The sequence below is a fragment of the Ranitomeya variabilis genome, chromosome 5 (assembly GCF_051348905.1).
Source record: "Ranitomeya variabilis isolate aRanVar5 chromosome 5, aRanVar5.hap1, whole genome shotgun sequence".
NCBI lineage: Eukaryota > Metazoa > Chordata > Amphibia > Anura > Dendrobatidae > Ranitomeya > Ranitomeya variabilis.
In genome coordinates this window covers 444,368,175-444,656,532 of record NC_135236.1, presented here as the reverse complement: position 1 = coordinate 444,656,532, position 288,358 = coordinate 444,368,175, and the positions used below count along the sequence as shown (strand labels likewise).

General features: G+C 44.0%; 5 protein-coding genes and 1 pseudogene across 8 annotated transcripts; 4 read left to right on the top strand and 2 right to left on the bottom strand.

Annotated features, from left to right (window-relative positions):
* The first annotated feature begins 72,173 nt into the window (after window positions 1-72,173).
* Window positions 72,174-74,776, top strand: LOC143773725 (G-protein coupled receptor 61-like). Its single transcript, XM_077261089.1, has one exon. The coding sequence runs from the start codon at window positions 72,401-72,403 to the stop codon at window positions 73,793-73,795; it is 1,395 nt and encodes a 464-aa protein (XP_077117204.1). The 5' UTR covers window positions 72,174-72,400; the 3' UTR covers window positions 73,796-74,776.
* A 13,955-nt stretch (window positions 74,777-88,731) lies between these two features.
* On the bottom strand, window positions 88,732-224,779 carry RPAP3 (RNA polymerase II associated protein 3). Of its 2 annotated transcripts, XM_077265384.1 has the most exons (18): window positions 224,610-224,662; window positions 224,168-224,267; window positions 222,642-222,807; window positions 221,303-221,446; window positions 207,831-207,956; window positions 201,785-201,912; window positions 201,566-201,687; window positions 195,072-195,142; window positions 193,861-194,007; window positions 183,932-184,059; window positions 174,140-174,261; window positions 173,873-173,943; window positions 170,335-170,448; window positions 144,594-144,823; window positions 107,251-107,431; window positions 103,290-103,387; window positions 100,843-100,943; window positions 88,732-88,946 (listed from the first exon to the last, which is right to left on the bottom strand). In XM_077265384.1, exons 3-18 carry the CDS (start codon window positions 222,792-222,794, stop codon window positions 88,861-88,863), a joined length of 2,022 nt encoding a protein of 673 aa, XP_077121499.1. In that variant the 5' UTR covers window positions 222,795-222,807; window positions 224,168-224,267; window positions 224,610-224,662; the 3' UTR covers window positions 88,732-88,860. The 2 variants fall into 2 exon arrangements, with proteins under 2 accessions (XP_077121499.1, XP_077121498.1); XM_077265383.1 differs by lacking the exon at window positions 224,168-224,267 and having other exon boundaries at window positions 224,610-224,779.
* LOC143773439 (tight junction protein 2 pseudogene) lies at window positions 108,683-111,728 on the top strand (annotated as a pseudogene).
* Window positions 217,636-219,959, bottom strand: LOC143773724 (lamina-associated polypeptide 2, isoforms alpha/zeta-like). Its single transcript, XM_077261088.1, has 2 exons — window positions 218,928-219,959; window positions 217,636-218,855 (listed from the first exon to the last, which is right to left on the bottom strand). Exons 1-2 carry the CDS (start codon window positions 219,101-219,103, stop codon window positions 217,910-217,912), a joined length of 1,122 nt encoding a protein of 373 aa, XP_077117203.1. The 5' UTR covers window positions 219,104-219,959; the 3' UTR covers window positions 217,636-217,909.
* On the top strand, window positions 224,753-234,949 carry LOC143776224 (mitochondrial inner membrane protease ATP23 homolog). The gene is made up of 6 exons (XM_077265385.1): window positions 224,753-225,093; window positions 226,103-226,148; window positions 226,721-226,802; window positions 228,531-228,668; window positions 232,975-233,058; window positions 234,514-234,949. Exons 1-6 carry the CDS (start codon window positions 224,967-224,969, stop codon window positions 234,715-234,717), a joined length of 681 nt encoding a protein of 226 aa, XP_077121500.1. The 5' UTR covers window positions 224,753-224,966; the 3' UTR covers window positions 234,718-234,949.
* Window positions 234,950-240,018: 5,069 nt separating this feature from the next.
* Window positions 240,019-271,164, top strand: LOC143776222 (mitochondrial inner membrane protease ATP23 homolog). Of its 3 annotated transcripts, none has more exons than XM_077265381.1 (6): window positions 240,019-240,272; window positions 253,579-253,624; window positions 254,202-254,283; window positions 259,864-260,001; window positions 261,512-261,595; window positions 270,077-271,163. In XM_077265381.1, the coding sequence occupies exons 1-6, from the start codon at window positions 240,131-240,133 to the stop codon at window positions 270,278-270,280; spliced, it is 696 nt and encodes a 231-aa protein (XP_077121496.1). In that variant the 5' UTR covers window positions 240,019-240,130; the 3' UTR covers window positions 270,281-271,163. The 3 variants fall into 3 exon arrangements, with proteins under 3 accessions (XP_077121496.1, XP_077121495.1, XP_077121497.1); XM_077265380.1 differs by having other exon boundaries at window positions 240,022-240,232; window positions 270,077-271,164; XM_077265382.1 differs by having other exon boundaries at window positions 240,073-240,549; window positions 252,923-253,624.
* The last annotated feature ends 17,194 nt before the right edge of the window (window positions 271,165-288,358 follow it).

Below are 288,358 nucleotides of genomic sequence, written 5' to 3'. Positions count from 1 at the left end.
ATGCCATTTGGGTTGACAAACGCACCTGCAGTGTTTCAACATTTCATAAATGATGTGTTCTCGCATGTTTTGGGGAAATTTGTTATTGTGTACCTAGATGACATCCTCATGTATTCTTGCGACTGTGATACTCATTTAGATCATGTCAGGCAGGTGTTACAGCTTCTCAGAGAGAATAAGCTGTATGCAAAACTGGAGAAATGTGTATTTTCGTTACAGGAGTTGCCTTTCTTGGGCTATATTGTGTCTGCTTCTGGTTTTAAAATGGACGCCGCTAAGGTGCAAGCGGTGTTGCATTGGGAATGGCCTGATAACCTAAAAGCACTTCAGCGGTTCCTTGGGTTTTCTAACTACTATAGGAAGTTTATCAAGGATTTTTCTATCATTGCTAAACCGCTAACTGACATGACTAAAAAGGGTACCAATTTCTCCGTTTGGCCTGAGGCTGCTGTGTGCGCATTGGAATCTCTTAAAAACAGGTTTGTTTAGGCTCCCATTCTGGTGCAGCCAGATGTATCAAAACCTTTTGTTGTAGAAGTCGATGCGTCTGAGGTTGGTGTGGGGGCGGTGTTGTCACAAGGCTCATCCTTAAGCGGTTTGCGTCCGTGCGCCTATTTTTCCAAGAAACTGTCGCCCGCCGAACGTAACTACGATATCGGCAACAGAGAGTTGTTGGCAATCAAATTGGCCTTTGAGGAATGGCGACACTTCTTGGAGGGGTCGGTTCATCAGGTTACTGTTATTACCGACCATAAGAATTTGCTTTATTTGGAGTCTGCCAAGCGTCTATCTCCCAGGCAGGCTCGCTGGGCATTGTTTTTCACGCGGTTCAACTTTGTTGTTACTTACAGACCTGGGTCTAAAAACACTAAGGCGGATGTTCTGTCCAGGTGTTTTCCGGGGGGAGAACCTCGGGAAGATCCGGTACCCATCCTCCAAAAGGGTGTTGTGGTTTCGGCTCTCACTACCGAGGTTGAGGCTGAGATTGCCGAGGCCCAGGAGGAGGTACCATCTGAGCTTCCCATCAACAAATCATTTGTACCGCTTCATCTCCGCTTAAAGGTTTTGGCGGAGCATCATGATGCTGTCCTGGCTGGCCACCCAGGGGTTAGGGGTACCTTGGAGTTGGTGTCACGTCGGTTTTGGTGGCCCAAAATCCGACAGGACGTGGTCTCATACGTGTCAGCTTGCACCACGTGCGCTAGGGCTAAAATGCCCCGCTCCCATCCTGTTGACACACTACTTCCTCTCGAGGTACCTAGTAAGCCATGGACGGAAATCTCCATGGATTTTATCACTGATTTGCCCTCCTCAGCTGGGAACACAGTCATCTTGGTGATTGTTGATCGGTTCTCAAAAATGTCGCACTTTGTGTCTTTGCCTTCGTTGCCTAACGCTAAGACTCTGGCTCAGGAATTTGTGCAGGAGGTGGTCAGACTTCATGGGGTTCCGTCTGACATCGTTTCTGATAGGGGTACTCAGTTTGTGGCAAGATTTTGGAAAGCATTTTGCTCACGGCAGGGTATCAAGTTGTCTCATTCTTTGGCATTTCATCCTCAGTCAAATGGTCAGACCGAGCATATGAACCAAAATTTGGAACAGTACTTACGCTGCTTTGTTTTTGATAACCAGGAGGAGTGGTCGACGTTCCTTCCTTTGGCTGAGTTTGCCATCAATAACCACCACCAGGAGTCTTCTGGGGAGTCTCCGTTTTTTTGTGTTTATGGGCTACATCCTCAATTTTGTACTTTGAGTCAGGGGGGCTCTTCCGGCATCCCGGAGGAAGACCAGTTAGGAGCACAATTGTCATCAGTCTGGAGGAGAGTTAAACAGCGCCTGTTGAGCGTGGGTGCTAGGTACAAACATGTGGCTGACAGTAGGCGTGTGCCAGGTCCGGACCTGAGTGTGGATGACTGGGTGTGGTTATCCACAAAAAACATAAGACTCAAAATACCATCCCTTAAATTGGGTCCACGGTTTATTGGTCCATTTAAGGTCACCGCCGTCAATAACCCAGTAGCGTACCGATTGGAGCTTCCTACGGTGTATAAGATACACAACGTGTTCCACAGGTCTCTTTTAAAGAAGGTGGTGGGTTCCGTGGACGCGGCGCCTAAGCCACCTCCAGTCTTGGTGGATGGTAATTTGGAATTTGAAGTCTCCAAGGTGGTTGACTCTCGTGTAGTGCGCCACACTTTACAGTACTTGGTACACTGGTGTGGTTATGGGCCTGAGGAGAGGTCCTGGGTACCAGCCTCGGATGTTCATGCGGATCGGCTGGTCAGGTTTTTTCAGCGCCGCCATCCGGACAAGCCGGGTCCTATAACCCGTGAGGTCCCTGGGGTCCCTCGTAGAAGGCGGGGTACTGTCATGTCGGACGCTGGTCAGACCAGGTCGTTCGACAGACAGCGGTAATTCTGATTTTGACCACTATGCGCTCATTGGCGTCGGCTAGATTTTATCTAGCTGGTCCGGAGTTAATTTACCTGGTGCTCGGATTGGAAGCTGGGCCAGGCCCACTGCCTTTAAATTGTTCTCCTGAACATTGGGCGTCGCCGATTATAGCTTCTGTCTTGTGCATGGTTATCTCGGTCTGGAGTGGTGAGCTAGTAGTTGGAGTATCGTTGCTGGTGGTGTATTTCCCTTTGTCTTATTTGCTCCTTCCTATATTTGTATTTGTTTTGCCCTTTGCATTTATAGTGTATTCCTGAGTGACTGCGGCGTGGTGCTTATTATTCCGTTATCCCTGTCTGTGCTAACTGTGGGTATTGGAGTGTGGACTCTTCACTGGGTGGTGGGTGGTAGTTTCAGCCTAGGGTTAAAACAGGAGATAGGGTGAGGGTGGAGGCCCAGACATGCACACCATCAGTGTAAACTCTGGGAGAGGGTCAGTCAAGGTTTCCCTAGTCTGAGGGAAATTGCAGGGGCCCGGGTTATGAGCTCTTTCCTGCCTAGGTCTCCCCTGACAAAATGTTACTTCGGTCCCATATTTAGCATTTTCACAAGGGTAACAGGAGAAAATGACATATACAACTTGTTTAGCAATTTCTCCGGAGACCTCAGTACTACTGTATGGACGTACGGCAGTGCTCGGAAGAGAAGGAGAGTCTTTTGACTTTTGGAGTGCAAAATTGTTGGAAAAGATAGCGGACACCATGTTGCATTTGCAGAGCCCCTGTTGTGCCTAAACAGTGGAAATCATTTCCATAAGTGACCCCATTTTGGAAACTAGACCCCTCAAGCAATTTATCCAGAGGTGTTCTGAGCATCTCCAACTCCCAGGTGCTTCACAGAATTTAAAACATTGGACTATGAAAATGAAAAATTACATTTTTTCCACGGAAGTGTTGTTTTAGCGACAAATTTTTCATTTTCACAAGGGCAACAAAAGAAAATGGACCATAAAATTTGTTGTGCAATTTCTTCTTAGTATGCCAATACCCCTGTCACGGATCCCACCGTGCTGCCACCAATATGTCACGGATCCCACCTGATATGTCAGGGATCCCATCACTATGTCACGGTTCACAGGGAAGATACCTTTATCATCCCCACCACTCACACCAATTTGTCACGAACTGGGGTTGTTTGGTTGCCCCTGGTTCCTTCTGAAGGGGATTTATCTATATCCCACTTCCCAGTTCCGGATTGGAACGTGCAGCTCTTTGGTGCCCCCTTACCCTCAGGTCAGTCAGGGTACTGCACCTATGGTAATTAGTCGCCAGAAAGGCTGTCTGCTATGTACTGGCTATTGGGCTCGCTGCAGTGAGGGCAATATAACTACTCCCTCTCAGGCGGGAACAATAATTATCAACGCCGCCGTCGCTACAAGGCCTCCCAAATGCACAGAACAAAGTATGCTGCCACCAGCAGTATGCAAAATATGGTTACTGGCCACAAACAAAGTTTGCTGTAATATGTATCTGTATGCAACCTGTTATGATCCCAATGGCAGAGGATCTCTGATATTCCGGCAAGATAGCAAAAATATAAATACTGCTCTAGGGAGGTGGAAACTGGGCTAACCGCAAACCTGATCCTGACACAAACAACTAAAAGTAGCCGGTGAACGTGCCTACGTTGGTTCTAGACGTCTCGAGCCAGCCGGAGAACTGACTACCCCTAGAGGGAAAAAATAAGACCTCGCTTGCCTCCAGAGAAATTGAACCCCAAAGATATAGAAAGCCCCCAACAAATAATAACGGTGAGGCAAGAGGAAAACACAAACGTAGAGATGAACTAGATTCAGCAAAGTGAGGCCCAATAGTCTAGATAGCAGAAAATAGATAGTGGACTATGCGGTTAGCAGAAAACCCTACAAAACATCCACGCTGAACATTCAAGAACCCCCACACCGACTGACGGTGTGGAGGGAGAATATCAGCCCCCTAGAGCTTCCAGCGAGTCAAAAATCAAATGTAAAGCAAGCTGGACAAAAACACTGAATAATGCAAACGGTCCAAATTGTACAAAACAGACTTAGCTTTTCTTGCATGAGTGTTGTGAATCTGCTTTTGGGCTCCTTCTGGTGGTGGCTAGTGGTACTGGTGACTCGGGTGTGTTTTCTTTCTCAGTTCACCTGTTTTCATCAGTAGTGGGGAGTTCCTATTTAATCCTGCTCTTCAGTCATTGCCTTGCCGGCCATCAATGTAACCAGAGCCTTTCTGTTGCATGTTCCTGCTCCTAGACTACTGATCAGCTAAGTTGGACTCTTAGTCCTAAGTTTGTTTGCATTTTTTGTTCCAGTTTACAGTTATGTCATTCTCTGTAGCTGGAAGCTCTTGTGGGCTGAAATTACCACTCCGGTGTCATGAGTTGACACATGAGTCTTAAAGTAATTTCAGGATGGTATTTTAAAAGGGTTTTCAGCTGACCGTGCAGTTCCCTTTTGTATCTTTCTACTATCTAGTAAGCGGACCTCGCTTTGCTGAACCTACCTTCATACTGCGTATGTCTTTTCCTCTGAACTCACCGTCAATATATGTGGGGGGCTTCTGTCTCCTTTTCGGGGGAATTTCCCTAGAGGTAAGCCAGGTCTGTTTTTTCCTCTACTAGGGTTAGTTAGTTCTCCGGCTGGCGAGAGACGTCTAGGGATAAAACTTAGGCACGCCCCCCCGGCCACTATTAGTTGTGTGGTAGGTTTAGCTCACGGTCAGCTCGAGATTCCATCACCCAAGAGCTCGTCCGTTATTTATGTGTCCTGACGTTCCCCTGCCATTGGGAACCATGACAGTATGGCCGGCCCCGTGTTAAAACTGTTGGCAGAAGAAAGGAGAGAAAAAGAAGTCTGCAAATTTTTTTGTTTTTTTTTCCTTCTGTGCTTGCTCTATAGTTGAATCAGTTGCATTTCAGCTCTAATTGCAGTCTTTGTTCCCCTCTCCTTCTAACCCTTGAATGGCTCTGATCTCACCTGCTTAAAATGGATCCTCAGAGTTTGGCTACAGGTTTGAATAATCTTGCCACTAAAGTTCAAAATTTACAGGATTTTGTTATACATGCTCCTATATCTGAACCTAGAATTCCTATACCAGAGTTTTTCTCCGGAGATAGATCTCGTTTTCTGAATTTCAAATATAATTGTAAATTATTTCTTTCTCTGAGACCTCGCTCCGCTGGAGATCCCGCACAGCAGGTTAAGATTGTAATTTCCTTGCTGCGAGGTGACCCTCAAGATTGGGCATTTGCATTGGCACCAGGGGATCCTGCGTTGCTCAATGTGGATGCGTTTTTTCTGGCTTTGGGGTTGCTTTATGAGGAACCTAATTTAGAGATTCAGGCTGAAAAAGCCTTGATGGCCCTATCTCAAGGGCAAGATGAAGCTGAAATATACTGCCAAAAATTTCGTAAATGGTCTGTGCTTACTCAGTGGAATGAGTGCGCTTTGGCGGCGAATTTCAGAGAGGGTCTCTCTGATGCCATTAAGGATGTTATGGTGGGGTTCCCTGCGCCTACAGGTCTGAATGAGTCCATGACAATGGCTATTCAGATTGATCGGCGTTTGCGGGAGCGTAAACCTGTGCACCATTTGGCGGTGTCTTCTGAGAAGGCGCCAGAGAATATGCAATGTGATAGAATTCTGTCCAGAAGCGAACGGCAGAATTTTAGGTGAAAAAATGGGTTGTGCTTCTATTGTGGTGATTCAACTCATGTTATATCAGCATGCTCTAGACGCACAAAGAAGGTTGATAAGTCTGTTTCAATTGGCACTTTACAGTCTAAGTTTATTCTATCTGTGACCTTGATTTGTTCATTATCGTCAATTACCGCGGACGCCTATGTCGACTCTGGCGCCGCTTTGAGTCTTATGGATTGGTCCTTTGCCAGGCGCTGTGGGTTTAATCTAGAGCCTCTGGAAGTCCCTATACCTCTGAAGGGTATTGATTCTACGCCATTGGCTAGTAATAAACCACAATACTGGACACAAGTGACTATGCGTATGACTCCAGACCATCAGGAGGTGATTCGCTTCCTTGTGTTGTACAATCTACATGATGTTTTGGTGCTCGGATTGCCATGGTTACAATCTCATAACCCAGTCCTTGACTGGAAAGCAATGTCTGTGTTAAGCTGGGGATGTCAGGGGGCTCATGGGGACGTACCTTTGGTTTCCATTTCATCATCTTTTCCCTCTGAGATTCCGGCATTTTTGTCTGATTATCGTGATGTTTTTGAGGAGCCTAAGCTTGGTTCACTCCCTCCTCACAGAGATTGCGATTGTACCATAGATCTGATTCCAGGCAGTAAATTTCCAAAGGGTCGTTTGTTTAATTTATCCGTACCTGAACATGTTGCTATGCGAGAGTATATTAAGGAGTCCCTGGAAAAGGGACATATTCGTCCTTCTTCATCTCCCTTAGGAGCCGTTTTTTTCTTTGTATCTAAAAAAGATGGCTCTTTGAGGCCGTGTATTGATTATCGACTCTTGAATAAAATTACAGTCAAATATCAGTATCCTTTGCCACTGCTGACTGATTTGTTTGCTCGAATAAAGGGGCTAAGTGGTTCTCAAAGATTGATCTTCGTGGGGCGTATAATTTGGTGCGAATTAAGCAGGGGGATGAGTGGAAAACGGCATTTAATACGCCCGAGGGCCATTTTGAGTATTTAGTAATGCCTTTTGGTCTTTCAAATGCCCCTTCAGTCTTTCAGTCCTTTATGCATAACATTTTCCGTGAATATTTGGATAAATTTATGATTGTGTATCTGGATGATATTTTGATTTTTTCGGATGACTGGGACTCTCATGTCCAACAAGTCAGGAGGGTTTTTCAGGTTTTGCGGGCTAATTCCTTGTGTGTGAAGGGTTCTAAGTGTATTTTTGGGGTTCAAAAGATTTCTTTTTTGGGGTACATTTTTTCCCCTTCTTCCATTGAGATGGATCCTGTCAAGGTTCGGGCTATTTGTGATTGGACGCAACCTACTTCTCTTAAGAGCCTTCAGAAATTCTTGGGCTTTGCTAATTTTTATCGTCGGTTTATAACTGGTTTTTCGGATGTTGCTAAACCTTTGACTGATTTGACTAAAAAGGGTGCTGATGTTGCTGATTGGTCCCCTGCTGCTGTGGAGGCCTTTCGGGAGCTTAAGCGCCGCTTTTCTTCTGCCCCTGTGTTGCGTCAGCCTGATGTTGCTCTTCCTTTTCAGGTTGAGGTCGACGCTTCCGAGATCGGAGCTGGGGCGGTTTTGTCGCAGAAAAGTTCTGACTGCTCCGTGATGAGACCTTGTGCGTTCTTTTCTCGAAAATTTTCGCCCGCCGAGCGAAACTATGATATTGGTAATCGGGAGCTTTTGGCTATGAAGTGGGCTTTTGAGGAGTGGCGTCATTGGCTGGAGGGGGCTAGACATCAGGTGGTGGTATTGACCGATCACAAGAATCTGATTTATCTTGAGTCTGCCAAGCGCCTGAATCCTAGACAGGCGCGCTGGTCGTTGTTTTTCTCTCGGTTTAATTTTGTGGTCTCATACCTACCAGGTTCTAAAAATGTGAAGGCAGATGCCCTTTCTAGGAGTTTTGAGCCTGATTCCCCTGATGATTCTGAACCTACAGGTATCCTTAAGGATGGGGTGATATTATCTGCTGTTTCCCCAGACCTGCGATGGGCTTTGCAGGAGTTTCAGGCGGATAGACCTGATCGTTGCCCGCCTGGTAGACTGTTTGTTCCTGATGATTGGACCAGTAGAGTCATCTCGGAGGTTCATTCTTCTGCGTTGGCAGGTCATCCTGGAATCTTTGGTACTAGGGATTTGGTGGCTAGGTCCTTCTGGTGGCCTTCCCTGTCTCGAGACGTACGAGTTTTTGTGCAGTCTTGTGATGTTTGTGCTCGGGCCAAGCCTTGTTGTTCTCGGGCTAGCGGATTGTTGTTATCCTTGCCTATTCCGAAGAGGCCTTGGACTCACATCTCTATGGATTTTATTTCTGATCTCCCTGCTTCTCAGAAAATGTCTGTCATCTGGGTGGTGTGTGACCGTTTTTCAAAGATGGTTCATTTGGTACCCTTGCCGAAGTTGCCTTCCTCATCCGAATTGGTTCCTCTGTTTTTTCAAAATGTGGTTCGCTTGCATGGTATTCCGGAAAATATCGTTTCTGACAGGGGGACCCAGTTCGTGTCTAGATTTTGGCGGGCATTCTGTGCTAGGATGGGCATTGATTTGTCTTTTTCGTCTGCGTTCCATCCTCAGACTAATGGCCAGACTGAGCGAACTAATCAGACCTTGGAGACTTATTTGAGGTGTTTTGTGTCTGCGGATCAGGATGACTGGGTTGCCTTTTTGCCGTTGGCAGAGTTTGCCCTCAATAATCGGGCTAGTTCTGCCACTTTGGTTTCTCCTTTCTTTTGCAATTCGGGGTTTCTGTTGTGAATTTACTTTTTGCTCCCTCTAGTGGTTACTAGTTTTTTGACTCTGGTTTTTCTGTCATTCCTTTTATCCGCACCTGGGTCGTTAGTTAAGGGTGTTGCTATTTAAGCTCCCTGGACCTTCAGTTCAATGCCTGGCAACGTAGTTATCAGAGCTAGTCTGCTGTGCTCTTGTCTACTGATCCTGGTTCCAGTTATATCAGCTAAGTCCGCTTTTTGCTTTTTGCTATTTTGTTTTGGTTTTGTATTTTTGTCCAGCTTGTTCCAAATATATATCCTGACCTTTGCTGGAAGCTCTAGGGGGCTGGTGTTCTCCCCCCGGACCGTTAGACGGTTCGGGGGTTCTTGAATTTCCAGTGTGGATTTTGATAGGGTTTTTGTTGACCATATAAGTTACCTTTCTTTATTCTGCTATCAGTAAGCGGGCCTCTCTGTGCTAAACCTGGTTCATTTCTGTGTTTGTCATTTCCTCTTACCTCACCGTTATTATTTGTGGGGGGCTTCTATCCAGCTTTGGGGTCCCCTTCTCTGGAGGCAAGAAAGGTCTTTTGTTTTCCTCTACTAGGGGTAGCTAGATTCTCCGGCTGGAGCGTGTCATCTAGAATCAACGTAGGAATGATCCCCGGCTACTTCTAGTGTTGGCGTTAGGAGTAGATATATGGTCAACCCAGCTACCACTGCCCTATGAGCTGGATTTTTGTATTCTGCAGACTTCCACGTTCCTCTGAGACCCTCGCCATTGGGGTCATAACAGTTTGCCAGGCCAGTATTAAATTTTTAATGCATTGCAGAAGAGGGATTATAAGAAAGAAGATTCTGAGTTTTTTTTTTTTTTTTCTTCTTCCCCTTTACCTCAGAGTGGCTATGCTTGCTGCAGACATGAATGTCCAGACCTTGATTACAAGTGTGGACCAGCTGGCTACTCGTGTGCAGGGCATACAAGACTATGTTATCAGTAATCCTAGGTCAGAACCTAAAATACCGATTCCTGAACTGTTTTCCGGAGACAGGTTTAAGTTTAGGAATTTTGTGAATAATTGTAAATTGTTTTTGTCCCTGAGACCCTGTTCATCTGGAGACTCTGCTCAGCAAGTAAAAATTGTTATTTCGTTCTTACGGGGCGACCCTCAGGATTGGGCTTTTTCGCTGGCGCCAGGAGATCCGGCATTGGCTGATATTAATGCGTTTTTTCTGGCGCTCGGTTTACTTTATGAGGAACCCAATCTTGAGATTCAGGCAGAAAAGGCCTTGCTGGCTATGTCTCAGGGGCAGGACGAGGCTGAAGTGTACTGCCAAAAATTTCGGAAATGGTCCGTGCTGACACATTGGAACGAGTGTGCACTGGTCGCTAATTTTAGAAATGGCCTTTCTGAAGCCATTAAGAATGTTATGGTGGGTTTTCCCATTCCCACAGGTCTGAATGATACTATGGCACTGGCTATTCAAATTGACCGGCGGTTGCGGGAGCGCAAAACCGCAAATTCCCTCATGGTGTTGTCTGAACAGACACCTAATTCGGTGCAATGTGATAGAAAAATCGCAAATTCCCTCATGGTGTTGTCTGAACAGACACCTGATTTAATGCAATGTGATAGAATCCTGACTAGAAATGAGCGGAAAATTCATAGACGCCGGAATGGCTTGTGCTACTACTGTGGTGATTCTACACATATTATCTCAGCATGCTCTAAACGTATAGCTAAGGTTGTTAGTCCTGTCACCGTTGGTAATTTGCAACCTAAATTTATTCTGTCTGTAACTTTGATTTGCTCACTGTCGTCTTTTCCTGTCATGGCGTTTGTAGATTCAGGTGCTGCCCTGAGTCTTATGGATCTGTCATTTGCTAAGCACTGTGGTTTTACTCTTGAACCATTAGAAAATCCTATTCCTCTTAGGGGTATTGATGCTACGCCATTGGCAGCAAATAAACCGCAGTATTGGACACAGGTTACCATGTGCATGACTCCTGAACACCGCGAGGTGATACGTTTCCTGGTTTTACATAAAATGCATGATTTGGTTGTTTTAGGGCTGCCATGGTTACAGACCCATAATCCAGTCCTGGACTGGAAGGCTATGTCAGTCTCAAGTTGGGGCTGTCGTGGTATTCATGGGGATTCCCTGCCTGTGTCTATTGCTTCTTCTACGCCTTCGGAAGTTCCGGAGTATTTGTCTGATTATCAGGATGTCTTCAGTGAGTCTGAGTCCAGTGCACTGCCTCCTCATAGGGACTGTGACTGTGCTATAGATTTGATCCCAGGCAGTAAATTTCCTAAGGGAAGACTGTTTAATCTGTCGGTACCTGAACATACCGCTATGCGTTCATATATCAAGGAGTCTCTAGAGAAAGGACATATTCGTCCGTCTTCTTCCCCTCTTGGTGCGGGATTCTTTTTTGTGGCAAAAAAGGACGGATCTTTGAGACCTTGTATTGATTATCGGCTTTTAAATAAGATCACTGTCAAATTTCAGTATCCTTTACCGCTGTTGTCTGACTTGTTTGCCCGGATTAAAGGTGCCAAGTGGTTCACCAAGATAGATCTTCGTGGTGCGTACAACCTTGTGCGCATTAAGCAAGGTGATGAATAGAAAACCGCATTCAATACGCCCGAAGGTCATTTTGAGTACTTGGTGATGCCTTTTGGGCTCTCCAATGCGCCTTCAGTTTTTCAGTCCTTTATGCATGACATTTTCCGGAAGTATCTGGATAAATTTTTGATTGTTTATCTGGATGATATTTTGGTTTTTTCTGATAATTGGGATTCGCATGTGGAGCAGGTCAGGTTGGTCTTTAAAATTTTGCGTGAAAATTCTTTGTTTGTCAAGGGCTCAAAGTGTCTCTTTGGTGTACAGAAGGTTCCCTTTTTGGGGTTCATTTTTTCCCCTTCTGCTGTGGAGATGGACCCAGTCAAGGTCCGAGCTATTCTTGATTGGACTCAGCCCTCGTCAGTTAAGAGTCTACAGAAGTTCTTGGGTTTCGCTAACTTCTACCGTCGTTTTATCGCTAATTTTTCTAGCATTGTGAAACCTTTGACGGATATGACCAAGAAGGGCTCCGATGTAGCTAACTGGGCTCCTGCTGCCGTGGAGGCTTTCCAGGAGTTGAAACGCCGGTTTACTTCGGCGCCTGTTTTGTGCCAGCCCGATGTCTCACTTCCCTTTCAGGTTGAGGTGGATGCTTCAGAGATTGGAGCAGGGGCCGTTTTGTCGCAGAGAGGCCCTGGTTGCTCTGTTATGAAACCTTGTGCCTTTTTCTCTAGGAAGTTTTCGCCTGCCGAGCGAAATTATGATGTGGGCAATCGGGAGTTGTTGGCCATGAAATGGGCATTTGAGGAGTGGCGTCATTGGCTCGAGGGTGCTAAGCATCGTGTGGTGGTCTTGACTGATCACAAAAATCTGATGTATCTCGAGTCTGCTAAACGCCTTAATCCGAGACAGGCCCGCTGGTCATTGTTTTTCTCCCGCTTTGATTTTGTTGTCTCGTATTTACCAGGTTCAAAGAATGTGAAGGCCGATGCTCTTTCTAGGAGCTTTGTGCCTGATGCTCCTGGAGTCGCTGATCCTGTTGGTATTCTTAAAGATGGAGTTATCTTGTCAGCTATTTCTCCGGATCTGCGACGTGTGTTGCAGAGATTTCAGGCTGATAGGCCTGAGTCTTGTCCACCTGACAGACTGTTTGTCCCGGATAAGTGGACCAGCAGAGTCATTTCCGAGGTTCATTCCTCGGTGTTGGCAGGTCACCCGGGAATTTTTGGCACCAGAGATCTGGTGGCCAGGTCCTTTTGGTGGCCTTCCTTGTCAAGGGATGTGCGGTCATTTGTGCAGTCCTGTGGGACTTGTGCTCGAGCTAAGCCTTGCTGTTCTTGTGCCAGCGGTTTGCTCTTGCCCTTGCCTGTCCCGAAGAGACCTTGGACACATATCTCCATGGATTTCATTTCTGATCTTCCGCTATCCCAGGGCATGTCCGTTATCTGGGTGATATGTGATCGCTTCTCAAAGATGGTCCATTTGGTTCCTTTGCCTAAGCTGCCTTCCTCTTCCGATCTGGTTCCTGTGTTTTTCCAGAACGTGGTTCGTTTGCACGGCATCCCTGAGAATATTGTGTCAGACAGAGGATCCCAGTTCGTTTCCAGATTCTGGCGATCCTTTTGTAGTAGGATGGGCATTGATTTGTCGTTTTCGTCTACTTTCCATCCTCAGACTAATGGACAGACGGAGCGAACCAATCAGACTTTGGAGGCTTATTTGAGGTGTTTTGTCTCTGCTGATCAGGACGATTGGGTGACATTCTTGCCGTTGGCTGAGTTTGCCCTTAATAATCGGGCTAGTTCCGCCACCTTGGTTTCGCCTTTTTTCTGCAACTCTGGTTTCCATCCTCGCTTTTCTTCGGGTCATGTGGAGCCTTCTGACTGTCCTGGGGTGGATTCTGTGGTGGATAGGTTGCAGCGGATCTGGAATCATGTGGTGGACAACTTGAAGTTGTCACAGGAGAGGGCTCAGCGCTTTGCCAACCGCCGCCGCGGTGTGGGTCCCCGACTACGCGTTGGGGATTTGGTATGGCTTTCTTCCCGCTTTGTTCCTATGAAGGTCTCCTCTCCCAAATTTAAACCTCGTTTTATTGGGCCTTACAAGATATTGGAAATCCTTAATCCTGTATCTTTTCGTCTGGATCTTCCTGTGTCGTTTGCTATTCACAATGTATTTCATAGGTCCTTGTTGCGGCGGTACATTGTGCCTATAGTTCCTTCTGCTGAGCCTCCTGCTCCGGTGTTGGTTGAGGGCGAGTTGGAGTACGTGGTGGAGAAGATCTTGGATTCTCGCCTCTCCAGGCGGAGGCTTCAGTACCTGGTCAAGTGGAAGGGCTATGGTCAGGAGGATAATTCCTGGGTGGTCGCCTCTGAGGTTCATGCGGCCGATTTAGTTCGTGCCTTTCATGCCGCTCATCCTGATCGCCCTGGTGGTCGTGGTGAGGGTTCGGTGACCCCTCACTAAGGGGGGGGTACTGTTGTGAATTTACTTTTTGCTCCCTCTAGTGGTTACTAGTTTTTTGACTCTGGTTTTTCTGTCATTCCTTTTATCCGCACCTGGGTCGTTAGTTAAGGGTGTTGCTATTTAAGCTCCCTGGACCTTCAGTTCAATGCCTGGCAACGTAGTTATCAGAGCTAGTCTGCTGTGCTCTTGTCTACTGATCCTGGTTCCAGTTATATCAGCTAAGTCCGCTTTTTGCTTTTTGCTATTTTGTTTTGGTTTTGTATTTTTGTCCAGCTTGTTCCAAATATATATCCTGACCTTTGCTGGAAGCTCTAGGGGGCTGGTGTTCTCCCCCCGGACCGTTAGACGGTTCGGGGGTTCTTGAATTTCCAGTGTGGATTTTGATAGGGTTTTTGTTGACCATATAAGTTACCTTTCTTTATTCTGCTATCAGTAAGCGGGCCTCTCTGTGCTAAACCTGGTTCATTTCTGTGTTTGTCATTTCCTCTTACCTCACCGTTATTATTTGTGGGGGGCTTCTATCCAGCTTTGGGGTCCCCTTCTCTGGAGGCAAGAAAGGTCTTTTGTTTTCCTCTACTAGGGGTAGCTAGATTCTCCGGCTGGAGCGTGTCATCTAGAATCAACGTAGGAATGATCCCCGGCTACTTCTAGTGTTGGCGTTAGGAGTAGATATATGGTCAACCCAGCTACCACTGCCCTATGAGCTGGATTTTTGTATTCTGCAGACTTCCACGTTCCTCTGAGACCCTCGCCATTGGGGTCATAACAGTTTCACCCTCGTTTTTCTTCCGGTCAGGTGTAGTCTTCTGATTGTCCTGGAGTGGATACTATGGTGGATAGGTTGCATCGGATTTGGGGACAGGTGGTGGACAATTTGAAGTTGTCCCAGGAGAAGACTCAGCATTTTGCTAACCGCCGTCGTCGTGTTGGTCCTCGTCTTCGTGTTGGGGACTTGGTGTGGTTGTCTTCCCGTTTTGTTCCTATGAGGGTTTCTTCTCCTAAGTTTAAGCCTCGGTTCATCGGTCCTTAAAGGATTTTGGAGATTCTTAACCCTGTATCCTTTCGTTTACACCTTCCGGCATCTTTCGCTATCCATAATGTCTTCCATCGGTCGTTGTTGCGGAGGTATGAGGTGCCGGTTGTTCCTTCTACCGAGCCTCCTGCTCCTGTGCTGGTTGAGGGTGAATTGGAGTATGTTGTAGAGAAAATCTTGGACTCCCGTATTTCCAGACGGAGACTACAATATCTGGTTAAGTGGAAGGGCTATGGTCAAGAAGATAATTCTTGGGTAACTGCTTCTGATGTTCACGCCTCTGATTTGGTTCGTGCCTTTCATAGGGCTCATCCGGATCGCCCTGGTGGTTCTTGTGAGGGTTCGGTGCCCCCTCCTTGAGGGGGGGGTACTGTTGTGAATCTGCTTTTGGGCTCCTTCTGGTGGTGGCTAGTGGTACTGGTGACTCGGGTGTGTTTTCTTTCTCAGTTCACCTGTTTTCATCAGTAGTGGGGAGTTCCTATTTAATCCTGCTCTTCAGTCATTGCCTTGCCGGCCATCAATGTAACCAGAGCCTTTCTGTTGCATGTTCCTGCTCCTAGACTACTGATCAGCTAAGTTGGACTCTTAGTCCTAAGTTTGTTTGCATTTTTTGTTCCAGTTTACAGTTATGTCATTCTCTGTAGCTGGAAGCTCTTGTGGGCTGAAATTACCACTCCGGTGTCATGAGTTGACACATGAGTCTTAAAGTAATTTCAGGATGGTATTTTAAAAGGGTTTTCAGCTGACCGTGCAGTTCCCTTTTGTATCTTTCTACTATCTAGTAAGCGGACCTCGCTTTGCTGAACCTACCTTCATACTGCGTATGTCTTTTCCTCTGAACTCACCGTCAATATATGTGGGGGGCTTCTGTCTCCTTTTCGGGGGAATTTCCCTAGAGGTAAGCCGGGTCTGTTTTTTCCTCTACTAGGGTTAGTTAGTTCTCCGGCTGGCGAGAGACGTCTAGGGATAAAACTTAGGCACGCCCCCCGGCCACTATTAGTTGTGTGGTAGGTTTAGCTCACGGTCAGCTCGAGATTCCATCACCCAAGAGCTCGTCCGTTATTTATGTGTCCTGACGTTCCCCTGCCATTGGGAACCATGACACATGAGGCAGACTGAAAGGAATCCGGAGGAGACCAAATAGGTCTGGATACAACGATGCCAGGCAAGAGACTGAGTCCAGAGGACACTCAAATAGGAAACACCCGCTGCTTAACGACACAGCTGGAGCTCAGGCCTGCAACAAGACATACCTAACACAATACCGTTAGTGACCACCAGAGGGAGCCCAGAAACACAGTTCACAACAGTACCCCCCCTTGAGGAGGGGTCACCGAACCCTCACCAAGACCCCCAGGGCGATCAGGATGAGCAGCGTGAAAGGCATGAACCAAATCAGCCGCATGAACATCAGAGGCGACAACCCAGGAATTATCCTCCTGACCATAGCCTTTCCACTTAACTAAATACTGGAGTTTCCGTCTAGAGATACGAGAATCCAGAATCTTCTCCACCACGTACTCCAACTCGCCCTCAACCAAAACCGGGGCAGGAGGCTCAACAGCAGGAACCATAGGCACCACGTACCGCCGCAACAAGGACCTATGGAACACATTATGAATAGCAAAAGACGCTGGAAGGTCCAAGCAAAAAGACACCGGGTTAAGGATTTCCAAAATCTTATAAGGACCGATAAAGCGAGGCTTGAACTTAGGAGAGGAGACTTTCAAAGGAACATGCCGAGAAGACAACCAAACCAAATCCCCAACACGAAGTCGGGGACCCACACCGCGGCGGCGGTTGGCAAACCGCTGGGCCTTGTCTTGTGACAATTTCAAATTGTCCACCACATGGTTCCAAATCCGCTGCAACCTATCCACCACAGAATCAACCCCAGGACAGTCAGAAGGTTCAACCTGACCCGAGGAGAAACGAGGATGAAAACCAGAGTTGCAGAAAAAGGGTGAAACCAAGGTGGCAGAACAAGCCCGATTATTAAGGGCAAACTCGGCCAGTGGCAAAAAGGTAACCCAGTCGTCCTGATCAGCAGAAACAAAACATCTCTAATAAGTCTCTAACGTCTGATTAGTTCGCTCGGTCTGGCCATTAGTCTGAGGATGAAAAGCCGACGAAAAAGACAAATCAATACCCATCTTAGCACAAAAGGATGGCCAGAATCTGGACACAAACTGGGATCCTCTGTCAGATACAATATTCTCAGGGATGCCATGCAAACGAACCACATTCTGAAAGAACAAAGGAACCAAATCAGAGGAGGAAGGCAACTTAGGCAAGGGCACCAAATGGACCATTTTAGAAAAACGATCGCACACCACCCAGATGACAGACATCTTCCGAGACACCGGAAGTTCCGAAATGAAATCCATGGAAATGTGCGTCCAAGGCCTCTTTGGGATAGGCAAGGGCAAAAGCAACCCGCTGGCACGAGAACAGCAAGGCTTAGCCCGAGCACAAATCCCACAGGACTGCACAAAAGAACGCACATCCCGCGACAAGGAAGGCCACCAAAAGGACCTGGCCACCAAATCTCTGGTACCGAAAATCCCAGGATGTCCCGCCAACACCGAAGAATGAACCTCAGAAATAACTCTGTTGGTCCATCCATCAGGGACAAACAATCTCTCTGGTGGACAACGATCAGACCTATCAGCCTGAAATTTTTGCAGCCCTCGTTGCAAATCTGGGGAAATGGCAGACAAAATTACTCCCTCTCTGAGAATACCAGCCGGCTCAGAGACTCCCGGAGAATCAGGCACAAAACTCCTAGAAAGTGCATCAGCCTTCACGTTCTTCGCACCAGGCAGGTACGAGACCACAAAGTCAAAACGGGAGAAAAACAACGACCAACGGGCCTGTCTAGGATTCAGGCGCTTGGCAGACTCAAGGTAAATCAGATTTTTATGATCAGTCAAGACCACCACACGATGTCTAGCTCCCTCGAGCCAATGTCGCCACTCCTCAAATGCCCACTTCATGGCCAACAACTCCCGATTACCAACATCGTAGTTCCGCTCAGCAGGCGAAAATTTCCTTGAAAAGAAGGCGCATGGCTTCATCACGGAGCCATCAGAACTTTTTTGCGACAAAACAGCCCCTGCACCAATTTCAGAAGCATCAACTTCAACCTGGAAGGGAAGAGAGACATCCGGCTGGCACAAGACTGGCGCTGAAGTAAACCGACGCTTCAGCTCCCGAAAGGCCTCCACGGCCGCAGGAGACCAATTCGAAACATCAGAACCCTTCTTGGTCATATCCGTCAAAGGTTTAACCACGCTGGAGAAATTAGCGATAAAACGAAGGTAAAAATTAGCAAAGCCCAAGAACTTCTGCAGGCTCTTAACAGACGTGGGCTGAGTCCAGTCATGAATGGCACGGACCTTAACTGGGTCCATCTCCACAGTAGAAGGGGAAAAAATAAAACCCAAAAAAGAAACCTTCTGTACCCCAAAGATACATTTTGAGCCCTTCACAAATAGAGCATTCTCCCGCAAAACCTGAAACACCATCCTGACCTGGTTCACATGGGACTCCCAATCATCAGAAAAAAACAAAATATCATCCAGATAAATAATCATAAATTTATCCAGATATTTCCGGAAGATGTCATGCATGAAAGACTGAAACACAGAAGGAGCATTAGATAATCCGAAAGGCATCACCAGGTACTCAAAATGACCCTCAGGCGTATTAAATGCCGTTTTCCATTCATCTCCCTGCTTTATGCGCACAAGGTTATACGCACCACGAAGATCTATCTTGGTGAACCAACTGGATCCCTTAATCCGAGCAAACAAATCAGACAACAATGGCAAAGGATACTGAAATTTAACAGTGATCTTATTCAGAAGACGATAATCAATACAAGGTCTCAGAGACCCGTCTTTCTTGCCCATAAAAAAGAATCCTGCACCAAGAGGGGACGAGGATGGGCGAATATGTCCCTTCTCCAAAGACTCCTTTATATAACTCCGCATCGCGGCATGCTCTGGCACAGATAAATTAAAGATTCGTCCCTTAGGAAACTTACTACCAGGAATCAAATCTATAGCACAATCACAGTCCCTATGAGGAGGAAGGGCACTGGACCTGGCCTCATTAAATACATCCTGAAAGTCTGACAAAAACTCAGGGATCTCAGAAGGAGTAGAAGAAGCAATAGACACCAATGGAGAATCGCCATGAATCCCCTGACACCCCCAACTAGACACAGTCATAGCTTTCCAATCTAAAACTGGATTATGGGCCTGTAACCATGGCAGACCCAAAATGACAACATCATGCATTTTATGCAGTACCAAAAAACGAATCACCTCCTGATGTACAGGAGTCATGCACATGGTCACCTGCGTCCAATACTGAGGTTTATTCTCTGCCAATGGCATAGAATCAATTCCTCTAAGAGGAATAGGATTTTCCAAAGGCTCCAGGACAAAACCGCAGCGCTTGGCAAACGACAAATCCATCAGACTTAAAGCAGCACCAGAATCCACAAAAGCCATAACTGAGTAAGAAGATAATGAACAAATTAAAGTCACAGACAAAATAAACTTAGGCTGAAAAGTACCAATGGCGACAGGATTAACTTTTTTCTTTAAACGTTTAGAGCATGCTGAGATAACATGTGTTGAATCACCACAGTAGAAACACAACCCATTTTGACGTCTATGATTTTGTCGCTCGGCTCTGGTCAGAATTCTGTCACATTGCATAGAATCAGGTGACCGTTCAGACAGCACCGCCAAAGGATTATCAGATTTGCGCTCCCGCAAACGTCGATCAATTTGAATGGCTAGAGCCATTGAATCATTTAGACCTGTAGGGATAGGAAACCCCACCATCACATCTTTAATGGCTTCAGAAAGACCATTTCTGAAATTTGCGGCCAGTGCACACTCATTCCATTGAGTAAGCACGGACCATTTCCGAAATTTTTGGCAATATACCTCAGCTTCGTCCTGACCCTGAGAGATAACCAGCAACATTTTTTCAGCCTGATTTTCAAGATTAGGCTCCTCATAAAGCAAACCAAGTGCCAGAAAAAACGCATCAACATTCACCAATGCAGGATCTCCTGGCGCCAGAGAGAAGGCCCAATCCTGAGGGTCGCCGCGCAAGAAGGAAATAACAATCTTAACTTGCTGAGCGGAATCACCAGAGGAACGAGGTTTCAGAGACAGAAACAAATTACAATTATTCCTAAAATTCAGGAATTTAGATCTATCTCCAAAAAACGGCTCAGGAATAGGTATTTTTGGTTCAGACATAGGGCTATGGATAACAAAATCCTGAATGCTTTGCACCCTAGCAGCAAGCTGATCCACACTAGAAATCAAAGTCTGGACATTCATATCTGCAGCAGAGTTTCAGCCACTCAGAGAAAAAGGGGATGGAAGAAGCTAGGCAAACTGCAGCAAAAAAAACAAAAAAAAAAACTCAGAACTTCTTTCTAATCCCGCTTCTGCGATGCATTAAACATTTTCTTTTGGCCTGGCATTCTGTTATGATCCCAATGGCAGAGGATCTCTGATATTCCGGCAAGATAGCAAAAATATAAATACTGCTCTAGGGAGGTGGAAACTGGGCTAACCGCAAACCTGATCCTGACACAAACAACTAAAAGTAGCCGGTGAACGTGCCTACGTTGGTTCTAGACGTCTCGAGCCAGCCGGAGAACTGACTACCCCTAGAGGGAAAAAATAAGACCTCGCTTGCCTCCAGAGAAATTGAACCCCAAAGATATAGAAAGCCCCCAACAAATAATAACGGTGAGGCAAGAGGAAAACACAAACTTAGAGATGAACTAGATTCAGCAAAGTGAGGCCCAATAGTCTAGATAGCAGAAAATAGATAGTGGACTATGCGGTTAGCAGAAAACCCTACAAAACATCCATGCTGAACATTCAAGAACCCCCACACCGACTGACGGTGTGGAGGGAGAATATCAGCCCCCTAGAGCTTCCAGCGAGTCAAAAATCAAATGTAAAGCAAGCTGGACAAAAACACTGAATAATGCAAATGATCCAAATTGTACAAAACAGACTTAGCTTTTCTTGCATGAGGCAGACTGAAAGGAATCCGGAGGAGACCAAATAGGTCTGGATACAACGATGCCAGGCAAGAGACTGAGTCCAGAGGACACTCAAATAGGAAACACCCGCTGCTTAACGACACAGCTGGAGCTCAGGCCTGCAACAAGACATACCTAACACAATACCGTTAGTGACCACCAGAGGGAGCCCAGAAACACAGTTCACAACAGCAACCCAATATTTTATGACAAAGCATCACACACCAAACCTAGCATAGGGGTGTGAGTCATATACCAGTAACCTGTGGTGGCTTATTGACTATCAAGCTCCTTATTACTTCCAAAATCATATGCACAACCATTATTTAATTGATTAATTTGCCTTGACCTATAATGACTGTCAATGAAAAAAACACAGTAGTATGTCATATAGGCCTCACAAAATACAAAGGTGTTCCTGCACAAAGATAGACCACTTAAATAGTATGGATACCCATTATTTGATTGGTTTGTTTGCCTAGACCTTTAATAGCTGTCAATAAAACACACAGCAGCATGTCAAAAAGGCTTCAACAAATTCAAAAGGCCTTCCTGCAAGAAAATAAACCACAGCAAATTAAGGAACCCTCATTTGCATACCGATGAGCGTTCCAGTTATTTTGTGGTTAGTCTGCAGATTATGCCCAAATATTTTAAAAATACTGTTGTTATTTCATGTTATATGCCGATGTATACATAGCAATGTAGTTGCGTTACCACAAATGTGGTTAGATCTCACCCGAGACTGCAGAGCCCCTTTACCCTCATGGAGACTTTCGGTATGGTGAGATGAACATGAAGCCTTGACTATAATCAGCGTCTACCGACGCGTTTCATCATTATAGAATCATCAGGGGAGTATCAAAAATGTCATGTGCTGCCTTACCGGTCTCCCCAATTCTGTGCAATTTAAGGATTCAGACCCACCGCATACAAGCAAACTCCGCCCTCGGCGTGTGACGTGTCTGTGGGTCATACCAAGTACTTCCGGTACAATGGGGGCGAACGTCTGAACTAGTGGACCGCACACGTCACACTAAGGTGGAACGCAAGCTTCCACCCAGGTTACAATGCAGCGGTGCTACAGACAATTAGTTTATTAGCCACCATGCTGAAAATTGGGACATATGACACTTACGCGTGCATATAGAGATCCCAAAATATGCCGCACATTTTGAGAATGTCTAAATGTATAACAAAAAACACTCTTTATGGGCTAAGCATATCAATTATATAAGGCGGATGCAAAGTATATCAGCACCGTCTCATATCCATAGTGGCATGATTCAAAATTAACCGAACACCTTATTGTAAACACAAAGGAAAATAACCAGTGGTCCCTTATGAAGCACTTATAAGGTAAGAGAAATTGAGGAGGCAGAGTCGAGTACTTTTCAGAGGACAAGGACGAGAGATATTGGAAATAAATAGGGGTGCTTAAAATGAAAGGGGACCGAGAATTCAATTATATGAACGGGACACCAACCGGACCTGGGATAAAGATAGAAAAATTAGTGATGGGGACCTATGATGCCCTATACAAATGTTCAACTGCTCCAACTGTATCCTTCCTATCAGTGGAGGTTGGCACCCTAATAAGAAACCTGCGCAAAAGGCGCCCCCACTCAACGAAGGCTGTCCCTATCTAATTATCCCTATTAGTCCCTAAAAAGGTGCACAGGAAAGATGAGAAAAATAGCATGGGATATAATACAGATTATGCTGTGCATATGAATATGCTAATGGATGCTAATCTTTTATCCCTAAAAACTGAAAACCTGCCTAACGCGGGGGTTGGCACCCTAGATACCTGCGCTGAAGGCGCCCCCACTCAACGAAGGCTATCCCTGAACGGTTGTCCCTGTCAAGTCCTTAATCTAAAGAGAATGGCTAAGTGCCAGAATAGAGTTATATAACAACTATACGGCTGTAACTCGTTCATGCCTTGTGGTTAAACAGTTTTAAGAGTAAATATCCACCTACTCTCTTTTTGTAAAATCAATTTGTCCCAATCCCCTCCTCTTACTTGTGGAGATATTCTATCTATACCCACAAAGGTGATTTTCTTGGGGTTTGCTTGATGAAATTGGTTCATGTGGGTTGCTACAGGAGTCTCTCTTTTATTTACAATATCTTGGAGATGTTCTCCAACTCTCCTTCGGAACTCCCTTTTTGTCTTTCCCACATACTCCCCAGACCACATTCACAGGTGGCCTTGTACACAACACCTTTTGTACGACAATTAATGAAATGTCGAATGGAGTAGGTGGTACCAGTTACATTGCTCCGAAAAGTTTTTGTGGAAATGATGGAGGAACAAGATTTACAACCCCCACATTTAAAACAACCCTTCGTCTGATTCAACAGAATAGGTCTGCTCATTGATTGAAAGTGGCTGTGGACCAATCTGTCAGATAGAGATCTGCCCTTTTTGTATTTGATCTGTGGACAATTCGGGATGTATTTACTTATGTCATTGTCCATCTGAAGTATGGACCAGTGCTTTAAAAGCACATTCTTTATATCACTAGCTCCATTAGAAAATCTCGTGATAAAACGGATGACATTGTCTTCATCAGCCCTGGACATTGGGATCAACAATTGCCCTCTTTCCATCCTCAAGGATTCCTTATATGCCTTATTGAGGATGCCCTCTGGGTAACCCCTCTCCAAAAATCTATTTTTGAGGTCACTTGCTTGTTCCTGAAAGGTATCCAAACTAGAACAATTCCTGCATATTCTTAAATATTGTCCTTTAGGTATACCTCTTTTTAAGGGGGCAGGATGACTGCTCTCCCACCTAAGGAGGGAATTGCTGGCTGTTTCTTTTCTATGGGTCTTCGTTCCTATCTCCCCATCTTGCTTTCTTTCGATAGAGATATCCAAAAATGCTAACCTAGTGGGATTGGCCTCATAGGTGAAACGTTGGCCTATGTCATTGATGTTTAGGCCTTCAACAAAACTGCCAAACTCCGTGACATTTCCCTTCCAAATGACAAAAATGTCGTCAATATATCTTAGCCAAAAGGCTATCCTGTCGTCTAGGCCCATCCTCAGATCACCAAAGACCCTTGTTTCCTCCAACCAGCCCAGGAGCAAGTTAGCGTACAAGGGCGCACAAGGGCTGCCCATCGCAGTGCCCCTGAGCTGGTGGAAGTACTTACGGTCAAAAAGAAAAACATTTTTGGTTAAACAAAATTCCAAGGCTTCCAAGACAAATTTATTGTGCTTTTCAAACTGTGTCCCCCTCGTGCTCAGATAATGGTCCACAGCCGCTAGACCTTTATTGTGTGGGATGGATGAATAAAGTGCCTCCACATCAATACTACCCAATATCATGTCCGGGTCTAAAAAAATGCCATCCAGTTTACCTAAGGGGTCCATGGTGTCATGTACAAAAGAATTCAGGGAGCTAACAAATGGTTTCAAGATCTTGTCTATGTATATGCCAAGTCTTTCAGTCAGACTGTTGTTACCAGAGACAATAGGTCTTCCTTTGAGGGGGTTGGTACCCTTGTGAATCTTGGGAAGACAGTAAAAAGTGGGAATTACTGGATTTTTGGGAAAAAGAAAATCTCTCTTGTCCTTGCCCAATACACCCTCATTGTACCCTCTCTCAATGATGGATTTCAATTCATCCCCAAAAGTCCCTAGAGGGTTTTTTGTGAGGACCCTATACTCATCTTTTCTATCCAGAAGGGAAAGACATAGGGCATGGTAGTCAGAGGTGTTCAAGACAACCACATTACCCCCTTTATCCGAAGGTTTAATAGTAATGCTCTGGTCTTTCTCCAGGTTACATAAGCACATCATTTCCCTCCTGGATAGATTGTGTGTATTTCTTCGTTGTTTGTCCAATAATTTCATGATATCTTCAGTTGCCAAATTCAGGAAAATGTCTATAGCGCTCAAATCGCCCGTTGGTGGGGGCATTTTAGAGCTCTTATTTTTTAGACTCGTAAAGGGACCCAGCCCATCAAGGTTAGGGTCAGGATCCCCCAGATGGAATAACAAATGGACATCTTGGAGCAATTCGTCAGTAATGCCTAATTCAGCACATTGTTTTTTGTCTTCTCTAAGGAAGAATTTCTTCCATTTTAATCGTCTGACAAATAAATTGAGATCTTTGATTACTTCAAAGGTGTCCATGTCTGGAGTTGGCACAAAAGAGAGACCCTTACTCAATAATTTGTATTCGTCTTCGTTTAGTGGCCTGGAGGACAGATTTATGACCTGTGTGTTTATATGGGAGGATTGGAACGGCTTCGGAAGCCTCCCAAATGCACAGAACAAAGTATGCTGCCACCAGCTCCAATTTTCAAAGTATTGACAGGTCCGGAGCCAACCCATCAGTAGCGTAATTCACTTCAGAGGATGCAACAGTGTTATGATCCTTAGTGGCTGAGGATCACAGATAGGACTAGCTAAGTTACTGAACATAGAACGAGCTCTAGGGAGGTGGTAACTGGACTGACCGCAAAACCTGATCCTAACCAAACACACTAAAGGCAGCCGGTGAACGTGCCTAAATTCCTGGACGTCTCGACGCAGCCTGAGAAACTTGCTACCCCTATAGAGAAAGTAAGTCCTCACTTGCCTCAGAGAAATGACCCCAAAGATATAGTAAGCCCCCAACAAATATTAACGGTGAGGTAAGGGGAAAATACAAAACGTAGAAATGAAAACAGATTCAGCAAATGAGGCCCACTAATACTAGATAGCAGAAGACAGGCAGGGAACTGTGCGGTCAGTAAAAAACCCTATACAAAATATCCACGCTGAGAATACAAGAACCCCCACACCAACTAACGGTGTGAGGGGAGAAACTCAGCCCCCTAGAGCTACCAGCAAGCAAGGAAATCACGTATTAGCAAGCTGGACAAGGACAAGTAAATAACCAAGAAAACATATTGAACACTAATGAGCAAAAAATAACCAAACAGAAAACTTAGCTTCTCTTGAAGAGACTGATAGCGAAGGAATTCAGGAGAGATCAAGATAGCACTGAATACATCGACAGCAGGCAAACACTGAAAGTCCAGGTGAGCTAAACAGGAAACCAGCTAACAGATAACGAGACAGCTGATCCGCCTCAGACCTGCAGAAAGACACAAAGAGCCACCAGGGGGAGCCCAAAGACAGCACTCACACAGTACCACTTGTGACCACAAGAGGGAGCCCAAAAACAGAGTTCACAACACAACAGTTCATTTAGAAAATGGAGAGACAAGCTAGTAATTTTATATTTTACAACAGTTCACAACAGTACCCCCCCCCCTTGAGGAGGGGTCACCGAACCCTCATCAAAACCCCCAGGGCGATCAGGATGAGCCACATGGAAGGCATGAACCAAATCGGCCGCATGAACATCAGAGGCGACAACCCAGGAATTATCCTCCTGATCATAGCCCTTCCACTTAACCAAATACTGAAGCCTCCGTCTAGAAATACGAGAATCCAAGATCTTCTCCACCACGTACTCCAATTCGCACTCAACCAGCACCTGAATCCACAAAAGCCATAACCGAGTAGGATGACAAAGAACAAATTAAAGTAACAGACAAAATGAATTTAGGCTGTATAGTACCAACGGTGACAGATTTAGCGATTTTTTTTACGCGCTTAGAGCATGCTGAGATAACATGAGTTGAATCACCACAGTAAAAGCACAACCCATTTTGACATCTATGATTTTGCCGCTCAATTCTGGTCAGAATTCGGTCACATTGCATAGACTCAGGTCTCTGTTCAGAAAACACCGCCAGATGGTGCGCAGATTTGCGCTCCCGCAAACGCCGATCAATCTGAATGGCCAAAGCCATTGAGTCATTCAGACTTGCAGGCGTGGGGAACCCCACCATAACATTCTTAATGGCTTCAGAAAGACCTTCTCTGAAATTTGCAGCCAGGGCACACTCATTCCATTGAGTAAGCACCGACCATTTCCGAAATTTTTGACAATACACCTCAGCTTCATCCTGGCCCTGAGAGAGAGCCAGCAATGCCTTTTCTGCCTGGTTCTCAAGATTAGGTTCCTCATAAAGCAAACCAAGCGCCAGAAAAAACACATCCACATTCAACAATGCAGGATCTCCTGGCGCCAGGGAGAAAGCCCAATCTTGAGGGTCGCCTCGTAACAGGGAGATAACAATTCTAACTTGCTGAGCGGAATCACCAGGGGAACGAGGTCTCAAAGAAAGAAATAATTTACAATTATTCTTAAAATTCAGAAACCTAGATCTATCTCCAGAAAACAACTCAGGAATAGGTACTTTTGGCTCAGACATAGGACTGTGAAGAACAAAATCCTGAATGCTTTGCACCCTTGCAGCAAGATGATCCACACTAGAAGTCAGACTCTGAATATCCATGTTTGCAGCTGAACTCAAAGCCACCCAGAGATTAAGGGGATGAGAGAAGCTGGACAGACTGCAGCAAAGGGAGAGGAAAAAAAAATAAAAAAATTGTACTCAGGACTTCTCTTATCCCACTTCTGCGATGCATTAAACACTTCTTGGCCTGCTGTACTGTTATGATCCTTAGTGGCTGAGGATCACAGATAGGACTAGCTAAGTTACTGAACATAGAACGAGCTCTAGGGAGGTGGTAACTGGACTGACCGCAAAACCTGATCCTAACCAAACACACTAAAGGCAGCCGGTGAACGTGCCTAAATTCCTGGACGTCTCGACGCAGCCTGAGAAACTTGCTACCCCTATAAAGTAAGACCTCACTTGCCTCAGAGAAATGACCCCAAAGATATAGTAAGCCCCCAACAAATATTAACGGTGAGGTAAGGGGAAAATACAAAACGTAGAAATGAAAACAGATTCAGCAAATGAGGCCCACTAATACTAGATAGCAGAAGACAGGCAGGGAACTGTGCGGTCAGTAAAAAACCCTATACAAAATATCCACGCTGAGAATACAAGAACCCCCACACCAACTAACGGTGTGAGGGGAGAAACTCAGCCCCCTAGAGCTACCAGCAAGCAAGGAAATCACATATTAGCAAGCTGGACAAGGACAAGTAAATAACCAAGAAAACATATTGAACACTAATGAGCAAAAAATAACCAAACAGAAAACTTAGCTTCTCTTGAAGAGACTGATAGCGAAGGAATTCAGGAGAGATCAAGATAGCACTGAATACATCGACAGTAGGCAAACACTGAAAGTCCAGGTGAGCTAAATAGGAAACCAGCTAACAGATAACGAGACAGCTGATCTGCCTCAGACCTGCAGAAAGACACAAAGAGCCACCAGGGGGAGCCCAAAGACAGCACTCACACAGTACCACTTGTGACCACAAGAGGGAGCCCAAAAACAGAGTTCACAACACAACAGTTCATTTAGAAAATGGAGAGACAAGCTAGTAATTTTATATTTTACTGCAAAAAAAAGGTAGGCAGTGTTTACAAGGTATAAAAAAGATATCATAAAGAAGACAAAATCATGTGTACAATACAATTACAAATAAAAGAAGGATTAAAATTGAAAAAACACTTACATAGCATTCAGATAATTTCATCTCCTGCTTGCCCATGTGCTCAGGACATACATCAAGATGCATGTCACATCTGAAGTGAAGCTGGACCCCAGGCAAAAAGACTCCAGAAGACTGCTCACTTCGCTACTTGTTTCTTAGCCTAAAACCCAGGCACTCCCCCTGTGGTGACATCACTTAGGTGCTGAAACCTCCCCTTTACTTAGACTTAGGAAAGCTATTTTTTATGCCTAGCTCACTGTAGGAATCTAGTATCCGGAATACACCTGGATCAAGAGGTGCGCCACGTCGGGATGATTCTTTTAAGTGTAAACAAGGAGCAATTACCTGAACCGTTTACTGAGAAATCCGCACTTTGCCCTCTTTGCATTTAGCTGCTAGTGGTTTCAGGGAGTGATAGATATATCGATGGACATTCAGAATATACAATTCTTATATCTCTAGCCCAGATAGATGCCAGAATATCTCTCTTTAATAGAACAAAGAATCTCATAGTGGCTACACCAGATTCAACTAGTACCATGTGGGAGGGGGAATGAGTAGTTTTAGGGAGACTGCTCTGCCTGCAGCATAGAACCATAACAATTCTTCAGGGAGGGGTTTAGGATTCACACACACACACACACACACACACACACACACAAGCAGCAGGCAGAGAGAGAAGAGGGGGGTCGGAATGGCCCACAGCATGTCTGGAAAGCTATGTAACCCTCTGAAACTAAACTCACAATATGACATTTTTACATTATCGTGACAACCCCACATTTGGTAGAGAAGTATTGTCCGGGCACACGTCAGGTCTCGGAAGGTAAGCACCGCCATTTGACTTATGGAATAGAAAATATTCTGGAATAGATTGTGTACACCATATTGTATTTATAATAATAATCTTTATTTTTATATAGCGCCAACATATTCCGCAGTGCTTTACAGTTTGCAAACATTATTGTCACAGTTCCCGATGGGGCTCACGATCTAAATTCCCTATCAGTACGTCTTTGGAATGTGGGAGGAAACTGGAGTACCTGGAGGAAACCCACACAAACACGGGGAGAACATGAACTGTTCCAATATTTACGGACACAACTGTTCATCACTCTCCCATATTGGTAGTTCAGATTTACGTCACCTGTCTTATCTATGACATTATTTCTGTGCTGTGTTGTACATAAATATGTGATTCTTAAGATTTTGTGTTAGTCTATGCCTGGTGAAGAGGCCTGAGTAGTCTTGAACGTTTGCAATTTGTTACCATCTTTTCAGTTAGCCATTAAAAGTTATCAACCGCTGAGGACTCTCAATTCTAAATATTTTTCTAGGGGTATAGTGAGCATTTTAATGCCACATATCTTTCACAGAATTGTGTAACATTGGGCTGTGAAAATAAAAAGTTACATTGTTGCACTAAATTGTTTAAGCCGCAGGTATTCTATTTTCAAAAGGGATAATGGGAGAAAAAGAACCACAAAATTTGTTGCACAATGCCTGCTGAGCACAATGCCCCATATGTGATCAAAAACTACTTTTTAGGTACAGTGCAAAGCTCAGAAGGGAAGGAGTGACATATTGCAGTACATATTTTGCTGGAATGCTTTGTGATTGCTATGTCACATTGGCAGAGACCTTGAGATGTCAAGACAGCAGAACTAAAAATGACCCCATTTTACAAACTTTTAATTAAATCTTCTAGGGGCTCAGTGAGTGTATTGACACAAAATGGTAGGCTATTGAGCAATGAAGCATACAAAAGTTAAATTTTTACCACTATAACGTTGTTTACGCCACATATTTTACATTTTCACAATGGGAAATAGGTAAAAATGATCACATAAACAAATTTTCATATAATAGATTGCGAACTCCATATACAGAGACCCTAAGTGCCAAAAATCAAAATCCCCACTCAATTGACCACAATTTGGAAACTACACCTCTATCGGAATTCATCTACAGGTGTAGTGACGATTTTGATAGCAATGAATGTTACTAAGTGAAAATGCAAATATGCCGTTGTAGTACCCAGTATGCTGTAGTGATTCATACATTGTATTGCCTAGTGTCATGCTGCTGCAGTGCAGTATAGCGCAACCTCCACCAGGGGGAGCTTGAGAGGGAAGTGAGACTGCACACACAGAGCAGCAGCACAGATGCCACCAAGTGGAGAGAGAGTAGTCAGACAAGCCAAGTCGAAAAACTGTTAGAAGCAGAGGTATCAATAGTAGCAGCAGTATACGTGGTCAGGAACAAGCCAGGGGGTTCAGCAACGGTCAGAAGCATAAGACAAAGACAGAAGACTGAAGCGAGTCTGATACGAGCCAAGGTCAAAAACCAGAGAATCAAACCAACAAACAAGTAAACACTGGGAAAAGGGCAAACAGAGGGAGTCAACAGACACTGGGTAAGTCAGGGATCACAGCAGGACAGATCAAGAGCTACCAGAGTCAGGTTCACACGCCGAAGGCAGAACTATAGCTGACACCATCAGCAGGATGCATAGGAGCTAAATAGCACACCTGAACCCAGAATGAGGCAGAGCAAAGTTAACCCTTCACATGGTCTGCCCAGAAAAAGGGCAGACAGGATTAAACCCTGGAACGAATCATGACACCTAGTACATTGTAATGCCTATACATTATGCCCAGCTCATTCTTCTGGAAACCTGTACGTAAATTAAGTGGGCTCTCCTCACTACAGTAATGCCAAACATGTGGATGGTAACTGTGGATTAGGCACAGTGTGGGGCTCAGGAGGAGGGCAGCATTTGCATTTGGGAACAAAGATTTTACTGATTTCTTTTGTTGGGAGCCATATCACTTTTCCAGAGTCGCTGTGCTTCCAGTAACGTGGACACCCCCTATATTTCTGTTGACAAACCTGAGTGAGGATTTGTTTTTTGTGGGTGGAGTAGAAACATTTATTGGTGAAATTTTGGGGTACAAAACATTTTGGATCACATTTATAGTGTGCTCTACGCTGAGCACTTACATCATGGTATCTGTTGTGATTCGGTTCGTGGGCTCCCCCGGTGGTCTCTTGTGGTACTGGTGTCCTGCAAGCTTTGCCTTCTCAGTTCACCTGTTCCTATCAGGATGTGGGAGTATCCTATTTAACCTTGCTCCTCAGTCATTCTAATGCTGGCCATCAATGTATCCAGAGTGATTCTGTTGCATGTTCCTGCTCCCAGTTTTCTGCTCAGCTAAGTTGGACACTTTAGTCCTTAAGTCTATTTTTGTATGTTTTGTCCAGTTTGCACTTATGTGAATCTCTGCAGCTGGAAGCTCTTGTTGGGCTGAAATTACCACTCCAGTGGCATGAGTTGTCACATGAGTTAAGGTAATTTCAGGATGGTGTTTTGAAGGGTTTTGCAGCTGACCGCGAAGTCCTCTGTTGTATCTTTCTGCTATTTAGTTAGCGGGCCTCTCTGTGCTAAATCTGCTTTCATACTACGTGTGTCTTTTCATCTGCTCTCACCGTTATTATATGTGGGGGGCTGCTATCTCCTGTGGGGACATTCTCTGGAGGCAAGCCAGGACTGTGTTTTCTTCTACCAGGGGTAGTTAGTTCTCCGGCTGGCGCGCGGCATCTAGAGACAACGCAGGAATGCCCCCTGGCTACTTCTAGTGTGGTGTGTAGGTTTAGCATCGCGGTCAGCTCTAGTTTCCATCACCCGAGAGCTTGTCCGTTTATTCTATGCTTCTGATGTTTCCTTGCCATTGGAAACCATAACAGTATGGCCAGCCCAAATGTTTAATCTATAGGCTGAAGCAGGAGAGAAAAGGAACTGTGTGAAACCTTTTTTTTTTTTTTTTTTTCCTTCCTCTGAAGTTGCACTCCAGCTCTAATTGCAGTCTCCTGTTTTCCTCTCCTCTTAACCCCTGAATGGCTCAGACTTTATCTGTTGAAATATGGATCCCCAGAGTCTGGCTACCAATTTGAATAATCTTGCCTCTAAAGTTCAGAATATACAAGATTTTTTGTTACATGCTCCTCGGTCTGAACCTAAAATTCCTATACCGGAGTTTTTTTCTGGAGATCGATCTTGTTTTCTAAATTTTAAATACAATTGTAAATTGTTTCTTTCGCTGAGATCTCGTTCTGCTGGAGATCCTGCCCAGCAATTAAAAATTGTTATTTCTTTACTGCGGGGTGACCCCCAAAATTGGGCATTTTCATTGGCACCAGGGGATCCTGCGTTGCTCAATGTGGATGCGTTTTTTCTGGCTTTGGGGTTGCTTTATGAGGAACCAAATTTGGAGATTCAGGCTGAGAAAGCCCTAATAGCCCTCTCTCAGGGGCAAGATGAAGCCAAAATATATTGCCAAAAATTTCGAAAATGGTCTGTGCTTACTCAGTGGAATGAGTGCGCTCTGGCGGCAATTTTCAGAGAAGGTCTCTCTGATGCTGTAAAAGACGTCATGGTGGGGTTTCCTGCGCCTACTGGTCTGAATGAGTCCATGACAATGGCAATTCAGATTGATCGGCGTTTACGGGAACGCAAACCTGTGCACCAGTTGGCGGTGTCTTCTGAAGAGGCACCACAGAGTATGCAATGTGATAGCTTTCTGTCCAGAAGCGAACGACAGATTTATAGGCGCAAAAATCATTTGTGCTTCTATTGTGGAAATTCTACTCATGTTATATCAGCATGCTCTAAACGAACAAAGAAAGTTGATAAATCCTCTGCTATTGGCATTTTGCAGTCCAAGTTTATTTTGTCTGTAACTCTAATTTGTTCGTTATCTTCTATTGTTGCGGATGCGTATGTGGATTCTGGTGCCGCTTTGAGTCTTATGGATTGGTCCTTTGCCAGGCGCTGTGGGTTTGATCTAGAGCCTCTGGAAGTTCCTATACCTTTAAAGGGTATTGATTCTACACCATTGGCTAGTAATAAACCACAATACTGGACACAAGTGACTATGCGTATGACTCCAGACCATCAAGAGGTGATTCGCTTCCTTGTACTGTATAATCTACATGATGTGTTGGTGCTGGGATTGCCATGGTTGCAAACTCATAACCCAGTCCTTGACTGGATAACAATGTCTGTACTAAGCTGGGGATGTCAGGGAAATCATGGGGACACATCTTTGGTCTCCATTGCTTCATCTATTCCCTCTGAAATTCCTGAGTTTTTGTCTGATTATCGTGAGGTTTTTGAGGAATCTACTCTTAATTCTCTTCCTCCTCACAGAGATTGCGATTGCGCCATAGATTTGATCCCTGGCAGTAAATTTCCTAAGGGTCGTCTATTCAATCTGTCTGTACCTGAACATGCTGCCATGCGAGAGTATATTAGGGAGTCCTTGGAAAAGGGACATATTCGTCCTTCTTCGTCTCCTCTTGGAGCGGGGTTCTTTTTCGTAGCTAAAAGCGATGGTTCTTTGAGACCTTGTATTGATTATAGACTCTTGAATAAGATCACAGTCAAGTATCAGTATCCTTTGCCATTGCTGACAGATTTATTTGCTCGCATTGAGGGGGCGAAGTGGTTCTCTAAGATTGATCTTCGCGGTGCGTATAATTTGGTGCGAATTAAGCAGGGGGATGAGTGGAAAACCGCATTTAATACGCCCGAGGGCCATTTTGAGTATTTGGTGATGCCTTTTGGTCTGTCAAATGCCCCTTCGGTCTTTCAGTCTTTTATGCACAATATTTTCCGTGAATATCTGGATAAATTTATGATTGTGTATTTGGACGATATCTTGATTTTTTCGGATGACTGGGAATCTCATGTTCAACAAGTTAGGAGGGTTTTTCAGGTTTTGCGGACCAATTCTCTGTTTGTTAAAGGTTCAAAGTGTGTTTTTGGGGTTCAGAAGATTTCTTTTTTGGGGTACATTTTTTCCCCCTCTTCTATTGAGATGGATCCTGGGAAGGTTTGGGCTATTTGTGACTGGACGCAACCGACTTCTCTTAAGGGCCTTCAGAAATTTTTGGGCTTTGCTAACTTTTATCGTCGATTCATAACTGGTTTTTCTAGCGTTGTCAGGCCTTTGACTGATTTGACTAAAAAGGGTGCTGATGTTGCAGATTGGTCTCCTGCTGCTGTGGTGCTGTGTGCTGCTTAAGCGCCGTTTTTCTTCTGCTCCGGTGTTGTGCCAGCCTGATGTTTCTCTTCCTTTTCAGGTGGAAGTTGATGCTTCCGAGATCGGAGCGGGGGCGGTTTTGTCGCAGAAAAGTTCAGATTGTTCAGTGATGAGACCTTGTGCGTTCTTTTCTCGAAAATTTTCGCCCGCCGAGCGAAATTATGACGTCGGTAATCGGGAGCTTTTGGCGATGAAGTGGGCATTCGAGGAGTGGCGTCATTGGCTTGAGGGTGCTAAACATCAGGTGGTGGTCTTGACTGATCACAAAAATTTGATTTATCTTGAGTCGGCCAGACGTCTGAATCCTAGACAGGCGCGCTGGTCATTGTTTTTCTCCCGGCTTAATGTGGTTTCGTATCTGCCAGGTACTAAGAATGTGAAGGCGGATGCCCTTTCTAGGAGTTTTGAACCTGATTCCCCTGGTGATTCTAAACCTACGGGTATACTTAAGGATGGGGTGATATTGTCTGCTGTCTTCCCAGACCTGCGATGTGCTTTACAAGAGTTTCAGGCGGATCGGCCTGATCGTTGTCCGCCTGGTAGATTGTTTGTGCCAGATGAGTGGACCAATAGAGTCATCTCGGAGGTTCATTCTTCTGCGTTGGCAGGTCATCCGGGAATTTTTGGTACCAGAGATTTGGTGGCTAGGTCCTTCTGGTGGCCTTCCCTCTCTCGGGACGTGCGTACTTTTGTGCAGTCTTGCGATGTTTGTGCTCGAGCCAAGCCTTGTTGTTCTCGGGCTAGTGGGTTGTTGTTGCCCTTGCCTGTTCCTAAGAGACCTTGGACACACATCTCTATGGATTTTATTTCTGATCTCCCTGTTTCTCAGAAGATGTCCGTCATTTGGGTGGTGTGACCGCTTTTCTAAGATGGTTCATTTGGTGCCCTTGCCCAAGCTGCCTTCCTCATCTGAGTTGGTGCCCCTGTTTTTTCAGAATGTGGTTCGGCTGCATGGTATTCCGGAGAATATCGTTTCCGACAGGGGATCCCAGTTTGTGTCCAGATTTTGGCAGGCGTTTTGTGCCAGGATGGGCATTGATTTGTCTTTTTCGTCTGCATTTCATCCCCAGACAAATGGCCAGACGGAACGTACTAATCAGACCTTGGAGACTTATTTGAGGTGTTTCGTGTCTGCTGATCAGGATGACTGGGTCTCCTTTTTGCCGTTGGCTGAGTTTGCCCTTAATAATCGGGCCAGTTCTGCCACTTTGGTCTCCCCTTTCTTTTGCAATTCAGGGTTCCATCCTCGTTTTTCATCTGGTCAGGTGGAGTCTTCGGATTGTCCTGGAGTGGATACCATGGTGGATAGGTTGCATCGTATTTGGGGGCAGGTGGTGGACAATTTGGAGTTGTCCCAGGAGAAGACTCAACGTTTTGCTAATCGCCATCGTCGTGTTGGTCCTCGTCTTCGTGTTGGGGACTTGGTGTGGTTGTCCTCCCGTTTTGTCCCTATGAGGGTCTCTTCTCCTAAGTTTAAGCCTCGGTTCATCGGTCCTTATAAGATTTTGGAAATTCTTAACCCTGTGTCTTTTCGTTTGGACCTCCCAGCATCCTTTGCTATCCATAATGTCTTCCATCGGTCATTATTGCGGAGGTATGAGGTACCACTTGTGCCTTCTGTTGAGCCTCCTGCTCCTGTGCTGGTTGAGGGTGAATTGGAGTACGTGGTGGAGAAAATCTTGGACTCCCGTGTTTCCAGACGGAGACTTCAATATCTGGTGAAATGGAAGGGCTACGGTCAAGAGGATAATTCTTGGGTTACAGCTTCTGATGTTCATTCTTCTGATTTGGTCCGTGCCTTTCATAGGGCTCATCCAGATCGCCCTGGTGGTTCTTGTGAGGGTTCGGTGCCCCCTCCTTAAGGGGGGGGTACTGTTGTGATTCGGTTCGTGGGCTCCCCCGGTGGTCTCTTGTGGTACTGGTGTCCTGCAAGCTTTGCCTTCTCAGTTCACCTGTTCCTATCAGGATGTGGGAGTATCCTATTTAACCTTGCTCCTCAGTCATTCTAATGCTGGCCATCAATGTATCCAGAGTGATTCTGTTGCATGTTCCTGCTCCCAGTTTTCTGCTCAGCTAAGTTGGACACTTTAGTCCTTAAGTCTATTTTTGTATGTTCTGTCCAGTTTGCACTTATGTGAATCTCTGCAGCTGGAAGCTCTTGTTGGGCTGAAATTACCACTCCAGTGGCATGAGTTGTCACATGAGTTAAGGTAATTTCAGGATGGTGTTTTGAAGGGTTTTGCAGCTGACCGCGAAGTCCTCTGTTGTATCTTTCTGCTATTTAGTTAGCGGGCCTCTCTGTGCTAAATCTGCTTTCATACTACGTGTGTCTTTTCATCTGCTCTCACCGTTATTATATGTGGGGGGCTGCTATCTCCTGTGGGGACATTCTCTGGAGGCAAGCCAGGACTGTGTTTTCTTCTACCAGGGGTAGTTAGTTCTCCGGCTGGCGCGCGGCATCTAGAGACAACGCAGGAATGCCCCCTGGCTACTTCTAGTGTGGTGTGTAGGTTTAGCATCGCGGTCAGCTCTAGTTTCCATCACCCGAGAGCTTGTCCGTTTATTCTATGCTTCTGATGTTTCCTTGCCATTGGAAACCATAACAGGTATCCATCTAAATCTACAAAATACGTAATTCAGATGAAACCCCATGGGATCCATTCTCTAATGAGGTAGTAGAGTTAGGCTGCCGTCACACTAGCAGTATTTGGTCAATATTTTACATCAGTATTTGGAAGCCAAAACCAGGAGTGGGTGATAAATGCAGAAGTGGTGCATATGTTTCTATTATACTTTTCCTCTAATTGTTCCACTCCTGGTTTTGGCTTACAAATAGTGTTGAGCGATACCTTCCGATATGCATTGGTATCGGTATCGGATAGTATCAGCCGATACCGGCAAAATATCGGATCTCGCCGATACCGATACCCGATACCAATGCATTTCAATGGGACGCAAAGTATCGGAATGGTTCCCAGGGTCTGAAGGAGAGGAAACTCTCCTTCAGGCCCTGGGATCCATATTCATGTGTAAAATAAAGAATTAAAATAAAAAATATGGATATACTCACCTCTCCGGCGGCCCCTGGACTTTACCGATGTAACCGGGAGCCTCCGTTCCTAAGAATGAGTGCGTGAAGGGCCTTCGATGACGTCGCGGCTTCTGATTGGTCGCGTGAGCGCTCATGTGACCGCTCACGCGACCAATCACAAGCCGCGATGTCATCACAGGTCCTTCAGGCGCTCATTCTTAGGAACTGAGGCTCCCGGTTACGGCGGTAAGGTCCAGGGGCCGCCGGAGAGGTGAGTATATGGATATATATATACACTCACTGGCCACTTTATTAGGTACACCTGTCCAACTTCTTGTTAACACTTAATTTCTAATCAGCCAATCACATGGCGGCAACTCAGTGCATTTAGGCATGTAGACATGGTCAAGACAATCTCCTGCAGTTCAAACCGAGCATCAGTATGGGGAAGAAAGGTGATTTGAGTGCCTTTGAACGTGACATGGTTGTTGGTGCCAGAAGGGCTGGTCTGAGTATTTCAGAAACTGCTGATCTACTGGGATTTTCATGCACAACCATCTCTAGGGTTTACAGAGAATGGTCCGAAAAAGAAAAAAAATCCAGTGAGCGGCAGTTCTGTGGGCGGAAATGCCTTGTTGATGCCAGAGGTCAGAGGAGAATGGGCAGACTGGTTCGAGCTGATAGAAAGGCAACAGTGACTCAAATCGCCACCCGTTACAACCAAGGTAGGCCTAAGAGCATCTCTGAACGCACAGTGCGTCGAACTTTGAGGCAGATGGGCTACAGCAGCAGAAGACCACACCGGGTACCACTCCTTTCAGCTAAGAACAGGAAACTGAGGCTACAATTTGCACAAGCTCATCGAAATTGGACAGTAGAAGATTGGAAAAACGTTGCTTGGTCTGATGAGTCTCGATTTCTGCTGCGACATTCGGATGGTAGGGTCAGAATTTGGCGTAAACAACATGAAAGCATGGATCCATCCTGCCTTGTATCAACGGTTCAGGGATGTGCAGCCGACAAATCTGCGGCAACTGTGTGATGCCATCATGTCAATATGGACCAAAATCTCTGAGGAATGCTTCCAGCACCTTGTTGAATCTATGCCACGAAGAATTGAGGCAGTTCTGAAGGCAAAAGGGGGTCCAACCCGTTACTAGCATGGTGTACCTAATAAAGTGGCCAGTGAGTGTATATATATATATATATATGGATATATATGATTGGGCCCTGCGATGACGTCGTGAGGGCGCCAATCTGAAGGAAGAGGGAGCCTCTTTCATCTCCCAGCCTCCTAAATGCTGCAATCGCTCTAGATAGCATCATTTAAGAGGTTATACTGGTAGTAGCTGATATTTTATGCTTTGATCGGTCAGTGAGATCCCAGCATGATGTGAGAACTGACGTCTGCTCATGGTACGCTATTTTCTTCATTGGTCATAAAGGGGTTAATCCAGCAATCATGGGAATCTTCATCTTCCCTTCATGTGAGGACCTCACTCGCTGATGTGCATCACTACAACTCCTCACTATTATTTTCAAAGTCCATTTGATGAGGGCAACATGCTCCTTGCTGTGCCACTGCATCTTCTGTTGCCTGTAGAACGCCTGTTCCTAAATGTCCAGTCTTCCCTGTGACCCTCAGGTCTGACTAAACTTCCACTTCTAATATAGATAATGTTTGCGTTATGCCCCACTTGCCTGAGATAAGGAATCCTGTTTATTTCAGATCATGCTATCTGACCATGGTCTCCCTTCTTCAAACACCCTTTTCCATGCAGGTCTGCTAACATCAGGTCCTTTCCTTCTGAGTACTTTTCTCTAGCTGTGTAATGGCAGTAACTGAGTTCCTTTTGTCCACCATTGGCTGCCAGTGCCCCTCAATAATTAACCCTGTCTGCAGCTAACCAAATGTTGCAGGTTACTAACCAGTTAAAACAACCTTTAAACATGCATTATATCATCATAAAACCTTCAAAGGAGGGTGTCGAAAGCTTCTTCATTCTTTTACACAGCACCTTGTAACATAGTGATCATGTAAAACACTACGTTCCTCAGTGTAACTACATCAAATAGCTGTTGCAACTGCAATAGAACATGACTCTGACTGGCAATAAAAGATATGTTTATGTACTGTATATGCACCAAATGGCAAAAGTTAATGTGCAGTTGGCTCTCCATTTCTTGTACGAGTGCCATCTGTGGTTTTCATGGTAGTCTGTGGGGCTGCGGACATGCCCGATTTTTTCCTTGGGCCGATTGGTCTGCTGAAAAAAAAACGGAGACATGATGGAAGTGTCAGAACAAAATCAACAATGCAAGTCTATGGGCCCGTGAAAAAAAAAGGAACCGCGCTCTGATAACAGACTGAGAAAATGGAGACGGCAAAGAAACTTTTTTTTTCTTCACGTCTGAGAACTGATGCCACTCTGATCAGCGTTTGATCAGAATAATTGGACCATTTTCCCAGATGAGTAGAAAACGGTCACGTGCACCTACTGTCAGAGGTAGTATTGAGCTCACCAAGAGTAGATTTTTGCGCTCCCCAGACTTCAATACTTGATGGACTATTCTATGAGTTTGTGCAATCTGTCTCTTTTCTGGCTGTATTGATGGCTCTCATGTTAAATTATTAGCACTTATAGTTGATGTGGACGTATCTAGAAGAACAAAAATTTCACAACCTCATTTATGACAAAAGTGCCATTCTATGATTTATGCTACACATTACACATACTACTACTAGTATATGTATATGGAGATTATATCGTTTGATTTATACTTGTCTTTGCAGTGAATGTGACAGAGTCACATGTACTCAACACTTTGGATGGGTGTCCACATCCTTTTTCTCTATAGTGTACATATCACAGCTCCATTGTTTCCTGGAATATACAACTTCCTTGCTCAAAATACTATCACTGTATATTAAAAACTATTGAAAACCAAAATGACAAGTAGAAAATAAAGCTGTAACATAACTAATATATTTCTGCGTTAAATAGAGCATTCAGCTGAAAAATTGTTTTTTTTTTCCAGAAGATGGCAGCATTGTACTGAAAACAAAACAGAAATCCAGCTTTTAGCTACCTAGTACATAACACGTTCCCATTCAGACATTCATTTTTAATGAGAAAAAAGTAGCAAAAAAAAGTGATCTACATAAAATTGAAAGAATAGCCAAAGACATGGCTTCTCCAAACTAGCACCCTTAAAGGAATTTTGTCAGTACAATCAGCCCTCTTAAGCCATCTATATGGGCATGTATGTAAGAGAAAGATGAAGAAATGATAACTTGATAAATGCAATGCAATGTCTTATTCCTGAGAAATCCATACTTTTCTTAATACGTAAGTGAGCTGTTAAGATCTATGTGGAGGACATACAGGTGCTACTCACAAAATTAGAATATCATCAAACAGTTAATTTATTTCAGTTATTCAATACAAAAAGTGAAACTCATATATTAGATAGAGTCATTACAAACAGAGTGATGTATCTCAAGTGTTAATTTCTGTTAAAATTGATGATTATGGCTTACAGCCAATGAAAACCCAAAATTCATTGAGACACCCACGGAGTCCGGTTGCCACAGTGGCATGGCCTCTCTCACAGGGGGTGATGTCATGCCTGGAAGCAAGGGGGGATTCTCTTACCAGGTAATACCAGCATCCAACACCTTCATCTACGATCCCTTACCAACTATACCGGTAGCCCTGGGGCCCCACTCTACCTGTGGGGAGTAGAACCATCCAAGCTGCGTCACCATCGGCCCCAGCATTCCCCTTAAGCACCGTCGGCCATCCATTGCCGAACAGCACAGGTGGCGTCACGAACTAACTCCCTATAGACTCTATTTCCCCTTCATTTCATTACTTTTATTGGATGCCCAGGGCCACGGACCGGGTCACTGCTGCCATGACCACCCCCTTAAGAACCATCGGACCCGGCCCGAGTACCCCACGGCCCTAGCGGGCGCTCCATCATTATCTCAGTAAATTAGAATACTTTATAACACCAGCTTGAAAAAATGATTTTAAAATCCGAAATGTTGGCCTACTGAAATGTATGTTCACTAAATGCACTCAATACTTGGTCGTGGCTCCTTCTGCATCAATTACTGCATCAATGCGGCATGGCATGGAGGCGATCAGCTTGTGGTGCTGCTGAGGTGTTATGGAAGCCCTGGTTGCTTTGATAGCAGCTTTCAGGTCACCTTCATTGCTGGGTCTGGTGACTATCATCTTCCTCTTGACAATACCCCATAGATTCTCGATGGGGTTAAGGTCAGAGGAGTTTGCTCGCCAATCAAGCACAGTGATACTGTTGTTTTTAAACTAGGAATTGGTATTTTTGGCAGTGTGCACAGGTGCCAAGTTCTGCTTGGAAGCATGAAGTGCTCTAAAATTTCCTGGTAGATGGCTGCGCTGACTTTGGTCTTGATAAAACACAGTGTACCTACACCAGCAGATGACATGTCTCCCCAAAACATCATTGATTGTGGGTACTTCACTGAGATAATGACTTTTGGGTTTTCATTGGCTGTAAGCCATAATCATCAAAATTAACAGAAATAAACGCTTGAAATACATCACTATGTTAGTAATGACTCTAATATATGAGTTTCGCTTTTTGAATTGAAGAACTGAAACAAATTAACTTTTTGATAGTATTCTAATTTTGTGAGATGCACCTGTATATAGAGTCATTACCAACAGAGTGATCTATTTCAAGTGTTTATTTCTGTTGATATTGATGATCATGGCTTACAGCCAATGAAAACTCAAAAATCATTATCTCAGTAAATTAGAATAATTGACAAAAACACCTGCAAAGGCTTCCTAAGCATTTAAAAAGGTCCCTTAGTCTGTTTAAGTAGGCTCCTGTTGTGAATTAGACTTTTTTGGCTCCCTCTTGTGGTCACTAGTGATATGACTCTGGGATTGTCTTTCCTCAGTTTGGCACCCACCTGGGTCGTTAGTCCAGGGGTGTTGCTATATAAACTTCCTGGTTTCTCAGTCCAGTGCCTGGCATCGTTGTAATCAGTTCCTTTCTGTTTGCTCCTGTCTGCTGGTCTTGGATCTTGCAAAATTAAGCTAAGTCCTGCTTCCTTGTTTTTTGGTTTTTTGCTTTGCTCTTATTTTTTGTCCAGCTTGTACTAAATGTGATTCCTGATTTTGCTGGAAGCTCTAGGGGGCTGGTGTTCTCCCCCCGGGCCGTTAGACGGTTCGGGGGTTCTTGAATATCCAGCGTGGAAATTTTGATAGGGTTTTTGCTGACCATATAAGTCATCTTACTATATTCTGCTATTAGTCAGTGGGCCTCTCTTTGCTAAATATCTAGTTCATTCTTACGTTTGTCTTTTCTCCTTACCTCACCGTTATTATTTGTTGGGGGCTTGTATCCAACTTTTGGGGTCTTTTCTCTGGAGGCAAGAAAGGTCTATCTTTTCCCTTCTAGGGTTAGTTAGTTCTCCGGCTGGCGCGAGACGTCTAGAACCAAGGTAGGCACGTTCCCCGGCTGCTGCTATTTGTGGTGCTAGGATTAGATATACGGTCAGCCCAGTTACCACTGCCCTATGAGCTGGTTTTTTGTGTTTGCAGACTTGGTATGTACTTTTGAGACCCTCTGCCATTGGGGTCATAACAGTATGCCAGGCCCAGGTTGAATGTTTAATGCATTGCAGAAGTGGGATTACAAGAAAGGAAAGTCTGAGTTTTTTTTTTTTCCTTTCCTCTCTTTTTTCCTCCCCTTTACCTCTGAGTGGCTTGTGCTTGCTGCAGACATGAATGTCCAGACTTTGATTACAAGTGTGGATCAGCTTGCTGCTCGTGTGCAGGGCATACAAGATTTTGTTACCAGTAGTCCAATGTCTGAACCTAAAATACCTATTCCTGAACTGTTCTCTGGAGACCGATTTAAGTTTAGGAATTTCAGGAATAATTGTAAATTGTTTCTATCTCTGAGACCCCGTTCATCTGGAGACTCAGCTCAGCAAGTAAAAATTGTTATCTCTTTCTTACGGGGCGACCCTCAGGATTGGGCCTTCTCGCTAGCGCCAGGAGATCCGGCATTGGCAAATATTGATGCGTTTTTTCTGGCGCTCGGATTGCTTTATGAGGAACCCAATCTTGAAATTCAGGCAGAAAAAGCCTTGCTGGCTATTTCTCAGGGTCAGGATGAAGCTGAAGTGTATTGCCAAAAATTTCGGAAATGGTCCGTGCTTACTCAGTGGAATGAGTGTGCTCTGGCCGCAAATTTCAGAAATGGCCTTTCTGAAGCCATTAAGAATGTGATGGTGGGTTTCTCCATTCCTACAGGTCTGAATGATTCCATGGCGCTGGCTATTCAAATTGACCGGCGTTTGCGGGAGCGCAAAGCCGCGAATCCTCTGGTGGTGTTGTCTGAACAAACACCTGATTTAATGCAATGTGGTAGAATTCAGACTAGAAATGAACGGAAAAATCATAGACGTCAGAATGGGTTGTGTTTTTACTGTGGTGATTCTACACATGTTATATCAGCATGCTCTAAACGCCTAACTAGGGTTGTTAGTCCTGTCGCCATTGGTAATTTGCAACCTAAATTTATTTTGTCTGTGACTTTAATTTGCTCATTGTCCTCCTACCCGGTTATGGCGTTTGTGGATTCAGGTGCTGCCCTGAGTCTTATGGATCTGTCGTTTGCCAAGCGCTGTGGTTTTGTTCTTGAGCCGTTGGTAAATCCTATCCCTCATAGAGGTATTGATGCTACGCCATTGGCGGAAAATAAACCGCAGTTTGGACACAGGTAACCATGTGCATGACTCCTGAACATCGGGAGGTGATTCGTTTTCTTGTTCTGCATAAAATGCATGATTTGGTCGTTTTGGGTCTGCCATGGTTACAGACCCATAATCCAGTCTTGGATTGGAAGGCAATGTCTGTGTCAAGTTGGGGCTGTCAGGGAATTCATGGTGATTCCCCGCCGGTGTCTATTGCTTCCTCTACTCCTTCGGAAGTTCCTGAGTATTTGTCTGATTACCAGGATGTATTCAGCGAGTCCAGGTCCAGTGCTCTTCCTCCTCATAGGGACTGTGACTGCGCTATAGATTTGATTCCAGGTAGTAAATTTCCTACGGGAAGATTATTTAATCTGTCTGTACCTGAGCATACCGCAATGCGTTCGTATATCAAGGAATCTCTGGAGAAGGGGCATATCTGTCCATCCTCTTCCCCTCTTGGTGCGGGATTCTTTTTTGTGGCCAAGAAGGACGGATATTTGAGACCTTGTATTGACTATCGGCTTCTGAATAAAATCACTGTTAAATTTCAGTATCCTTTGCCTCTGTTGTCGGACTTGTTTGCCCGGATTAAAGGTGCCAAGTGGTTCACCAAGATAGATCTTCGTGGTGCGTACAACCTTGTGCGCATTAAGCAAGGAGATGAATGGAAAACTGCATTTAATACGCCCGAAGGTCATTTTGAGTACTTGGTGATGCCTTTCGGGCTCTATAATGCTCCTTCAGTGTTTCAGTCCTTTATGCATGATATTTTCCGGAAGTATCTGGATAAATTTATGATTGTTTATCTGGATGATATTCTGTTTTTTTCTGATGATTGGGACTCGCATGTAGAGCAGGTCAGGATGGTGTTTCAGGTTTTGCGTGAGAATGCTTTATTTGTTAAGGGCTCAAAGTGTCTCTTTGGAGTACAGAAGGTTCCCTTTTTGGGTTTTATTTTTTCCCCTTCTGCGGTGGAGATGGACCCAGTCAAGGTCCAAGCTATTCATGATTGGACTCAACCCACGTCAGTTAAGAGTCTTCAGAAGTTCTTGGGTTTTGCTAACTTCTACCGTCGTTTTATCGCTAATTTTTCTAGCGTTGTTAAACCTTTGACGGATATGACCAAGAAAGGTTCTGATGTTGCTAACTGGGCTCCTGCAGCCGTGGAAGCCTTTCAAGAGTTGAAGCGCCGGTTTACTTCGGCGCCTGTTTTGTGCCAGCCTGATGTCTCACTTCCCTTTCAGGGTGAAGTGGATGCTTCTGAGATTGGGGCAGGGGCCGTTTTGTCGCAGAGAGGCCCTGGTTGCTCGGTAATGAGACCATGTGCTTTTTTCTCTAGGAAGCTTTCGCCTGCTGAGCGGAATTATGATGTTGGCAATCGGGAGTTGTTAGCCATGAAGTGGGCATTTGAGGAGTGGCGTCATTGGCTCGAGGGTGCTAAGCATCGTGTGGTGGTCTTGACTGATCACAAAAATCTGATGTATCTCGAGTCTGCTAAACGCCTGAATCCTAGACAGGCCCGCTGGTCATTGTTTTTCTCCCGTTTTGACTTTGTGGTCTCGTATTTACCAGGTTCAAAGAATGTGAAGGCTGATGCTCTTTCAAAGAGCTTTGTGCCTGACTCTCCTGGAGTCGCAGAACCAGTTGGTATTCTCAAAGAGGGAGTTATCCTGTCAGCCATTTCTCCGGATTTGCGACGTGTGTTGCAGAGATTTCAGGCTGGTAGACCTGACTCTTGTCCACCTGACAGACTGTTTGTTCCTGATAAGTGGACCAGCAGAGTCATTTCCGAGGTTCATTCCTCGGTGTTGGCAGGGCATCCGGGAATTTTTGGCACCAGAGATCTGGTGGCTAGGTCCTTTTGGTGGCCTTCCTTGTCACGGGATGTGCAGTCATTTGTGCAGTCCTGTGGGACTTGTGCTCGAGCTAAGCCTTGCTGTTCTCGTGCCAGCGGGTTGCTCTTGCCCTTGCCTGTCCCGAAGAGGCCTTGGACACACATTTCCATGGATTTCATTTCAGATCTTCCGGTGTCTCAGGGCATGTCTGTCATCTGGGTGGTATGTGATCGCTTTTCCAAGATGGTCCATTTGGTATCTTTGCCTAAGCTGCCTTCCTCTTCCGATCTGGTTCCTTTGTTCTTTCAGAATGTGGTTCGTTTACACGGCATTCCTGAGAATATTGTGTCTGACAGAGGATCCCAGTTTGTTTCCAGGTTCTGGCGATCCTTTTGTGCTAGGATGGGCATTGATTTGTCGTTTTCGTCTGCCTTTCATCCTCAGACTAATGGACAAACGGAGCGAACTAATCAGACTCTGGAGGCTTATTTGAGGTGTTTTGTTTCTGCAGATCAGGATGATTGGGTGACCTTCTTGCCGTTGGCTGAGTTTGCCCTTAATAATCGGGCTAGTTCCGCTACTTTGGTTTCGCCTTTTTTTTGCAACTCTGGTTTCCATCCTCGTTTTTCCTTGGGACATGTGGAGCCTTCTGACTGTCCTGGGGTAGATTCCGTGGTGGATAGGTTGCAGCGGATCTGGAATCATGTGGTGGACAACTTGAAGTTGTCACAGGAGAAGGCTCAGCGTTTTGCCAACAGCCGCCGCGGTCTGGGTCCCCGACTTCGTGTTGGGGATTTGGTATGGCTGTCTTCTCGATTTGTTCCTATGAAGGTCTCCTCTCCTAAATTTAAGCCTCGCTTCATCGGTCCTTACAAGATATTGGAAATCCTTAATCCTGTGTCCTTTCGCTTGGATCTTCCGGTGTCGTTTGCCATTCACAACGTGTTCCATAGGTCTTTGTTGCGGCGGTACGTTGTACCTGTGGTTCCTTCTGTTGAGCCTCCTGCTCCGGTGTTGGTTGAGGGCGAGTTGGAGTACGTGGTGGAGAAGATCTTGGATTCTCGTCTCTCCAGGCGGAGGCTTCAGTATCTGGTCAAGTGGAAGGGCTATGGTCAGGAGGATAATTCCTGGGTGGTTGCCTCTGATGTGCATGCGGCCGATTTAGTTCGTGCCTTTCACGCTGCTCATCCTGATCGCCCTGGTGGTCTTGGTGAGGGTTCGGTGACCCCTCCTTAAAGGGGGGGTACTGTTGTGAATTAGACTTTTTTGTCTCCCTCTTGTGGTCACTAGTGATATGACTCTGGGATTGTCTTTCCTCAGTTTGGCACCCACCTGGGTCGTTAGTCCAGGGGTGTTGCTATATAAAGTTCCTGGTTTCTCAGTCCAGTGCCTGGCATCGTTGTAATCAGTTCCTTTCTGTTTGCTCCTGTCTGCTGGTCTTGGATCTTGCAAAATTAAGCTAAGTCCTGCTTCCTTGTTTTTTGGTTTTTTGCTTTGCTCTTATTTTTTGTCCAGCTTGTACTAAATGTGATTCCTTATTTTGCTGGAAGCTCTAGGGGGCTGGTGTTCTCCCCCCGGGCCGTTAGACGGTTCGGGGGTTCTTGAATATCCAGCGTGGAAATTTTGATAGGGTTTTTGCTGACCATATAAGTCATCTTACTATATTCTGCTATTAGTCAGTGGGCCTCTCTTTGCTAAATATCTAGTTCATTCTTACGTTTGTCTTTTCTCCTTACCTCACCGTTATTATTTGTTGGGGGCTTGTATCCAACTTTTGGGGTCTTTTCTCTGGAGGCAAGAAAGGTCTATCTTTTCCCTTCTAGGGTTAGTTAGTTCTCCGGCTGGCGCGAGACGTCTAGAACCAAGGTAGGCACGTTCCCCGGCTGCTGCTATTTGTGGTGCTAGGATTAGATATACGGTCAGCCCAGTTACCACTGCCCTATGAGCTGTTTTTTTGTGTTTGCAGACTTGGTATGTACTTTTGAGACCCTCTGCCATTGGGGTCATAACAGGCTCCACAATCATGGGGAAGACTGCTAACTTGACAGATGTCCAGAAGGCAGTAATTGACACACTCCACAAGGAGGGTAAACCACAAAAGGTTATTGCTAAAGAAGCTGGCTGTTTACACAGTGCTGTAGCATATTAATTGTCCCTATATAATCTGTGCTTTATTACTAATCCTCATCAGAGTTAGGTTTTTGCTGCATGGCTAAAGGAGGGAGAGAAGTTGGTATGAGGAGAGCTGGAGAAGTTATAGGTGACGGTTGTTTGGTTTATACGCATGACAATTCCTTATCCTTCCCTATTTTGGTTTCTTCCCCTTCCTACACACCCCAGTGGATTCCTCTGTTATATGTGAGTGAATATTTTGTGTGTGTGGAGAACAGACGGCGGGCTAACTTAGGAGATAAGGCAAGGGCGGAGGCCCCGGCTTCTTCGCCATCTGAAGTATCCCAGGGAGCAGGGCAAGCTAGGGCGCCCCCTATTGTTAGGACCAGGAAAAGAGCTCCTGGTCCTGGGACACCCGACAGCGGTGTCATGACATTAACTCTGACCGTTATCATTTACTCTTATCCACGATGGATCTAGTCTCTGTTCTGACAGGGCAATTGCAGCAGCTCGGTCTGGAGGTGGCGAATTTACGCACGGTGGATTTTCCACACCCTGATACATCTGGTGTGGGGCTCTCATCTCTCAGGCAAACCATTGTGTAGCCCAAATTGAGATTTGTTAGTATTGCTACTTCAAATAGGTGGCACTAGAGTTCTAGTTCTCTTCCTCTCTAAAGAGGCAAATTGAATTGTTTTAGCTTTAGATTGGTTTACGGGTAACATGTCACATTGGAAGAGCCTCTGAGGTGACAGGACAGCAGTACCCCCATAAGTGACCCCATTTCACAAACTACACCTCTTAATGAAATCATCTAGGAGTACAGTGATCATAGTGACACTACATATGTTTTACAAAATTTTAAACCATTGAGCGGTGAAGAAAAAAAAAAATTTACCACTAAAATGTTGGTTTTGCCCCAGATACATTTTTCCAACAAGAAATATGTAAAAATGACCACATAATTTGTTACACAACGTCTCGTGAGCTGATAAACTCGCCAGAGAAGTAGCGCTGAAGCCTGTACTAGATACCGGTGACTTGTAAAGTAAGGGACACCATGAATGGACATTAAGCACCAAGACTTCATCTAGCCATCTACCAGGTGTGTGGATATGAGGAAGCACCATTGCCAGTGATGGAAAAAATCCACAGGTTTATTTTACACAGTAATTTGGCCACACAGCGAGACGCGGGAAGAAAGGAACGTTATTTGACTCTTGGAGAACAGATTTTTGTTGACTGACAGATTGATTGACCAATCACAGCGCTCTGAATCTGAGGACTGCTGCCATGGATGCCCGCACAGCTTCCTGTGCCGCTCAGCTGTCAGCTTTAGCACTGTTTGCCACAACTATGCACCCGGACTGAGGATTTCTGAAACAAAGCATAGAGCGATGGCCAGTGCCCTTGCATGGTGTCCCCTTCTACCTTCATGCACGTACACCAGCTTACTAACCACCTCAACCCCACGGCGTTGTTCCCTAGTTTTCTCCTACTCCTTGCTGTGTGCCCATGCCCACTCCCCTGCTCTTGAAGGAGCAGCACTCACATATTGCTAAATGCCATCAGCCTGTAGATGAAAGGCATTTAGTATAATTGATGTCCACCTGCAAGATGGCTACAAGCCAATTGCTGGGAGTCATCCTGTATAAAAGACTCTCCATTAGGGAGTCGCCAAGTCATGAGTTTAGTCATTAGGTAGTGTGGTGCTAATTTGGACTGTATCAGATGGTGGCTCAGGATGTTGTGTTGTGCTGAAGAAGGTTTTCCACATTTCGGTCACGCTAACCATCCCCTCCGAGTTGTTGCCGGTGCCCCAGATGCATTGGCGACTATCTCCTTCTCTTCCTTGTGCTTCCACTGAGCCCCAGTTGTCAGGTGGTGACACCATCAGTCATGTGTCTACCAGTGTGTGCTTGTATTCTCTCATTTTCTGATCATGCTTCAGTGACGGAAATAAGGATTAGAGAAGCAGAAAAACAAATAAAAGCAAACAAAAGCACATGAGCCACAAATAAAACAATGTGGGCTGTCTCCTTATATGTCTCTCTCAGGACCCTCCTTGGATATCCTCTATCCACAAATTTTTTGTGGAGATTGCCAAATGTTCCCATAGTGGAGCAGATACGGCATATTCCCAAATTCTGCCCCTTTGGGATACCTCTCCTCAGGGGACCAGATGGTTACTTTCCCACCTCAGGAGAGAAATCATAGTCGTTTCTTTTCTGTGGGTTTTGATGACAATTTCCCAATTGCTATTTTACTCAATACAGATATCCAGGAAGGCCAATTTGGACGGATTCACCTCATATGTGAATTGAAGTCCAATATCATTGGTGTTAAGTCTCTGGACAAACCTTCCAAAGTCCTCCACACTGTCCTCCATATGACAAAAATATCATCGATGTAGCATAGCCACATCGTGATACTCCGGACAGTGCACTGTAGAGAGTCACCAAAGACAACGGTTTCCTCCTACCAGCCCAGGAGCAAGTTGGCATAAGATGGAGCACGGGGACTACCCATCGCATGGCAGGATTCCTCACAACAAGAATTCATATTAACCAATGGTTTTCTGAAGCAAAATAGGTATTTTATGACAAGACAGTTTTACAAAAAAAGTACATCCCTTCTTTTAACACAGCCTTTAAAGAGCTTACTAAGATCTATAAAGATCAGAGAGCCTCCTGGTGGGAGGTACAAAGTTTGGACAATTATATAAAATCAGACATTGTACCCAGACAACTAAGGATATCACGCTCACCAGGCTATAGTAACAAAAATCCTAACCTGTTAACCAGATGGGAAAAGAAGACTACAGAAAGCTCTACTAGACTGATGAGACTTCTGTTGGATGAAGGAAAGCAGTCCTTGACTACCCTGGATGAATCCCTAAAAAAACAGATAGAGGTGACAAAAATGTTTTCATATGAGCCAGACTTCTCAAAACTAGAGATGCAGTTACAAAATACACTGGAGAAGTTCCAGTATCATCTGAAAGAGAGGAAGCACAAATTCTTTACTAGAGATCTTCAGGAGTTCAAGGAGAATAAGGCAGACGCCATATCTATCAAAACTGATTTATCTTCCTCCGAAACAAAAGTCTCTGGCAGTGATATTAAGTCTGAAACACAAAGATAGAGAGTAAAAGGAAAAGGGGGAAACCATGGTAGAGGGAGCAATAAAGATCAGCACAAGAGGGACATTTTTGGAACTAAATTACCCGCTGAGGAATTGCTCTAACCCACAAAACCTTTTATAGGGTCCCAAGTTATCAACCTATCCTCTAGACCCCTTACTCCTGGGGAAATGCGCGTACTAAGCAAAGGTCTGCTGTTCGTTCCTACAATGGATATGGATACCTTTGAGGTGATTAAGGACCATAAGCCATTTGTTAGACACTTGAAATGGAAAAAACACTTTCCGAGAGAGGACAAAAAAAGATGTTTGGAACTAGGCATATCAGATGACCTTCTCCAGGATGTACGATTGTTATTCCATTTAAGGGACACAGATCACAATGTTAAGGGAGACGGTCCTTTTATAGAGTTAAAAAATAAAAGCTCACGGATGCCGCCTCCAATGAGCAATCTGTGTTCCAATGACGTTCTTTTGAACATCCTATCGAGGGAACTTATGAAGCTATCTGAGATGGGACACAGGGTCAGTACAATCTTTCCAAGATTGATATAGAATGTTTATGTAATTTAGAAAAAGATCAAAGTGTTACTATAAATCTGTCCGACAAGGGTGGCAATATCGTAATAATGGACACTAGAGTTGAGCGACTTTTACTTTTTTCGGATCGAGTCGGGTTTTGCGAAACCCGACTTTGTCAAAAGTCGGGTCGGGTGAAATCGGCCGATTATTGCGAAAAGTCAGGGGCCGACTGAAACACGAAACCCAATGCAAGTCAATGGGGAATCAAAGTCGGCAGTGAGTGGAGGACAGGAAAACACCTTCAGTGTCCTTTTTAATGCCAAAAACATCAATTCTTATTACTTAAGCTTGTCAATCTTAATTTACTTTATAATAATAGTTAGGCATTGAAAACTAGGGGTCATTTGGCTAAAGTTGTGGGGGAGTAGGGCTGGCTCAAGATTTTCGTGGGCCCAGGAAACGCGGAATACGTCATGGCGGTGGAGCAGGGAGAGGTAAGTATTTCAACTTTGCAAGTGCTGTGATCCTGAGCAAGCAGGGGGGGCCCACTCATTCATAGGAAGGTGCAGATGAAAGTGCAAGTTCCTTCATCAGGTGGGGGGCATACTCGTTGGCGACGTCACTGGCACAGGCCCCTCATAGTACGGCGGTGTGTTTGACGGCGGGTGGCACCTCCCACTGGCAGAGACACTTTTGTGTACTATGAGGGGCCCTGTGCCAGTGACGTCGCCAACGAGTATGCCCCCCCCCACCTGATGAAGGAACCTGCACTTTCATTTGCACCTTCCTCTTTGTCCCCGTGTAAGGTGGTATAGTATGCGGGAAGGGGAACCTGACTTTCAGCAGGGTCAGATTCTGGCTGTGTAGAGTGCAAGGGGAATGTAGTGGTCTGGGTCAATGTACCAGCAGACTCATCTAGCAGTGGCTGGGCAATGGGCAGGATGAGGAGGAAACACAGATATAGGCCCAAATAAAAAAGTAGGCTAAATGCAGTTCAAAATTGGTATCAGGACTAAACAGGCGGCATTGCTTTGTTCACTGGAGGAAAACTGTAATGAGTGGCAGACACAGTTAGTAGGCCCAAATAATAAAGTAGGCTAAATGCAGTTCAAATGTGGTAACAGGACTAAACAGGCGGCATTGCTTTGTTCAGTGGAGGAAAACTGTAATGAGTGGCAGACACAGTTAGTAGGCCCAAAAAATAAAGTAGGCTAAATGCAGTTCAAATGTGGTAACAGGACTAAACAGGCGGCATTGCTTTGTTCAGTGGAGGAAAACTGTAATGAGTGGCAGACACAGTTAGTAGGCCCAAATAATAAAGTGGGCTAAATGTCTGCCAAAAAATTGTTCATAAATAAACAGGCGACATTGCTTTGCTCAGTGTCGGAAAATTGTAATGAGTAGCAGACTAAATTAGTAGGCCCAAATAATAAAGTGGGCTAAATGTCTGCCAAAAAATTGTTCATAAATAAACAGGTGGCATAGCTAGGTACAGGGGTGGGCTCCTCTGCTGGGTAGCAGACAGTGGTAGTAGGCGCAAAGTATTAACTGGTCTAAATGGAGGCCAGGGCCCCTGTATATTTTAACTATCATCTATCATTTCAACAAATTTGTATTGGCTGTGCCATTGAAGGATTTAACAGCACAGACTACACAGTGGTGGAGCAGGGAGAGGTAAGTATTGCAAGTGGTAGAGCACTGTTCGAGCTGGGGGGGAACACTCTCTCGTGGGAGGCGGTACTGGCACAGGGCCCCTCATATTACGACGGTGTGTCTGACATTGGTTGTGCACCACCACCATCAGAGACACTTCATTGTACTATGAGGGACCCTGTGCCAGTGCCGTCGCCCAGGAGTGGGCCCACCCACCTGTCCAGGCAAACGGCACTCGCACGGGTGCTTGCGCCAGGTGGTGACCACGGCCCTGTGGGGGGAGTCAGCCAATTTAGGGAGGTATAAAAATGGCCCATGGTGGACTTTCAGCAGCTGCAAATGGAGGAATTGGAGAAGTCAGTAAGAGGAGGCCAAAAGCAAGACATTTTTCAGGCAAGCTACGTGTCAGCAGGGGAAGGTGGGGCAAAATAATTTGAAATCCATGATTGGTTCATTTTAATGAAGGTTAGATCATCAACATTTTGGGTAGCCAGACGTGTCCTTTTTTTGGTCAGTATTGAACCAACAGCACTGAAGACTCTTTCTGATAGCACACTAGCAGCAGGGCAAGAAAGCTCCTGTAATGCATATTCTGCCAATTCAGGCCAGGTGTCTATTTTAGATGCCCAGTAATGAAAGGGGAATGACCTGTGAGGGAGAACATCGATAAGGGAGGAAAAGTAGTTCGTAACCATACTGGACAAATGCTGTCTCCTGTGGAAAATCTAACCAAAATAACAACCGTTATATGGTACTGTAAAACAAGGTAGAAGGTGTATATAAACTTGTTGAGAATTTAAATCTCCCTTTTTTTGGGGAGACTGAACCAAAACTCAGGCCCTGTGCATAAAACAACACAATGTAAGTGGCAGAAAGTGGCTGGCTGATATACGACAAACTAACAGGACTGAAGTATATCCACTTTGTGAGAATTTGAATCTCACTTTTTTTGGGGGGGAGACTGAACCAAAACTCAGGCCCAGTGTATATAACAACGCAATCTAAGTGGCAGAAAGTGGCTGGCTGACACACGACAAACTAACAGGACTGAAGTATATCCACTTTGTGAGAATTTGAATCTCATTTTTTTGGGGGGGAGACTGAACCAAAACTCAGGCCCAGTGTGTATAACAACGCAATCTAAGTGGCAGAAAGTAGCTGGAAGATATATGAAAAAATACAAGGACTGTAGTACAATTTCAATCTCCCTACAATGATCTCAGGACAAGTATGGCAGCAATAAAAAGGACTGCTGCACACAAAAGTGTGGACAAATAAACAAGATAACTGCAGAAAGGAGTAACAGGATTTTTGCTTTTAAAAAAGCAGTTGGTTTGCACAGCAGCGTGCAAACAGCAATGCAGCTATCAGGGAGCCTTATAAGGCAGCCTAATAAGCTACAGAGCTGATGCACAAAAATATAGCCTCCACTGTCCCTGCAAAAAAAGGTGGTGTTGGACAGTGGAAATCGCTACAGCACAAGCAGTTTGGGGGTTAATCTTCCCTCCCTAACTATATCCCTTCTTCTGACGAAGCTGCAGCAATCTCTCCCAATGCTAAGATCGGCAGAAGATGGCGGTCGGCATGCACGCCCCTTTATACCCCCTGTGACGCCGCAGAAAGCAAGCCAATCACTGTCATGCCCTTCTCTAAGAAGGTGGGGACCGAGACCTATGTCATCACGCTGCCCACACTCTGCGTCCTCCTTCATTGGCTGAAAAATGGCGCTGAAAGCGTCATACGAAACGTGACTTTTACGCGCAGATTGACGACCTCATGGCCGATCCCACACTAGGATCGGGTCAGGTTTCATGAAAGCCGACTTTGCCGAAAGTCGGCGATTTTTGAATTTGTCCGATCCATTTCGCTCAACCCTAATGGACACTACAGATTACTGGTCTCTGTGTCAGTCTCTACTGGATGGAGACACAAATAACAAAAAACTGTCCCATAATCCACTGAGTCTATTTTTCCGCAAACTGAGCTCTTTGGTGGATGGTGGTTTTGACTGTGGGGTGATCGACGAGGGTGAGAGAGATTTTCTACTCCCACAATATCCAGTGATGGCTATATTTTACTGTTTGCCCAATGTCCACAAAGGTACCAATCTTTTGAAAGGGAGACCAATTGTCTCAGGTATCAGCAGCTGGAGGGAGAACCTTGGAGTGCATGTTGATAAGATACAAAAACCTTTTGCGGTATTATTATTATTATACATTTTTATAGCGCCATTTATTCCATGGTGCTTTACATGTGAAATACGGGGCTAATATAGACAAATACATTAAACATGAGCAAAAAACAAGGCACACGGGTACATAAGGAGGGAGGACCCTGCCCGCGAGGGCTCACAGTCTGCAGGGGATGGGTGAGGATACACTAGGAGAGGGTAGAGCTGGTTGTGCGGTGGTTCAGTAGGTTGAGGATCACTGCAGGCTGTAGGCGGTAGCACTCAATTCACATGTACGCAACACCACTGACCTATTGTATAAATTAAATGGCATTTGCTTAGACTCTGACATTATTCTGGGCAGCATAGTTGTGGAGGCACTTTATTCCTTTACCCCCCCACAAGAAAGGACTTATGGCTGTGGACCACTATCGCAGTACCAGGGGTCAGCAATTTGACAGGCATAATAAATTTATTCTAAAGGCCCTGGAATTTTGCTTAACTAAAACTTGTTTCTGTTTGATAAAAAGTACTTCCACCAGCTCAGGGGCACGATGATGGGTAGTCCCTGTGCCCCATCTTATGCCAACTTGCTCCTGGGCTGGTTGGAGGAAACCATTGTCTTTGGTGACTCTGCACAGTTCCCTGACAAGAGTATTGCCATGTGGCTACACCACATTGATGACATTACCATTTGTAATCGCATGTAAGTGCATTTTTTATCAAAATTATGTTAAATAAGTACCCTAAATTATTTTCATGCACTATTGCTGTTTATTTGCTGCATGGTATTCACTTGTGTTTGTGTCTGTTTTTTTTTCTGTTCAGTGGCCAGTGTGAACGTGTGCTTACATGTGCATGCACACTAGTTTGTATCCCAGTTCATTTCTTTAGGATATTTTCAGTCTGTTGGCACCATGTGCATATAAAGGTTAGGCCTGTCTTTTCTTTGAGCCGGACACTATATTGAAGTGGTTCCCCATGGGTGTGTGTCTACTAGCTGGGCTCAGTCCTTCTCAGCCTTTATCATAATGCATGTCACTTGACAAACAGTAAGGTTTTTAATATTAGAGTTAGGACCACCCAAATTAGGATCACCATAAAGTGGTGGGATGGCGTTTCCATTTTTTTTAAACACAATTATGTTAAAAACGTACCGTATATTATTTTCATGCACTATTGCTGTTTATTTACTGCAGGGTATTTACTTATGTTTCTGTCTTTATTTTCTTCGGTTCATTTCTTTAGACCTTTTCAAATATATACATAGACTAAATCATATATATATATATATATATATATATATATATATATATACCCTTGATGTTTGGCATACTATTGTATCTAACGTGAGTACTATCCTTACATGTAGATTGACTGAGACGCCATCTGGTCTTGATAGATTTATTCTTTGCGCTTGTTGAGCGTGATCTTTAGAGACATATCACAATCTTTTACCAGGAACAGGGTGACTTTAGTAAGGAGTGATTACTTGCCTCTATCTAGGGTGTCTATACCGATCCATCTTGTAGAATAAACTTCTCACACAAGAAATTGCTTAGGTGGATATTTAATGTAATCCACGTGTTATAGTAAAAGATATACATACAAACGTTTTGGTCAGACCGTCCTCAGTGTACCGACTGCAGTGGACACCGTGTCGCAGTCCCCTTACACCACAGCAAGACAAGGCATCTCCTCTTTTGGTCACATATATAGGCCATGTTAAACAGGCTGAAATAGCTTTTATGGATAGTGGACAACAATGGCTATCACATATACCAATATTACACTTTACAGTCAGTACATTGAGGAAGGTCTGATTGACCGAAACGTTTGTATGTATATCTTTTATTACAACACGTGGATTACATTAAATTTCCACTTAAACAATATTTTGTGTGCCAAGTTTATTGCACAAGTAAAGCACGGTTTGGGAACATACTTGAGCACCATTCGGTAGTTGTGCTTACGTTCAACATATTTATACTGATCCATCAGCCCATATGATACACTAGCTCCTAAAGAATGCACCTACTGGTAAGATAAAAGGTGTAGTAGACTTTTTTGATCACCTGTTGGATACAGATAGTCTAGTCTTTATGAGCATGAAGGTACTATACTGTATATCGCACTGTTTGTTCAGAGCACTAATTGGCGCTTTAATAAATATTTTAATAGATTTTAAAATAATAGGTAAATTTTAATATTCCCAATTTTTGCTCTATCTAATATTACTATTTATATTGGGTTACACGCGTGCATTTCCCTTGCTTCATTTATAGTTTTGGATTAGGCAACATTTATTGCCTTACAGTCCTTCTAAAGCTGATGTCCTCAACCTTTCTGACATTGAAAGCCACATTCAACTATGAAAGAGGGTCACAAGCAATATTCAACTCTGAGAATCACGAGCCTCACCCAGCTCCTGCCCCACTTATAGTAGTGACTCTCAGACTCTATCAGACTTAACTAACATAGTAACATGCGTACAATGTTACGGTTACTATGTTACTATGTAAACTTAGCTGACACTCAAGAAATTATCTTCCCTCATTCAGATCTCCTCTTCTGTGCAATGCTACACACAAAAGTCACCATCTAAACATCTACTGATGACAGCTGTTTGCTACATCTGGTGCTAAAGCACCAAGCTGGCAGACAGCCGCGAGCCACACATCACAGGCCCGTGACATGTGGCCATCGATCTACAGATGGGTGATCCCTAATTTAAGGGACAGGGGATAACTTACGGATCTCTAAGGTCCACCTGCTGGGCCTCCTTGCAATTTCAAAAAATGAAGGTCTGGAACAGGGGAACCAGTCTCTGATGAGCCCTGTCTTGTAAGGAGCCGAGGTGTGTAAAGAGGTGACAGGGACCCTCATGTGCCTTCCCTTCCCTGGTCACTGTTCACATATTACATGCGGCACCCCATGGTGTATTAATGAGAAATGTAATGGTTATACATGTTTACTGATGTTTGTGTACTGTAATGTGATGCATTTGTTATATACTGTGTGTAAGCTTAGAGACAGTATAGGACTGTAGGGGGATTAGAATAGAGAGGGGCATCATAGACATAGGATAGTATAGAATACATAGAAGTGTTAGTAAGGCAGCATGGGAGTTGGTTAATGGGGATGAGTTAGAACAGAGCAGGGCAGAGCCACAGGGATATAAGAGAAGTACTTCCTGGATAGACAGCAGAGCCCGGGCAGGCTTGCCAGGGCGAGATGTGACAAAGAGTGACACAGACAATAGACAGCCATGGGGATAAAGCTGCTATGGCAGTAAGGGGCCCCAGGCTGGAGAATAGTGAAGTCGGGCACCAGCTCAAAAGGACCATCCCCAAGGAGGATTCGGGTTCTAAGACCGGGGTGAGAGCAGCTGAGATAGCGTCCCTGGCACCTTTCCCTAATGGAACTGGACAAGGGGCTGACAGGGAGCTGGTGACGCAGAAGATACTGATGGGAAATGGATTGTCTAGAGATATGGCAGGGATTGCCAGGAAAAGGGAGACAGAGCTGATGGAGAGGATAGGTGCTGCCCAGACGACAGGGAAGGATAAGGAGATGTCTCTGTGTTTGAATTGCGCTGCCTATGAGATGAATATGCTGCTGTTTAGTAAAGTTCAATTGTTGGAAAAAGATCCCATCTCTGAAGTGAATTGCGGTGCTCATGAATGTGGAGCCGACATGATAGCAGCCGAGAGGCCTCTGATGATAACCGTGAGTGTGTTGCTGCATATGCAGCACAAAGGACTTTACATTTCATCTGTGGGGTGCCAAGGAGTGGGAACAGTACAGCTCGTTGCCACGACTACCACACTGGCTGCCTTACAGGCGCGCATGATCAACCACAGTTCCATGCATCATGTGTGGTTATGTAAGAAATAGCCAATTACGATGGGTTCCAGTTCAACCCTCAGCGATCAGTAAATCATCGCAACAATAGGAAATAAAATAATATTTTGGCATAAACCTTTAAGACAGACAAGGCAAATATTTACTACAATTTAAAGTATTAATGACTTGTTTACATTATCAGTTAGAAAATAATATATCTGCAACATTTCTAGTTCTGTTCCATTTCCATGTGTGCAATGTTATGATGATGTTGCCTGGACACCAATGGTCACTTGAATCTTGGCCTTGCACAATTAAAGAATAACAAGCTGCTGTTTGTCTGCTATAGATTTGCTGGGAATTCCACTGAAGATCTCTGAGTGGCACATAAATGATCCCCTACATCGTTGATACCTGGATTATTTATTTTAGCTTCTCATTAGTTTATCTCTTTTGGTAAATACACTCACATATTATGGAACAGACATTCTTTCCTTTTCATTATTCTTCTCAGCATTTCTTACTTTTATGACCTATAAGACTGATCTGAAGCTCAGTTATTTATAATTTATTTGAAGCTTAAACCTTTTTGCAACACTGGTTTGGGACTCTGAAACAAACGTCCTATCAGGCTGTGTTCACATGTATTCTTTTTTTAAGCAGAGAACAAAATTGGCATCCAAATAAAAAAAAGATAAAAAGCTATTCCTATAATCATATAGCAATAACTACAAAGGATAGGGGATGACTTGCGGTTCAATGGGTGTAAGAGCACTGAAGCCTTCACTGATCCCAGGAACATGATTACAAAATGCCCTATTGGAACAGAATGATCTCTCTCTCTTCTGGTATCTTTCCATCCTCATTTAAGCATCCAATCATACATCCATTACTTAAAAAACATCCCTTGACCAAAACTTTGCAACTAACTATAGACCTGTCTCTATTTTTCCCTTCATCTCTTAACTCCTGGAACGCCTAGTCCACTCCCGTCTTATCCGCTATCTCTCAGATAACTCTCTTCTCGACCCTCTACAATCTGGTTTCCGTTCTTTACACTCTACTAAAACTGCCCTCACTAAAGTCTCTAATGACCTACTAACAGCTAAATATAATGGTCACTGCTCCCTGCTAATTCTCTTGGATCTCCGCAGCATTCGACACTGTGGATCATCAGCTCCTCCTCACTATGCTCCGCTCCATTGGCCTCAAGGACACCGTTCTCTCTTGGGTCTCCTCTTATCTCTCTTCACTGTATCTTTTGCTGGCTCCTCCTCTTCTCATCTTCCCCTTACTGTTGGGGTTCCTCAAAGATTGGTTCTTGGCCCCCTCCTCTTGTCTTTGTATACCGCCCCTATTGGTCAAACAATTAGCAGATTTGATTTCCAGTACCATTTCTATGCTGATGACACCCAATAATGTTTCCTCCCTTTACTAACGTGCCTATGCCTGACATTGCTATTTCCTTGTGTAGTTCCTCCATTTCTCCCCAACACCATGCCCGCTGTCTTGGGGTCATACTTGATTCAGAGCTTTCATTCTCCCCCCACATCCGATTACTGGCTCGCTCTTGCTATCGAATATTGTTATAGAATTCGACCCTTTCTTACTTTCGACTCTGAAAAAACTCTTACTGTTTCTCTTATTCATTCTCGTCTGGGCTATTGTTACTCTGTACTAATCGGTCTCCCTCTTACCAAACTCTTTCCTCTCCAATCTGTCTTGAATGCTGCAGCCAGGATCATATTCCTCGTCAATCGTTACACCGATGCCTCTGCCTTGTGCCAGTCATTACACTGGTTACCCATCCACTCCAGAATTCAGTATAAACTTATTACCCTCACCCACAAAGCACCCCATGGCTCAGCACCAACCTACAACTCCTCCCTCGTCTCAATCTACCACCCTACCCGTGCCCTCTGTTCTGCTAATGACTTGAGGTTAACATCCTTATTAATCAGAAGCTCCCACTCCCGTCTCCAAGACTTTTCATGTTCAGCGCCAATTCTTTAGAATGTACTACCCAGGTTAATACGATTAATCGCCAATCCACACAGTTTTAAGCATACCCTAAAAACTCATTTGTTCAGACTGGCCTACCGCCTCAATGCTTTAACCTAACTATCCCTTTGTTACCCAATCAAAATTTTTACTACAACTAGGTTCCTCGCATCATGTTCTCACATGCTTTATAATAATAATAAATAATAATCTTTATTTATATAGCGCCAACATATTCCGCAGCGCTTTATAGTTTAATAGTTTCAAACACAACAGTCATAAGTAACAATGTTAACAATACAATAATTAAAGCTTTATGCATTGAATAGCCCTCTGTGTCTGTACTGTTACATACTTAGGCTGATAACCGGTTCATGCAGCTTTACATGAACACCCGATTCTTACATTATGGTTGATCTGAACAACTAAGCAATTGTTACCATCCACCTCTCGTGTCTCCCCCTTTTCCTCATAGATTGTAAGCTTGAGAGCAGGACCCTCACTCCTCTTGGTATCTATTTTGATCTATGTGTTTATTGTTATGCTGTAATATCTATAGTATATACAAGTCCCGGTGCTATAGAAATAAATTATTATTATTATTATTATTATTATTATTAATAATAATAATGACTGTACATGCGAGCCACTGCTCTATTCTCTATAAACTGGTGGAAAAAGTTGAGTGCCCTACTAAGAATAAAAGAATTATAAGAACTTGTGATGCAGATGCGTGGCCATTGCTCCACCAGATCATTTCAGAGAGCTGTTCTGGCATCATCGGTGGTTGCAATGGGCTAAGTTTCAAAAACTTTGCCCCAAAAACTTGACAGAATTTTATTTTACATGCTCTACAGCCTGGTAGAGGCTGGCTTCTCCATAGTCCCCTTTCTTCCAGCCAAGGCCGAAGATCTAGGCAGTTGGTGAAGTCAGTAGCAAGTCATAGTGAGATGGCTGCACATTAAACTGCAGCTGTGAATTCCCTTAGTGTCTGCTCTCTACTGCTATGGCTGGCATTATGGGGGCAAACTGGGAAATCCAAGTTTTCTGTTGCTGGCACACCTCAATAGTGTCTGCTGCATCAGGCAACCTCCTATAGCTTCTCCCCTTCTTTCCTCCTCACAGGCAGCCTTCTTCTGTAGCCTCTCTCCCTCTCCTTCCTTCCTCTCCACAGGCAGCCTCATTCTGTAGCTCCATCCCTTCCTTCCAACTCATGGGCAACCTTCTTCTCGAGCCTCTCACCCTCCGCTTCCTACCTTCTTTCCAATAGGCAGCCTTCTCTAGCTTTTCTAGCATCTTATCTGTTTCCTGTGGACAAGAGGCATGTGTTCTGTTGGGGCTTGTGGTACCTGAATGATATAGTGTATATAAACTCACTTTTGTCTATGATAGGATTTGTATACTTCAGTTTTGTATTCTTCATATGTTCACTTTTTGGTGTTGAGACTTCTAGTATCTTTGTGTTACAGTGTGTTTGGTACTATGAGTTGGGGACTGATGACAGTAATTATTATCAAGGCGGACACTGAAAACATCATGGAGATCCCACCACTGCCACTAATCTGTCAGGGGACGCAACTCTGCTGCCTCCAATCATCAGGACACTTGCACAGTTGACTGACGAGTGATGGACGAGGCACCAGGTGTTTCCACTACAAGTCCGGTTATTGGAGAACTCCCAGTCAGAGCATGGTATATACACCAACGATTCCAATGCATGGAATAAATATACATATTAATTCCCCAAACACTGACCCAAAAAGCCTTCTCTCCCGGAGAAAAAATATTTGTGAGTCAAAGGCTCACTTACCCCAGGGATTTTGTTTTTCTGTTCGAGATGTTAGGCGTTCAGTAAAGAAAGACTCTCAAAGAAGAAAATAAGGTTCTCACTGGGGCCTTCAAGTTATTGTCAGAGACGAGATGTTCTCTCTCAGGTAGAATTGATCGACATTGGTAAACAGGATGTTTGTTGAAGACTAAACAACAAAGACACGCACACCATGTTGTCTTTCTAGACATTCTCTCTTTATTATGCCATAAGCCCATCTTTTACAGGGGGCTCTGGTTATGCAGAGTATTTCACAGTGTTTGGCATGAATATTGGTAGAAACAATCATTTGGCAGAGAACATGACTTTTGATATGATGGAATATACTTATGGTGCCATCATGATGCCTAAAATATGCCTCAAAGATCACCGTAAATGGTTTATCAAAGAAAAAATGGTTCCAGCTTCTTGTAAAATGTAAAACTTTAATCCAACATGGTAAAATCAGAGTAACTCCTGGGACAACACCATAGCACTGTATGAGGCAAGCTTTACATTAAAACCAAGTCCCAGTCCCAGTGTGCTATCAGGTCTGCCGTACATCACACTCACTAGTAGGCTGCAAGCCTTGCCTGTCTCCAGGCCACCATTATCACAAGCCGCCGTACACAACCGAGGAGACACCAAGTTCATTTCAACCAACAGAAGTTTACTTAACAGTTCAAGTTGATCATATTGTAACATGTGGGATAGAGCACAACTCTTCTTTTCTTCACTTCCTTAGCACAACACATTTTCAGCTTTACCATTCCTTCCTCCTGGACTACTTCTATCCCTACTGGCTCCGTCAGATCCAAGAATTTCCTGTCCAGTTCAGCAGTGCACCCGGGATCTGCTACATTCCCTTCACATGGTTCCACGTCTATCTTCCCCTGTGCACCAGAGGACACGATGCGCATTGTAGCCCCTATGCCGGGCCTTGAGCACCTGACATTGCTGTAATATCCACAAGGGATTCTAGTACGGCACTTGAACTTGTCCTTGTGACTGTACTTCCCTATCTCCCAACCATCAGGACGCGAGTCCCTTTTCTAACCTTACAAACATTCTCCCACTGTGGGCTAGTCCCAAACATTAACTGTACCTTATACCTGTTCCTTGAGCTAACTACAGTTACTGTCTCATAACGGTATGTACTAAGCCTATTATTATCATATGTCCTATACCGCTGCCATGCACTATACATATTATACCTCACCTTACTACATTAACAGCACTTACACTGTCCCATATCAAAGTCTATTTACAATAGACACTAAAACCATGGTTCATAGTTAACATTTCATATGACACCATATGTATATTAAATTCATGACATTATCCGCGTTACGCATTACTGGTGTGTCTTCAGGAGCAAGAAAGTCCACCACTCTCACAGATGCTTCAGACAATGCCAGGTAGTGTAAACCTGTCATCAGATTAAATGAGGGATACTTTAGGGAATCTAAAGTTTAGCACTTTTAACATACAGTAGGTTTTTTTTTACACTTGTCTCTTTACTCCCTGTATCCAAATATATTCCTGCATAGTTTTGTTACTTCTTGTCCAAACATACAATGTTCACATTCCAGTAAGAACAAGGCATGAACAGGTGCATCTAAACTTTTTAACAGTATGATATACAAATTTTTGTGCTGGAGGTATGCTTCTAGGATTGTCACTCTGTGCGACTGCTGACTTATGAACCCCCCCAGTGCATATAGTCCATACAATTCTATAGAGCGACCCCAACCTCGCCCACTGTATGGCCGCGTCACTAGACGGGGCGTAGCCTTGCTCAATACACGTGTATTATCTGCCAATAGCTGTTTCTTTTTATATTTTATTAGTTAAAGATAATTTTGTTGTATCACTATTTTCTGAGACATGTAACTCCCAATGATGGAGCTGTATGAGAGCTCGTTTTATTTTGTGCCTAGTTGTACTGTTCATTGGTACCATTTTGCGGTTCATATGGTTTAATTATAATTGCATTTTATTGCATTTCTTAGACTGTGAAGTAGCAAGTTAGCAACCAATATATGGCAATTCTGCTTTTTCAATTTATTTTTAACGTGCTGTTAAAAAAATTGATATATATTGATGTATCTGCCTCTTGTTGATATGGCAATGTTTTTTTATTTTTTCTTAATATCATATTTTTAATTGGGAAAAAGGGGGTGATTTTAATTTTTATATTTTTAAAAACGGAAAACTTATTTTTTATTCCTAATAGGCAACTTGCATTGCATTATGTAGGAAATTTAACAATTTCCTATGACGCAATCGCAGACCCAGCTACAGACTTAGTTTCATATAAGAACAGAGATGGAGAACAGTTGTGCCCTCTGTATGCCCCTTCTACCAGACAACCCATCGACACCCCACAATGGCATCTTAGGAAGCTGGTAAATGCCCTATTCTGTATGGTAGGGGGATTGCATCAGTAAACAGCAGCAACATGTAGACAGGTAGACAGCGTCCAATCCAGGGTGTTCAGTTAAAAATTAAAGCTTATTCCACCATCAAATGAACAACGTTTCAACCTGTTATAGGTCTTTATCAAGTACAATGAAACAGGGCGGGCTTATATAGTGTGGTGTACAAACATACACCAATCACTACAAAGACCAAACCCTCTATATAAAATACAGCAATTGCATGCATATTTCAATAAAAGATACAAAGCCCAAAACAGTAATAGAAATGAACAGCATAATCTAAGATAAAAAAGGTGGAAAACAATCCCCATAAACAGCAACTCAAATATTGCTTTTGGAACAAAGATGTGATAATCAGCCAATCATAGAAAGGCATCAACATTGTCATGGTTACATCATAGGTTATGACTATGCAACTAACCCTAAATGTAGATCCAATGAAAGGACTCCTATACAAGTGTGCCAAAATTAAAATTGGAGACATACTCAAGGTGTGTCCTCAACCCTCCAATGGTACGGAGCATCAAAGATATCCCAGTAACCACAACCCTATCACTGTTCTGATCGCAGAAGTCCATCACGCATGTGTGCCCGACGTTCAATTACGTGGACAGACCAGCGAACGTCACCAATGGTGCAGTCACCTGATCGCAACCCAGGAAGTAGGTTCCTTGAAGATTTTGGATGTGCGTCCTTCTCAGTGAGTGCTGCCAGCTACCTTTCTCTGGACTCAAACAGCAGCAAGTCTTGACATTATGAGCCCACTCTATAAACCTACAGCAAACATATACCATACATGGGTGTGGGAAAGGGTTTAATAAATACTGATGAGTTATTAAGATATCATATAGAGACTGTGTGCAGAACTAATATGGTACTCGTGTAGTCAGTGCTCTCCCAGCTCTTACATTTTACCACACATTGTGTGACGATCTTTTAATAAGTATGGACCAGTGCCTGTACCTATAAATGGCCGGGCTGTAAAGACACTTGCCCGATATGTTCTTGCTTAGCTGGTAGTTGGAACTTCCCCCCACGGAATTGAAGCTGGAACCGTCCGCTATAGTCTTTTGTCCTATGGCTGGTCACTGTGGCTGAAATGTGAGTGACCTATGATTTGACACATACAAATCACTTTCAACATGAAAATAGAACACATAAGTATAAAACAAGGGTGTAAAAACTTTCAGGTTTTAGGGCTACATTGTCAGATTGCAGGTATGCAAAGGAATGCAAGCAGGAATAGATGACATACATATTGTTTCTGTACATGGCAAATTTATTTATATAAAAATGTATAAAAAAATGATTGCTGAATAAAAAACTCCTTTATCAAAACATGTGAATTTGTCTTTGAGAAACATCCCATCCGAGATACAAACTCATGTTCATATGACCTGAAGTTACCAAGCCTGAGTCATTAGGGCAGCAGCCACTAAAGCCGCTTATGTTTTGATCACTGGTAAGAATGTGTAAACTGTATCAGGTCACCAGGAACATACTCTAGACCTGGCTAACGTTAGAAGACAGACTGCTGCTGGTTAAGGATGACGGATAAATGAATGGGTAACTCCCGGGAATAAAGCTTCATGTGTGTTACACAAATGTACAGAATTAAATCAAAATGCTGGCGCTAAACCTTTTTTTAGGAATAGCACAGGTCTGCTTGTGTAGTTCAGGGCTGATTCCTCGCCTTTCTCAAAATTATCCTTACCCTATGAGGAGAGATGTTGCATGGAGCCGCAGACCAAGGAAGATTGACAGTCATCTTGTGTTTTTTCCATTTTCTAATAATTGTGCCATCAGCTGTTGCTTTCTCACCAAGCTGCTTGCCCATTGTCATGTAGCTCATCACAGCCTTGTGCTCTTTGGTCTTGGCCATGGTGGAGAGGTTGGAGTTTGATTGAATGAGTGTGTGGACAGGAGTCTTTTATACAAGTAATGAGTTCAAACAGGTGCAATTAATACAGGAAATGCAAAGTAGAAGGGCATCTTAAAGAAAAAATAACCGATGTGTGAGAGCCAGAATTCTGGCTGGTTGGTATGTGATCAAATATTTATTTCATGCAATCAAATGCAATCTAATTATTTAAAAATCATACAATGTGATTTCCTGGCTTTTATTTTTAGATTCTGTCTCTCACAGTTGAAGTGTACCTACCATCAAAATTGCAGATCTTTCCATACATTGTAGGTGGGAAAACTTGTAAAATTGGCAGTGTATCAAATAGTTATCTCCCTCCCTGTATATGGGGTGCATATGCGGGTGCTTCTCACAAAATAAGAATATCATCAAAAGGTTAATTTATTTCAGTTCTTCAATATAAAAAGTGAAAATCATATATTATATAGAGTCATTACAGAGTGATCTATCTGAAATGTTTATTTCTGTTAATGTTGATAATTATGGCTTACAGCCAATGAAAACCTAAAAGTCATTATCTCAGTAAATTAGAATAACAAAAAACACCAGCAAAGGCTTCCTAAGTGTTTAACCCCTTTCCGACATCGGGCGTAATAATATGCCAATGTCAGACACCCTCCCTTTGATGTGGCCTCCGGCGGTGAGCCCACGTCTTTACTGGAATATGTCAGCTGAGAATCACGATCCTCCCGTGGCTGTTAACCCATCAAACTCTGACAGCGGCATTTAACACGCGCTTCCGGCAAGCGCGCCAGAAATCCCGCCCATCGGCACCCGTGTCACATGACCGTGGATCGCCGATGGGTTGGCATGACAGCCAGAGATCTCCAGTAGACCTCTATGGTTGTTACTGCTGGATTGCTATGAGCGCTGCCTGGTGGTCGGCGCTCATAGCAAGTCAGCAATTCTACTAGATACAGGTGATCTGATCATCGCCTGTATGTAGCAGAGCCAATCGGGTTATGGCACCTTCTAGCCTCCCATGGAGACTAATGAAGCATGCCAAAAGTAAAAAAATGTTTTTAAAAATATAAAAAAATAAAAAATATATAAAAGTTCAAATCACCCCCCTTTCGCCCCATTCAAAAGAAAACAATAAAAAACACGTATTTGGTATTGCCGAATCGCCCGATCTATCAATATAAAAAATAATTAACCTGATCGCTAAACGCCGTAGCGAGAAAAAAAGTCAAAACTCCAGAATTATGTTTTTTTGGTCGCGGCAACCTTATGTTAAAATGAAATAACCAGCGATCGAAAGATCATATTTGCACCAAAATTGTATCATTAAAAATGCCAGCTCAGCACGCAAAAAATAAGCCCTCACCCAACCTGAGATCACGAAAAATGGAGACGCTACGGGTATCTGAAAATGGCGCAATTTGTTTTTTTTAACAAACTTTGGAATTTTTTTCACCACTTAGATAAAAAAAAACCTAGACATGTTTGGTGTCTGTGAACTCGTAATGACCTGAAGAATCATAATGGGAGGTCAGTTATAGCATTTAGTGAACCTAGCAAAAAAGCCAAACAAAAAACAAGTGTGGGATTGTGCTTTTTTGGCAATTTCACTGCACAATTTTTTCCTGTTTTCCAGTACACAATATGTTAAAATAAATGCTGTTGTTCAAAAGTATAACTCGTCTCGCAAAAAACAAGCCCCCACATGGCCATAATGACTGAAAAATAAAAATGCTATGGCTCTGGGAAGGAGAGCAAAAAATGGAAAAGCAAAAACGAAAATACTTCCAGTTATGAAGGGGTTATGAAGGTCCCTTAGTCTGTTTCAGTAGGCTCCACAATCTAGGGGAAGACTGCTGACCTGACAGATGTCCAGAAGGCAGTCATTGACACACTCCGCAAGGAGGGTAAGCCACAAAAGGTCATTGCTAGAGAAGCTGGCTGTTCACAGAGTGCTGTATCCAAGCATATTATTGGAAAGTTGAGTGGAAGGAAAAAGTGAGGTAGAAAAAGGTGCACAAGCAACCAGGATAACCGCAGCCTTGAAAGGATTGTTAAGAAAAGGCCATTCAAAACTTTGGGGAGATTCACAAGAAGTGGACTGCTGCTGGAGTCATTGCTTCAAGAGCCAGCACACACAGACGTATCCAGGACGTGGGCTACAAGCGTCACATTCCTTGTGTCAAGCCACTCATGATCGAGTCTGGACTGTTGCTCAGTGGTCCAAGGTGTTGTTTTCAGATGAAAATAAATGTTACATTTCCAGAGTCTGGAGGAAGAGTGCAGAGGCACACAGTCCAAGCTGCTTAAGGTCTAGTGTGAAGTTTCCACAATCGGTGATGGTTTGGGGAGCCATGTCATCTGCTGGTGTAGGTCCAGTGTGTTTTATCAAGACCAAAGTCAGCACAACCATCAACCTGGAATTTTTAGAGCACTTCATGCTTCCCTCTGATGACAAGATTTTTGGAGATGGAAATATCATTCTCCAGCAGGACTTGACAAATGTCCACACTGCCAAAAGTACCAATACCTGGTTTAAAAATAACATCACTGTGTTTCATTGGCCAGCAAACTCGTCTGACCTTAACCCTATAGAGAATCTATGGGGTATTGTCAAGAGGAAGACGAGAGACACCAGACCCAGCAATGCAGATGAGCTGAAGGCTGCTATCAAAGGAACCTGGGCTTCCATAACACCTCAGCTGTGCCACAGACTGATCGCCTCCATGCCACACCGCATTGATGCAGTAATTGATGCACCCCACCAAGTATTGAGAGCATTTACTGAACATACATTTCAGTAGGCCAACATTTCCGATGTTAAAATCATTTTTCAAGCTCGTGTTATGAAGTATTCTAATTTACTGAGATAATGACTTTTGTGTTTTCATTGGCTGTAAGCCATAATCATAAACATTAACGGAAATATACACTTGAAATAGATCACTCTGTAATGACTCTAATATACAAGCTTCACTTTTTGTATTGAAGAACTGAAATAAAGTAACTTTTTGATGATATTCTAATTTAGTGAGAAGCACCTGTACATATATATACGGTATATACAGAACTTCAGAATTAGTGACCCCACTTTGAATGTCACCCGAGGACACATGTTGAGTATCAGCGTCCCTACCTGGTGCTGCTTTTTTTCACTTTTAGGATAAGTTCACCCTAGGAGTTCTTTTAGAGGTATTTTTTTTTGCAACAAAACCTGATCTCTTTGCAGAAAAGAAGCTGCAGGAAAAAGAATGTTTCCTTTCCTTGTTTTTTCTTCCGCTTTTTGTGCGTTTTTGCTGCGGTTTTGTCATGCTAGGTTTGTCTCTTGTGCGTGCTGCTACAGTTCAGTGCCCCCAAAAAGTCCTATAGGATCAAGTTTTGGCACAAAAAACGCAGCAAAACCTGATACCTGCGTCTTTGTGGTGGATTTTCAGCTTTTTTTCACTACCCATTCATGTCAATAGGTGAATAATGCTGAAAGTCATGAAAGAAGTGACATGCTCTATGGTGCAAAAAACCATGCACAGTACAAAATTCTGATGACAAAAACCAATGTGTGTGTGTGAGATTTCCGAATCTCATAGACATGGCTGGTACTGTAAAACGCAGCTGAAAATTTGTATTAAAAAACGCTGAAAAAACGCCTATTGTGAACTTAGCCTTATAGCTAAGTAATAAATGTTTACGATCATCATGGCAATCACAGTGCCCGGATTACAATTATGGCTGGATCCAACAGACCTTCTAATCTGACCCCTAGGCCTTGTGCCCACCTGCCTGACATACGCAGCAATAGCGCCCCGCCGTGGATGGTCGTGGGAATGAGATCTGCGGTGTCGGTGTAATATCGGAGGATTTTCTGCATGCAGATCCGCAGTGTGGAGACGTGCCCTACAGGATCCTCATATGTCCGTAATATCGGAGTGGGTACTGTCCGCAGGACCCCGGACCTCAGACGGACAGCACTAGGACCAATGGTGTAACATAAATGGCAGCATGTGCTCTTCTCGTCCGTATTTATGATGAGACGCCCCATAGAAGTCTATGGGAGCAAAGAAAGTGGCATCCTGCACCGGCCAGCCGTATTGTGTCGCATCTTTACATAGCATACTATATTTGTTCTTGTATATTGGACTCACTGCTGATGACTACACATGGAAGGTCAGTGTTTGTCCTGGACCATGTGCCCAGAATGCCAGCTGTGCCGCGCCGGGCACCCTCGGGGGCACCTGTCACCTGACGTCACGTGTGATAATGGATGCCTCCGGCAGGCAGCTCTCCCCCCGTCCGGCAGGCAGCTCTCCCCCCGTCCGGCAGGCAGCTCTCCCCCCGTCCGGCAGGCAGCTCTCCCCCCGTCCAGCTCTCCCCCCGTCCGGCAGGCAGCTCTCCCCCCGTCCCGCAGGCAGCTCTCCCCCCGTCCAGCAGGCAGCTCTCCCCCCGTTCAGCAGGCAGCTCTCCCCCCGTCCGGCAGACAGCTCTCCCCCCGTCCAGCTCTCCCCCCGTCCGGCAGGCAGCTCTCCCCCCGTCCAGCTCTCCCCCCGTCCGGCAGGCAGCTCCCCCCGTCCACCACGCCTGTGCAGCGGATCGTTACAGGTACGGCATTGGTAGCGGGATGCGTCCTCCTCCAGGTGAGGGATGCTGCGGGGGAGTGCGGCAGACATGACCGATGCCGGCAGAGCACTGCTGCACTGGCTCGCTCCCCCGGTGACAGGGCCAGGGATGGCGGATCCGTGTGTGAATGGCAGCGGTAACTGCTCCCCCGGCTGGCCGGCCCCGCTGGGCGCTGCGGAGGGCATCCCCCGGTACCTGGGGCTGCTGCTGATGCTGCTGCTGGACGTGGTGGCCGTGGCCGGCAATGTGGCGGTGGCGGCCGTCATCCTGAAGACCCCGCGGCTCCGGAAATTCCTCTTCGTGGTGCACCTGTGCATTATAGACGCGCTGGCTGCCATCACTGTGATGCCGCTGGGCATGGTGGCCGGCTGGGTGGCTTTCGGCGAGTCCCTGTGCCAAGCCTACATCTCCCTGGAGGTGTGCCTGAGCAGCGCGTCCATCCTCACCGTGTCTGCCATCCACATCGAGCGCTACTACTACATCGTCCACCCCATGAGGTATGAGGTGAAGATGACCTTGGGCTTGGCCATCTCCGTGCTGGTGTTCATCTGGTTCCAGGCATCCCTCACCTCCACGGTGCCCTTCCTGAGCCAGCCTGTGGGCAGTGCCAGCCTGGGGAATGCCACTCGCTGCTCACTGCAGAGGAATGCGGGAGGACACAAGAAAGTGTTTGTGACCTTCTTTGTGGTGGTCTACTTTGTGCTGCCCCTTGTTATTATACTGACAGTGTACTGTAATGTCTTTAAAGTGGCCAGAATAGCTGCCATGCAGCATGGACCCATCCCCTCCTGGGCAGCAAGTCCTCGCCAGAGGTCCAACTCTATAGGAAGCCAAACCAACATTGTGCCAGGGAACCGCTCTCACCGTGGGTCGCCAGACAGGACACTGGGAGGCGCGAAAGCAGCGTTTACCCTCATGATCATAGGCGGACAGTTCATTATGTGCTGGTTCCCTTATTTTGTGTACCACGTTCACAATGCCCTAGGAAATGGTTCCTACAAAGGTCCAGGCAGCAAGTGGGAGAACATAGTGAAATGGCTGGCCTACACCTCCTTTACGGTCAACCCATTCTTTTATGGCTGTCTGAACCGGCAAATCCGAACTGAGCTCGCTCGGATCCCAAAATGTTTCCTAAAGCAGTCACTGGATGAGCAGCTAGGCCTGTCCAGCCATGAGGGGTCCGTAGAGGAGAACTTCCTCCAGTTCCTCCAAAGAACTAGCTGCGTGGTCGAGAGAAGAAACAGTTATCCTACGTCTTCTACTTCTAAGCTGCTCGTTAATCAAAGTACTTTGAGTTTTAGGATCCCGGGGCAAATTTTGGAAGAAACCCCAGAGTTGCTGGAACATGACCCAAGTGAAGGGGTTCGGAGTATGCAGATGTGTCCTAGGCAGGGGAACAATTTAGGGACAACCAAGTGAACGTTCCTCCTGATGACACATCCTGCGGTTGGGTTGTTACATGGGCCCCCATCTTGTAAGATATCTGATTGATCTTGTCTTTCTGTATGTAACCTGCGTAGATGAAATATTGTTAGATGATTAAGGAATCCTCAGTGTTTACGGTGAAGGCACAAGCACTTTTTACATGAAGTAGGGACAGATGGCGGCGTATGTCATGGACTCCGCCAGAGGAGTATCTGCGGTGGGGTTTGTTCTAGATGTAGGACTCTCATCACAGAATGACTGTTCTAACCAAGTGCAGGCGCTCCATGGCGGGGCAGTCATCTATATACACCTCCCCACCTAGCTCCACTCTTCTATGGCTCTATGAGGCCAGAGAGGTCAATCAAAGAGCTGGAGGGGAGGATGAGGGAAAACCAGCAGGTGGGAAGGTGTACATCAATGACTGGCAACGCCATGGAGCACCGAGCGGCGGCACTTGGTTTGATCAGTCATTCTGTGCTTTAATGGAGAATTCAGGAGTATGTTGTAACCCTGTCACCATATATATTGCTGGGATATAACTGACCAACCTTTGTGCCAATGTTTGTGTTGTGCCCATGGGCCGTGATGCCCCTTTACAAGCTCTCAATAGATACTAAGCACAAAACAGCAATAAAAATTGCAACACAATAAAATGCAGTGTGAGATCTTGATTGATAAAAAATAAATAAAAAAAGTAATATGGAAGTGGGATGTAAGGCGAGCCCCGCGTTCACATTAGTATAGTGAAGGGTTAATAAGTTATTTACATAAAAAAAAAAAAAGATGTCTTGTGAAGACTGTAGGAAAATGTGCAAATAATGTTAGGTGCATCTTAAGTCACTCCGAGAATATAATAATATTTTTTTATTTATATAGCGCCAACATATTCCGCAGCACTTTACCTTATAGAATATCTTTAATAATAGGAACACAGAGCACTGATCTCCGCTAACTCTTAAGAATGACATAATGCACTGTTTATATTCACCGTCTGATATTTTACATTTTCTAAATATTAAATTAGGAAAATCTTGAAAATTGTTTTGACCCAATATAGAAACATCTGATTAATAGCACTGCTACCTGGAATTAAACATCCGAATCACGTGAGCTGGGCTGGTGCTAGGGGTATTTATAGGGGCAGCAGGCTGTATGCTCCTAGCCACCAGTCTCAGATTACTCAGGTCTGTTCTGCCGCAAATTAGCAGAGAAATTGTCAATGTTCTTACAATATTTTTCTTTAAATATTCCTGTTATAATAAATAGATGCATTTTTAGATATCATGGTAAAAAAAACGTTTTAACACTTTCACATTAATCTTTGTTTCCACTACATACTGACATATGGAAGGCAATGTATTTAAAAGGAATCTCTCACTGGGTTTTGCCACCTAATCTTAGAACAGCATCATGTAGAGACAGAGACCCTGATTCCAGGGATACTGGGCTGCTTCTTGTAGTTTTAATAAAAATCACGGCAGATTATCACTAAAAGACTAGCAAACCTGTTGCCAGGTAGCCATATTCACGAGTTCTGTATAAAAACTCTACCACCACTGATTGGCAGCTTTCTGCCTATGCACAGTGAACACAGAAAGAGGTCAATCAGTGGTATGGGCAGGGTTATATTGAGCTCAGAGATCTGCAGAAGGTAAAAGAGATTTTATCAAAACTGCGGCACACAGCTCATTAAGTGACATCACTAGAATCAGCGTCTCTGCCCTTAAAGGTTATTTTTTCCACAAACAAAAGTCAATATATATTGGAATAATAATTTCTACAATTGGATGTGTTTACATAAAATGTTCCTGTGCTGAGATAATCTTATAGATGTGCCCCTGCTGTGTACTGTGTAATGGCCGTGTCTGACCGTACAGGAACATAGGGGCACATTTATAAGATTATCTCAGCACAGGAACATTTTATGTAAACACATCAAGTAAGGGAAGTTATTATTATTCCAAGATCTATTGATTAAAATTACGGTAACTTTTTTTGTGGGGAAACCTCAGTAAATCATGTGGATCTCAGATTGGATATCGAAAACCTCCTGACAAATTCCCTTTAATGGGAACCTGTCAGCAATTCATGCAGCCTAAACCACTGCTAGGGGTTCACTTGCAGCATGCTGGGATTGTTCTCTCATGCTGAATGGGTGAGTAGAGTAGCACTGGGCCGAGGGCAAGCCAATTGTGCACTCGTCCGCTTTCTTTGCTTGTGTGAGCGAGCCCGCGGGGTGAATCGTGGGCACGGTCCCTCCTTGCCGACATCTATCATTTTTTGCTAGTGGGAAAGACCTGTGAAGCCAGGCGACACCTGCTCACATAATGGTTTTCTTTGTTCTCAGCTTCCTGGTCCCATCACATCAACCAGTTTTAGCAGTTATGTAAAAATGTAGCAAATGTTGGTGTTTTTATTCTAGTACTTTTAAGCTCTTCCACCATTTTGAAAAAGGGTGGAGCTTAGCCAGCCGTATTCCAGTGTCACAGAAGAGTCAAAACAAGTCTATGGATCCCTGATAAACATGAACAACACACGGATAGCATCCACCTGTGTGTGCCGTCTGTATCGAACACACGGATGACACAGAGGGTAAAAACGGACACCCGGATGACACACTAATGACGGTGATACTATTTATTTGTGTAGGGAAAATACTGATGTCTGAATGAGGTCTAGGCCAGGTTCACATTTTTTCAGTGTTCTCTGCTGGACACAAATGCTCAATGCTTTATTCAGACATATATGGCAGCATGTCCATAGATTAAAATGGACAAGACATTGTTTTTTTTTTATTTTGGTTTGTTTAATTCTTTTGACTACGTTTTGTCAGGTTTATGTTGTAATTCAGGTTTTTTTTTTTAGACGTTTCAAAAAAGAAAAAAAAAGTAAGTTGACCACGTTTTTGTAGCCTCTCTAAAAAAAATTATGTAGACTATGTTTCAACACATCTAAAACATGTTTCCTGTGTGTGCAATTACAATCTAGCTGAAAAAGGAGTTAAAAACAAATGTATGCAGAAGTAGATGGATAGATATGTCGAAATTCACACAGATCTGGTGTCACATATTGCACACGCTCGCATACGTTTTTAAAACATATACATCCTGCACGTATGTCTGCAGATGTGATCCTAGCTGTGCTTGAAAACTTATGCAGCAGACTAAATTAAGTAAGTGGTCTGCGTGGGAACACCTTGGACATTTGTCAGAGTGGTTTTCATGAATAGGCGTTGAATGCAGGAGGCTGAGGAGGCAGATAGTTGTTATATAAAAGTCTCCATACAACCCTGTATTATCTGTACTTGCTAACATACTTTTGGTAGCAATTAGTGAGATAGATGGAACTAGTTTTGATGTTTGTGATTAAAGGTCCCTATATGTATTCGGATGCAGCAAAAGATCCTTATATGTATTCGGATGTAGGAAAAGGTCCTTGCATGTATTCGGATGTAGGAAAAGGTCCTTGCATGTATTTGGATGTAGGAAAAAGGTCCTTGCATGTATTCGGATGTAGGAAAAGGTCCTTGCATGTATTCGGATGTAGGAAAAGTGTTATGACCTGGTGGTTAAGGAGCAACACTGATATGACCTGGTGGTTAAAGAGCAACATGGGACAAGCTCTGAGGAGGAGGTATCTTTACTGCCCGCAGTTCCTAATCCTAACACCAACACTAGAAATAGCCGTGGAGTGTTCCTGTGTCTCCCTAGACACCTCGTCACAGCCTGAGAACTAACTACCCCTAAAGATGGAAACAGAAAGCTATCTTGCCTCAGAGAAATTCCCAAAAGGAAAGATAGCCCCCCACAAATATTGACTGTGAGTGGAGAGGGAAATAACACACATAAATGAAAACAGATTTTAGCAAAGGAGGCCAATACTAATCTAAATAGACAGAATAGGAAAGGATACTGTGCGGTCAGTATTAACCCCTTAACGACCGCCGATACGCCTTTTAACGGCGGCCGCTAAGGGTACTTAAACCACAGCGCAATTTCCCATTTAATTTCTCTGTCCTCCGATGTGATCGCACATCGGAGGACAGAGAAATGGGGTCCCCGGTCACCCCCGATGCCCCCCCGATACTCACCTGTCTCCCCCGGTGCTCCTCGTGGTTCCCCATGGGCGCCGCCATCTTAAAAATGGCGGGCGCACGCGCAGTGCGCCCGCCGGCCAGCACCTGGGAGATCTTTGGGGTCTCGGCTGCTGGGGGTAGCCGAGACCCCAAAGAACATGTTCGGGGTCGGTTTTTACCGACCCGTTTTGCGATCGCCGGTAATTAACTGTTTACCGGCGACCGCAAAAAAAAAAAAAAAAGTGATGTGTAATTCTCTGTCCTCTGATGTGATCGCACATCAGAGGACAGAGAAATAGGGGGATTCGGGGACCCTATCATACTTACCGGTGTCCCTGGGTCCTCCTGTGTCTTCTCCTGCCGGCCGGCTTCTTCCTAGAGAAAGAAAATGGCGGGCGCATGCGCAGTGCGCCCGCTCTCTGCTGCCATCTGCCAGCCGGCAGGAGAGAAGAGTTGGGGCTAAAATTAGGGTTAGGACTAGGGTTAGGGCTAGGGTTAGGGTTGGGGCTAAATTTAGGGTTAGGGTTGGAGCTAAATTTAGGGTTAGGGTTGGGGCTAAATTTAGGGTTAGGGCTGGGGCTAAATTTAGGGTTAGGGTTGGGGCTAAAGTTAGGACTAGGGTTGCGGCTAAAGTTAGGGTTAGGGTTGGGATTAGGGTTTGGATTAGGGTTGGCATTAGGGTTACGTTTGGGATTACGGTTAGGTTTGGGATTAGGGTTAAGGGTAGGGTTGGGATTAGGGGTGTATTGGGATTAGGGTTAGGTTTGAGGTTAGGGTTGAGATTAGGATTAGGGGTGTGTTGGATTTAGGGTTCTGATTAGGGTTATGGTTGTTTTGAGGTTAGGGTTGCCATTATCCTTAGGGTTGTGATTAGAATTATGGATCGGGTTGGCATTAGGGTTAGGCCTCTTTCACACTTCAGTCTTTTGGCGTCAGTCTGAAACGGCCATTTTCATCAAATAGCGGATCCGCCATTATTTTTGGCGGTTCCGCTATTTTCCCATAGACATGCATTAGCGACGGATTGTGGCGGATGGTCGTTCGTTCCATCCGCCATGTGACGGATCCGTCGAGATTTGGCGGACGTCATCTAGACATTGACGGCCATTGTAACGTTTTTGTCTGCGCCGAAATGGCGGTTCGCGACGGATCCGTCGCGTTCGTCATTCCATAGAATGGCCGCCTATGGGCGACGGATCCGTTATTACCGTCATTTCGGCGGATCCGTCGCCCCAATCCGCTTTTTCAATTGCGCATGCTCCAAAAAGTAGATACTTTTCCCAGACAACCCCCAAGTAACGGATCCGTCAAAAAAACGGATCCGTTAATACCGTTTTCTCAACAATTGTGACGGATCCGTCACTATGTCGGAGCTGACTGACGCCAAACAACTGAAGTGTGAAAGAAGCCTTAGGGGTGTGTTGGCGTTAGGGTTGGAGTTAGATTTTGGGGGTTTCCACTGTTTAGGTACATCGGGGGGTCTCTAAACGCCACAGCCAATTTCGCGCTCAAAAAGTCAAATGGTGCTCCCTCCCTTCCGAGCTCTGCCGTGCACCCAAACAGTGGTTTACCCCCACATATGGGGCATCAGCGTACTCGGGATAAATTGGACAACAACTTTTGGGGTCCAATTTCTCCTGTTACCCTTGTGAAAATAAAAACTTGGGGGCTAAAAAATTTTTTTTGTGGAAAAAAAATTTTTTTTATTTTCACAACTCTGCATTATAAACGTCTGTGAAGCACTTGGGCATTCAAAGTTCTCACCACACATCTAGATAAGTTCCTTGGGGGCTTTAGTTTCCAAAATGGGGTCACTTGTGGGGGGTTTCTACTGTTTAGGTACATCAGGGTCTCTGCAAACGCAACATAATGCCCGCAGACCATTCTATCAAAGTCCGCATTCCAAAATGGGGTTCCTTCCCTTCCGAGCTCTGCCATGCGCTCAAACAGTGGTCCCCACCACACATGGGGTATCAGTGTACTCAGCACAAATTGGACAACAACTTTTGGGGTCCAATTTCTCTTGTTACCCTTGTCAAAATAAAAATTTGGGGGCTCAAAAATCTTTTTTGTGGAAAAAAATTTTTATTTTTATTTTCACGACTCTGCATTATAAACTTCTGTGAAGCACTTGGGCATTCAAAGTTCTCACCACACATCTAGATAAGTTCCCTGGGGGGTCTAGTTTCCAAAATGGGGTCACTTGTGGGGGGTTTCTACTGTTTAGGCACATCAGGGGCTCTGCAAATGCAACATAACGCCCGCAGACCATTCTATCAAAGTCTGCATTCCAAAACGGCGCTCCTTCCCTTCCGAGCTCTGCCATGCGCCCAAACAGTGGTTTACCCCAACATATGGGGTATCAGCCTACTCAGCATAAATTGCACAATAAATTTTGGGGTCCAATTTCTCCTGTTACCCTTGAGAAAATAAAAAATTGCAGGCTAAAAAATCATTTTTGAGGAAAAAAAAAGGATTTTTTATTTTCACGGCTCTACTTTATAAATTTCTGTGAAGAACTTGGGGGTTTAAAGTGCTCACCGCACATCTAGATAAGTTCCTTAAGTGGTCTAGTTTCCAAAATGGGGTCACTTGTGGGGGGTTTCTACTGTTTAGGCACATCAGGGGCTCTGCAAATGCAACATAACGCCCGCAGACCATTCTATCAAAGTCTGCATTCCAAAACGGCGCTCCTTCCCTTCCGAGCTCTGCCATGCGCCCAAACAGTGGTTTACCCCAACATATGGGGTATCAGCCTACTCAGCATAAATTTCACAATAAATTTTGGGGTCCAATTTCTCCTGTTACCCTTGAGAAAATAAAAAATTGCAGGCTAAAAAATCATTTTTGAGGAAAAAAAAAGGATTTTTTATTTTCACGGCTCTACTTTATAAATTTCTGTGAAGAACTTGGGGGTTTAAAGTGCTCACCGCACATCTAGATAAGTTCCTTAAGTGGTCTAGTTTCCAAAATGGGGTCACTTGTGGGGGGTTTCTACTGTTTAGGCACATCAGGGGCTCTCCAAACGCGACATGGTGTCCGATCTCAATTCCAGCCAATTCTACATTGAAAAAGTAAAACAGCACTCCTTCTCTTCCAAGCTCTGCGGTGTGCCCAAACAGTGGTTTACCCCCACATATGGGGTATCGCCACACTCAGGAGAAATTGCTCAACAACTTTTGTGGTCTAATTTCTCCTGTTACCCTTGTCAAAATAAAAATTTGGGGGCAAAAAGATCATTTTTGAAAAAAAAAATGCGACTTTTTATTTTCACAGCTCTACGCTATAACCTTCCGTGAAGCACCTGGGGGTTAAAAGTGCTAACCACACATCTAGATAAGTTCCTTAAGGGGTCTAGTTTCCAAAATGGTGTCACTTGTGGGGGGATTCCACTGTTTAGGCACATCAGGGGCTCTCCAAATGCGACATGGCGTCCGATCTCAATTCCAGCCAATTCTACATCGAAAAAGTAAAACGGCACTCCTTCTCTTCCAAGCTCTGCAGTGCGCCCAAACAGTGGTTTACCCCCACATATGGGGTATCGATGTACTCAGGAGAAATTGCACAACAACTTTTGTGGTCTAATTTCTCCTGTTACCCTTGTGAAAATAAATATTTTGGGGCAAAACGATCATTTTTGTAGAAAAAATGCGATTTTTTATTTTCACGGCTCTACGTTATAAACTTCTGAGAAGCACCTGGGGGTTTAAAGTGCTCACCACACATCTAGTTAAGTTCCTTAAGGGGTCTAGTTTCCAAAATGGGGTCACTTGTGGGGGGCTTCTACTGTTTAGGCACATCAGGGGCTCTCCAAATGCGACATGGCGTCCAATCTCAATTCCAGCCAATTCTACATTGAAAAAGTAAAACGGCACTCCTTCTCTTCCAAGCTCTGCGGTGCGCCCAAACAGTGGTTTACCCCCACATATGGGGTATCGATGTACTCAGGAGAAATTGCACAACAATTTTTGTGGTCTAATTTCTCCTGTTACCCTTGTGAAAATAAGAATTTGTGGGCGAAAAGATCATTTTTGTGTAAACAAATGCGATTTTTTATTTTCACGGCTCTACTTTATAAACTTCTGTGAAGCACTTGGGGGCTCAAAGTGCTCACCACATATCTAGTTAAGTTCCTTATGGGGTCTAGTTTCCAAAATGGGGTCACTTGTGGGGGGTTTCCACTGTTTAGGCACATCAGGGGCTCTCTAAACATGAGAAAAAGGAAAGAAAAAAGGAACCGCTTCATATGAATGCACACCACACAAATAATTTATATATAAAAAGGTAAACTTTAATTAACACATAATTAAAAACCATTAAAATGGCATCATACCATAATCCCCACACATGCCCGCCAAGACCATACAATATAGACAATAGAGGCGCAATCGTGCACAATTGCTAAATAACCATAAATAACACAGCACACTAATCAATGTCCAGTAGGGCACAGCATCAACATGTAAGACCTGAGATGATATAAAGAATACAACCCGTACCCCCACAGAATAAACACAATTATAATCAGCTGTGAGGCATGGAATAAGTTTATGCACACTAAAGTGGCGTGTGAAAACAGCGGGGTACCTATGCGTCTGAATCCAGACCCAAATAATGACAGCAAAAAAGCTGTCCCTCCATAACAATACCTATGTGAAAAGATAACTACCACATGGAAAAAAGGGTGTATCCAGGTCCCAGGTCCAGCCAGACAGAGCACGGAGCTGTAGTCATCTTCCCCTGACGAAGCCGTCCTTGTGACGGCGACACGCGTTGGGTCTTCTCCCCACGCCCGCCCTGCCTTGGCGCTTTACACCCTCAGTGGGTCTCTTTTTTCACTACAGCTCCGTGCTCTGTCTGGCTGGACCTGGATACACCCTTTTTTCCATGTGGTAGTTATCTTTTCACATAGGTATTGTTATGGAGGGACAGCTTTTTTGCTGTCATTATTTGGGTCTGGATTCAGACGCATAGGTACCCCGCTGTTTTCACACGCCACTTTAGTGTGCATAAACTTATTCCATGCCTCACAGCTGATTATAATTGTGTTTATTCTGTGGGGGTACGGGTTGTATTCTTTATATCATCTCAGGTCTTACATGTTGATGCTGTGCCCTACTGGACATTGATTAGTGTGCTGTGTTATTTATGGTTATTTAGCAATTGTAATAATAATAATTTAATAATAATAATAACAATTGTGCACGATTGCGCCTCTATTGTCTATATTGTATGGTCTTGGCGGGCATGTGTGGGGATTATGGTATGATGCCATTTTAATGGTTTTTAATTATGTGTTAATTAAAGTTTACCTTTTTATATATAAATTATTTGTGTGGTGTGCATTCATATGAAGCGGTTCCTTTTTTCTTTCCTTTTTCTCATGGTTCTATACTGCTTCTTTTGCACCCCCTATTGTTCCATATTTTGTAGTGCGCTGGTATTTAGTTATTTACACTAGTTGGGCTCTCTAAACGTGACATGGCATCTGATCTCAATTCCAGCCAATTCTGCATTGAAAAAGTCAAACGGCGCTCCTTCTCTTCCAAGCTCTGCGGTGCGCCCAAACAGTGGTTTACCCCCACATATGGGGTATCGGCGTATTCAGGAGAAATTGCACAACAACATTTATGGTTACATTTCTGTTTTTACACTTGTGAAAATAAAAAAAAATGGTTCCGAAGCAAAATGTTTGCAAAAAAAAGTTAAATGTTCATTTTTGCCTTCCACATTGTTTCAGTTCCTGTGAAGCACGTAAAGGGTTAATAAACTTCTTGAATGTGGTTTTGAGCACCTTGAGGGGTGCAGTTTTTAGAATGGTGTCACACTTGGTTATTTTCTATCATATAGACCCCTCAAAATGACTTCAAATGTGATGTGGTCCCTTAAAAAAAAATGGTGTTGTAAAAATGAGAAATTGCTGGTCAACTTTTAACCCTTATAACTCCCTAACGAAAAAAAATTTTGGTTCCAAAATTGTGCTGATGTAAAGTAGACATGTGGGAAATGTTATTTATTAACTATTTTTTGTGACATATCTCTCTGATTTAAGGGCATAAAAATCCAAATTTTGAAAATTGCTAAATTTTTAATTTTTTTGCCATATTTCCATTTTTTTCATAAATAATCGCAAGTAATATCGAAGAAATGTTACCACTAACATGAAGTACAATATGTCACGAAAAAACAATCTCAGAATCAGCAGGATCCATCGAAGCGTTCCAGAGTTATAAGCTCATAAAGTGACAGTGGTCAGAATTGTAAAAATTGGCCTGGTCATTAAGTACCAAATTGGCTCTGTCACTAAGGGGTTAAAAACTAAAAATCCACGCAGAGTTTACAAAAATGATCCCCACACCGACTCACAGTGTGGAGGGCAAATCTGCTTCCCCAGAGCTTCCAGCTAGCCTGAATATATCATAATGACAAGCTGGACAAAAGGAAACATAACATGAGCTGAGCAATAAAGTCCAAAGCAAATGGACAACAAAGAACTAGCAAAAACTTATCTTTTGCTGAAATGGACAGGCCATCAGAGAAATCCAAGGAGAGATCTGAATCCCAAACCAGAAACATTGACAGCTGGCATGAACTGAAGACCAGAGCCAGGTTAAATAGCAAAGCCAGGAGAGACGATCAGTGAAAGCAGCTGCTACAGCTAAACTCAAGGAGCAGCAGTTCCACTCGAAACCACCAGAGGGAGCCCAAGGGCAGAACTCACAAAAGTACCATTCACAACCACAGGAGGGAGCCCAAGGACGGAATTCACAACAGAAAAGATCCTTAAATGTATGCTGATGTAGGAAAAGATCCTTACATGTATTCGGATGTAGGAAAAGGTCCTTACATGTATGCTGATGTAGGAAAAGGTCCTTACATGTATTTGGATGTAGGAAAAGGTCCTTACATGTATTCGGATGTAGGAAAAGGTCCTTACATGTATTCGGATGTAGGAAAAGGTCCTTACATGTATTTGGATTTAGGATAGATTGACAAGCCTAGTATGGGTGTCATTGTGGCGTAACTGCAGATTCTAGTATCTGAACTTAAAGCTTCACAGTTATCAATTCAGGTCCCTGGACCTGCAGCCAGATCAGGACTTGCATCTGTAATACGGCCACCCAAATGTGCCCGTATGCTTATTTGTAACTAGCCTAAGCCTAGGTTCATATCTCGTTTCCCCCGTTGGCCAATAAAGAGCCCCAGAAGCCTTTTTGCCATTTTCTGTGGTTTTGTCACAAGCTCTTCTGGTTCACAGCAGTTTCCTAAAGAGAACCTTAATCTGTCAGAATATACGGCACAGAAATTTCAGCATAGGATCCATGGATAGCTGAAACTAAGCATGCATCCCGCGAGCAGAGGAGCATGTGCTCAATAGAGGTGGCATCCACTCTGCCTTATGGCCCGTCTTGTTTATGACGCCAGAAATAATGTTCTTTCATCCACAAAGGACCTTGGTTGTAATGTATGGAACGTCATCGGAAGTAGAGGGTAGCTTCACAGTCAGGGTTATGCGCTAAGTGGTACACTTTTGACTAGGTTAGTAAATTGAAAATGTTCACTGTAGATTGGAAATGTATTTTGGATCTATGGAATCCCCTGTAAGGGCCTATTCACACATCAGTATTCTGTGGCAGTGTTTGCATGCCAAAACGTACAGAGAAAAACTATATTTAAAAGACTGACACCTCTCCTGTGTTTTGGAGACACTGCTGATTTTAGCAGAGAAATACTGGTGAAAGGCTGATAAAAAATACTGATGTGTGAATAAAGCCCAATTATGTGAGCCTTACACTGTGATATTAAATCCCACAGCTGTTCCTCTTTGTTCAGTAATGTCATTATTACAATTAAATGTACCCCCCACTACACTCCAGAGAAAACAACAAAAAAATCCCAACACTCGGTTCAGCATTGCAGGTTTATTTATTTGGTATAGGCTAAAAACCAAGGCAGAAAAGTGCTAAAATGTTGATGAAGGAGTTAGGCTCTGCTTGACTTTGAAACCCCGGCCATTTCTTTCGGGGCTGGTTCATGTGATATTATTTTCATCCAAATGCTGTCCGTGAAAAAACAGACAGCACTTGGATCAATATTATTCAATATGGCAGTGCCGATGGGCAATTTTTTTAATTGACCGAATCTACGAGTGAAAAAAAAATCGCAGCGTGCATTAGTTTCTTCCATAAATTGGATGAGACTCACCCAGTCAAGTTTATGGGTGTGTGAAAAAGATCAGATATCGTACGGAGCCAAGGAAGAGCATCCGATTCATGTCCTATATGATTAATAGTTGCTGCTGTAAAAAAATATATATATAATTACTAGTGATGAGCGAACGTGCTCGGATAAGGTGTTGGTATCTGAGCATGCTTGTGTGCCAACAGAGCAACTTTGGCGTGCTCGAATAATATGTTCAAGTGCCTGTGGCTATTCGACAGGTGCAACCCATGCAGTGATTCCCTAACAAACAGGCCATCCCTGCATGTGCTGCGGCCAGCAGCGGGGACTCAAACCTATTTTTGTAGCACGTCGAAGACCCTTGTTTAGCACACAAGCATGCTTGGACAGCAACTTATCTGAGCACGTTCGCTCATCAATGAAAATGGAAGTTATGCCTTGAATAACCCTTCAAAGAGCAAATTGGCCTTAACCCCTTAGTGACCACCAATACGTCTTTTTACTGACCAGAGATATAAGAGACTAGCATCCCCATACAGGTGACAATCCAGTAGCTGCCGGCTGTACACTATAGCTGACAACTTGCTGCATCAGCCACAATTAGTGTTGGCACCGTCCATATCTGTTTCACCCCTTAGATGCTGCTGTAAATAGTGACTACATCATAGAAATGGTTAATAGAGTGTGGGGGCTCCTTTTTCCCTATCTAGACCGTGAGATCATGATTGTGTGGTCCTGATGTTTGCCATGGCAATTAATGAGCAAATAGCGGCCTTAAGGTACCGTCACATTAAGCGACGCTGCAGCGATATAGACAACGATGCCGATCGCTGCAGCGTCGCTGTTTCGTCGTTGTGTGGTCGCTGGAGAGCTGTCACACAGACAGCTCTCCAGCGACCAACGATGCCGAAGTCCCCGGGTAACCAGGGTAAACATCGGGTTACTAAGCGTAGGGCCGCGCTTAGTAACCCGATGTTTACCCTGGTTACCAGTGTAAATGTAAAAAAAAACAACCACTACATACTTACATTCCGGTGTCTGTCGGGTCCCCCGGCGTCCGCTTCCCTGCACTGTGTAAGCGCCGGCCCTAAAGCAGAGCGGTGACGTCACCGCTGTGCTTTGCTTTCCGGCCGGCACTGACACATTCAGTGCAGGAAGCTCTGAGCAGCAGCGCGGACGCCGGGGGACGTGACAGACATCAGAAGGTGAGTATGTAGTGTTTTTTTTTTTTACAATGGTAACCAGGGTAAATATCGGGTTACTAAGCGCGGCCCTGCGCTTAGTAACCCGATATTTACCCTGGTTACCATTGTAAAACATTGCTGGCATCGTTGCTTTTGCTGTCAAACACAACGATACACGCCGATCTGACGACCAAAGTTCTGGACTTCTAGCTCCGACCAGCGATATCACAGCAGGATCCAGATCGCTGCTGCGTGTCAAACACAACGATATCGCTATCCAGGACGCTGCAACGTCACGGATCGCTATCGTTATTAAGTTGTTTAGTGTGAAGGTACCTTTAGAGTCTGCCAGCTATAGCGGCCTGTTAAGAATTTAGTGACATGCGTCATTTTGAAGCTGCACCGACCGCAACAAAATCCTAGCATGTTGCATTTGACGCAGGTCAGCGCAGCATCAAGACGCATGCGGAGGCATCCGCATACCTCCGCATGGCCTGCGTACCAAATGTTAAGCATGGGGTACGCAGGACGCATGCAGACGTAGGCGGAGCTGAAGGAAGAGGTGCGACAGTGGGCGGGGCTTCACAGAGGAAGGTGGCCGTCCGCAGCCCTGCCGAACGCTAGTGTGAAGCCTGCCTAACAAAATAAAAACATTTCACAAATTGTGCTGATTTAAAGCAGAAACGAGGGAAATGTTATTTACCAATGTTTTTCTATGGTATGATCCATCTGGATTAAACGAATAATCATTCAAAGTTTGAAAATTGCGATTTTTTTTCTTTACATTTTTGAAAATTTCTGATATTATTTATGAATAAACACAAAACAATTCAACCTAAATTTACCATTATCACAAATTATAATGTGCCACGAAAAAACGTCTCAAAATCACTGGCTTTTGGTGAAGCGTTCCAGAGTTATTACCACATAAAGTAACACTGGTCAGACTTCAAAAAATTGGCCTGGTCGCTATGGGGTTAAAAAAGGCATTATATCACCTAAAGGTTCATCTATTAAGGCTATGTGCACACGGTGCGGATTGGCCGCTGCGGATTCACAGCAGTTTTCCATCAGGTTTACAGTACCATGAAAACCTATGGAAAACCAAATCTGCTGTGCCCATGGTGCGGAAAATACCGCGTGGAAACGCTGCGTTGTATTTTCCACAACATGTCAATTTTTTGTGCGGATTCCGCAGCGTTTTATGCCTGCTTAACAGGAATCTGCAGTTGTAAAATCGCAGGTGAAATCCGCACGAAATCTGCGGTAAATCCACAGGTAAAACGCAGTGCGTTTTACCTGCGGATTTTTCAAAAACGGTGCAGAAAAATCCGCACACCAATCCGCAATGTTGGCACACAGCCTAACAGTTCCTCTTAGTGAACGAAGACATATCCTTATTCGAAAAGAAACGTTGGTCCCTCAGGCCCTGGAAAGGTTACAGCTTCCAAAAATACTAGGAGAATTATAACATCATTAAAAAACACACATACAAAGGCAACATTTATTTTGTACATAACGTCAGATTTTCCAGGTAGTTTGCATATGGTTTCCTCATAACACTGGATCGCACAAATGTCTATTTAATACATTTAGGTTTCTCCCAGTTTGTATTACACTCAGAGGCCATATTTCTTCTTTAGTGTTGCATAAGTGTCATCCATCATCTTTGCTTTTTCTATGAAGGCAAATAAGGAGCGGACATCTGTAAAGAAAATATCAGAGATAAATCAAGAGAAAACAAATGGCGAGTCCATCATTCCATGATTTTTTTTTTAAGCTTGAGGCGCTTTTAATGGCTATTTTGAATGTAGTTATCATAATTTACAGTCAACAGTAAAATGAGCAACGCTGCTGCCTCGTTAGAGTGAATGGAAAACTACTGTTTGGGGGCACTGGGGGGCTCAGAACAGCAGGAACATTATTTGACTTTTGGAATAGATAGCGGATTTGCAGAGCTTAAATATTGGAAACACCCCACAAGACACCCAATTTTGGAAACTACACCCCTCAAGGAATTTATCTAGAATTGTGGTGAGTACATTGAACCCACAGATGCTTCACAGAATGTGATAACGAACTTTGAAAAGGGAAAAAAACATTTTTCCCACAAAAATATTGCTTTAGGCCTGTTTCACACGTCAGTGGCTCCGGTACGTATGGTGACAGTTTTCTCACGTACCGGAGACACTGACTCACGTATACACATTAAAATAAATGTGTCTCTGCACATGTCAGCGTGTTTTCACCCCCCATAGGGGTGGAGCCGCATATTCATCCCTGTAATGAGCGGTACCACGTGAACGCTCACACAGGACAAGCTGCGGCGCTGAGAGGAAGCATCGCGGGAGCTGGGTGAGTATTTTAATCCAAGCGGGCGGGCGCACGGGGTGGGAGGCGGGCGGTGACCGGGAACTTTATTTTAAAAACAAAAAAAATTAAAAAAAACATTGATTTTTCATTCCTTCTCTCCAGCGAACTCTGCTGGGGAGAAGGGATGAATACCGGCTTCAGCACCACACGCAAGGGGGACAGCGCTTAACTCTAGCGCTGTCTCCTGCACGGTCCGTGTGGTCCTCAGTCGGCACACGGGCGGCACACGGCTGCCACACTGATGTGCCACGTGAGCACACGGAAACGGATAACTCCGGTACAGATTTCTCCGGTACCGGAATTATCTGGACGTGTGAGACTGGCCTTAGTCCCATATTTTTCATTTTCACAAGGGTAATAGGACCTTACAATTTGTTGTGAAATTCCTTCTGAGCACTCCGATATCCCATATGTGGTGAGAACTACTGTTTGGGCACATGGCATGGCCCAGAAGGGAAGAAGCGCCAATTGACGTTTGGAGTGCAATTTTGGTTAGAATAGATTGTGGATGTTATGTCATATTTGAAGGGACCCTAACATGCCCAAGCAGCAGAAACCCCACATTTTGGAAACTACACCTCTTGAGGAATTCATCTAGGGGTATAGTGAGCATTTTTAACCCAAACGTGATTCACACAATTGTATAACATTGGGCCGATTCAATGGAAAATTATTTATAATATTTATTTTTTTTACACTAAAATGTTGATTTAGCCCCAAGTTTTAAATTTTCGAATGGGATAATAGGAGAAATTGCATAACAAATAGTGCCATTCATTTTTTCTTGAGTACACAAATACCCCATATGTGGTCCAAAACTACTTTTGAGGCACAGTACTGCTTAGCCACACTGTGAGACTCGGAATGGAGGGACTCTTACTCTTGGAGAACAAATTATAGTAGAATAGTTTGCGGGCTCCATGAACAGAGCCCGTAAGTGCCAGAAGAGCAGACTCATCCTCATGTGACCCTGTTATGGAAATTACACCCTTCCAGGAATTTACCTACAGATGTAGTGATGATTTTTACACCATGGCTGTTTGCCAGAAAACAAGCAGCATTGAATGTTGCTGAGAAAAACTGAAAATCTGCCACTGTAGTACCCTTACATTGCAGTGTCCTGCTTGTGTTTCTGGAGACATGGAACATGTAAATTAAGCGGGCTCACAATGCTAAAGACATGCCAAACATGTGGATGGTTAATGTGGTCTAGGCACACTGTGGGGATCATAAGAGAAAAAGACATTTGGATTTGGGAGGGCAGAATTTGCGGGTTTTCTTTTGGGAGAGAAGGGGGCAAGGAACCATAGCGCTTTTTCAGCGCCTTTGTGCTACCAGTAATGTTGAAGCCCCCTATATTTCTTTTGGTCTCTGAGTGCAGTTATTCTAAGTGCAGTTTTCACAGTGTAGAACAAATACTCTACAAATGCCCCAGAAGGAACCAGAAGGTATTATGCATTAAGGTGCTTGCTTCACTTTTGTTAAGGCCGGGGTCACACATGTGAGGAATACGGACGAGTGCTATGAGAAAAACATTGCATAGCACTCGGACCAGTATTCATCCATGGGGCAACTCCCATCGAGACTCGGCGCACTCTGTGCAAGACATGACACTCGGCTCCCGCTCACAGCAGAGGAGGAGCCGAAGGTCATTAGCATATCGCATCGGATGCCATACGCTCGTCTGACCCCGGCCTAAGCATGAACATCTCACTTGATTCCCAAGATTTCAAGTCTGCGAATTAATAATTGTTCCTATGTTTGGTTCTAAATATTCAGTTTTCTTTCTCTTGATCATTTGTGGTCTGTGTCTGTCCAGTGTGGAAGTTCATCTGGTGTATATCTTGAATAGTAATGCCTGTTGTGGTCTATCGCTAATTACTTATTCAACAAGGCAAAGTGGTCCTACATCTGGCTTAACCCCTTCATGACCCAGCCTATTTTGACCTTAATGACCTGGCCATTTTTTGCAATTCTGACCAGTGTCCCTTTATGAGGTAATAACTCAGGAACGCTTCAACGGATCCTAGCGATTCTGAGACTGTTTTTTCGTGACATATTGGGCTTCATGTTAGTGGTAAATTTAGGTCGATAATTTCTGAGTTTATTTGTGAAAAAAACGGAAATTTGGCGAAAATTTAGAAAATTTCTCAATTTTCACATTTTGAATTTTTATTCTGTTAAACCAGAGAGTTATGTGACACAAAATAGTTAATAAATAACATTTCCCACATGTCTACTTTACATCAGCACAATTTTGGAAACAAATTTTTTTTTTGCTAGGAAGTTATAAGGGTTAAAATTTGACCAGTGATTTCTCATTGTTACAACAAAATTTACAAAACCATTTTTTTTAGGGACCACCTCACATTTGAAGTCAGTTTGAGGGTTCTATATGGCAGAAAATACCCAAAAGTGACACCATTCTAAAAACTGCACCCCTCAAGGTGCTCAAAACCACATTCAAGAAGTTTATTAACCCTTCAGGTGTTTCACAGCAGCAGAAGCAACATGGAAGGAAAAAATTAACATTTAACTTTTTAGTCACAAAAATTATCTTTTAGCAACAATTTTGTTATTTTCCCAAGGGTAAAAGGAGAAACTGGACCACGAACGTTGTTGTGCAATTTGTCCTGAGTACGCTGATACCTCATATGTGTGGGTAAACCACTGTTTGGGCGCACGGCAGGGCTCGGAAGGGAAGGAGCGCCATTTGACTTTTTGAATGAAAAATTGGCTCCAATCTTTAGCGGACACCATGTCGCGTTTGGAGAGCCCCCGTGTGCCTAAACATTAGAGCTCCCCCACAAGTGACCCCATTTTGGAAACTAGACCCCCCCAAGGAACTTATCTAGAAGCATAGTGAGCACTTTAAACCCCCATGTGCTTCACAAATTAATCCGTAAAAATTAAAAAGTACTTTTTTTTCGCCAAAAAATTATTTTAGCCTCAATTTTTTCATTTTCACATAGGCAACAGGATAAAATGGATCCTAAAATTTGTTGGACAATTTCTCCTGAGTACACCGATACCTCACATGTGGGGGTAAACCACTGTTTGGGCACATGGTAAGGCTCGGAAGGGAAGGAGCGCCATTTGACTTTTTGAATGAAAAATTATCTCCATTGCTAGCGGACACCATGTCAGGTTTGGAGAGCCCCTGTGTGCCTAAACATTGGAGCTCCCCCACAAGTGACCCCATTTTGGAAACTAGACCCCCCAAGGAACTTATCTAGAAGCATCGTGAGCACTTTAAACCCTCAGGTGCTTCAAAAATTGATCCGTAAAAATTAAAAAGTACTTTTTTTTCACACAAAATTTCTTTTAGCCTCAATTTTTTCATTTTCACATGGGCAACAGGATAAAATGGATCCTAAAATTTGTTGTGCAATTTCTCCTGAGTACGCCGATACCTCATATGTGGGGGTAAACCACTGTTTGGGTGCACGGCAAGGCTCGGAAGGGAAGGCGCGCCATTTGACTTTTTGAATGGAAAATTAGCTCCAATCGTTAGCAGACACCATGTCGCGTTTGGAGAGCCCCTGTGTGCCTAAACATTGGAGCTTTCCTACAAGTGACCCCATTTTGGAAACTAGACCCCCCAAGGAACTTATCTAGATGCATAGTGAGCACTTATAACCCCCAGGTGCTTCACAGAAGTTTATAACGCAGAGCCATGAAAATAAAAAAATATTTTTCTTTCCTCAAAAATGATTTTTAGCCCGGAATTTTTTATTTTCCCAAGGGTAATAGGAGAAATTGGACCCCAAATGTTGTTGTCCAGTTTGTCCTGAGTACGATGATACCCCATATGTGGGGGTAAACCACTGTTTGGGCGCACGGCAGGGCTCGGAAGGGAAGGCACGCCATTTGGCTTTTTGAATTGAAAATTAGCTTCAATCATTAGCGGACACCATGTAGGGTTTGGAGAGCCCCTGTGTGCCTAAACATTGGAGCTCCCGCACAATTGACCCCATTTTGGAAACTAGACCTCCCATGGAACTAATCTAGATGTGTGGTGAGCACTTTGAACCCCCAAGTGCTTCACAGAAGTTTATAACGCAGAGCCATGAAAATAAAAATTAATTTTTCTTTTCTCAAAAATGATTTTTTAGCCCACAATTTTTTATTTTCCCAAGGGTAACAGGAGAAATTTGACCCCAAAAGTTGTTGTCCAGTTTCTCCTGAGTACGCTGATACCCCATATGTGGGGGTAAACCACTGTTTGGGCACATGCTGGGGCTCGGAAGGGAAGTAGTGACGATTTGGAATGCAGACTTTGATGGAATGGTCTGCGGGCATCATGTTACGTTTGCAGAGCCCCTGATGTGCCTAAACAGTAGAAACACCCCACAAGTGACCCCTTTTTGGAAACTAGACCCCCCAAGGAACTTATCTAGATGTGTGGTGAGCACGTTCAACCCCCAAGTGCTTCACAGAAGTTTACAACGCAGAGCCGTGAAAATAAAAAATCATTTTTCTTTCCTCAAAAAAGATGTTTTAGCAAGCAATTTTTTATTTTCACAAGGGTAACAGGAGAAATTGGACCCCAATATTTGTTGCCAAAGTTTGTTGTGAGTACCCTGATACCCCATATGTGGGGGTAAACCACTGTTTGGGCGCACGTCAGGGCTCGGAAGGGAAGTAGTGACATTTGAAATGCAGACTTTGATGGAATGGTCTGCGGGCGTCACGTTGCATTTGCAGAGCCCCTGATGTGCCTAAACAGTAGAAACACCCCACAAGTGACCGCATTTTGGAAACTAGACCCCCCAAGGAACTTATCTAGATGTGTGGTGAGCACTTTCAAACCCCAAGTGCTTCACAGAAGTTTATAACGCAGCCGTGAAAATAAAAAATAATTGTTCTTTCCTAAAAAATTATGTTTTAGCAAGTCATTTTTTATTTTCGCAAGGGTAACAGGAGAAATTGGACCCCAATAGTTGTTGCCCAGTTTGTCCTGAGTACGCTGGTACCCCATATGTGGGGGTAAACCACTGTTTGGGCGCACGTCGGGGCTTGGAAGGGAGGGAGCACCATTTGACTTTTTGAACAAGATTGGCTGGAATGAATGGTGGCGCCATGTTGCGTTTGGAGACCCCTGATGTGCCTAAACAGTGGAAACCCCTCAATTCTAACTTCAACACTAACCCCAATACACCCCTAACCCTAATCCCAACTGTAGCCATAAACCTAATCACAACCCTAACCCCAACACACCTGTAACCCTAATCCCAACCCTAACCCTAATCCTAACCCTAATCCCAACCCTTACCCTAATCCCAACACTAACCACAACTGTAACCCCAACACACCCCTAACCCTATCCGTAACCCTAACCACAAGCCTAATCTTAACCCTATTTCCAACCCTAGCCCTAATTCCAACCCTAAATCTAATTCCAACCCTAAGGCTATGTGCCCACGTTGCGGATTCGTGTGAGATTTTTCAGCACCATTTTTGAAAAATCCGCAGGTAAAAGGCACTGCGTTTTACCTGCGGATTTACAGCGGATTTCCAGTGTTTTTTTGTGCGGATTTCACCTGCGGATTCCTATTGAGGAACAGGTGTAAAACGCTGCGAAATCCGCACAAAATTGACATGCTGTGGAAAATACAACACAGCGTTTCCGCACGGTATTTTTCGTACCATGGGCACAGCGGATTTGGTTTTCCATAGGTGTACATGGTACTGTAAACCTGATGGAAAACTGCTACGAATTCGCAGCGGCCAATCCGCTGCGGATCCGCGGCCAATCCGCTGCGGATCCGCGGCCAATCCGCTGTGGATCCGCGGCCAAATCCGCACTGTGTGCACATGCCCTAACCCTAACCCTACCCCTAGTTCTAACCCTAACCCTAGTGGAAAAAGAAAAAAAAATATTTTCTTTTTTTTATTATTGTCCCTACCTATGGGGGTGATAAAGGGGGGTGTCATTTACTATTTTTTTTATTTTGATCACTGTGATAGGTTATATCGCAGTGATCAAAATATACCTAGAACGAATCTGCCGGCCGGCAGATTCGGCGGGCGCACTGCGCATGCGCCCGCCATTTTGGAAGATGGCGGCGCCCATGGAGAAGACGGACGGACGCCCGGAGGCTCGGTAAGTATGAGGGGGGGGGGGATCTGAGCATGGGGGGTGGATAGGAGGACGGGGGGGGGGTGGCATCTGAGCACGGGGGGAGCGGGCAGGAGGACGGGGGAGCGGACAGGACGACTTAGGGGGCGGACCACATAACGGAGGACTGGGGAGGAGATCGGTGGGTGTGGGGGGGGGGACAGATTAGGTTTTCCAGCCATGGCCGATGATATTGCAGCATCGGCCATGGCTGGATTGTAATATTTCACCAGTTTTTTAGGTGAAATATTACAAATCGCTCTGATTGGCAGTTTCACTTTCAACAGCCAATCAGAGCGATCGTAGCCACGGGGGGGTGAAGCCACCCCCCCTGGGCTGAAGTACCACTCCCCCTGTCCCTGCAGATCGGGTGAAATTGGAGTTAACCCTTTCACCCGATCTGCAGGGACGCGATCATTCCATGACGCCACATAGGCGTCATGGGTCGGATTGGCACGGGTTTTCATGACGCCTACGTGGCGTCAAAGGTCGGGAAGGGGTTAAAGAGAGCATGTGTGCTGGGGCACGGGAAATTTATTCTATGTCCAAAATTTTTAAAGTGTCTCGCCAGTTAAACATGGCACGCGGATAGGGCAGAAGACAGGTAAGCCAGATATCCAAGCAACCATGCTCCATGTTAAATTGTACTACACCATCTAATTTCCAAATCTCTTTGCTTCACATATTTCCTAGCTGCTGTTTCCCTTCACGTCTACTGCCCTTTGACATATTCTACAGTCTCTATTAGTGATGAGCGACCATGCTAGGAAAAAGTGTTATCCGAGCATGCTCAGGTGCTAACCGAGTGTCTTCGGCGTGCTCAAATAATATGTTCGAGGCCCTGTATGTCTAGCGGCTGTTCGACAACCACAAAACACATGAATGGATTGCCTGATTGTTAGGCAATCCATGCATTTGTTGCTGCTGTCATAAAGCCAGGAGACATGCAGGCGCGAGGACTTTAACATATTAATCAAGCACACCGAAGACACTCGGTTAGTACCCGAGCATGCTCGGATAACTTTATCCGAGCACATTCACTCATCACTAGTCTATACATCAGCCCCGCTCTCCTCCCCTCTCCCATGTAGAACTCTGAGGCCCTGTAGACATTTCTCAATTACACAAAACCATCCACTACCACCCTACAGTGCCCAACGCTCACACAAATCAGTGAACCATCTACTCTTTAATTTCGTCGCTGGCGACATCTCTCCCAACCCTGAGCCTCCACATACACTACTATATCTAACTCATCTTGCAGCACATAGAAACCCTGCCAATTTTATGAACATTCAGTGCATGCCTTCCCCTGTCCCTTTTAATTCATCCATTTGGAACACACGGTCAGCATGCATCAAACTGCTCTACATCCAATATTTATTCCTTCCAAATTCATATAACCTTCTGGCTCTCACTGAAACCTGGATCCAGCAGTGCTCTCTCGTATGGGGTAAGCTACAATTTTCACAAACCCCATGACCTGAGATCAGACAAGGTGGAGGTGTTGGTCTGCTGCTTTCATCAAAATGTGTTTTCCAGTTTATCCCACCTGGTACCCTCACTTATGCTTCCTGCCTTCAAAGTCCACAATGTTAGACTCTACAAACCCTTCTCTGCGAGTGGGGTTTGTGAATTGTCCTCCAGGCTCCTCCCATCAGTTTTTGGATCACTTTGCCACTTGGCTGCCACACTTCCTATCCTGTGATATTTCCACTATCATCATGGTGGATTTTAACATCCCCATTGATGAGCCGCTCTCCCCATCAGCCTCTCATCTTCTTTCTCTAACTTACTCCTTTGGCCTTTCACAGCTTACTAACTCTCCTAAACATGAAGACGGGAATACTCATGACTCTGCTCGTTGCATGACTTTATCAACTACCCTCTCCCACTCACTGACCATAACCTTCTTTCCTTCTATGTCAAGAACTGTCTTAACACCCAAGACACCCCCACTTACCACACACACAGAAATCTATGTGCCATCAATATCCAGCATATGAACAATCTACAGATTTCTTTAGCTGCCATCTCTTCCCTCTCCTGTCCAGACTCAGCATTGTCACATTATAACAATACACTGCAGAGCACCCTGCATGAAGAGGCACATGCAAAACGCAGAACGACCCAGCATTGACAGCAGCCCTGGCACATGCTGAAAACACGTTTTCTTCAGCGCTGCTCAAGGTGTGCCGAGCGTCTGTGGAGAAAATCACTCAGTAGAAGACTTCATCCACTAGAAGCTCATGCTCAAAACTTAAAACTCTGCTGTCCACCTGGCTAAACAAGTCTACTTTACCATCCTCATCACATCTCTAGCCCACAATCCAAAACGACTCTTTGAAACCTTTCACTCCCTCCTGAGCTCCATCCCTATCCCTGTATGCATGGTCCCATCCCTATCCTTGTATGCATGGCTCCATCCCTATCCTTGAATGCATGGTCCCATCCCTATCTTTGAATGCATGGCTCCATCCCTATCCTTGAATGCATGGCTCCATCCCTATCCTTGAATGCATGGCTCCATCCCTATCCTTGAATGCATGGCTCCATCCCTATACTTGTATGCATGGCTCCATCCCTATCCTTGTATGCATGGCTCCATCCCTATCCTTGAATGCATGGTCCCATCCCTATCCTTGTATGCATGGCTCCATCCCTATCCTTGTATGCATGGTCCCATCCCTATCCTTGTATGCATGGCTCCGTCCTTATCCTTGTATGCATGGTCCCATCCCTAGCCCTGTATGCATGGTCCCATCCCTATCCTTGCATGCATGGCTCCTTTCCTATCCTTGTATGCATGGTTCCATCCCTATCCTTGTATGCATGGTCCCATCCCTATCCTTGTATGCATGGCTCCATCCCTATCCTTGTATGCATGGTCCCATCAATATCCTTGTATGCATGGCTCCATCCCCATCTTTGTATGCATGGCTCCATCCCCATCCTTGTATGCATGGTCCCATCCCTATCCTTGTATGCATGGTCCCATCCCTATCCTTGAATGCATGGTCCCATCCCTATCCTTGTATGCATGGTCCCATCCCTTATCCTTGTATGCATGGCTCCATCCCTAACAGTGTATGCATGGCTCCATCCCTATCCTTGAATGCATGGCTCCATCCCTATCCGTGTATGCATTGCTCCATCCCTATCCGTATATGCATGATTGGCCCCCATCAAAAAAGCATAAAAAAAATAAACCATTACTCTTACCTCCCTGCGCTTCCTCGCAGCGTCTTGTCCCGTTGCCAGCAGCTGCTTTATGCTTGAAGCAGCGAATGGCAGGGACATCATAAACTGCACACAAGCAGAGCACAGCTGCCGGAATACTCACCGCTCCCCACGCCGGAATTGCAGTGAGTATTAAGTAGCGCACACAGTGTCAGCCGCCAGGTGGTCACGTATGCTGCTACTTAAGAGAAATGAATATTCACCTCTCTCCACGCCCATGTTGATGTTCCAGTATGGGACATCAACTTTCCATGCCCTGATTGCTGATCTAATACTATGCAATGCTTTTTTCATTCCAGGGCATTAGATCAGATATTCGCACAAACGGATGAGGCGTGTCAGCCTCAGAACTTATAGGCCACCGTACCTGGGTGACCTCATGGCACTCAGTAGCACCGGTGGTGGGCATTGCCACCTTGTGTCAACTCTCATGCAGCGCCGACACCCGCTTTGATCGCCACCACACCATGCATGTATGACAGTTTGCAGGAATGCACCTCCCGCAGCGCCATATCTGTACGGCGGATGTCGTCAAGGGTCACAAAAATTAAATGTTTGAAAATATTTTCACAAATAAATGCAAACAACATCGACCTAAATTTACCACTAACAAAGTACAATGTGTCACAAAAAACACATTCTCAGAATCAGTGGTATCCGTTGAATCGTTCCAGAGATATTACCACATAAAGGGACACTGGTTAGATTTGTAAAATTTGGCCTGGTCAGGAAAGTGAAAACAGGCTAGGGGGTGAAGGGGTTAATGGAAGATGTACTATGATAAAACTTTTCAATCGAAAACCTAATTTTATTTTTCAAGCATCTGGAGCGGCAAGATCCAAGTGCAGAGAAAAATGAAAAACTCCATCTGCCTGGCTCCTTTGCCCACCACGAGGAGCTAAACAAAGCTTCCGGAATTGCTCTTAGGCAGCCTAGAGAAGTCTTTCTTAGCTTTGATCCTGAGGCACCTCAAATAAAGTAATCTGCAAGCAAACCAGAAAGCAAGTGCGCTATTTGTTTGTCTCTATTGCACAATCGCAGGAAAAATGATGCTATTCAGCTATCAATTCAAACGCAGAACTTTGTAAAAGACAAGGAAATATGGGTTTACCAAATATGCAACCCGACCGCAGCATGATGCATAGACAGAGACCCCAATTCCAGTGATGTAGTTTAAAGTCTGCAGCAGCTGTGATAGAATCACTGCGTTCTCTGCTGCAGATCTAGCAGAGCACAGAAAGTTGAGCCTTGTGTATAACCCTGCCGACAACACTGATAGCATTCTGTGTACAATATATATTAACTGAAAGCTGCTATCAGTGGTGGGGGAGGGGCAGGATGGGATGCGACACCTAGTCCTTTAGTAATAATCTCCTTCTGATAAAACTCATTTTATTGAAACGGCAAAATGCAGCCTATTAAGCGACACCTCACTGGAATCAGTGTCTCTGCCCCTACACCTTGCAGCTCTCAGATTACATATCATAGCAAAAACCTGCTTATTCCATTTAAGACCAAAATGGAGTGTAGGGGTTGGAACCCCAGGCAAATCCGCTGCATATCTTCACTTAACACCCTGTATATGAACCCATTCTAATAATTTCTAGCTACTATGAATAGTATCACACATATGTCCGTCTTAGGTGGTTACTCTTTAGACTACATCCAGAGGAATTGGGACTGAACAGGATTTCAATATTGAGGGGCTGGGTATGTTGGGAATAAGGTCACTGCAATATATTTCATTTCCTATTGGAAAGGATAGTAAAACAGGTTTATAGCAACACTTAATCAATATACATTAGAAATATTAGATATTCATACTTTCATTGTATAAAAAGCATATATTCTAACTATATAAAAGTACCTTCTTTTTCCGATTCTGACAAAAACATTACTGCCATATCAAACCTCCTAAGCTCAGAAAAGGTTTGTAAAATTTCCATCACAATATCTGCGTCTTCATTTCTAGGAGAAATAACAAAAAAAACACAATATAATAATAAGGTATTATTCCCTATTTTCAATAAACTTGCTGTAGATCTTGGTAATGATTATTTACCAAGCTGTATGTGGATATACTGGTGTGTAGAAGAACTTTCATTACAGCGGAGCTAAAGGCAAGGTCATGCTAATTATTGGCATCTAGTCAAAGTTAATGAAAAACCCAGTAGTTTGTATTGGCGAAAGCCTGAACATGGAGACCTGGTGCTGCTATGCGGATCAATAACCATGAGAACTCCTGCATTGTACTGTGCATACCATCATCTCAGACAAACCTTGTCCTACTGCTCTACCAATACACTTGGACAGGACGTAGACAGATCTCTTCACCGCTTCTCATCGGGGGTATGTTCATATGGAGGGCTAGTACAAGGAGGGGTTAATGGGGTATCAGGTTTCCGAAAGTAAACAGCTTTAGAAATAAATCATTGAATAATAATAACTGATCCTTTGCACCCTCAGATCCATAACTCGCCCCTTCCCGCAAAAGACAATTTTGATCTTTGTTTTTTCCCCCACACCATTTTCTGAGAGCCATAACTTTGTTATTTTTCTGTTGACAGGGAGGGCTTGTTTTTTGGCGGGACAAGTTGTACCTTTGACTGACACCATTTACTTTACATGTAATGTATTGAAAAACAGAAAAAAATAAATCTAAGTGCAGTGAACGAGTGAAAAGAAAAAATGCATTGTGCTGTGAGAATGCTAGGCAACATTATATTTCAGGTCAGCAAGATTACAGCGATATCAAACTTACAGCATCATTTTTTAGGGGTGAAAAAAATGTTTAAAATTAAAATAAATAAATAAACTGGATTTGTGTCTCTAGTTTCTGAGATCCATAACATTTTTCATTTTTCCATCAATGGCCAACATTTGAATACATACATTTTTTGGAATACATACAATGTTTTAATTGCATTTTTTTTTTTTTTTTAGTGCTGGTGACTGAAAAATGACAATTACAGCATTTCAATTTTCTAACTCTTTATGGTGTTTACAGTATGGGTTAATTTTCTATTTTAATGCTTTGGACTTTCATGGATGCAGTGATACCTAATATGATGATGAAAAAGGAGGGTGTGGGTAATGAACATATCAGAAATCATTTTTATTTTTTACTTTATTTCTTAGTCGCCTTTGGGGGACTTGACCTTGCGATCATTTGTTCACTTGCCTTGCTCTATGTACAACAGTACCCCAGTATTGGAGCACATAGATAAAAAGAAGTCCTCTTACAAAGCCCAGCTACAGGCCGCGCGTCACAGGTAGGCCAAGATGACAAGCATGGACCTTCATCACATCCATACTGCCATGACAGCCTATCAGCACCCAGTGATTAACAGAGTATTTAAATGGTTAATAAGCTCTGGTTACTATTGTAACAAGCAGTTAGCAGCTTTTTAAAGTATCCGGTATCTGTGGGGTTTTGTGGCAGTTATACTCTTGAGCCCGCTCCATACATAGAGACCTCACTTAGGATATACAGAAGAAATTAAAAGAAAAAAAAAAAGAAGAGAATCCTAAGGGTACATCCACATGAAATTGACAAGTTGTGGAAAAGCTTTATCAAAATGAAATCTCAATGTGGAGATTTCACCGCTTACATTGCTAATAATGAAATCCCCTGCAAAATTCATGTTACATTGGCAGGAATGTAAGTTAAGATCTGCATGTATATTGGTATGATGACATTGTAACATTGTCATCCACCGTGCTATGTCTGGAACAATAGCAGATTTTACTTACAATGTATGAACATATCTGAATGGTCCACTATGGAGAGATTCCCCAGAGAACTATCCTCTTTTGCAGTATTGTGACTAAGAAAATATGTTGATTCATATGACAAACGCCAATCTCCAAATACACTGGATACGATTCAGCCAGAAAGGAATTGGATGTATTTGGTGATCTCTTTCCTTCCTGTCACTTGTGAAACACAAGTGTTATGGAGCAGTCCTAAAAGGGAATCTGTGAACAAGATCAACCTGCCTAAACCATTCAACTGGCACAGAAGGTCAGAGAAAGATGAACGCGTTGTACCTTATTGACCATTACCTGTTGTCGGAATCCAGAGAAATCCACAATTTTTCTCTGTATTCAAGCAATGGTTAGCAAATGTAAAGTGTTTATCCTTCACTGGCCTAGATGCCCATATAAATGGTTTAGGGGGGAACTTGATCTTGCTGACAGATTCCCTTAAATCGGCAACTATCAAATGTGGCTCTAAAATGACAAATAACCATGGACATCTCTCTCGAAATGTATGAAACACTTCTGAGCATAAACCAATGACTTGCCACTTACTCAATGTATTTAAGTCGAAGAATCTTTACAATTTCATTGAAGACATCTGGATCTAAAGCTTTTTGAAACAGCTTACGGTAAAGGGAAGGCTCAATTTGCTAAAAATGAAGCAAAAAGAACAAAGTATGTTTAATAACAGGATTACACACTAAAATGTATGGTCCAACTACAAATAGTCTTAGCGTCCATCTATGTAGAAACAAAATAATCCATATTGTTTTAATTTTGTATAAACTAGTTTAAAAAAACAAAACAAAAGTTACCGTACATGAACTTAATACATCTTATTGGGAGAAAATAATATATAATGTTAGTAAATGTTCAGAAACCTCTGCAGCATTCCTCATACTACCTTCCTGGTCTTTCTACATAATTAAAAAAAACATACATCTAGTTTGATTGATTTAGTAAATAGTTAAAATGGAGGAAGGGGATGAAAGCTGCAGCATCTACAGGTCCTTCTCAAAAAATTAGCATATAGTGTTAAATTTCATTATTTACCATAATGTAATGATTACAATTAAACTTTCATATATTATAGATTCATTATCCACCAACTGAAATTTGTCAGGTCTTTTATTGTTTTAATACTGATGATTTTGGCATACAACTCCTGATAACCCAAAAAACCTGTCTCAATAAATTAGCATATTTCACCCGTCCAATCAAATAAAAGTGTTTTTTAATAACAAACAAAAAAACCATCAAATAATAATGTTCAGTTATGCACTCAATACTTGGTCGGGAATCCTTTGGCAGAAATGACTGCTTCAATGCGGCGTGGCATGGAGGCAATCAGCCTGTGACACTGCTGAGATGTTATGGAGGCCCAGGATGCTTCAATAGCGGCCTTAAGCTCATCCAGAGTGTTGGGTCTTGCGTCTCTCAACTTTCTCTTCACAATATCCCACAGATTCTCTATGGGGTTCAGGTCAGGAGAGTTGGCAGGCCAATTGAGCACAGTAATACCATGGTCAGTAAACCATTTACCAGTGGTTTTGGCACTGTGAGCAGGTGCCAGGTCGTGCTGAAAAATGAAATCTTCATCTCCATAAAGCATTTCAGCCGATGGAAGCATGAAGTGCTCCAAAATCTCCTGATAGCTAGCTGCATTGACCCTGCCCTTGATGAAACACAGTGGACCAACACCAGCAGCTGACATGGCACCCCACACCATCACTGACTGTGGGTACTTGACACTGGACTTCAGGCATTTTGGCATTTCCTTCTCCCCAGTCTTCCTCCAGACTCTGGCACCTTGATTTCCGAATGACATGCAAAATTTGCTTTCATCAGAAAAAAGTACTTGGGACCACTTAGCAACAGTCCAGTGCTGCTTCTCTGTAGCCCAGGTCAGGCGCTTCTGCCGCTGTTTATGGTTCAAAAGTGGCTTTACCTGGGGAATGCGGCACCTGTAGCCCATTTCCTGCACACGCCTGTGCACGGTGGCTCTGGATGTTTCCACACCAGACTCAGTCCACTGCTTCCTCAGGTTCCCCAAGGTCTGGAATCGGTCCTTCTCCACAATCTTCCTCAGGGTCCGGTCACCTCTTCTCGTTGTACAGCGTTTTCTGCCACATTGTTTCCTTCCAACAGACTTACCATTGAGGTGCCTTGATACAGCACTCTGGGAACAGCCTATTTGTTGAGAAATGTCTTTCTGGGTCTTACCCTCTTGCTTGAGGGTGTCAATGATGGCCTTCTTGACATCTGTCAGGTCGCTAGTCTTACCCATGATGGGGGTTTTGAGTAATGAACCAGGCAGGGAGTTTTTAAAAGCCTCAGGTATCTTTTGCATGTGTTTAGAGTTAATTAGTTGATTCAGAAGATTAGGGTAATAGGTCATTTAGAGAACCTTTTCTTGATATGCTAATTTATTGAGACAGGTTTTTTGGGTTATCAGGAGTTGTATGCCAAAATCATCAGTATTAAAACAATAAAAGACCTGACAAATTTCAGTTGGTGGATAATGAATCTATAATATATGAAAGTTTAATTGTAATCATTACATTATAGTAAATAATGAAATTTAACACTATATGCTAATTTTTTGAGAAGGCCCTGTATTACCTTGTTTATATGCATGAGACTCATGCTGTTAGGGAGGGGGTGGAGCAGAATTAGGAGGACGTCTGATTGGCTCTGAACACAAAGCACAGCACTTACATCACAGCACTTACATCACACCAGGCCTCTTTCTCACGTCCGTGTTTTAGCTCCTGTCGAAATCCGTCGATCTTTGAAAAACAGGATCCAGCAAATTTTTCTGCTGAATCCTGTTTTTTCCCATAGAATTGTATTAGCACCGGATTGTGACGGATGGCCATCCACTTCATGCGTCGTGCACTGGATCTGTCGGAAAATCGCTGTCCGTCGGGCGGAGAAAACGTTCAGAGGAACGTTTTTTCTGCACGTCGGTAAATCGCTCAGCGCGCATCCTGCGCGGCCCGTTACTGGCTCCAATGGAAGCCTACGGGCGCAGGATGCGTCACTGACTGTCAAAAGCAGGAATCCAGCGACGAGTTCCGTCTTTTCAAACTGAGCATGCGTGGAAGAATTTCCCGTCAGTGAAATTCTCTCTCGCTCGCTCTCTCTCTCTTTTTACTATTGATGCTGCCTATGCAGCATCAATAGTAACAAGATATAATGTTAAAAATAAAATAAATTAATTTAAAAAAAAAATCGCAATATTCTCACCTTCCAGCGTCCATTATTTTTAACCAGGGTTTTGTTGTGTATGCGTTTTTGTAGCGGAAAACCGCTGCGAAGACGCATACACAACAGGTGCACATAGTCTCGACGGGTCCGTCAGAAAAACGGGCCCAGTGCACCCGTTTTTTACGATCTGCACAGGATCCGTCATTTCAACATTTTTACAGATCCTGTGCAGATTATAAAAACGGAAGTGTGAAAGAAGCCTAAGGCTAGTTTCAGACTTGCGTTCCTGTGCGCTGTGGATGGCAAGGAGGAAGTACGCTGCCATCCGCAGCGCACAAGAACGCAAGTCTGAAACCAGCCTAAGACTACTCAGCAAGTATAGAGGGAAACCATCAGAGAGAGGGGAAAAGACCTAAGATGTAGAGTCGAGATGAGCTACACCAAATAAACGCAGCATACTACACTGTAAAGGACACAGACAGAAGAAGGCCCCTATGCAAGAGCAATATAGGAGCCCTCTAGTCATAATGCACAATTCCAACTGCCTTAAAGGTAGAATTAGGACCCATCCTTTACTTCTTAGGCCCCTGGGAGGCACCAATGGTTTGTCAGACCCTGATCCTACAGTCCTCAATCCAAATACTTCTAATAATTTAAATTAAATAATATACTTATATCATTAAATGAGTATCCATCATTTTAATTTTATGTCATACATCATTAATACACTTGAAAATAAGAAAAATTGTGATGCACCTTATCAGAGAAATCTGCTTCTCTCTCCACCAGGACTGATCATTAATTCTCGAAATTCTCAATTCTTGGGTACAATCTGTATTCAGTGAAGCCAGATGTTTACATAACTGAGGTAGGAGATGGCGGCTGCTACTGAGAAAATTCTTAGTAGAATCTTCACTGAATGCACATTTTATCCATAAACTGAGAATTTTGTAAAGTAATGATCAGTCCAGGAGGACAAAGAAGCAGATTTCTTTGATAACATATATTACAAAGTTTTTTTTAGTTTCATGTGTACCATTGATTATAAAAATAGAAATTATAGTGACGGTACCACTTTTAACAAGAATTGTCATTAAAATTTGTATTCCTTAATCCATTTTAAAACCTAGTGTGAGCCAGCTTGTCTAATTTCAGGTCAGAGGACAGGAAGACAGCAATCGGTAAGTATTTTAATACACTTACACACTACTACAAAAACTTTAGGAAGGATTAAGGAATACAATTTTTGATGAGACTTCTTTGAGGAATAAAAGAATAGCAAATATACTGTAGGTGTGCTTACTTTTACATATGTGTATAACATATCTGGGTGCCCTTTCAGTCTTCTTAGATCCGATTCCAACTGAAATGAGTTTGCAGGAACTCCCGGAACGACACTGTCTAGTGATGCAGATAACGCAGGCTGATCCTTTCCCGGATTTGCCGGTCTGGTGGGGGTTGCGATACTGTTTTCTGTGTTATCCCTATATTAATGAAAATATTTTATACTGAAGGAAGGAAATGGACAATATTTCTACATAGAGACTATATTAACCCTTTTTCCTCCCCTTTTTTTTGTTTTCTCCTCCCCTTCTTCCAAAAGTCATTTTTTCCCCATCGATATACAGTAACTACATGAGGGCTTTTATTTATTTTTGCAAGATGAGATTTAGATTTGTATGACATCATTCATTTTACCATATAATATACAAAAAAATGGCGGGGGGAATCAAAGTGGGGTTCAATGTCTAAACAGTTTTTCAGATTTTGGCTTTAACCCCTCAGTGACCGGGCCAAATTTTTCAAATCTAACCAATGTCACTTTATGTGGTAATAACTCTGGAACGCATCTCATTGATTTTTATTTTGTTTTTTCGTGACACATTGTACTTTATGTTAATAGGAAATTTATGTTGATATTTTTATAAATAAATGCAGATCATATCAGAAATTTGTAAAACTTTCAATGATCATCCCTTTAATCCAGACAGTCATACCACAGAAAATCAGGGCTGTGGAGTCGGAGTCGTGGAGTCTGATCCCATTTTGGTGGACTCAGAGTCAGAGTTGGAGGTTTTACTTCCCGACCCCACAGCCCTGCAGAAAATAACAGTTACCTCATGTCTGCTTTACATCAGCACCATTGTAAAAATATCCTTTTATTTTGTTAGGATGCTAGAAGGTTTAAAACTGTAGCAGCAATTTTTCATTTTTTTCAAGGAAATTTACAAAACTTATTTTTTTAGGGACCTAGTCAGTTTTGAAGTGACTTTGGCAGACCTATAGGTCATAAAATCCCCAAAAGTGAGATCATTTTAAAAACAGTGCCCCTGAACATATTCAAAACTGCTGTCAGGTAGTTTAATAACCTCTCAGATGCTTTTCAGGAATTAATACAAAGTGGAATAGCAGGAAGCAAACATGTTATTTTTATCACCTAAATGTTGCTAACTTCTCAACATGCTACTATAGCCAGCAGACTCTATGGCCGCCATTTGGCCATGAATTGCCATGGTAAACATCAGGACAACATAATCATAATTTCAGAGTGCCAATGGGGGTAAAAAGAGGGAGCCCCCACACTCTGTTAACCAATTAGGTGCCGTAGTCACTAGACAGTAGCATTTAAGTTGTTAAAAAGCCATGGTTGTTGCCAACACCAATCAAGGCTGATAAAGCAAAGTGTCAGCTATATAGCGTACAGCCAACAGCTACTGCATTTTCACCAGTCGGGGATGCTACTGTGTGATATCGGAGGTTAGTAAAAAGACATATTGATGGTCACTAAGGAGATAACCGTGAGGTAAAAATGACCTGCCAACATTAATGTTTAGTTCGGCATAATTACAGGAGTCGCTAACGTGTGTGTGTGTGTGTGTGTGTGTGTGTGTGTGTGTGTGTGTGTGTGTGTGTGTGTGTATATATATATACACACACACATACATACACACACACACACACAGAGACGCATATATACATATACACACACACTGATATGTTCAGAAATGTGTTTGGACAGCGACAAGTTATGGCATTTTCGCGGTTTTCCAAACCATAGTCCAGACCTGGAATTTCATCTTTTTTTACTGAGGGTTTGCATCAGTTCCTGTAAAGAACATGCCTACGACTGTGAATATTTGATTTTCTTTTTATTGTGAAGCAAACAACAAACAGGATGAAATAACTGAAAACTTCAGTGTGCATAACTATTCACACCCCCAAAGTCAGTACTTTGTAGAGCCTCCTTTTGTGGCAATTACAGCTGCAAGTCACTTTGGATAAGTCTCCATCAGCTTTCCACATCTTGCCACTAGGATTTTTACCCATTTCTCAATGCAAAACTGATCCAGCTCCTTCAAGTTAGATGGTTTCCTCTGGTGAACAGTAAACCTGAATGTGGTTTTGAACACCTTGATGGGTGCAGATTTTAAAATAGTGTCACTTTTGGGTATTTTTTGTCATATAAACCCCTCAAAGCCATTTGAAATGTGATGTGGTCCCTAAAAAAATGGTTTTGTAAATTTTGTTGGAAAAATGTAGAAATCGCTGGTCAACTTTTAACCCTTCTAATGAAAATAATTATGTTTTCAAAATTGTGCTGTTGTAAAGTAGACATGTTGGAAATGTGATTTATGAACTATTTTGTGACATAATTCTCTGATTTAAAGGGAACCCGTCACCTGAATTTGGCGGGACCAGTTTTGGGTCATATGGGCGGGGTTTTTGGGTGTTTGATTCACCCTTTCCTTACCCGCTGGCTGCATGCTGGCCGCAATATTGGATTGAAGTTCATTCTCTGTCCTCCGGAGTACACGCCAGCGCAAGGCAATATTGCCTTGCGCAGGCATGTACTCCGGAGGACAAAGAATGAACTTCAATCCAATATTGCGGCCAGCATGCAGCCAGCGGGTAAGGAAAGGGTGAATCAAACACCCAAAAACCCCGCCCATATGACCCAAAACTGGTCCCGCCAAATTCAGGTGGTAGGTTCCCTTTAAGGGCACAAAAATTAAGTGTTTGACAATTGCGAAATGTTTTGCAAAATTTCCAATTTTTCCATAAATTTTCAATTTTTTCATAAATAAATGCGAATCATATCGAATAAGTTTTACTACCATCGTGAAGTACAATATGTCACAGAAAAAACAATCTTCGAATCAGTGTGATACATTAAAGCGTTCAAGAGTTATTACCACAAAGTGGCAGTGGTCAGAATTTGGCTTGTTCATTAAGATAAAAATTACCGTAGCTCAACCTGAAAGTCTACACTTCAATTGCATTTCAGTTGTTTCATTTTAAATAAAACTGTGGCATGTAGAGGCCAAATCACGAAGATTCGTTCATTGCCCAAATATTGTCGGACCTAACTATTCACTAGTTATTCACTATATACACTATTGTTGGTAATAAAAAAATAAATAAAAAACATTAAAAAGTTTGTAAAAATATATTTACTGGGTAAATATTATTTTTCCCCATCAATGGATATGTGTGAGAACTTGGTTTTCACATGGCAAGCTGGCATTTTAATACCATTTCGGGATACTTATGATGATGATGTGCTCGCTTTTTATTGCATTTTTGAGGGTGGTGTGGTGACCAAAAATGTTATTTGTCTTTTTTATAGTGTTTATTGTACAGGTTAATTTAATATTTTCATAGACAAGACCTTTACAGAAGAAAATACCAAATAGGTTTATTATTTTTAATTCTCAATTTTTAAACTAAGTAAAGGGAGTGCGATCTCTTTTATTCATCATCAAGTCATGCAGGTCCTCCTTGAAGGACATCAGAAATTTCAATGGAATTATCATCATTATTAAAATGCTGGTTGTCTCGTCAGCCTGAAACTGCAATGCCAAATTATTTCTTTGGATCCTTTTGTAACGTCACGTTATATTGTTCCCAAATTGTGTCTTCCATTCCGAATCCCAGGGAAGCCTGTGACCTCCAGCTGTGGAGCGGAGAGAGAACTTCCCAGCAGGCCAGGTGGTCGCACAGCGGGAGGAGGACAAGCAGAGAGCGAACACTGGTGACCCACATTCCAGGTAAGGAGGAGGTCACAGGAGGTCCAGCTGGAGGTCACAGGCTTCTCTGGGATTCGGAATGGAAGACACAATTTGGGAACAATATAACGTGACGTTACAAAAGGATCCAAAGAAAGGATTTGGCATTGCAGTTTCAGGCGGACGAGACAACCCGCATTTTAATAATGGTGATAATTCCATTGTAATTTCTGATGTCCTTCAAGGAAGACCTGCAGATGGTCACTTGCAAGAGAATGATCGAGTTGTTATGGTTAATGGAACCCTCCTGGAAAATGTGCCACATTCTTTTGCAGTTCAGCAGCTAAGAAAATGTGGGAAAACTGCAGTTCTGGTAGTGAGAAGGCCACGAAGGAAACAAATGGGTGCCCCAAGCAAATCTGAACCTGCCCTTGATATAATGGATGACTACACAGACATGGAGAGCCGAACTGCCTACAGTGCATATAGTGATAGGAGCGGATATGGGGGATCTAGAAGCAGAGACCCTAGTCCAGATAGAGGCTTCCGAAGGGACAAAGAAAGGGGACCATATTGTGAATGAGATCAAAAAGGTTATGGAAACAGAGCAAGAAGCGTTGACCAAGATCTTAATGTGGGTTATGGACTTAAGCAAGATTACAGCCGTGGCAGAAGTATAGACCGTGGACTTGATGATGAGCAGATGTATAAAAGAGATCGTAGTCATGGCAGAAGCATAGACCGTGGTCTTGATAAGTAAAGGGAGTGGTTAAAACTTATTTTTTAAAAACATTTTAATTTTTACTTCTTTTTTAGGGGATTTGAACCTGCTACCATTGCATGGTTTGTTCTATATCCAGCAATGCTACACTACTACAGTGTATAGTAAAAATGCCGTTCTCCTGCACAAGAATCAAGTGTAATTCTGATTACCATGGCAACCCATCAGCACTCCATGATCAGTCACGCACGGGTGGGGTGGGTGGTGGCAATGGGCGCCGGGATGGTTGCATGACGCAATCACTCTACTTGAACACCGTTATCAGAGATTGACAGCATCTATTCAAGTGGTTAAACATCATTAAGTTGACGCTAGCGTACATGTACATCACGTCAGGAAAGAGTTACTGAATCCCGACAATGCACATAATCACTGAGCAATAACCGTCAATATAACATATCTAACTCCTATATTTCCCTAACTCTTGGTACGATACGATACGATACACTTTATTGATCCCGTGGGAAATTATGGTATCACAGCAGCACAACTTACATCATAAGAATCATAAAATGAATAACTTAATTGACATGACAGTTTGTTGACAGAAGGACATTATACATTAGAATAGGACATACACAGCGGGTGAACTGAAAAGTAGAAGAATGGTATTGTCATTGTGACTTGGAAAAAGCTTAATAACATAAACCTGCCCCAATTGCATTTTTTATCGATTCTGTTTTGATCATTTTGACCTTAATGAACAAATTCAGGACCTTGATACTGTCAACTGTACAGAGGGAGGCTGCTTTTGGCAAGTGGCGCCACACAAGGGACATCGGATGGGGCTATGACATTACGGCTCTGCAACGCCCACCCCTCCATACCCCAGACTGCTGTGAGGAGGAGCACATCATGGGGTGGGAGTGAGGTGTGGCATTAGTTTATTTTCTTTGCCAGCAACAGGCTGACTATATTATTTCTACACTGACAACGTGGGGCATGATTATAAGGAGGCGCATTGGTTGGCATTATTATAAGGAGGCACAATAGGGGACATTCTTATTATAAGGACGTACAGGAGAGTATTATAAGGAAGAACAGGGGGCATTATTATAAGATGGCAAAGATGGGGATGTGTAAAAGGAGGTACAGGGGGAATATTTATAATAGGGAACAGAAGGACATTGCTATTATAAGGGCTATATTGAGTGCTTTGAAAAAGTATCCATACCTCATGAACTTTTACATTTTTTTTCACGTTACACCCTCAAACTTAAATGTATTTTATCGGGATTTTATGTGATATACCAACACAAAGTCACAATTATTTTGTGAAGTGTAAAAGAAATTATACATGGTTTTGTAATTATTTTAAAACTATAAATCTGAAAAAAATTGTGAAGTGCAATTGTATTCAGCCCCCCCATCTCCCCCTGAGTTAATAACTTTGTAGGACCACCTTTCACTGCAACTCTTTTGGGATATGTCTCTAACAGCTTTGTACATCTAGAGGCTGAAAATTATGCACATTCTTCATTGCAAACTAGCTCTAGCTCAGTGAGATTGGATGGAGGTGTCTGTGAACAGTAATTCATAGTCTTGCCACAGATTTTCAATGGGATTTCGGCACCTGTGACTGCGCCATTACAACACATGAATATGCTTTGATCTAAGCCATTACATTGTAGCTCTGGTAGTACATTTAGGGTCATTGACCTGCTGGAAGGTGAACCTACACCCCAGTCTCAAGTCTTTTGCAGCCTCTAACAGGTTTTCCTCGAGGATTGTCCTGAATTTAGCTTCATCCATCTTCCCATCAACTTTGACGATCTTCTCTGTCCCTGCTGAAGAAAAACATCTGCACAGCATGAGACATGCTACCACCACGTTTAATGGTGGAGATGGTGTTTCCAGGGTAATAAGCATCGTTAGTTTTCTGCCACACATAGGGTTTTCCATTCTTCTTAGCACTCTCCCTTAAAAGTTAGATTTGTGGAGCATACAAGTAATAGTTGTCCTATGGACAGATTCTAATTTGTATTCTCCTGGCTTGGGATCTCGGTTTAGGTGGACAACCATGCCTTGGTAGCTTTGCAGTTGTGTCATATTCCTTACATTTTTGGATGATGTCTTGAATAGTACTCCGTGAGATGTTTAGAGTTTTGGCTATTTTTTATAACGTAACACAGATTTACTCTTCTCCACAACTGTATCCCTCACCTGTTCAGTGTGTTCCTTGGTTTTCATAATGCTGTTTGATCCCTAATCTCAAACTAACCTGAGATTTTCACAAAACATATGTAGTTATACGGAGAGTAAATTACACACAATTAGTACCTAAATGTATTAATAATTATGTGACTTCTGAAGGAAATTGGGCACTCGGGATTTTATGTAGGGCTATCAGACTACTGAATACAAACGCACATCAAAATTTTCAGATATATATTTTTAAATAATTAGAAAACCATATAATTTCCTTTACAATTCACAAATATTTGCTATTTTGTGTTTGTTGGTAGATCACAAAATCCCAATAAAATACATTTAAGTTTGTGGGTGTAATGTGAAAAAAAAATGTGGAAAAGTTTACGAGTATGAATACCTTCTCAAAAAACTGCAACTATAAGGAGGCCCAGGGGAACATTATTAATATGAGGAAGTACAGAGGAGAGCATTATTACTATCTGGAGGTACTGGGGAAATAGGATTACTGTGTTGGGTTATAGAGGGCACCGTTTCTGTGCGAGGCAGGAGAAGAGTGAACTATTACTGTGCAGGTTACGGAGTGGGCATTATTACTGTCTAAGGCACTATATGGTTTTTGTAGAGGAGGGGGAATGTGAGGAGAGTCCCGGAAAAGCGAGAAGCCAAAAATGTCTGTGTTACATCTTGCAAAGATGAATCATAGATGGAAAAAGCTGTCATGGCAGATTACTACAATCAGCGAAAATGTCACTGGTATCTGTAAAGTATACACATACTGTATATGATAACAGAAAAAAAGTGGAAGCAGAAGCGTCTGAATAAAATCTAATAAATCTTTATTAAGACTCAATAGTAATAAATGAAATCCATAAAAAGGAATTATTGTTGCAATGGCACTTGAAATCCTACTAAGGCTATGCCACATTTGGATGTTTTTGCACTTGACACTTTATATGCCGACTGTAGGGTGTAGAATATATTTCCTCATGTTGTGCAAACTCTGAATATAGCTGGTCTCATTTGATTGTGTTATACATATTACCGATTCTCTGCGTGCTTCCTGGAGTGGTGTAGAACTTCATGTCACTTTTTCCCTGTGAATAATTCCTTGTTATGGGATTTTATTTACCGTATTTTTCGGACTATAAGACGAACCGGACCATAAGACGCATCCTAAATTTTCAGAAGGAAAATAGGGAAAAAAATATAATGTGTCAAATGGGGGTCCGTCTTACAGTCCGAATTCAACTTACCAGGGGAGGGATCGGCACAGGAGGAGGAGTGGTCACAGGGGTTATTCGGTCGTCCAGGCTGGTGTGGTGGCCTCCGGGAAATCCCATCCCAGGCTGGTGCGGCGGCGGTGGTGCTCTATGTTGCTCCTCTGTGGGGCGGTGGCAGTGGTGGTGCTCTGTAGGGTGGCGGGGCTCCGCCGGTATTTCGTGAAAGCCCAGAGGCCCCCGCAGATTAAGATGAATCTGAGCGCCTCCGGGAAAATGACCTCCGGGTGCAGGGCATGCTTAGATTCAGATCTCGGCAATGAGATCTTGTCCCGAGTTCTCGTAAAACGAGAGCTGAATCTGAGCATGTGCCACCCTCAGCGGCCATTTTCCCGGAGGCCACTGCATCGCAGCACTCGATCTGCTGGGGGCCTCCGGGCTTTCACGAAATGCAGGCGGAGTCCCCCGCCAAACAGAGCATCACCACCGCCGCCACACCAGCCTTGGAATAGAGGCTGCATTGCCCTGCAGAGTCGAACCTGGATCGCTGGCATAGTATTTGTAAGTATATTCAGACCATAAGACGCACCCTGGGAAAAAAGTGCATCTTATGGTCCGAAAAATACGGTATTATTATTGCTTCTTATTAAAGATTTATTAGATTTTATTCAGAAGCTTTCACTTATTTTTGGAGGAGGGTCCATTATTTGACTGGTCCTTCTTTTTGGGTACACACTGCACATGGTCTGCACAGCACAAATTAAAAACTGATACAACCATTATATGGTCACTGTATGGTGGTAATATCAGTCTTATTACAGTGGTTTTGATTAAACAGTATGGTGGCATCATCACTACTGTACATGCTATGCTGTACATATTTAGTTATAGTCTAGTGATATTATTTGTCTATTATAATGCACTATTGATGATAATATTAGTTTTGGTACAGTCTGTTTTGCTAAAAGGACAGTACATGAGTAAATTATAGACAAGAATCTCAGCTTGCCGAATCCTAACAGTGTGTAACATACACGCTGTTAGGATTTGACTCCGCTTGACGGTTCCAGCAGTCATCATATGGCAGTAAGTCTGCGATATGCATTATCTACGGTACCATGCTAGCTATAGTCTCCGCCACTTCGCTCAATGACTTCTCGTAATGTGACCGCAAATATGCAAATCACATAGTGGCAACGTGACGAATTCCTAACCATGTATGTTACACATAGCTAGGATTTGGTAAGCTGCACTGCATGCCAAAAATGTACTTGCACTGCACTGCATAACCTTTCTAATGATCAGCATTATGATGGTATTATTCTGTCACTTTGTGGTGGAATTATAAAGTCATTATAGGCCTGAGTGTTTTCAGTCCCAGTCCGGCCTTGTGCTCAACCGTACATACCCTAGCGAATTTCATTTCAGCAGTTCTGCTGCAGAAATGCTGTTTTCTTAAAAGTAGCATGCAATAAAGCCTTCAGATGGTGGTAAATGACAGAACAATACCGTATCATATACATGATGGTAAGAGTGACAGCTGTAGGGCTACAGCATAAGAACTGTCCTGGTAATTAAGCTATGCTTTTCATGAGCTGCAGCTTATAATGATTGTAAAGCAATAAGAAAATATTCCATAATAATATACAATCATACTACCCGTCTTAGATAAGATCTAAGTGCAGCACTCGGGCCTGCAATTTCTGTAGTCATTGTGTCTAATAAAAGCATGGTGATTTTCATTAGAAAAGAAGGATTCCTGAATTTCAAAGAAAAATCACAGACTACTCAGCGGAATAAATGGATTTAATTAAATGGATGATCCACGTGAATGATTTTCAAGTTGTTCTGTTGAGGCAATTAAACAACACTACAACTCCAAAGCTAAAAATAGTTGTCTAAAAATATTCCCATCTAATAAAAACTGACAGAAATTAGAGCAACATTCCCTCTATGACCTATGCACAAAAATAAACCGCTATTCAGCACAATGGCTTGTAATAGTTAGACATATTTCCAAGCAATGGATATTATTAGGCTGATTAAAATGGAGAATGGGCATGTGCTTAATTATCGAAAGTTTACTAAAAATATATATGTAGCTAGTTTTCTTGAGATTCATGTCTGTGGAAAATCAGATTCTTTTTTAAAGGGTCTTTGTTATTTTTTTTGCTGCAAATAATATATAATATTTGTTTGAGATCCTCCTTTTACAAGATATACAAGTGACAAGTGCTTATCACGGAATTAAATATCATCAAAAAGTCATTACAAACAGAGCGATCTATTTCAAGTGTTTATTTTCTGTTAATGCTGCTGATTATGGTTTACAGCCAATGAAAGCCCAAAAGTCATTATCTCAGTAAATTTGAATAATTAACAAAAAACCCTGCAAAGGCTTCATAAGCTTTTACAAAAGGTCCCTTAGTCTGTTTCGGTAGGCTCCACAATCATGGGGAAGACTGCTGACATGTCCAGAAGGCAGTCATTGACACACTCCACAAGGAGGCTATGCTACAAAAGGTCATTGCTAAAGAAGCTGGCTGCTCACAGAGTGCTGTATCCAAGCATATTAACCCCTTCCCGACCTGTGACACAGCGTATGCGTCATGAAAGTCGGTGCCAATCCGACCTGTGACGCATATGCTGTGTCACAGAATGATCGCGTCCCTGCAGATCGGGTGAAAGGGTTAACTCCCATTTCACCCGACATGCAGGGACAGGGGGAGTGGTACTTCAGCCCAGGGGGGGTGGCTTCACCCCCCCGTGGCTACGATCGCTCTGATTGGCTGTTGAAAGTGAAACTGCCAATCAGAGCGATTTGTAATATTTCACCTAAAAAACTGGTGAAATATTACAATCCAGCCATGGCCGATGCTGCAATATCATCGGCCATGGCTGGAAACACTGATGTGACCCCCCCCAACCCACCGATCGCCCCCCCCAAGCCACCGATCTGTGATCCGCTCCCCTCCGTCTTGTGCTCCGCTCCCCCATCCTCCTGTCCGCTCCCCCATCCTCCTGTCCGCTCCCACCATGCTCCTATGCCACCCCCCTGTGCTCAGACGCCCCCCCCGTGCCCCGATCTCCACCCCCTTATACTTACCGAGGCTCCCGGTGTCCATCCGTCTTCTCCATGGGCGCCGTCATCTTCCAAAATGGCGGGCGCATGCGCAGTGCGCCCGCCGAATCTGCCGGCCGGCAGATTCGTTCCAAGTATAGTTTGATCACTGTGATATAACCTATCACAGTGATCAAAATAAAAAAAAATAGTAAATGACCCCCGGCCCTTTATCACCCCCATAGGTAGGGACAATAATAAAAAAAAGAAAATATATTTTTTTCTTTTTCCACTAGGGTTAGGGTTAGAACTAGGGTTAGAACTAGGGGTAGGGTTAGGGCATGTGCACACAGTTCGGATTTGGCTGCGGATCCGCAGCGGATTGGCCACGGATCCGCAGCGGATTGGCCGCTGCGAATTCGTAGCAGTTTTCCATCAGGTTTACAGTACCATGTACACCTATGGAAAACCAAATCCGCTGTGCCCATGGTGCGGAAAATTCCGTGCGGAAACTCTGCGTTGTATTTTCCGCAGCATGTCAATTCTTTGTGCGGATTCCGCAGCGTTTTACACCTGTTCCTCAATAGGAATCCGCAGGTGAAATCCGCACAAAAAAACACTGGAAATCCGCTGTAAATCCGCAGGTAAAACGCAGTGCCTTTTACCTGCAGATTTTTCAAAAATCGTGCGGAAAAATCTCACACGAATCCGCAACGTGGGCACATAGCCTTAGGGTTAGGGTTGGAATTAGAGTTAGGGTTGGAATTAGGGCTAGGGTTGGAAATAGGGTTAAGATTAGGCTTGTGGTTAGGGTTACGGATAGGGTTAGGAGTGTGTTGGGGTTACAGTTGTGGTTAGGGTTGGGATTAGGGTTAGGGTTGGGATTAGGATTACGGGTGTGTTGGGGTTAGGGTTGTGGTTAGGGGTGTGTTGGGGTTAGGGTTGTGATTAGGGTTATGGCTACAGTTGGGATTAGGGTTAGGGGTGTGTTGGGGTTAGTGTTGAAGTTAGAATTGAGGGGTTTCCACTGTTTGGGCACATCAGGGGTCTCCAAACGCAACATGGCACCACCATTGATTCCAGCCAATCTTGCGTTCAAAAAGTCAAATGGTGCTCCCTCCCTTCCAAGCCTCGACGTGCGCCCAAACAGTGGTTTACCCCCACATATGGGGTACCAGCGTACTCAGGACAAACTGGGCAACAACTGTTGGGGTCCAATTTCCCCTGTTACCCTTGCAAAAATAAAAAATTACTTGCTAAAACATAATTTTTGAGGAAAGAACAATTATTTTTTATTTTCACGGCTGCGTTATAAACTTCTGTGAAGCACTTGGGGGTTGAAAGTGCTCACCACACATCTAGATAAGTTCCTTGGGGGGTCTAGTTTCCAAAATGGGGTCACTTGTGGGGTGTTTCTACTGTTTAGGCACATCAGGGGCTCTGCAAATGCAACGTGACGCCCGCAGACCATTCCATCAAAGTCTGCATTTCAAATGTCACTACTTCCCTTCCGAGCCCTGACGTGTGCCCAAACAGTGGTTTACCCCCACATATGGGGTACCAGCATACTCACAACAAACTGGGCAACAAATATTGGGGTCCAATTTCTCCTGTTACCCTTGTGAAAATAAAAAATTGCTTGCTAAAACATCTTTTTTGAGGAAAGAAAAATGATTTTTTATTTTCACGGCTCTGAGTTGTAAACTTCTGTGAAGCACTTGGGGGTTGAACGTGCTCACCACACATCTAGATAAGTTCCTTGGGGGGTCCAGTTTCCAAAATGGGGTCACTTGTGATGGGTTTCTACTGTTTAGGCACATCAGGGGCTCTGCAAATGCAACGTGACGCCCGCAGACCATTCCATCAAAGTCTGCATTTCAAATGTCACTACTATTATTTAGTCTAGAAAAAAGACGACTGAGGGGCGATCTAATAACCATGTATAAGTATATAAGGGGACAATACAAATATCTCGCTGAGGATCTGTTTATACCAAGGAAGGTGACGGGCACAAGGGGGCATTCTTTGCGTCTGGAGGAGAGAAGGTTTTTCCACCAAAATAGAAGAGGATTCTTTACTGTTAGGGCAGTGAGAATCTGGAATTGCTTGCCTGAGGAGGTGGTGATGGCGAACTCAGTTGAGGGGTTCAAGAGAGGCCTGGATGTCTTCCTGGAGCAGAACAATATTGTATCATACAATTATTAGGTTCTGTAGAAGGACGTAGATCTGGGGATTTATTATGATGGAATATAGGCTGAACTGGATGGACAAATGTCTTTTTTCGGCCTAACTATGTAACTATGTAACTTCCCTTCCGAGCCCTGACGTGCGCCCAAACAGTGGTTTACCCCCACATATGGGGTATCAGCGTACTCACAACAAACTGGGCAACAAATATTGGGGTCCAATTTCTCCTGCTACCCTTGTGAAAATAAAAAATTGCTTGCTAAAACATCTTTTTTGAGGAAAGAAAAATGATTTTTTTATTTTCATGGCTCTGAGTTGTAAACTTCTGTGAAGCACTTGGGGGTTGAACGTGCTCACCACACATCTAGATAAGTTCCTTGGGAGGTCTAGTTTCCAAAATGGGGTCACTTTTAGGGGAGCTCCAATGTTTAGGCACACAGGGGCTCTCCAAACGCGACATGGTGTCCGCTAACGATTGGAGCTAATTTTCCATTCAAAAAGTCAAATGGCGCGCATCCCCTTCCGAGCCTTGCCGTGCACCCAAACAGTGGTTTACCCCCACATATGAGGTATCGGCGTACTCAGGAGAAATTGCCCAACAAATTTTAGGATCCATTTTATCCTGTTGCCCATGTGAAAATGAAAAAATTGAGGCTAAAATAATTTTTTTGTGAAAAAAAAGTACTTTTTCATTTTTACGGATCAATTTGTGAAGCACCTGGGGGTTTAAAGTGCTCACTATGCTTCTAGATAAGTTCCTTGGGGGGTCTAGTTTCCAAAATGGGGTCACTTGTGGAGGAGCTCCAATGTTTAGGCACACGGGGGCTCTCCAAACGCGACATGGTGTCCGCTAAAGATTGGAGCCAATTTTTAATTAAAAAAGTCAAATGGCGCTCCTTCCCTTCCGAGCCCTGCCGTGCGCCCAAACAGTGGTTTACCCCCACATATGAGGTATCAGCGTACTCAGGACAAATTGGACAACAACTTTCATGGTCCAGTTTCTCCTTTTACCCTTGGGAAAATAAAAAAATTGTTGCTAAAAGATCATTTTTGTGACTAAAAAGTTAAATGTTCATTTTTTACTTCCATGTTGCTTCTGCTGCTGTGAAACACCTGAAGGGTTAATAAACTTCTTGAATGTGGTTTTGAGCACCTTGAGGGGTGCAGTTTTTAGAATGGTGTCACTTTTGGGTATTTTCAGCCATATAGAACCCTCAAAATGACTTCAAATGTGAGGTGGTCCCTAAAAAAAATGGTTTTGTAAATTTTGTTGTAAAAATGAGAAATCACTGGTCAAATTTTAACCCTTATAACTTCCTAGCAAAAAAAAAAATTTGTTTCCAAAATTGTGCTGATGTAAAGTAGACATGTGGGAAATGTTATTTATTAACTATTTTGTGTCACATAACTCTCTGGTTTAACAGAATAAAAATTCAAAATGTGAAAATAGCGAAATTTTCAAAATTTTCGCCAAATTTCTGTTTTTTTCACAAATAAACTCAGAAATTATCAACCTAAATTTACCTCTAACATGAAGCCCAATATGTCACGAAAAAACAATCTCAGAATCGCTAGGATCCGTTGAAACGTTCCTGAGTTACCTCCTCATAAAGGGACACTGGTCAGAATTGCAAAAAACGGCCAGGTCATTAAGGCCAAAATAGGCTGGGTCATGAAGGGGTTAATGGAAGGTTGAGTGGAAGGAAAAAGTGTGGTAGAAAAAGGTGCACAAGCAACCGGGATAACCGCAGCCTTGAAAGGATTCTTAACCCCTTTACCCCCAAGGGTGGTTTGCACGTTAATGACCGGGCCAATTTTTACAATTCTGACCACTGTCCCTTTATGAGGTTATAACTCTGGAACACTTCAACGGATCCCGGTGATTCAGACCCTGTTTTCTCGTGACATATTGTACTTCATGATAGTGATAAAATTTCTTTGATATTACGTGCGTTTATTTGTGAAAAAAAAGGAAATTTGGCGAAACTTTTGGAAATTTCACAATTTTCCAACTTTGAATTTTTATGCAATAAAATCACAGAGATATGTCACACAAAATACTTAATAAGTAACATTTTCCCACATGTCTACTTTACATCAGCACAATTTTGGAACTAAAATTTTGTATTTGTTAGGGAGTTATAAGGGTTAAAAGTTGACCAGCAATTTCTCATTTTTACACCACCATTTTTTTTTTAGGGACCACATCTCATTTGAAGTCATTTTGAGGGATCTATATGATAGAAAACAACCAAGTGTGACACCATTCTAAAAACTGCACCCCTCAAGGTACTCAAAACCACATTCAAGAAGTTTATTAACCCTTCAGGTGTTTCACAGGAATTTTTGGAATGTTTAAATAAAAATGAACATTTAACTTTTTTTCACACAAAATTTATTTCAGCTCCAATTTGTTTTATTTCACCAAGGGTAACAGGAGAAAATGGACCCCAAAAGTTGTTGTACAATTTGTCCTGAGTACGTCGATACAACATATGTGGGGGTAAACCACTGTTTGGGCGCATGGTAGAGCTCGGAAGCGAAGGAGCGCCATTTGACTTTTCAATGCAAAATTGATTGGAATTGAGATGGGACGCCATGTTGCGTTTGGAGAGCCCCTGATGTGCCTAAACATTGAAACCCCCCACAACTGACACCATTTTGGAAAGTAGACCCCCTAAGGAACTTATCTAGATGTGTGGTGAGCGCTTTGACCCATTAAGTGATTCACAGAAGTTTATAATGCAGAGCCGTAAAAATAAAAAATCATATTTTTTCACAAAAATGATCTTTTCGCCCCCAATTTTTTATTTTCCGAAGGGTAAGAGAAGAAATTAGACCCCAAAAGTTGTTGTACAATTTGTCCTGAGTACGCTGATACCCCATGTGTGGGGGGGAAACACTGTTTGGGCGCATGGGAGAGCTCGGAAGGGAAAGAGCGCCGTTTGACGTTTCAATGCAAAATTGACAGGAATTGAGATGGGACACCATGTTGCATTTGGAGAGCCACTGATGTGCCTAAACATTGAAACCCCCCACAAGTGACACCATTTTGGAAAGAAGACCCCCTAAGGAACTCATCTAGATGTGTTGTGAGAGCTTTGAACCCCCAAGTGTTTCACTACAGTTCATAACGCAGAGCCGTGAAAATAAAAATTATTTTTTTTTTCCACAAAAATTTTTAGCCCCCAGTTTTGTATTTTTCCAAGGGTAACAGTTTGAAATTAGACCCCAAAAGTTGTTGTCCAATTTGTCCTGAGTACGCTGATACCCAATATATTGGGGTAAACCCCTGTTTGGGCGCACGGGAGAGCTCGGAAAGGAAGGAGCACTGTTTTACTTTTCAACGCAGAATTGGCTGGAATTGAGATCGGACGCCATGTCGCGTTTGGAGAGCCCCTGATGTGTCTAAACAGTGAAAACCCCCAATTATAACTGAAACCCTAATCCAAACACATCCCTAACCCTAATCCCAAAAGTAACCCTAACCACACCCCTAACCCTGACACACCCCTAACTCTAATCCCAACCGTAAATGTAATCCAAACCTTAACCCTAACTTTAGCCCCAACCCTAACTGTAGCCTTAACCCTAGCCCTAACCCTAGCCCTAACCTTAACCCTAGCCCTAACCCTAGCCCTAACGGGAAAATGGAAATAAATACATTTTTTTTAATTTTTTTATTTTTCGCTAACTAAGGGGGTGATGAAGGGGGGTTTGATTTACTTTTATAGCGGGTTTTTTTAGCGGATTTTTATGATTGGCAGCCGTCACACACTGAAAGACGCTTTTTATTGCAAAAAATATTTTTTGCGTTACCACATTTTGAGAGCTATAATTTTTCCATATTTTGGTCCACAGAGTTATGTGAGGTCTTGTTTTTTGCGGGACGAGTTGACGTTTTTATTTGTAACATTTTCGGGCACGTGACATTTTTTTGATCGCTTTTTATTCCGATTTTTGTGAGGCAGAATGACCAAAAACCAGCTATTCGTGAATTTCTTTTGGGGGAGGCGTTTATACCATTCCGCGTTTGGTAAAATGGATAAAGCAGTTTTATTCTATGGGGCAGTACGATTACAGCGATACCTCATTTATATCATTTTTTTATGTTTTGGTGCTTTTATACGATAAAAACTATTTTATAGAAAAAATAATTATTTTTGCATCGCTTTATTCTGAGGACTATAACTTTTTTCTTTTTTCTTTGATGATGCTGTATGGCGGCTCATTTTTTGCGGGACAAGATGACGTTTTCAGCGGTACCATGGTTATTTATATCCGTCTTTTTGATCGCGTGTTATTCCACTTTTTATTTGGCGGTATGATAATAAAGCGTTGTTTTTTGCCTCGTTTTTTTTTTTTACGATGTTCACTGAAGGGGTTAACGCGGCGATACTAAATATGAGTACTTTTGTTTGTTTTTTTTATTTAGATAATGAAATGTATTTATAGGAACAATATATATATATATTTTTTTTTGCATTTTTGGGGGGAATTTTTTTTTTTTTTACACATGTGAAATTTTTGTTTTTACACTATAACATTGCCCCAGGGGGGAACATGATGTTATAGTGTAAGATCGCCAATCTGACACTTTGCTGTGCACTGTGTCAGATCGGCGATCTGACGTGCACAGCTCCTGGAGGCTTCCCGGCACCTGCTCTGAGCAGGCGCAGTGAAGCCACCTCCCTGCAGGACCTGGATGCCGCGGCCATCTTGGATCCGGGCCTGCTGCAGGGAGGAGGTAAGAGACCCTCGGAGCAACGCGATTACATCGCGTTGCTCCGGGGGTCTCAGGGAAGCCCGCAGGGAGCCCCCTCCCTGCGCGATGCTTCCCTATACCGCCGGAACACTGCGATCATGTTTGATCACAGTGTGCCGGGGGTTAATGTGCCGGGGGCGGTCCGTGACCGCTCCTGGCACATAGTGCCGGATGTCAGCTGCGATAGTCAGCTGACACCCGGCCGCGATCCCCCCGTGAACGCGGCCGATCGCGCTGGACGTACTATCCCGTCGGTGGTCATACGGGCCCACCCCACCTCGAAGGGATAGTCCGATGTCAGAAAGGGGTTAAGAAAAGGCCATTCAAAAATTTGGGCTAGATTCACATGGAGTGGAATGCTGCTGGAGTCATTGCTTCAAGAGCCACCACACACAGACGTATCCAGGACTTGCGCTACAAGTGTCGCATTCCTTGTGTCAAGCCACTCATGACCAATAGACAACACAAGAAGCGTCTTATCTGGGTTAAGGAGAAAAAGAACTGGACTGTTACTCAGTGGTGCAAGTTGTTGTTTTCAGAATAAAGTAAATTTTGCACTTCATTTGGAAATCAAGGTCCCAGAGTCTGGAGGAAGAGTGGAGATGCACACAATCCAAGCTGCTTGAGGTCTAGTGTGAAGTTTCCACAATCAGTGATGGTTTGGGGAGCCATGTCATCTGCTGGTGTAGGTCCACTGTGTTTTATCAAGACCAAAGTCAGTGCAGTAGTCTACCAGGACATTTTAGAGCACTTCATGCTTCCCTCTGATGACAAGCTTTTTGGAGATGGAAATTTCATTCTCCAGCAGGACTTGGTGCCTGTCCACACTGCCAAAAGTACCAATACCTGGTTTAAAAACAATAGTATCTCTGTGCTTGATTGGCCAGCAAACTTGCCTCACCTTAACCCCATACAAAATCCATGGGGTATTGTCAAGAGGAAAATGAGAGACACCAGACCCAAAAATGCAGAGAAGCTGAAGGCTGCTATCAAAGCAACCTGGGCTTCTATAACACCTCAGCAGTGCCACTAGCTGATTGCCTCTATGCCACGCCGCATTGATGCAGAAATTGATGCAAAAGGAGCTCCGGCCAAGTATTGAGTGCATTTACTGAACATACATTTCAGTAGGCCAACATTTCGGATTTTAAAATCATTTTTAAAGCTGGCGTTATAAATAATTCTAATTTACTGAGATAATGACTTTCGGGTTTTCATTGGCAGTAAGCCATAATCATCAACATTAACAGAAATAAACACTTGAAATAGATCACTTCATATAATACACTGCTCAAAAAATAAAGGGAACACTAAAATACCACATCCTAGATATCACTGAATGAAATATTCCAGTTGTAAATCTTTATTTATTACATAGTGGAATGTGTTGAGGTCAGTAAAACCTAAAAATGATAAACATAAATTACAACTAATATCCCACGGAGGTCTGGAGTTGGAATGCTCAAAATCAAAGTGGAAAATGAAGTTACAGGCTGATCGAACTTCAGTGGAAATGCCTCAAGACAAGGAAATGATGCTCAGTAGAGTGTGTGGCCTCCACGTGCTTGTATGACCTCCCTACAACGATTTGACATGCTCCTGATGAGCCAGCGGATGGTCTCCTGAGGGATCTCCTCCCAGACCTGGACCAAAGCATCCGCCAACTCCTCGACAGTCTGTGGTGCAATGTGATGTTAGTGGATGATGCGAGACATGATGTCCCAGATGTGTTCAATCGGATTCAGGTCTGGGGAACGGGCGGGCCAGTCCATAGTTTCAATGCCTTCATCTTGCAGGAACTGCTGACACACTCCAGCCACATAAGGTCCGGCAATGTCCTGCTTTAGGAGGAACCCAGGGCCAACCGCACCAGCATATGGTCTCACAAGGGGCCTGAGGATCTCATCTCAGAACCTAATGGCAGTTAACCTACCTCTGGCGAGCAAAAAAAAAGGGTCTTTGTTCCAGCTCATCGGGTAAAATCTTCAAAATTTTATTCCAATAATTAAAACATGACAATAGACATGCTCCAAGACTGCACCATGTGTGCACACAGGGACAACAAGCGACGCGTTACGATCGCAACAGCGATCTTTATCAAAGTGTCCCTGTGTGCACACATGGTGCGGTCTTGAAGCATGTCTATTGTCATGTTTTAATTATTGGAATAAAATTTTGAAGATTTTACCCAAGGAGCAGGAACAAAGACCCTTTTTCTTCTGTTGCATATCGTCTCATCGGGACGGAGTTCCCGTGCACCTGGAATGTGGTGAGCTGGCTTCATTTTCCCTTTGCACCTTACCTCTGGCGAGCACATTGGAGGATTGTGCGGCCCTCCAAAGAAATGCCACCCCACACCATTACTGACCCACTGTCAAACCGGTCATGCTGAGGGATGTTGCAGGCAGCAGATCGCTCTCCACGGCGTCTCCAGACTCGGTCACGTCTGTCACATGTGCTCAGTGTGAACCTACTTTCAACTGTGAAGGGCACAGGGTGCCAGTGGTGAATTTGCCAATCCTGGTGTTCTGTGGCAAATGCCAAGCGTCCTGCACGGTGTTGGGCTGTGAGCACAACCCCATCTGTGGACGTCGGGCACTCAGACCTTCCTCATGGAGTCGGTTTCTAACCGTTTGTGCAGACGCATGCACATTTGTGGCCTGTTGGAGGTCATTTTGCAGGGCTCTGGCAATGCTCATCCTTTTCCTCCTTGCACAAAGACTGAGGTAGCGGTCCTGCTGCTGGGTTGTTGCCCTCCTACGGCCCCTTCCACATCTTCTGGTAGCGCTTCCAGCCTCTGGACACTACGCTGACCGACAACAGCAAACCCTCTTGCCACAGCTCGCATTGATGCGCCATCCTGGATGAGCTGCACTACCTGATCCACTTGTGAAGGTTGAAGAGTCCGTCTCATGCTACCACGAGTGTGAAAGCACAACCAACATTCAAAAGTGACCAAAACATCAACCAGAAAGCATTGGTACTGAGATATGGTCTGTGGTCCCCACCTGCAGAACCATTCCTTTATTGAGTGTGTCTTGATAATTGCCAATAATTTCCATCTGTTGTCTATTCCATTTGCACAAAAGCATGTGAAATTGATGGTCAAACAGTGTTGCTTCCTAAGAGGACAGTTTGATTTACTTGGAGTTATATTTTGTTGTTTAAGTGTTCCCTTTATTTTTTGAGCAGTGTATATGAGATTCACTTTTTGTATTGAAGAACTGAAATTAATTTAACTTTTTGATGATATTCTAATTTAGTGAAAAGTACTTGTATTTAGTCAGTGAATTGAAGGGGCATCACTTACATCCAGAGGCTGGTGTGTTTACTTTGAAAAGCCATTTAAAGGGAATCTGTCACCCCCTGGGATGTATATGACCTATTAATATGGGCATAGAGGTAATAGAAATGTTATATTAGTCCAACCTGTGTGCCTCATATTAATGGTCTTGTGGTCAAGAAATGTTATATTCTGTGTTTATGCTAATGATTTCTTCCATGCTCTAGGACGTGCGGTGCCTGGAAGAAATCCCTGCCTCCTCTCATAATAATAATAATCTTTATTTTTATATAGCGCTAACATATTCCGCAGCGCTTTACAGTTTTGCACACATTATCATCACTGTCCCCGATGGGGCTCACAATCTAAATTCCCGCAGTATGTCTTTGGAATGTGGGAGGAAAACGGAGTACCCGGAGGAAACCAGCGCAAACACGGAGAGAACATACAAACTCTTTGCAGACGTTATCCAAGGTGGGATTAGAACCCAGGAGTCCAGCGCTGCAAGGCTGCAGTGCTATCCACTGAGCCACCATGCTCATTACAATACTATCCTCCTAGTAGTGAACAAACCCTTTAAGACTGCCTAGTATAAGTTTACACTTATTATCGTTTGACCTATCTTACAAAATTTTGGCACACGGTGTCACATGTTAAGCCAAGCTTCTTTACCAACAAGCCACACCCCTTTTCAGTGAAATAACACATGCATATGGTGCATATCATGAAAAACAATTTTTGGCACAAATTATACCAGACTTCAGATATACAGTGCCTACAAGTAGTATTCAACCCCCTGCAGATTTAGCAGGTTTAATAAGATGCAAATAAGTTAGAGCCTTCAAACTTCAAACAAGAGCAGGATTTATTAACAGATGCATAAATCTTACAAACCAAAAAGTTTTGTTGCTCAGTTAAATTTTTATAAATTTTAAACATAAAAGTGTGGGTCAATTATTATTCAACCCCTAGGTTTAATATTTTGTGGAATAACCTTTGTTTGCAATTACAGCTAATAATCGTCTTTTATAAGACCTGATCAGGCCGGCACAGGTCTCTGGAGTTATCTTGGCCCACTCCTCCATGCAGATCTTCTCCAAGTTATCTAGGTTCTTTAGGTGTCCATTGTGGACTTTAATCTTGAGCTCCTTCCACAAGTTTTCAATTGGGTTAAGGTCAGGAGACTGACTAGGCCACTGCAACACCTTGATTTTTTACCTCTTGAACCAGGCCTTGGTTTTCTTGGCTGTGTGCTTTGGGTCGTTGTCTTGTTGGAAGATGAAATGACGACCCATCTTAAGATCCTTGATGGAGGAGCGGAGGTTCTTGGCCAAAATCTCCAGGTAGGCCGTGCTATCCATCTTCCCATGGATGCGGACCAGATGGCCAGGCCCCTTGGCTGAGAAACAGCCCCACAGCATGATGCTGCCACCACCATGCTTGACTGTAGGGATGGTATTCTTGGGGTCGTATGCAGTGCCATCCAGTCTCCAAACGTCACGTGTGTGGTTGGCACCAAAGATCTCATCAGACCAGAGAACCTTGAACCAGTCAGTCTCAGAGTCCTCCAAGTGATCATGAGCAAACTGTAGACGAGCCTTGACATGACGCTTTGAAAGTAAAGGTACCTTACGGGCTCGTCTGGAACGGAGACCATTGCGGTGGAGTACATTACTTATGGTATTGACTGAAACCAATGTCCCCACTGCCATGAGATCTTCCCGGAGCTCCTTCCTTGTTGTCCTTGGGTTAGCCTTGACTCTTCGGACAAGCCTGGCCTCGGCACGGGAGGAAACTTTCAAAGGCTGTCCAGGCCGTGGAAGGCTAACAGTAGTTCCATAAGCCTTCCACTTCCGGATGATGCTCCCAACAGTGGAGACAGGTAGGCCCAACTCCTTGGAAAGGGTTTTGTACCCCTTGCCAGCCTTGTGACCCTCCACGATCTTGTCTCTGATGGCCTTGGAATGCTCCTTTGTCTTTCCCATGTTGACCATGTTTGAGTGCTGTTCACAAGTTTGGGGAGGGTCGTAAATAGTCAGAAAAGGCTGGAAAAAGAGATAATTAATCCAAACATGTGAAGCTCATTGTTCTTTGTGCCTGAACTACTTCTTAATACTTTAGGGGAACCAAACAGAATTCTGGTGGGTTGAGGGGTTGAATAATAAATGACCCTCTGAAAAAACTTTTCCCAATTTAAAAAAAAAATAAACAAAGAAATAACATTCTTTTTTGCTGCAGTGCATTTCACACTTCCAGGCTGATCTACAGTCCAAATGTCACAATGCCAAGTTAATTCCAAATGTGTAAACCTGCTAAATCTGCAGGGGGTTGAGTACTACTTGTAGGCACTGTGTGTATATATACATATACATATATATATATATATATATATATATATATATATATATATATATATATATATACACATACATATATATATACATACATATATATACACACACCGTATTTTTCGCTTTGTAAGACGCACTTTATTTCCCCTAAATTTGGGGGGGGGGGAAATGGGGGTGCGTCTTACAAAGCGGATATACCGCTAAACTTTCACACTAGCGTCGTGCACTGCACGTCGCTATGCGTCGTTTGGTTGAAAAAACGCATCCTGCAAAAGTGCTTGCAGGATGTGTTTTTCCACCATTGATTTGCATTAGCGTCGCATTGCGACGCTTTGCCACACCTCGCAACCGTGGTGTGACGGTTGCGCCGTGTTGTGGCGGACCGTCGGCTGCAAAAAAATGTTACATGTAACGTTTTTTGCTGCCGACGGACCGCCATTTCTGACCGCGCATGCGCGGCCGGAACTCCGCCCCCACCTCCCCGCACCTCACAATGGGGCGGCGGATGCGCTGGAAAAATGCATCCGCTGCCCACCTTGTGCGGCGCATTCACCGCTAGCGTCGGTACGTCGGCCCGATGCACTGCGACGGGTCGAATACGACGCTAGTGTGAAAGTAGCCTTACCGATACAGGCTGGGATGAGGGGGTGTCCGCCGCCGCCGCTGTCCGCTACCGCTGCCGCAGTTGTCCGCTGCTGCCCCGGGTGATGCTGGAAGCTCCGGTGCTGCGGGGGGCTCTGGTGATATTTTGTGAAAGACCAGAGCCCTCCGGCAGTTCGTCCATGCTTTCCTGTATGACTGACTCCGGGAAAATGGCCGCCGGAATCTCGGGAGATGAGATTTCAGCGCCGAGATCTCATCTCTCGAGATCTTGGTCCCAAGATCTCCATCTGCGCATGCGCCGCCTCCCGGCGGCCATTTTCCCGAAGTCCACCGCACAGGAAAGCATGGACGAACTGCCGGGGGCTCTGGGCTTTCACAAAATGTCGGCAGAGCCCCCTGCAGCACCGGACACACTCCTGCAGCACCGGAGCCCCCCTGCAGCACCGGAGCCCCCCTGCAGACCCCCTCATCCGAGCCTGCAGCACAGGAGCCCCCTTCAGCACAGGAGCCCCCCTGCAGCACAGGAGGCCCCTGCAGACCCCCTCATCCCAGCCTGCAGCACAGGAGGCCCCCTGCAGCACAGAGCCCCCCTGCAGACCCCCTCATCCCAGCCTGTAACAATGCTCCACTCCTGCCTCCAGCAAAGACCCTGGGACCCTGATCCACCGCAGCCACAACCCCTGGTAAGTAGTGTTGAGCGATACCGTCCGATACTTGAAAGTATCGGTATCGGAAAGTATCGGCCGATACCGGCAAAATATCGGATCCAATCCGATACCGATACCCGATACCAATACAAGTCAATGGGACTCATGTATCGGACGGTATTCCTGATGGTTCCCAGGGTCTGAAGGAGAGGAAACTCTCCTTCAGGCCCTGGGAACCATATAAATGTGTAAAAGAAAGAATTAAAATAAAAAATATCGCTATACTCACCTCTCCGACGCAGCCGGGACTTCAGCGAGGGAACCGGCAGCGTTGTTTGTTTAAAATTCGCGCTATTACTTGGTTACGTGAATTCCCGGCTTGTGATTGGTCAGGTCGGCCATGTTGCCGGGACGCGGACCAATCACAGCAAGCCGTGACGAAATTACGTCACGGCTTGCTGTGATTGGTCCGCGTCCCGGCAATATGGCCGCCCTGACCAATCACAAGCCGTGACGTCACGGGAGGCTGGACACGCGCTCATTTTAAAATGGGCGCGTGTCCAGCCTCCCGTGACGTCACGGCTTGTGATTGGTTGCGCCGCGGTCAACCAATCACAAGCCGGGAGGCTGGACGCGCTCATTTTAAAATGGGCGCGTGTCCAGCCTCCCGTGACGTCACGGCTTGTGATTGGTTGCGCCGCGGTCAACCAATCACAAGCCGGGAGGCTGGACGCGCTCATTTTAAAATGGGAGCGTGTCCAGCCTCCCGTGACGTCACGGCTTGTGATTGGTTGTGCCGCGGTCAACCAATCACAAGCCGGGAGGCTGGACGCGCTCATTTTAAAATGGGCGCGTGTCCAGCCTCCCGTGACGTCACGGCTTGTGATTGGTCAGGGCGGCCATATTGCCGGGACGCGGACCAATCACAGCAAGCCGTGACGTAATTTCGTCACGGCTTGCTGTGATTGGTCCGCGTCCCGGCAACGTGGCCGACCTGACCAATCACAAGCCGGGAATTCACGTAACCAAGTAATAGCGCGAATTTTAAACAAACAACGCTGCCGGTTCCCTCGCTGAAGTCCCGGCTGCGTCGGAGAGGTGAGTATAGCGATATTTTTTATTTTAATTCTCTCTTTTACACATTTTAACATTAATGTTGTTGCGATACCCGATACCACAAGAGTATCGGAATCCCGGTATCGGAATTCCGATACAGCAAGTATCGGCCGATACCCGATACTTGCAGCATCGGAATGCTCAACACTACTGGTAAGCAATAAGACGCATGGATTATAAGAAGCCCCACCAATTTATTTAAAAAAGTTTTTTCCTATTTTTCTATATATATTCATAAGTTTGTGAAGAAGCTTGCAGAGGTTGCTGGCATTGTGCCTGATGGAGGCCCTTACGGCTGCTATCTGAGTCCTCCAATGAAGCCAAGCCTGGCTTAGCTTCATGGTAAGAGTCAAACACACTATATACTGCGAAGTTTAAAAAAAACAAATGGTAAAATAAAAAAAAAAAATACAATTGGTGAAATAACGTATATACTTGAGTATAAGCCAAGTTTTTAAACGCTTTTTTTGTGCTGCAAATGCCCCCTTTGGCTTATACTCAAGTCATTGTCCCAAAACATGGAGGGGGATCAGCAGCGGCAGGTCACAGTGGGCAGGAGCCGGGTGCTGTGGCTAACTCCTGTGCACGTTGTTAAAGAGAAATGAATATTTACTGCACTGGCAGTAAATATTCATTTCTTTGTAATAGTGTGCACAGTGTCAGCTGCAGCAGTCGGCTCCTGCAGCTGCTGGTCGCTCACGTATGCCCGCTACTTAAGAGACATGAATATTCACCTCTCACCACTCCCATAGGTGTGGAGTGCAGTGAATATTCATTCCCTTAAGTAGCGGGGACACATGATAGCCCAGCCGCTGCAGCTGCTGGCACCGGAACAAGATGCTGTGAGGGAGCACAGGGATGGTAAGTAGGATGGTTTTTTTTTTTAATGCTTTTCTGATGGGGGCCATGCATACCAGGATAGGGATGAGGAGCTATGCATACTAAGATAGGGATGAGGAGGCCAGGCATACCAGGATAGGGATGAGGAACCATGCATACCAGAATAAGGATGAGGAACCATGCATACCAGGATGGGGATGAAGAGCTATGCATACCAGGATAGGGATGAGGAGCCATGCATACCAGGATGGGGATGAGATGGCCATGCATACAAGGATGGGGATGAGATGGCCATGCATACAAAGATGGGGAAGAGTAACCATGCATACCAGGATAGGGATGAGGAACCATGCATACCAAGATAGGGATGAGTAACCATGCATACCGGGATAGGGATGATGACGCCATGTATACCAAGATAGGGATGAGGAGCCTATGCATACCAGGAAAAGGATGAGGGGGCCATGTATACAAGGATGGGGATAAAGGGATCATGCATACAATGATGGGAATGAGATGGCCATGGATACAAGGATGGAGATAAGGAGGCTGTGCATACAAGGATGGAGATGAGGAGACCATGTATACCCGGTTTATACTCAAGACACCAAGTTTTATACTCGGGTCGGCTTATTCTTGAGTATATACGGTAAGTTTTGAACACTTCACCAATTTTATAAGTAAATATATTTCTAAAGGTGCTATTGACATGAAATTCTCACCAGATGTTGGTAACAACGCATATAATCCAAACAAGCAAAGAAATCAAACCAAAGATGTCCATAAATTAAGCTATTTGTAATAATGAGAAATGACACAGGAAAAAAGTATTGAACACATGAAGAAAGAGAGGTGCAAAAAGCCATGGAAAGTCATGACAAGTTGAGATCTATCAGTAATTAGAAAGCAATCCTGCCAGAGTATCAGCTGGTTCACCTGATGGCCTAAAAAAGGTCTCACAGACGAAAAATCTTATGATGGGGAAAACCAATGAGCAGTCGCGGGGCGTTCACAAAGTTATTGCAAAACATACTGATGGCATTGGTAAGATAAGAATTCCTAAACTATTGAGGCTATGTGCACACGTTCAGGTTTTTTCGCGTTTTTTTCGCGATAAAAACACTATAAAAACTCATTAAAAACGCATACATTATGCATCCTATCATTTAGAATGATTTCCGCGAAAAAAAAGCATCGCGGTAAAAAAAGCAGCATGTTCATTAATTTTGCGGATTTTCCGCGTTTTTCCCACAATTCTATGCATTTGGAAAAAAACGCACAAAAAAGCGTCAAAAACGCTGTAAAATCGCGGTAAAATCGCAACGGATTTCTGGCAGAAATGTCCAGTTTTTGTCAGGAAAATTTCTGCCAGAAATCCTGACGTGTGCACATAGCCTGAAGGTTCCAGTGAACACTGTTGGGGCCATAATCTGGAAGTGGAAAGAACATTATTTTACTATAACCCAGCCACAACCAGCTGCTCCTAGCAAGAATTGGGACAGAAGAATGAAAACAATTATCAAAAGAGTTGTGCAAGAGCCAAGGAACACCAGTGGAGAGCTACAGAAAGACTTGGAATTAGCAGGTACAATTGTTTTAAAGAAAACAATAAGTTATGTACTCAGCCTCCATGGGCTGTATGTACGCTCACCACGCAAGACTCCATTGTTAAACAAAAAGCATGTTTAAAGTGTGCTCAATGACATTTAGACAAGCCTGTGAAATACTGGGAGAATACAGTCTGGTCAGGTGAGACCAAAATTGATCTCTTTGGAACGTCATGCTGTGCAGCTGATTTTCAGCATACAGAACTGGCAAACTTCATATAATTGAATGAAGGATGAATGAACAAATGTAGAGACATTCTTGAAAAAAATCTGCGGACATCTACCAGGATGATGAAAATGAAACGAGGGTGGATAGTTCAGCAAGACAATGATCCCAAACACACAACAAAGAAAACTCTCAATTGGTTTTAGAGAACGAAAAACTTGCTAGAAAGACCCAGCCAATCACCCGACCTGAATTCAATAGAGAAGGAAGGAATTAAAGCTCATAGATGAGCTCAGAGCTGAAGGAACCTTCAAGATATTAAGAGTGTCTATGTGGAAGAATGGGTCAAAATCACACCAGAACAATGCATGCGACTAGTTTCTCCATACAGGAGGTGTCTTGAAGCCATCATCACCAACAAATGGTTTTTGTATAAAGTATTACCGTATATACTCGAGTATAAGCCGAGATTTTCAGCCCAAATTTTTGGGCTGAAAGTGCCCCCTCGGCTTATACTCGAGTCACGGTCGGCGGGTGAGGGGGAGAGGGCGCTGAGGCTTAAGGCCCCGTCTCACATAGCGAGATCGCTAGCGAGATCGCTGCTGAGTCACAAGTTATGTGACGCAACAGCGACCTCCATAGCGATCTCGCTATGTGTGACACGTACCAGCGATCAGGCCCCTGCTGTGAGATCGCTGGTCGTGTCGGAATGGCCTGGACCTTTTTTTGGTCGTTGAGGCCCCGCTGACATCGCTGAATCGGTGTGTGTGACACCGATCCAGCGATGTCTTCACTGGTAACCAGGGTAAACATCGGGTTACTAAGCGCAGGGCCGCGCTTAGTAACCCGATGTTTACCCTGGTTACCAGCGTAAATGTAAAAAAAAAAAAACAGTACATACTCACCATCTGATGTCCGTCAGGTCCCTTGCCGTCTGCTTCCTGCTCTCACTGACTCCCGGCCGTACAGTCAGTGAGAAGTGAGAGCACAGCAGTGACGTCACCGCTGCGCTCTGCTCTCACTGTACGGCGGCACTCAGTCAGAGCAGGAAGCAGACGGCAAGGGACCTGGACACCGAAAGGCGAGTATGTAGTGTTTATTTTTTTTGGTAACCAGGGTAAACATCGAGTTACTAAGCGCGGCCCTGCGCTTAGTAACCCGATGTTTACCCTGGTTACCCGGGTGCTGCAGGGGGACTTCGGCATCGTTGAAGACAGTTTCAACGATGCCGAAGTCGTTCCCCTGATCGTTGGTCGCTGGAGAGAGCTGTCTGTGTGACAGCTCCCCAGCGACCACACAACGACTTACCAACGATCACGGCCAGGTCATATCGCTGGTCGTGATCGTTGGTAAATCGCTTAGTGAGACGGGGCCTATACTTACCTGCTTCCGGGGCTCCTGGCGCTGTCCCTGCAGTCCCACAGTCTCCGGGTGCCGCAGCTCTTCCCCTGTTCAGCGGTCACATGGGACCGCTCATTAGAGAAATTAATAGGCTGCTCCACCTCCCATAGGGGCGGAGCCGCATATTTCATTTCTCTAATCAGCGGTGCCGGTGACCGCTGATAGAGGAAGAGGCTGCGGCACCGAAGACCAGCTGTTCGGGGGAAGGAGCGGGACGCCGGGAGCAGGTAAGTATGTCATATTTACCTTCCCTCGTTCCACACGCCGGGCGCCGCACTGTCTTTGCGTCCTCTTGTTCTGACTGTTCAGGTCAGAGGGCGCGATGACGCATGTAGTGTGCGCGCCGCCCTCTGCCTGATCAGTCAGTGCGGAGAGACGCCGAGACAGGACGCTGAGGAGCTGCAAGCAATAGAGGTGAGTATGTGTTTTTTTTTTTATTGCAGCAGCAGCAATGGCACAGATTTATGTGGAGCGTCTATGGGGCAATGGTGCAGAGCATTATATATAAGGCACAGCTTTATGTGGAGCATCTATGGGGCAACGGTGCAGAGCACTATATATAAGGCACAGCTTTATGTGGAGCATCTATGGGGCAACGGTGCAGAGCACTATATATAAGGCACAGCTTTATGTGGAGCATCTATGGGGCAACGGTGCAGAGCACTATATATAAGGCACAGCTTTATGTGGAGCATCTATGGGGCAACGGTGCAGAGCACTATATATAAGGCACAGCTTTATGTGGAGCATCTATGGGGCCATAATCAAAGGTCAAAGGTGCAGAGCATTATATATGGCACAGCTATCTATGGGGCCATAATCAAAGGTGCAGAGCATTATATATGGCACAGCTATCTATGGGGCCATAATCAAAGGTGCAGAGCATTGTATATGGCACAGCTATCTATGGGGCCATAATCAAAGGTGCAGAGCATTATATATGGCACAGCTATCTATGGGGCCATAATCAAAGGTGCAGAGCATTATATATGGCACAGCTATCTATGGGGCCATAATCAAAGGTGCAGAGGTAATATATAGCACAGCTATCTATGGGGCCATAATCAAAGGTGCAGAGCATTGTATATGGCACAGCTATCTATGGGGCCATAATCAAAGGTGCAGAGCATTGTATATGGCACAGCTTTATATGGAGCATCTATGGGGCCATAATGAACTGTGCAGAGCATTATATGTGGCACAGCTTTATGTGGAGCATCTATGGGGCCATAATGAACGGTATGGAGCATCTATTTTTAATTTTGAAATTCACCGGTAGCTGCTGCATTTTCCACCCTAGGCTTATACTCGAGTCAATAAGTTTTCCCAGTTTTTTGTGGCAAAATTAGGGGGGTCTGCTTATACTCGGGTCGGCTTATAGTCGAGTATATACGGTAACTAAATATCAGTAAGAATGTTCATTACTTTTTCCCTGTGTAATTTCACATTATTACACATAACTTAAAAGGGGTTGTCTGGTCCAAGATGAAAAGTCTGTAGTCACTGTGTGACTGCAGATTTTTGAATCCCTCCAGGGCACCTACTATGCTCAGCGAGGAGTCACCAGTTTCTCAGCTGGGACATTAAAAAAAAACCGACTGGCATATCCAAACTAGTCTGAATAGGTGCATAACAGGAGCAGCTACCTCCATATACAATATACAGAAAAAGATTGCACTCTATCGTGCTAAAGCATGTCAATGTGAAATATATGAAATATGAATAGCAATATTGCTTTTGAATATTAGGAAAACATGAATGAGCCGCTTTTCACAAAATTTGGCCAAACAATGTCTGCCCAACAACCAACATAAAGGTGGTTTCAAAGACTGATGGGTCCCTAGCCAGTGTGAATACCTCTCTTAGGGCTCATACTCACCTGTGAGAAACTCGGATGAGTCTCGCATTGTTAATACCCAGCGCTGCTGCTGAACCTCAGATCGGAGCGTACGGGCCGCATAGGAATACATGCAGCCGCATGCTCCGCTCCTGAGTGCCGGCAGCAGCGCCGGGTATTAACGTGCAAAACTCATCCGAGTTTCTCGCAGGTGAGTATGAGCCTTTAGGCTGATGTCTGAATTCCTGGGTGAATGTGGACACCTCTCACAGTAAAGCCCGCATTTATGGGCCGGTAGGAAACCGCTGTAATTAAAAATCACCACATGGTGAAGGGCGAAGTGCTCGGTCAGTAAGGCCAGTTTCATACGTCCTGATTAGTGATGAGCGAGTGTACTCGTTGCTCGGGTTTTCCCGAGCACGCTCGGGTGACCTCCGAGTATTTTGTTAGTGTTCGGAGATTTAGTTTTCATCACGGCAGCTGAATGATTTACAGCTATTAGCCAGGCTGAGTACAAGTGGGGGTTGCCTGGTTGCTAGGTAATCCCCACAGGTAATCAAAGCAGGCTAATAGCTGTAAATCATGCTGCAGAGGCGATGAGAACTTAATCTCCGAACAGTCATAAATACGAGCGTGCTCGGGAAAACCCGAGCAACGAGTACACTCGCTCATCACTAGTCCTGATATTTCCGGTACCAGAAAAACCGGTACCGGAGATATCCGTGTCCGTGTGTGTCAACCATGTGCCGCATCAATACCATATGGACAGACGCCGGGGAAGAAGCGCTACAGTAAGCGCTGTTCCCCAGCAGCTGGTGCTGAAGCCGGCTGTCATCATTCTCCCCTGCACTGCCGGCGAGCAGAGGAGGATGATGAGTGTTATAATAAAGTCCAAATGACAGCAGATGATGGCTTTTGGGACTGTTACCCCCATCATTTGACACCTGCTGTCACCAATACCAGTGACAGTAGGTGCGGAGGATGGGGGTATTCCACAGCCGCAGGGTGCGATCGCTTGGAAATGAATGAAAAACCCGACGTGGGTTTCCCCCTATTTTATTGAACCAACCTGACAAAACTCAGAGCTGGGGGCTGCAACCCTCAGCTGTCAGCTTCTGCAAGGTTGGTTATCAAGAATAGAGGGGTCCCCACACTGTTTTTTAAATTATTTAAATAATTAAAAAAAACGGCATGGGGTCGTCCCCATTTTTGACAACCAACCTTGCTAAAGCTCAAAGCTGGGGTCTGCTATTCTCAGGCTGGTAAGGGGCCACTGATATAGGCCCCCCAGCCTAAAAACAGCAGCCCGCAGCTGCCCAGAAAAGGCTTATATATTAGATGTGCCTTTTCTGGCACTTTGCACGGCTCTTCCCACTTGCCCTGTAGTGGTGGCAAGTGGGGTAATATTTGTGGGGTTGATGTCACCTGTCACAGCTGGTGAATGATGCTGCACTCTCTGTAGCTCACTCACCAGTGGTTTTCAGCCGGGACGGTCGCATCTTGGCACTGTCCTGGTTGAAAACTATTTAGCCCCCAGACTTGGATTACAGTGTGGAACACAACAACGGACAGGTATGGTATATTGTTGGTTTATTATTTTACTTTTATTACAGGAGATCAAGGGCGTCGGGGAATTAGGTGTTGCAGTAAGTATGGTTTAAATTAGAACATTAAAAGGAGTCTGTGTATTTTTCTCCATTACTAAACCATGGGTCACCTAAAAGGCGACATCAATCCCACAAAAATTACCCCACTTGCCACCGCTACGGGAAGTGGAAAGAGCTGGGCAAAGCATCAAAAAAGGAGCATCTAATAGATGCGCCTTTCCTGGGCAGCTGGTTTTAGGCTGGGGGGCCTATATCAATGGCCCCTTACCAGCCTGAGAATAGCAGCCCCCAGCCATGAGCTTTTAGCAAAAATGGTTGTCAAAAATGGGGGGCACCCCACGCCGTTTTTTAAAATTATTTAAATAATTAAAAAAAAACAGCGTGGGGACCCCGCTATTCTTGATAACCAACCTTGCAGATGCTGACAGCTGGGGTTGCAGCCCCCAGCTGTGAGTTTTGTCTGGTTGGTTCAATAAAATAGGGCGGAACCCACGTCGGGTTTTTCATTCATTTATTTCCGAGCGATCGCAGCCAGCGGCTGTGGAATACCCCTATCATCCACACCTACAGTCACTGTTATTAGCGACAGCAGGTGTCGGATGATGGGGTAATAGTCCGAAAAGCCACCACCTGCTGTCGTTTGGACTTTAATACAAGCTCACCATTCTCCTCTGCTCGCTGGCAGAGCAGGGGAGAATGATGACTGCCAGCTTCAGCACCAGCCACAGGGGAACAGCGCTTACTGTAGCGTTTCTTCCATGGCAGCCGTCCGTGTGATACTGATGCATCACACGGATGGCATCCGTGTGCGGTACGTGTTTACACAGACCCATTGATTTGAATGGGTCCGTGTGATCCGTGCAGCTGCACAAAAACAGACATGCCTAGGTGTGTGTGTCACTCGAACACACAGTCCGTGTGGAAACACAGATATGAGCACAGACCCGTTCATTTGAATGGGTCTACTTGTGTCAGTGTCTCCGATACGTGTGAAAACTGTCACCACAAGGACTGGACACACTGATGTGTGAAACCAGCCTAAGACAATATAGAAACAACAAAAAAACTGACTGGCACATCCAAATTAGTCTGAATAGGCGCATACCAGGATCAGCTACCTCCATACACAATATACAAAAAAAGGTTGCACTCTATCTTGCTGAAGTAAAGTATCTCAATGTGAAACATATAAAATATGGTTCTCAGCTGGAAACGGCGGTGATGTAAGGGAGGTCCCTATTATATATATATTTCTGTATTTTCATGACTATGAAAATTGTAAATTCACACTGAAGGCATCAAAACTATGAATTAACACATGTGGAATTATATACTTAACAAAAAAGTGTGAAACAACTGAAGATACGTCTTATATTCTGGGTTCTTCAAAGTAGCCCCCTTTTGCTTTGATGACTGCTTTGCACACTCTTGGCATTCTCTTGATGAGCTTCAAGAGGTAGTCACCGGAAATGGTTTTCACTTCACAGGTGTGCCCTGTCAGGTTTAATAAGTTGGATTTCTTGCCTTATAAATGGGGTTGGGACCATCAGTTGCCAGTTGCGTTGTGCAGAAGTCTGGTGGGTACACAGCTGATAGTCCTACTGAATAGACTGTTAGAATTTGTATTATGGCAAGAAAAAAGCAGCTAAGTAAAGAAAAACGAGTGGCCATCATTACTTTAAGAAATGAAGGTCAGTCAGTCTGAAAAATTGGGAAAACTTTGAAAGTGTCCCCAAGTGCAGTGGCAAAAACCATCAAGTGCTACAAAGAAACTGGCTCACATGAGGACCGCCCCAGGAAAGGAAGACCAAGAGTCACCTCTGCTTCTGAGGATAAGTTTATCCGAGTCACCAGTCTCAGAAATCGCAGGTTAACAGCAGCTCAGATTAGAGACCAGGTCAATGCCACACAGAGTTCTAGCAGCAGACACATCTCTACAACAACTGTTAAAAGGAGACTTTGTGCAGCAGGCCTTCATGGTAAAATAGCTGCTAGGAAACCACTGCTAAGGACAGGAGACAAGCAGAAGAGACTTGTTTGGGCTAAAGAACACAAGGAATGGACATTAGACCAGTGGAAATCTGTGCTTTGGTCTGATGAGTCCAAATTTGAGATTTTTGGTTCCAACCACTGTGTCTTTGTGAGACGAAGAAAAAGTGAACATATGGACTCTACATGCCTGGTTCCCACCGTGAAGCATGGAGGAGGAGGTGTGATGGTGTGGAGGTGCTTTGCTGGTGACACTGTTGGGGATTTATTCAAAATTGAAGGCATACTGAACCAGCATGGCTACCACAGCATCTTGCAGCGGCATGCTATTCCATCCGGTTTGCGTTTAGTTTAGTTGGACCATCATTTATTTTTCAACAGGACAATGACCCCAAACACACCTCCAGGCTGTGTAAGGCCTATTTGACCAAGAAGGAGAGTGATGGGGTGCTACGCCAGATGACCTGGCCTCCACAGTCACCAGACCTGAACCCAATCGATATGGTTTGGGGTGAGCTGGACCGCAGAGTGAAGGCAAAAGGGCCAACAAGTGCTAAGCATCTCTGGGAACTCCTTCAAGATTGTTGGAAGACCATTACCGGTGACTACCTCTTGAAGAGCATCAAGAGAATGCCAAGAGTGTGCAAAGCAGTCATCAAAGCAAAAGGTGGCTACTTTGAAGAACCTAAAATATAAGACATAATTTCAGTTGTTTCACACTTTTTTGTTAAGTATATAATTCCACATGTCTTAATTCATAGTTTTGATGCCTTCAGTATGAATTTACAATTTTCATAGTCATGAAAATACAGAAAAATCTTTAAATGAGAAGGGGTTTCCAAACTTTTGGTCTGTACTGTATATATATATATATTTATTATTATTATTAATATATATATATATATATATATATATATATATATATATATATATATATATATACACACATACATACACACACACATATACATACATGTATGTATATATATATATATGTATATGTATATATATATATATATATATATATATATGTATATATATATATATATATATGTATATATATATATATATATATATATATATATATATATATATATATATATATATATATATATATATATATATATATATATATATATATATATATATATATATATATATATATATATACACGCACACACACACACACATGCATATATATATTTACACACACACATACACACAGTAACTTACCGAACAATGAACTCACTAAAAACAAGGCCCGAGAAACAATGGTGGAACAGGATGTTATATGGTAAGATTAATGCGGTTACTCAAAATCACAACTTGTCCTACACAAACCAAAACTCTGATATGGCTATGTTGGAGGAAAAATAAAAAGTTGTGGCTCCTGAAAGAAGGGGAGGAGAAAATTATAGAACAAAGAAATGAAAAATCACCAGGTCTTGAAAATGTTAAATAGATTGTCCAATGCCTAAAAACTGCCTAATTAAAAAAACAAACAAACAAAAAAACACATATTTCTCAGCCCACGATTAACTGGATTCAAAGTCTTTCTGATCTCATACTGACCAATGATATGCCCAATGCCATGTTGTTATGTTATTGGCACAACCAACCATGCATGCCTAAGCTACTGCAATATCCTGCACATAAGGTAAGCAAGATAGCAAATCATAGGAACTATACTACATTTCTAATAGGAGAAATTTTCTAATATTAATATAATTACACCTACTCCATAATGGGATAGGATCTTGAAGGTGGGAATACCAGTTTAATTATGGATGAGGAGTCAAAATGATAGGTCATTGCTTTTATAGAGGACATGAATGACAAGTCACAGCGATAGATCATTGTATTTGTCCAGCCTGGAATATATCGTTTTAATCTTTCAAATGTGAATGATCACTTTGACATCTGTTCTTTTTAAGTTAGTTGTTAACTAATCATCATGGTTTGGACATTCTTTTATCACAACTCAAATTTTTTTTTATAAATGATCAAATGGTTACCGTAGTTAGTACTTACTGATGTGTTGGCAAATCGCTGATTTCCTCAATCTTTAACATCTTTGCACTGGGAGCTTCTGGGTAAATGGAAATTGGTTCTTTAGAATTCAAGTCTTCATTACCTTTTTCAGGCTCCTCAGGTTGGATTAAAACACTACCATAAGCATCATCGTGAGATTTACTAATAACATCCACTGGAGCTAGTAACAAACCTCCAATCTCTTCAATTTCCATCCTCCTCAAAGGTTTCTAAAATTATGAAATATTTGCAATCAGAAACAAAAGGTATTTATATGTCCAAAAATTCAACCAAGAAAATATTACATTTATGATCATCCAGAACTGTATTCAAACTTCTGCCAGTGGCTATGGGATAAGGACAACAAGCTTGTTGGCAGACTGATTATTTGAGAGGCATTATGGCAGAGATAGTTTCCCATTCCCAAGTGTTGCCCAAGCCCTTTGTTCAGAAGCTGCTGATTCAGCAAACAGCACCCTAAGCTCCACACACACAGTCATGGGCATCTCTAATTTAAGGCTCACAAGGCTAATGACAGTGGCACGTTATAGTATGCACTTGCTTTAATGCAGATTTCAGCTCCGCAGCCTTAAAAACTGTGAATGGTGTTTTGATCTTTTCTTTTGCTAAAATCCAATTGAATTTTAGGATGTCTGAAAGAATAAAAGAGTATATGGGCTGCTAATCAGGCCAGTGAAGTTGGAAGTCAGTGAAATTGAGGAGTTGGGAGTCGGAGTCTGTTTGACTTACTGACTCCACAGCCCTGCTGCTAACATCTTGTTTAAAAGGAGGTTGTCTCACATGAGCGCACTGCTCCCTAGACTCACCTACTGCTGCTGGCCAGGGAGAAGGCGCTCCTATTTAATGCTCTGGACTTCAGTGCTCCCCCCGAAAATATGACCTACCATGAAAATAAGCCCTAGCATGATTTTTCAAACTTTTTCATGCTTCAAGTATAATTAATACTTCAAAAATACGCCTCAGGTGCGATGTAAGAAAGTGTCCAGGCAGCTAAAAAAAGGTTAAAGAATACAGCAGGACATTTCATCAAAGAAAGCAGATACCCCTAAAAAGAATCGCATTCACCAGACCCAGTGGTAGAGGCTCTCACACAGACATCTGCGCCACTGTCCAGTCCCCCATCTTCCGGCTGCATTGCAATACAGCTCTTAGGCTACGTTCACATTTGCGTTGTTGGGCGAAGCGTCGGCGACGCGACGCAACTAACAACGCATGTACACAACGCAGCGTTTTGCGATGCATGCGTTGTCATAAGATCCTACAGATCGGGACTTTCGGCGCAGGGAAAACACTACAAGTAGCGTCCCCTGCGCCCTGTCTTGTGCGTCTATATGACGCATGCGTCGTAAAACGCAGTACAACGCATACCGGCGCATGTCCATGCGCCCCCCATGTTAAAGATAGGGGCGCATGACACGTGTCGGTATGCGTCGACGACGCTGCGCCCAACAACGCAAATGTGAAGGTAGCCTGATATACAAAGTGGGCATCAGTATCACTCCGCTCACGAGTGATACTGCCTCTGGTCACCAAGGGGAGCCATCCTCTATCAGGGGGACCTGTTAGATGTAGATTTGTGTGCGAGCCATCCACTTGCCAACTCTAATTGTTTGGGGTCTTTGGGAGTGCAATTCTGTTGGGGGGGGTCTGCTCTCAATTAGGGGGTAAATCAATATTAGAAATCAGTCCAAGTACACAGAGAATAATAATGGTAAACATAAGTAGGTAATGTAAACCATAGGAAACATGATATGTACTCACCACTATGGGATTGGTATATATAGTTCTGAACTATGAGAATAACAGATCAGATAAGAAATTGTGCATCTGAACCAGTAATAGAAATAACACCAATTGTATTAAAAAATAGTTAAATAAAATAGGGATTTTTGGTTTACTCACCGTAAAATCCTTTTCTCCGAGCCATTCATTGGGGGACACAAACCGTGGGTGTATGTTGCTGCCACTAGGAGGCTGACACTAAGTGATACAAAAAAGTTAGCTCCTCCCCTGCAGTATACACCCTCCTGCTGGCTCTCAGCTAACCAGTTCGGTGCAAAAGCAGTAGGAGATCAATAACAACATATGAACGTATAGCATATCATATTATATTTGAGAGTATAGCATGTCAGATTATCAAAACAAGCATAAGCTAATAACAGGGTGGGAGCTGTATCCCCCAATGAATGGCTCGGAGAAAAGGATTTTACGGTGAGTACACAAAAATCCCTATTTCTCCTTCGCCTCATTGGGGGACACAGACCGTGGGACGTCCCAAAGCAGTCCCTGGGTGGGGACAACATCAGATCAGGCCCTGTGTAACCGCTACTTACAAGTGCGCCACCGCGGCCTGCAGAGTCCGCCTGCCCAGATTCACATCTGTGGAAGTGTGGGAATTATAGTGCTTCAAGAATGCATGCGGACTGGACGAATCCGCAAGCTTGCAGGTGTGCTTTGCCGACGCCTGCTGCCTAGAACCCTCGATAGACAGGGAGATAGGCTGACATCTAACACGGAAGGACTCCTGGATGGTGAAACAAATCCACCAGGCCAACATGGCCGATGTAACGGCTAAACCCTTCCTGTAAACGTCAGGAAGCCTTCCTCTTACCGTCAGGAAGCCCAAATAAAGTGTCCAACCTTTGGAAGGACGCCGTCCTCGAGACATACCTACTCAGAGCACTCACTTCGTCCAGAATATGGGTAACTCATTCCATTTTGTGGACTAGTGCCGAAAGAGATGAGGGAAGAACGAAGAACAGTGGTAATACAATACCACCTTGGTAACAAGGGACGGGGATGGCCTGAGGACAACCTTGCCTTGAAGGTAATAAGGGAAAAAAAGTCTGAAAGAACAGAGCAGCTAGCTCCGAAGACTCGTGAGGATGAGGATATCGCAGAGAAAAAAGGGCGACCTTCCCTGATAGTTAAGTCTGTCCGGATCAAAAGGAGTCTACTGTAAGACTCCTAGGACCATTAAGGTCCCAATGATCTTACGGTATGCAATAGGGAAGAACAACGTGTGAAAACTCCCTGCGAGAAAGTCCCTACTTGCAGTTGTTTTGCAATAAGGCGGAAAGATACTAGCTCCGCAAACAAAAAACTGACGTGGTCAGTGCAGATGTCCGAGGATCACTGGGGCCCTTTCTGCTTCCGAAAGGCTTCGGAAGTAGTGGAAAGGGAGTTATGGAAACCAGTACAACGGAAGAACAAGAGCATGCAGTGCGATGGCTCTTGGATCTCGAGGCCGAACCACGAACTCGAGTACATTGGCGTTCAGTCTGGACGCTATCCGATCTACAACTGGTGAGCTCCAGTGAAGGCAGATCTGATGGAAAACTTCCGGGTGAAGTTCCCACTCACTTGAGGAGGAACCCTGATGACTGAATATGTTTGCCGCCCAGAGTTCTACTCCTGGGATATGTACTGCCGAGATCACCGAATGATAGATCTCGGCCCATCAGAGAATGTGAGGTACCTCGGCCATGACGCCTGACCGTGGGTACCTGCTAGATGATTGACGTATGGCACAGCCGTGGCATTATCCAATTGAATTCGGATGGGGTGACCCGCCAGAAGGCAGTGGACCTGCTGTAGGACTACCGTTCGGATCTCCAGAGCAATGATCGGGAGAAGAAGACTGGCATTGGTAGTTACGAATAACCATTGAACCGGGAGAAAGGCTCTGGATGAAGGAGCTCAGAGACTATAGTCTGAAAGTCTGTTTGACTTGCTGAAAACGAGCGGAGCAAAGGAAACTGCTTACATTGTAGTCATCATTTTTCCTCAGAACCCTCCTAGCAAATCGAATTAAATGAGGGGATGAGTGATCAAGTGCACGAGCTCCGTGTTGAAGGGTCATGACCTTGTTTCGAGGGAGAATTACCATCCTTTTGGAAGTGTGCAGGATCATCCTCAAAAAGGATATCTGCCAGGCTGGAAATGAGGAGAACTTGTCTAAGTTTAGCTGCCAGCCCAGGTGAGAGGGTATCGCAAGTGATATAGATGACTCAGCGTAGTCCTGGAAGGGCGGCTAGACAGTCGACCAAACAGGGCAGGACGACCATGCCTCTAGGGTGCAAGAGGAACACGACAGCTGCCATGACCCTTGCGAACACTCTGGGTGCGGTAGCAAGGCCGAAGGACAAGGTCGTGACTTTAAAATGCTGTTCACGAATGGAAAAGCGGAGGAATTTTTGAATAGGGGAAAAATAGGAATGTGAGGGTAAGCATCCCAAATGTCGATGGATGCTAGAAACTGCACCTTTTTCTGTTGAAGTAATTGCTGAGCGGAGGAACTCCATCCGAAGGAGGACCTTGTCAAAGGTTGTTAGAAGTTTGAGGTTCAGGATCGGTCTTACTTTTCGTTACCCTTTTTGAAACCAAGATCCCTTAGATCTAGACTGCCCTGGACAACCCTTCCACTGCTGGTTGGGTCTGCAGGAAACATACAATCCTTTTTTTAGTCTCCAGCTCAAAAGATTTGATTGGCCAGCTGTACTGTCTTCGGGAAAAGGTTACTGGTGTGAATCAAAGTAGTTAAGGTCTCCAGCCAGGAGATCATTGCTCTAGCAATCCATGCGGTGGCTAGGGAGGGTAGAGCGCTGAACTCGAAGCCGCAAGATGGAACAAACCAGATTTGCTATCTGACAGTCTGTGGTATTTTTAATTGATGATACATCGGGCAGGGATACTGGTAGGTATACCACAGGAGATTCTACCCGGATAATCTGCCAAGTGGCAGAATGCGCGGCTGCATCCAGCAGGTCATTGACTCTTGCCATCGCCGCTCTCTTTTGAAGGTGCAGAGTTAAAAATTAGGAACCATCGATCCACCATCCTCTTAACGGAAGAGGAGAGCGATCATCCGCCTTCTTGCATCCTCTGCTAAATAGTGGTGATGCAGAGGGGGGTGCTCAGACGCCAAAAAGGGTGCCTCTGTACTTCCACAGAGTTCAGGTCTCCGGGTGGACAGGACAGGTTGTCTAGCGTTAGGCCTGGATGATGGTGTGGGGAGATCGGTGCCCTTTAAAGGACCTGTCGCCATTAAAAATCAGACCAGGCATGGCATCCCACGTAGAGGCTTCTGTCCAGTGAATCGCTTATCCGGACTGAATGGCAAATGCTCTACGAGGGAGTTTAGTCTCCTTATGAGGGACACTGCGTAGTCTAGAGCAGAACCGGAGTCTTCGTCAATGTACAGAGATTGGTTGATGATATAAATAGGCGAGTTCATCCTTTACTGAAGCTCTGACAAGTCCAGGTCCACGGCAATATCTGATCCATTTTCAAAGTCTTGTTCTCAGCAAATCCTTGGGGAGAGAGATCATTAAATGAAAACTTCCATTTTCTAGATGCCTGTACGTTTCTAGAATACTCGCGGCCCCTGCTAGCCGACGGCTCCCATGTAGGAGAGGGAACATGTATATCGGTCCTGCGAGCACTCCAAGCCACAGAGGGATCACGGAGGGATTCAATCTCTTGGTCAGAGAAACCATGGGTTGCGGCAGTGACAAAGTCCACTGAGAGAATTAGGTACTCTGGGATAAACTGGGATCGGCGGCGCAGGGCTTCTGAGCTCATTTAGGGTAACCGGCTTCGGATTGGTTATGTGCCTTTAAGACCAGGGAATACTGGTCATGTGCCTTTAAGACCAGGGAATACTGGTCATGTGCCTTTAAGACTAGGGAATACTGGACATGTGCTTTTAAGACCAGGGAATACTGGTCATGTGCCTTTAAGACCAGGGAATACTGGTCATGCCATGTTGCAGTCATTGTGCCCCTTTAATGCAAAGTCGTCACCCCTGTGTGAGCCGGCCGGGTGGACCAAGATGGCCACCAGGAGTTGCAGAGGTGATAAAATCTTGCAGAGAGCGAGAAGTGCCAATTCGGGGGCGGAGCCACAGGCACGATGTGGGCGGAGCCTCAAGACTTCCATGAATAGGCCCAAGCCGGGGCCTAAATTTCTGCAGCCGGCGGGAGCGATACCAGCGGTAGAAGTGAGGGGCGTTGTAGTGGCCGAGAAAACTGAGTGCTTCCGTGCCAGGCGAGAAACGCCAGAAAAGCGGGCAGAGCCGCCTTACGGTGCCATAGTGCACTTCTGGGGTGCGTCCTACACATCGGCCGAAGCCGGGGGCTAAACTTTTGCAGCCGGAGCGTTACCTCAGAGAGGTGAGCCACAAGGAAGCCTGAGACTGCCTGTGAGCATGTGAATATCCCGCTGCAGAGGCCCACCGCTGACTGGATCCACTCAACATTGGTGCGCGTCCCATCATGGAGCCACCACGGATGACTGCAGGTCGGGTATTGCAGCGTGGAAGGTGCAGGGACAGAGGGATAAACCTCAATCGACCATCCCTTTGTTAGGAAGGTGGAGAGGAACCGTCTGCCTCCTTGTGCCATCCGCTTTAACTGTGGTGGGACAGTGGGGGCTGCTCGGAAGCCATAGAGAGGGGCCTCTGTACATCCACGGAGTTCAGCCCCCCGGGTGGACAGGGCCAGTTGTCCGGAAATAGGCCTGGCTCCAGGAGAGGATACATGGAGCCGACACTCCATGTGGTCGCCTGCTGCTGGTGTGGGGGAGATCGGGACCATGAAGGAACCGTTGCCCCTAAGTGAGCTCAGACATGGCTTCCCACGTTGCAGGAGAGGGTACAGAGAGGTATACTCCACGTGCTCACCTGTTGAGGATTCGGGGGGAGATCGGAACCTTGAAAGGCTCCGTCGCCCCCTTCACTCCGTTAACTAAAAAATAAAAATTTACAGAAAAAAAATAAAATAAAAACATTGGGGTCTGAACCAGACCCAAGTGCCTCCTACAGACACTAAGCGAGAACTGTTTAGCTGAGAGCCAGCAGGAGGGTGTATACTGCATGGGAGGAGAGAGCTTTCTTTGTATCACTTAGTGTCAGCCTCCTAGTGGCAGCAGCATACACCACGGTCTGTGTCCCCCAATGAGGCAAAGGAGAAATGCAATTTATAGAAAAATGCTAATTAAAATATATATATATATATATATCTAATATATAAAGCTGAATGTGTGTGTGTGTATGTATGTATGTATGTATGTATGTATGTATGTATGTATGTCCGGGATTGGCATCTGAACCGTAGCAGCTACAGCCACAAAATTTTGCACAGTCACACGTCTGGACCCCGAGAGCGTCATAGGCTATGTTGTGAGGTGAAATTTTAACCCCGCGCTTTCCAATTCACCAAACAATTTTGCCCCTATCTACATAATGGGGAAAAAGTGAAAGGAAAAGTGTTGGAGGCGTCGCAGCTACAGGCACAAAATTTTGCACAGTCACACGTCTGGACCCTGAGAGCGTCAAAGCTATATTGTGAGGTGAAATTTTAACCCCGCGCTTTCCAAGTCACCAAACAATTTTGCCCCTATCTACATAATGGGGAAAAAATGAAAGGAAAAGTGTTGGAGGCAAATTAACAGCTGCCAGATGTGAACAAGGGGGACTTAAAGAATGACAGCGATGGCACCAAAGAGTATATACTGTACAGTTGCTAAGGTGGGGCCCCAACATGGGATAATCACACCACCACGGGGATATGAACACACACACAAAATGCGCCACACACTACCACGTGCTCGAACACATATACCACCCTCAGTGCACATTTCACCACACATACACCAACCTCGCCACATAAAAGTAGAAACACAAAAGTCGCCGCTCAAAACTCGCCACGCGCAAAACTCTCCACATGCAAAACTCGCCACACGTGCAAAACTCGCCACACGCAAAACTTGCACACGCAGAAAAATTGCCACACGCAGAAAAATTGCCACATGCACAAAAGTTGCAACACATGCAAAAGTTGCCTCACACAAAACTTGCACATACTCAAAAGGCACCACACATAAAACTCGCCACGCGCAAAACTCGCCATGCGCAAAACTTGCTGCACACAACTTGCTACACTAACCTGTCACATGCAACTCGACACACAAAAAGTTGCTACACGCATGTCGCCACACAAAACTCATCTCACAAAAGTCCCTACATGCATGTCGCCACACGCAACTCAACACACACAACTTGACACACGAAACTCGCCCTAAAACACACACAAGTCTGGTATCCTTCAAAAATAAAAATCTGATTAATAAGCAGACAAACTACAAGAGCAACAAATGTACCATATAGGAATCCGGCAGCTGTCAGTCACATGACCAGTCTATTATGTGTATGTGTGAGCTAATATATACTGCCAGGGGGTGGGCTTACTGTTGGCTGGGGATTTATCAGGCTGCCATTTTAGCTTACAAATACTGAGGTAAAAATACTGACCAAATAACGTGTGAACGAGGGCTAATACAGGAGGAGATGGCATACAGCTATATACTATATACAGGAGATGACACACAGGTATATACTATTTACAGGGGAGATGACACACAGGTATATACTATATACAGGAGGAGATGACACACAGATATATACTATATACAGGAGAGATGACACACAGGTATATACTATATAGAGGAGGAGATGACATACAGGTACATACTACATACAGGAGGAGATGACATACAGGTATATACTATATACAGGAGGAGATGACACACAGGTATATACTATATACAGGAGCAGATTACCTACAGGTATATAGTATATACAGGAGGAGATGACACAGGTATATGCTATGTATAGGAGGAGATGACATACAGGTATATACTATATACAGGAGATGACACACAGATATATACTATATATAGGTGAGATGACACACAGGTATATACTATATACAGGAGATTACATACAGGTATATCTAATATATAAAGCTGAATGTGTGTATGTATGTATGTGTGTATGTCCGGGATTGGCATCTGTACCGTCGCAGCTACAGCCACAAAATTTTGCACAGTCACACGTCTGGACCCCGAGAGCGTCATAGGCTATGTTGTGAGGTGAAATTTTAACCCCGCGCGTTCCAATTCACCAAACAATTTTGCTCCTATCTACATAATGGGGAAAAAGTGAAGGGAAAAGTGTTGGAGGAAAATTGACAGCTGCCAGATGTGAACAATGAGGACTTAAAGAATGAGAGCGATGGCGACAAAGAGTATATACCGTACAGTTGCTAAGGTGGGGCCCCGACATGGGATACTCACCACACACGGGGATATGAACACAAACACAAAATGCGCCACACACTACCACGTGCTTGAACACATATACCACCCTCAGCACACATTTCACCACACACACACACCAACCTCGCCACATAAAAGTCGAAACACAAAAGTCACCACTCAAAACTCGCTACATGCAAAACTCGCCATATGCAAAACTAGGCTCACGCAAAACTCGCCACACGTGCAAAACTCACCTCATGGAAAACTCACCTCATGCAAAACTTGCACACACAGAAAAATTGCCACATGTACAAAAGTTGCACCACATGCAAAAGTTGCCTCACACAAAACTTGCACATACTCAAAATGCACCACACATAAAACTCGCCACGCGCAAAACTCGCCATGCACAAATCTTGCTGCACACAACTTGCTACACTAACCTGTCACATGCAACTCAACACACAAAATGTTGCTACACGCATGTCGCCACACAAAACTCATCTCACAAAAGTCGCTACATGCATGTCGCCACACGCAACTCAACACACACAACTTGACACATAAAACTCGCCCTAAAACACACACAAGTCTGGTATTGTCCTTCAAAAATAAAAATCTGATTAATAAGCAAACTACAAGAGCAACAAATGTACCATATAGGAAATACGGCAGCTGTCAGTCACATGACCTGTCTATTATGTGTATGTGTGAGCTAATATATACTGCCAGGGGGGAGGGCTTCCTGTTGGCTGGGGATTTATCAGGCTGCCAATAGCAACCAATCACAGCTCAGCTTCTATTTTGCTACAGTTAATTAACCTGAGCTCTGATTGGTTAATATAGGCAACAAAGACATTCTCAGTATAACAAAGCTAATATATGTTGTGAAATGCTTCTATTTGCTTAGTTTTTGCCTTTTAATAATTACATTTCTATCTATTTGTTTTGTGGTTTTTGTGTGCAGAATAAATTTTTGTTAACACATTCTATTTTGCTAACAGCAGTCATTAACCCGGGCGAAGCCGGGTAGTACAGCTAGTATATATATATATATATATATATATATATATATATATATATTAACCAGTAGGGAAAGGTATGAATATGTAAAATTACCATAGTAATCCTGAATGGAGTATTCATCAAATGATAAGACCTACAATTTCTAAAAGGAATGTTACCCAACACGTATATGACAAATAGATGCGGCATTCATTCATTTTGGAAATTGTAGGTCTTATAATGTGATTAATAATTTGTTATGTGGTGCCATTGATATATTTATATTTTAATTGTCATTTTTCAATCATTTCTATTTCATCTAAATTTTGTTAATACATTGTCTTTTGGGGATGTCTGCTTTCCTTGATGAAAGATTCCGCTGTGTAATGCATTGAAAAAGAGCTATAGCCAGGGATAAATTATAAAAGTACTGTAGATCTTTATTACTTGTACCAAATATCACAAAAGGTAACAAGTGGATTACTTTAGAATTTATTTATGGCTATACCTCATTTACAAATACCGTAGATCTTTTTAATTTTTTTACATGTATACAGGTACTGTAACTGTCTGGACACTTTTTTACAGATGGTCCATTTCTTGATGACTGCTGTAAATGTTGATTTTTGTTTGTTCAGTGCCTCTTCTGCATTGGAGAAGCGTAGGTGCACTGAAGTTGGCTGAATTGGGAGCCAACACTGATCAGCCGCTCATAAGTACACCGACCCCTCCAGAGACCCTGCCACAGCAGCACAGAGTATGTCAGTGCCCCCCGCACAGTAGCACAAAGTATGTCAGTGCCCCCCGCACAGCAGCACAGAGTATGTCAGTGCCCCCCGCACAGCAGCACAGAGTATGTCAGTGCTCCCACACAGCAGCACAGAGTATGTCAGTGCCCCCCACACAGCAGCACAGAGTGTGTCAGTGACCCATCTCTGAGACAGGCAAAGAGAGAGTCACACAAGCCCATGTCTGAGAGACATATACAGACACATAGAGATGCTGTGGTGGCGGGGGTCGCCAACACTCTCAGTGCTGCTGTGGAGGCGGCAGGGGGTGCTGACACTCAGTGGTGCTGTGGTGGCGGGGGGGGGGGGGGGGGGAGGGTCGCCGATACTCAGTGCTGCTGTGGCGGTGGGGGTCGCTGACACACTAAGCTGCTGTGGCGGGGTGCCTTTTTTAACATTCACAGATTTAGACACAATTGAGTCGAATAACCATTTTCCGTATATATACTCGAGTATAAGCCGACCAGAGAATAAGCCGAGACCCCTAATTTTGCCACAAAAAACTGGGAAAACTTAATGACTCGAGTATAAGCCTAGGGTAGGAAATGCAGCAGCTACTGGTAAATGTCAAAAGTAAAAATAGATACCAATAAAAGTAAAATTAATTGAGACATCAGTAGGTTAAGTGTTTTTGAATATCCATATTGAATCAGGAGTCCCATATAATGCTCCATGATTACCTGTCATTCCATATTTTATTGCACATACCATATGTTATATATTTTTAAGGGTTTGCACCAAGGACACCAACCTCCTTTCTTTTAGCAGCGCCTCAGCAAGGGTATGGTTGGAGGTGGGGCAACTGGAGCCCCATTTAGCAGATTTATGGACATACTCCTTATGTAATTATCATCAAATATATAAAGCTGAATGTGTGTGTATGCATGTGTGCATGTCCGGGATTGGCATCTGCACCGTCGCAGCTACAGCCACAAAATTTTGCACAGTCACACGTCTGGACCCCGAGAGCGTCATAGGCTATGTTGTGAGGTGAAATTTTAACCCCGCGCGTTCCAATTCACCAAACAATTTTGCCCCTATCTACATAATGGGGAAAAAGTGAAAGGAAAAGTGTTGGAGGTAAATTGACAGCTGCCAGATCTGAACAAGGGGGACTTAACCCCTTAAGCCCCAAGGGTGGTTTGCACGTTAATGACCGGGCCAATTTTTACAATTCTGACCACTGTCCCTTTATGAGGTTATAACTCTGGAACGCTGCAACAGATCCTGATGATTCTGACATTGTTTTCTCGTGACATATTGTACTTCATGACAGTGGTAAAATTTCTTTGATATTACCTGCGTTTAATTCTGAAAAAAATGGAAATTTGGTGAAAATTGTGAAAATTTCGCAATTTTCCAACATTGAATTTTTATGCCCTTAAATCACAGAGATATGTCACACAAAATACTTAATAAGTAACATTTCCCACATGTCTACTTTACATCACCCCATATTTGGAACCAACATATTTTTTTTTGTTAGGGAGTTATAAGGGTTAAAAGTTGACCAGCAATTTCTCATTTTTACAACACCATTTTTTTTTAGGGACCACATCTCATTGGAAGTCATTTTGAGGGGTCTATATGATAGAAAATAACCAAGTGTGACACCATTCTAAAAACCGCACCTCTCAAGGTGCTCAAAACCACATTCAAGAAGTTTATTAACCCTTCAGGTGTTTCACAGGAATTTTTGGAATGTTTAAATAAAAATGAACATTTAACTTTTTTCACACAACATTTACTTCAGCTCCAATTTGTTTTATTTCACCAAGGGTAACAGGAGAAAATGGACACCAAAAATTGTTGTACAATTTGTCCTGAGTATGCAGATACCCCATATGTGGGGGTAAACCACTGTTTGGGCGCATGGCAGAGCTCGGAAGGGAAGGAGCGCCATTAGACTTTTCAATGCAAAATTGACTGGAATTGAGATGGGACGTCATGTTGTGTTTGGAGAGCCCCTGATGTGCTTAAACATTGAAACCCCCACAAGTGACACCATTTTGGAAAGACCACCCCCTAAGGAACTTATCTAGATGTGTGGTGAGCACTTTGACCCACCAAGTGCTTCACAGAAGTTTATAATGCAGAACCGTAAAAATAAAAAAAATCATATTTTTTCACAAAAATGATCTTGTCGCCCCCAATTTTTTATTTTCCCAAGGGTAAGAGAAGAAATTGGACCCCAAAAGTTGTTGTGCAATTTGTCCTGAGTACGCCGATACCCCATATGTGGGGGGGAACCACCGTTTGGGCGCATGGCAGAGCTCGGAAGGGAAGGAGCGCAATTTGGAATGCAGACTTAGATGGCTTGGTCTGCAGGCGTCACATTGCGTTTGCAGAGCCCCTCATGTACCTAAACAGTAGAAACCCCCCACAAGTGACCACATATTGGAAACTAGACCCTCTAAGGAACTTAACTAGATGTGTTGTGAGAACTTTGAACCCCCAAATGTTTCACTACAGTTTATAACGCAGAGCCGTGAAAATAAAAAATCATTTTTTCCCCCACAAAAATGTTTTTTTAGCACCCCAAAATTTTTATTTCCCCAAGGGTAACAAGAGAAATTGGACCCCAAAAGTTGTTGTCCAATTTGTCCTGAGTACGCTGATACCCCATATGTTGGGGTAAACAACTGTTTGGGCGCACGGGAGAGCTCGGAAGGGAAGGAGCACTGTTTTACTTTTTCAACGCAGAATTGGCTGGAATTGAGATCGGACGCCATGTCGTGTTTGGAGAGCCCCTGATGTGCCTAAACAGTGGAAACCTCCAATTCTAACTGAAACCCTAGCCCCAACCCTAACCCTAGCCCCAACCCTAGCCCTAGCCTTAACCCTAGCCCTAACCCTAGCCACAACCCTAGCCATAACCCTAATGGGAAAATGGAAATAAATACATTTTTTTAATTTTATTATTTTTCCCTAGCAAGGGGGTGATGAAGGGGGGTTTGATTTACTATTTATAGCGGTGTTTTTTAGCGGATTTTTATGACTGGCAGCCACCGCAGACTAAAAGACGCTTTTTATTGCAAAAAATAGTTTTTGCGTCTCGACATTTTGAGAGCTATAATTTTTCCATATTTTGGTCCACATGTGAGGTCTTGTTTTTTGTGGGACGAGTTGGCGTTGTTATTGGTAACATTTTCGGGCACGTGACATTTTTTGATCGCTTTTTATTCCGATTTTTGTGAGGCAGAATGGCCAAAAACCAGCTATTCATGAATTTCTTTTTGAGGGGGCGTTTATACCGTTCCACGTTTGGCAAAACTGATAAAGCAGTTTTATTCTTCGGGTCAGTATGATTACAGCGATACCTAATTTATATCATTTGTTTATGTTTTGGTGCTTTTATGCGATAAAAACTATTTTATAGAAAAAATAATTATTTTTGCATCGCTTTATTCTGAGGACTATAACTTTTTTATTTTTTCGCTGATGATGCTGTATGGTGGCTCGTTTTTTGCTTTTTGCGGGACAAGATGACGTTTTCAGCGGTACCATGGTTATTTATATCTGTCTTTTTGATCGCGTGTTATTCCACTTTTTGTTCGGCGGTATGATAATAAAGTGTTGTTTTTTGCCTCTTTTTTTGTTATTTTTACCGCATTCACTGAAGGGGTTAACTAGTGGGACAGTTTTATAGGTGGGGTCATTACAGACGCGGCAATACTAAATATGTGTACTTTTATTGTTATTTTTTATTATTATTCAGATAAAGAAATGTATTTATGGGAACAATATATATATTTTTTCTTTATTTATTTATTTATTAACACATGTGAATATTTTTTTTACTTTATAACATTGCCCCGGGGGGGGGCATCATGCTATAGTGACAGATCGCTGATCTGACACTTTGCACAGCACTGTGTCAGATCAGCGATCTGACATGCAGGGTTGCAGGCTTACCAGCGCTTGCTCTGAGCAGGCGCTGGTAAGCCACCTCCCTGCAGGACCCGGATGTAGCCCCGCGGCCATTTTGGATCCGGGGCCTGCAGGGAGAAGGAGGTAGGAGACCCCCGGAGCAACGCAATCACATCGTGTTGCTCCGAGGGTCTCAGGGAAGCAAGCAGGGAGCCCCCTCCCTGTGCGATGCTTCCCTATGCCGCCGGAACACTGCGATCATGTTTGATCGCAGTGTGTCGGGGGTTAATGTGCCACGGGCGGTCCGTGACCGCTGCTGGCACATAGTGCCAGATGTCAGCTGCGATAGTCAGCTGACACCCGGCCGCGCTCCCCCTGAGAGCATGGCCAATCGCATATGACGTACTATCCCATCACTAGGAATTAAGTCCCAGCTCACCTTGACGGGATAGTACCTCATATGGGATTAAGGGGTTAAAGAATGAGAGCGATGGCGCCAAAGAGTATATACCATACAGTTGCTAAGCTGGGACCCCGACATGGGATACTCACCACACACAGGGATATGAACACACACAAAATGCGCCACACACCTACCACGTGCTTGAACACATATACCACCCTCAGCACACATTTCACCACACATACACCAACCTCGCCACATAAAAGTCGAAACATAAAAGTCACCACTCAAAACTCGCCACGCGCAAAACTCGCCACATGCAAAACTCACCTCATGGAAAACTCGCCACACGCAAAACTTGCACAAGCGGAAAAATTGCCACATGCACAAAAGTTGCAACACATGCAAAAGTTGCCTCACACAAAACTTGTTTTGTTGTTGATTGTTAAAGACAGGTGTTGAATTAATCACACAAAACTTGCACATACTCAAAACGCACCACCCAAAAAACTCGCCACGCGCAAAACTCGCCATGCGCAAAACTTGCTACACACAACTTGCTACACTAACCTGTCACATGCAACTCGACACACAAAAAGTTGCTACTCGCATGTCGCCACACAAAACTAATCTCACAAAAGTTGCTACATGCATGTCGCCACACGCAACTCAACACACAACTTGACACATGAAACTCGCCCTAAAAACACACACAAGTCTGGTATTATCCTTCAAAAATAAAAATCTGATTAATAAGCAAACTACAAGAGCAACAAAATGTACCATATAGGAAATACGGCAGTTGTCAGTCACATGACCTGTCTATTATGTGTATGTGTGAGTTAATATATACAGTACTGCCAGGGGGGAGGGCTTCCTGTTGGCTGGGGATTTATCAGGCTGCCAATTTAGCTTACAAATACTGAGGTAAAAATACTGACCAAATTACGTGTGAACGAGGTCTAATACAGGAGGAGATGACATACAGGTACATACTATGTACAGGGGAGATGACACACAGGTATATACTATATACAGGGGAGATGACACAGGTATATACTATATACAGGAGGAGATGACATACAGGTATATACTATATATAGGAGAATATGACATACAGATATACTATATACAGGATGAAATGACATACAGGTATATACTATATACAGGAGGAGATGACATACAGGTATATACTATATACAGGAGGAGATGACACATAGGTATATACTATATACAGGAGGAGATGACACATAGGTATATACAATATATAGAAGGAGATGACATACAGCAGGTATATACTATACACAGGGGAGATGACATACAGGTATATACTATATACAGGAGGAGATGACATACAGGTATATACTATATACAGGAGATGACATACAGGTGTATACTATATATAAGGGAGATGACAAACGTATATACTGAGGGGAAAATGAGGTGTGAGGTGAAAATGAGAGGTGTGAGGTGAAAATGAAAAGGTGTGAGTGCAAAATGAGAGGAGTGAGGGAAAATAGTGGAGTGATCGGAAAATGACAGATGTGAGGTCGAAATGACAAGTGTTAGGAGGAATGAGAGGAGTGAGGTGGAAAATAAGAGGAGTGAGGGGAAAATGAGAGATATGAGGGGGAAAATGAGAGGCGTGATGGGAAAATGAGATAAGTGAGGTGCTATAACTAACCACAGATATTTACTATGCCCAGGCAACGCCGGGCTCTTCAGCTAGTATAATATAAGCTTCAATCAGCTATACTTAAAAAACAGTAACATGACTTGTTAAGGCCGGTTTCACATTTGCGGTTGTGCCTGCAGCGTTTCTTCCGCAAATATCCGCATGCGTTGTGTATTCCTATCTTTAACATTAGGGACGCAAGCGTCTGCGATCGTTCACGTTTTGCCACAGTTGACGACCCATGCGTCGTTTCGTCGTCTGTGGCTTGTCGCGGAAATGCTATATGTAGTAATTTTTAGAGGTGTCAATTTGCCGCCTGGAAACGCATGCGGTCGATTGCGCAAGGAATGCGCCAAAAAAACCGCATTGCTGTCTATATGAACGCATGCGTTAACAAGCACATGCGTTTGCTTGCGTTCGTTAACGCATGCGTTCCACAAGAGAAAAACATGTCTAGACACTGATTAGCCACCCCCCACATACAAGGTGATAAAGGGAGGGAGTGGACATTTGCAGGTCACTACTCAGCAGACACTGAAGCAGAAGAGACGCAGGCTACATCCTTGGAGGAAAACAAGACACTGAACAATGTGAGTATATCCTATCCAATGCCTTTATTTTCTATTTTCTGTCTCTACATGTCCTAATTTCTGCCATTTCTTTCTTTCTGCATGCATCAGAATGTCTTTTTCTTCTGATGAGGAGCAACGTCCTGGGCCTTCTGAAGTAGAACATGTCAGTGAGGTGAGTACTTGCCTCCTCAGATTGGTAAGTATTCACTGTCACATCTACACATATGACAATTTTTGTTTTTCATTTTTTTAGAGCTCTTCTTCTACTGCGGCAGAGACTGGGCAGGAGCAGCGGAGTCAAGGTCGGGTGGCAAGGCGGCAGCGTGTACGTATACAAGGCTGACTGTTTACTGTATCCTCACTTTAGTATTCTTGAATCTTCCTTTCTTTACATTCCTATTTCTTTACATTTTTCTTCTGGAATCCTTTTGTATCTTGACTTTCCTATTCATGCCATTTCTCAGCCTCTGTTTTCTTTCTTTTCCTTATGTTAATTGACCCAACATTAATGTCTTTATTTAATTTTTAGGTTCCAGAACGGGATGAAGACCTCATAGAAAATGACCTCCTCATCTCCCTGGTCCAGGAGCGAGTCCTGTTGTGGGACACCCGGGATCTACTGCACTCAAACAACGTGACGATCCGGCGCCTATGGAATGAGGTGGCCAAAGCGATGTGGGATGGCTGGGACAACGCCCCGAATCGGGTCCGAAATGCATTTGGTAAGTATTGCACTGCAGTGTGAAGCAGCAGAGACCTTGGCCGTGCTCACACAACTGTGTGTGATGAAAGAAACTCTCAGGAGTTTCTCTCATCACACACAGTTGTGTGAGCACGGCCAAAAGTCAATTTTCTGACCATAATATATATATATTTTTTTTTTTAACAGTGACCAAAGTCAAAACACGTTGGCGTTCGATGAAGGACCGCTTCAACAAGGACCTGCGTCAAGAGAGCCGTGTTCCCAGTGGTTCAGGAGCAAGGATCAGAAAATACAAATACCATCGCGTTCTGGCATTTTTAAGACCGGTCCTTGCCCAGAGAACGTAAGTATTTTTCCCTTGCATTAGGTTGTATTGTATTGCCATAATCTGTATATTTCTATTCCACAGGATTTTGCGTCTGGTTAATTTTTGGTATTAATTTTCTTTTTCCTTTTTTCACAGCACATGGAGCACTACTGTTGGCCCAGGTTCTGGAGCGGTCCTTCATCCGACAGCCACGGACTCGTCCCAGCCATCCAGCAGCGCTGCAGCAAGTGGGCCTGCCGCACTAACTGGAGACCAGGAAGCTGGTCCATCAGGTGTTCCCCTTTCCCAGTCCTCTGCCCCATTTTTTTGGGCTCCTCCCGGCAGCGGCAGAGGGCATCGGACAGGTCCCTCATGCCCGAGTTTTTGCACTTGAGCTCGGTTTTTCACGAAGGACTCAAGGCTTTGGGTGACCGAATGGATATTTCACTTAGCCATATGAATACACGTATCCAGGAGGTCACCAAAAACCTTGACCAAGTAAAAGCCGACCTCCAGAGGCCAGCACATCATTTTTTTAACCAAATTGAGCAGGGCATGTCGGAACACCTTACTCCTGATCTCCAGCTGAGTGTCATGCAGGCCTGCAATGCTGCTTACGTGCAGGCTATGCAGCAGAGTCTGTATTTTCAGCAGACAGTGGCGGCATATCCACCGTGCCTTCACTGTCACGATTAACCTCAATGCCGACCTCTGCTGCATACCACTGCACGGCCACCTCTATTCCTAGCACTGCCGGACACCAGTACAGCACCACCATGATGCCGAGTGCTGTTGGACAGCCCACCGCCACCACCATGACAACCGCTGCTCCTGCTTGGACCTCCTCCACTGACACGAAGATGCAGCAGGACCCAGGCATGGCCTTCTGTAACGCCACCACCACGATGCAGCTGGACCCTGGCATGGCCTTCCGTACCGCCACCATGATGCAGCAGGACCCTGGCATGGCCTTCCGTACCACCACCACGACGATGCAGCAGGACCCCGGCATGGCCTTCCGTACCGCCACCACCACGATGCAGCAGGACCCTGGCATGGCCTTCCGCTCTACGAGCGCTATGGACTCTGGCATGGCTGCACGCTCTACGAGCACTATGGACTCTGGCATGGCTGCACGCTCTATGAGCACTATGGACTCTGGCATGGCTGCACGTTCTACGAGCACTATGGACTCTGACACAGTGCAGCCGGACCCTGACAGGTCACCCAACACGACCATGCCACAACATATGAGCCCACCGAGGCTTCCCAGAACCCGGCAATCACAAAAAAACAAAACAAAAAAAGAAACAGCGGACTCTTAGTATTCCTCCTCCTTCACCTCCCAGTGTGTCTGTAATGTCAGGTTTGTCTCACCCTTCCAGTGCGTCTCAAGCCTCTCATGTGTCAAGCCCTATCCCCGAACTACCAGACCCCACTAGTTTCATTGCCCCTTCTCCTGCCGCCTCTGCGTCGTCCATGGTTAGCCAGGCCTCAGTGCTTCACATCCCCCGTTTACATCACTCTACCCCAAGCCGGCGCAGTTAAATAAATATTTTGGTTGTTAAAAAATAAATACAAGTTTTTTTGCCCCAATTATGTTTGGTTTATTGTGTCTTTCGCCGCCGGCAACACACACCGTGCGCCAAATAAGAAACTTTGCCACACACTATTTTTTGGCCACATCATAGCTCCAGTAGTTAGCAAATAAAAGACTGCAGCTTTGTATGTCTTTAGTATAGAGATATGAGGTGGGCCAAAAAATTAATTCATGTATTATCTCCATAATCTCTTCCTTCTACTTAGTCTGTGACTAGTGTTGCAGTCTGAAGAGAAAATGGCGGAAATACAATGCAGAACTATACTCAACAGGTCAGGTGTCAAAGAACTCAGTTACGACACCTGACCTGGTGAGTAGAGAACTGCCTTGTATAACCTCCATTTTCTCTTCTGTGTACGTAATCTATTCCACACAAAGTGAAGGGACGATGGTGGTCATACACGGCATATCTATGCTCACCTGCACAGGTGTCAGAAATAGTGAATTCATGAGGCTGTTATATGAGCATCATGAATTCATTATTTCTGACACCTGACTTGATGAGTATAGATCTCTTTAGTATGACAGTCATTGTCTCTTCAGTCTGTGTCCAATGGATACTGCAGAACAGAATCAGGACGCAATGACATCAACAAGCTTACCACTAAAGCAACATGGATGCCGTCACACTAGCAGTATGTGGTCAGTATTTTATATCAGTATTTGTAAGCCAAAACAAGGAGTGGAACAATTAGAGGTAAATTATAATATTAACATAACTAGCACCTCTGCCTTTATCACCCACTCCTGGTTTTGAATTACAAATACTGATATTAAATACAGACCAAATACTGCTAGTTTTAGGACAGCCTTGGTTTGTAGAGGAAATATATAGGAGACACGGTCAACACAACCAAAAAAAGTTTGTTAATGAGAATTATTATTATCATTTAAGAAAATTACTGGTACAGATAAAATTACAACAGGACATTTACACAACATTGTCCTGCCATGACACACGTCCAATATCAAAATCAAAAAAGGCAGCAAATTGGTCCCGCATGTGACCAACTTCAGCAGTTGACCGCAGCGGGTGATGCTGGTAATCGGGTAGTGGGTGTGCAACTGGTTAATCCAGTTCAATGTTGGGTTGCTCCTTTGCCATTACATAATTGTGCAGAACCACACAGGCTTTGACCACCTCGTCGACTGTCTCCATTTTTAGATTAATGGCTGATGCAAGAATGCGCCATTTTGAGACTAGAATGCCAAAGGTACACTCTACTGTTCTTCGGGCCCTAGTCAGTCTGTAGTTAAAGATCCTTCTAGTGTGGTTCAAGTCCCGACTGGAATATGGCTTCAGTAGGTTTTCACACATCTGAAAGGCCTCATCCCCAACCATAACAAATGGCATCGGTGGACCTTGACTGTTGGGGAGCGGTTGTGGCCGTGGAAAATTAAAATTTTTGCCATACACACGGTGGCCCATATCAGAGTTCTTAAAAGTCTGGGAATCGTTGCCACGGCCAAAAGCTCCAATGTCCACTGCGATGAAGCGACAGTCCGCATTGGCTATTGCCATGAGCACAACAGAAAAATATTTTTTGTAATTGAAGTACTCCGATCCTGTTCTGGCTGGTTTGATAATGCGAATGTGCTTTCCATCAACTGCTCCCAAACAGTTTGGGAAATCACACACACTCCAGAATTTTTCCGCAATTTCAAGCCACATGTCCAAGGTGGGTAGGGGTATAAACTCATCCTGGAGTACATTCCACAAAGCCCGGCAGGTGTCCGCAACTATTCCGGACAGGGTAGATATTCCAAGCCGGTATTGGAAGTGGAGGGATGATAAACTCTCTCCAGTTGCCAGAAATCTGTAAGAAAAACAAACAAACAAAAAATTACAATCTATTCTATTTATGGTGTGGTTACGCTAAAGACAGAAAGGAAAATACCCCAAAAATACATGTCAGAACACCCAAAATTTGGACTGTCATTGGTTTAGATATGGAACGTACCTTAATGTAACCAGCAGACGTTCCTCGGGTGGAATCGCTCTACGGAGCTGGGTGTCCTGTCTCCGTATGGTTCCTTGGACACGAGCAAGCAAATCCCGGAACGAGTCTTGCGACATCCTAGTATATTCATGGAATTTCTCCGGGTTGGCATTAAGCTCACCATACAGCGTGTGATAGGCTCCACGGCTCTCACGTAGTTCGATAATGGGGTGTCTCCAAAAACCCCTACGCCGTCTCCTTCTCCATCTTTCGCGATTTCTGTCTTGCTCCCAAGCAAACGCACAGGCAAGAAACAGCTTGATGCTTAAATCCAGGTTGAAATAAAAGCTCTCCATGCGAAGATCCATTGTGACACAGCATACAGGAGCAAAATCTGAAGATTTCAGCTGTTCAAGGGTCTATATATAGAGATCCCATAACACACGCCCTCTGTAGTCCCATTGGCGGTTTCTGGTTATCTAGATATTTCTCCTGTAAAATTTGTCACCATGCGCACCAAAAACGCAAACGCAGGAAAAAACGCATAGAAAAGCGTGCAAAAGCTGCGTTTTTTTAACCGCATGCGTTTAAAAAACGCCGCGTTTGTACGTGTTTCCATGCGTTTTTTCCTGCACTTGCGGATTAAACGCTGCGGATTCGAACGCTAATGTGAAACTAGCCTAGTGAGCATTTGCAATGACATTAGCTTTGTTTTGAGAAAGGTAAACTCATAGTACAGCAAGAAAACTGAAATTCTGTCCCGTATTACCCATGACTGACCTCTGCTGGAAAGAACATATGTCCAAAGAAAATACCTTTAAAAAGGGAACAGGTCACCATTTTTTTCCAATTTAACCTATGGTCACCACCTTTCAGCCCCAAGTGACAGCATTCTAAAATGCTGTATATACAGTGGGGGAAATAAGTATTTGATTCCTTGCTGATTTTGTAAGTTTGCCCACTGACAAAGACATGAACGGTCTATAATTTTAAGGGTGCGCTTATTTTAACATTGAGAGATAGAATATCAAAAATAAAATACATAAAAGCAAATTGTATATATTATATAAATTTATTTGCATTTTGCAGTGAGAAATAAGTATTCGATCCCTCTGGCAAACAAGACTTAATACTTGGTGGCAAAACCCCTGTTGGCAAGCACAGCAGTCAGGCATTTTTTTGTAGTTGATGATGAGGTTTGCGCACACGTCAGAAGGAATTTTGGTCCACTCCTCTTTGCAGATCATCTAAATCATTAAGATTTTGAGGCTGTCGCTTGGCAACTCAGAGTTTCAACTGCCTCCATAAGTTTTCTATGGGACTAAGGTCTGGAGACTGGCTAGGCCACTCCATGACCTTAATGTACTTCTTTTTGAGCCACTCCTTCGTTGCCTTGACTGTATGTTTTGGGTCTTGTCTTGCTGGAAGACCGAGCCATCAACCATTTTTAATATCCTGGCGGAGGGAAGGAGGTTGTCACTCAGGATTTTATGGTACATGGCTCCATCCATTCTCCCATTGATGCTGTGAAGTAGTCCTGTGCCCTTAGCAGAGAAACACCCCCAAAACATAATGTTTCCACCTTCATGCTTGACAGTGGGGACGGTGTTCTTTGTGTCATGGGCATCATTTCTCTTCCTCCAAACATGGCGAGTTGAGTTAATGGCAAAGACCTCAATTTTTGTCTCATCTAACCACATCACCTTCTCCTAATCACTCACAGAATCATCCAGGTGTTTATTGGCAAACTCCAGATGGGCCTGCACATGTGCTTCCTTGAGCAGGGGGACCTTGCAGGCTACTGCAGGATTTTAAACCTTTACAGCGTAATGTGTTACCAATGGTTTTCTTGGTGGCTGTGGTCCCAGCTGCCTTGAGATCATTAACAATTTCTCCCCGTGTAGGTTTAGGCTGATCACTCACCTTCTTCATGATCAAGGATACCCCAATGAGGTGAGATTTTGCATGGTGCCCCAGATCGATGTCGATTGACAGTCATTTTGCATTTCTTCCATTTTCTTACTATTGCACCAACAGTTGTCTCCTTCTCACCCAGCATCTCACTTATGGTTTTGTAGCCCATTCCAGCTTTGTGCTGGTCTATGATCTTGTCCCTGACATCCTTATCTTTGGTCTTGGCCATGATGTAGAGGTTAGAGTTTAACTAATTAATTGAGTCTGTGGACAGGAGTCTTTTATAAAGGTGACTATGTAATACAGTTGTCTGTAGGAGCCAGAACATTTAATGATTGATAGGTGATCAAATACTTATTTCTCACTGCAAAATGCAAATAAATTTATATAATTTATACAATGTGATTTTTCTGGATTTTATTTTTGATATGCTATCTCTCAATATTCAAATTAACCTACCCTTAAAATTACAGACTGTTCATGTTTTTGTCAGTGGGCAAACTTACAAAATCAGCAAGCGATCAAATACTTATTTCCTTCATTGTATGACTCCAATTAGTCCTGCAAGGTTAAAAAAAAAAAAAAAAGACCTTATATTCACCTATGGGGCAGTCTGATCCAATGGGCGTCGCTGGTCTAGGTTCGGTGTCCTACGTCATCAACACAGTGTCCCTGGCATCACGCTCCTGCGGAGGTGCACTTCTCTCTGCCCTGACAAGGGTATAGCAAAATATTTCAGTGCACAGGCGCAGGAGCTCTTTTGACCTTTCCCGAAGCATGTGGACTGCAGTACTTTTCTCTGCCCGTGGCACGGCAAAGAGAACTGCGACTGTGCAGAAGCGCAAAGGGGAACACTGTGTGGATGACAAGATGCGTCAAGAACATGAGGAAGAGGGTGGCATTGTAAGAAGATCGGAGGCACCAGACCAAGACTAGCGATGCCCATCAAATACTAACGAATAAGTGAGCAAAACAAAAAAGTATTTTTATAGGCCTTGCAGGGCGAATTGGAGTCATATGTGCCGAATTATAGAATGCGGTCACATGGGGCTGAAAGATGGTGGCCATAGATTATATCGGAAAAAAATGGTCCCATGTTCGATTTAAATTTCACATGCTTGGCCAGAACTTTGACAAGATAAGTAAGCTAAGCTCAATTCTATACGATTGACTTTTTTGCAGCTTATTTCTTGAAAATACATAGCTCTGAAGTAGGTTTTGTACATGATGTTGAGAGTTATTCTGTAAGGCTACGTTCACATTTGCGTTGTGCGCCGCAGCGTCGGCGCCGCAACGCACAACGCAAACAAAAACGCAGCAAAACGCATGCACAACGCTGCGTTTTGCGCCGCATGCGTCCTTTTTTTCATTGATTTTGGACGCAGCAAAAATGCAACTTGCTGCGTCCTCTGCGCCCGGACGCGGGCGCCGCAGGGTGGCATGCGGCGCAAAACGCAAGTGCGACGCATGTCCATGTGCCCCCATGTTAAATATAGGGGCGCATGACGCATGCGGCGACGCTGTGGCGCCCGACGCTGCGGCGCCGACCGCAAATGTGAACGTAGCCTAATGTGCTGTCATCATGTCACAAAACAAACTTCCTTGTTTGTTCTGCAGAAGTGCAAAACCTAAAACTGCTAAATCATGGGGAGCTTTTCCTCACATGGAGGTAGATTTGTGTTTCTCTAGTTCAACATAACCAAAAGAGAATAGGCTGCACATAAGGAGGAGATGCTTTTTTCAAGATTATTGAATAACTGTAGATTGCATAAATGATACTATTTTGCTCACAAAAAATATACTGAATTACTACTGCACATTTTACTATGCATGCATACACTTACATTTGACCTTAGATAAGGCGGTTTATCTATTGCTTTTACAATGCGTCTTTTATCAAGTTCTTTACTCTCATCAGCAGACTGACAATTTCTATTTTCTGATTCTTTACTAAGTTCCTAGACAAATAAAAAAAGAAGAGGAATAAATATGTAGCCCCACTCATATTAGAGGATATTAAAAGGAGAGCATGAGAAATGTTATGACTTGGCAACAATTAAAGGGGTTGACCAGCCTTAGGCTACAAGTCTACATTCGCTCTATGTGACTTCAGACTTGTGAATCCTCACAACGTGCTCACTGCGAGGATTCGGTCTTGCCGGGTGCATGACCGCAAGTAGGTGATTTTCATATATGCGGTCACTTGCCAACAAGATGGGTGCATCCTCGCTCAATACAAGTGTATTGAGTAGAGATGGGCGAACACGAACAGTAAAGTTCCGCATCCGTACCGAACACCTACTGTTCGGGAAAGGACACCAAACACGGACTTCACCAGGAAGTCCATGTTACTGTTCGGGTTCGGCTCCCCAAACACTGCGTGTTTTTCGCAAACACTGCTTCTAATAGGCGGTAAAATCATTACCGCCGGACAGACAGCTGCATTCCCACACTGTCAAATGTGCTCGGAGGTAAAAAGTTTACCTTTGGTCATTGGTGTCGGCTGATGGGACTACTGCTCCCATCAGCCGATGTCTGCTGCCACTAATAACAGCGAGAATAGGAGTGGCTGATGGAAGTATTCATCAGCCAGCACCTGCGTAGTAAATAAATAAATAATAAAAAAACAAAAACAGCTTGGGTCCCTCTGTATTTTTGATAACCAGCCAAGCAAAAGTCACAGCTGGGGGCTGCAAAACTCAGTTGTCAGCAAGGCTGGTTATCAAGAACAGAGGTGTCCCCACTAAGATTTTTTACAATTATTTAAATAAGGAATTAAAAAAAAAATGGTGTGGGTTCTCCCCCATTTTTGACAACCAACCAAGCTCAAGCAGACAGCTGGAGGCTGGTATTCTCAGGCTGCTAAGGGGCCATAGATATTGAATAAAAGTAGCAACCCGCAGCCACCCAGAAAAGGCGCATTTATTAGATGTGCCAATTAATTCTGGAACTTTGCCTGTCTATTCCCACTTGCGGTAGCAAGTGGGGTTGATGTGACCTTTGTATTGTCAGGTGACATCAAGTCCACGGCTTAGTAATGGAGAGACGTCTTTAAGGCACCTATCCATTACTAATCCTACAGTTGTATGGTAAATAAAGACACAGCCAGAATAAAGTCCTTTATTTGAAATAAAAAAGTAAAAGTGTGTTTTGTTTTATTTAAAAATAAACACAGTTATACTCACATAACGCCCATTCCACTGAATGCCTCGTCTCCTGAAATAAAACAAAAATAAAAAACAATATCCCTCACTTGTCCGTCGTTCTGTCCCATGCCATAATCCATGTCTGGGGGATAAACAGTTTTCAACCTGGGCGGTGTCAAGATGCGACTGTACAGGCCGAGAACCACTGATGAATGAGCTGCCGTGAGTGTAGCATCAGTGACTAGAGGCGACATCATCGAGGTTACTGCCGCTCACTGAAAATGCATTCCCAGCTGGCCCAATGAACTGTGGTGACCTTGGTGAGATCCCCGCTAGCACAGTGAAAAAGTTTCACGGTGCAGAGGTGAGTTCACCGCAGTTAAAATTCATCGCAGTTCAAGTTCTCCTGGTAAACTGCAGTGAACTCCCCTGCACTGTGAGACTTTTTCTCAGTGTGCTCAGTGTTCTCGATGATGCCACCGCTAATCACTGATGCTGCGCTCGCAGCAGCTCATTCATCAGTGGTTCTCGGCCTGGATGGTTGCATCTTGGCACTATCCAGGATGAAAACTATTTGTCCCTCAGACATGGATTATAGTGTGGGAAAGAATGCCGTTTTTAATGATTTATTTAAATAATTTAAAAAAATCGGAGTGGGACCCCTCTGTTCTTGATAACCAGGGTTGCTGAAGCTGACAGCTGAGGGTTGCCTGGCTGGTTATCAAAAATACAGGGGAACCCACACCATTTTTTTTTTAAATTATTTATATACAGCGCAGGCTGATGAATACTCCCATCAGGCGCTGCCTGCTCTCGCTGTTATTAGTAGCAGCAGGCGTCGGCTGATGGGAGCAGTAGTCCCATCCGCTGACACCAGTGACTGAAGGTAAACTTTATAGCTTCGATCACAACTGAGCGCTCATGCTGTCTTTTGACAACGTGGGAACCGCGGCTGTCTAATCAGCAGTGATAATCCGGATATTGTTCTGGTACCCAAATCCAAACCTTTTGTAATTGTTTGGCCGAACCTGAACATCCAGATGTCCGCCCATCTCTAGTATTGAGTGAGGCCAGACACATTCTAGTCAGATTGTGGTCAAAAGAACACAAATCATACACTTGTGGTCACATGACTGCCTGCTTCCGGTGCACATTGTAAGGATTCACATTGACTTCAGACTTGTAGCCTAAGGCTGGACAATGCCTTTCAGGAAATACTGCTTGTTACTCCATTTTACTTAAAACCTTATTAACATTTGCTACCTGTTCAGCATCTCCCTCCCCTGTCTTGCTCCTTAGTTTCCATACTTTTTCCTACACAAACATGATGTCATTATGTATATCAAAGTAACTTTTACATGTTTTAAATGAAACCTCTCATTAGATTCTGGTTGCCCAAACCACAAACAGCATGCATCACAGCCGAGTTGTGTGATTATAGCCAGATATGTTTTACTCTAAAATTCAATGTCGTTTCAAAGACAACAGTTTGAAAGGCAAACCGGAGACTTTAGGAAGACAATCGACAAGTCTGGTGTGATCCCCGAAGAGTGTCTACTTGCCTTGCTCCCCTTGTCCGACGGGTGTCTGCCTATGTACAGTACACAAATGTGAGAACAGGCAGTCAAACAACTTATCAGAGCAAGGAAAAGCTGTTGGGGGACTGTATTGGACTAGTCAGGTTTCTTCATATATCCACCTGCCAGCTCTTCAAACTACGTTTCTTGTGAAACATATAAAAGTCTGTAATCACACAGCTTGGCTCGGATTCATGCTGCCGTGATTTAGTCAGCATAAATCTAATTATAGGTTCACTTTAATAGAATATTAATTATGAATACTTAAAACGTAAGTCCACAGTTGCATTGATTAGTTTATTCCATATACATCATTTATCAATACTATTTCTTACTTTACACAGTGGTAAAAAGCACCACATTCATCTTGTGCTATCTGATAAATCTGACAGACTTTTAGATTATCTAGTTTAAATTTGCACCACCTATTAGTTAGTTTACTTTATTGGTGCAGTGTCACCTTTTAGAACATTCCCCTTTTCTGACCAACCACATTTCTTTTTGACAAGGCCATGCCCCAAAAAATGGTGGAAGTCATAAAAGAAAGGTTTTTGAAGCAAATTACACCAGAGCTCTTGCATACTTAGCTTGATAAATATTCCTCAATATAACAATTAAAAGTCATGACAAGTAAAGTGCTAGTTCATCCCTGTACAGACCTGAGAAATTTTGGCCAGTTCTGTTATGGCCTGCTTATTTCCAGGTTCAAGTTTTAGAACCATCTCAAAATCTACAAGAGAACAAATAAAAGTTAATAACTTGAAGGTAGTGCAAGAGTACATGCTATAAGTTATCTCAAGGTCAGTGCAGCGGTGCTTACTACTGCTATCACATTAAGGATGTTGGGGATTTTATAATATTTGGTGAGATTACTGAATAACCATATAGTGTAATGGCCATCAGACACTCCATCCATCCATCTTCACCTTCTCTGGCTTCTTCCAGGTTCCCAAGCATTACCCTTGCAGTCCCTCTTCTGGCAAAGGCTTTTCCATATGAAGTATCTAAAGCTATTGCTTGCGTGCAGTCCTCCTCTGCATCCTTGTATCTGAATGAAATAAAAACAGATGAATGCCTTCTGGAGATTCAGTGTACTTGGATGTCATCCATACATTAAGTCAGGTCTTCTACTGATGCTCATAAGTGAAATAATAATATTCCCTATAAAACGGGAACAGAGAAGAAACTATACTTAGGAAAAAAAATGAGAAGACCATCGATTCCTGAGCATTAACCTTCTTCTGACGTCTCTCTTGTACATTCACATTCTTAAATGTCACTCTCTTCACACAAAGGTCTCTAAAGGAATTACATAAGGATGGCTCAGCACAGACTGAAAGTGACCTTGACTTTAGAAAACACAACTGAAAGACATCAAACGTCTACAAAACTTCAAACACATGAGCATCAGAAGTGCACCGACGGATTCTACTCAACAGCAGAGTAAATTTCATCTAATCTTATACCCTGGTATAATCATGAGCCATGTAGTGTTCGATAAGTAAAAAATAAAAGTAAGCAAAAAAATGACAAGTTAAATAAATGCCTTCTCCAAATGCTTTGCAGCCCCTTCATTCATATGGCCAGTAATAAAAGGGTAACCAAAAACTGAAACGAGAACAAATTAAAAGGGGTTGCACAGTAATTGGGACAATCCCTTCTTAAATAGTATATTCTCCCTTGCAAAAAAAAAAAAACATTTTATTTAAAAGGTGTATTCTTATCTCCAATACACTATCCCAATATGTAGTAGGTGTAGTAATAATAATAATTATAAGCAAATACCTCCAATTAGATATGTAGAATAGTTCTGATTTAGCTATGTCACTTATCCCATGTGCAGGGCATTGCAGCAGCTTAGATATCCAAGGATACTTAAGCTACAGTAATGCTCTGCACATGGGGTACGCAAAATTGTTAAATCAGAAGAACTATTCTACATATCTAATTAGAGGTATTTACTAATATTATGGTAATTATTTTACACACACTACATAATGGGACAGGACCTTGGAGATGGGAATGCTTCTTTAACCTCCCATACCGGCGCTATTCCAGTGATGTCGGTGCCGGGTATCCCAAGACGCACTGGACATTGCAATGCTACGTGAGCAACGCAGCGTTAACACCTCCCCTGCATGGTCGAAATTGGAAGGAAGAGAGAAGACAGTGACTCAATAGCATCTGTGATTGGCTGAAGGGCTCACATGGTATAACAATATCACAAGAGCTTTGGGAAACCTGGAGCAGTCACAGCTGTAACAACACTGATACAAGGTGGGGATATAGTATTTAACCCCTTCATGATTGGAGTTATTTTCATTTTTGCATTTTCGTTTCTTGCTCCCCTTCTTTCCAGAGTGATAACTTTTTTATTTTTCGGTCAAAATTTCAATGTGAGGGTTTGTTTTTTTGGGAAAAGTTGTACTTTTGAACTACACTATTGATTTTAACATATTGTGTTCTGGAAAATAAGAAAACAATTCCAAGTGCAGTGAAATTGCAAAAAAAAAAAGTTCACAATTTCACAATTTTTTTTTTTTTATTTTAACCAGTTGGGTAGGTCTCCTTATCCTGTTCCCCTTGTACCTACATTATTCCTTTGCACTTCCTCCATAATGGGGTTCTTTATCTTCATATGAGAGGTCTTTTTCTGGTTTCATAATACGTTGGAACTAATCATGATCATTGTAAGGAAATTTGTTTGATTTATAGGATTTATTTTTTCTGATTTAGCAGAAAACTATAGCAATCTGGCTAGGACAACCATAGAGGTCTGCTGGAGATGCCAACCCATCGGTGACCCACGATCACGTGACGGGGTCACTGATGGGTGGGATTTCCATCGCGCTTCCGGTAAGTGCGAGTTAAATGCCGCTGTCAGAGATTAACAGGTTAACAGTCTGTTAGAGGCACATTTCAGCTGTACAAAACAACTGACATGTGCCGGGAAAGATGTGGGCTCGGTGACAGAGCCAGGGGCGGAATATAATAGGGTCAATCTGGGCGGTAGCCCAGGGCCCAGTGGTGTGGGGGGGCCCTGGGCTACCGCTCAGATTGCCCGCCGCCATCAGGGCACTACTGCCCTAACTGGCGTATGGGCCTGGTGGGCAGAGAGGGGGCCCCGTCTCATCTGCTCACCGGGCCCCTACCGGCGCTGCGGCAGCTTCACCTATTGATGTGTGGGCTAGCGCCCGCATGTCAATAGTTAACAACAGCCGCCAGCCAATTGGAGGCTGGCAGCTGAAGTCGGCCACAGGCGCAGCACACACGTCGCCGGCGTCTGACGTCATTGTCAGTCACCTGCGAGTGCGTGCTGCTGGAGGGAGCTTCGCCGCTGGAGCGCAGGTCAGGTGAGGAGAACTCGTTTTTTTTGTTTGTTTTTTTGCGAACGGCAATCCGGGGGGCCCGGGCCAGAATGCTGGACACTGTCTGGGGGCAGGATGCTGGACACACCGGGGGCAGGATGCTGGACGCACCGGGGGCAGGATGCTGGACGCACCGGGGGCAGGATGCTGGACGCACCGGGGGCAGGATGCTGGACGCACCGGGGGCAGGATGCTGGACGCACCGGGGGCAGGATGCTGGACGCACCGGGGGCAGGATGCTGGACGCACCGGGGGCAGGATAGTGGACGCACCGGGGGCAGGATAGTGGACACACCGGGGGCAGGATAGTGGACACACCGGGGGCAGGATAGTGGACACACTGGGGGCAGGATGCTGGACACACTGGGGGCAGGATGCTGGACACACTGGGGGCAGGACACATTGAGGCAGAGATGCTGGACACATTGGGGGCAGAGAAGCTGGACACATTGGGGGCAGAGATCTGGACACATTTGGGGCAGAGATGCTGGACACATTGGGGGCAGAGATGCTGGACACATTGGGGGCAGAGATCTGGACACATTTGGGGCAGAGATGCTGGACACATTGGGGGCAGAGAAGCTGGACACATTGGGGGCAGAGATCTGGACACATTTGGGGCAGAGATGCTGGACACATTGGGGGCAGAGATGCTGGACACACTGGAGCAGGATGCTGGACACTGGGGGTAGAGATGCTGGACACTGGGGGCAGAGATGCTGGACGCACTGGGGGCAGGACTGGAAACATGGGCAGAATGTAGATACAGGCATGATTGGAGACATGGGGCAGGATTGGAGACAGATCGTCCAAGATCATGGGGCAGGATGGATACGATGGAGACTGATGGGGCAGGATGGGGAGATCATATGGGGCAGGATGGATACTCATGAGGGCAGGATGGGAGAACATATGGCTGGAGCCAGGAATGAGATACACGGGGCCAGGATGGGGGATATTATTATTACCATAGGGGCTAATTAAGGGATATTATTACTGCAGTGATGTATTTATTTTATTTTTTGAGGACACTGTTTTAAATGGGGGGGCGGTCCTGTTAGGGTGCAGAGTGACACTGTGTCGCCTCTTTTTCTTCATGTGGTGTAATGTAGAAGTTGGGAAAAATTAAGTAATGTATTCTACAAGCGGAGCTCGAGATAACTGTGTTATTTCCTGCAGAGACGAGTCCTGGCTGGATGAAGTGATGGCTGTCTATGCTGGATGAAAGATGAAGGACTTCACCTAGAGACGTCACTGGTGAGTGTGCTACCTATACACTGACACTATACACTGTATACTATATACTGAACGGAAGGGTAAATTGACTAGATCAATGGATGTTTGACAGGTTATAGTTTCACACAGCAACTATTTTTCTGGAATAATCTGGTTCAGGTATATGATGACCCCATCGCATGACCCCGTCACGACCCCATAACATGACCCCATCACATGACCCGTCACATGACCAGGGGGGGGGCACAGTGTCTGAACAGCCCGGGGCCGTGGCTACCCTTAATCCACCCCTGGCCGGAGCCCACATCAAAGGGAAGGAGTCAGACATCGGCGTACTATTATGCCCAACGTCGGAAAGGGGTTAAAGCAAACCTGTTGGCAGGATTTTGCCAAGTCAACTACAGCTTGTCAGGTTGGCAGTGTTGTTCTGATTAACCCCTTCCCGCCCTGTAGTGCCACGTAGGCGTCATGAAAGTCGGTGCCAATCCGACCTGTGACACCTATGTGGCGTCATGGAGGGATCGCGTCCCTGCAGATCGGGTGAAAGGGTTAACTCCAATTTCACCCGATCTGCAGGGACAGGGGGAGTGGTACTTCAGCCCGGGGGGGTGGCTTCACCCCCCTGTGCCTACGATCGCTCTGATTGGCTGTTGAAAGTGAAACAGCCAATCAGAGCGATTTGTAATATTTCACCTATGAAAACTGGTGAAATATTACAATCCAGCCATGGCCGATGCTGCAATATCACCGGCCATGGCTGGAAACCCTGACCTGCCCCCCCCCCCCCCAACCGCCACCGTTCGCCTCCCCAGTCCTCCGTCCTGTGCTCCGATCCCCTCCGTCCGCCTGTCCGCTCCCCCCGTGCTCCGATCCCACCCCCCTGTGCTCCGATACCCCCCGTGCTCCGATCCCCCCTCATACTTACCGAGCCTCCCGGTGTCCGTCCGTCTGCTCCATGGGCGCCGCCATCTTCCAAAATGGCGGGCGCATGAGCAGTGCGCCCGCCGAATCTGCAGTCCGGCAGATTTGTTCCAGGTACATTTTGATCACTGTGATAAAACCTATCACAGTGATCAAAATAAAAAAAAAATAGTAAATGAACCCCCCTCTTTATCACCCCCATAGGTAGGGACAAAAATAAAATAAAGAAAATATATTTACTTTTATTTTCCCACTAGGGTTAGGGATAGAACTAGGGTTAGGGTTAGGGCTAGGGTTAGAATTAGGCTATGCGCACACGGTGCAGATTTGGCTGCGGATCCGCGGCGGATTGGCCGCTGCGGATTCGTAGCAGTTTTCCATCAGGTTTACAGTACCATGTAAACCTATGGAAAACCAAATCCGCTGTGCCCATGGTGCGGAAAATACAGCGCGGAAATGCTGCGTTGTATTTTCCGCATGTCAATTCTTTGTGCGGATTCCGCAGCGTTTTACACCTGTTCCTCAATAGGAAGCCGCAGGTGAAATCCGCACAAAAAACACTGGAAATCCGCAGTAAATCCGCAGGTAAAAACGCAGTGCATTTTACCTGCGGATTTTTCAAAAATTGTGCGGAAAAATCTCACACGAATCCGCAAAGTGGGCACATAGCCTTAGGGTTAGGGTTGGAATTAGGGTTAGGGTTGGAAATAGGGTTAAGATTAGGCTTGTGGTTAGGGTTATGGGTGTGTTGGGGTTAGGGTTGTGATTAAGGTTATGGCTAGAGTTGGGATTAGGGATAGGATTGGATTACATTTCCGGCTGGGATTAGGGGTGTGTCAGGGTTAGGGGTGTGGTTAGGGTTATGGTTGGGATTAGGGTTAGGGGTGTGTTGGGGTTAGTGTTGGAGTTAGAATTGAGGGGTTTCCACTGTTTAGACACATCAGGGGTCTCCAAACGCAACATGGCGCCACCATTGATTCCAGCCAATCTTGCGTTCAAAAAGTCAAATGGTGCTCCCTCTCATCCGAGCCCTGACGTGCGCCCAAACAGTGGTTTACCCCCACATATGGGGTACCAGCATACTCAGGACAAACAGGGCAACAACTATTGGGGTCCAATTTCTCCTGTTACCCTTGCGAAAATAAAAAATTGCTTGCTAAAACATAATTTTTGAGGAAAGAAAAATGATTTTTTATTTTCACGGCTCTGCGTTATAAACTTCTGTGAAGCACTTGGGGGTTTAAAGTGGTCACCACACATCTAGATTAGTTCCATGGGAGGTCTAGTTTCCAAAATGGCGTCACATGTGGGGGATCTCCAATGTTTAGGCACACAGGGGCTCTCCAAACGCGACATGGTGTCCGCTAAGGATTGGAGCTAATTTTTCATTCAAAAAGTCAAATGGCGCTCCTTCCCTTCCGAGCCCTGCCGTGTGCCCAAACAGTGGTTTACCCCCACATGTGAGGTATCGATGTACTCAGGAGAAATTGCCCAATAAATTTTAGGATCCATTTATCCTGTTGCCAATGTGGAAATGAACAAATTGAGGCTAAAAGAAATTTATTGAGGAAAAAAAAAGTACTTTTTCATTTTTACGGATCAATTTGTGAAGCACCTGGGGGTTCAAAGTGCTCACTATGCATCTAGATAAGTTCCTTGGGGAGCTCCAACCTTTAGGTACACAGCGGCTCACCAAACGCGACATGGTGTCCGCTAACGATTGGAGCTAATTTTTTCATTCAAAAGTCAAATGGCGCTCCTTCCCTTCTGAGCCTTGCCGTGTGCACAAACAGTGGATTGTGACCACATATGAGGTATTGGTGTACTCAGGAGAAATTGCCCAACAAATTTTAGGATCCATTTTATCCTGTTGCCCATGTGGAAATGAACAAATTGAGGCTAAAATAAATTTATGGAAAAAAAAAAGTACTTTTTCATTTTTACGGATCAATTTGTGAAGCACCTGGGGGTTGAAAGTGCTCACTATGCATCTAGCTAAGCTCCTTGGGGGGGTCTAGTTTCCAAAATGGGGTCACTTGTGGGGGAGCTCCAATGTTTAGGTACACAGGGGCTCTTCAAACGCGACATGGTATCCGCTAAAGATTGGAGCAAATTTTTCATTGAAAAAGTCAAATGGCGCTCCTTCCCTTCCGAGCCCTGTCGTGCGCCCAAACAGTGGTTCCCCCCCTTCCATATGGGGCATCGGTGTACTCAGGACAAATTGTACAATAACTTTTGGGGTCCAGTTTCTCTTTTTACCCTTGGGAAAATAGAAAAATTGTTGCTAAAAGATCATTTTTGTGACTAAAAAGTTAAATGTTAATTTTTTCCTTCCATGTTGCTTCTGCTGCTGTGAAGCACCTGAAGGGTTAATAAACTTCTTGAATGTGGTTTTGAGCACCTTGAGGGGTGCAATTTTTAGAATGGTGTCACTTTTGGGTATATTCAACCATATAGACCCCTTAAACTGACTTCAAATGTGAGGTGGTCCCTAAAAAAAATGGTTTTGTAAATTTCGTTGTAAAAATGAGAAATCGCTGGTCAAATTTTAACCCTTATAACTTCCTAGCAAAAAAAATGTTGTTTCCAAAATTGTGCTGATATAAAGTAGACATGTGGGTAATGTTCGCTATTAACTATTTTGTGTCACATAACTCTCTCGTTTAACAGACTAAAAATTCTAAATTTGAAAATTGCGAAATTTTCAAAACTTTCGCCAAATTTCCATTTTTTTCACAAATAAACGCAAAAATTATCGACCTAAATTTACCACTAACATGAAGCCCAATATGTCACGAAAAAACAGTCTCAGAACCGCTAGGATCCGTTGAAGCATTCCTGAGTTATTACCTCATAAAAGGACACTGGTCAGAATTGCAAAAAACGGCCAGGTCATTAAGGTCAAAATAGGCTGGGTCATGAAGGGGTTAAAATGATACCTGGGGGGAAGAAATGCATCTTGTGGAATCAGTGCTGCAAGTTTTCAGTTATGATAAGCCTGTGCTCCGGCGCAGGACTGTAGGCAGAGTCTTATCTTCCTGCTCTAAGCCAGAGAAATCAAGGAAATACTAGCCCACAGGCCGCCCGAAGCACAAACATGTTCCTCATCATAGAGTCAGAGACAGACTGTTTGTGCTTAGGGGCAGCCTGTGGGCAGGTCTTTCCTTTGTTTTCCTGGCTTAGAGCAGGAAGATGAGACTCTGTCCACAGTCCTGCCCCAGAGCATGGGCATACCATTAACTAAAAACTTTTAACACTGATTACACAAGAACCACAAGACGGATTTCTTCACCCCAGTTATTTTAATCAGTATAACAGCAGCAACATGACAATGCCTGTAGTTTACTTAGCAAAATCCTGCTGACAGGTTCGCTTTAAGAATGGCTTGTCCTAGTAGTAAACAACCCCTTTGAATTCCACATTGAAGTCAGCATGGACAGAACCTTAACCCTATAGTGACCAAGCCAATTTTGACTTTAACCCCTTTCCGACATCAGGCATACATTTACGCTGATGTTGGGACTCCCTCCCTTTGATGTGGGCTCCAGCGGTGAGCCCACATCTTTCCTGGCAAATGTCAGCTGTTTTGAACAGCTGACATGTGCCCGGAACAGCCATGGGTGGAATCGCGATCCACCCGTGGCTATTAACTCATTAAATGCAGCTATCAAACTCTGACAGCGGAATTTAATGCACGCTTACGGCCATCGGGCCAGAAATCCGCCCAACGGTGACCGGGTCATTGGTGGGTTGACATGACAACTAGAGGTATCCATGAGACCTCTATGGTTGTCACTGCCGGATTGCTATAAGCGCCACCTGGTTGTCAGCGCTCTTAGAAAGTCAGTAAATCTACGTCAGTAAATCTACTACATGAAGGTGATCTGATCATTGCCTGTATGTAGAAGAGGCAATCGGGTTATGGCAGCTTCTAGCCTCCCATGAAGACTATTGAAGCATGCCAAAAGTAAAAAAAAAAAAAAAAGTTTTTTAAAATAAGAAAAAGAAAAAAAAAAAAAAAAAGAGTTTAAATCACCCCCCTTCACCCCATTAAAAATAAAAAAATAAAAAATAAAAAACATACACATATTTGTCATCGCCGCGTTCAGAATCACCAGATCAATAAAAAAAAAAAGGATTAACCTGATTGCTAAATGGCGGAGAAAAAAAAAAGTCAAAATGCCAGAATTAAGTTTTTTGGTTGCCGCAACACTGCATTAAAATGCAGTATCGGGTATTCAAAATATCGTATCTGCACCAAAATGGAATAGTTAAAAACGTCAGCTCGGCATGCAAAAAATAAGCCCTCACCCAACCCAAGATCATGAAAATGGAGACGCTATGGGTATTGGGAAATTGAGTTGTTTTTTTTTTTTAAAACAACGTTTGGATTTGACAGGTTGGTCACACTTGTCAAACATAGTATTTGACAAGTGTGACCAACTTTTTACTATTGATGCTGCCTATGCAGTCGGAGGGTGAGAATATCACAATTTTTTATTTTAATTCTTTTTTTTTTTTAAACAGGGATATGGTACCCAGGGCCTGGAGGAGTCTCCTCCACCATGGGTACCAACCGCACATGATCCACTTACTTCCTGCATGGTGGGCATAGCCCCAAGTGGAAAGTAAGCGGATCAATGCATTCCTATTTGTGCGGAAACCCCGCGATTCCGCACAAAGAATGAACATGCTGCGTTTTTTTCCGGAATGCGATTCCGCTGCGAAAAAAACGCAGCATGTGCACAAAAAAGCGGAATGCATTAAAAATGATGGGATGCTTATGTAAGCGTTTTTTTTAGCGGAAAACAGCTGAAAAAACGCTAAAAATCCTGAACGTGTGCACATAGCCTAAAAGTGATTTGTCCAAGCCTTGAACATCATTATTTTACTTTTATTAACTAAAGTAGTGGCCATTGCGGTCTTAATTAATGTATATATTAGGTCTTTTAGATAAAGAACTCCCAATCTCTTACATAGTGGTAAATGGTGAAACATTGTAGACATCACTAGAGGGGCAGTATGAGTTCAAATGGCTACTGGCTAACTTAGGTCTATGGCCAGCATCAGACTCAAGTGACCTGGACACTGGCCCTTCTCACTTCTCTAAACACATCTAAAGCTTACAGTCTGGCATATGCCATTCAATCAAGTCAAAGGATGTATTACATCTAGATAGAAAATAGCCCTTACTTCTGGATTTTTAGGTAGGCCATAGCTCGGTTTGCTGGTAACAGTGCATTTGAACTATCTGCTTCTATTCCTTGTGTGTAGCACTCAATGGCAAGTTCATACTTTCCTTCTTTAAAGTAAGCATTTCCCTGTAGTAATAAAACATAATTTTGTTAGACATTTTCATAGAGTGGAAATGTCTGTATGGAAGAAAAAAAATAAAGAATAAGCTAAATTTAGCAATAAGAGCACTGCAAGATAACTGTACACTCATGGCTACATAAGGGACACCTTTACAATGCTGGCTCCGATTACCTTCAGAACAGCCCCAATTCCTTGTTGTGTGGGCAAAATAGTGGTCAGAGAAATAGCCACAAATTAACATGAGAGCTCTACGTACCTGCTGAAGATTGTACAGTTCTGATGCAAATCTCTCAAGCACATCCCAGATCGTTTCCACATGTAATAAAGAGCCTAATATATGTGAAACCATACGCTGACCCATTATACCATCAATAGCCCAAACCACTGACAATAGACATGACAATTTGGAGTAGTCTTCTGCTGCTCTGGCCCATCCACTTAGATGTGAAGTGTTCAGCCACTCACTGGAAACCCTAAAGACGATCATGAAGTTATAAAGGGAATCTGTCAGTAGAATCAACCCTCCTAAGCCGTCTATATGGGCATGTCAGTCATAGGAAGCCGAATAAGATGGTACCTTGATATCTGTGATCCAAAGTCTTATTCTGGAGTAAAATCTCATTTTTCTTATATCTAAATAAGCTGTGTCAGGATCTACATACTCATATAGACAGAAAATGGATTCTACTGACAGATTCCCTTTAAAGTCTTAAGGTACCTTCACACTGAACAACATAACAACGATAACAATAGCGATCCGTGACGTTGCAGCGTCCTGGATAGCGATATCGTTGTGTTTGACACGCAGCAGCGATCTGGATCCCGCTGTGATATCGCTGGTCGGAGCTAGAAGTCCAGAACTTTATTTGGTCGTCAGATCGGTGTGTATCGTTGTGTTTGACAGCAAAAGCAACGATGCCAGCGATGTTTTACAATGGTAACCAGGGTAAATATCGGGTTACTAAGCGCAGGGCCGCGCTTAGTAACCCGATATTTACCCTGGTTACCATTGTAAAAGTAAAAAAAAAAAAAAAAAAAACAGTACATACTCACCTTCTGATGTCTGTCACGTCCCCCGGCGTCCGCGCTGCTGCTCAGAGCTTCCTGCGCTGAATGTGTCAGTGCCGGCCGTAAAGCAAAGCACAGCGGTGACGTCACCGCTCTGCTTTACGGCCGGCGCTTACACAGTGCAGGGAAGCGGACGCCGGGGGACGCGACACACACCGGAATGTAAGTATGTAGTGTTTGTTTTTTTTTACATTTACACTGGTAACCAGGGTAAACATCGGGTTACTAAGCGCGGCCCTGCGCTTAGTAACCCGATGTTTACCCTGGTTACCCGGGGACTTCGGCATCGTTGGTCGCTGGAGAGCTGTCTGTGTGACAGCTCTCCAGCGACCACACAACGACGAAACAGCGACGCTGCAGCGATCGGCATCGTTGTCTATATCGCTGCAGCGTCGCTTAATGTGACGGTACCTTTAGGGTACCGTCACACATTGAAATTTCCATCGCTACGACGTTACGATTCGTGACGTTCTAGCGATATCGTTACGATATCGCAGTGTCTGACACGCAGCAGCGATCAGGGATCCTGCTGAGAATCGTACGTCGTAGCAGATCGTATGGAACTTTCTTTCGTCGCTTGATCACCCGCTGACATCGCTGGATCGTTGTGTGTGACAGCGATCCAGCGATGTCTTCGCTTGTAACCAGGGTAAACATCGGGTAACTAAGCGCAGGGCCGCGCTTAGTAACCCGATGTTTACCCTGGTTACAAGCGTAAACGTAAAAAAACAAACCGTACATGCTCACCCGTCGGTGTCCTTCAGGTCCCTTGCCGTCTGCTTCCTGCTCTGAGTGCCGGCCGGAAAGTGAGAGCAGATCACAGCGGTGCTGCGATCTGCTCTCACTGTACGGCTGCACTCAGAGCAGGAAGCAGACGGCAAGGGACCTGAAGGACACCGACGGGTGAGTATGTACTGTTTGTTTTTTTACATTTACGCTGGTAACCAGGGTAAACATCGGGTTACTAAGCGCGGCCCTGCGCTTAGTTACCCGATGTTTACCCTGGTTACCCGGGGACTTCGGCATCGCTCCAGCGCCGTGATTGCAACGTGTGACCGCAGTCTACGACGCTGGAGCGATATTCATACGATCGCTGCGACGTCACGGATCGTGCCGTCGCAGCGATGAAAATTTCAATGTGTGACGGTACCCTGAGTCTCTGTGTTACTTAAACAATTAACTTCAAGGTCAAAGTCACTCAAAAGACATGTCTTCTCTTCTAAATTTTGTATGACCATTTTGGCATTGACTTAATCATTATAACTGGATGAATAGATATTTTCATGAATAAGCTAATATATACAAATGTACCTAATAGAATGGTCAATGCGTGTAGTTTGCAGAGATGATCTGTTAATGGAAGGGCTTGCTCACGTACGTAAAACATTTGGCGCTGATTTTTTTGTCTGTATTTGTGGACAGGAAACCCAAAGATAACAGTTGCAGCAAAATTCATTCAGCACATATGGATTCTTACATCTGTGACTCGTCAATTATTTCTATGGATTTAATTCTTTGAAATGAATGGGATGAAAACTGCAGAAAATTCATGAAAATTCTGTCACATGTGGACAAACCCTTGCATACCTACTATAATAAGGACATCGAGGTTATACCCTAGTACATGTTCACTAGTGGTTACAATTACACCCATAACACAAAGACCCAAACAGTACATGTAAAAATGCACTTTAAGTCCTAAGAGCGTTCACATGGGTCAAATACAAAGTGGATTTCAAGGTGGAAAATTTGATGCCTATTATGGTACCATCGTACCGATATTCATGCTGCATCTGTGACTCTTCCTAGGATACATCATGTAACTGCAAAGAATCAGGTTCAGCGGATATTTATTCCCACACCTGAAGGTTGATTAGCTGATAAAAGATATATACTGAGGAGTGTACTGTGTTAATGACAATAGTGATACAGGAAAAATATATATCTTTGTACCGTGTTAGCAACTAGATAGGAAAATATTAAGATTTGAGAGTCCCCATTGGCTGATACCTTTTAATGGCTAACTGAAAAAATGTTAACAAATAGCAGCTTTCCAGACTACTCAGGTCTCTTCATCAGGTATAGTATAAGGAGTGTAAAGTTTGTGGAGCACATGCCTTAATTGATGTAAAAAGACATAAATCCATGCACCTCATACATTCCTGCTGAATGTGTCAAATGTCATCATAAGTTTGTACTCCCACACTCTTCTGTCTCTCTGGGATGTGAAGCTACCTTTAAATACCAGCTATTTCATGTCTATGATGCGGTGACCAGGGCTTCAAAAGTGTTTGGCCATAGGTAGATCTATTCTTATTTCTTTTATTGTGTGGCGATGAGAATTCATCTTTGTTTTTGTACTGTCTCCTCCATATACAGACCCCAAGCTGGACATTTGGTACATATAATTAAGTACACGACATTAGATGTGATGCAGCTGAAGGTACCTCGAGTCTTGTAGTCTTGATGTGAGCTGGGGATCATTATCTTGTCCGTGGTCATTATAAATGGACAGGTTTTACTTTTTTTCTGCTTTCTGGGAAAGGTACCTGTTGTTGGAGAGGACAGGAAGCTCCTGACAATTCCGTTTCTAAGATTTCCAATTATGCAAATTGTCTCTTCAGAGAGGAAGAGAGCTAGAACTCTAGTGACACCTATTGGAAGGTAGCAATCCTACAAGTCAATGTTGACCCTTTAACGAGCCTTATCACATGACTTAGGATAATAGCAAAGCCAGAATCTCAATTTGCAGACACTGTGTTTCGGGGTACTGACCCTCGTCAGTGCAAAGTGGAGATCTGGTTTGGCTGATTGAGAGGCGTCAGACCGGGATCCAAGAAGTATCGTTTCTCCTTGCGGAGATTGACTTGCTAAGCATGCCGCGATGAGGAGACTTAAAGCTGAAATGCTCCTCTGGGTAATATGCTAATTATGCAAATTGTCTCTTCAGAGAGGAAGAGAGCTAGAACTCTAGTGCCACCTAATGGAAGGTAGCAATCCTACAAGTCAAGTCTCTCTTCCTCGATGAAGAGACAATATGCATAATTACCATATTACCCAGAGCAGCATTGCGGCTTTAAGTCTCCTCATCTCGGCATTCTTAAGGCTGAGTCACACATAACGATATCGTTAACGATATCGTTGCAACGTCACGCTTTTGGTGACATAGCAACGATCCCGCTAACGATCTCGTTATGTGTGACAGCGACCAACGATCAGGCCCCTGCTGGGAGATCGTTGGTCGATGGGAATGATCAGGACCTTTTTTGGTCGCTGATCACCCGCTGTCATCGCTGGATCGGCGTGTGTGACGCCGATCCAGCGGTGTGTTCACTTGTAACCAGGGTAAATATCGGGTTACTAAGCGCAGGGCCGCGCTTAGTAACCCAATATTTACCCTGGTTACCATTGTAAAAGTTAAAAAAAAAAACAGAACATACTCACATTCTGATGTCTGTTATGTCCCCCAGCGTCCACAGGGTTAAAACTGCTTTCGGCAAGAGCGCTGCTAATATGCACGCGCTGCTGCCGAGAGCTTCCCTGCACTGTGTCAGCGCTGGCCGTAAAGCAGAGCACAGCGGTGACGTCACCGCTGTTACTGCTGGCGCTGACATATTCAGTGCAGGGAAGCTCTCGGCAGCAGCGCGTGCATATTAGCAGCGCTCTTGCCGAAAGCAGTTTTAACCCTGTGGACGCCGGCGGGGGACGTGACAGACATCAGAATGTGAGTATGTAGTGTTTTTTTTTTTACTTTTACAATGGTAACCAGGGTAAATATCGGGTTACTAAGCGCGGCCCTGCACTTAGTAACCCGATGTTTACCCTGGTTACCCGGGTGCTGCAGGGGGACTTCGGCATCGTTGAAGACAGTTTCAACGATGCCGAAGTCGTTCCCCTGATCGTTGGTCGCTGGAGAGAGCTGTCTGTGTGACAGCTCCCCAGCGACCACACAATGACTTACCAACGATCACGGCTAGGTGGTATCGCTGGTCGTGATCGTTGGTAAGTCGTTTAGTGTAACGGTACCTTTAGCATGTCAATCTCCGCAAGGATAAGATTTGCAAAACACATAAAAAAAACTCTATTGTCTAAAGCTAAGCCATCAGATATACCGTATATACTCGAGTATAAGCCGACCGGAGTATAAGCCGACCCCCCTAATTTTGCCACAAAAAACTGGGAAAACTTATTGATTCGAGTATAAGCCTAGAGTGGGAAATGCAGCAGCTACCGGTTAATGTCAAAAATAAAAATAGATACCAACAAAAGTAAAATTAATTGAGACATCAGTAGGTTAAGTGTTTTTGAATATCCATATTGAATCAGGAGCCCCATATAATGCTCCATACAGTTCATGATGGGTCCCATAAGATGCTCCATATCAAAATATACCCCATATAATGCTGCACAAAGGTTAATAATGGCCCCATAAGATGCTCCATAGAAACATTTGCCCCATACAATGCTGCATAAAGGTTGATGCTCCACACATTATGGCCCCATGAGATGCTCCATACATTGTGGCCCCATGAGATGCTCCACACATTAGGGGCCCCATGAGATGCTCCACACATTATGGCCCCATGAGATGCTCCACACATTATGGCCCCATGAGATGCTCCACACATTGTGGCCCCATGAGATGCTCCATACATTGAGGCCCCATGAGATGCTCCATACATTATGGCCCCATGAGATGCTCCATACATTGTGGCCCCATGAGATGCTCCACACATTATGCCCCATAAGATGCTCCTCATATATGCCCCATAAGATGCTCCTCATATATGCCCCATAAGATGCTCCATACATTTGCCCAATTTGCTGTTGCTGCGATTAAAATAAAAAAAATCACATACTCACCTCTCTTCGCTCAGGCCCCCGACACTTGCTATAGTCACCTTCCTCGTTCCATCGCTGCGCGCTGCTCTGTCTTCCATCCTCGGCACTGACTGTTCAGGCAGAGGGCGGCGCGCACACTAATCACGTCATCGCGCCCTCTGACCTGCACAGTCACAGCCACAGGACAGAAGACAGAGCAGCGCGCAGCGGTGGAACGAGGAAGGTGACTATCGCGCAATGCTCCCCCTCCCCTGATATACTCAACTGCTCCCGGCGCGGTCCCCTGGCAGCGTCTCACTGTCAGATGGTCTCCGGGAGCCGGCGGCATCTTCCTGTGTTCAGCGGTCACGTACCGCTCATTAGAGTAATGAATATGTGTGCATCTGAACACAGGAAGCGCTGCCCGGAGACCATGGGACATGCAGGGACCGCGCTAGGAGCAGGTAAGTACTGTATATCACAGCCGCCGCTCCCCCTCACCCGCCGACAATGACTCGAGTATAAGCCGAGGGTCACTTTCAGCCCAAAAAAGTGGGCTGAAAATCTCGGCTTATACTCGAGTATATACGGTAATCGGATATATTCCAACCCCAGGGATAGAGACAAACACCTTCGTGGTCTCAAAAAGACTTTTTTTTAATCAGGGATGACATCCAAGAACAATTGAAATCCTGATTGTTAGAGCCATCAGGAGTCCAAATCAGGAGCTGCACAGAAACTTCAACCGCTTTTACAAAATGATAGTTGATTAAAATCTATATTTCCTGACCCCCAATATCTGTGTTTTAGGCAGCCTTGAAATCTAAGGGGGGGGAGAGAGAGAGAGAGAGCGAGAGCAAGAAAGAGAACGAGAGCAAGAGAGAGTGAGCGAGAGAGCGAGCGAGAGAAAGCCCAGAACGGAAAATGTGCATGATGTCAATAGAAAATGCTTGGGAAATGGATCCGGAGGCCGGATTCATCGTTTCACACGTTTTTGGCCGGCTCCGTCACTGTGCCCTTTTTTTCGCCTGACAAAAAAGGTCCCTCTGGACGTTTTCTCCGTCCGCTGGAAACGACTATTACGACGGATGAAAGGTCTGCCCATCAGGCGCAATCCGGCGGTAATACAATTCTATGACAAAAAAACGGATCCGGCGTAAAAAAACAAAACAAAAAACGGATCTTTTTTTTTTTAAAATAGCCGGATTGCGCCTGAAACAAAAAACCTGATGTGTGAAAGTAGCCTAAGAAACATCATTGTCAGAAGCTTCCGATCCTCTCCAACAACACAAACAAAAAAACGTAAAATCTCACATCAGCAACATAAGATCCCAGGTACTTTCAGTTGCACCACACCTAATGTAGTGATCTTACCAAATGTCCTACTGGTTGTCTGTATGTGGGGGAGATAGTACAAAAAGTTAGAACAACGATAAAAGAAAAAAAATTAAATGATTTACCAGTGGCCAGAAATATATCTTGGTACCGTGTTAGCCAGTAGATAGAAAAATAGAAACCTTCTGGAAACCCAGGAAGACCAATTATTTCATGTGTGGGCACCCTTACTGAGCAGGTATCTGGATGGGTAGAGGGTGTTCTTAAACCATTGGTAAAGGACACACCCAGCTTCATTCAGGACACAACTGACCTATTGAATAAACTATCAGCAATAGGTCCTCTACCAGAAGGAACCATCCTGGCCACCATGGATGTGGAATCTTTGTACTCCAATATCCCACACCAGGATGGATTAAATGCCTGCAAATTCTTCCTGGAAAACACAGGGACTGATGCAAATTCTGTGGTGAAACTTATAAAATTCATCCTCACCCACAATTACTTTTGAGTTTGACAAGAAGATCTATCTACAGGAGACTGGCACAGCAATGGGAAGTAAAATGGCCCCACAGTATGCAAATCTTTTCATGGCCAAGCTTGAAAGCGACTTTTTGTCCTCATGTCCCATCAGGCCTCTGGCGTACTACCGCTATGACATTTTAATCATCTGGACGGAGTCTGAACCACAGCTAAAGACGTTCCATGAACAGTTTAATCAATTTCATCCCACCATCAACTTACTTAACACTCAACTACTCCTGTATGAAATTAACTTTCTGGACACCATCATTAAGCTGCAGAACAATAAAATAGAGACATCACTGTATCAGAAGCCAATCGACCGTCCATCATACCTTAAATGGGACAGTTTCCATCCAAAACACATAAAAAACTCCATTGTCTACAGCCAAGCCATCAGATACAATCGTATATGTTCCAACCCAATGGATAGAGATGAACACCTTGGTCGCCTCAGAAAGACCTTTTTGAATCAGGGCTACCATCCAAGAACAATTGAAAATCAGATCACAAGAGCCACCAGAATATCAAGGAATCACCTGCTACATTACAAAACTAAAGAAGAAAATAACCGGGTACCTCTATTAGTTACCTACAATCCAAATCTGGAGGTGCTAAGGGGAGCTGCACGGAAATTACAACCTTTACTGCAAAAAGATGCCCGATTACAATCTATTTTTCCAGACCCCCCACTACTGTGTTTTAGGCAGCCCCCAAATCTAAGAAGCATCATTGTCAAGAGCTCCCTGTCCTCTCCAACAGCTGCAGGTACCTTTCACTGCAATCAGAAAAAATGTAAAACCTGTCCATTTATAATGACCACGGACAAGATAAAGATCCCCAACTCACATCAGGACTACAAGATACCAGGTACATTCAGCTGCGACACTTCTAATGTGGTGTACCTAATTATTTGTACTAAATGTCCAACTGGGGGTCTGTATGTGGGGGAGACAGGGCAGAAACTGAGAACAAGGATGAACTCTCATCGCCATACAATAAGAGAAAAAAGAATGGATATACCTGTGGCAATACATTTCTGTCTCCCAAATCATAACATTATGGACATGAAATTACTTGTATTAAAGGGTAACTTCAAATCGCAGAAAGACAGGAGAGTCTGGGAATATAAACTGATGACGACCTTTGACACTCTAAATGCAGGAATGAATGTGTCACACGGATTTATGTCTTTTTACATCAACTAATGAACTTGCCCATCAGACCATGTGGGGTCATCAAAACAGAGAGCCTAATCACAGGACAATAAAACAATCCTTATCTAAGAATTGGCCCAATATTTATGGACGTAACTGTTTATCACCCATGGTAATTCTGCTTCATGTCACCTGGCTTATCCATGGTTTTTTTTCCCCCTCTCCCTTTTTTTTTTTCTTTCTATACTATATTGTGCATAAATATGTGATTCTTCAGAATTTGTTTTAGTCTTTGCCTGATGAAGAGACATATGTAGTCTCGAAAGCTTGCAATTTGTTACCATCTTTTCAGTTAGCCATTAAAAGGTATCAACCACTGAGGACTCTCAATTCTAAATATTTTTTTACCAGTGGCCAAACATTTTTGTATCTCTGATCGCAGGACCAGGGACATAAAATTGCTGGTATTGAAAGGTAACTTCCCAGAGAGACAGAAGAGTGTGGGAGTAAAACTCATGATGACCTTTGACACAATCAGAGCAGGAATGTATGTGTTGTATGGATATATGAAAACAGTACTTACGGAATTTGCTCCTCAGACCTTGTGGGGCATCACAATCGCCAGACCAGACCTCAATCAGAGGACAATATAACTTTCATACTCCTCTATGAACTGCCATAACTGTTTCTCTCCTTCTTATCGCCTGTCTTATTCACTGCATTATTCAGGTGTCCTGTTTATGTGACTCTTCAGATTTTGTGTTAGTCTATGCCTGATGAAGAGACCTGAGTAGTCTGGAAAGCTGCTATTTGTTACCATCTTTTCAGTTAGCCATTAAAAGGTATCAACCACTGAGGACTCTCAAATTTTAATATTTTTCTGACAATAGTGAAAAAACTTACTAGATCTTTCTGCACAATGGCTTTTTGCTTCAATTGTTGAGCTTCTATATGACTCCTTTCTTCCTCACACACTTCTGAACTTTTCTCCCGTATGCTTTCACTAATTTCTTCCTTTTCCTGTAATGTACTGGAGGATGACCGAAGCTCCTAAAATATACACACAAATGGTTGACTAAAGCCAGTGGATACAAATTTGATCCTTTAGTGTCTGGTTATGAGTGCATAGGCACAATCCAAATGCTGATGTAAATACTCTGTAAACATTATTCACATATGCAAATTGCCTCTTCCGAGAAAAAAGAGGACTTAACTCTATAGCGCCACCTATTGGAAGTAGCGATCCTACAAGTCACAATCAACCCTTTAACAAGTCGTGCAATATGACTTAGGATAAAAGCCAAATCAGTATCTCAATTTGCAGACACGGTGTTTCGGGCTGTTGGTCCTCCTAAGTGCGAAGCATGAGAACTGATTTGGCTAGGTGAGAGGCTCTAGACAGGGGTCTAAGGGGTAACGTTTCTCCTTATGGAGAGTGACATACCAGCTGGCTTGTCAAGGTAAGGAGGCTTATTCGCCGTGCAATGCTCCTCTGGGAAATTAAATATGCAAATTGCCTCTTCCGCGAAAAAGAGGACTTAAACTCTATAGCCCCACCTGTTGGAAGTAGCGATCCTACAAGTCACAATCAACCCTTTAACGAGTCGTGCATTATTCACATTATTCACAGTCATCATAACGATCAGGTAGCTCAAATATAATGGAGCCAATTCATTAAGACTTGCGTTATGAAGTGTTTATGAAGAGCTCGCTAGAGTACAATACCCCAAAATCATTAGGAGGAACTTGTCATTTAATACATTCGGAGCATCTTCGCTTTGGCATGCTTCTTCCCTGTGTACACCATGATAAAATGCCATCAGTTTTAGTTAATTTGACAGGCAGGAAAAGCCTGTTCCCACCCATGGCTCCTCTCCAGCTCCATCTATTTTGGTTGCCCTGGCAGAATCTGATGTGAAAATGCCAATAGTTGCACATTTTCCGAGCAAGTTTGCGTTCTACAAAAATTTAGCAAATTCTAAAAGTGTTTCATGCCAGAAAACTGGTATGAATACTTTGATCAATCAACCCCAATATGTTTCACTAAATGCAACAAAGAAACTAAATATATTATTAAAATCCATCTGAATTAATTAATACAAAAAAAAACTCACCACGGTTATTTTCTTTAGCTCATTTGTGGCTTCAAAATTGTTTGGATCCAATTCTAAGACCTTGTCATAATCTTTGCCAAAAACAGAACAATTATACACATGAAATAAGTACTTTCTACATAAATAGGATTTGTCATTGCAAAATTCTAAAACAAAGATGTCAAACTCAGGCCCGCTGGCCAAATCTGGTCTGCAGTGTAGTTCTATTCTATCTGCGAGAGAAAAAAAGAAGTCTACTCGAGGTGGCCAGCCGAGACAGTGCATGCACCGCTAATACTACAAATCGCACACTTCCGGTTCGGCACGCCCTGGTTAATGCAAGACTGTTTACAACACGCCCTGTAGTAATGCTCTCCCTGCTATGACACACTTCTTGACAGGCATTCGCTATCTACAAGCCCCACAACCCTAACTTCTGCAGTATTGGGGTTTTTCCCACCCTAGGCAGATTTTCCCCCATCTGATCTTTTCCCCTCACCACCCCTATTTTTTCTGTCAAAATTAATGTTATAAATATCAAGGTTTTCTCGACATTTTGCCCAAGTTTTAAGTTGTAATTTTGGCCCACTGTATATCTGAGTTTGACATCCATGAAAAGAACCGGAAAAGAACTGGTAAAAGTCAGTTATATTACTATGCAAAATAATGGATAGCTTCTCAGAGCAGAAAGTTATCTGGTACACCACAAGTCCAAGATAAAAGGAGCAAAAAGTGTTTTCAAAAGCATTTACTGTCGTGGTCAAACTTTTCTGACATACATTTTGGTTTTCACTAACTTTGCTGCTTCAGTGTTTTTAGATCTTTTAGAAAAATGTTTCTATGGTTACTGAAGTACAATGAAAAGCATTTTATACGTTTTTACACATTTATTGACCAATAACATCAAGTTTATGAAAAAACTCCATATTTACAGTGTTCGCCGCAATTTCTTAAGACTTCTTCAGTTCGCCCTGGCATGATGGATATCAGCATCGGGCCAAACCAAGATTCTTGTCTAATCACTACTTAAGAGTTTATTATGATTGCTCTGTTTTTGTTTGTCCACCTGCTTTTTGAGGATGGACAACAGGTTCTCAATAGAATTTAGATCTGTGGAGTTTCTTGGCCAGGGACCCAAAATTTCAATATATTGCTCACGTTTTTGCCTTGTGAGATTGTGCTCCTTCATGCTGGAAAAAAGCATTTTTCACAACCAAACTGCTCCTGGATTGTTGGGAGAAGTTGCTTTTGGAGGGGATGTTTGGAGACAGTCTGAATAAAGAATGCTATCTAATAAGGCTTTAGTTACGAGATCAGTTCACGACCAGTGCAAAGCTTTCTTTGGAATGGCAGCCGGCTGGTGTCAGGGCGTCTGGAGGCACAATGAGGCCAAGGCATGGGGAGGTTGAGCCCATTTCAAAACGGGACACAAAGAAGCCACTTCTCTTGAAATCAAAAAGACAGAGTAACATTCTGTGGAAAGTACAAGGACTCGACTGCAGAAGGCTGGAGCAAAGATACTTTTTCTGATGAAGCCCCCTACAGAGTATTTGGGACATCTGGAAGAATGATTGTCCGTAGAAGAAACAGTGACAGCCACTGTGAGTCCTGTGTCATATCAGTATTAACCCCATATGAAGTTTTTTTATACATTATTATAATTTGTGTCCTTGACTTTGATGCGGACTCACACGCCGAGCTTGCATCTTTCCCCACACATGAAGACCGATTTACATCAGTCATCATGTCCGTTTAACAGCTGTGAGTGGAGCAGTGCTTCGCCTGGGGCTGTTAACAGTTAAATCCAGCTGTCAATCACTGCCAATGAGATTTAACACGAGGCAGCCAGAAGTTTATCGTTCATCCTGCCATGGAATCGCGATCCACCTGCGGGTGTTAGCATGATAAATGCCGCTGTCAATCTCTGACAGCAGCATGTAACATGATTGTGACGGAAACCCATCGGTGCCCGTCACATGATGCTTGTCATTGAAGCAGGGCCGAAGCCTTGTTATGTGTCACACAAACGATCGGACAATCGTCGCTACAAGTCTCCTAAGCAGCCTATTGATGCAAGTAAAAAGCAGAAAAAAAAGTTTAAAAATATTTTTTTAAAATTTAAATATAAAAGTTCAAATCATCCCCTTTTGCCCTATTCAAAATAAAAAAAAAAAATTTTGGGGAAAAATACACATATTTGGTATCACTGTATTTAGAAATGCCCGATTTATCAAATTATAAAAGAATTATTCCGATCGGTAAACGACATAACTAGAATAAAATAAATAAAACTTTGGATTTTTTTTACACCACTTAAAAAATAACCTATAGATATTTGGTATCTGCGAGCTCGTAATGACCTGGAGAGTCATAATAGCAGGTCAGTTTAAGCATTTAGTAAACATAGTAAATAAAAAAATAAAAAAGCCATTGTGGAATTTTTTGTAATTTCACCGCACTAGAGATTTTTTTTCCCATTTTCTAGTACACTATATGGTAAAACTAATTGTGTTGGTAAAAGTGCAACTCGTCCCGCAAAAAACAAACAACCACCTCATATGGCCATATGGATGGGAAAAAAAAAAAGTTATGGCTTTGGGAAGAAAGGGAGCAAAAAAAACGAAAATGTAAAAACGAAAAATGGCCCAGGTTTGAAGGGGTGAAAAATATGATGAAAAAATTAAAATAGAAATAAAATAGAAAAGTTTAAATCCCTCCCCTTTTGACCCATTGAAAATAAAACAATAAAAAAAAACAACATCAAAATCTACTATATTAATTGTCTAAGGGTCACTTCTGTCTTTCTGTCTGTCTGTCACGGATATTCATTGGTGGCGGCCTCTGTCTGTCATGGAATCCGAGTCGCTGATTGGTCTCGCCAGCTGCCTGTCATGGCTGCCGAGACCAATCAGCGACGGCCACAGTCCGATTAGTCCCTCCCTACTCCCCTGCAGTCAGTGCCCACTCCATACTCCCCGCAGTCACTTCTCACACAGGGTTAATGGCAGCGGTAACGGACCGCGTTATGCCGCGGGTAACTAACTCCATTACCGCCGCAATTAACCCTGTGTGACCAAGTTTTTACTATTGATGCTGCCTATGCAGCGTCAATAGTAAAAAAAAATCTAATGTTAAAAATAATTTAAAAAATTAAAAATCATTATATACTCACCTTCCGGTGGCAAGGATGGTATGCGTGAAGGACCTGCCATGACGTCACGGTCATGTGACCGCGACGTCATCACAGGCCCTGCGCGAGAAGGACCTGGCATGACGTCACGGTCATGTGACCGTTACGTCATGGCAGGTCCTTCTCGCGCAGGCGCGAAGAAGCTGCAGTACCATGGGGCAGCGTCAGGAGCGCCAGTAACAGGTGAGTATTTCATATTCACCTGTCCGCGGTCCATCCGCCAGGCACGGCTCCATCTTCCCATCCTCTTGCAGTGACTGTGCAGGTCAGAGTGCGCGATGACGTATTAATGTGAGTGCCACCCTCTGCCTGAACAGTCGACGAGAGGTGAGTATGCGATTTCTTTTTTTTTTTTATTGCAGCAGCATTACATGTGGCACAATGCTGTATGGAGCGTCCATGGGGCCATAAAGAACTGCATGGAGCATTATATGGGGCATCTATGGGGCCATAACTGCATGGAGCATTATATGGGGCATCTATGGGGTCATAAAGAACTGTATGGAGCATTATATGGGGCATCTATGGGGCCATAACTGCATGGAGCATTATATGGGGCATCTATGGGGTCATAAAGAACTGTATGGAGCATTATATGGGGCATATATGGGGCCATAAATGCATCGAGCATTATATGGAGCCATAACTGCAAGGAACATTATATGGGGCATCTATGGGGCCATAACTGCATGGAGCATTATATAATAAACATAACGCACCAACCCATTTCCTTAAATTGCGGATGGGCAACACCCCAAACTTAATATAAACATATTGACCGTAAAGTTATTAGACTATACTCAGTCACGAAGTGTTTGATGATTAAAAAAACCTTTATTCACATGTAGACAATACACACAATTAAAAACCAGTGCCTCAAAATCGGAACAAAATTTTCCTCCTAGTAAAGGTAAGCGAAGGGAACCGCAGGTATCCAAATATGATTACTCATTACTTGCTGCTACATATATATTCATGAAAATTCATTAATCGCAAGGAGAAAGTTCCTGGCAGCAAATACCAAAGTTTTTCAAGTGGTGATGCAAAATTGCTGCTACATATGTTCATAAAGAATATTTAGTCACTGGACAAAAAATTCCTTGTAGCATATAATCCAAGTTTTAAGGTGATAGTGCAAAAATAATCCATATTGGATCAAAAAAGTGACAGTGCACAAATAATCCTTATTGGATCAAAAAAGTGACAGTGCACAAATAATCCTTATTGGATCAAATCTCATACAAATGCACTTGCAAGATAATTATCAATGGTCAGAACGCCCCCAGAAGGAAGCAGATTCTATATTCTAGAAAACCCGATGCAATTAGAATCGGGCCACCATCTAGTATAAAATAAATTAATCCGATCAAGAAACAGCGTGACAGAATTACTTTTTTATGGCTGCTGTGACAAGGCAATAAGAGGAAATCAAGACATTGTATCTACCCCAAAATTGTAGCAGTAAAAATGTCAGCTCAGGGTACAAAATATGAGCCATCACCCAGCCCCAGAAAAATCTAAACGTTACAGGTCTCTGAAAACGGAGACAACAGCGATTTTTTTCATGCAAATTTCTGTTAATTTTATTTTTTTTTCCACCACTGGGCATCTGTGTACTTGTAGAATCATACTGCCATGTCAGTTTTACCATATAGTGACCATGATAAATACAAAAAAACAAAACAATTGTGGAACTGTACTTTTTTTTTTTTTTTTTGCAATTTCTGCGCATTTGGATTTTTTTCCCCATTTCCAGTGCACTATATTGTAAAATGAAAGGAGTCATTGAAAAGTACAATTCGTTCTGCAAAAACGAAAAAAAAAAAAAAAAAGTTATGGCTCTTGGAAGAAGGGAGGGAAAAAAAAACAAAAACAATGGAAAATGGCCCATGGGGAGAAGGGGTTAAATTATCCTAAGACCACGCGTATTGGGATGGTTATGATCTTAGGGAGGGGGCTCACTCACAATTTTGCCTAAGAACACGGCTATGAATAAAGAACAGCATCTAAGCATCAACTAAAGTTAAATTCTCCCATACAATCCAGGAGCAATTTGGTGATGAACAATGCTTTTCTGGCATGCTGGAACACCATGTCCCAAAGCAAAAGTGACAAATCAGTGGCACCGTGAACAAAATAAAATTAAATTTGGATTCATAACCAGGAAACTTTGTAGACCACAATCCCATTAAGAACAAGCAATTAAATCCTCATAACGTGGGGAACGCAGATAAACTTCCAGGACTGAGTAGGCAAAATTGGGTTATTACTAAATTTAGGATATGGTCCAGAAGTTGATATCCAGCTGCCAGGGCGAATTGCAGAAGTCTTGATAAATAAGAGACAACTTGAGACATCTGCTTCAGGCTGCTAAAATAATAATTCCAAATCACTGGAAATCTCAAGATATACCTTCCTTAGAAGAATGGCTTGCTGAAATTGCTATGACCCAGTGTATAGAAATGTAGATTATTCAAACCCAGGAGGATAAGATCAAAATCACCAATAAATTGTTTTACTGGGATACCTTTCTATCCTCCTCCCTATAGAGGTCCATCGCATCACGTTCCCCAGCCCGTCTCCTGCTTCCCTGTACTTTCTTGTTTGAATGTTGAATTGTATCCCCTTCCTTCCTCTCCACCTACTCCTGTATTCCATTGTTCTACCATCCCATAGTTACCAGTCTTTCTAGCCTTCCTTGCCAAGGTATGGGATGACTGTCAGACATATTTTTTTTTCATTTTTCACTATTTACCCATTGGAGGCTACTGAATGGCGACCATTTTCCTTCCATCAATGTTAGAGGTACTGTCTCGTTTGGCCTCTGTTTCGGGTATGGCTTCCAATTTGTTTAATTTCCTAGTGTTTTCTTTTCTGTATGTTGATATAACCAATAAAACTTTCAATTTGAAAAATAAGGGACAACGCTGTAAATATTGGTCTTTACATAAACTGGATGTATTTGTCAATAAAAGTGTAAAAACTTATGAAATGCTTAGAATTGCACTTCATTACCCAAGGAAATAGACTAAAAGATCTAAAAACAATGACGTGACAACCAAAATTTGTGTCCATCTCAAAATGTTTGGCCAGGACTATATATTTCCCCTTCAAATACAACAATTACTAGTAAATACAAGTCACTACCTTACTTAAAATTGTACTTTTTATCAATACTTGTATCTCAGAAAGCTGCTTGATGACCAGAACAGTTTCCAGTGTCACAAACAGAAAATAAAGTAGCAATAAATACTCATAGAATACTTCTGTGGGACTTTGTAAAAAATAAAACAAAAAAAAACAAACAAAAAACACATTAGACAACCTTCCTTTGCGCCTTGGAAGTTCTTCAATGCCAGGCGACAGGCTCCTCTGCGCGCATAAGCCTTCCAGTAGTTACGGTTTAAAGCAATGGCCAGATTGCAGTCTGATTCAGCGACAGCATACCTAAAAATAACAAAAAATGAAACGTATGGAAAGAAAATGAGATCATAAGCAGCTTGTTCAGGAATAGAAAAAAAAAACACAAAGGCAAAACACTTACTTCCTTAGTCTAAAGAAAGCAGATGCTCGATTTGTGGGCAGCACCGCATTGTATGGATCAGCATTCATGCTTCTTGTATAGCACTCGATAGCTTCATCATAATTCCCAGCTTTAAAACAATTATTTCCCTGAGTAAAAATTGAAAATGTACATAACTTATTAAAGATATCCTTGTTTCAGATTTGTCTGCATTAGTAAGTTTCTACAGTTCTAGTTATCAACATCTTATAAAGCCAAGACCTGATTCCACAAAAATGTACACATGTTTATTATGTAGGAATTCACATTAAGCAGTAGGTGGATTTCACACAGGCAATGCTGTTTGATCCAAATATGTGCAGTTTTTCTGCTTTCATAAAACTCCAAGGCATTCATAACCAAAAACAGCCTCCTCTTTGCACAAAGGTATCACAGCAAAGCGGTGATTAAAAATCAAGGTTATTCCACAAAATATTGATTTCTGAACTCTCCCTGAGTTAAAACATTAGTATTGTTGTTTCTAAATTATTATGAACTTGTTTTCTTTGCATTATTTGAGGTCTGAAAGCACTGGGTTTTTTTTTTATTTTGACCATTTTTCTTTGTCAGAAAAAAAAAATAAAATGTATTGCTTGGAATTCGGAGACGTGTGGTCAGAAGTTTATAGACTAAAAGAACAATTTATATTTTACTCAAAAATATACCTATAAAGAGAAAAATCAGACATACTGAACATTTTGCAGTGGTCTCTTAATTTTTGCCAGAGCTGTATATGTCAGTGTGGGTTCACCTGAACAGATTACAGTCTTTTCTCCTAGAGCAAACGTTACACATAGAAGAGGTACGGTCCTACAACCCTGGGAACAGTTCACACTGAACAGGCTGCAGCTTCTACACTTTTTCTGCAGCTCCAACACACAGACTGCTCTGCTTTCCTAGCTGACCTACAGGTCCTTCTCAAAAAATTAGCATATAGTGTTAAATTTCATTATTTACCATAATGTAATGATTACAATTAAACTTTCATATATTATAGATTCATTATCCACCAACTGAAATTTGTCAGGTCTTTTATTGTTTTAATACTGATGATTTTGGCCTACAACTCCTGATAACCCAAAAAACCTGTCTCAATAAATTAGCATATCAAGAAAAGGTTCTCTAAACGACCTATTACCCTAATCTTCTGAATCAACTAATTAACTCTAAACACATGCAAAAGATACCTGAGGCTTTTAAAAACTCCCTGCCTGGTTCATTACTCAAAACCCCCATCATGGGTAAGACTAGCGACCTGACAGATGTCAAGAAGGCCATCATTGACACCCTCAAGCAAGAGGGTAAGACCCAGAAAGAAATTTCTCAACAAATAGGGGCTGTTCCCAGAGTGCTGTATCAAGGCACCTCAATGGTAAGTCTGTTGGAAGGAAACAATGTGGCAGAAAACGCTGTACAACGAGAAGAGGTGACCGGACCCTGAGGAAGATTGTGGAGAAGGACCGATTCCAGACCTTGGGGAACCTGAGGAAGCAGTGGACTGAGTCTGGTGTGGAAACATCCAGAGCCACCGTGCACAGGCGTGTGCAGGAAATGGGCTACAGGTGCCGCATTCCCCAGGTAAAGCCACTTTTGAACCATAAACAGCGGCAGAAGCGCCTGACCTGGGCTACAGAGAAGCAGCACTGGACTGTTGCTAAGTGGTCCCAAGTACTTTTTTCTGATGAAAGCAAATTTTGCATGTCATTCGGAAATCAAGGTGCCAGAGTCTGGAGGAAGACTGGGGAGAAGGAAATGCCAAAATGCCTGAAGTCCAGTGTCAAGTACCCACAGTCAGTGATGGTGTGGGGTGCCATGTCAGCTGCTGGTGTTGGTCCACTGTGTTTCATCAAGGGCAGGGTCAATGCAGCTAGCTATCAGGAGATTTTGGAGCACTTCATGCTTCCATCGGCTGAAATGCTTTATGGAGATGAAGATTTCATTTTTCAGCACGACCTGGCACCTGCTCACAGTGCCAAAACCACTGGTAAATGGTTTACTGACCATGGTATTACTGTGCTCAATTGGCCTGCCAACTCTCCTGACCTGAACCCCATAGAGAATCTGTGGGATATTGTGAAGAGAAAGTTGAGAGACGCAAGACCCAACACTCTGGATGAGCTTAAGGCCGCTATTGAAGCATCCTGGGCCTCCATAACATCTCAGCAGTGTCACAGGCTGATTGCCTCCATGCCACGCCGCATTGAAGCAGTCATTTCTGCCAAAGGATTCCCGACCAAGTATTGAGTGCATAACTGAACATTATTATTTGATGGTTTTTTTGTTTGTTATTAAAAAACACTTTTATTTGATTGGACGGGTGAAATATGCTAATTTATTGAGACAGGTTTTTTGGGTTATCAGGAGTTGTATGCCAAAATCATCAGTATTAAAACAATAAAAGACCTGACAAATTTCAGTTGGTGGATAATGAATCTATAATATATGAAAGTTTAATTGTAATCATTACATTATGGTAAATAATGAAATTTAACACTATATGCTAATTTTTTGAGAAGGACCTGTATGTGGTCTGCATTCAGAGACACTGGTATGTATATCACACAGCAACAACTCACATTTTAGTTGGTCACTCACCAGCTTCAACACACTCCACTCTGCTCAACATCCCCAGTAGATTGAGCACTTCTAAGAGAACATAATAATAATCTTTATTTTTATATAGCGCTAACATATTCCGCAGCGCTTTACAGTTTTCATATCATCATCGCTGTCCTCAATGGGGCTCACAATCTAAATTCGCTATCACTATGTTGTCATGATTCTCAGTCATAGCTAGTTACGTGCATCTAATCAAGACCTGCAGTGCTAGTATTTAGCCCAGTCCTACCTGGCTTCCATAAAAATACGGAAATATACATGCGTTCGTTTTCATAGCAAAAAAAAAACAAACAAACAAAAAAAAAAAACAGCTTTCTTTCAATTAACAGCAGAAGCGCTACAATGTTTTCAAATGTAATGCAATACTCTAGAAAGGGTATTCCCATGTCTGCCACTCATGGCTGAAGTAGGAGTATCCATCTCAATGCAGCAGCCAAAAGAGCTTAGGACTATGGAAGCAGCCACACAGGGACAGTTAGGAACATCCTTTAAACAAGGGCATTTTTTTATGAAATTGGTCAGCATATTCCAACCACGCCTTTGCCATGTTCAGTACTTTCAATGATGTACTGTTAATTAACAACTTTCTCTCTATGCACAGTAGGTGCTGAGCTCACAGCACTCTGCTGATGCTGCACCAGAGAAACTATGATTTGATGAATATTACACCACATTGACAAGTAAGTAACACATCACTAAAATCTGTGTCTGTCACTACTTTATTCTGCTCGATCTGAGGTGCATAACCTGGTTAAGAACTTGCTTATAAGTCATAAACAACCTAAAAATAACTCAATGTCTAGATTAAGCCAAACTTCAGTGCAAAGTATGGACATTTCAGCAGTTAGAGCACCTGCACTCCTCAGAAAGGAGTAGAAATGTTTGTATTTATGGATCTATCGCTAGAACCACCGTGTCCATCTCAGGGCTCCTTGAGATGAGTGTATTGTACAGACATGTCAGAGTAAAAATAGGACAGAATCCTGACAAATGTTATTAAGTAGGGCTGTAGAGATGACGTCAGTTTAAAAAAAAAAATTATAAAATTAAAAATTGCAGCATGCACTATTTTTTCCTAATTTTAGATGAGACTCATCTACTCAAGTCTATAGGTGTGCAAAATACGGTGAAAAAAAATAGTACATGTTACAACCGATTTTTAAAGGGAACCTGTCAGCAGTTTTGGCCGATATAAGATGCAGCCATCACCTTTGGGGGCTTATACATAGCATTCTATAATGCTGTATATAAGCCCCCAACTCGACCTGGAAGAACTGAAAAATAAGTTTTATTATACTCACCTGTGGGGCGGTCCGGTCCGATGGGTGTCGCTGGTCTTGGTCCAGCGGCTCCCATCTTGTGGATGACACGACCCTGCATCATCCACACAGGCTCCCTGACATCGTGCTCCTGCGCAGGTGTACTTTGCTTTGCCTTGTTGAGGGCAGAGCAAAGTACTGTATTGTGCAGATGCCGGGAAAGGTCAAAGAGCTCCGGCACCTGCGCACTGCAGTAATTTGCTCTGCCCTCAACAAGGCAAAGCAAAGTACACCTGCGCAGGAGCACGATGTCAGGGAGCCTGTGTGGACCAGCGACTGATGACCTATAAATACGGATGATTCGTGAATGACAATACATATGAAAATCATCTGAGTTTTCTGGTTGAAAGCAGACTAGTTTTCATACGATCGTCTGCACTTGCCCCAATGTCCCCATAGTGTTCATTCAACACTACTCACATAGCTATATTCTCTAGACTACCTCTGTCCTATACAAAAAAAAAAAGTTTACCCTCTTTTCCCAGCAAATATATAAATTGTGCTAAGGGGGGTTCTGCGGGCCGTTGCTTCATCAGGATTCAACTTCATCTCCTCTCTCCTGCCACCAGCACTGAGAAACAGTCAAACCTACCATGTTTGACCACAGACATATTGTCCACATAACATTCACATATGAGCTTGCAGTTGTTGCAGATGTCGTTAGAGACTGTTATTACACACCGAGAGCTGCTGGAAGATGCGTTCTTTCTTACAGTAGTAATATGGACACGGCAACGTCTAAGCCTGGGCCAGATTTCATCAATGGGAGCAGTGAAAAGAGCCTGTCACTCAGGGTAGGTGGGTGGCGATACACTTGGAATCTGGCAGTGCACAGCTGGACTCATAACATGCTAAAGGCCCCGTCTCACATAGCGATTTACCAACGATCACGACCAGCGATACGACCTGGCCGTGATCGTTGGTAAGTCGTTGTGTGGTCGCTGGGGAGCTGTCACACAGACAGCTCTCTCCAGCGACCAACGATCAGGGGAACGACTTCGGCATCGTTGAAACTGTCTTCAACGATGCCGAAGTCCCCCTGCAGCACCCGGGTAACCAGGGTAAACATCGGGTTACTAAGCGCAGGGCCGCGCTTAGTAACCCGATGTTTACCCTGGTTACCAAAAAAAACAAACAGTACATACTCGCCTTTCGGTGTCCCTTGCCGTCTGCTTCCTGCTCTGACTGAGCCGCCGCACAGTGAGAGCAGAGCGCAGCGGTGACGTCACTGCTGTGCTGTGCTCTCATTGTACGGCGGCACTCAGTCAGAGCAGGAAGCAGACGCCGGGGGACCTGACGGACATCAGATGGTGAGTATGTACTGTTTGTTTTTTTTTACATTTACGCTGGTAACCAGGGTAAACATCGGGTTACTAAGTGCGGCCCTGCGCTTAGTAACCCGATGTTTACCCTGGTTACCAGTGAAGACATCGCTGGATCGGTGTCACACACACCGATTCAGCGATGTCAGCGGGACCTCAACGACCAAAAAAAGGTCCAGGCCATTCCGACACGACCAGCGATCTCACAGCAGGGGCCTGATCGCTGGTACGTGTCACACATAGCGAGATCGCTACTGAGGTCGCTGTTGCGTCACAAAACTAGTGACTCAGCAGCGATCTCGCTAGCGATCTCGCTATGTGAGACGGGGCCTTAAGTGTTCAGGAAGGATTACAGAGTCATTCGGAGATGGATTTGGAACATAAGTACATGGCCTTCGTGATGGGTAGGTGATTTATTTCATGAAACACATTGTTAGATCTGGTGACCGATCATCCTTAAAAAGGGTTGTCTGTTCTAAACCATTTACGTGACAGTCCCAGGGAATGTCATAAATGTTCAGCGCTGGAACCTGCATGCCTCAAGAACAAGGCTTTTTCGCACGCTGAAGGAATGGAAGTGGTGGAATCGCATGCACTGCTACCTCCACTTATTTGTGGAACTATATTAAAATACCTGAAATAACATTTAATAACTGAAGTAGACAAAGTAACCTGAAGGAAAACTGAGAAGCAACAGCAGAAAAGAAAAATGTCCACCTGACCCTACCCAAATTATAAAAACATCTCATTTTTTAAGAGTTTGAATACCTTTTCTTTTTCTGCTAAAGCTTTTTCTGTATCAATTTTAATGCCATCTTCGCCCTCAGAATCAGATTCGGCAGACATTGATTCATTTGTGTTTTCCTCTTTATCAAGATCCTGTAAGGCTTTGTCCTAAAATGATACGATATATAACTTACATGTTACACTGGAAAATCAATCAGACGTGTGATAAAATAAATACAGATATGTCTACTACAAAGACAACACGTAATAAGTTATTCAATTACCAAAATTACACACAAAAAAATACTTCTGTAGTGATTAACTTAAGACAACCAGTTTATTAAAATTAAGTTGACTCGAAAATCAGCTTCTCTACACCCTGTCAACCACACTGTAGAGATTAGACTGAAAGAATCCATTATGTCTTTCTGCTGAGACGTCTGGCTTATCAGCAAGAAAGTAGAGCAAAGTTGACATTTCCTTTTATGGACGCATTCCTTTCCTGTATTGTAACCTTTACCTACATACAAGAAGCCGTGCCTTATCTATTGTATAGACTGTTATTGTAAAAGGATGTGTAATATGAGCGCTTGTACGCATGTCTGTAAATGTATGTTTTTTTTCTATATAAAGGAGGGGTAAAGTCCAGTGAGTCAGAGACGGGCTCCTGGGCTTTCCCTGTATATGATCACACAACCTCTGTGCTGCGTGTCATTACTTGGATCTCTGCATCCTGGAAGCCAGGGACAGATAAGGACTCAACATTTCTTGGCCGCCCGAACAGGGACCCGAGACGAGAGTATTTGCTCGAGATTTACCTGCGGATACGGACAACGGAGATCTGGGATAATGGACGACAAATGAACTGAAAAACCTGGCCAGGTAAGAGACATTATTAGTTCTCTTTTATCTGCCCTGTATTATCCGAAAGATCTCTATGAGCCGTGTCACGCTGGGTTAGTCTAGTAGTGAGTAGATACCTATAAAACTCGGGTTACCATATTGTATAGACTTATGAGTCCTGTCCCTGGCAGTGTGTGAACAGTGTGAAGGTTGTGGTATGTTGTGAAAGAAGAGCAAAAGTGCATAGAAAAATAAGCCGAAATAGTTGGGGTATAAGCCTTATACATGGAAGTCAGCCTAACTGGGTCATGTGGTTGCGTTCTTCTTCTCCGCCCATGCTTGACTCTTATTAAGTGCTTAAACCTCCTTCATTTCTGGATAAGGTTTGATAGAATGAGCCCAGGACGCGGGTTTTCATGAGCCTGGGACAAGTATGCTAACTGACACAGAAAGTTTTGTGATCTGTATGGTGTTGCTGGGTCTGTTTGTGTGCATAATAGCACTTAAGTACGTCCTGCATATTAGAAGAAACGGAGCAGACGAGCCCTTCAATATTTTAGCTCCCTAGGAGAGAAGGCAACGAGACGCCACCAACAGAGGAAGTGGTTGTCCAAACGTCACCTAGGGTAGTCATAGCTAATATTGAAAAAGAAAAATGGGAAATAAACAGACAAAAACCGTCTTAGGACAAGTGGAAGCAGCAGATATCATACAGGAAAGATGTGGAAAGACAGTCAGAAGGCAGATTAGAAGGGTAAGAGAAAAATTGGGAATTTCAGAAGCACTAATGTTCAGTACAGAATGGGAAAGACTGAGTAAAGAACGAGGTGGAATTATCAAAGACAATGGGTGGGAAGAAATCATACACTGTATGATAGAGGTCTCAAAAACAGCTAAAGAGGAGAATTGGAAGTACGATCCAGACACTTCCAAATGGATCATGGGGAAGGGAAAAAGTTGTGACATAATCCCGCCACCTTACCTAGATCCAAAAGCCCAATCATTTGTACCATCTGGAAGAGCAGAAGGAGGAAAACAATTTCCAGCCTTGTATCCCAATCTTGGTGGGGTAGGAGGATGGGAATGTTCACACTGTGGACAACAAAATCCAGATTGGAGAAATGATTGCCTAGCCTGTGGTACACCTAGATATGGCGCTGTACTTGCCCCTGTTAGGGTAGTACCAAGACCCTTTAGGGAACCTGGTGCTGATGGGGTAATGAACACCAGATATCATCAGACCAGACAATACTTTCCTTGGTCCCCTGCTGAGGGTATGTCCCTCCTGCATAATGCGCCTGATCCCACTCAATATCCTATCCGATTTGCGCAGTATATACAACAAATCATGCAGACTCATGCTGGGGTCTGGGCGGACGGGGAAGAATTATGTAGAATGAAAATGTCCCCCGGACTTTTTCAGGAATTATTGACACACCTACAGCCCAATAGACCAGTGGCAGAAAGGGGTGCCTTACAGACAGAAGCATCAGGTACCCAGTTCACAGAGGCATTAATAATTTTCATGAGAGGAAAACAGAGGGAAAGGGGGTCTACAGGTGTGATTATGCAGAAATTTGGGCAAAGTATTGAAGAATATAGTCAAGAACTAGAAAATAGCTTTAGGGATGAAGGATTGGATTTGACTGATGCTTCAGTAAGGAGACTTTTTACAAAACAATTAATAGAGGGGCTAGATCCGAAAATCAGAGAAAAATTTAAATCCTCTACTCCAGATTGGAGAACAATTGAACAACCAAATATTGTGAAACAACGATGTTTAGGAATAGCCATGGATATGAGAGAGAATCGTAAGCCTGTTAGAATAGCACAAGCTAATACAGGAGGAAGAGTGAGACACGATTTTCCTTGCCACTACTGTAAAAAGCCAGGTCATTTCCAAAGAGAGTGCAGGAAGAAGTTGGCAGATATAAAGTCAGGCAAATTTGTTCCCAGAAATAACCCTCTCCAAACGGACAACCAGCAGAAATCTACCATCATAGATGGTTCCATACCAGATTCAGATTGACTCGATGTGTTACAAACTTCCCTACCAGCTAGAAGACCTATGATACAGGTGAATGTGGGGGGGAGAGAGATTCCATTTTTGATAGATACAGGTGCAACTTCCTCAATTTTGAATCAAGATTTTCTTCCGAATCCAGAAGATATTTCAGAACAAACAACTTTTGCTGAGGGTTATGATGGGGTAATTCGAACACTGCCATATACTGTGCCCCTAGAGGTCTCATTAGGACCTAAATGTTTTGCATCCAGATTTTTGTATGCCAGAGGTGCCCCAACATGTCTGTTAGGAACTGATGTACTAAAGAAATTAGAAGCTAACATCAAATTTAGGGACGATGGCACAGTTATGCTGACTATCCCTGATGATGCAGAATCATTAGAACAATATGTCAGAATTCAGGCTTTTGAGGATTATACTGAAGAAAAAGAGTACACCACAGATCTAGACCTCTCAATGATCCCAGAAACACTGTGGGCACAGGGTGACACTGATGTGGGATTATTGCATATTTCTCCTGTAAAATTATCTGTGCAACCAGGAGCTGTTCTCCCACAGCTCAGACAATACCCTGTGAGTGCCCAGCAGGAATTAGCGATTACAAAACAGATAGAGGGATATAGAGAGAAAGGAGTTCTGGTAGAGATACAATCACCTGCTAACACTCCTCTGTATCCAGTCAAGAAGAGAACTCTTGATAAGGGTTCTATGCCCAAATATCGTATGGTACATGATCTAAGAGAAATAAACAAAGTTCTAGATCCAATCACCCCAGTTGTACCCAATCCTCATACGTTACTATCACAGATACCAGCCAGTTCTCAAGTGTTTACTGTAATAGATCTTTCAAATGCATTTTTCTCGGTTCCTTTACACCAAGATAGTTGGCATTTGTTTGCATTTACATTTAAGGGCAAACAGTTGGCGTGGACACGCCTTCCACAGGGAATGATACACTCCCCTACTCTTTATTCAAATGCCCTACAAACAGTTCTTCAAAGGTTTGAACCCGAACCACAGGTAGTAATTTTACAGTATGTGGATGACATACTACTTTGCTGCCCAGATTTAGAAACTGCAGAAAGGTCCACTGTGAGTTTACTATGTTTTCTAGAAAAAGAAGGGTGTAAAGTGAATAGACAAAAGCTACAAGTTTGTCAGATCAAAGTGGTCTTTCTAGGTCATTGCATTTCTCAAGGTAAAAAGCATCTTACACCTCAAAGAACTGAAGCAATAAGACAGATGAATGAGCCTAGAAATCATAAACAGCTATGAGCATTTTTAGGAATAGTGTCTCATTGTAGACAATGGATTATGGATTATACATGCCAGTCAACTAATGCAACCACTGTATGACTGTGTAAAAAGTGAACCTTATTTGTTGACAAAAGAAGGTCAGATTTCGTTCCAACAATTAAAAGATGCCCTTGTTTCAGCTCCAGCGTTAGGGCTACCAGACTACACCAAACCATTTCAGCTTATGGCTGCAGAAGTTGATTCCCATGCTACAGGAGTTCTTACCCAGAAGCATGCAGGGAAACAAAGACCAATTGCATATCTTTCAGCAAGGTTAGATCCCGTAGCTAGAGCAGCGCCAACCTGTGTACGTGTGGTTGTTGCTGTCTCGCTATTGTTGGACAAAGCATCAGAAATTGTCCTAGAGTATCCACTCACAGTTCAAACTACACATGATGTTTATGGGATATTAAACCAGGTCCAACCAAAACACATTTCCATGGCCAGACATTTGCGGCTACAGTGTTCTTTGCTGCTTCCCTCTACTATCACATTTGCAAGGCTTCAGACTCTTAATTTAGCAACACTGCTACCTCTCGAGTCTGAAGGGGGGAATAAGGACACTGATCCACACGCAAATTTTTTCCCTACAGACACACATGATTGTACAGAGCTCATTTTACAAGAAACAGCAGGCTTACCCAATGTATCCGAAACACCACTTCAAAATCCAGATTTAGAGCTGTTTATAGATGGTAGTAGGTTTGCAGATGACACAGGTAATTTCCATACAGGGTATGCAGTTGTGTCAGAATCTGAAACTCTCAAAGCAGAACCTCTTCCACCGAAACAGTCTGCACAAGAAGCAGAACTAACAGCATTGATTGAAGCGCTAAAAATAGCTGAGAATCAGACAGCTAATATATACACTGATTCTAGGTATGCACATGGTATTGTGTTTGACTTTGGAGTAATCTGGAGAGCTAGAGGTTACATGACAGCGTCAGGCCAACCTGTAAAACATGCTTCTCTGATCAAACAGATCTTAGAGGCTGCACAAGAAACAAAAGAAGTAGCAGTAATTAAGGTAGCTGCACATGTGAGACTCGACACTAGGGAATCTAGGGGAAATGATAGGGCTGATAAAGCAGCCAAGGCAGCAGCGGTCAAACCCTTACAGCAAGTTCATACTGTAAACCCCACAGAAAATACTGAAGATAGACTGAGACAAGCACAGGAAGATGCAGGAGAAGAGGAGAGGGACAGGTGGAAAAAGGAAGGGGCAGAAGAACAAGCAGGAATTTGGAAGAAAGATGGACTAATATGTCTACCTAGAGCCTGGTACCCGATCGTAGTTGGTGGACTACACCACCCTACTCATGTGTCTGCAAATGCAATGACACTACTGGCAAAGCAAGTCTGGTTGGCTCCAGGTTTTGGCAACTACGCAAGAGACTATTGTGCTGCATGCGTTATATGCCTGGCACATAATCCCGGACAGACGACAAAGACCCCTATGAAGCACCACGTCCGACCTCTCTATCCGTTTCAGCGATTACAAATAGACTTTATCCAGCTGCCAAAAAGTAATGGGTATGAGTATGTGTTGGTGTGTGTGGACATGTTCTCAGGGTGGCCAGAGGCCTATCCAGTTCGGAAGGCTTCAGCTAAAAACACTGCTGTAAAGCTAGTTGCCGAACTGATACCCCGTTACGGTCTCCCTGAAGTGATCGAGTCAGATAGGGGTACTCATTTCACTGGAGAAATATTTCAAAATGTACTGAAAATGTTGGGTGTTGAAAGTCAGTTGCACACTCCATACCATCCTCAAAGTTCTGGTAAGGTGGAACGCATGAATGGAACTTTAAAATTAAAAATACAGAAAGCCATGGCTGAAACAGGAAAGCCTTGGACAGAATGCCTTCCACTGGCCCTTTACTCAATACGCAATACCCCAAGGGGTAAGACTAAACTGTCTCCATATGAAATTTTGTTTGGCAGGACTGCCAATTTAGGATGTTATTTTCCACAACAACTTGTGTTAAATATTGAGTCATTGACTTCTTATGTGCAAAATCTTCAGAAACAATTAACTAAGGTGCATGCACAAGTTTTTGCTTCCCTTCCAGATCCTGACAACACTGAAGGAAGTCACAAGTTGGAACCAGGTGATCAAGTCTATGTAAAAAGACACACCAGAAAGGCTCTTGAACCAAGATTTGACGGACCCTTCCAAGTCCTGTTGACAACACCTACATCAGTCAAGCTTGAAGGAAAGGCATCATGGATACATGCAAGCCACTGCAAAAAAGCAGTACAAAACTCATGATATTGATGTTAATAATGTTAACACAGATGTGGGATAAATTAGTTAGAGCCACGGATTATCTAGATGATCAGATTTGGGATATATTGGATATACTAAACACTAGTATAGCAGTACAGAATCAGCTTATAATAGTCATCAACCAACATACTCTGGTATTGGATTACCTAACTGCCTCACAAGGAGGTATGTGTCAAATCATCGGACCCACCTGCTGTCATTATATAGACCCGAATAGTACTATGAGTATGACATTTAAATTAAAGGACGTACAACGACTCAGAGATCAGTATGACAAAGATAATGACCAGAATAAGGATAACTGGTGGTCAGATACCTTTTCTTTTCTTAACCCAGCCAACTGGTTCAGAGGAATCGGTGGGTGGGTTGCTGGGATTATGCAGAGCATAATACATATAGTGATTCTAATTAATATTACTGTACTAATTTTTGTTTTTATATTTTAGTATACTGCTAAAGAAGAAAATAATTTGCAATAGAAGAATTAATACTAGATTTGATTCTCTTATTAATAATATAAGTGTGTGTATGTGTAATACCAAAAAACGGTAATTAGTCTTACCGGTAATAGTATTTCCAGGAATCCATCCTGACAGCACCATGGAGGTTGTCTTCTTATCCACAGTGGGACAGGAAACCACGAGCATAAAAGGACCCTCCCCTTACCAATCATCAGTGATTTTCAAAGTACCACATCTGGATGGATGCCAAAAAAGAATATTTTATTTAAACACAAACAAGATACAAATGTTTACGTCACATCAGATCTTAGTAAATTAGCATGGGAAGGGAAACTAGCAGTGCTGTCAGGATGGATTCCTGGAAATACTATTACCGGTAAGACTAATTACCGTTTTCCAGGTCATCCACCTGACAGCACCATGGAGAAGTACCAAAGCAGACTACTTCCTAGGGTGGGAATACTGCCTGGAGTACCCTCCTGCCAAAACTTAATTGTGTTGACATCACGTCTAGTTTGTAATGTTTGGAAAAAGTACTAAGGTTAGACCAGGAAGCGGCGTTACAAATTTGATCTGCTGAAGCCCCCCCTTTTTCTGCCCATGAGGCTGCCATTGACCTAGACGAATGTGCTCTGATATAACCCGGTGGATCCCTCCCCCGGGCTTTATAGGCCGAGATTATTGCGGATCTAATCCATCTCGCAATTGTGGATTTAGATGCCTTCTTACCCTTATTCGGGCCTCTAAATTGAACAAAAAGGTTATTATCTACCCTCCAGGGTGCTGTAATTTCTAGGTATTTAAGAACCGATTCTTTAACGTCCAGACTATGATAAAGAGACTCTTTTTGATTTCTGGGAGACTGAAAGAAAGAAGGGAGTATGACTTCCTGATTAATATTTGAATCGGAGACCACCTTCGGAAGGAAAGCTGGGTCCAGTCTCAGAACCAGCCTGTCATGAAAAATCTGTAAGTACGGATCTTGAATAGAGAGGGCCTGAAGCTCTCCCAGTCTCTTAGCGGAAGTAATGGCTACAAGGAAGGCCGTTTTTAGGGACAATTTACCTATGTCTGGGTTATCGTCCAAATTAAACTGAATTTTACATAATTCGTTAAGAACCAGATTTAAATCCCATGGTGGGATAGTCTTCCTTAATAGAGGTTTTAGTCTTGCAACTGCTCTGGAAAATCGACTTATCCATGGGTGAGCTGATAAAGTACAGTCGTAGAAAACACTAAGGGCCGCGATTTGTACCCGTAAGGTACTGGGTCTGAGACCTGCATTAAACCCTGCCTGGAGAAAATCAAGGATTTTGGGAACATTAGGCCGGTCAGTATCGACTGCAGTTTCTCCACAGTGGCTGCAGAATTTTTTCCAGATTTTTAAGTAGATAGAAGAGGTTACTGGCTTCCTGCTTGCTTTTAACGTAGAGATCACCTCGTCCGATAAACCCTTTGCTCTTAGGACTTGCCGCTCAGGATCCAGGCTGATAGACGGAGGGATTCCGGATTCTGGTGTAGAACGGGACCTTGAAAGAGGAGATCCCTTCTTTGTGGAAGAATAACTGGTTTCCCCTTTGACATCTTGTTCAGTAAGGTAAACCAACTCCTCTTCGGCCAGTACGGTACTACAAGAAGGACTTTGGCTCCATCTTCTGCGATCTTCCTGAGAGTTCTTGGGATTAGGGCAAGCGGTGGGAACGCGTACAACAGGCCTCTGTCCCATGATTGGGAGAAGGCATCGACTCCAGCTGGGTTTTCCTGAGGGTTTAGTGAATAGAAGATGCTGGTCTTTGCGTTCTGTCTGGTTGCAAAGAGGTCTATCTCCGGATACCCCCAATGACGACACAGGTCTCTGAAAACCACGTTGTTTAGCTCCCATTCCGTAGATAGCACCGTCCTCCTGCTCAGGAAGTCTGCTACTTGGTTGCTGGAACCTTCCAGGTGAACTGCGGAGATCGAGAGTACCGTCACTTCTGCCCACCTGAAGATTCGTTCCGCCAACTGCTGTAGAGCTCTGTGTCTCGGGCCACCCTGATGTCGAAGGAACGCCACTGCTGTCGTGTTGTCCGAGAGCACCTTCACGTGCCTGTTCTTCACCAAGGCTTGCGCTGAAGATAGGACCTTCCAGACTGCGAGCAGCTCTCTGAAGTTTGAGGACCGCATGCTGTTTTCTCGGGTCCACAGACCTTGGTAATACCTTCCCTGGATGTGGCCTCCCCAGCCTTGCTGACTTGCGTCCGTGGTAATTATTACTTCGGGAGTATGACTCCAGGGTACTCCCTGCTTGAGGTTTTTGGGATCTGTCCACCAACGCAACGAGGTTTTCACCTGGTTTGGCAACTGTATCACCTTGTCCAAGGACCCCTGTCTTCTGTCCCAGGATGAGAGAATCGCCTGTTGAAGCTGTCGGGAGTGAAACTGACACCAATTTACGCAAGGTATGCATGCCGTCATCATTCCTAGGATTTTCATAGCATCCCTGATGGAAACTCTGTTTTTCGCGAAGAGATGAATCTTGCTTATTATGCCTCGGAGTTTTTCCTCCGGCAAAAAGGACATCCTGACATCTGAGTCTAACATGACCCCGAGGAATTTTATCCTCCGTTTGGGTACTAGATCGGATTTTTTCCAGTTTATGATCCACCCCAAATTCTGCAGTGTGGAGATTACGAACTGACAGTCGGTCCTGAGTTGATTTACCGTGTCTGCTACCACTAGGAAGTCGTCCAGATACGGGATGACTAAGATATCTCGATTTCTTAGGTAGGCTACTACCTCTATCATAATCTTTGTAAAAACTCTTGGCGCTGAAGCTAGACCGAACGGCAGACAACGAAACTGGTAATGAAGGACTTTTCCTCCTTTTTCTACTGCAAACCTCAGATATTTTTGGTGGTTTAGATTTATGATAGTTCTTGACTCTCCCGAAGGTTTTATTATAGAGAATAGGCTTGAGTAAAATCCCTGTCCTATCTCTTGGGGAGGTACCGGGACAATCGCAGCTGTTTTTAGCAGATCCTGAATATCTACCCACATGGGCGATGTTGTGGTGAGATGGGGGCTGGAGATCAGGAATTTTTGTGGGGGAGGAGAAGAGAACTCGATTCTGTAGCCCTGAGCAACTAGTTGTAACACCCATGGGCTTGTAGTGATCTTTTGCCAGCCTCCTGAAAATCTGGTTAAACGCCCCCCCACTCTGGTGGCGTCATTTTCTATGGTAGCTCGGTGTTGAACCTGAAAAGGTGGATTCCTTATTCTTGGTTCTGGATTCTCCGCCCTTTGGGTAACTCCACCTGCCTTGTTTCCCTTTCCCCCTATAATCACTTTTTTGATTATAACGTGGTCTCCGAAAGGGCTGAAATTTTTTACGTTTGTCCTCTGGGAACCCCTTTTTATCATCTGACGCTTTCTCTAAGATGTCATCTAGTACCGGACCGAATACTCTTCCCCCTGAAAATGGTATGGCGCAGAGCTTATTTTTGGAATGAACGTCCCCGGACCAGTTCTTGAGCCAGATGGCTCTTCTGGCCGCGTTTGATAGGGATTGATTCCTAGCCGTAAACCTTACTGTTTCCGCCGACGCATCTGCTAAGAAATCTGTACCCATTTTAAGGAGGGGAAGGGATTTTAATATTGTTTCTCTAGGGGTTTTAGAGGAAAGCTGGTCCGCTAGGTCGTCCACCCATAGGTGCATAGACCGTGCTACTGAAGTTGCTGCTATGTTCGCACGCATTACAGCTGCTGAGCTCTCCCAGGCTCGTTTTAGGAGACTGTCTGCCTTCCTATCCATAGCCTCCTTTAAATTAGATGAGTCCTCAAAGGGTATTGCAGTTCTTTTGGAGACTCTGGCTAAGGGAACGTCTATTTTAGGGACATCCTCCCAGTCTTTGACCTCCGCTGGATCAAAAGGGAGGCGTAGCTTAAAGTCTTTAGGAATGATTAGGCGTTTTTCCGCCTCCTCCCATTCCTCCAGAATCATTCCACGAATATGAGCGTTGACGGGGAAGACTTTTGAGGTCTGGGCTCGTAATCCGCCAAACATTTCATCTTGGATTGAACAAGAGGCTGGCGGCTCTTCAATTTGCATGGTGTGCCTTACTGCGCCCAGGAGCTCGTCGGTGTCCGCAGAGGAAAATAAGTATTTTTTCCCCCTGTGGAAAAACAGCAGACATAAGTGTCAATCCCGCCGGACACCGGCCGTGCACAGTGCGGAGCCCCCTCACCTGCCGGGAGGGTCTTTAAACTCCTCGTTCTCCAGCTCTGAATCGGACAAGGCCCCTTCAGATGAAGAGTCCGAATCCCTCATTCTCTTCTTATCTGGCTGTGAGGGTTGAGGGGTCATTAAGCCCGAGACTGATGCCTGTACCTCCTCCCTGATCATAGTCCGCATGTTAGACATGAGAGAGGCCTGCTCTTCGCCCAGTATGCGGTTAGTGCAGGGCTCACACAGGGGTTTCTGCCATGTGTCCTTTAGTTTAGCGGAGCATAACGGGCACTTCTTACATCTCCCTTTCTTAGCTGCGGCGGTGGAGGCTACCTATAATAATAGAAGTGGCCCTGTTTTAGAAGGAGGTAGAAACACCCGGGAGGTAGGCATTTAACAGTTGCCCTCTGCAAGGGGACTTACGTGAGCCTGGCTATCACCCTCTATCCTGGCGGAATCCTCCATCTCGGATATTGCAGGATAGAGGTCTAACTACGGCTTTTACCTTATATGCTTGTCCTCCTGGCGTTGGAGCGTTCGCGCTCGCCGGCATGCCCCGGAAGTGCTGCATCTTCCCCATAGAGAGATGGGGACGCCGCCCCCGCCCCCTGTCGACCGCGACCCGGAAGTGCTATGCCGGGCTCAGCGTGCGGCGTTCCAGGGAGACAGAGCTGCGGTGAGCGTCCAGGCTGTCTGCTCTGTTCCAAAGGCAGACCCGGAAACGCTCGGCGGCGTGCTCGGTCGAGAGCCTCTCCAGGAGGAAACGACCGGCAATCCCAGGAGCAGCGCTGCACCGGGTGAGCTGAGGGACCCTGTGTCGGGTTTCGGCTTACGGGGACTTGTAGTGGGAAGGGTAATAAGGGCCGAGACCCCCCGATCCACACTCCCCCAAACGGAGCTGCCGGAATCCTCGTAGTTCCTATCCAAAGTGGGACAGGAAAAACACTGATGATTGGTAAGGGGAGGGTCCTTTTATGCTCGTGGTTTCCTGTCCCACTGTGGATAAGAAGACAACCTCCATGGTGCTGTCAGGTGGATGACCTGGAAATAAAGGCTTTGTCTTTGGCCCTATGGTAATAAATAAAAGGAATATGTCAAAGGGGGGAATTGTAGAGATTAGACTGAAAGAATCCATTATGTCTTTCTGCTGAGACGTCTGGCTTATCAGCAAGAAAGTAGAGCAAAGTTGACATTTCCTTTTATGGACGCATTCCTTTCCTGTATTGTAACCTTTACCTACATACAAGAAGCCGTGCCTTATCTCTTGTATAGACTGTTATTGTAAAAGGATGTGTAATATGAGCGCTTGTACGCATGTCTGTAAATGTATGTTTTTTTTCTATATAAAGGAGGGGTAAAGTCCAGTGAGTCAGAGACGGGCTCCTGGGCTTTCCCTGTATATGATCACACAACCTCTGTGCTGCGTGTCATTACTTGGATCTCTGCATCCTGGAAGCCAGGGACAGATAAGGACTCAACAACACTTAAAGGGAATCTGACAGAAGTATTTGTTATTTAGTTTTACAACAGCATGATTTAGGGACAGACACCCTGATTCCAGTGATGTGTCACTTAGTTGACGGGGTGCAGCTGTGATGTAATGAATATTCTCCACTTCAGATCTAGCAGTGCTCTAAATACTGAGCCCTAACTGACACACACACACCACTGATTGGCAACTTTCTATGTACATAGTATATTGACAGAAAGCTGCTAATCAGTGATGTTGGCAAGGTGGGACCAGGAGGCAGGAGAAACCTACTCCTCTAGTGAGCATGTCCTTCTTATAAAACACCGACTTTATTGAAAACAACCAACCACAGAACAGTGAGAACACTGGAATCAGGGTCTCTGCCCCTACACCGTGTTGCTTTCAGCTTACATAGCAAAAACAGACAGATCACAGATCAGAAGGTCCACAAGAGAGAACGACTTGTGTTAGCACTAGAGATTAGCGAACATGCTCGGAAAATGTTATCCGAGCATGTTAGGGTGCTAACCGAGTGTCTCACAGCTGTTCGACAGCCACAACACATGTGGGGAACTCCTGCTTGTTATGAAATCCCTACATGTGTTGTGGCTGATGAACAGCCGCAAGGACTTGAACATATTATTTGAGCTAGCACCTTATCTGAGCATCTTCGCTCAGCACATCTTTACTGCTGCCTATGAAGGGGAAAGGCTGACGGTTCATTTTCTTGTACATACAGAGAGGTCGCTTTGACATGACCACCTAAAATACCATAAATACGTTGTCTTTTAGGTGGGCACCCTTCTCAAAGAAGATGGCCAATATGAATAATGTATGGTGGAATATAGAAACTTTAGTCTGGATAGACGGATCTATGAAAAGAGGTGGTCTTTTGGAGTTGTATTATTACAAATTACAATTACCACATCCAGCTTGTCCCAGTAGTCATAGTCATGCAATTTTCCTTTCGGGTTTTGATTCTTTTCATTTTCCTTAGTTTCAGTAGATACTTTACTTCTGTTTTTTTTCTTTTTTCTATAGTCTTTGTTTCTAATTGGTGGTAGAGTCTATAAGAAAATGTATGAAAATATTAATATAGGGCACAAAATGTTCCAGTCCTTACACCAGTAATATATTGACTGACATAGGCTATGTGCACACGTTGCGGATTGGGGTGCAGAATTTTCTGCACAAAATCTGCATCTCCTGGCAGAAAACGCAGGTGCAGATTTGATGCATTTTTTATGCGGATTTTGTTGCGGATTTCATGCGTTTTTTACCCCTGCGGATTTCTATAATGGAAGGGTGCAGAAACGCTGAGGATCCGCACAAAAGTGACATACTCCTTCTTTTGATCCGCAGCGTTTTCCATGCGGAGTTTTCCGCACCATTAGCACAGCATTTTTTTTTTCCTATTGATTTACATTGTACTGTAAATCACTTGCGCATCTGCAGCGTTTCTGCACGGAAAAAAACTATGCGGATCCGCAGAAAATCCGCATCATGTGCACATAGCCTTAAAGGCACAATCTGTCGCTACTTTTACACTGCTCTGCGGGCAGAAAAAAAATATATTGACAGAGGCGTTTATTCCATTGCTGGAAGACTTATTCACCAAGAAATGGAGTAAGGGTCTGTGTCAATATTGCAGTAGTTGTCATAAAATCTAACTCGTTAGTCGACGAGGAGCAGTGGTTCCATTTCTTGCGCTTTTTTTGGGGGTGCCAGCGTCTGTGGTCAGGTAGGGAAGATATCGAGGTTTTTCCAGAGATATCACAGTGGAAATCATGGCTGTGGAATCTGTAAGCCAAACCTCCAACTCCCCAGCCCGGCCTCACTACTGAGCATATACATAAAGTGCAGCACAGATTCATCTCAGCTAAAAGCCCAGATCCTTAGATCAGGAACAGAACAGACATTTATAGGACATTTCATAACTTTCCCAAATTCTTATGGAAACATTTACAGCACATCCTGCATTGTACTACTGTACCCAATGTATTATATATTTTATGAGTCAGTGCAGTTTTTATCGACTCCACAGCCCTGGCAGACATCTGATTGTCTTTTAGTCACTTTATTTACCTTTCCTTCTCCACATATAAACATTTTAATTAGGGGACACTGATGGGCTGCAGAGGGCCACTGGAGGTCAGTATAAGGTCTAACTTTGTTTATGCATATAGGATTGGCTAAAAAGCTGCAAATAACAAGTAGAGAATGATGATTCCTCTTTTGTACGCGTATTGCAGATATGCTTACCTCTTCCTCCACGACTGTCTGATTACTCAGCTTAGCATCCTTCTGTTTTATGTCCGTTTCCCAGGTTTCTAGCTCTCTCATAAAGTCTTGCAGCTCCTCGGCATTCTGCTTCATTTGTAACTGCAACTCAAGAGCTTTGTTTGGAGACGACATGGCGGTGATGTGCCTTGAAAAAAATATTATACGTGTTACATATATCCATATGTACCTGCTCACAGCACCAAATTGAAAGCAAAACTATCCTACTACAGATAGAATCATTTATTGTGGAGACCACCTGAACTGTCCTCCTCGTGCCAGGGCTCGGAATGTGGTGGAACTGGTTGATAAATTATTGGTGGTGGAGGGGGAGGGTGTGCTGGTGATGATCCAGCTGTTGTGGTCCATGTGTGAGCCAATAACAGAATAAGTGGTTGGTGAATGATCCTTAAGAATAATTTTACAGGAAAGCTGTCCCCAGAAAAAGCGTTATTAACCTGCAGGTTAATAGTATTACTAATCTGCCTGGCGCCTGCACGTAGCCGAACCATGCGAGGATGAAAATAAACCTTATTCCCCCCCGGCAGGGTTCTACTTTCAGCCATGAGGGGAGGCGCCGATGCTGGTACTGACACTGGCTCTGCATTGGGGCTGTCATTCTCATGGTGATCTGTGGTGAACTCAGTGACTTTTCCTCACAATGCTGAGGTCACCGCAGTTCAGCCCGGCTGGGAACACAGCCTCAGTGACAGGCAGTAACCGTGATGTGGTCACCGCTGGTGAATGATGATACGCTCCCAGCAGCTCATTCACCAATGGTTCTAATTCTGGACAGTCGCATCTTGGCACTGTCCAGGTTTAAAACTGTTTATCCCCCACACATGGATTACGGTGTGGGACAGAACGACGGAGAGGTGAGGGATATTGTAGTTCTATTAATGAAGACAAGGGCTTCAGTGGAATTACCGTAGGTGTTAGGTGAGTATAACTGTGTTTGTTATTTTTAAACAAAAATGGATATGTTTTGTTTTACTTCAAATAGAAAAAAACAACTTTATTCTTGCTGTGTCTTTATTTATCCTTCCAACTAGAGGATTAGTAATGGATGGGTGTCTTATAGACTCCTCTCAATTACTAATCCGCAGGCTTGATGTCACCTTTGTATTATCTGGTCACATCAACCCCACAAATATGAACCCCACTTGCCACTGCTACAGGTCAAGTGGGAAGAGCCTGGCAAAGCGCTAGAAGTGGCGCATCTAATAGATGTGCCTTTTCATGGCCCCTTACTAACTTGAGAATACCAGCCCCCAGCTATCTGCTTTAGCAAGGCTAGTTGTCAAAAGTGGGGGGGACACATCATTGTTTTTTTTTTTATTATTTTAATTTAAATTCAAAACTTAGATAGTTAAATAGAAGTTGTGACACATTGCTTTTAAGTTTAACATTGCTGTAATTGTACTGCCCTAGAGAATCCTTCTGTCAGAACATCTTTACAATATCAATAAAAAAAACCAAAATACAATTACCTTTATGTTTTTTCTTACCATTTCACACCATGAACAATGAATGGTGATATTCAGAGCTACATCTCATCCCTGGAATAACAAGCCCTCGTATGGGGACAACAGAGTAAGAGCTGTGGCTCTAGGAAGAAACAAAGGGCAGGAATGCAGATTCTCCAGGCTCACAGGGTGCGCAGGGCAGCTGGGGAGATGCCTTGTCAGGTGTGTGCAGCACACGGCGGCTTTCCTCAGAGGTGGTGAAGAGGTCCTGACACAACCATGGACAGGTGGGGGCGCTATGTCTGACAGAGGAGTCTCCTAGTGTACAGCCCCTGGAAGAACAGCCTAGCAGAAGGAATCCCGTGCAGTAAGGCACAATACCGAGCACTCCCCTCAGGCCAGCACACGTAACTGGCGTAGCATACCACAGCGGTAAAGCAGCAGCCCCGTGCCAGTACCGTGAGCACACATGGCTGACACTTACCTCCAGCTTCTCCCTCAGCCGCTTGATGTCTATCTACTATCACTTCCCACTCACTCCCGGCATGCTCTGCGCACATACTGTAGCCATAGAGACCAACGTCGCCAAGTCACCTATCGCCGGATTATGCAGCAGCACACCCTAGCGGCACGTCCGGTGTACTGCTCCTTATCAGACACATACACAGAGCAAGTGGAATTTGGAGAGTTTAGGTTGCCACAAATAAAAATGGCTGAACGTGTTCTGCGTGATTACTAACGTCACAGTGTCACATGCGCACAGTCCAAGATGGCAGCTTCCTGTGCGGGCTCGGTGGGGTTGGTAAGAGAGTTGTAAAGGTGAAAGCAAAGGGGGAGACAGATGGAGGGAGACAGGGCGGCCCATAGAGACCACGGCTGCCCCCCGTCCGCGGACAGGAACAGCTGGGAGAGCAGGGGCGAAGCCCACCACAAGTGCCACAAGATGCTGCAGATGGCCATGGAGACGAGTAGGTGACAGGCAGCCTGTACTCGTGTGGTGTGTGTGTGTATAACGATCTAGCGTGTGTATACTATATGTATATATAATATGTGTGTGTATATAATGTGTGTGTATACAATATGTATATATAATATGTGTGTATATAATGTGTGTGTATACAATATGTATATATAATGTGTGTGTATATAATGTGTGTGTATACAATATGTATATATAATGTGTGTGTATACAATATGTGTATATATGTGTGTATACAATGTATGTACAGTATATATGTGTGTATACAATATGTATATATGTGTGTATACAATATATATGTACAGTATATGTGTGTGTATACAATATGTATGTATATATATAACGTGTGTGTATACAATGTGTTTATATATGTGTGTGTATACAATATGTATGTACAGTATATGTGTGTGTATACAATATGTATGTACAGTATATATGTGTGTATACAATATGTATATATAATGTGTGTATACAATACGTGTGTATATATAATGTGTGTATACAATATATATGTACAGCATATGTGTGTATATACAATATGTATGTATATATAACGTGTGTGTGTATACAATGTGTTTATATATAATGTGTGTATACAATATGTATGTACAGTATATATGTGTGTATACAATATGTATGTACAGCATATATGTGTGTATACAATGTGTTTATATATAATGTGTGTGTATACAATATATATGTACAGTATATGTGTATACAATATGTATGTATATATAACGTGTGTGTATACAATATGTGTGTGTGTGTGTGTATGTTTATATATATATATATATATATATATATATATATATATATATACACGTTTGTGTATATAGTGATCTAACGTGTGTGTGTATGCAATGTGTGTGTGTGTGTATATATATATATATATATATATGTGTTTTGCAGATAGACATACCTGCAATTAATGCCGAGAGTATAGATAAGTATAATATATGTTACACTTATACTGACCCCTATCACTTTCTGTCCCTCAGGTCCATACGCCAGGCTCCTTTTAGATGCCATGACGAGGTCTGGTTGGTAAGTGTCACTTATGGATCAGTAGAATTCCGTCATTTTCCACTCCAGAGCTCAGTTGTCAGTGTCAATATAGTAAGGTAAATCTTGTCATACTTCAGTGCTGCAGTTATACATATCAATTACATAAGGGTGGGCCCTTACTATGGTCCATTCCCTAGTTAGCACAGAAGCTGATTTAGAGGACAGAATGACCCCCAATAATGGCGGGCACTCAGCAAACCTCACTCACATATCGGCATGTGTATAGTTAGTGGCAAAGCTGCTGCTGCCCATTGGGTAAATGAGCCATGCCAAGCGGGCTGACTGAGGTCCACTTGTGCCTCCTTCTTTGGGACTGAAAAGGAGCATTTAGTGGGCAGCAATAGAGGGAGATCATGTTTGCATCATTAGGCAGCCGACCATCTTGCTGATACCCGCACTTTCTAGGCCAGAATAACACACTAGAAATGTTCTCTGCGTTCTTGAATGGACCAAATATACCAGTTGGGACATAGCAATAAAGCATTGATATCACTGTGCTCCAGCCTTCCAGAAATCCCTTTATTTAAGTGTCCGCACTTTGTTTTTTTCAGCACAGTTTCCCAAGATCGACATTTTTCCTGTGAGGATTGTGATGGATCAGTAAGTGGAGGCTTTGATGCTGATACGTCTGAAGTAAGTGAACATCTTAAAAACAAAGATTATCCTAAGACTACACAGCGACTTTGGCAGCAACACCTGTTGTGCGACAAGATTCACTCGATGCTGATACTACATGGCCGCTTACAACAAGGAGGTTGCAAAACATCCGAGCTTGGACGTCTTTTGACTTTCTTACCACACTACCATTCAATGCGCCCCATTCACTTGCATCACGCTGCGATGTAGCAGCAACACCAAATGAACCTTGGTCGCACAAGTGACGTGGCCAAGGTCACTGTGTATCCCGAGCTTTAATGTATTTCAGATGTCTCGAACCCACTGGGTCATCAATATCAGCTCAGTGTGAGTCTGACACCGAGCACCCCCACCGATCAGCTGACATCTCTGGCAGAGGCCAAATAAAAGCAATATGTTTAGCGGAACACAACCTCTCCATACATTGCTTACTGGCCACTGCTGAGGACTGCCGTCTATTCTCCACTCTCATCCAGCTTCTGCCAGTGCAGCCATCAGATGATCGGTGAGAGTAGCGGATGTCGGACCCCTGCCAATGAACTGTCCTATGGTTAGGTATCAGTAGTTTTGGACAGCCATTTATTATTATTATAGCGCCATTTATTCCGTTGTGCTTTACTGTACTCGTTTTTGTTATGTATACCCCTTTTCACATGCAATCTTACACACTGGAAGTCACAATTGGTACAGGAGGATGGAAGAACCTGCCCACGAGGGCTCACAATGGTGAGGATACAGTAGGTGAGGGCAGAGCTGGTCGTGCAGCAGTTTGGTGGAGCGATGGTTACTGTTCGTTGTAGGCTTGTTGGAAGAGATAAGTCTTCAGGTTCTTTTTGAAGGTTTCGATGGTAGGTGAGAGTCTGATATGTAGGGGTAGAGCGTTCCAGAGTAGTGGGGATGTACTGGAGAAATCTTGTATGCGATTATGGGAAGAGGAGATAAGAGGGGAGTAGAGAAGGAGATCTTGTGAGAGTCGGAGGTTGCATGCAGGTAAGTACCGGGAGACGAGGTCACAGATGTATGGAGGAGACAGGTTGTGGATGGCTTTGTATGCCAAGGTTAGGGTTTTGTACTAGAGTGTTTGGGTAATGGGAGTCAGTGCAGGGATTGACAGAGGGGAGAAGCTGGGGAATAGTGGTGGGATGGGTGGATTAGTCGGGCAGCAGAGTTAAGAATAGATTGGAGGGGTGCGAGAGTGTTTGAGGGGAGGCCACAGAGCAGGACGTTTCAGTAGTCAAGATGGGAGATGGTGAGTTCAGTGACTAGAGTCTTGCAGATTCTTGGTTTAGGAATGTACGGATCCGGGAAAGTTTTTTGAGTTGGAGTCAGCAGAATGTGGAAAGTGCTTGGATATGTGGTTTGAAGAAGAGATCAGAGTCAAGGGTCACCCTGAGGCACCGAGCTTGTGGGACTGGGGAGAGTGGGCAGCCATTTACTTTAATGGATACGTCCATTGGAGGGATTGAGTGACATGGAGGAAAGATGATCAATTCTGTTTTGTCCATATTAAGTTTTAGAAATCTAGCAGAGAAGGATGAAATAGCGGGCAGACATGGTGGGATTCTGGTTAGTAGGGAGGTGATATTAGGTCCAGAGAGGTAGATCTGTGACATCAGCATAGAGGTGATACAGAGAGCCATGGGACTGAGTGGTCACAGGCCAAGCCATAAGGATTTCCTGCAAAACAGGAGAAATAATGTCTGAATAATATTTCCCTCCTTTCAGATTGTGTTGTGCCAGAATAATATCCACAATCAGCCACACATGGACCGCGTGGTGACACACGAGCTGATTCACGCATTTGACCACTGCCGTGCACATGTAGATTGGTTTAACAACATTCGCCATTTAGCATGCTCGGAGGTAAGCAGATCACTTACACATGAAGATGGCTTTCTGCATGTTCCCATTGTCAACTGATCTCTTAGTGATCTAAGCTGACTAAGAAGGGTTACGAGCATTCTAAAAGATCTGGTGCAGCTGTTGGATCCTTCAAGCAATAAAAACCCAACCCAAAACATAAAGCACAAGGGTGGGAAACAAGCTGGCAGAACCTTCTGTTGGCACATATTAGATATAACTGCCGCAACAAAACGTTGTCTGCTATTTCTCCACCTCTTGATTTACTGATAAAAGGCCAGTTTTCAGTGTGGGTGGAAATGTATTTTTTTTCTGTTTTTGATAGTTTTCTTTATTCGCATGTAATATAAAACTTGGGAAGTACAAATGCATACTATTTATTACAATCCATATTAAGAGGAAAATGATAGACCTCACGGTATGTGTATACGGCTTTCTAATTGGCGTACCGATAAGGTACCACTCCAGCGCGTTTATGTCCCTTCTGCATGCTATCAGTATTTTATGTTCATTGTATGCATTAAAATACTTACTGGTCACTGTCTTCTACCGTTTTCAGCTCTGCTCTGTCTCTCTTCTGCAATATATGATCAAAGTTACCACCATCCGGCTCCCACAGCGTTTTATAGGTGGACTTTGTCAGTCAATGTAAGTCTATGAGACTCTGAAGAAGGGTTTCCTAGACCTACATTAATAATTAAAAAACACTGGAGAAGGCTAGGAGTTATGATAAAAATATGTAGAAAAGCTTTATTTATTCACAATACAAGAATACTTAAAAAGACAGACAATGTAAATAGATGTGTTATAGAAAAACCACCAAGAGGATTAGAGCACTGTACACACCATTTGCATTGTATCATGACCATTATTTGGTAATGGGTGAAGATAATAGATGAAAATGATCCCTACCCTAGATGTCCCAAAACAATAGATCCCTCTTTTTAAATCAATCAAGGCCCTTTCATTAATGATATTCACAAATGGTCACCTGGGGATAAATTCCCAAACATGTCCAACAACTCTCTAAGGGTACTGTCACACAGTCACACTTTGGACGCTACGACGGCACGATCCGTGATGTCGCAGCGTCGTATGAGTATCGCTCCAGCGTCGCAGACTGCGGTCACACGTTGCAATCACGGCGCTGGAGCGATGCCGAAGTCCCCGGGTAACCAGGGTAAACATCGGGTTACTAAGCGCAGGGCCGCGCTTAGTAACCCGATGTTTACCCTGGTTACCAGTGTAAACGTAAAAAAAACAAACCGTACATACTCACATTCCGGTGTCTGTCCCCCGGCGTTCTGCTTCTCTCCACTGTGTAAGCAGCAGAGCCGGCAAGCACAGCGGTGACGTCAGACGTCACCGCTGTGCTCGCTTTCCGGCTGGCCGGCGCTCACAGTGCAGAGAAGCTGAGACGCCGGAGGACAGACACCGGAATGTGAGTATGTACTGTTTGTTTTTTTTTACTTTTACGCTGGTAACCACGGTAAACATCGGGTTACTAAGCGCGGCCCTGCGCTTAGTTACCCGATGTTTACCCTGGTTACAAGCGAACACATCGCTGGATCACTGTCACACACAACGATCCAGCGATGTCAGCGGGTGATCAAGCGACGAAAGAAAGTTCCATACGATCTGCTACGACGTACGATTCTCAGCAGGATCCCTGATCGCTGCTGCGTGTCAGACACCGCGATATCGTATGGATATCGCTGGAACGTCACGGATCGTACGGTCGTAGCGATCAAAGTGTGACTGTGTGACAGTACCCTAAGGCGTTCTGTCAATTAAGTATGCCCGACATGGAGGACACAGGGGGGAAAGGGCAGGGAGAGGAAAAGAAAATCTCTCACCGTGTGCTTAGATGCTCACTATACGCACCCCAACGTGCGTTTCACCGCTGTCAGCCTCGCTTTCTCAAGGGGAGGTGTGGCTTGACTCAGCTTGAGGACCTTAAGTATCCATGGATACTAGTCACATGGATATCACATAACCCGGCCAGCTCATGGCTGCATAGATGTGGCGCATTCGTGAGCCGCTACCCAAGACACACCACCCCCGCCCGGTCGCATCCCGACGCACACACGTGCGTGTGCTGGTCACTTGTGGCTGCCTCTGTCTGGCATTGTCCCGCTGCGTGCACGACTGGGACCTGTCTTGGTACCCGCTCGTGTGTGCGTCAGGATACGACCGGACGGGGGTGGTGTGTCATGGGTGGCGGCGGCCGCATGCGCCACATGAGCCGGCCGGGTTATGTGATATCCATGTGACTAGTATCCATGGATACTTAAGGTCCTCAAGCTGAGTCAAGCCACACCTCCCCTTGAGAAAGCGAGGCTGACGGCGGCGAAACGCACATCGGGGTGCGTTCAGTGAGCATCTTAGGCTACGTTCACATTTGACACATGCGTCCACTTTTGCATGGTTTTGGGCGCAGAAAAAACTGCAACTTGCTGCGTTCTCTGCGCCCTGACGCATGCACCACAGCGACGCATGCGTCACAAAACGCAAATGCAACGCATGTCTATGCGCCCCCATGTTCAATATAGGGGTGCATGACGCATGCGGCGACGCTGCGGCGCCGAACGCAAATGTGAACGTAGCCTAAGCACACGGTGAGATATTTTCTCTTCCTCTCCCTGCCCTTTACCCTCTGTGTCCACTATGTCGGGCATACTTAATTGACAGAACGCCTTAGAGAGTTGTTGGACATGTTTGGGAATTTATCCCCAAGTGACCATTTGTGAATATCATTAATGAAAGGGCCTTGATTGATATAAAAAGAGGGATCTATTGTTTTGGGACATCTAGGGTAGGGATCATTTTCATCTATTATCTTCACCCATTACCAAATAATGGTCATGATACAATGCAAATGGTGTGTACAGTGCTCTAATCCTCTTGGTGTTTTTTCTATAACACATCTATTTATATTGTCTGTCTTTTTAAGTATTCTTGTATTGTGAATAAATAAAGCTTTTCTACATATTTTTATCATAACTCCTAGCCTTCTCCAGTGTTTTTGTATTGTTTGTTATGGAGGTAAACATAGTGACCTAGCATTGTGCATGGGTCACACTATGAGTCTGGAAATTGGGATATTAATCTACATTAATAATTGAAGTAATAGTTTCTAGTGTGAGTCGGCAATAAAGGCCTGCCATTGCATGATGCCGAAGAGGGCGCGTTAGAAATGGCTGCAACCAATAAGGCTACTTTCACACTAGCGTTAACTGCATTCCGTCACAATGCGTCGTTTTGCCGAAAAAACGCATCCGGCAAAAGTGTTTGCAGGATGCGTTTTTTCACTATTGATTAACATTAAGCGACGCATTGTGACGGATTGCCACACGTTGCACCCGTCGTGCGACGGATGCGTCGTGCAGTGGCCGACCGTCGGGAGCAAAAAACGTTGCTTGCAACGTTTTTTGCTCCGTCGTAAACGTCTTTTCCGACCGCGCATGCGCGGCCTGAACTCCGCCCCCACCTCCCCGCACCTCACAATGGGGCAGCAGATGCGCTGGAAAAATGCATCCGCTGCCCCCGTTGTGCGGCGGAGACAACGCTAGCGTCGGGAACGTCGGCCCGACGCACAGCGACGGGCCGAGCCCGACGCTAGTGTGAAAGTAGCCTAAGTCTTTTCATGCACATACTACAAACACCTTACTAATTGCCTACAAAGGGGGCAAAAATAAAGATAAAAACTAGCCTGAGTTCTCCTTTACCTAATTGGGAGAGAATCGTTGTGTAGGAGCAGTGCAATGGGCCACTTACACTCTCTTCGTATCTAATATTGGATGTGAAGAGACTGCAGTGGGCTCTGGTAAGTACAGTTATGGCATCCTTACAACGTTCGAGGAGTCTCATGCAGGAGTCCCATTAATTAGGAAATGACAATGCTTGAGACTCCTTGAGCGTGCAGAGAAGCTAATGCATACTATACCAGCCGGAGTGTGTCGGCTTCTCCGCACACCTGATTGGGACAGAGAGTTAGAGACATAGTGACTATAAGGCCACATTCACACGGTCAGTATATGGTCAGTATTTTACCTCAGTATTTGTAGGCCAAAACCAGGAGCAGGTGATAAATGTAGAATGGTGATGTGTTTCTATTATACTTTCCCTCTGGTTGTTCTTCTACTGGTCTGGGCTTATAAATACTGAGGTAATATACTGACCAAAACTCAGTGTGTGCACATGGCCTAAAAGAACACGTTTCTCAGTAGTGACCAGTACAGATGTCTGTTTGACGAGCCAATTCTCCGCTTTGATATTCTTGTAATTTACGTTTTGCCATTTTCTACAGATCAGAGCTGCCAATCTCAGTGGAGACTGCTCACTTAGTAATGAAATTAGCCGCTTTAACTTTGGCTTGAAACAGCATCATCAGGTATGTCCCGCATCATCAGGTATGTCCCGAAGTGTGGGTACCTGTGGTCCCCGCAAAATATTTTATGGATGGATCCATTCAGATAGCCTAATGAGGGGACACCAGATCAAGAAGTGAATAATAAGTGATTGGGAAATAAACAATTCTTTCTGTGAGGTAAAACATTGCTTAAAAACAGGCAGTGAAATGTTTTACCTCACAGAATCAGCTGTAATCCCCGCCCAGGAGCTGTGGTATGATCAGACCATGTACCTGTACGGTCAGACACAGCCATTACACAGTACACAGCAGGGGCACATTTATAAGATTATCTCAGCACACGGACAATTTTTAACACATCGTATAGTGGAAGTTACAGTATTTTTATTCCATGATCTATTGATTAAAATAATTTTTTTCTGGGAAAACCCCTTTAAGTCCTGTAGATATCGTGCACAGGGTACTGGGAAATCCTTTCTGAGCACTTCTATTTATGGCTGGCAGATGGCTGAGGAAGGGGAGTTTAGCCAAGTGGGCTGGACTTAAGGCAGTTGTCCTGACTAGAACACACCCAGTTTCATCTAACTGAATAGAGAACTTTGAGTTAATAGAGGGGAAGGCGTCCATCTTTCATATTCCTCATCTTAGTCATGGACAGCAGTTACAAAGAGTGTTTGCGCAGACAGTATATATTTTTGTGGCACAAGGGATATTGAACTGTGTAATGTGCCTGACTATAGCGCACTTCCAGGTTTAAGATAGTGAAAATGTAATTAGAATTCATTTATTTTCAGTTATGTCTTCGGATGATTGAAGTGAACAACCTCTGAGTCCAGGGCAGTGGGATATGGAGATTTGTGGTAATTGCAGTCAGTGGGTTTTGACCGGGTTCTTGGGACAAGACACTTAGAGGACAAGTGAGAATGAAGTGTTATATTTTTGTAAAAGGATCGTATGGGAAGGCGACATGAGGTTGAGAAATCCTTGTGGATGGTCTCTGCGCCAGGCCAGGCCTCTGATGCACTGTATTGAACAGCATTTCAATGAAGGAATCCAAATGTGTTTTTCTTCAGCTTCCCCATAGTGGATAGGATGCTGGAAGACCAGAGAATAGGCCTTGTTCACATCAGAGGCTGCACCGCATATTCCCTCCTGTAAGATAGCGTGCAGTAGGCCGTGACAGACCCCATCGGCCAGGTGATGCTTCCATCTGCTGCACAAATTCTTTGTTCTGTTGGTTTCCCTGTTATGTAATTGTTTCAGTTTGAAAAAAAACCACATGTGGACAGGGCCTTGCATAGACAAATGTAGTGGGCATTCTGCTGTATTAATACATGCTCTGTTCTTGTCTTAATCGTAATCGTAATAAGAAACAAATAATATTGATTTGATGCCTTGTGCAAATAATACATGTTATTGGACATGCGTAATATTGATTTCTGGTGTTGCCTAACCTTTTCCTTTTTTCCCTACCAGGCCTGTGTCAGAGACCGCGCTCTCCGCTCCATATTGGCAGTCCGGCAGATCAGTCGGGAGGCAGCAGAAAAAGCCGTAAATGAAGTGTTTGAATCGTGCTTTAATGACCATGAACCATTTGGTCGAATCCCTCATTGCGCAAGAGATGCTGATATGGCGCACAGAGATTTTAAAAACCGAGCAAGACATTACTCAAACCTTTGAGCTCCAGAAAAGCACATATAAATCAGGGTTCAGATGAATTCTTGTTATGATCTAGTAATCGTGATTGCGCCCCTCTAGCAGATTTCCTAAGAGATGATGGAATGTATTAGGATATGCCTCAATTTCTGTTTGTCTGTTTATTGTATGTCCTTTTTAATTTTATATTTAATTCTGTGATTTTTAAAATTGATTTCTGTTTTGTGAGGAATATAATAAAGTTTATATGACAATGTTTTCTTTGATCACAGGAAGTAAAACTAAGGTTTTATGTAGTTTCTCGTGTGTGGATTCACTCTGCTCCAATTTTCCAGTGGAGTTTACCGTTCTGCCCTCCACACCCAATAAATACTGAGCACACAATACACTGCATATCCTATAGGGGTTGTCTCAAGTTTCTATCTTCAGAGGGCATCACTTCTGTGCTTGCCCTTCTGACTGACAATTTGGGGCGGCAACATGTTTGTACTGCTGGCCAGAACAGTTCATTCTCCAATGCTGCCATCACGTTACTATTATGCTGTTGATCTGACCTAAAAATTCACACCAAAATCTGATAATCTATTAGTGTTGCATGTCGATTTTGCTGCAGTTGCAGCTATAGGTTTTTATCCATTGTAAAGGATTCAATCTGCTGTTTCTGCAAAAAAAAAAAAAAACAAACAACAACCCTTCGGAGCATTTCTGTAATGGCTTGCTCCAGAATTGTAATTCCCTTCCCATGCATGGTACTATAGTGGAATTTTAGTAGTTCTGAAAATATTCTACAACAAATACTCCTTGACTGTATTAACCCGTTTGTGAGGGTGAACTTTCTTGGTGATACGGGACAGAGTGCATGAGAGGAAGACAATGCTAATAGACCGTTTTGGGGCGGTGCATGAGTCTATTTTTTGGAGTGCAGTCCTAGATATGAGGTCTGCCCCAAAGTCATGTTCTTCCAGCTGATGTCCATCCTCTGAAATGTACAAATAGTGGCTGCTTTGAAGTGGAGGCTGCCAACAGAATAGTCAGCTCTCTCTACTTTTAGTGGCTTCATGGCTTTCGAAATGTCTGAAATTCTTTGTGACATCATTTAAGTGCATCACTCAGAATAGTTCCCCTCTTACCCCTCACCACGAGAACAGCAGGTCAGCCTTGTACTGCCTTATTGGCGTGCTAATTGGTCCGCTTTCAATTTTACATAGAATATAAAAATGTAGACTCCGCAACAGATGTCCAAAAAGAGGTCAGAAAGGACACGTCAGGAAAACCACTGCCGGCATTTTCCTAAAGCATCTTCTACAAAAATGATGGCAATATTATCAGGGGTGTATCAAGGAGGGGGAACAGTGTGCTCAGGGCTGTTGGAGCAACAAGGTGCTTTTCCATGATCAGGGTAAATAAAGGAGTTGACCTTGATTAAAATAGGAACATTGCCACTTTCTTCCAGGAAAAAAAAAAACATATTTGCCCAAATGTGGTGTCTGGTATTACCTACAATATCACACACAATGTACAGACAGGTATGGCGCTTTTTCCAGATATTCTGATGTTCAGATAATGAGCTCATTAAATAAGGGTTTCTCCAGCACCCACTGACCAGTAAGAAATGAGGATGCGGTCTGCTCACCATCGTGTCAGCACAGATATCTGCATCAGTTAACATGTTTTTTCTTGAACGGGTCATGGGTTCCTGGATATTGAGGCCTTGAATTCTCAAGACCAGTGTATCGAATGGAAATGGAGACAGATGTTGAAGTGCACATTCGTTTAATGAAATTTTCGTGGAACCACACAACCACTATTTGGGGGCTCCGAAGGGAGCGTACCTATGCGAGCCCCAGACACCCATAGCAAGACCCCTCAAACAGGGCCAGATTGATTGAGATGCCCGAGGGACGCAAGATGCTACCTCCAGTTAGACCCCGAACAAGTGGGAGCAGACCCCGTGTGACAGGCAGGAACTGCAGGAAGCGGAGAGCTTGGGAGAGGGTATACGGCTGAAGCAGGCAGCAGCTGGCAGGAACAGGTGCGGAGGGTAGTGGCGTAGTCCAGAGAGACTTGGCAGGCACACTGGGGAAACAAACCGGAGTTAGCAAGGTACTTGCGAAACACTGGCACGCAGGTGCAAGGAACCTGAGAATAGCAACAGAAAACACTTGTTGCTCAGGCACCTCCCTTAGGGCAGAGGTGCCAGAAATAGCCAGTCGCTCAGCCATTGCTTGAGACACTTTTTGAAAATGGCGCGCTGTCTCTTTAAGAGACCGGGAGAACGCGTGCCCTCAGAGCTATTCCAGGAAGCCTGTGGGGAGCGCGCAGCGTCCAGGAAGCAGCAGCAGGGGATGGACTAGTGGAACAAGGGACGGATGGCACAGAGGATCGGCGCGCCCACTGGGAATCATGCAGAGGCGCCGGATCCGAGGTGAGAGGAGGGTACCGGGAAGCGGTCCGGGAATGAGTACTGTGGCGCCCGTGCAGGGGTGCCGACGCTACAACCAGAGTGAACACCTCTGGTCTTGATAAGGGGCATTTTGGAGTCAGATGCTTCTAATTCAGTAAGAAGCTCATACTGCTAAGGCTACTTTCACACTAGCATCGTACGACGCATGACGAATTGCGTCATTGCGACGTACCGACGGAAGCAGTGAAAGCGCCGCCCCATTGTGATGTGCGGGGAGGCGGGGGCGGAGTTCCGGCCGCACATGCGCGGTCGGAAAAGACGGTCTCGACGCACAAAAAAACATTACATGCAACGTTTTTGGTGGCGACGGACCGACGCAACCGTCACACGACGGTTGCGACGTGTGGCAATGCGTCGCACTGCGTCGCTAATGCAAGTCTATGGAGAAAAAACGCATCCTGCAAGCACTTTTGCAGGATGCGTTTTTTCTACAAAACGACGCATAGCGACGTGCAGTGCACGACGCTAGTGTGAAAATAGCCTTAATGAATGAGTTGTCTTAGAAGTGTTATCCACCTCCATGTGGCCTTGCTACAACTCTTTCTCCAGTCAGAAACTGGTATAAGGAATAAGACCGAATGTTATTAGTTAGACGAGCCATAGTGTCATGCCCCCTTTCCATCCTTACAGGAGTTTTGGGGTTTTCATTGGCTGTAAGCCATAATCATCAGCATTAACAGAAATAAACACTTCAAATAGATCACTTGTTTGTAATGACTATATAATATATGAGATTCACTTTTTGTATTGAAGAGCTGAAATAAAGTAAATTTTTGATGATATTCTAATTTAGTGAGAAGTACTAAGTACTGTAGTCATCTACAAGGTCTGAACTTAGGCCGAGGGGGCAGTGTTCAGAATTCCAGTACATTAGTAGGTTATAGTAATCTGTATGGTAAAAGCATCTAAACGACTTTTTATCTGACTAATAAACCCATTTAATTGGCCTCATATGTAACTGGCTCTGGTGTCTGGTATAGTGAATTTAAAGGGCTTGTCCAGGACTGAACACACTGAGGACATATCTGTAGGCTAGATCATCACAATGACATGAGTGGGGGTCCAACATCCCTATGAACCTCTGCAGTGTTGTCAGAGGGTGGATGTATGGGGTAATACACCGCAGCTCTGTAGATCGTTAGTGGCAGCTGCCGATTACCCCACATTATTTTCCAGTCAATGGCTTGTAGAAAATGCCACTGATTTCATCCATTTTTGTTTAGCTGTATTTTTTTCATGCATTTTCCTGGTATGTGGGGAAATGGCATGGAATATGCTGTATAAGGGCTCTGTCACACGTCTGTGTCTCCGGTACGTGTGGTGACAGTTTTCACATATACTGGAGACACACATTGAAATCTATGTTGCTATGCACGTATCAGTGTGTTTCCATTGACTGTGTGACCCACACGGGTCATGTACGTTTTTTACCAGCAGCATGGCCCCAAAATGTCCCCCAGATGTGCACACACTGGGGTGACACACACCAGCGCCTGAGAAGCAGCGGTACAGTTAGAACTGTTCCCAGCGCCAGGTGCTGAAGACAGCGCATCAGCAAATGCATAGCTCCCAACCGTCCCTCATTGTGCGGGACTGTCCCGGTTTTGAGCCTTTGCCCTGCTGTCCAGCACGGGACGCTCTGATCCCGCAGACAGCAGGAGATTCAACCGATACGCCCCCTTGTGTTAAGCCATGCCCCGGGCCCTTACCCTTCCGTATGGCTGCCTGCTTTCTGTGCACAGGACCTGTGATGAGGTCACAGAAGGGGAGGAGTCAGGGGTCACATGATCGGGACCTCCGTGGCTTGCAGGACTCGGCTGCCTGTGCTGGTTGCCAACTTGCCACATGGACGGTGCTGCAGCCGCAGGATAAGGTAAGTAATGCCTTGTGTGGGGTCAGGGGGTATACAGTGTGGATGTAGCAAAGCCGTGTGTGTACGAGGTGTATGGAGCGGAGCCGTGTGTGTACGAGGTATATGGAGCGGAGCCGTGTGTGTACGAGGTGTATGGAGCGGAGCCGTGTGTGCAAAGTGTAAGCAGCGCAGCCGCGTGTGTAGGAGTAGCTATGTGTAGCCATAGCCATTATATGGTACGAAGTATCATGTGCGGCCATTATACAGTATGGAGCATCATGTGTGGCCATTATACAGTATGGAGCACTGTGTGGCCATATTTTTTTGTTTATAATTATTGTATATGAAACAGTGCTAAATGGGTGTGGTTGGGACGTGGATATGGGTGTGACTAATTAGAAATGGGTGTGGTCAGAGGCGTGGCCTAAAATTTGCAGCGTTGCGCGCTGCAAACTTTGTCCCTCTTTCCCATCTTCAAAATTTGGGAGGTATGGCAAATGAGATGCTGGGAGCATAATTGACCAGCGGTGACAACATCTTAGTTTCCGCCGGTCAGTGAGGCGGTGTTCCCAGCCAGGCTGAACTACAGTGCCCTCAGCATCCTGGGAAAATGTCAGTGATGAGGTCTCTGCAGTTTAGCTCACACATGGACACTGACATCTCTGCTACCTTTTTTTTCCAGTACTGGAAAAAAAAGGACGTGTGAAACCGACCTAATGGCTAGTCCAACTACTGTGCCACCCCTATGGCTGTCATTACACACTAGTAGCCATTATTTGGTTAGTAACATGATGGGATGCATATCCTATAATATTACATTCCGACATACTGGGGTTTCCTAGAAAGCTGTTTGTTGTGGTAGGAACCAGTGCCCCTGGCCACAACAAGCACAGATGTGACCTCCTCAGTATCACATGGCAGCATGCACGTGTAGGCCTGCCCCTCCAGCTGCCAGGAACGAGAGCACCGGTCCTCTGGGATAAAATAGTGCTATGCGTATTCTCTGCCCACATCAAACATGGCCGCCGCGGCGCCTGACGTCATCTCCCAGCGCCTGAAGGCCAGGTCTGCTGCTCTGACGGCTGCATGTGCGTGTGTGCCACACAGGGTCAGGCCCCGGTATGGGGGACGGGAAGGACGAGCACGGGTACCACCTGTTCCCGGAGAGGGATCCCCGGAATCCCAAGCAAGAGCCGTTCTTATCGCGGCTGTACGGGCTAAAGGTCAGATGTAAAGCGAGGCTGAAGATCGCGATGGACACGAGTAGGTGACGGCCCCGGCGCTGAGTACACCGCTGCTGCTGTATGCGGTGGGGATAGCCTTGCTAGTTCTGGGGGTCCCATCATTAAAGGGGAGGTTTTTTCTTCCTAGTTGAATCCGATTTGTGCAGTTCGGATTCTTTACCAATGTGGCAGTTTTCTCTCTGTGGTGCACTGGTTCTGGCTACAGAACGAGTTTTCTGAGATTCTATCAGGGAGTTCATTCTGAATGACAGGGAAGTTGGTAATTGTAGTTCGCCTTCTCTGACTTATGACCGCAGGCAGGGGCTGACTGGCCCAGGTGGCAAAGAGGCAAATGCCCCCCGGGCCGCTCCCCCAGCTGCTGTTCAGGGCCGGCTGCCTGGTGGTGGCTACAGCCACACAGCAAATTGTGCACAGCCATGTCTGCTGTACTGTGACGCGGCCGGCAGCAGACACAGCCGCATCACAGTCAGCGCACACGTCTGCGCTGGGGCCAGGAGCTATGCTTGGCTGTCACCTTGACGGCTGCGCAGCTACTGCTCCCTTCATGTTCTCTATACTTCCAGGTTAGGTGTTGAGCATGCGCGATGGCATCCTCACGCACGTGCCGACATGACCCGGATGCTAGAAGCAGAGAGGCACTGCAGGGGAGCGACTGGTGAGGTAAGTATGAAGAACTTTTTTGTTTTCTTTATAAAATAAATTTAATGGTGGGTAACTGCAAGTGATGAAGTGGGAGGTGTAAGGTGACTGCACATGATGGAACTTGGGGGTTAAAGGAGACTGCACATGATGGAGTGAGGGGGTAAGTGGGGCTGCACATGATGAAGGTTGAGTGGGGCTGCACATGATAGTTTAGTGGATAAAGGAGACTGCACATGATAAAGTGGGGAGAGTGGGGCTGTATGATGGAATGGGGCTGCACATGATGATGTGGGGGCAAGGGGGATTGTGCATGATGAAGGGGATTGGGGCTGCGCATGAAGTGGGGGGTAAGGGGGACTGCACATGATGAAGTGGGGGGTAAGGGGGACTGCACATGATGAAGTGGGGGTAAGGTGATCTGCACATGAAGTGGGGGTAATGGGGACTGCACATGATAAAGTGGAGTGTAAGATGGACTGCACATGATGAAGTGGGGGGTAAGGGTGACTGCACATGATGAAGTGGGGGGTAAGGGTGACTGCACATGATGAAGTGGGGGGTAAGGGTGACTGCACATGATGAAGTGGGGGGTAAGGGGACTGCACATGATGAAGTGGGAGAACGGGACTGCAGGACTGCACATGATGAAGTGTGCCTGATGTGGGACTGCTCATGATGAAATGGAAGAGGGATAGGGGGCTGCAAATGATGAAAGGGCACTGCAGATGAAGTGAGGGGGTGATAGGGGACTGCAATGAATGAAGTAAGGGGACTTCAAATTAAAGTGGGGGGACTGCAAAATGATAAATTCAGTGTGAGGGACAGGGGACAGCAATTTAATTGAAGGTGGGGGTGGGGAGAGCAAATGATCTAGGGGAAGAACAAATAATTAATTTTAAGGGTGGGGGAGTAAATGATGTATTGAATGTGGGGTAGAGCAGTTGATAATGAATAGAGGGTGAGAAAGAAAGACATGACAATGAATTGGGGCTGGAGGGGCATGTAGCTATAATGAATCGGAGTTAGGGTTAGAGTGGTAGGTACATAGTGGGGGCATTGAGGATGAAGTGACTGGTAATGAATTGGGGGAAAGAGTACAGGTGCGAATTAATTTATATATTAAATGGGGAAAGTGGCTATTTATAGTTAGTGGGTGCACAGTGGTGGATTATAATTTATATTTGGAATGGTCGGTTAATAATAATAATTATGATAATTTTATTTCTATAGTGCCAACACTTTACATTTTAGAGGGGACTTGTACAGACAATGGACATTAAGCATAACAATAAACACATAGATCAACAGATACCAAAAGGAATGAGGGCCCTGCTCGCAAGCTTAAAATCTATGAGGTTGCATAATAACCAATTATATATTGTTTGTGGGTGCACCTCTGTATTCAGATGTCTAGTGTACACCATGTTCCAAATTATTATGCAAATTGGATTTAAGTGTCATAAAGATTTAATTGTTTTGTTTTTCAAATAAACTCGTGGATGGTACTGTGTCTCAGGGCTCAATGGATCCCTAAAATCAATCTTAAACACATGTGATCATTAGTTTTCCAGGTGATTCTAATTAAAGGAAAACTACTTAAAAATGATGTTCCACATTATTAAGCAGACCACAGGTTTCAAGCAATATGGGAAATAAAAAGGATCTCTCTGCTGCTGAAAAGCATTAAATAGTGCAATGCCTTGGTCAAGGTATGAAAACATTAGATATTTCATGAAAACTTAAGAGTGATCATCATACTGTGAAGAGATTTGTGACTGAAACAGAGCACAGACAGAGTTCATGCAGATAAAGGCATAATGAGGAAGGTTTCTGCCAGACAAATTCCTTGGATAAAGAGAGCAGCTGCCAAAATAGCATTACAAAGCAGCAAACAGTTATTTGAAGCTGCTGGTGCCTCTGGAGTCCCTCGAACCTCAAGGTGTAGGATCCTTCAAAGGCTTGCTGTGGTGCATAAACCTACTATTCGGCCACCCCTAAACAGTGTTCACAAGCAGAAACGGTTGCAGTGGGCCCAGACACACATGAAGACTGATTTCCAAACAGTCTTGTTTACTGATGAGTGTCGAGCAACCCTGGGTGGTCCAGATGGATGGAGTAGTGGATGGTTGGTGGATGGCCACCATGTCCCAACAATGCTGCAACGTCAGCAAGGAGATGGAGAAGTCATGTTTTGGGCCAGAATCATGGGGAAAAAGCTTGTAGGGCCCTTTAAGGTTCCTGAAGGTGTGAAAATGACCTCGGCAAAGTATATAGAGTTTCTGACTGACAACTTTCTTCTATGGTATAAAAATCAGAATTGTGCCTTCAGGAGCAAAATCATCTTCATGCATGACAATGCCCCATCTCATGCTGCAAAGAATATCTCTGAGTCATTGGCTGCTATGGGCATAAAAGGAGATAAACTCATGGTATTGCCACCATCTTCCCCTGACCTCAACCCTATACAGAACCTTTGGAGTATCATCAAGCAAAAGATCTATGAGGGTGGGAGGCAGTTCACATCAAAACAGCAGCTCTGGGAGGCTATCTGACTTCATGCAAAGAAATACAAGCAGAAACTCTCCAAATACTCACAAGTTCAATGGAGGCGAGAATTGTGAAGGTGATAACAAAGAAGGGTTCCTATGGTAACATGTGACTTGGCCTGTTAGGATGTTTTGGCATTAAATAGCTTTTTTGTTCAGTGAATGTGACCTCCTAATGCTGCAAATTCCACAAATGAGCATTTTCAGTTCTTTAAAACAGATCAAATGTTTAGAAATTCTACTGTGCCTAATAATTTGGAACAGTGCATTTTGAGTTTTTATTCATTTTGAAGATTATACTGTTATCATTGGGAGGTTTCTTCAATAAAATTCAATGTATAATCTAACGGGTGATGACTTTTATTAGACTGTCATTTGCACCGATCATTTAGGAAAATCCGAGAAAAATATAATTTGCATAATAATTTGGAACATGGTGTAGAAGAAAGGGGAAAAAGTGAGGAATGTGGTCTGGAGGCCGTGCTCTAGGTAACTGTGTTATTTTATGCAGAGATGAGTCCTGGCTGGAAAAAGTGATAGCAGTCTGTGCTGGATGAAAATGAAAAGCAAAGATGAAGGACTTTAGCTAGAGACGTCACTAGTGAGTCAGTGTATTACCTGTACACTGACACTATACACTGTATACTATATACAAAGCTCCTGTGTATAATGTCACTGGCAGTGGTGATCACTGTATTACCTGTACACTGACACCTTATACAGATCTCCTGTGTATAATGTCACCAGTGATCACTGTAGTATCTTTACACTGACCGTAAATACAGAGTTCCTGTATACAATGGCACTTAGTATTGTGCTTTATTAAAATTAATGATCAGTATTGTAGTATACAAGAAGTAAAAGGTGTACACTCCCTGACAGAAGTAATGTCGCTTATCCATGTTATGTAAATAAAAGCTTATAACCTTATGTTAAATTCATCCATTGGTTGTATAAATTATTATTTTGAAAGCTGAAACCTTCCAAAATGTGGTTTAGGTTAAGAAAAAAAATTGACATCAATGCAGAAATATTGATTAGTTAATGGACACAGAATGGTCAGATTTTAGCAAGACAAAAGTTTTGTCGCCTGGTCATATAATGCACCCAATCCTAGTTTACATCCTCACCTGTGCTCAGTAAATGATCGGTTATTTAGTGCGTGTGTATAAAAAGAAACCCCGCTCCCCAGACCTTCACTTGAACTGCAACTTCAGCTCTGACAGCATGCCAAAAATCCACCCTGCGACCAAAGCCTGAATTATCAAGAGGCTGAAGACCAGATCCACTGCAGAGGTGGCGGGCACCTTTACTGTGTCTCAGCATCAAGTACAAAGAATTAAAAAAAAGATTTGAAGAGACTGGAGATGTGTTTGACTAGCCCAGGTCTGGCTGACCCCACAAGACAACTCCTCAGGAGGAACGTTTGTTGGTTAGAAAATCCAAAGCAAGCTCCTCTTCCACAGCAGCAGAGCTCCAACAGGTCTGGTCACCTCAAGTCCCTGTGTCAACTAGAACAGTTTCTAGGATTCTGTCTCAAAATGGCCTCCATGGTCGAATCAGTGCCCAGAAGCCAGCACTAAACAAAAGGCAAATAAAAAACTGTGTGGCATCTGCAAACTCCCACAGCCTGCTAAATAGATGGACCTGGAAAAGTGGCAGAAGGTGGCTTTCTCTTCAGTAGAATTACACCACAGCTGCCACAAACACTGCAGGAGACCTACTGGAGCCCGTATGGATCCAAAATACACCCAGAAGACAGTTAAATTTGGTGGTGAAAAGATCATGGTCTGGGGTTACATTCAGTATGGGGGTGTGCAAAACATTTGCAAGGTGGAAGGCAATATCAATAGCCTAAAATATCAAGAAGTATTAGCTACCTCTTATATTCCAAATCATAAAAGAGGTCATTCTGCAGCAGGATGGTGCTCCATCTCATACATCCATCTCTACAACAAAGTTCCTCCAGGCAAAAAAGATCAAGGTGCTCAAGGACTGGCCAGCCCAGTCACCAGACATGAACATCATTGAGCATGTTTGGGGTAGGATGAAAGAGGAAGCTTGGAAGACAAAACCAAAGAATCTAGAGGAGCACCACAACTTCATTCACCAATATTATGCAACATATATTTGTATTTTAAGTTAATTATTTGTCTGTGGGCAACAAAAATTTTGTCTTGCCAAAATCTGACCATTCTGTGTCCATTAACTGATCAATATTTCTGCTTTAATAACAATTTATTTTCTTAACCTAAACCACATTTTGGAGGGTTTCAGCTTTCAAAAGAATAACTTATACAACTAATGGATGAATTTAACGTCAGGTTATAAGCTTTTATTTACATAACATGAATAAGCGACATAACTTGTGTCAGGGAGTGTATGGTGGCATCATTGGTCTTTGTATAGAGTGTAGTTTCATGTAGAGGTAATGTGTCATGATCTCCATGGCCAGAGAACTAGCATAAGCCTCTATAAAAAACAAGCTCTTGGAAGATGTAACTATACTGACCATGAACTAAACCTACCGCATCATCTAGAAGTAGCCAGGTAGCATGTCCTACTTTTTATCCCTATATGCCCAGCGCCGGCCGGAGAACTAAATAATGCTAGCAGAGGGAAATATAAGACCTGACTCACCTCTAGAGAAATGCCCAAAAAAGGAGACAGAAGCCCCCCACATATATTGGCGGTGATATGAGATGAAACAACAAACGCAGCAGGAAAATAGTTTTAGCAAATTTGAGGTCCGCTTTCTAGATAGCAGAAGACAGAAAGCATACTTTCATGGTCAGTAGAAAACCCTAACAAAACACATCCAGAAATTACTTTAGGACTCTGGCATTAACTCATAATACCAGAGTGGCAATTCCTGATCAACAAGAGCTTTCCAGACACAGTAACGAAACTGCAGCTGTGAACTGGAACCAAAATACAAAAACAAAACAAGGACGAATGCCCAACTTATCTAGTAGATGTCTGGGAGCAGGAACAAGCACAGAGAGGCTTCTGATAACATTGTTGACCGGCAAGCATCTAACAGAGAAGCCAGGTTATATAGCGACACCCAGATCTAATCAGAACAGGTGAACAGGGAAGATGATGTCACAAGTTCAATTCCACCAGTAGCCACCGGGGGAGCCCAGAATCCAAATTCACAACAGTACCCCCCCCTCAAGGAGGGGGCACCGAACCCTCACCAGAACCACCAGGGCGATCAGGATGGGCCCTATGAAAGGCACGAACCAGATCAGAGGCATGAACATCAGATGCAGTGACCCAAGAATTATCCTCCTGGCCATATCCCTTCCACTTGACCAGATACTGGAGTCTCCGTCTGGAAACACGGGAGTCTAGGATTTTTTCCACAACGTACTCCAACTCACCCTCAACCAACACCGGAGCAGGAGGCTCAACGGAAGGCACAACCGGTGCCTCATACCTGCGCAATAACGACCGATGAAAAACGTTATGAATAGAAAAGGATGCAGGGAGGTCCAAACGGAAGGAAACAGGGTTAAGAATCTCCAATATTTTATACGGACCGATGAACCGAGGCTTAAACTTAGGAGATGAGACCCTCATAGGGACAAAACGAGAAGACAACCACACCAAATCTCCAACACAAAGCCGAGGACCAACACGACGGTGACGGTTGGCAAAAAGCTGAGTCTTCTCCTGGGACAACTTTAAATTGTCCATCACCTGCCCCCAGATATGATGCAATCTCTCCACCACCGCATCCACTCCAGGACAATCCGAGGATTCCATCTGACCGGAGGAAAATCGAGGATGGAACCCCGAATTACAGAAAAACGGGGAAACCAAGGTGGCAGAGCTGGCCCGATTATTGAGGGCGAACTCCGCCAATGGCAAAAAAGCAACCCAATCATCCTGGTCAGCAGACACAAAACACCTCAGATATGTCTCCAGGGTCTGATTAGTCCGCTCGGTCTGGCCATTAGTCTGAGGGTGAAAAGCAGACGAAAAAGACAAATCTATGCCCATCCTAGCACAAAATGCCCGCCAAAATCTAGACACAAATTGGGTTCCTCTGTCAGAAACGATATTCTCAGGAATACCATGCAAACGAACAACATTTTGAAAAAACAGGGGCACCAACTCGGAAGAAGAAGGCAATTTGGGCAGGGGAACCAAATGAACCATCTTAGAAAAACGGTCACACACCACCCAGATGACAGACATCTTCTGAGAAACAGGCAGATCTGAAATAAAATCCATCGAGATGTGTGTCCAAGGCCTCTTAGGAATAGGCAAGGGCAACAATAATCCACTAGCCCGAGAACAACAAGGCTTGGCCCGAGCACAAACGTCACAAGACTGCACAAAGCCTCGCACATCTCGTGACAGGGAAGGCCACCAGAAGGATCTTGCCACCAAATCCCTGGTACCAAAAATTCCAGGATGACCTGCCAACGCAGAAGAATGCACCTCAGAGATGACTTTACTGGTCCAATCATCAGGAACAAACAGCCTATCAGGCGGACAACGATCCGGTCTATCCGCCTGAAACTCCTGCAAGGCCCGCCGCAGGTCTGGAGAAACGGCTGACAAGATAACTCCCTCCTTAAGAATACCTGTGGGGTCAGAGTTGCCAGGTGAATCAGGCTCAAAACTCCTAGAAAGGGCATCCGCCTTAACATTCTTAGAACCTGGTAGGTACGATACCACAAAATTAAACCGAGAAAAAAATAATGACCAGCGCGCCTGTCTAGGATTCAGGCGCCTGGCGGTCTCAAGATAAATCAAATTTTTGTGGTCAGTCAATACCACCACCTGATGTCTGGCCCCCTCGAGCCAATGGCGCCACTCCTCAAACGCCCACTTCATGGCCAAAAGCTCCCGATTCCCAACATCATAATTCCGCTCAGCGGGCGAAAATTTACGGGAAAAGAAGGCACAAGGCCTCATCACGGCGCAGTCAGAACTTTTCTGCGACAACACTGCCCCAGCTCCGATCTCAGAAGCGTCGACCTCAACCTGAAAAGGAAGAGTCACATCAGGCTGACGCAACACAGGGGCAGAAGAAAAACAGCGCTTAAGCTCCTGAAAGGCCTCCACAGCATCAGGGGACCAATTAGCAACATCAGCACCCTGTCTAGTCAAATCGGTCAATGGCTTAACGACATCCGAAAAACCAGAAATAAATCGACGATAAAAGTTGGCAAAGCCCAAAAATTTCTGAAGACTTTTAAGAGAAGAGGGCTGCGTCCAATCACAAATAGCTTGAACCTTGACAGGATCCATCTCAATGGAAGAGGGAGAAAAAATATATCCCAAAAAGGAAATTCTCTGAACCCCAAAAACGCACTTAGAACCCTTGACACACAGAGAATTAGACCGCAAAACCTGAAAAACCCTCTTAACTTGCCGGACATGAGAGTCCCAGTCATCCGAAAAAATCAGAATATCATCCAGATACACTATCATAAATTTATCCAAAAAATCGCGGAAAATATCATGCATAAAGGACTGGAAGACTGAAGGGGCATTAGAAAGACCAAAAGGCATCACCAAATACTCAAAGTGGCCCTCGGGCGTATTAAATGCGGTTTTCCACTCATCCCCCTGCCTGATCCGCACCAAATTATACGCCCCACGGAGATCAATCTTAGAGAACCACTTGGCCCCCTTTATGCGAGCAAACAAATCAGTCAGCAACGGCAATGGGTATTGATATTTAACCGTAATTTTATTCAAAAGCCGATAATCAATACATGGTCTCAAAGAGCCGTCTTTCTTTGACACAAAGAAAAAACCGGCTCCTAAGGGAGATGACGATGGACGAATATGTCCCTTTTCCAAGGACTCCTTTATATATTCTCGCATAGCAGTATGTTCAGGCACAGACAGATTAAATAAACGACCCTTTGGGTATTTACTACCCGGAATTAAATCTATAGCACAATCGCACTCACGGTGCGGAGGTAGTGAACCCAGCTTGGGTTCTTCAAAGACGTCACGATAATCAGACAGGAACTCAGGGATTTCAGAGGGAATAGATGATGAAATGGACACCAAAGGTACGTCCCCATGAGTCCCCTTACATCCCCAGCTCAACACAGACATAGCTCTCCAGTCAAGGACTGGGTTGTGAGACTGCAGCCATGGCAATCCCAGCACCAAATCATCATGTAGATTATACAGCACCAGAAAACGAATAGTCTCCTGGTGATCCGGATTAATACACATAGTCACTTGTGTCCAGTATTGTGGTTTATTATTAGCCAATGGGGTGGAGTCAATCCCCTTCAGAGGAATAAGAGTTTCCAAAGGCTCTAAATCATACCCACAACGATTGGCAAAGGACCAATCCATAAGACTCAAAGCGGCGCCAGAGTCGATATAGGCGTCAGTAGTAATAGATGACAAAGAGCAAATCAGGGTCACAGACAAAATAAATTTAGACTGTAAAGTGCCAATGGAAACGGATTTATCAAGCTTTTTAGTACGCTTAGAGCATGCTGATATAACATGAGTAGAATCCCCACAATAGAAACACAACCCATTTTTCCGTCTAAAATTCTGCCGCTCGCTTCTGGACAGAATTCTATCACACTGCATGCTTTCTGGCGTCTTCTCAGTGGACACCGCCAGATGGTGCACTGGTTTGCGCTCCCGCAGACGCCTATCGATCTGAATGGCCATTGTCATGGACTCATTCAGACCCGCAGGCACAGGGAACCCCACCATAACATCCTTAATGGCATCAGAGAGACCCTCTCTGAAAGTAGCCGCCAAGGCACACTCATTCCACTGAGTAAGCACAGACCATTTACGGAATCTTTGGCAGTAAATTTCAGCTTCATCTTGCCCCTGCGATAGGGACATCAAAGTTTTTTCTGCCTGAAGTTCCAAATGAGGTTCCTCATACAGCAAGCCCAAGGCCAAAAAAAACGCATCCACATTGCGCAACGCAGGATCCCCTGGTGCCAATGCAAAAGCCCAGTCTTGAGGGTCGCCCCGGAGCAAGGAAATCACAATCCCAACCTGCTGTGCAGGGTCTCCAGCAGAACGAGATTTCAGGGACAAAAATAGCTTACAATTATTTCTAAAATTCTGAAAGCTAGATCTGTTCCCTGAGAAGAATTCCGGCAAAGGAATTCTCGGCTCAGATACCGGAGCATGAATAATAAAATCTTGCAAATTTTGTACTTTCGTGGTGAGATTATTCAAACCTGCAGTTACACTCTGAAGATCCATTATTAACAGGTGAACACAAAGCCATTCAAAGATTATAAGGAGAGAGAAAAAAAAGAAAGACTGCAGCATAGACAGACTGGCAAGTGATCCAATCAAGAGCACAGAGAAAAAAAAAAAAAAAAAAAAACTCTCAGCAGACTTCTTATTTCTCTCCTTTCTCAGCCAAGGATTTTAACCCTTTAGTGGGCCGGTCAAACTGTCATGATCTCCATGGCCAGAGAACTAGCATAAGCCTCTATAAAAAACAAGCTCTTGGAAGATGTAACTATACTGACCATGAACTAAACCTACCGCATCATCTAGAAGTAGCCAGGTAGCATGTCCTACTTTTTATCCCTATATGCCCAGCGCCGGCCGGAGAACTAAATAATGCTAGCAGAGGGAAATATAAGACCTGACTCACCTCTAGAGAAATGCCCAAAAAAGGAGACAGAAGCCCCCCACATATATTGGCGGTGATATGAGATGAAACAACAAACGCAGCAGGAAAATAGTTTTAGCAAATTTGAGGTCCGCTTTCTAGATAGCAGAAGACAGAAAGCATACTTTCATGGTCAGTAGAAAACCCTAACAAAACACATCCAGAAATTACTTTAGGACTCTGGCATTAACTCATAATACCAGAGTGGCAATTCCTGATCAACAAGAGCTTTCCAGACACAGTAACGAAACTGCAGCTGTGAACTGGAACCAAAATACAAAAACAAAACAAGGACGAATGCCCAACTTATCTAGTAGATGTCTGGGAGCAGGAACAAGCACAGAGAGGCTTCTGATAACATTGTTGACCGGCAAGCATCTAACAGAGAAGCCAGGTTATATAGCGACACCCAGATCTAATCAGAACAGGTGAACAGGGAAGATGATGTCACAAGTTCAATTCCACCAGTAGCCACCGGGGGAGCCCAGAATCCAAATTCACAACAGTAATGGTGATATTATAATATTATGCAGAGGTGTCAAACTGCATTTCTCGAGGGCTGCCAACAGGTCATGTTCTCAGGATTTCCTTGAATTGCACAGGTGATAATTTAATCACCTGCACAGAATGATTCCAGCACCTTGTGGAATGCTAAGGAAATCCTGAAAACATGACCTGTTGGCGGCCCTCGAGGAATGCAGTTTGACACCTCTGATATTATGTATTCTCTGTGTAGTGGTGTTAGTACTAGGCACTGTGTAGCTGTATTGTTGTGTGTATGTTTGTAAGTAAGCTCCATTATGGCACCATATCTAAGCAGTAAGCTTGGTTCTGGTACTCTATCAATGTAGTAATCTAGATTATGGTACTGTATGTATGTCGTAATCTCAGTTCTGCTCCAGTTTCTATGTAGCAGACTTGGTTCCATGTAGTGGACGTATTAAGCTCGGTTCTGCTCCTTTATCTCTGTAGTAAGCTCGGTTCTGCTCCCATATCTCTGCAGTAAGCTCGGTTCTGCTCCCATATCTCTGTAGTAAGCTCGGTTCTGCTCCCTTATCTCTCTAGTAAGCTCGGTTCTGCTCCCTTATCTCTGTAGTATGCTAGGTTCTGCTCCCATATCTCTGTAGTAAGTTTGGTTCTGCTCCCATATCTCTGTAGTAAGCTCGATTCTGTTCCCATATCTCTGCAGTAAGCTCGGTTCTGCTCCCATTTCTCTGCACTAAGCTCGGTTCTGCTCCCATATCTCTGCAGTAAGCTTGGTTCTGCTCCCATATCTTTGCAGTAAGCTCGGTTCTGCTCCCTTATCTCTGTACTAAGCTCGTTTCTGCTGCCATATCTCTGTAGTAAGCCCTGTTCTGCTCCCATATCTCTGCAGTAAGCTCGGTTCTGCTCCCATATCCTTGCAGTAAGCTCGGTTCTGCTCCCATATCTCTGTAGTAAGCTCGGTTCTGCTCCCATATCTTTTGCAGTAAGCTCGGTTCGGCTCCCATATCTCTGAATCTAGTAAGTTCGGTTCTGCTCCCATATCTCTATAGTAAGCTCTGTTCTGCTCCCATATCTCTGTAGTAAGCTCTGTTCTGCTCACATATCTCTGTAGTAAGCTCCGTTCTGTTCCCATATCTCTGGAGTAAGCTCGATTCTGCTCCTATATCTATGCAGCAAGCTCCGTTCAGTTCCCATATCTGTGTACCAGCCTGTTTTTAAAGCCTGTTATCACTGCTACTTTAATGCAGTGGCCAGATGTAAGCAGGGAAAAGGAGGGCCACCGCAACTCGAGGGCCACTGCCTTGTGATTGCCCCCCAGGCTGAAAATTGCCAGCCAGCCCCTGACCGCAGGACACACCAACATCAACTGTACAGGGAAGCAAAGAGCTTGTGAAAGGTGCAGTCCTTTTAATGAAACCCAAGAGCAAAAATAATTTTTAACCTCAAATGCATGTATTTAAGATAAATAAAAAGCCAAATGTGGACATCCCCTTTAATGAACATGATGACATGTATAAGATGCGGACATGCGATCGCTGCTGCCCTCAGAGACTAGAGCCGTCTGTGAGGAGGTGACGCCTTCCTTCATCTTCCTGATTGTGGGGGTCACCGCACACACGCCCTCCGCCTGCAGCATTGTGCTTTTATACGATGACTTAGTGACCAGACATGGAAAAGTGTGCAGTCATTCTGTGTGACTGCAGACCTGTGACTCCTCGCAGTGCCGGGGTCCGCTCAGGGAATGGCGGTCACGTATCTGGTATGTCCACTCCCCATGGCTTTGGTCTCCATTGTGTCTTTTTCTGCGTACTCTCCCAGTGACTGGCAGCACGCTTCCCACCCTCCGCAGGAATAAGTCCTTACACTTTAGCGCCTCGCATCCCCCTTACTGACCGCTCCCTGGTAGTTGCAGCCATGTTGGCGATTACTAATGTCACACACAGCAGAGGATTGCATTATCCATAGTGTTTAGTCGTTCATGTGCTAAGCCTTGTGTTCCTCCTTAGGTCCTCATGTCAAGTTACTTTTAGCCGCCATGAATCAGGCTGGTTGGTAAGTTTCTTATCTTTGTAAAACTGTTTTATACATTAGAAGCATTTCAGACCAGAAAATAATAAGTTGGAAGCTTGTAGCCATGACCTATCAACCCCGGCATCCGTTGTACGGATTTATTATCTGCCGTACTCCTCATTAATAGGGTTATCAGAATATAAAGGGGGTTTCTGGTTTTGGGAAACCCCTGTTCCTGACTGCTGTCAGTTTAAACAAATACACTGTGCATTACTCACCCTCCCTGGGTCCAGCACTGAGTCTGCACCATTAGTTCCAGGGTCCGGTCTGCAGCCAATAACTGAGCTCAGTGGGTCTATGTGACTCGGGCAGAGACGCTCTGTCACTGGCTGCAGCGGTGTCGGTGTGTCAGCTCTGCCAACAATGGCACTGGACCCAGTGAGAGGGAGTAAAGCTCCATATAAAAGAAAAAAAACATTCTGCCCAAACTGGAAAACCCTGTAATTCTGACTATTGATTACGGTATATACTTTTATGCACTTTGTGATTCATGTTTAGATGTTTTAGTATAACAAGATATGACGAGAAATCTGATTTTCCATGTATTTCTTTTTTTCAGCACAGCATACAGGGATAGACATTTTGCGTGTGAAGAATGCGATGAAAAAGTAGGAGGAGGGTTTGATTCTTCTACCTCTGAGGTAATTCAGCCAAGGTATTTGTTGCAAAAATGGCTTAAAGTGTCTCTCTGAGGAAAATAATTAAATACACATTTAAATATTAAACATTTAAACGTTTTTCTGAATACCATTATTTCGAAAAGAGATGCTTTCTCTTTTAATGTTTTTATAGATACCATTTTGGTGCAGATACGATCTTTTGATCGCCCGTTATTTCATTTTAATGCAATGTCGCGGCGACCAAAAAATTTAATTCTGGCTTTTTTACTTTTTTTCTCGCTACGCCGTTTACCGATCAGGTTAATTCTTTTTATTATTGGTCAGGCGATTCTGAACGCGGCGATACCAAACGTGTAGGTTTGATATATATATATATTTTTTTATTATTGTATTATTTTGAATGGGGCAAAAGGGGGTGATTTAAACTTTTATATATTTTTTTTTTTTTTATATTTAAATTTTTTTTTTTTTTTTTTTAAACTTTTGGTATGCTTTAAAGGGAACCTGTCACCCCAAAAATCGAAGATGAGCCAAGCCCACCGGCATCAGGGGCTTATCTACAGCATTCTGGAATGCTGTAGATAAGCCCCCATGTATCCTGAAAGATGAGAAAAAGAGGTTATATTATACTCACCCAGGGGCGGTCCGGTCTGATGGGCGTCGCAGTCCGGGGCCTCCTATCTTCTTACGATGACGTCCTCTTCTTGTTTTCACTCCGCAGCTCCGGCGCAGGCGTACTTTTTCTGCAGTGCGCAGGTGCTGGGAAAGGTCAGAGAGGCCCAGCGCCTGCACACTGCAGTACTTTGCTCTGCCCTCAACAGGGCAAAGTACGCCTGCGCTGGAGCTGCGGCCTGAAGATGAGAAGAGGACGTCATCATAAGAAGATGGGAGGCCCCGGACCGTGACGCCCATCAGACCGGACCGCCCCTGGGTGAGTATAATCTAACCTCTTTTTCTCATCTTTCAGGATACATGGGGGGCTTATCTACAGCATTACAGAATGCTGTAGATAAGCCACTGATGCCAGTGGCCGCAGCTTATCTTCGATTTTTGGGATGACAGGTTCCCTTTAATAGTCTCCATAGAAGACTAGAAGCTGGCACAACTTGATCGGCTCAGCTACATAGAGGCGATGTTCAGATCGCCTCTATGTAGCTGAGTTGCTATGAGCGCCGACCACTGGGAGGCGCTCAACAGCAATCCTGCACTGATAACCATGTCCCTGGAAAGATGTGGGCTCACCACCGGAGCCCACATCAAAGCTGGGAATACTGACATCGGCATCCTAATATATCCATTGTCAGAAAGGGGTTAAGATCCTGATAGAGGGCAGTAGATAAAGCAGATCTTTCTTGCTAAATAAAGGTATTTAGAAAATTGCTTAACATTTAATGTACCGTATGTTATTTATTTTTAGTACATTTCTCAGAGAACCCCTTTTAATCTCTTCAGGACATTTGATGTAAGTTTACGCCATGGTCAGGAAGGGGTTCCCACAAAATGGCTTAAATTTACCTGATGGCAATCATGCGGGAGCAGTGCCTGCACGATCGCCGCCTGGAGCTCGGATTAAGTGAAAGCCGAGTATCAGCTGTCGCTGCCAGCAGCGCTGCCCACATCGTCTCGGGCCATTTTACCCCCTGAATGCCGCGATCAATCGCGATTGTAATATTTAGAAAGCAGGGAGAGGGAGGAGGCTCTTTTTCTCTTCAGATCAGCGTCATCGCAAGGGCCCAATCGTTGCCATGGCATCCTGACGACATCCGGTCACCCAGCTACGAAAAGCCTGTTGCACCATGCTCAGAGCATGGTCTAAGAGGCTTCCTTTAGTGCAATACTGGTGCATTGCAATGCATTATACCAGCAATCAGACTAATAACAGTTAAAGTCCCATAGAGGGAGTAAGTAAAAAAAAAAAAATTGTAAAAATATTTATTTTGTGTTTTTTTTTTTTTTTTTTTTTTTTTTTTTAATTAAATAAACAAAAAAAATAAAATATACCAATAAATACACATTATTATGTAAAAATAAACAAAAAGAATGCACTTATTTTGTATTGCTGGAACAACCTGACCTATAAAAATGCCACTATTTAACCCCTTCAGTAAACTCTTTTTTTTTTTTTTTTTTTTTTTTTTTTTAAATTGTAAAAAAAAGTGGCAAAAAACTATGCTTTTCATCATATCTCTGAAGAAACGTGGACTAAGACACGATCAAAAAGTCAATGTAAACAAAAATGGTATAGCTGAACACATCATCTTGTCCCTCAAAATATACGCTGTGATACAGCTCTGTCAGCATAGAAATAAGAACGTTTTAGCATGCAGAACACAGCAATGCAAAAGCTATTTTTTATTGTGTAAAAGCGCCAAAACTGGGAAAAAATAAAAATGGTGTATCGCTGTAAATGTACTGACTTGAAGAATAAAGCTGCCTTATGCTGTTCACAGTATGGTAAAAGTGATAAGAAAAACACTCAAAAAAACAACTCCTGAATTGCTGTTTTTTGTTTATTCAGCACCCCAAAAGTTGGAATAGAAAGCAATCAAAAAATGCAGTGTGCCTGAAAATGGTGCCAATAAAAATGTCAGCTCGTCCTGCAAAAAACAAGACCTCACATGACTCTGTGGGCCAAAACATGGAAAAATTATAGCTCTCAAAATGGTGCGATGCGAGAACAATTTTTTTGCAATAAAAGGCATCTTTTAGTGTGTGACATCTGCCGACCCGAAGAATTATTATATTGTATGTTATCTGTGCACTGACTGACACTGCCTCTGCATTGGGGCCGGCTGGCCGGGGTCACGGCTGCAGCCATCGCTCTGTGTACTCAATCTAAGTGCGGCGCCAGGCACCATAATAACTCCATTATCCTGCGGACTAACCCCATAGCTGTTTTTCTGGTGACCGGTTCCCTTTAGCTAACACTAGCCTGTCTGGGGCCCAATGTCCATATGGACGTCACTTACATTGAAAGTCTGTTCATGTGAGCGTTCCCTTGGGTTTGTGCTATTTGAAGAGTTGGGTTGACTTTATATGAAGATGTGCTTGGGAGGAGGTCATACGGTGTGTGACAAGATGGCTGTAGAAGGATTATGTTATAAAGAAAAGGTACATTGCCTGTTTATTCTCCTATTGGGGCACATTTATATTTGGATTGGTACCATACTGTGTGGAAGAATAATATGACTTTTCAGGCGTATCCTTAATTCATTGTAGAAATATTTAGGTGGAAAAAAAAAATTAACATTTTCCTGGAGACTTCTGCTCATTGTCAAAGGAGAATTCTGGTTTCTGCAAATGAATATTATTATTTTTACGATGGAAAGTTATGCAGTTGTTTAAAATATTTTCTTTATCAATTTTTCATGATTTTTATAGTTTTTAAAGTACCCGAACTTGTGTCAAAAAACAAAAAAAAACACGCAATTAAACTGCATGGGGTCAATCTGCAGACCTGACCTAAAGTTATGGGGTTAATCTACAGGTTACTAGCATCCTGGATCCATGTGCCTGGCACACTCACAGCCCGGCTGCCAGGAAATTACCTTTTTTTTCCTCACAACAGTCTTTTAGATGTAGAGGCACGGCCTCAGTCACCACTCAGTACTTAGTGAACGGCAGCTCCAACCACACCCCAACACTGACTGACAGCCAGCTCTGTACTGGTAAACTGCTGAGCCGGCTGTTAGGCTAGTTTCACACTAGCGTTTTGCTGAGCTGCGGAGGGCTGTGGACTTCCTTCGTGAAGCCCCGCCCACGACGGCACCTCCGCCGCTCAGCTCCGCCTACATCCGCATGCGGCCTGCGTATGACTCACCCGTCAGGGCCGTGGGGTACTCGGTACCGGGTCCGTTACTTACAGGGACGTGTCACGGCAGCAGTGACCCGGTCCGTGGCCCTGGGCGCCCATGTATGTTAAAGGGATAGTCTTTAAAGGGATTCGTAAAATAATAAATGTTTGTGATGCCACCTGTGGTATTCGGTCAGGGATGACCAACGCTGCTTAAAGGGGTCCTCTGGGGTGATGTTATGGCAGCCAGATGGTACAACTTCCCACAGGTGAAGTAGGTTCCCAGGGCTCCCGGTAAATAGATGGAAGATGGTGAGTGGTAAGTAAAGAAAGGAGGACGCAGTTGTGCAGTCTTTTTACCTGGTTACTGATGTTAGCAGGCAGCCACAGTCCAGGGCACCAGATCACAGGTACAAGCAGGGTCCGGCCGAATTGGAAGCGAGTTCAGAGTTCAGCTTTATTAGGTGGAGTTAAAAGCCTTCCTCTTAGAGCGGTGTTGTTATAGTCCCTTACTGCCTATGGCGTCTTAGCAAGGTCCTCTCAGTTATATCTGTCCTTTAATGAAGTGGGACACAAACCCGTATGACGGGTGACTCGAGCCTTTTTACAGGGTCTCTATCACGACCCAGGCTCTGTGTCACTGTGTCTCCTGGGTGTTAGGGCGAACAGGTGATGTATAATCCAGCTGTAATGCCGGTTTCTGCTATGTGTCTTAGAGTCCCACAAAAGCCTCGGTTTTCCGGCTACCGGTGTCTGCGCTCAATCAGGGATGTAGCCCAGTCCCAGCTATTCTCCCCTGTTGTCACTCTCCTGTGCTTCGCTCTCCGGCACGTTAGCTAATGGCTGTTCTTCCTTCTGTATCTCGCCATCTAGGAGCTACAGCACTTCAGGCTGTACGGCCCCTTCCCTCGTCCTTCTGCCTCAGACTGCTCCAGTCTGCTGCCTGGCACCAACTGTCTAAATCTTCTCAACGGCCTAGCGACTAACTCCTCCTCCCGACCAGAGAGAGCAGCTCCCCTGAAGTCGGGTGTAGAGCTCCCCCTTCTGGCCTGGAGTCAGAACGGTGTTGTATCTGCTGATTACCTGTCAAAAAGGAATCTTCCATCGCTTCCAAGTGTGACATCACTCTCCCCGTGAGGAAAGCAATGCCACTGTAACAACCAGGACCCTGGGGCGTCACACGTACCTATCTTTAACATTAGGTACGCAGGTCGTGCGGATGTATGCAGATGCCTTCGACGCGGGTCGCCGCATAGTCAAAACGACGCATGCGGAGGCATTCGCGTACATGCGCACGACCTGCGTACCTAATGTTAAAGATAGGTACACAGGCCGCATGCGGACGTAGGTGGAGATGCGGCCGTGGGCAGGGCTTCACGGAGGAAGTCCGCAGCTCAGCAAAATGCTAGTGTGAAACTAGCCTTAGTCAGTCAGTGTGGGGACATGGTTACAGGTGTCACTCCATACATACTGAGAAGTCACTGAAGCCGCGCCGCCTCTATGAAAGCCGGAGGCTACCAGGAAGAATCAAGTTCATTTCCTCCCTGCAGCTGGGCTGTCAGTGCAGCAGCCACACAGCTTCACAACTCTAGTAACCTACAGATTAACCCTCCATCTGCAGGATGGTAGGTATGTGCGTCCTGGTCATGTGATGGACATGTACTGTCATTTTTACCAAAACTGCATCCAAGTGTCTTCTATGTACTGTTTATATAACATTTTTTTTTACTAATTGTTTATGACAATATTTTGGGAATAATATATTTTGTGTCTTACTATCTCCTTAGTTTTTTCTTTTTTGTTTCTAGATTGTAATATGTCAGAATAACATTAATGATCAGACAACCATGAACAGAATGCTCACACACGAGTTGATTCATGCTTATGATCACTGCCGCGCACAAGTTGACTTTTTAAGCAACATTCGCCATTTAGCCTGCACTGAGGTATGTTCATTTTCATTTTATAGTATTTCAGTAACTTTTTAGGAGCATGTTTTTTATTTTTTTTAAAACTAAAGCCTGATTGAGTAAAGTCTTAAACTAGAAAAAACATTCTTTAGGGAATTTACACCAAAAATGCAAATTCTATAGATTCGCAGAATGGATGGTGACTTACTGATCACTTGGGTCCGATCACAGGGCCCCCACTGAGTGAGATCAGTGCTCTGGAGCTGTGGTGTGCAGGCAGGACCATCGCTTTATTCAAGCTAGGAACTCCAAAGCTTCTTTTATAGACCTGCGGGGTCAGGCCAAAAGCCATTAGCAGGTTACTACATGCCATTCAGGACAGAAGATGACCTACAACTTAGCCATATTCATTCAAACTTGCTTTTTGTTTTTTTTTAATTCCTGACTGTAAATCCTATCACCTGTTTCCTGTCTGAGGGTCTATATTTCAAGCATGTGAATTGTCAAAATAATAAGAGACAATTTTTTTTTTCAGCTTTTATTTCTGTCATCACATTTCCACTGGCTCCATTTTTTTACATACGCATGGTTATTATTTAGTAATATTGTCTTTTAATCGTCTACCTTGGGTCACAGATTTTGGTCCGCCCCCCAACAAACATCTCACATTAAGTTGCACTTATTTTTGCCTAGTCATATGTATGCAGTGTAGTGTATGTGTTATTTACTCACCTGCCGCCACTTTCTGCATGATCCAGCACTGTTCTGCTTCTCTTCTCAGTGACTTTGCCGCTCTTCAGACTGTCCGGCTCACTCGATGTCCTAATGAGGGGGCCAGAAGTGTCTTTTACCCTAAGGGGCCTCGTTCTGACGCTCCATAGGCTTACACTGTAAAAGCCACTTCCAGGACTTGCATAGAGTGAGCCGGACAGTCTGAAGAGCGACAAAGTCACTGAGAAGAGAAGCGGAATGGCGTTGGATTCCAGTGAAGGTGACGGTAGGGGAGTATATTAACGCACACTACATTACATGAATATATGTTTAGGTAATAAAAAGTTAATGTAAGGGCTTTTTTAATCAATTAAATTACTACAGTGGCTTGCAAAAGTATTCACCCCTTTGACATTTTTTGTGTTTTGCTACCTCACAACCTGGAATTTCACTTTTTTTGAGGGTTTGCATCAGTTCATGTAAGGAACATACCTACAGCTGTGAGAATTTGGTTTTCTTGTTATTGTGAAGCAAACAACAAATAGGACAAAATAACTGAAAACGTCAGTGTGCATAACTATTTCACCCTTGTAAAGTCAGTACTTTGTAGATCCTCCTATTTTCAGTTGCAAGTCGCTTTGGATAAGTCTCTGAGCTTTCCACATCTTGCCACTGGGATTTGTGCCCATTCCTCAAGGCGAAAGTGCTCCAGTTTCATTTTCTGGAATTTTCTAAGCTACATAAAGGCAGAGTCAGCTTGGAGTCTGTAATCTTCTGTCCTACCTGAATTTTTAATTAGCGGGTTATAAATAAAAACTTTTCAATTGTGCTTTAGATCCGAGCTGCGAGTCTTAGTGGAGATTGCTCCCTTGGCAATGAAATGTTGCGGTACAAATTTGGAGTAAAGCAGCATCATCAGGTATGTAAAGAAACTCTGCCCCTCCTCCACTCAGAGATCATTGTGATATGTTCATCTTCATTGGTGGCTCAGCAACAGCCAAAACATATTTTGGAAATGCCTGACAGCTCTGCTGCTATGAATGAACATGCTTCATAAACACAGAGTTTCTTTTGATGATAAAGCGATCTGGTTTCAAATAGACAATTGAATTTTTTTTTTTTTTTTTTTTTTTTTTAACCCCTTCATGACCTTGCCGTTTTTTGCAATTCTGACCAGTGTCCCTTTATGAGGTAATAACTCAGGAACACTTCAACGGATCCTAGCGATTCTGAGATTGTTTTTTCGTGACATATTGGGCTTCATGTTAGTGGTAAATTTAGGTCGATAATTTCTGAGTTTATTTGTGAAAAAAATGGAAATTTGGCAAAAAATGTGAAAATTTCGCAATTTTCACATTTTGAATTTTTATTCTGTTAAACCAGAGAGTTATGTGACACAAAATAGTTAATAAATAACGTTTCCCACATGTCTACTTTACATCAGCACAATTTTGGAAACAATTTTTTTTTTTTGCTAGGAAGTTATAAGGGTTAAAATTTTACCAGTGATTTCTCATTTTTACAACAAAATTTACAAAACCATTTTTTTTAGGGACCACCTCACATTTGAAGTCATTTTGAGGGTTCTATATGGCTGAAAATACCCAAAAGTGACACCATTCTAAAAACTGCACCCCTCAAGGTGCTCAAAACCACATTCAAGAAGTTTATTAACCCTTCAGGTGTTTCACAGCAGCAGAAGCAACATGGAAGTAAAAAATGAACATTTAACTTTTTAGTCACAAAAATGATCTTTTAGCAACAATTTTTTTTATTTTCCCAGCGGTAAAAGGAGAAACTGGACCACGGACGTTGTTGTCCAATTTGTCCTGAGTACGCTGATACCTCATATGTGGGGGTAAACCACTGTTTGGGCGCACGGCAGGGCTCGGAAGGGAAGGAGCGCCATTTGACTTTTTGAATGAAAAATTGGCTCCAATCTTTAGCGGACACCATGTCACGTTTGGAGAGCCCCCGTGTGCCTAAACATTGGAGCTCCCCCACAAGTGACCCCATTTTGGAAACTAGACCCCCCAAGGAACTTATCTAGAAGCATAGTGAGCACTTTAAACCCCCAGGTGCTTCACAAATTGATCCGTAAAAATGAAAAAGTACTTTTTTTCACAAAAAAATTATTTTAGCCTCAATTTTTTCATTTTCACATGGGCAACAGGATAAAATGGATCCTAAAATTTGTTGGGCAATTTCTCCTGAGTATGCCGATACCTCATATGTGGGGGTAAACCACTGTTTGGGTGCACGGCAAGGCTCGGAAGGGGAGGCGTGCCATTTGACTTTTTGAATGGAAAATTAGCTCCAATCGTTAGCGGACACCATGTCGCGTTTGGAGAGCCCCTGTGTGCCTAAACATTGGAGCTCCCCTACAAGTGACCCCATTTTGGAAACTAGACCCCCCAAGGAACTTGTCTAGAAGCATAGTGAGCACTTTAAACCCCCAGGTGCTTCACAAATTGATCCGTAAAAATGAAAAAGTACTTTTTTTCACAAAAAAATTATTTTAGCCTCAATTTTTTTCATTTTCACATGGGCAACAGGATAAAATGGATCCTAAATTTTGTTGGGCAATTTCTCCTGAGTACACCAATACCTCACATGTGGGGGTAAACCACTGTTTGGGCACATGGTAAGGCTCGGAAGGGAAGGAGCGCCATTTGACTTTTTGAATGAAAAATGTTCTTCATCGTTAGCGGACACCATGTCGCGTTTGGAGAGCCCCTGTGTGCCTAAACATTGGAGCTCCCCTACAAGTGACCCCATTTTGGAAACTAGACCCCCCAAGGAACTTATCTAGATGCATAGTGAGCACTTACAACCCCCAGGTGCTTCACAGAAGTTTATAACGCAGAGCCGTGAAAATAAAAAAATAATTTTTCTTTCCTCAAAAATGATTTTTAGCCCAGAATTTTTTATTTTCCCAAGGATAATAGGAGAAATTGGACCCCAAATGTTGTTGTCCAGTTTGTCCTGAGTACGATGATACCCCATATGTGGGGGTAAACCACTGTTTGGGCGCACGGCAGGGCTCGGAAGGGAAGGCACGCCATTTGGCTTTTTGAATGGAAAATTAGCTCCAATCATTAGCGGACACCATGTCGCGTTTGGAGAGCCCCTGTGTGCCTAAACATTGGAGCTCCAGCACAAGTGACCCCATTTTGGAAACTAGACCTCCCAAGGAACTAATCTAGATGTGTGGTGAGCACTTTGAACTCCCAAGTGCTTCACAGAAGTTTATAACGCAGAGCCATGAAAATAAAAAATAATTTTTCTTTTCTCAAAAATGATTTTTTTAGCCCACAATTTTTTATTTTCCCAAGGGTAACAGGAGAAATTGGACCCCAAAAGTTGTTGTCCAGTTTCTCCTGAGTACACTGATACCCCATATGTGGGGGTAAACCATTGTTTTGGCACACGTCGGGGTTCGGAAGGGAAGTAGTGACGTTTTGAAATGCAGACTTTGATGGAATGCTCTGCGGGCATCAGGTTGCGTTTGCAGAGCCCCTGATGTGCCTAAACAGTAGGAACTCCCCACAAGTGACTCCATTTTGGAAACTAGACCCCCAAGGGAACTTATCTAGATGTGTGGTGAGCACTTTGAACCCCCAAGTGCTTCACAGAAGTTTATAACGCAGAGCCGTGAAAATAAAAAATCATTTTTCTTTCCTCAAAAAAGATGTTTTAGCAAGCAATTTTTTATTTTCACAAGGGTAACAGGAGAATTTGGACCCCAATATTTGTTGCCCAGTTTGTTGTGAGTACGCTGATACCCCATATGTGGGGGTAAACCACTGTTTGGGCACACGTCAGGGCTCGGAAGGGAAGTAGTGACATTTGAAATGCAGACTTTGATGGAATGGTCTGCGGGCGTCACATTGCATTTGCAGAGCCCCTGATGTGCCTAAACAGTAGAAACACCCCACAAGTGACCCCATTTTGGAAACTAGACCCCCAAGGAACTAATCTAGATGTGTGGTGAGCACTTTCAACCCCCAAGTGCTTCACAGAAGTTTATAACGCAGAGCCGTGAAAATAAAAAATAATTGTTCTTTCCTCAAAAATTATGTTTTAGCAAGTAATTTTTTATTTTTGCAAGGGTAACAGGAGAAATTGGACCCCAACAGTTGTTGCCCAGTTTATCCTGAGTACGCTGGTACCCCAAATGTGGGGGTAAACCACTGTTTGGGCGCACGTCGGGGCTTGGAAGGGCGGGAGCACCATTTGACTTTTTGAACGCAAGATTGGCTGGAATCAATGGTGGCGCCATGTTGCGTTTGGAGACCCCTGATGTGCCTAAACAGTGGAAACCCCTCAATTCTAACTTCAACACTAACCCCAACACACCCCTAATCCTAATCCCAACTGTAGCCATAACCCTAATCACAACCCTAACCCCAACACACCCCTAACCACAACCCTAACCGCAACACACCCGTAACCCTAATTCCAACCCTAATCCTAACCCTAATCCCAACCGTAACCCTAATCCCAACCCTAACCACAACTGTAACCCCAACACACCCCTAACCCTATCCGTAACCCTAACCACAAGCCTAATCTTAACCCTATTTCAAACCCTAGCCCTAATTCCAACCCTAACCCTAAGGCTATGTGCCCACGTTGCGGATTCGTGTGAGATTTTTCCGCACAATTTTTGAAAAATCTGCAGGTAAAAGGCACTGCGTTTTACCTGCGGATTTACAGCAGATTTCCAGTGTTTTTTTGTGCGGATTTCACCTGCGGATTCCTATTGAGGAACAGGTGTAAAACGCTGCGGAATCCGCACAAAGAATTGACATGCTGCGGAAAATACAACGCAGCGTTTCTGCACGGAATTTTCCGCACCATGGGCACAGCGGATTTGGTTTTCCTTAGGTGTACATGGTACTGTAAACCTGATGGAAAACTGCTACGAATCTGCAGTGGCCAATCCGCTGCGGATCCGCGGCCAATCCGCTGCGGATCCGCGGCCAATCCGCTGCCAATCCGCTGTGGATCCGCGGCCAATCCGCTGCGGATCCGCGGCCGATCCGCTGCGGATGCGCGGCCGATCCGCTGCGGATCCGCGGCCGATCCGTGGCCGATCCGCTCTGTGTGCACATGCCATAACCCTACCCCTAACCCTACCCGTAACCCTAACCCTACCCCTACTGGTGATAAAGGGGGGGGGGGTTATTTATTATTTTTTTTTATTTTGATCGCTGTGATAGAACCTACCACAGCGATCAAAATGTACTTGTAAGGAATCTGCCGCACTGAGCATGCGCCCGCCATTTTGGAAGATGGCGGCGCCCAGCGAGGAGACGTACGGACACCGGGAGGATTGGTAAGTATGAAGGGGTGGTGGGGGGGTGGATCGGAGCACAGGGGGGGTGATCGGAGCACAGGGGGGGTGGATCTGAGCAAGGAGGGAGCGGACAGGAGGACGGGGGAGCCGGCAGGCGGACGGAGGGGACCGGACCCCATAACGGAGGACTGGGGGGGCGATCGGTGGGTGTGGGGGGGGTCACTTCAGTATTTCCAGCCATGGCCGATGATATTGCAGCATCGGCCATGGCTGGATTGTAATATTTCACCAGTTTTTTAGGTGAAATATTACAAATCGCTCTGATTGGCAGTTTCACTTTCAACAGCCAATCAGAGCGATCGTAGCCACGGGGGGGTGAAGCCACCCCCCCTGGGCTGAAGTACCACTCCCCCTCTCCCTGCAGATCGGGTAAAATAGGAGTTAACCCCTTCACCCGATCTGCAGGGACGCGATCATTCCATGACGCCACATAGGCGTCATGGGTCGGGAAGGGGTTAATATACAGTATATAAAATTCTGCTCACATTTCTTATATATTTGCAATATTTCAATCAAAACATTGTACCCAGATTACCGTATATATTCGTATACATGTCGACCTGAGTATAAGCCGAGGCAACTCATTATGCGTCAAAAAACTGGGAAACCTTATTGACTCGAATATAATCCTGGTATGCATTGTCCCCTCATCCCCATCCTTGTCTGCATGACTCCTTATTCCCATCCTTATATGCATGACTCCTTATTCCCATCCTTGTCTGCATGGCTGCTTTATTCCCATCCTTGTCTGCATGGCTCCTTATCCCCATCCTTGTTTGCATGGCTCCTCATTCCCATCCTTTTATGCATGGCTCCTTATCCCCGTCCTTGTATGCATGGCTCCTTATTCTCATCATTGTCTGCATGGCTCCTTATTCCCATCCTTGTCTGCATAGCTCCTTATTCCCATCCTTGTCTGCATGGCTCCTTATTCCCATCCTTGTCTGCATGGCTCCTTATTCCCATCCTTGTATGTATGGCCTCCATGAGAAAAGCATAAAAAAAAATCCTACTTACCTTCCCTATGCGCCCTCTCAGCATTTCGATCCGGTGCTAGCAGCTCCTGCGGCCGGGCGATCACGCGTCCCCGCTCATTAAAGGGCCACTGTCACCCCCTCCAGCCGTTATAAACTAAAAGAGCCACCTTGTGCAGCAGTAATGCTGCATTTTAACAAGGTGGCTCTTTTAGTTTTTGGTGCATGTATTCCCAAAATAAAGCGTATTATAACTTCTCCAAAATACCTGTCTTTCCCCAGGGAGGCAGGTCCTCACCCCCCTGCTTGAAACGCCACACTGCCGTCACTCAAATCTTCAGGGGCGCCGCCCCCTCCGCGGTGTTTTCGCATGAAATCCGGCACCTGCGCTGTGTAGTACTGTCTGGTGCAGGCGCAGTGAGCTTTGGCCGTCTGACGTCACAGCCCGGCTTGCAGACGGCGCCTGTGCACCCAGTGCGGCCACCCACCTTGGTAATCCCAGCCCCGCAGTGTGTTATGCATTATGGATTTCATGCGAAAACAGCGCGGTGGGGGCGGCGCCCCTGAACATTTGAGTGACGGCAGTGTGGCGTTTCAAGCAGGGGGGTGAGGACCTGCCTCCCTGGCGAAAGACAGGTATTTTGGAGAAGTTGTAAAACGTTTTATTTTGGGAATACATGCACCAAAAACTAAAAGAGCCACCTTGTTAGAATGCAGCATTACTGCTGCACAAGGTGGCTCTTTTAGTTTATAACAGCTGGAGGGGGTGACAGTGGCCCTTTAAGGTAATTAATATTCCCTCTCTCCACGCTTATTGGAGTGGAGAGAGGTGAACATTCATTACCTTAATGAGCGGGCACCCGTGAGCCCGGCAGCTGCTGGAAGCCGGCGGCTGTGGCTGTAATTGTGTAAGCGCTATAAAAGAAATGAATATTCATTGCAATTACAAGTACAGTGAATACTAATTTATCTTTAGCAGCGGGCACAGGCTTTAGCCGCAGCCATCAACTTATGCCTCCTGTGACCCGCCGCTCCTCCTCTGTAAACTGGGACAATGACTCATGTACAAGCCGAGGGGGACATTTTCAGCACAAAAAATGTGCTGAAAAACTCTGCTTATACGCAAGTATATATGGTAGTTTTGTGTAATATATCCATAGATACATAACATAGTACTATACACCAGTCGACAGGTGGCAAGTTTTACTTTTATTTTCATTGTATGCCGTGGGATTGCAGTATATAGTCAAAATGAAGGGCTTCACAAATGTACCAAGATAGCGACACCCAATGATCGCATCACGGTTTATGGGCGGAGGCTATGGGCCCTGGACACCACTTAAACATCATAGGGTTATTTAAGGCTGCTTTCACACTAGCGTCGATACGGGGCCGTCGCGCTGCGTCGGCCCGATGTACCGACGCATACTATGAAATAAATGCCTGACGTGGGCAGCGAAAGTAGTCTTACGACGCTTCCGCTGCCCCATTGCAAGGTCCGGGGAGGAGGGGAGCGGAGTTTCAGCCGCGCATGCGTGGTCGAAAATGGCAGTCTCGACGCACAAATAAACGTTACATGTAACTTTTTTTGTGGCGGCGGTCCGTCAGAACACGACGCAACCGTCGTACGACGGTTGCGATGTGTGGCAATGCGTCGGTAATGTTAGTCCAAGGGGAAAAAACGCATCCTGCGGGCGACTTAACAGGATGCGTTTTTTTTCTCCTAAACGACGCATTGCGACGTACAGCCAAAAACACTAGTGTGAAAGTAGCCTTAGGTGTAAAATGGCTACAAGGCGGATGCAGGATATTTATATCCTACTCCCAGGTCACATTTAGTGCTCAATGACCACCTTAAATACAAAACCCAAACATCGATGGCAGAGTTGCATCATCTTTGTGTTTGTTCTCATCATTTCAACCCTCTTGGATTTGTTCCCCGTTTTTCTTTCTTCTGTGTATAATTTGCTAAAATTAATGGTGTCATTCATAACGAAATCTCGTCCTGCAAGAAGCAAGGTTTCATATGGCTATGTCAACGGGAGAAGTAAAATGTTATTGAAAAATGTGTAAGAAAAAATAAAAGCAGAGGTTAATGGTCTCACAAATTTAAGTTTTGTGACAAGGACTCCTCATGGTGCTGGAGAGTATGTACTCCTTAGTTATGAGGACTGTGTGGAGTAAGGTCTGTGCAACCTTAGCCGAGTCAACCTATAAGACCTATAAGGTCTCTTGCACGGAGAAATAAAACTGTTGAGTTGAGTACTAGCTCTGGTCCTTTAAAACCATACTCCAGACTTTAAAGGGGCTGTCCACTATTAGGACAACCCCTTCTTGATCTAAATGTTTGGTGCCAATAAAAGAAAAAAAAGCTTATACTTGCCTCCCATGCCAGCGCTGTTCCAGTGCTCCAGTGTTCCGTTCCCGGGGCTCTCGTGGTTGGTGTGTCACTTGAGCCTGGTGCCAGTCAGCGCTGGCATCACTGGTCCTACCCTTGGACTTATTGAACATCAAGATGAAGTCAGAACTGCTGCTCCTCTATCACTTACTCTGGATGTACAATTCGTGTGAAGGCAGGGCCAGTGACGCCAGCGCTGATTGGGCGCCAAGCTCACGTGTGATAACAACCGCACGTGAGCCCCGGGAACGTGAGTACCGACACCGACGGCACGGAAGGTGAGTGTAAGCATTTTATTTTATCAGCACCAAACATTTAGATCAAGAAGGGGTTGTCCTAGTAGTGATCAATCCCTTTAAGGGAGTTTTTCTGTTGCTTTTGGAGCAAAAACTTGCAGGTTCTGCTCCTAAACCTCTCCAAATAGACTGTGCACATACCCTGACTTTTCTTACAATGCTGCAGAACATGAAGAACCCAGGAGACGACAGCCCTTACTATTGTGGTTGGTATCTGCTATTCTCATCTGTCATATTACAGCTTCAAGATATTGCTACCAATCAAAGATAACTGTAGAGAACGATTCTTTTGTGTTTTAGCTTTTCTGCCTTGTATTAATATTTCATGCACGGGTGAGTAACCTAAGACTTGTATTTATTTCTCTAATAGACATGTGTGCGAGACCGAGCCGTTCGCTCCATTGTGGCTGCAAGGAAGTTTAGTCAAGAGACTGCAGAGAAGGCAGTGGATGAAGTGTTTGATTCATGTTTTAATGACCGAGAACCCTTTGGTCGCATTCCTCATAACACAGCTGAAGCAAATATGGCATACAAGGAGTTTAGAAATCGTGGAAGATATTATGCGAATATATGAAATAAAAAACATTAATCCTCCAGGTGTCTAATGCTATACAGTAGAACCTGTAGCTGAGGACACAGCTTTCTACAGTCGCCCTTTGTAAGGGTCTGTGCACACAATTTTTTTTTCCTATTTCTTTTTTTTGTAGCCTCCTAATTACAGTGCCTAGTTTTGGAGTGTTTTACATCAATAAACGTTTTAAAGTAAAGGAGACATGTACTTCCCTCCTTTTTTTTCTCACCTGCCATTTTTGAAAACCTAAAGTGGAGGAAAAACGCTCAAAGGACTGAACATGTGAACAGCAGATTATGATTTGTATCATTCGTTTTTTCTTTCGTCTTCCCCCTGTAGGTTTATACGAGGAATTCCTGCTCTTCTGTCTCTGATGTTCAGAAACAGCATGGAGAACACTATGCGGCTGTGAATCCAGCTATGGGATTAGCAAAAGCAGATAACTGGAAGCTGCAGCACTATCTGCCTGTGTCTCTGCCACTGATTGTTTTCTGACTGCTCCTCCCTTGTCTTGTCAGCCCATCTAGCACAAGGTGATGAGTTAAGTGATGAAGTAATGAAGTGGCTCATAAATGGAAAAAGAAGCATTTTTCTTGGATATGATATTGGTGTTCTCTATTATTGGGTACTACTGATTTATGGAAAGTTTGTTGAAAGGCCCGCGACCATTTTAGTTGTTGCAGCTGACTTGTGTTTTCAGTGTCCTCACCATGTTGAAAGAAGCTCCACTCACTACAAGATAATTCTACTGTGTAGCCCTAAGCTTAAGAGTTTTATAAGAATCAGTTGGTTTTCAGAAAACACTTATTACTGTGTCATTTGTAGAAAAACTAAATTAAATATGCTTAGTAGTCATTAAACATATGATCAGCGTAGGAAGCAGCGCTACGGTGGTGTTAAAGTACGTTCTTATGTGGTGAAAACCCAGCAGATTTTCCACTGTGATTTCTCTGGGCAGAAAATCCTCTATATAGCAGACCTCATTCAGACATTTTTTCACATACAAGAACATTTTTACAGAATTTCATCAGGGATTTCAGTCAGTTTTATCCGAATTTGATCCGAGTGTCATCAGTTTTTATCGTACGTGAAAAAAAAGAATAGGATAGAGAAACGTTTTTTCTATCTAAGCGAATGAAAATTGAGGCCGCCACCACGGGCTGTCTGATTTTCTTTTACTTGCATTGCTAACTAAGAGCCTACATTTGGATGAAAATTGGACATGTAACTGCGATTTTGCACGTATCTCTCAGCCCACGGAAAATCACTCTTATAGGTACGAGTGCTGTGCGTGAAAAACATGAATAGCGCTTGTATGCAAATAACGGGTGTGTGATTGAAGTTTTACATGATTAGCACCATTGTATTTTCTCATTCCCCCATGACTGCACCACGGAGAGAGGGGATCCGCCCTCAGGGACAGGAAACCAACAGGTGAAAAAGGTGGTACCTCTCTCCCGCATCAGTTCGTTTCCTATCCCTGATGGGGAACCTACAGCAACGAACATACCTTGGATCGTCGTGGGATGCCGGGGACTGACCAGTCTGATCCAGGCAGCGGGGGTTCCATGCCTCTGCTGGGGCGTTTTGTTTTTTTTTCTCCTTCCCCGAAGCGCCATCGCCAGGGTCGGTGGACATTGAAGGTGTGCAGGGAGAGGCAGTGAAGAACATGACCAGAGTCTGCCTCTCCCGAAAGGATCATAAGCCAGGCGGTTAAGTGACAGCGGTCACTTGGGGAGACCACCACCGGAACATCCACATGGGGCATGCCGGCGTCAGGGTGGCGGCTGCTGCCTCAATTTACACGCCGCCGGACCAGCCACTCTAGAGGGTAACAGCGGTTATCTCACCGCATATCCTCGGGGCCTCCGGAAGGTATGACGGCAGGACACCGGTACACGTGCGAGACAAACCCCCCTATGACGCGAGCGGCGCAAAGCACTATTGGGAAAACATGCACGAGGGGTGTTCCCAGAGTTAGCGCGGTTCGTCACTCGGAAATCAGTGATCCCACAGCGCTGCGTCTCCTGAGGGGGGAGGGGGCCTGGAGAGTCTAAAGCCCTAAATGGCAGGGAAACAGCGCCCAGACCGCTATGAGTGATCAGGAGCAGAACCTGCAGGTGCAGTCCCATAAGCATGACCAGAGGCAGCACCCCCAGCGACAACAGCGTAAGGGAGACACTTCTTCCCAGCAGCGCAGCAGCAGCGGTCATTCAGGGTCTCAACTCAGCAGAGGCTCTGACAAAACCGCACGGCCAGAAGTGGATCCAGTTGTGGAGATAATCCCTAGGCCAGAGACTGTACCTCTCTAACTACAGGAGGGTGAGTGATCTTCGTGAAAGTCCACCCTTTAATTAGGGTTTATGTCTTTTCTAGGGGAAGAAAAAGAAATGCATAGCTAAGTCCAAACATAGGACATGTGCAGTATGCACAGAAGAGCTGCCTACCACGCGGGGGAAAAAGCTCCACTCTGCATGCATGGAACAAACAATCCAAGAAGAGTCCCCGAATTTTGCATCAGACCTTAGAACACTGATAAAAAATCAGGTTTACAGTAAGTTTAAGTCCCAATAAACAAAATCCTAGAATTCTTACAGAAGGTTGGAACAGGGGTTGTCCACAAGCACTTTAAAAGTTCCGGTTGCAGCGCTAGGATCCCTGTACAACTACGATATAGAAAATGTTCAGCACAGCCTAAAAGAGGAGGTGCATAGATATAGGTTCCCAAACCTTAATACGTGGAATAGTTACAACTAGCACACTCCAATGTGATGCAAAAAGGGGGGTGTTTAATATAAATACAGTAGTCACAAATGTTTCGGTCTGCAATGGACCTTCATCAGTGTGCTAAATTTAGCGTGAATGGTATATATAGTAGAACCCCGGTAGGAGTGAGCTTGCGGCGGATACCGCGTGGCTCTCGTGCCTCTTCCTCTCCCGCTAGCCGGACTGACCTACCATTCAAAACTGTTTTCAGTGCAATTTTTCCAGTTAAACTTACATTTTGATGCAAATCAATTAATTCCTACCCGGGTTCTACTATATATACCATTCACGCTTTATTTAGCACATTGATGAAGGTCCATTGCAGACCGAAACGTTTGTGACTACTGTATGTATATTAAACACCCCCTTTTTGCATCACATTGGAGTGTGCTAGTTGTAACTATCCCCTGTACAACTATGACCTGGCCAGGAACCGTTGGGTAGTAAGATTTATTAAGGCTTCAATCATATCCTTTAAAACCTCTCTGCTCGTAGCTTTAACATCAGCTCGTAGGGTTAGCGATATACAGGTTTTATCGGCATACCCGCTCTTTAAACCGGTACTGGAGGATCGAGTCATCCTTAAAACCAACCCAGCTTATCTCCCGAAAGTTTGCGTTGCAGTTTCATAGGGCCCAAGAAATCTCTCCTCCCTCCTTCTGCCCCAATCCCAAAAGTGAGGGGGAAGAAGTGCTGCACACGTTGGATGTAAAGAGATGCCTAGTCCAATATCTGGTAGCTATGAGGGAGTGTAGGAAGGATAGATCTTTTTGTATGCTTCCAGGGTCCACGGGAGGGACAGAAAGCATCAAAATCCACACTGGCAAGATGGATAAGAGACGCCATCACCCTATCATTCCTCATGTGGAGCAGCCATCCAGCAGGAGATAAGAGCCCAGTCAACCAGAGCAGTGGCGACTTCCTGGGCAGAGAGAGCCGGCACCTCGATAGAGCAGATATGTAGAGCCGCTACTTGGTCTTCCCCCTCTATATTCTGTAACCATTACCGGCTACACTTGGCCGCTTCTTCAGATCTCACCTTTGGGAGAAGGGTTTTGGAGGCAGTGCCCCCCCCCCCCCCCCAATGTACAATCTATGTAATTCTCTCCGTGGTGCCGTCATGGGGGAAAGAGAAAACCGTAGTTACTTAGGCTGGTTTCACACTTGCGTTTTTGTCTGCATGCGTTTTTAAAAAAAACCGCATGTGTGAAAAACGCATGTAAACGCGGTAAAACGCATGCGTTTTTTAAACGCATGCGTTTTTATAGAAAAACACAAGAAAACACAAGAAAAAACAAGAAAACCCTAACCCTACCCCTAACCCTAACCCTAAACGTGACTGAAATACGTGGCACTGAAATACGTGCAACTGAAATACGTGGTACTTAAATACGTGGCACTCAAATACGTGGCACGTGGCACTTAAATACGTGGCATGTGGCACTTAAATACGTGGCACGTGGCACTTAAATACGTGGCACTTAAATACGTGGCATGTGGCACTTAAATACGTGGCACGTGGCACTTAAATATGTGGCACGTGGCACTTAAATACGTGGCACGTGGCACTTAAATACGTGGCATGTGGCACTTAAATACGTGGCACGTGGCACCTAAATACGTGGCACGTGGCACCTAAATACGTGGCACGTGGCACCTAAATACGTGGCACGTGGCACTTAAATACGTGGCACGTGGCACTTAAATACGTGGCACTTAAATACGTGGCACTTAAATATGTGCCACGTGGCACTTAAATACGTGGCACTTTAATACGTGGCACGTGGCACTTAAATACGTGGCACGTGGCATACATGGCACTGAAATACGTGATACGTGGCACTTAAATACGTGGCAATATGACTGTCAGAAAATGTTCATTAAACGGTTAGGGGTGAGGTTAGGGGTAGAGTTAGGGTTAGGGTTTGGATCCCTTTATCACCTTGATGGTGATGGGTGGCTTTTCAGTGTGTTTTCTGGTTTTTTTCTATAAAAACGCATGCGTTTTTAGCGCAAACAAACACATGTGCTTAAAAACGCATGCGTTTACATAGACAGCAATGCATTTTTTTGCCGCGAAAAAACGCATGCGTTTTTTCGCGGCAAAAAAACGCGCAAGAAAATACTGCAGGTAGCATTTTTGAAAATGAATGCATGCAGACAAAAAACGCATGCGTTTGAAAACGCGACCAAACGCATGTGCAAAAAAACGCATGCGTTTTCAATGTTAAATATAGGGAAAAAAAACGCATGCGTTTTTTGTGCAAAAAACGCTGCAGACAAAAACGCAAGTGTGAAACCAGCCTTACCGATATTGGTATTTCTCTGATCCCATGACGGCACCTGTACATTCCCTCCCTTCACGTGTGGATGTGCACACTGGAATTAGTTAGTTTAGTAATTAGCCACGCGGTGCCTCTATTAATTTTTTATATAACCATTCAAGTTGCAGCTGAAGTTTTTAATGCTCTGTAAACCAACCCGTACGCCCAAACGGGTTTACCCCAACATATGGGGTATTGGCGTACTCAGGACAAATTGGACAACAAATTTTGGGGTCCAATTTCTCTTGTTACTTTTGGGAAAATACAAAACTGGGGGCTAAAAAATAATTTTTGTGGGAATTTTTTTTTTTTTTCACGGCTCTGCTTTATAAACTGTAGTAAAACACTTGGGGGTTCAAAGTTCTCACAACACATCTAGATAAGTTCCTTGGAGGGTCTAGTTTACAATATGGGGTCATTTGTGGGGGGCTTCTGGCATCCTATCTCAATTCCAGTCAATTTTGCAATGAAAAGTCAAATGGCGCTCCTTCCCTTCTGAGCTCTGCCATGCGCTCAAACAGTGGTTTACCACCACATTTGGGGCATCAGCGTACTCGGGACAAATTGAGCAACAACTTTTGGGGTCCAATTTCTTCTGTTACCCTTGGGAAAATAAAAAATTGGGGGCGAAAAGATAATTTTTGTTAAAAAATGATTTTTGTTATTTTTACAGCTCTACATTATAAACTTCTGTGAAGCACTTGGTGGGTCAAAGTGCTCACCACATATCTAGATAACTTCCTTAGGAGGTCTACTTTCCAAAATGGTGTCACTTGTGGGGGGTTTCCACTGGTTAGGCACATCAGGGGCTCTCCAAATGCAACATGGTGTCCCATCTCAATTCCAGCCAATTTTGAATTGGAAAGTCAAACGGCGCTCCTTCCCTTCCGACCTCTGCCATGCGCCCAAACAGTGGTTCCCACCCATATATAGGGTATCTGCGTACTCAGGACAAATTGTACAAAAACTTTGGGGGTCCAATTTCTCCTGTTACCCTTGGTAAAATAAAACAAATTGGATCTGAATTAAAATGTTTGTGAAAAAAGTTAAATGTTCATTTTTTTTTTTAAAACATTCCAAAAATTCCTGTGAAGCACCTGAAGGGTTAATAAACTTCTTGAATGTGGTTTTGAGCACCTTGAGGGGTGCAGTTTTTAGAAAATATCCAATAGTGACACCATTCTATCATATAGACCCCTCAAAATGGCTTCAAATGTGATGTGGTCTCTAAAAAAAAAAAAAAAAATTGTGTTGTAAAAATGAGAAATTGCTGGTCAACTTTTAACCCTTATAACTCCCTAACAAAAAAAAAATTTTGGTTCCAAAATTGTGCTGATGTAAAGTAGACACGTGGGAAATGTTACTTATTAAGTATTTTGTATGACAAATCTCTGTGATTTAAGGGTATGAAAATTCAAAGTTGGAAAATTGCAAAATATTCAACATTTTCACCAAATTTCAGTTTTTTTTCACAAATAAACGCAGGTAATATCAAAGAAATTACCAACAACATGAAGTACAATATGTCACGAGAAAACAATATCCGAATCATCAAGATCCATTGAAGTGTTCCAGAGTTATAACCTCATAAAGGGACAGTGGTCAGAATTGTAAAAATTGGCCCGGTCATTAACGTGCAAACCACCCTTGGGGCTTAAGGGGTTATATATCCCATTATAGAAGGCATGGGGTTGGTGTTACTATTCACCTTAAGAGGCAATGGGGAGGGGTGATTGTGAAGGGGCACAGTATGCAGAGGAGCAATGTGGGGGATATTTTGGAGAGGGGCAGTGTGTGGGGGGATGTTACAGTGAGGAGTAGTGTGTGTGTGTGTGTGTGTGTGTACAGTTGTGGCCAAAAGTATTGACACCCCTGCAATTCTGTCAGATAATACTCAGATTCTTCCTGAAAATGATTTGGTATTATTATCTTCATTTAATTTGTCTTAAATGAAAAAACACAAGAGAATGAAGCAAAAAGCAAAACATTGATCATTTCACACAAAACTCCAAAAATGGGCCAGACAAAGGTATTGGCACCCTCAGCCTAATACTTGGTTGCACAACCTTTAGCCAAAATAACTGCGCTTCCGGTAACCATCAATGAGTTTCTTACAATGCTCTGCTGGAATTTTAGACCATTCTTCTTTGGCAAACTGCTCCAGGTCCCTGATATTTGAAGGGTGCCTTCTCCAAACTGCCATTTTTAGATCTCTCCACAGGTGTTCTATGGGATTCAGGTCTGGACTCATTGCTGGCCACCTTAGAAGTCTCCAGTGCTTTCTCTTAAACCATTTTCTAGTGCTTTTTAAAGTGTGTTTTGGGTCATTTTCCAGCTGGGAGACCCAGCTTTCTCACACTGGGCCCTACATTATGCTGCAAAATTTGTTGGCAGTCTTCAGACTTCATATAGCCATTCACACGGTCAAGCAGTCCAGTGCCAGAGGCAGCAAAGCAACCGCAAAACATCAGGGAACCTCCGCCATGTTTGACTGTAGGGACCGTGTTCTTTTCTTTGAATGCCTCTTTTTTTTCTCATGTAAACTCTATGTTGATGCCTTTGCCCAAAAAGCTCTACTTTTGTCTCATCTAACCAGAGAACATTCTTCCAAAACGTTTTAGGCTTTTTCAGGTAAGTTTTGGTAAACTCCAGCCTGGCTTTTTTATGTCTCGGGGTAAGAAGTGGGGTCTTCCTGGGTCTCCTACCATACAGTCCCTTTTCATTCAGACACCGACGGATAGTATGGGTTGACACTGTTGTACCCTCGGACTGCAGGGCAGCTTGAACTTGTTTGGATGTTAATCGAGGTTCTTTATCCAATATCCGCACAATCTTGCGTTGAAATCTCTTGTCAATTTTTCTTTTCCGTCCACATCTAGGGAGGTTAGCCACAGTGCCATGGGCTTTAAACTTCTTGATGACACTGCGCACGGTAGACAAAGGAACATTCAGGTCTTTGGAGATGGACTTGTAGCCTTGAGATTGCTCATGCTTCCTCACAATTTGGTTTCTCAAGTCCTCAGACAGTTTGGTCTTCTTTCTTTTCTCCATGCTCAATGTTGGTCACACAAGGACACAGGGCAGAGGTTGAGTCAACTTTAATCCATGTCAACTGGCTGCAAGTGTGATTTAGTTATTGCCAACACCTGTTAGGTGCCACAGGTAAGTTACAGGTGCTGTTAATTACACCAATTAGAGAAGCATCACATGATTTTTCGAACAGTTCCAATACTTTTGTCCACCCCCTTTTTTATGTTTGGTGTGGAATTATATCCAATTTGGCTTTAGGACAATTCTTTTTGTGTTTTTTCATTTAAAACAAATTAAATGAAGATAATAATACCAAAGAATTTATGTTTGCAATCATTTTCAGGAAGAAACTGAGTATTATCAGACAGAATTGCAGGGGTGTCAATACTTTTGGCCACAACTGTATGTACACACGTGCATGAGGGACATTACGGAGAAGGGCAGCATGTGAAGGGGAATATGGAGTGCTGCAGTGTGGAGGGGAATATTATGGAGTGCTGCAGTGTGGAGGGGAATATTATGGAGTGCTCCAGTGTGGGGGGGAAAGCACAGTTGGGGTCAATTATTTCTTCGAGGGCATAGCATGGGAGATATTGTTATAATAGTATAATGATGCTTTTAATTTTAGGGGCACAGTGCCCGGAAGTGCTGCAGACGGCTGGAGAAAAGGGAAGTCTAGAGAAATTAGCTGTGGGCATGGAATCTCAACATGACGTCTGTACTGCATGGAGACCAAAGAGATGGGAACGACTCCAATCAGAGCAGATGTTACCTATAAGGTATCCGCAGTCTGATGACTATTAACAATTTTCAGTATGACCTTGCCGTTGTTTAGGACCTACACCGAGTTGCAGGTTCACGTGATATGTGACAAGCAACCAAGGTTATTAAAAGAATGAGTGGACAGCAATATCGGGATAGGTTATTAAGCTTGGGGTTATTCAGTTTGCAAAAACGAAGGCTAGGGGCCATCTTATTACAGTGTACAAATAAATGAGGGGACAGTGCAAAGATCTAATGATCTTTTTACTCTTAGGCCAAGGACAAGAGAGCATCTTCTACAACTAGGGAAAAGAATGTTTAATCATAACATTGGTATTCGGTGATTTTGGAGCCAACGGTGTCGGAACGGTTTTATACAGTTTATGGTGCTGATTAAGAATATGACCAGTTTTGCTAGACTGGCTCTAGTTTCTGAGATATTTAATAGTTAATTACTGTAGAATTCTGGCTTCAAAAAGTTGCTTTTATAGCATTGTAAACCTTCAAAATGAAATACAAAATAATTAGATGAGACACTGAGACTGTTAAAGAATCAAAAGACCACAAGCTATTGCATTTGTTATCACACTCACAAGTCGCATTGATGGAATGCATTATTTTCTTTAATGAATTATCTAAAAAATTAGAACCAATTCAGCAAAAGTAATGGGATTTTTTTCATTCTGCACCCTCAAAATACCAAAAATCCATTCAAAGAAACCTTCGCACTTGAAAGCACTTGATTCAGACATTTTTTTCTTTACTGCAAGAGCAGTGAGACTATTGAACTCTCTGCCACATGATTGTAATGGTAGAGTCAGTACTAAAATTCAAGCAGGGCCTGGATGCCTTTATTGATAAATATAATATTACAGGCAATGGACACTAGATCCTGTGATGGAGCGTTGATCCAGGGAACTTGTCTGATAGCCATATGGAGTCGGGAAGGAATTTTCCCCTTAATTTGGAGCTACTAATGTCTCCCTCATGGGGTTTTTGCCCTCCTCTGGATCAACATGTAAGGCTTTAGGTTGAACGCAATGGATTTAAGTCTGCCGTCAACCTTAAAATGATGAAACTGTGCTGATGGTTGTTCTGCCACTGCATTCATGTACTGACTGTGGTTCTGATCATGTAGCAATCCATAACGTGCTTCATGATAAATCTGAAATATCCTCAAAACTTTGTTTTAACTCTAAGGCCGGGATCACACATGCGAGAAATACGGCTGAGTCTCGCATGTTAATACCCAGCATTGCCGCCGTCACACCGAAGCAGAGCGTGTGGCAAAATGTATTGCTATGCGGCCACACGCTCCGCTCCTGAGTGATGGCAGCAATGCTGGGTATTAACATGCGAGACTCGGCCGTACTTCTCGCATGTGTGATCCCAGCCTAAGGAGAGTTTGGTTGAGTTTCTGCTCAAAAAACGTAGTGTAAGTTTGGGTGTGTCCACACATTTTTGTGTATAAAACCTCTGCAAATCCTTCTCAAATACTCAACACTTGGTTCTGCTGATGTATTAACATACTGACTGCGGTTCTGGTGCTGTATTTATGTAAGTACCCCTTTAAAATTATTTGTGGTTCTTTGGATTGGTTCCATATGACAAATGTGGCCACTGGACCCAAAAAATGTTGCTCGCAACTGGCCTAGACTGTAACTTTTTCATGTGTTTATGCAGTGCAGTGGGTCTGTAAAAATGAGTATATTAGTAATATCAGTGTGTAGGATTTATTCAATTTTTTTTTTCTTGAAAAATGGTTCATTTGACTATGTAAGATAGAGATCGATCATAGTATAGGAGTCCTGCTTTACAGCCATATTGAGAATAATGTGGTTATTAGAAATGTTATCGCTTACAGTCAGATTGTTTGATTCCAGCCTATTACTTCTGCCTTTCTGCCTGAAATGGGAATGGCACGGTGTCTGACTATAGTTCCACTCTAGTTACTGTGTGTCAGTCTGCAAGAACATCCCAGCATGCAGCACTGTTCTTCACAGTAGAACCAGTGTATCAGTGGGGTCCATTACAATCCATCATATCACGGTTCAAGCACAGCATTTTGGCTTCAGTAATGGAATCCTAGAGCGTAAATTGAAACAGTCTTTGGCTAGGTACACTTAGTCTACAAGTATGGTGGGAGCTTTTTACAACCTGTACTGTAACTTGCTCATAGGTCTCCATTCACCAATCTAAGGCCAAAAGTATGTCATGTCGGCCTCCAGTATGCAACTTCATTTCTTTTGATTATACAGTATATAAGGACAAAACAGACTGCACTTTGCTATACAGAGCGCTGCTTCACAGAAACATTCGCAAGGCTGTTTACGTTTCTTTACGACAGGTCCTCATTGTAGACGAACGTCTCAGCATCCATCCTGACTGCTCCCTCTGGCAGGAGCATACCGAAACTGGGCACAAACAGTGTGGATCTAGCCGAACACATGCAGTTTTTTTTTCTTTATGAATAAAAGAATGGATCAAAAAGAGAAGTTGTCAGGCTGTATTCTTATGAGCTATGGAAAATTTTACCTGTTTCTCTTGAGGCACAAGATGACCTCTTCTGGGATCTTCAGCAAACCCCTGGCTGTCATAGTAACCCACGCTTGTCTCTCAGGGGGAGTGATGGGAACTGGGGCACATCCATTTAAATACTGAGTGACAGCTTAGGTCGAAAGTGAGCTCCAACCATGGCTGTTAGGCCACATTCAAAAGTTCTGTATTTAGTCAGTATGTTACATCAGTATGTGTAAGCCAAAACCGGGAGTGAGTAATAAATCCAGAAGTGGTGACGTGTTTCTATTATACTTTTCCTCTTTTTTTGGGGAAAGCGGTCCGGTCCCTCATCACTGAACAGACTTCATGGGTAATTAACCGTTTACTTTTTTACTCTTTTACTATTTAGCAGCAGCAATCTTTTGATATGGGTATGCGATAGACAATCTACCAGCTCTTTACCGGTTGCGGGAGGTTCGTTTCCTTCCCTCCTTTCACATACATATGTGGGGCTGTCTTTTGCGGTGTTTTAATTATAATGGACGCCTTTAACTTATAGGATTGATTGCTGCTATATAGGGCCTGTGTCCGCTGTGCCTACTCTAGCACACTATTTGGGATCACATTACACATTGGTACAAGTCCATGCCAATATTTGTATTATTATATATTTTGTGTTACTTTTCTGCTATTGTTATCCTTTGTGGTAACTTTTAGTATCTGTATCTAATATCTTTTTAGAAAATAACTCTGGTGCTGTTTAATTATCATAGTTATTATTGAGTTAATATATGCAACTTCTTATATATCGCTGGTTTCTTTATACACACTGAATAGTTAGTTATTGTATCATTGTTTATTATGTATGCTATTAACCTTGGTGGTCCTCTTGTGCTCTGTAAACCAACTGATGCGTGGGAGAGGTGCCTCCCTTATGTATCTGTAGGTTTCCTGTTCCTGAAGGGCGGATCCCCTCTCTCCGTAGTGCTGTCATGGACTCCGAAAAACACCGTTAACCGGTGAGTAACTAAGACTTTGATGAAGGATCACTTCAATAAAGATATGAGAGAGGAGATTCAGGTTCGAAGTGGTGCTGATCCAAAGATATCAAACGTCAACGGACTTACACTGTGAAGGGGGAAAAAAAAAGAAAAATAAATTGTAGAACAATGCACCTACGTTTACAGGTTCAGTGCCACGTCAGACCACATTGCCATACTTACAGAAATCCTTTCTGACTTGTGTGATGGCATGGTCCAAATTTGCCATGAGCGATCAGGCAACTTCTTCCCAGAGTCATCGAATCACTACCGAGTCAGAATGTTGACTATCATGGGTGTCCCACAACGCTACTCGCTCTTGCACAAGATTAATCAGTTGATCATTGTCAGTGATGGTATTGGCTTCCTCACGTTGTGGAACCTAGACATCAAAGAAACACAAAAAAATTAAGACATAGTTTTAAAGATGAAACACTTAAACCAAAAACAATCAAGACTACTTACACGCTGTCTTTCCACATTAGGAACTTGGGACCAATGACCCTGGGAAGAAAATACACTCCACTGCTCCGGCTGTTCAGGACTGGAAGTGTCCTGTAAAGAAAATACATAATAATATTAATAATCTTTATTTTTATATAGCGCTAACATATTCCGCAGCGCTTTACAGTTTGCACACATTATCATTGCTGTCCCCGTTGGGGCTCACAATCTAAATTCCCTATCAGTAGGTCTTTGGAATGTGGGAGGAAACCAGAGTGCCCGGAGGAAACCCACGCAAACATGGGGAGAACATACAAACTCTTTGCAGATGTTGTCCTTGGTGGGATTTGAACCCAGGACTCCAGTGCTGCAAGGCTGCTGTGTTAACCACTGCGCCACGTGCTGATTTTGATATATGATTTATGTGTCGTATTGAAAGTCAATACATACCAATCAGTATAGCAAATGTACTCACTTCATCTGTGTCTTATCCACTCTGGGCAGCGTTCAGGTCTGCACTCGACATGGAATAGAAGGCTGCAAGAGAGACAGAGTACACACTGCATAACTTGACACACACAAAGAGACAGAGTACAGACAGTATAGACTGCAGTGAAAGAGACAGACACAGACATTTTCATAGCTTCTATACTCCCATCCAGAGTCTTCAGATGAAATCCAGAGTCTTGGCAGCACATCCATAGTGTTGTGATCGCTTCAAGAGTCTTGAGAGTACTGGAATTAGTGTCCACATCTTTTTATACAGTTTGGTTTTTGGAGTGGCTGAAACCAGTTCCTGGACATGTTCAGTCTGAAGTACGCATGCGCATCAAACGCATCCATGCACATATCCATGGGTACCAATGCATTCCCATAGACAATAATACATTGTTTATACGCACTCATCTGCATGCCTGCACATATTTGATGCCTCAAAAAATGCCACATGTTGCGTTCGCTGGACACCGTGAAATGATGCACGGGGACGCATCTGCATACAAACTGCCAACGCATGTCCTTGCGTATACAATGTTAAAGATAGCTACGCAAGACGCATGCGGACAGTAGGTGGACCTGCGCTGCGCAAAAACCCCTAATGTGAAACTGGCCTTACTGTGTTCTGTTCTAAATACTTTAGCCTATGTACACACACATCCACACATAATATTCCCCTTTCATGTCAAGGACACAGATGTGATGTAGATTGTCTTCAGATGTGACACCAAATCCAAACCAAAATTGGGAATCTGTGCCACTCACCATTTAGCAGACTTCATATTTCCATCAGCATCGCTATTCACCTGGCCTCTCACCATCACCGCTTCCCAGCCCTCTGCAGCCTCATTATAGAGCATCTTCAGCTTTACCGTCAGCTATTTCTCTCTTGCCTTCATGGTAAATATTTCTATAATCAGTGAATTTCCCCAGAGCACCGCACTATGCCAACTCCTGCACACCCAAGAGTCTTCTTTTATGTTATTCTAATGTTAGCGCTTTGTTGATTTTCATTTGCTTTTTTGTCTTTTCCTTCGAGTTGAAGTGTCCTACTTTTTGTCCCTCGTGCCAGGTGTCTCATGGAAGTTTTTGCATGACTAAGCATAAAATCTGCTTCGGTTTTCGAATACATGGATTTTGTCATTATTTTACTTATATTTATTTATTGAATGTAGCTACATTGAAAAACTACAAAAGAATGTACATTAATTTAAGTTGTTGGACTGACGTACAGTATATGCAGCTGTATAGGCATAGGCATGTCCGCTGGCAGTTACTGAGCTCAGCAGTCTCGTGCGGTCTGCCTCGCTATGACCACTGAGGTCAGTGATTGGCTGCAGCAATCGTTTTGTAGATGAGACATCAGCCCTGTACACAATGACTGGCGCAGAGTTGGCATTGGGGCAGCAGTATAGGCAATTAATATGTGTTTCTCTTAATAAATGTCACCTGCTAGTCGTCCTCTTTTTAGGGGAACCAGACAACTCCTTAAAAGAGGCTGTGTCACCTTGTCAAAAGTGGCCAGGTTTTAGCTCTTATTTTATTCCTGTTGCTCCCCTTAGTATGCTGTTTTTTTGTTTTGTTTTGTTTTTTATACATCTGCCTTGCAGTTTCAGAGATATGGGCACTTTTAGTTTAGGGCAAATTGTAGGGGGGAGTAGCTCACAGAATTCTCTTGGGGTATGTCTTACCAAGTGAGCCATGGTAAAAATCATAAAAAATAGCATTGCAGAAAAAGACCCATATCTGTGGAACCATATTGCGGAATAAAAAAAAAATTGTATACTCGGAGCAGTGGGAACAAAATTGGTGTAAGGCCTGGCCACTTTGACCTAGTGACAGAACCTCTTTAAGTAAATGTTTTCATTTACACTGATGAGCAAAAGGGTAACAATATTTTGACTTTTTGACTTTCGGGCTCCATATCGCACCATCCACAACTACTTTGATCGTGACACATAAATTTGACTTGCAACTATGTAGCATATGATTAGTTTATGCAGATTCTTGTCATGTCACTGCATTGTTACTGTTTTACTCCTAAAAAATCTACATTTTAATGTTTATTATTTTGTCAGTATTTTGTAAATCCACCCTTGGCTTTCAACTCTTCCTGAATCCTTTTGGGCATGCTCTTGATCAGATTCAAGCATGTCTTGACCAACATCTGATCTCAAATCTCTTCTACACATTCCCAAACTTGGTGTATACTGGTCAATTCACTTGGGTATGTAGACAGATATTTTTTCAACTCCACCCACAAGTATTTGATTGGGTTGACATCTAGGGACTGTGGGAGCCAATCCAGCACCTCTACTTCATTGTCATTTAATCTTTTCTTCTCCAATCTCAACGTATACTTCGTTGTCCTGCTGGAATGCAATGTTGTCCTTTCCATACCCATAGTGCTCGAGTGTACGAAGTAACTCGTCTTGTAGGATACTCACATACAGCTCAGCATTGAGGCCACCATCTATCCTGGTCAAGTATCCAATCTCTTTGGCTGTGAAACACCCCTATATCATCAGATCTTGTGATGAACTGACTTGCTGACTCTGATATTTTGCCAGGATGTCCACTCCTTGGATTTAAATGAATGGACTTCATTTCATATTCTTCCAACTCTCATGGCACTCACAGGATGCAGTTTGGCAATTTTCTTGGCCGAGAGACCACTATCCATGAGCTGGATGATGCTGTTCCTCTTTTTCTTGAGAAATCTTAACAGCTGCTCATTAATTCGAACCAGTGACCTTTCACTTTGGAATCAAGCTAATAACACAATGAGCTATTAGGGAATGTGAGAACAGGTTGTAATTTGCAGTATACAGGAAGAAAAGCATTTTTCCACCACCAGGAGCAAAACAGTAAGGCTATGTGCACACGTAGGAAGGGTCCTCTGCGGGTTCCCCCACAGCGGATTTAATAAATCTGCAGGCCAAAACCGCTGCGGTTATCCCTGCAGATTTATCGCGGTTTGTCTTGCTGTTTCTGCTGTGGGTTTACTCCTGCACTTGTGGATCGCCCACAGAGTAGGGCAATGGGGTACTCAGCACTGGGTCCTACGGTTCGGGGGATGTCACGGTGGCTGACCCTGTCCGTGGCCCTCAGGGGTGTCTAGTAAAAGAGTTTATATGTGGGCAAGGTGCAGTAAAGAACGAGGAGACAGGTTTGCAGTCTTTTACCTTGTTTACTGAAGACTTCAGATGGTATCCTCAGCCCGGAGCGGCGGATGACAGGGCAGGCAGAGTCCAGCCGGTCTGAAGGCAAATCCAGAGTCCCCTTATCCAGGTGGAAATCAGTAGCCTTCCTACTAGCGCCTGTGTGTTGTAGTACCTCCCTGCTGAGCTTCCCGGTAAGGTCCTCACAACTCTTGTAGATGTTCTAGATTTTATTTCTTCCTCTCTGTCCCCCAGATGGTATGGATAGGACAAACCCGTATGACTGATGGCCTGAGGCTTTTTATACGGACCCTAGAGACGCCCCGGCCCCCGCAAGTTGCCACTGTGTCTTCTTAGGTATTAAGGTCGGGCAGCCAACTTGGAATTGACTGTCCTGCCGGTCTCTGGAGCAAGGCTTGGAGACAGTTACTCCCTCGGTGTTTCTGGCTACCGGCTTCTGCGCCTCAGAAAGGAGCAGCTTGTTCCTGGCTGATCTCCCTCTGGTATTCCTCTCCTGTGCTCTGCTCTCCTGCACACTCTCTGCAGTATGTTCACCTTTTAGTGTCTTTTCCCAGGAGTTGTGGCACTTCATGCCAGCAGAGTTCCTCTCCTTCTCTCTGCCTGACAGGAACTGAACCCTATTCCCTCCAGATCAGGATGTTAAATAGGGGAGTTCACCCTAAACATTCTTAGAGCTCCCCCTTCTGGTCTGGAGTGTGAACATGTTGTATGTGTGATACCTGAATGTGGTTGTCTTTCATTGCCTTCAGACATGACATCACTTCTCCCCTGAAAGGATAATGACATCACTGTGACGACCAGGACACTGGGGCGCCGCACTCCCCCCCCCCCCCCCCCCTGTTAAATCCAGTACTCCGGGACTGGGAAAAGAAGAAGAACAACAATACATATTAGCAAAAGTCATACAATTTTGAAATGCTATGAACAACTTATGCAAAAGTAGTGCTTTCCTTTATGGGAGGTGAGGACACTTGAACGTTGCGAAAGTCTCGGTCATGCACAGTTCATGACTCCCAGTTCAGTGAGTGCAAACTTGAAACAGCAAGGATCCCGGGTAAACAAAGGGATCCCTTTAAAAGTATAGTGAAAGTTTTGGAGCAATTCACTGTCCATTACTCCATTGTCCATTTTAAACCGGTAACAACGATATATATACAAACATTTTCAAATAAACAGCAGCAGCCATTAATATTTCCAAGTTTTGTAGTGAATTGGGGTTTGATTCTTGGTGCTACGTGTAGACCTCCGCAGTGCAGGGGTTGCTAGTGACCTAACAGGGTCCGCTGTGCTTGCTATCGCTGGTGTAGTGCACTGTCTTCTGGCTACACTTCTAGTGAGTCTAGGTAGCACTGGTATGCTGGAGCTCTCAGGACTGCTGCTACTAATTGTGGGCATATAAGATTCACCGACAGCAGAGGGAGGACTTGCCGATTCAACTGTTGGCCTGGCATCCTCTGTTGGAATCTGCTGTGGCTGAGTTACGACTGGGATCGCATCGGCTATTGGAATCTGTTGGTGCAGAGTCTCTTTTGGCTCCAG

What these genes read in the sequence shown, in the direction of transcription:
- LOC143773725 (XM_077261089.1), top strand. Translation starts at nt 72,401, where the DNA reads ATGCTGCGGGGGAGTGCGGCAGACATGACCGATGCCGGCAGAGCACTG.
- LOC143773724 (XM_077261088.1), bottom strand. Translation starts at nt 219,103, where the DNA reads ATGTCTAACATGCGGACTATGATCAGGGAGGAGGTACAGGCATCAGTC. An exon ending in TTTAAAGACCCTCCCGGCAG is followed by an intron (nt 218,856 to 218,927) that starts GTGAGGGGGCTC and finishes GTTTTTCCACAG; the next exon opens with GGGGAAAAAATACTTATTTT.
- RPAP3 (XM_077265383.1), bottom strand. Translation starts at nt 222,794, where the DNA reads ATGTCGTCTCCAAACAAAGCTCTTGAGTTGCAGTTACAAATGAAGCAG. An exon ending in CCATTGTGCAGAAAGATCTA is followed by an intron (nt 184,060 to 193,860) that starts GTAAGTTTTTTC and finishes TTATTACTACAG; the next exon opens with GGAAATGCTTACTTTAAAGA. An exon ending in CGCCTTATCTAAGGTCAAAT is followed by an intron (nt 144,824 to 170,334) that starts GTAAGTGTATGC and finishes TCATAATTTTAG; the next exon opens with AAACCTTTGAGGAGGATGGA.
- LOC143776224 (XM_077265385.1), top strand. Translation starts at nt 224,967, where the DNA reads ATGGAGGGAGACAGGGCGGCCCATAGAGACCACGGCTGCCCCCCGTCC. An exon ending in GCAGATGGCCATGGAGACGA is followed by an intron (nt 225,094 to 226,102) that starts GTAGGTGACAGG and finishes TCTGTCCCTCAG; the next exon opens with GTCCATACGCCAGGCTCCTT. An exon ending in GCCATGACGAGGTCTGGTTG is followed by an intron (nt 226,149 to 226,720) that starts GTAAGTGTCACT and finishes TGTTTTTTTCAG; the next exon opens with CACAGTTTCCCAAGATCGAC.
- LOC143776222 (XM_077265380.1), top strand. Translation starts at nt 240,028, where the DNA reads ATGGCCGCCGCGGCGCCTGACGTCATCTCCCAGCGCCTGAAGGCCAGG. An exon ending in CGCGGCTGTACGGGCTAAAG is followed by an intron (nt 240,233 to 253,578) that starts GTCAGATGTAAA and finishes GTTCCTCCTTAG; the next exon opens with GTCCTCATGTCAAGTTACTT. An exon ending in GCCATTTAGCCTGCACTGAG is followed by an intron (nt 260,002 to 261,511) that starts GTATGTTCATTT and finishes ATTGTGCTTTAG; the next exon opens with ATCCGAGCTGCGAGTCTTAG.